Source organism: Pipra filicauda, unplaced genomic scaffold (genome assembly GCF_003945595.2).
Source record: "Pipra filicauda isolate LSUMZ 115617 unplaced genomic scaffold, ASM394559v2 scaffold98_size3848907_pilon, whole genome shotgun sequence".
Lineage (NCBI taxonomy): Eukaryota > Metazoa > Chordata > Aves > Passeriformes > Pipridae > Pipra > Pipra filicauda.
Genome location: NW_024105186.1, coordinates 1,266,918 through 1,513,444, shown reverse-complemented (window position 1 = coordinate 1,513,444; position 246,527 = coordinate 1,266,918). Strand labels below are relative to the sequence as shown.

The 246,527-nt window shown below is 44.5% G+C and overlaps 11 protein-coding genes and 2 long non-coding RNA genes across 42 annotated transcripts; 6 read left to right on the top strand and 7 right to left on the bottom strand.

Annotated features, from left to right (window-relative positions):
- Positions 1-6,317: 6,317 nt before the first annotated feature.
- On the bottom strand, positions 6,318-76,400 carry PSMD1 (proteasome 26S subunit, non-ATPase 1). The gene is made up of 25 exons (XM_027751036.2): positions 76,275-76,400; positions 74,108-74,151; positions 73,017-73,090; positions 72,590-72,759; positions 71,556-71,761; positions 70,120-70,263; positions 69,066-69,292; positions 68,337-68,400; positions 66,481-66,609; positions 65,255-65,343; positions 64,561-64,639; positions 63,600-63,773; positions 62,509-62,620; positions 61,672-61,868; positions 61,030-61,125; positions 60,406-60,470; positions 30,943-31,057; positions 28,832-28,948; positions 20,471-20,573; positions 15,132-15,301; positions 13,414-13,506; positions 12,336-12,428; positions 9,343-9,489; positions 7,356-7,510; positions 6,318-6,528 (listed from the first exon to the last, which is right to left on the bottom strand). The coding sequence occupies exons 1-24, from the start codon at positions 76,288-76,290 to the stop codon at positions 7,364-7,366; spliced, it is 2,871 nt and encodes a 956-aa protein (XP_027606837.1). The 5' UTR covers positions 76,291-76,400; the 3' UTR covers positions 6,318-6,528; positions 7,356-7,363.
- On the top strand, positions 39,288-51,443 carry HTR2B (5-hydroxytryptamine receptor 2B). The gene is made up of 3 exons (XM_027751066.2): positions 39,288-41,176; positions 47,893-48,093; positions 50,017-51,443. The coding sequence occupies exons 1-3, from the start codon at positions 40,867-40,869 to the stop codon at positions 50,895-50,897; spliced, it is 1,392 nt and encodes a 463-aa protein (XP_027606867.1). The 5' UTR covers positions 39,288-40,866; the 3' UTR covers positions 50,898-51,443.
- A 1,189-nt stretch (positions 76,401-77,589) lies between the features above and the next one.
- CUNH2orf72 (chromosome unknown C2orf72 homolog) lies at positions 77,590-84,280 on the bottom strand. Its single transcript, XM_027751089.2, has 3 exons — positions 83,758-84,280; positions 81,290-81,406; positions 77,590-80,120 (listed from the first exon to the last, which is right to left on the bottom strand). Exons 1-3 carry the CDS (start codon positions 84,278-84,280, stop codon positions 80,029-80,031), a joined length of 732 nt encoding a protein of 243 aa, XP_027606890.1. The 3' UTR covers positions 77,590-80,028.
- Positions 84,281-90,334: 6,054 nt separating this feature from the next.
- On the bottom strand, positions 90,335-94,032 carry LOC114003756. 7 transcript variants are annotated; one of them, XM_039378066.1, is made up of 4 exons: positions 93,449-94,032; positions 91,710-92,519; positions 91,116-91,249; positions 90,335-90,400 (listed from the first exon to the last, which is right to left on the bottom strand). In XM_039378066.1, exons 2-3 carry the CDS (start codon positions 92,266-92,268, stop codon positions 91,143-91,145), a joined length of 666 nt encoding a protein of 221 aa, XP_039234000.1. In that variant the 5' UTR covers positions 92,269-92,519; positions 93,449-94,032; the 3' UTR covers positions 90,335-90,400; positions 91,116-91,142. The 7 variants fall into 7 exon arrangements, with proteins under 7 accessions (XP_039234000.1, XP_027606887.1, XP_027606885.1 ...); XM_027751086.2 differs by having other exon boundaries at positions 91,710-92,300; XM_027751084.2 differs by having other exon boundaries at positions 91,710-92,297.
- Positions 93,354-94,125, top strand: LOC114003765. The gene is made up of 2 exons (XR_003546345.2): positions 93,354-93,802; positions 93,923-94,125. It is a non-coding gene; the product is annotated as an uncharacterized LOC114003765 (long non-coding RNA).
- RPL35A (ribosomal protein L35a) lies at positions 94,121-98,006 on the bottom strand. The gene is made up of 5 exons (XM_027751094.2): positions 97,959-98,006; positions 97,629-97,671; positions 96,233-96,385; positions 95,015-95,159; positions 94,121-94,179 (listed from the first exon to the last, which is right to left on the bottom strand). The coding sequence occupies exons 2-5, from the start codon at positions 97,637-97,639 to the stop codon at positions 94,156-94,158; spliced, it is 333 nt and encodes a 110-aa protein (XP_027606895.1). The 5' UTR covers positions 97,640-97,671; positions 97,959-98,006; the 3' UTR covers positions 94,121-94,155.
- Positions 98,007-98,280: 274 nt separating this feature from the next.
- Positions 98,281-120,393, top strand: IQCG (IQ motif containing G). Of its 4 annotated transcripts, none has more exons than XM_027751068.2 (11): positions 98,281-98,304; positions 100,860-100,949; positions 102,758-102,901; positions 106,284-106,528; positions 107,515-107,643; positions 109,543-109,624; positions 115,805-115,966; positions 116,584-116,658; positions 118,194-118,325; positions 119,573-119,674; positions 120,165-120,393. In XM_027751068.2, exons 3-11 carry the CDS (start codon positions 102,776-102,778, stop codon positions 120,285-120,287), a joined length of 1,176 nt encoding a protein of 391 aa, XP_027606869.1. In that variant the 5' UTR covers positions 98,281-98,304; positions 100,860-100,949; positions 102,758-102,775; the 3' UTR covers positions 120,288-120,393. The 4 variants fall into 4 exon arrangements, with proteins under 4 accessions (XP_027606869.1, XP_027606872.1, XP_027606871.1 ...); XM_027751071.2 differs by lacking the exon at positions 98,281-98,304 and adding an exon at positions 98,367-98,471; XM_027751070.2 differs by lacking the exon at positions 98,281-98,304 and adding an exon at positions 98,388-98,484.
- LOC120322521 lies at positions 112,130-113,466 on the top strand. Its single transcript, XR_005562287.1, has 2 exons — positions 112,130-112,602; positions 113,340-113,466. It is a non-coding gene; the product is annotated as an uncharacterized LOC120322521 (long non-coding RNA).
- A 2,491-nt stretch (positions 120,394-122,884) lies between the features above and the next one.
- On the bottom strand, positions 122,885-187,280 carry LRCH3 (leucine rich repeats and calponin homology domain containing 3). Of its 15 annotated transcripts, none has more exons than XM_027751037.2 (23): positions 187,070-187,280; positions 161,224-161,368; positions 159,960-160,086; positions 159,120-159,225; positions 158,797-158,933; positions 157,737-157,846; positions 153,477-153,570; positions 152,512-152,632; positions 149,850-149,998; positions 148,394-148,470; positions 145,532-145,627; positions 145,065-145,116; positions 144,781-144,921; positions 143,513-143,560; positions 142,373-142,426; positions 139,241-139,321; positions 137,820-137,891; positions 136,934-136,982; positions 136,319-136,432; positions 135,588-135,706; positions 133,940-134,077; positions 131,654-131,731; positions 122,885-129,411 (listed from the first exon to the last, which is right to left on the bottom strand). In XM_027751037.2, exons 1-23 carry the CDS (start codon positions 187,278-187,280, stop codon positions 129,211-129,213), a joined length of 2,520 nt encoding a protein of 839 aa, XP_027606838.2. In that variant the 3' UTR covers positions 122,885-129,210. The 15 variants fall into 15 exon arrangements, 14 of the variants coding, with proteins under 14 accessions (XP_027606838.2, XP_027606840.2, XP_027606841.2 ...); XM_027751039.2 differs by having other exon boundaries at positions 122,885-126,409; positions 187,070-187,272; XM_027751040.2 differs by having other exon boundaries at positions 149,934-149,998; positions 187,070-187,272.
- Positions 187,281-188,137: 857 nt separating this feature from the next.
- FYTTD1 (forty-two-three domain containing 1) lies at positions 188,138-202,261 on the bottom strand. The gene is made up of 9 exons (XM_039378063.1): positions 202,128-202,261; positions 198,875-199,006; positions 196,055-196,200; positions 195,181-195,293; positions 194,156-194,252; positions 193,141-193,202; positions 192,215-192,289; positions 191,273-191,399; positions 188,138-190,178 (listed from the first exon to the last, which is right to left on the bottom strand). Exons 1-9 carry the CDS (start codon positions 202,231-202,233, stop codon positions 190,083-190,085), a joined length of 954 nt encoding a protein of 317 aa, XP_039233997.1. The 5' UTR covers positions 202,234-202,261; the 3' UTR covers positions 188,138-190,082.
- Positions 202,153-233,718, top strand: RUBCN (rubicon autophagy regulator). Of its 7 annotated transcripts, none has more exons than XM_027751030.2 (23): positions 202,153-202,401; positions 213,805-213,958; positions 215,742-215,825; positions 216,778-216,937; positions 217,111-217,217; positions 217,787-217,927; positions 218,146-218,302; positions 218,502-219,044; positions 219,623-219,667; positions 221,529-221,624; positions 221,790-221,905; positions 222,389-222,590; positions 222,957-223,058; positions 223,836-223,910; positions 226,620-226,677; positions 227,277-227,409; positions 227,766-227,911; positions 228,235-228,299; positions 228,846-229,084; positions 229,485-229,546; positions 229,743-229,896; positions 230,259-230,352; positions 231,119-233,718. In XM_027751030.2, the coding sequence occupies exons 1-23, from the start codon at positions 202,232-202,234 to the stop codon at positions 231,280-231,282; spliced, it is 3,267 nt and encodes a 1,088-aa protein (XP_027606831.2). In that variant the 5' UTR covers positions 202,153-202,231; the 3' UTR covers positions 231,283-233,718. The 7 variants fall into 7 exon arrangements, with proteins under 7 accessions (XP_027606831.2, XP_027606833.2, XP_039233982.1 ...); XM_027751033.2 differs by lacking the exon at positions 202,153-202,401 and adding an exon at positions 207,506-207,560; XM_027751032.2 differs by lacking the exon at positions 223,836-223,910 and having other exon boundaries at positions 202,154-202,401.
- Positions 233,719-234,122: 404 nt separating this feature from the next.
- LOC114003743 (deoxyribodipyrimidine photo-lyase-like) lies at positions 234,123-237,750 on the bottom strand. The gene is given in 10 exon segments (XM_027751063.2): positions 234,123-234,720; positions 234,925-235,084; positions 235,185-235,306; positions 235,549-235,701; positions 235,791-235,989; positions 236,327-236,485; positions 236,652-236,834; positions 236,975-237,120; positions 237,306-237,587; positions 237,590-237,750. Coding segments are annotated over 10 exon segments (1,677 nt in total). The 5' UTR covers positions 237,711-237,750; the 3' UTR covers positions 234,123-234,568.
- Positions 237,751-237,943: 193 nt separating this feature from the next.
- On the top strand, positions 237,944-244,659 carry LOC114003744 (mucin-7-like). Its single transcript, XM_039378067.1, has 5 exons — positions 237,944-238,281; positions 242,746-243,129; positions 243,345-243,461; positions 243,766-243,851; positions 244,095-244,659. Exons 1-5 carry the CDS (start codon positions 238,194-238,196, stop codon positions 244,167-244,169), a joined length of 750 nt encoding a protein of 249 aa, XP_039234001.1. The 5' UTR covers positions 237,944-238,193; the 3' UTR covers positions 244,170-244,659.
- Positions 244,660-246,527: the final 1,868 nt, after the last annotated feature.

The following is a 246,527-nucleotide window of genomic DNA, read 5'->3' as shown; positions in this document are numbered from 1 at the left end:
CCCCACCACCCCACCCCGGATTTTGACGCCTGATGACCTCACAAGTCCCAAAAGCTAATCTCACCACCCAGCTCAGAGACACTGCTCTCCACCAAGACCATTTCCCAGCCAAACCTTAACTTGCCAACACCAGCTTGGGTGCATGCAGTTCAGGGCACAGCTTTCCTTGACTCATGATCTAAGGACAATCTTCTCCTTATGCAATCAAAAACAATATTTAAAGGACAGGGAAAAAAAATCACCCTGGCACATTCTTTCTTCAATCTCCACAAAACTTTCTTGCTGTTGCCACCACCCTGGTGTGGGTTGGCCAAAGCCCAGCCCAGGCTGGAGGAAGAAAGGAGTCCTCCAGCATTTTCTCTGCTCCTCCATCCCAATAGATCAGCCTGTGGTAGCTTTCCAGCTGTGGCAGAGATTGCATTTCAGAGATCCTTACAGGAATGGAGCTGACAACTAGGAGAGATGGACTGCTTTTGTGGAGCTGGGATGTCTCCATGTGTGATGACAGCAGCTCAGTGCCCCAGCCCCACCTGGGCTTTCTGGCATGTCCTCACCAAACACGAGTCATTAAGCCCCCAGCCAAGGCAAATACTAATGTGTGAGAGGGCTGGCTTGCAGTAACAGTAAGGTTGTCCAGCCAAAAATGGCAGGGAGCTGGAAGAAGGAAAGAGCTAGAGATGCTCCATTAAAAAACAATAAGGTGGAGAAAATAGTCTGGAAACTGGGTGCACAGAAACAGCAGGACAGAGAGCTTCATCATCAGGAGAAACATCCCCATTCCCAACAAACCTCACTGTCCTCATCACATCGACACAGTGTTGGTGCTGCCACAACACAGGCCAATGGCCACCTGTCCCATGCCACTGACACAGCCCAACTGCCACCTGCCCAATCATGCAGGCACAAATCGAAAAACCTCAAGGCCCACAAGAACAGCAAGCAGCAAGTTTCATCTGTGAACAAGCCCATGAACTCTGCTGTCCAGTGCAGATGCTTCCAGCTAATTATTTTCAGCACCAGGTTTCAGGCTTAAGCTAAAAATAAAAAAGATTTCAGTGTGAAGTTAAAGTAAACAGAGAATTTGTCCAGCCCTGCAGGAGCTATCTCAGCTCCTCCTTTAGGAGGACATAGTGGGGAAACAAAAAGTTAATCCATCTTAGTTCTCATTGACATGGAATGGAGAAAAACAATTAAATGGGAAAGCCAGCCTAAAGCTGAGAACAAAGACAAGGCACCAATATTTCAGGTCTTTTTCCTCCACTCTGAAAGGGAAAAATTTGCTCCACACTTCATCCCTTGCAGGTTATCTTGGGAGGAACAATGTCTCCATAATTTCTGCTGACAATTAACCTCACCCATGCAGCTATTCTTCCCTGGGTCACCAGAGCTGCTATTTATACCCTTGGACGGGGATGCTGTTGCCACCAAACAACTGCCCTTCCCCTTGGCCAGGCCTGCACCAAGGCAGTGAGCCCCAGGGTGCCCCCCAAGCATCCTGCCCTGCTCACCAGGACCTGCTTCGCTCGGACCCTTGAAGTACAGACCCTCCACTGTCCATTTTCTGCTCGTGCTTTGCAAACACAAAGAAAAACCCCAGACACACATGTTGCTTAACCACACACTTGGACATGGTAGCAGGCAGCAGGGCCCACCAGACCAAGCACACAGGGTTGGGATGTCTGGGGTTATGGTCTGCAGGACCTTTGATTAGCTGATCTCCAAAGGGCTTGGGCAGAAAGAGAATCTGCCTTGAGTCACCTCTCTGCAATACCTGGGTAACACTCATTTCCCCCATTGCTGGCAGAGACACCAATGACTCACCTGAGTATCTACACAGTATTTTTTCTGAGCAAAACCCGGAGTTTTACCTGTGTAGCCAATGCCAGGAACTGGAGTACAGACCTCAAAACAAAACTCCAGACCTGGGCTGCTGCCAGCTGGAACATTTGCCCACACAGAGCAGGATTTCAGAGGCCAAGTCAAGCCAGTCCCAGCAGCTGGAGCAGCGTCTCCTCCAAAAGCACAGAGCATGGGCCAGCCTAATCCCACCAGCTGGAGATATGCAGTGAACTAGGTCTGCCAAACCAGTTATCTTCACTGAGGAAGCAAGAGCAAAGACTCTTACTTCTATGTGAAACCATCCTGGGGAAAGATTGGCACCCTTGGGTGCCCACTGATCCCATCAGAGGTTGCAAGCAAATACCACAAGCCTTGCACAGTCCTGCAACGTCTGCACTCCTCAAATCTCCCATCCTGCCACTCCTGCAGGGTCAAGGGGGGCCTGGAGCTGGGCTGAAAACCCAACCCCTCATCAACACTGAGGGCAGCAAGCAAGGGAGGAGCTTGGGGCGGGTTGGCACATGGCAGGGGTGAGGGTGGAGGAGGCTCCAGCCGCCAGGATGCAGGGAGATAAATGGCCAATGTCATCAGCATTATCAGTGGCGCCCAAATTTCGTGCTGAATGGTGAGGAGGAAGAGCTTTGCATGGCCCTGGAAGGGAGGGGAGAGATAGGGAGGGCAGCACTGCTGTCATGGGGAGAGGTGAGAGGACAAGACCTACTGAGTGCCTGCCAGGGTTGAGTAGCAATGCCAGGGGGTTGTTGGCCACCTCCTTGAAGACCCCTTGCCTTGGGAGCTTTACTTCCAATATCTCCACCCCCACTTTGGTGCCCAGCATGGTGCCAAGCAGGGGGCTTGCACCGAGTTAACGAGTGGAAAGGAGAGGCTAAGGATATCCAGGACCTCCTGGAGGGACTCTGGGATCTGTCAGAAGCAGCGTGCTTTAGAACTGATTTATTTCTCACCAGGGTTAAGGGGGTTGAAGCCCATTAGTCAGGAAGGACAGAAGCATGCTTCCTGTCAGCCCGGCCTCTCCCTCTGACAAACCCACGAGCATCAGGGCCCAATTAGCCCCTGGCAAACAACCAGGGTGGGTCCCTCAGCAGCATCCCCAGACAGGCCCAGGAGAACAGCACTTCCTCAGAAATCAGTGCTAATGAGTCACAAATGAAGGTATTTAAAGCACTGAGTACTTTCTCCAGGGAAACTGGTCAGATGCCTTAGCATGGGGGCAGGATCCCACAGCTTTCCAGAGCCTTCTCAGAGGTTTTCAAGCACCTTTCCAGAAGATTTCTGGAAGTTTCCTGACCATTCCCTTGATGTTTTTCTAATCATTCTAGAAGTTTCCTGCTGTATCTCCAGAACATTTCCAGACTTTGCCTACAGGTTTATTTGAACTCTCCTGGGGCTATATTGCCTCTTCACATGTTTTTTTTTGCAACATCACAGGTTGGCCATTTCCAAATTTCCCAAGTGACACTGGCAATTGAGCAAAGCTCAGCACCTCATTCAGGTGCCACATGACACCTCAAGTGGTCACACAGCAGCATCCTCAGCAGCCTGATTAGTAAACTGAAGAACTATGTAGAGATTAGGAAAAAAAAATCACATGTATGAGATCATTCTGCAGTCAAGACATGTTGTTTCATAGCACAAGCTCTCAAAAGCGCCCCATAGGAGGATCTCTTGTCCTTGAGCTGTCTGGAGTCTCTTAAGCAGTGCCCCTGAGCAAAACCAGCCTGAGCTAGACATGTTTCACTGAGGCACAGGACCAGCATCTTCCTTAGCTGTGGTGTGGGTGGAAGAGGTTTATCTTTTACGTACTTACAGGGAGCATAAGCACACATAGGTGAGGGGCTACTCACTGTGGGGGAAGCTGGGAAGGACCTGGGTGCTCTGCAGTGGAGCAGGCTCCAACTGCAGAGCTCAGCTGGGGAAATGCCCAAAGGGAAACCACATCTACTGATACCAAATGCACAAGCAACCAAGGAACTGTTCATCACATAGACAGCCTTCTCACCAGAGAGGTGCAAACTGGCCAAAACCCTGGAAGCCACTTACTGTGCATCCTCCAATCAAGAGAGGAGCCACTTCTCAGCCATCAGCCCTCTGGCAAAGGGTCAGCTTGCACTTGCTAGAGAACACTCCTCATGGTCCAGAGGGAGCAGTGTCTTCCCTCGAGCACCATCCCACCCAGCTGCCCCTTCCCGCTCCCTTGCTCACAGCAACTCAGATTTGTGGTATGGCCGTCACCTCTCCTCCTCCACACTTCTAAACCACTGGCTTCCCTCTTTAACCAGCCATCAGCTCTGTCAATGTTCCTCCAGCTTTTCTCCCCCATCCCCTCAATTCCTGTTCAGGACATTCTTCCAAACAGGAAAACACAGACCAGATGTGCGGGAAAGCCAAAACAGTAGATGCTTTCCTATGAGTGTTCTAAGTCCTAAACCAGACAGTCCCCACATGCCTTTACACAGCGGAGAAAAAATATGTCGAGTGGCAGAGGTGTAGAAGTGAGGACAGGCCAATTCCCAGTTCCCTTCTGGAGTCCACAGCCTCGAACACATGGCCTTTTTCTTCCACAGTCACTAAAATCTCCTCTAAAAATCTGTCTGTGTTTAACCTCACCACGTGGCCCCAGAGCAGCAGCTCAGCAATCAGTTTGGGGCTATCTGAGGTTTTTACATTTGTTTCTGCCAAGGGAGCTCCGGGGACACATCGGTGCCAGTGGCAGGAGGGATTTTACAGGCACAAGAGAATCATTTAGCACAAGAATCAAGAGTCCTCCATGGTGCCCCAGGCAGTACATGGCTCAGTGGGAACTGCTCTGCACTTACAGATTTCCACAGACACACTGACAATCTGTAGCAAGTGCCAGGAATATATTGGTTACCTTGAAACATCTGTTACAATAAGAAAAACTCGGGAAAAAGTCCTGTGAAAAGCAGAAGACTGTTCACAGCTTAGCCAAGGCACCAGTACAGGACTTTAGGTCTTTCTGAGCTGGCTATTCCCAGCATTTCTACTTGGACTCTAAAAATCTCCCAGCAGTATCTGGCCAATTTGGCAGGTTGCTGAATGACCGGAGTTTTTTCTCCTCCCAGTGTCCTTCCCTCTCTACAGTATTTTATGACACAAGGCATTACTAACAAATTACACTGGTTGGCATCAGCAGAACATGTAAGGGATACAGGTGTCCATTCAAAGCGAAGGGATTACAGCACCAGAAGAGCTGGATGATGTACATTTGTCCAGCTTCTGTTTCTTGCACCACAACAGCAGGTCTTGCTTTGAAATACCGTGGAATTGGAGCAGCAATTCCCTCTTTGTTTCCAGTTTTACTGTCAGGAACACTGTCTGTAGCCATTTCAGGTTCATTCTTGGCTCTGCTCCATGGGAGAACAGATCTGGATCACTCTGAGAACTACAAGCTATGACCACCCCCTTACAGAGACATTTCAACTAGAGGGACTTCTGGCTGCAGCCTAGGACTCAAAATTGGCTTTCAGTCCCATACCTCTGCTCTATTCCTTAGGTTTGCAGAGAACCAAGGCAGACTATCCTATTGCTATAGTAACATTCACCAAAATAAACCATCTGCTGGAAAAGCTCCCAGGCCCTATATGCAAGATTTGTCTTCCATTATTACCAATGCACATGAGATTGTGGTATGTTCACGTGGAGCAAAATAGTCCCCACACACCTACAATAAAAATCTCATTCCAGGAGGAATGGGGAGTGGGGAGGAGAACAATGGAGCTTTGTCCAGTGTCTGGCTGAGAGCAGACCAGGGCTGCAATCTCTGGTGTGGTGTTCTCACACCCTTTGAAGTGTTACAGCCCAACAGGTCGGTTGGACAGTGAACAGTGGAGCACCATTACTTCCTTCTGACTGCTCCTTGTTCCATATCCCTGACTAAAATTCCCCCTTGGCTAATGATGCACATCAGTGTGACAACTTATGTCTGGCTTCACCCCATCTAGTGTAACCAGCTGCCTGCTCATATCAGCTATTTCGCCCATATTTGGTGAAAGCAGGGAAAGCACACACACAAAAAGGGGATTCTGTGAAACAAGGAGAAACATGCCCCAGTTTCCCCATCATTAACACCCAGAGCCCTACACTGTCACATGAATACCAGGGATGAGCAAGGGGGAAGACCAGCATCATGGAGGTACTATGGAAACAGACCTCCTCTGTGCAGCTGCTGCCAAGTGGAGACCTGACCTCTCTGTAGCACCACTGCTATGGCTGGGCCAGGCAGACCTTGTAACCTTGCTCAGCCTAAACAAGAGCTACAGAAAGCAGGCTGTGCACAGATCCTGACGACTCCACAGCAGAGCAGTCAGTCAAGCTTTGATGGAGCAAGATGCACAACTTGAGTCTAGTTTTCAACCTTTGGGGTGAGTGGAAAAAGGGTTGTTAGGCTTCTTTTTTTTTTTTTCCTTTTTTTTTTTTTAAGTAGCAAGTTTTCTGTCAAGAGTTTTTAATATATTTATTTGAAAACAAGGTTTTGTGAAAGAGTACACTAAATAGCATATATCTGTTCTTCAGCCATAAAACACGGACTATCAGCTTTAGCTCAGCACAGATTGGGGTTGCATGCACTGAACAGCAGATCTTGATAGGAAGGTCTTCATGTCTGTCTTTCTGATATCAAGTATAGTGTCTTCTTTAGAGGACATGACCCTGGAGGAGGGAGAGAGAGAAACCAGAAAATTAAATGTATTTGACTAAGGCTTCTTGTGGTTGGCTCCACACATTCATCCAAGCCTGTCACTGATGTGACATTTATAGTTTTTAGCAAGCAGTTTGTTTTCCTGCCCTTCCACCAATTCAAGTGGATAATCTTTGCTCGTGGGAGCCCTTGGACATGCCAGCCCATATTTGGAAATAAAGCCTCTCAGTGAGAAACTTGTACATCAGTTCAGGCACTTTAACCAAGGAACCTGAGAACTCATTGCCTGGAGCAGATCTATCAGTATCGTTATGTTGGGCTCAGACAGCACCACGGAGCCCATGACTGGAGCGTCTTCAAATTCTGCTAAGAACTGCTGGGAAGACAAGACAACAAGACAAGACAGAAAGCAGAGCAGTAGTTCTCTTTTGACCAATCCTGAGGTCAAGTAGATGACAGCTTTGTTACATAAACTACTTGCTTCTCTAGGGCCATCTTTCAGGACCTGACTAGTCCCAGCTCAGCTGTTGCCTGTGACTCCATGAGCTGCTCTAATTCTGCCCAGCCAGACTCCACTCAAGAGTAGCCAAGCCTGCCAGATTAGAGACCATATCCAGTACAACTGGGTCAGGCCTGACCCAGAAGAGTGGACTTGTGGACTTCTCTTTAATTGCTGCCAAACTCTTGGAATTGGGACAGAGAGTGTTTCAGAATCTGACACAGAAGCTGTCAAAGAGCTAAAACAAGAGTGCTGGGTGCTGATAACTGCTTCAGTTGATTCAAAGAGGCTTTTTCTTCCTTGGGATTAATAAAGGTGGCTCTGCACACTACACTGTACCTCACGTCTTAATCATCAATGTACTCAAAGGGCTCTGGTGGTTCAGGTTCCTGCTCCTCTTCCTCGATCTTCGGACCATGAGCTGCCACAGGTTCAACCAGCTCCTCCATATCCTCACTGGTGTCCTTCAGAATTATGATACCTCCAATGGAAAGCTGCAAGACAAGTGCAATGAGCATTTAGAGCTGCTTGTTTCTGCCTCATGGTGGAGTGTTTCTGGCCACAGAGTCTATCCTAGGCCATATGAGATGCCTCAGCAGGAATGAGTTTCAGAGAGTGAAGCATCTGACACTCACCTGGATCTCTGCCTGATAAGGAGATGGAACAGAGAGAGTCTATCCAGGCTACCTTCCACCATCTAGGTCTTGGTTTGATAGAAAGTGGGACCTGGATTCACACCTTTATCCCAGTCCCAGTCTGGGGCTTTCCACATGAAAACTAATTGAACTGCAATTGCTTTAAAAGGCTCCTCTTTTCAGGTTAACAGAGCTTAGTGAAGCCTCTCTGTGTGCCTGCCTCCCAGGAGGCTCTGTGAAACAGAGACTAATCTGATCACCAGCTTCCACCAAACGAGGAATCCTATTAGCAGAACCTCGCAAAACCAAAGGGGAATTTATTACAAAGATCACAACCAAACACCTTGGCAGGCTGAAGCAAATCTGTGTGCCTCCAGGACTGGAACACAAGGTGCAAAAAGGCAGTGCTGTGTCACGCCTGGCTGGGATCAGGGCTTTGGCCACACAGGCCATAAACAGCATTTCAAAGAGGCCTTTTACTCTGGCATTCCCCAAAGCAGAGCAAAGGTCCAGAACAGCTCCATTCCAAGAGCCTCCTTGGTTACACACCCTAATCCCAGCAAAAACTGCACTGTTCTGTTCTCTTCAAAACCTGTTTATGGGACTTGAAGGCAGGAAACTGCACTCCCCCACCGAGGACTCTGCTTCTTTTGAAACTGAAACAAACAACTGTGTACGTCCACATTTCAGTGAGTGGACACTTACTGGAATGCACAGCAGATCCTTCCAATCCAAACAGCGATTGGGTCACCTCCACATTTTAAAGGGTAGAGACTAAAAAACCCTCCACAGCTTTCCTAAAGGAGACATTTCGGAAGGGGATGGCGCACAGAGAATTCCAATGTGCTGATGGAATTCCAGGAAATCAATTTATTAAAAATATCACTGTTTTCCTGGGAAAAAATATTACTTCTTCGGAACACCATTTCCCCATGCATAATCCTGCAAAAGGGCTAAGTCAAGGGTGGGTGTTATTTCTTGAACAAAAATAAAGGGCAGAAGAATTTGACTGAGGAGATTTAGAGTTCATGAGCGAGCTTATCAGCTTTGCAATGTATCTGAGCATCTCACAGAAAAGTTAGTTACCCCTTGGGCTTAGTGCTAAAAGACCTTTTTCATTCTCCATCTTACATGCTCTCTCTTCTCTATGTTAACATGAGCTGAAGGCACTTCTCTAAGGCCAGATGTAACTGAATGGGAAATCTGTTACATGAAAACAACCCTCCATTTAGGTATAAATCACACTGCAGGATAATAAAGCTTCAGCACAAGCCCTAATATATTTCACTGCTTTGATAATGAATCTGTACAACTTCTCAATCTAGTTGTAAAGATCATGGCTCAGTCTTTATGTTTCCAGCAATGTCATTAATACACAAAGTTTCCATGTTGACTGGTTTCCACATTGCAGCATTTGACAAGATGAAAGAAAAATAAAGCAGCACTAGCATGGTGAAAAGGTTTGCAGCAGCTCTGGCTTTCCCCCAGCTAGAACTGCACGTGATCATTTGGAGAGAGGGACATTAAAAAGCAAATGACAACAGCAAAGCTGCAAATCTCTGCAACACATTCCAGTGCTAACCAGCTGTGAGTGGTGTTCTCCTGTACACAGAGAACCTCTGGGTCCTCATGCACAAGCCCAGCACTGGGAGTGCTCTGTCAAGCACACGGACTGGGAAGGTGACACTTACTGGTTTGAAAGGCTGATACCGGCAGCTCTCTGTCATAGTGAGAACTTTGAGCTGAGCAGGCATGACTCTGGCTGGGTTGTCCAAAAGCTGAAAGTTGGGTTCAGGCTCTTTTTTCTTTTCTTTTTCATCCTTCTTTTCAGTCTCATCCTGGGGAAGGGGAGGAGAACATCAGCATGATTTTGGCAGTAACCTCTAACCCTTTCATAGCTCAGGAGGGTAAGGAACAACCAGGCAGCTACTCCAAAGTGTGGTGAGAAACCATTCTTCTGCTGAGGAACATACTAACACTTATTATACGCTGGCACAGGCAACGCCAGAGTGGGTCTTAGTGCTCTCAACAAGGCAATGCTTCACTCCCAACTGCAGACAAAAGCAAGGTCAGTGAGAGGTTGGCAGAGGAACTGTTTACCACTGCCTTCCTTTTCTCAGACTTTTTCTGTAAACTCACTCACCACTTTCTGTCACAACTGAAGAGCCCTTCATATCATTACTGAGCACATAAAAATTGCCAAAGCTACCCTTGTATTTTCCCAGCTATAGAGCTGTCACTTACATTTCATAGCAGCTCACCCAAAATGACTTGACCTCAAGTGACTCCCTAGGGAACTGCAGTGCAGCCCTCCTTTACCAATGACTCAGCAGCTAGAGGCAAAAGCTCAGAAGGAAAAAAAACAGCATCCTTTACATACTTAAGAACATGGGTCATGTTTTCCCTCTTGCTCAGGAACATCTGAGTTGCAAACAAAAAAGACCACAGAAAAGATGGGAACAACCAATAGGGAATGATCAGGAACATCACTGAATGCATGGCATGCCCTGTAATAGCAGACAGGACTTTCTTGGGCACAGTGGCTGCTCGTTGCTGTGCAGATCCCCTGGAAGCTATGGATTGCTAGTCATGTAACAGGTATAAGAGAAAAACAGGAAAGCAATGACACCTCTAAAACATTAGGACAATGGCAAAACATTCAAACACAGCAGGTGGCAGCAAGCTCCCTTTTTACTATCCTTGTTTTTCCGCTTGATTCAGCCAAGAAAATTTTTCACACATCTGGACACGTACACAGACACAATATGTGAATCCCTTCTAATATATTACTTCCTCTCCACACCTGCACTTAACTGTAGGTTGTAGAAATTTTAGAAGAAACATGCATTTGTTCAGCACGTTTTACTTAGTACACAGAATTCTAAGAATAATTCAAAGAAAAGATAATGTTTGGTGACAAGGAAACTTGATAAAAGAGCAAAAAGCCCAGAGATTCTACCTTGCACGCATGAGATGATTAATTTTCTGGGCCAATTGAATAGGGTTTGGTGCCTACAACATGGCCACATTTATGTAGGTCTAGGAAGGTTATTTTATACATACACCTTTGTTCTTATGCCACATGAGTGGGTTTTCTTATGCTAAAGAGGCCAAAAATTCTATGACCATGCTGCTTTTCTCACACAAATGTTAAAGTGGAATCAGAAAGTTTTGTGCTGAGCTTGTCAGCTTTAGTAAAGGTTTCCCACAGCATTCTCCATGAAAAACTGTCTGCTCATGGCTTGGCCAGGTCCAATGTTCACTGGGTAGAAAACCGGCTGCATGGCTGCACCCAGAGAGTGCTGGGGAATGGAGCTACATCCGGTTGTCAGCTGGTCACAGTGGTGTTCTCCAGGGCTCAGTACTGGGGCCAGTCCTGTTTAATATCTTTATCGATTATCTGGATGAGGGGATCAAGCGCATCCCCAACAAGTTTGCAGGCAACACCAAGTTAAGTGGGCGTGTTCATGTGCTGGAGGGTAGGAAGGCTCTGCAGAAAGATCTGGACAAGAGGAAATGGCCTTAAGTTGTGCCAGGGGAGGGTTGGATTGGATATTAGAAAAAACTTCTTCACCAAAAAGGTTGTCAAGCACTTGAACAGGCTGCCTGGTGGAGTGGTGGAGTCACCATCCCTGGAGGTATTTAAAAGATGCAGATGTGGCATTTGGGGACACGGTTTAGTGGTGAGCTTGGCATTGCTGGGGTAACAGTTAGACTCGATGATCTTAGAGGTCTTTCCAACCTAAACAATTCTATGAGTCTATAATGCATTTTCAACTTATAGTTGTTCCTGGAATATTTGCATCTGTTACCAGAACACAAAAGAAAGGGTCTTTTGTCAGTACAGCAAGAATTTTAGCTGCCATATGTTTTCCAAACTACAGCAACCACCATGCATTCATTTGTCCATTATTCAGCTTGCTCCAGGATGACACATTACTCACAGATGAGAATGACAAGTTCCAGTGTCAGGTCTATGAGCTGAAAGAAATCATCAGAGGACTAAAGGAATCACCATAACTACTGAGCAACATATGGATCCTGTACTCAAACCTCAGCTGGTTCTCAGCTGTGTGTGGATAAATGTTTGGCATTTTGATAGATGGGCAAAGCACATAAGAGACTGCTGCCAAAAAGGTGAACATTTCAGTATAAGAGGTTAAGCATGTAGAAACCCAGAAAGCTTAAACTCTTCAGTGTTCTCAGCTGAATTAGACACCACAAAGCAACTGTTGCAACACTGACCTCTTTTTAAAAGGTCAGAGCTACCAAGGGCATGAAATTACTAAGACTATTCTACATTAATAAGAAAAGTACACAGATAAGAGATAAAATTCCCCTGGGTCTAGAAACAGTAAGCAATGAAATAATACTCATAAGGTTCATGCTGTTAAAGGCACATAAATTCGTCAAAACAAGCTTCTGCCTTTAAGGAAGTCAGTTACTTAATACTGAGGAAGATTTATTTCTCAGAAGTAATGGATTCACAAGCAATAGCACCTCTTGCTTTTAACAGTGCACACACACACATACACAGAGTAAAGGTGCTGACCAGTGTCTGCAGAACACTGCAATGTGTGTCAGTGCTTTGCTCAGAACTAGCACAGGGTGCCAGCTTTCATGACACACCTTCCACGTTTATGGGGGGGGAAGAAGACATTTAAGTTTCAATGTTTCCACCCACCACTTCCATCTTTTCCTCTTCCTTCTTCTCTTTCTCCTTTTCCTTTTCCTTCTTCTTGGCTTTTGCAGTGATGGACAGCACAGCAGTGGAAACCTGGATATGGCAACAGAGGAGGCATTCAGTGTGACCATAGCACTGTACACTGAGCTTCAGCTCCCCAGGCCGGGGAACAAATGGCAGTAACTTTCTGAGAGGGACAAGGAGCAACAGTGTTTGTCATGTTGCTAGCGAGGCTAAATGTGGGCTCTTGGCACATGTTACCTTTTGACCAGGGAAGAGCCAAAAGAGAAAGGCAAGAAAGCAGCTGTGACCAGTGAGCTTTGCCTTTCAACAGACTTAGTTTCTGGGTTCTTTCGTGGCTTGGAATTCTGTCCTGCCCAGCATTCAATTCTGCTAAAACGTTTTACAGTTTTCACACCGTGTCATTCATCAGCATGACGTGCCTGAGGTCTCCACTGCTGCCATTGCTCCCTCAGGGTTGCTCTGTCTGCTGCCATGGTTTGTTCAACAGCTTTTACCATCCTGCACCAGCAGACAAATTGCTTCCACTATTGTCCCGCTTGTCATCCCACAGGTTTCATCTCTTCCTCGATATTCTCAGTTCCACACTTAACCTTTTTGCAGTCCGTGGACCTGACAGCTATTATTCTAGCACATGGGCCCACCACCCCTTTGATAACAGACTATTTGAGAAGTGTCCCACCCAATATTCTCAACAGCTGTACTGCAGTAGCACTTTGGAGCCCAAGTCACAGACAAGGGCCCTGCTGTGCCAGATGCTGCACAACACTGACACACACATACAAGCCAGTAGGGCATGGAAAGCAGTTTTTTTAATCAATGCTTCTGGCTTGACCACTTCAGAAAAGGGAGGTTCCAGCAATTTAGTAGCACAGCATTTGTATGCCACAATCAGCAACAGTCCCAGGCACAGCAGGAAAAATTACCTAGAATTCTCCTTCAGAGACTACAGCGCCTGCCAATTTTTCCTTTGCCCTGTTAGTACCACCAAAGTCAATGTTTATACTAGGAGGGAGAAGGGGTTAGTCTTTGCAACACAGAAAGCCAGCCCAAATACCTTTTCTTTCTCCTTTTCCTTTGGTACCTCAAGAGGTGGGGGGTAGGCAAATGTGGACGGCTTACAGTTGGACTTGTACTGGACTTTTGGCATCTAAGACAAAGAGTTTAAAAACATGTTAGAAGCAAGGAAGACAGGGAAAAAAATCCACAGCAGAATAATTACTTTAGCTTCATTTTCCTTCCAGCAGAGACAAACACAGATTCTCTAAAGAATACAAGCTTCCCCTTTTCCCCATCCGGAAGCTGAGAAACTGTTATCAGTGGCAACAGTTCAACTAGAACAATGTTATTTAATTATTCTATAATTCGACTCTGGCAAGCTCTCCTAGCCCTCTCCATACCCTCCATGCTATTCACACCATGCTTTGTTTTCATTGTTTCGAAGGTTTTGTGGTTTTGATGTTGTTGCTGGGTCTGTGTGTATTAACATAAAATTGGTTTAAGATTTAAGTGAAGATCTGCTCTGTCAGTGCACGCAAGGGCAAACCAAGAACTGCCTGACATTCCCCTCTTGCCAAAGCACATTTAGGGGTGAGCTACCAGTGTCACATATTCTCTTACTCTTGGCTACTGAAGCAAGGGCAGAAAGCATCTTTTGACAGCCAATCCAAATTCTTAAATTGATTTCATTTCTGCAGTATCTCAACTCTCGTCTCTCATGACACATCATGGAGCAACAATAGAACCAGGACTGCTCTGAGGAAGCAAGGTGGGTGTGGTGCAGCCCATAACATACAGCCAGCTCGTTGCTAGCTTTGGTATGCTGCCTGGGAACTAAGGGATGAGGAGAGGGAGTCAAAATGGCAGTACAGCCAAGCAGGCAAAAAGGTGCTGAGCCAATCACCACTGGGAAGGCAGAGACAAGCAGCAACGCAACCCCTGTAAAGTTTTCAGGGCAGAGGGGAAAAAAAAAATTAATGCAAACCTCTATCTTCACACAGAGTGAGAATTCTGTGCTGTGTGTACATGGACTTGATGCTCAGTCCGAGACAGGTGAAAAAAAGCAACTTAGAGCCCTAAGGCTTTGGTCCAGGGGCTGCAATCCAGCCAGCTGGCTGAGGCCAAGAGGGACTCTGGGAGCAGCCAGCCCTATGCATGCTCTGTACATCCCAGAATAAGGCAATGATGGGAGGGATCTGCACACCCCTGCAGTGCCACATCCGGAAGCTTTTTGTGGAAGTTATGACCTCAGTTCTCCGGCACAGGAGACCCAGCATGGTACACAGCTTACAGGGGCCATACCACAGCTGATCGGCTGGAAGAACAGATGCATAAGTAAAGCGTAGTGCTGACTGCTCGGTTTAATGTTTACTCCCCAAGGAATCCAAACAAATCCTCTTTTCCCACTGCTAGCTTTCCTAGGGGAGAACATCACATCATTTATTTGGGAGGCCAGGGGGGCAACACGCTTTTTTAAAAAATAACCCTGACCTTCAAGAGTGATAATGGGGCAGTCTCTCCCCACATGTACTCAATAAAGTTCCTTTCTTTTTAAGCTATTTTGAAGTAAAGTGTTCCAAGTCTGCTTTCCACATTTTTCTTGTCCCTATTTCCACCACCAGCTCCACAATTTAAGCCTGCTTTTTAGATTTCTTCCAGTTAGAACCTTTTCTGGCACAAACAAGCTGGAAACAGGCAAAGAAAACCAATAAATCCATGCACAAGCCTTGCAGACCACTCAAGCCTTCCAAGCAGCTATCACTGCTCGTTACGTACCTTAAGATCCTTGTTAAGGCCAATGACACATGTTGGGGTGAAAGCCAGTGACAAGAAGTGTGACAGGGGAAACCAGAACCAAAACTGGGTGAAGACTAGAACCCCCACCACAGAAGGCATGTGAGTATGTCCTGTCCTCGACTGCAGTGAGATAGTTACATTATGGCCCCCTGTAAGGAATCATAAATGGAGGAAGTTAATGAATGCACTCCTGGGTACTCCAGAGACACCTGAGCAATGCATCTCAAACAGCTGCTGTGAAGGGGCTGCACAGCACAGTCCAGGCCACAGCGCTGCCAGTTTTCTCCCCTGGAACACACCTCCCTCCCTTACTGCGAGCTCAGCTTACTCAGTGAAACAGATGTGCAGTGTAAGGACCAAACTGCTCTACTGTACCCAAATATCATCAGTGAATATAGCCCTTCCACACTCATTTTACCAGGATACAGGTTAAACAGAAGTACAACGCAGAAGGCAAAGAGAAGGGGAGAAAAAGGCAAACCTTTGCCATATGCAGTTCTAAAACACAGCATATAGATGATCCCCAAGGCAATGCTCACGAGGACACTGCATATAAAGCAGTGCACACAGAAACTTTTCTTTCTGTGGCTGCCTCTTTGAACTATCAGTTATTCAGAAGAAATATGCCGAGGTTTTTATCCTACACCATCTCAGTAGAAAAAAATGTAAACAGCAGCAACTTCAGAAGTTGCTTCTAGAGGTTATCAATCTAAACTGCACAGAGACAAGCTCCTGCAGTCTTTGCAGCAAAATTACATCTCTGCCAGACAACAAAGTCTTAGATTTGTACTTGCAAAGCAGAGACCAAAACAACTCCATATGTTGATGTAGTGCAGAAACATCCAGCTAGAAACCAAATTGAAAGATTGGGCTTGCAGACAGAGTGAGAAAGTGTTAATCTGATCTTCTGTCCTCTGATGAACGCAGTGAATTGAGTTGAAGAGGGCACCAGGCAAGTCCATTACCGCTGACAAGACCAGGTGCAGGGAGGTTAACTTCGTTAAAATACAAACACCCACTCATCGCAAACTCAGGGCACTTTGTAGCTGAAAATCCCAAACTGGAGTAGCATTCTCCTGTCTCACACAAACAGCCACCTCAGTAGGGCCAGGCAGCAATGGAACTGCCTGAGTTTTAAAGAAAAACAAAATTATTTTCTTGCTGCCAAAACTAATGAAAGCCCTGACTGAAGCAGTAATCTCATCTTGAGTATCTGTCAGTGTTAGTCCCAGGAGAAGCACTGGAAGATGGAGGATTTTGATGCCCTACTGTAGGATGCTCTGCATACATCCTATCTCCTTGCTTAGCAATAGATCTCCTGCTGTTTGACATGAGAACTTCCCGCTGCCTCTTTGGAGAAAGACAATTACATGGTCTTTTACTACTGCTAAGTCTGCTCTGCTTCTTATTATTTTCTCTGACACCAATCTCTTGCCCTTTCACCTGAATTTGCCACAGAACCATGGAAGGACTGCCTGAGGTCTTGTGCTACCCTTAAATATGTCAAGCACTGCACACTCAAATTTCTGGTCTTCTCCCCCATCTTCACATTGAACTTTTCTTTACTGCATCACTGTATACAGGCCAGTCCCTGAATATCTGCAGATATTCTGGATCAAGCAGCCCAGTGAACGTTGCACAAGGAGCTTAACTGGACTTTATCAAACTTTTGCACTTTAATCTTCAGAATTCTAACCTTTATCCAATCTCTGGAATTTCCTGAATGAGTAACAGATTTCATATTCAAAAGATGCTGTCATGCTACTTCTTTCTGCTGTCTTATACCCACAAACAGCCCACCCTCATTCCTGGAGTTTTGCAGGGAGCAGGAAAGGTGGGGAGACATAATACTGCACAATTGTGATTTATCTTCATGATTAAACAGCAGCCCTGACAGCCTGGAAGGGAACACGTTCCAGACATTCAGCTGAATGAAAGCTGTGACATGACGTCTGGAAAAAAATTTTCAAAAAACACAAAAGAAAAAAATTCAGGGATCCCGGGGTAGTACTGTAAGGTCCATCTCCCAGAATTCACACTGCCAATGTGGCAAGGTTTGCTGGAATTCAAGTGGCTGTTCTGAAGGCTCTGAGGGTTTGCTGGCCCAAGCTGAATGTCAGTTAACCGGAGGGGGAGTGCGGCAAACAGACACTGGTGATTTATATACTTTGGTGAACTCACTCTATATAGTCATGGTGGCACTTGCTCATACTAGGGCAGTGTAGCCCAGGACAACACACCAGCAAAACAGTCATTAAATAAAGATGCTTTGTAGACTTTGGAAACTAGTTTCCAACCCTGGCCTAGGCAGCATCCCATTTTCAAGCAGCATCATACTGTTTCTTTCTCTATCAGCAAAGCCTTATAATCCACTTCATCTATGTAATGAGTAAAGACAACCTGGACTGGGAACAGCAGCACTGGAATGTCAAAATCTCACAGGACAAACCATCAAAACCCCAGCAGAGCTGATTTCAGCATGTGCCAGTGACCTGATTCACATGGGCACTGAAACACAAAGTAGCTCTAATATAATGGACAAAAACATGAGCACAGGATAATGTTTTTTTTCTTAACTACCACAGAGTTAGTCCTAACTTTACATGGAGTGTTCATGAACAGGGACAGGCAGGAGAAAGGCGGGAAACAGTAACACCGAATTCAAGACATGGGAGAACAGACTGCATGTTTATTTTTTGTACTAAAGTCTTTAACATCCAAAATAGAAAACATCATGTGAGATGCTTCTTTGAAGAGATGGCAATGAAGAGATAAGCAACTCTTTCCTCTGTAATTTGAATGACACTTTCTTTTTCATCACTAATTAAAAATATCTCCAAACTGTGGGGAATCCATTACATTCACCATCAGGCTGTCAACAGCTTTTTTGTCTTCAGTCTGTACTGCCCAGTGCTGCTTTCTGTCCTCAAACCACTGTATTGACCACCCAAACCTTCCCTAAATATCAAGAAAAGGATTTTTCTGATAGGATAGGACTGTTTTTTTCCACACAGGACTGCTGCTCTTTCATTCTTCTCACTGACTGAGAAATGTGGCATTAAGAACCAAAGATGCCAAGACTCCAGAGGGTAAAATAGTTTTCAAGCAAGTAAAATGCTGACATCTGATTAGATCAGTACATCCCCTTTATAGCTCACACTTCAGAATATAAAGCATAATGATTTTGCAAAGAACAGAAAACCTGGAACAAGAAAACATGTTTGTACCATGAAGGGGAGCATTATAAAAGTTCAGAGGGTTTTGGGGAAAAAAAACCCCAAAACCTAAGTTAAATTTAAAGCGTCTACTTTTTCTTATTTTATTAAAGTAAAAATGCAGCTGCTGTGGCCTATCAATTAGACAATTGCCAAATTCTTCATTTCCACTTCAGTGTTTCCAAGGTACCCTGCTCCTTCCATTAAACCACCAGTCTAATGGCTGCCTCATTGCCAGAGCAAAAATCCCACCTCCAGTGCATCATTTCCCAGTTATGCACTGGAAATCTTGCACTTCTAATCAAAGCCCGTTGTTGGAAGAGAATTACGCTTTTCTCCTCCCCTCACAAAAAAAGACCCAACAAAAACCCTAAACTCAATTGCCCCAACTATGGCAGATAACACAAAGAACCTTTTCTTCCTGGCAGTGATAATTAAATTCTATAACTCATTGTTCCAGATAAGCACTTGCAGTTCTATGGGAAAGATAAAAAGAATTTGTTCTTTCAGGAGGCTCTAATGAAAGTGGCAATAGGTTAAGAAAGGGAGTTTACAGCCTTCCCCCAGCCACTCAGCAAGAAATAAAGAGGGTAAAGTTGGCATAAATTCACATGTAGTTTATTAGAAATTGGATGTTTCTGGTTTCCAAGTCATTATACAATACATGAATGCCACAGGAAGCAAATCAGGTTTTAGTTGCCTTTTTATGATTTTATGAATTCTTAGAGGTCAGAATTCAAAGCAGGTCTGTACTGCTGAGAGAAAAATCTCAGAGCCAGCTGGGCTCTGGCTTCCCAGCAACAGAGTATGAGTATGGGAATGACCAAAATTATTCTAACAGTGTTGTGCCAAGAATGTTGCTCAGTCTGAGCTCCAGAAGGGGTACTCAGGAGGCAAAAAAAGATCAAGAAGGTGGTTCCTATTACTTTCCTCCCTAAGCAGCCCTAGTCACCCGTGATGACTAGGCCTGACTGCCACATGCCCACCAGGAACACTTTTTAACCATGGCTCCATGCAGACAGGTGCAGGCAGCCCTAAGTCTTTCTCCCCGCCCCCCCCAGCCTGGAGATGCAGCAATTTCATACACACAGCACAGGGTGCTGTGCCCAAGCCACACCAGAGACAAATTCTAAGATTCTCTTGGTTATGTGACTTCAGTACTAACCCTGATCTCAGAGTACAGGAATAACCAGCTTATTTCTGCCTATCGCAGGGGATAAGGAGGCAAGAGAAGGCCACAGCACAAGGGACCAGGTGGGAGAAACTGCATTTGGAAACCTGGAAAAGGGGTGCCGTTGACAGACACAGCACTGTACAAGTCTTAACTCCATCAGAAGGAAAAATTCAAAAAATTGCCTGTCCTTGTTCCTTACAGAAACCTTCCTTAATTGGCCCGGCAACTCAGCTCTTGTGAAATGCTGATGCCTTTAGAGAATCCTATTCCTGACTCACCATTTAGTCATTAACATAATGTTTTCTTCGCTAGAAAATGATGTTTCTTTCACTAGAAAATTATGTTCCCTTCGCTAGAAGAAGGTAGTAGGATGCTGTGAAATAACTGGGTCTTCTGACGTAACACTGACGCAGTTAACTGTGCTTCCTTTGTACAACACCTCTTTAGCATTCGTGAAAGTAGCAAAACTTAGTTATTAAAAACATATACATAAAAAACTTTTATATATATTTTAAACTAGTTATGTAAAATTTAACAGAAAAAGCAAAATATGAGGGCTGGATACCACATGATTTCCAAATTTCTGGAGTAGGTGCTTAATGAGAAAAATAAAGAAGCAATCTATCATGCTATAATAAATTAACATACAGGGTGACAAAACACACTTAGACAAAAAGTATTGTATTTTTCCAGATTTCTGGACATGAATTCTGCCCCAATGACTGGGCTGAGTCTCTCCTGACAGAAACTACAAAACAGAGTTTATTTCTTCAGCTAGCTAAAATAACTTGAAATTTGAGATTTCTTGCTACTATTACATAACAGGCATAAATCCAACACCTCATCTCCCAAATGAAATTTGCTATTACAGCAATTGCAGCTAAACAAGTTTAAGAAATGTTGACAGCTTTAAATGTTTGGGGAATTACCTGCATCCAAAATGCCTTGTGCCAGGATTGCTCCAAACTTTGCCATAACGTCATCATGCTTATCATTGATCACTTTGGAATAGAGCTGTCTGAACTGGCTGACCTGGATAAAAATGATAAAAAGGAAAAAAAAGAGAGATTATAAAACTGACTGTACAAGTCAAATATTCCATCTTTAATGGAAGCATCCTGCATTTCTGCATCCTACGATGACATTTATGTTTTCAATAGCTTTAGTCACTGGTATCACCAGTCATTCCACTAATAATTAATGACAGAGATTTTCCCCACTTGAAGATACCCATATAGTGATTTAAAAATAGTCAGAATGGACATTCATTTCCAAACCACATTCTGCAGGCCTTACAGGAACACCCTGAGAATCCCTGAAGTGACACTGGAATAAAAGACCAATCGATGAGTTTGTAGCAAGAACTACTGTATGTTCTTAGGTGAGTGACACTGCACTTTAATAAATTGCCTCCAATTCCTACTGCTGAAAACCTCAAACTTATTCAATTTTTCCTTTACAATATTTCTGCTGTATCGATAATGCCCCTATGATGCATCATCAGCAATTTGCTGCTGCACTCCTATCTTTTAAGTGAAAACCATTAATGAAAACATATAATAAAGTAACAGTTTATGCCATGGTTATGTTCACCACAGTATCTTAAGTGCACATTAGTAAGGGAAACTGCTAAACCTTCGCTTATATTATCATCATTGCCTTGAACAGCTTCACCTGTCGCTGGTTCACTAAGGGTTGAAGAGAGAGAACAGTATCATATTCAGCAATGTCTAAAGTTTTACTGTAAATTAATAACTTGTCTTTTATTATACGCAGTGGAGCAGCAATATAGCTCAAGTATAATTTATACAGCTGAAAAAGCAGACCTGAAAATCCCAATCTGCAATCCAGCCAAAGCCTGGGAAGCTGCATTCCAATCACAGCATGTCTGGAAGAATTTTTTATACCTCTTCCTTAAATTAATTTTAATCCAGATACTCATGTGATGTTTCGTTTTCATTTTTTTTCCTGTTTATGTACTAAGCCTTCACTTGACATACTCAAAAGCAAAGGAGGTATTTTCAAAAGGTGCCCTTCCAAGATATCTTGAACAAGCTTCTCCTCACTACTGGTCCACTCTGTTGCGCTATTCAAAGTCCTCTACCTACAGTCCTCTACCTCTGCAGCCGCAGAGGAGAGGATAAACTCATACCTCATGGCAGTAGAGAGAGACCGACCAGTTCCTTGTATTGCAAATGTAGTTAAAGTTTCCAAATATAAAACCCTACTACCAGACAACCTGCAGACACTTTTCACATCCAAAGGGCACCAGTGACCTTTGCTCAGTGATGAACGCCTGAAGAAAGGTCCTTCCTTCCAGCTGTGAAACACATTGTCTGCTGCAGGCAAAGAGGCCAGGCTTCAACACCACCACTAAGAAGGTGCTTTTGCACAGCCTCTGATGCTCCCAGTGCCTAATTGTACCTGTAAAAGAGGCTTTAACACTGACTACGACACTCAGGACAGCACCCAGCAAACTGCCAGTCCCCATCCTTGCAGGACACTGCGAGTTCCAGAGCTGTGCCAAAGGTGGGCAGCACAGAGAACCAGGAGCAGTGTCCAAGCATCCCTCCTACCACACATGGCCTGTCTTGGGGTGCACTGGGGAATCTCAAAGCGCTTTACAGAAAGTTTCCACACCTGTGAAAAAACATCCATTCATACAACTGAGTCAGTGACATGAGAACTGTGCTGGGAATAACATTTTATTAAACCAAAATTCATCAAGGTAAAAAAAATAATAAAATATTTAAAGTGAATGAAGAGCTGTCTGAGGGGACAAATCAAACTGCCAGGGTTTCTCAGCATGGCACAAGATCAGATTCCCAGTAAAAGCACATCAGAGCCATGAGGTAATCCTGCAGCTGAGGTAATGATAGCAATGAATGTCACCACATTTCACGTGTGAATTTTTGACCAGAGGCAGCAAGAAGTTGAGACAAGACTTTTAAGAGATTATGCTCAATATTTGGGATGGAAAGAAGACAGAGGCAGATTAAGACTGCGTGTTTTCTGCATTTCTCAATGCAGGTTAACTCATCACACCACTTAAAACACAGGTATCCTAAAGGAACAGACACTCTCTGGTTGACATTTTTCCTGACTTCACTCTTTCAGGCACTAATCCAGTTGTATGACTTGTCACCTCAACTCCTTCCGCACTGATGGCATCTAACCTTAGATTTAAGCCACTTTGTGACAGCAGAAGACACTGATATTCATACAAGCAAGTCATAGCCTGCTAAATATGACTGCATTAAAATTACTTTATTTGTTTCATACCAATGGACAATCTCACCACCATGAAGCTCCAGAGTAACCAGCCACTTTCAAATAGGAGCAGCGAAGCTGAACAAAACAACACTTCTCTGGTGGAGCAGGATGCATTTATTAGAACTGGCAGGGGAAAAAAGCAGCTATTTCCATTTTTCAGTATAAGTAAATCCAACAATTTGTGTGCTAATATTAGTTCTCTATTCATTAATTCCCTTTTGCATTAAAAAGTTTTTAGTTACTACTTCCTGTCCCCAAAAGGAGGTGACTTAAATTTCCTTGAAATTATTAAAACTAAAAAAAGGAGCACCGTACATTTTCAGGGCAGGCACACGGACAGATGCGTGGCAGAGAGATATTTCACACACAATGCAGGATTTATTCTGGATATGCAGACCAAACTCTGCTCTTGCTTCACTCCATTTATGCATTTTCACGCTCTCCTGATTTTTATTTATAAAAGTTTACACTGAGGTTTACATGTTCAATATAAATGGTTTGGTTCCTACGCCTGACCTCTTGTACACTGGAAAAATATCTTAGTTTGCATTTGCAGCCTGGAATGGAGCCTCATGCAGTGTCAAAGACAGCCACATGCACACCAGGTGATCCAAAGCCTTCAGGTGTTATTTGGCACTGATTACACTGAAACACAGAAGCAATGTGTGAAACTATTCCTGAGCTGAGCTGAGCAGTAGATTCCAGTGCCTCTGTTTAGAGCACATCATTCCTGCGACTCTGGGCTCAGCTTCTGGGTTTAGAATATTTATAAAAGCAGGATGTTACAAAGCTCATTCGTTGGACTGTAATCCAGAATTTACATCATAATCAAATCTTCACAGAGCGAAACCCTGGGTAGAGTGAGAAGATGTTCAGCAGAACTGCTGATGTTCACGCTGGCATCTGAAGTCTGATGGAGCAGCACCTCAGAACAGAGGGATGGAATGCCTCACTCAGGAAAGGCAAGGCAGGGCTAGCAGGGGAAGTCATCCACCTCCCTGGTCATGGTGCACTGCCCCTATGAGCACCCTTTCCCTCTATGCCTTCCACAGCTCCTACTCACATGGACATTAGTCCAGAGCACACAAACTCACCAGGAACCCACCTGCTTTGGCACCAGGACCTCGTGCAGGGCAGTGAGGTGACTGGGACACAGACAACTGCAAGGCACCAAGGAACTGATATCTGGCTGCCAAACCTGAGCAGATCAATTGCCATATCTCGAGGTGACAGGGACAGGTCACAGTAGGGGATCAGCTGCGAGCAGGCGTTCAGTGAACAAGCACTGAACAGCTACAGTAAGAAATAGTCCTTATACCATCTACTTACAAAAATACAAAATGTGTAGTGCCATATCAAGAGCATTCTCTGTCAACTGCCAACCCTGCAAAATGCATTCAGCAACCATGCCCTTTCCAGAGTCAAACATCAGTGGAAGCAAAATTGTTCTGTGAAAGGGTGGAAGACTACCCCCCACCCAGCCTAAAGGGCCAGGCAAACCCAGATCAAGGGATTGTCTCAACACTCAAATGCACAGTATGCCTTCATGCTTGTTCAGGCTATTTCTGTAAAGCAAATGCTTCACAGAAATGGGATTTTTGACTGGGTCAGGTCCCAGCTGAAAACCTTCCTTGCTGCTGGGGAAAGTCTGGTTTGGCAGTTCTGGCTGTAGTGCTTCAGGAAGGTATTATCCTCATGTGGAGCCACTGCTCCACCTCTTTGGAAAAAGTGCTGGGGCACCAAAATCCTACAGAAGAAAGCAAGATGTCAACAGACAGTTGTTGCTTAAGCTGTTGAACAAAACTTGCCAGAGTTTGTCTAGCATAGCCCTTTAATCTGCTACTATTTTTCCTTCAAAGCACAGCAACAAGCACAACCCAAACTACTGCATAAGTTTATTTAATATGCTATGAAACCCACAAGCTGTGTTTCTCCCTTGAAATCTTCAAGCACTTCAAAAATTTTATTGCATTTGGAAATGCTACCAAGAAATTTATTTGGGCAACTTCCAGGAGGAACACTAAAATGAAGGCAGTGAGTCATTTCATCTTTACTAACAATACACAACCCCATTCTGATAATTAGTGCTGGCCAAAATGACATGGCACTGAGTTCAAATGAAACCAAACACAGAACCTTGGAAACACTGAGGAAACAACACAGACTTTAAGATATAAGAATGATACAGCACCATTTGCTACAAACATGAAGAGCTGTCATTTATCAGGCTGATTACCACTTCTCCCTCTACCAGTCAACTTTCATGCACATCAAGCCCATGAGATTGTTAAAAACAAGACTTTATAAACAGTTAATTACAGGAAACAGTGGCAGGTGATGTGCAAAATGCTTTTGGCAAATGCAAGCTCTTAAGAACAAGAGCATTAATAAAATTTAATAAAACAGGTTTTAAACTGTTGCATGTTCTATCTTCTTCAAAAGGTGAAGTTATTCTCTCTCACACTTGCTCTCTTGAAGGAGCAGACAATGTGCAGAATCATCTAACTGTAACAGGCTCACATAAAGGTTTTGCGAAGGTGCTCCTAGAATATTGCAAAAATCATTCTTGCACCCCAAAAAGACCTAGTGTTTCATCTAAATGGGCAAAAAAAATCCCAGCAGCAATATGGTCCTGGTTTCTTCATGAAATCTTAGACATTAACAGGCCAATATGATTCAAGGAGGATGGAGGAAAAGGCTTGACCTTGTTTTTTATCTTCTCATTTTACCAAGATGACTATCCTACCACAAAAACCAGGAATTGAATTTACTTTTTCAAGTTGTTAAGACATGCAGTTTGTTTCCAGAATTGCTGTCTTAATTGCCCTGCAGGTCACAAACACATAATGAAGTTGTCATTGATTTCGGTTACAATGACCTCATCACATATGTAATTTAGGATTCCATTTCACAAAATAAACTTGTTAATATTTTATATCCTACACTAATATGGTTCTTAAATGTATCAAGAGAGGTCAGGAAAAATCACGTTGGCTGCATACGGAGGAATTGTGTTTCAACTCCAAAGAGGCCAAACCAGCTCTACTCAACACCTGCTACCCCTTTTGGCACTTCAGCAATTTGCAAGTTCAAGGGGCCTCCATATAATGGCAATTCTTTATTTAAACTCTTTATTTAAATATAAACTCTTTAAATTATTCATTTAAACAAAGAGTGAGCACAACAAAGAGGAGAATGAACACAAAGGAAAGGTTATAGCAAAGTTGATTCAAAGGCATACATCTACTTTCTCTCACAATAAAAATGGCTTCTTTTAAACCAAAATACTTTGCTTCTTAAATCTCTGTTTATTCCTAGCATTTCAGCATTGCAATGCTCAGCTCTCAAAACTCTGACGGTATTTTACATCTGGAAATATCTAAATAATAATATTTATATCTAAATCTATTCAAGGAAGATTGTTTGCTACCGTCTTCACCCCAAATTATCAACAGAGAATTTTAAGTATTTCTAACCCGAAGCTCACAGATAAGTTTACAAAAAAAAGTATAAAATCTCAGAACAGAAAAAACTGAACGGTAATGATGGGAAGCTGGTCAGAGCATATTCCACAATCTTTCTTAAAATCACCATTTCACACATGCAAAGCACCATGAAGTATTTAGGAGCAGTGAGATGGTGATACATAAAATTTATCTTCTCTGTAACCCCATCAAGACCACTTGTACAGCTTCTGGGATATGGAAATCATCCCACTCCTCTTCCCAGCTGGTTTTTCAACACTGCAAATACCCACATCCATCAAGTTAGACCCTTTGGCACACAGTGCTTCAGAGTGTCACTTAGGAATCTAATCGGATCAAAATATGTCCCTGCAATCCAAAAATGGCTCCTTTTCTGAACTCCACCCTTTCACACTGGAGTAAAATAATTTTTTTTTTTCAGACTGGCAGAGAGCTCCAAAAAAGTTTCCCATGGATAATAAATAACTTAATTGGCAGCATGATCCTCAAAATATTCCTTTTACTTTTGGGCAAGAAGTACAATGGTTATAACTAACTTTTGGGATATTTAAAACAAGTAAAATTTGTATATTCTGTACTTAGTTCCTAAATTGGCAGCATATTTCAGGGATTATTTATTATCTTATAATCTGTAATTTTGGGGTTTGTTTTTGTTTGGTTTTTAATACCTGCAGTGCTTCTATGACTGGGCAATGAATTGCCTTCTGTATCTATATCAGGTAACAACACACAAATTTTGGCACAAACAAGGCCCAGGCATAAAGCTGTTTCAGTTTCTCTGTCCATTTTTAAACAAGCCACTGACTCCTACACGATACATCTCATCCTGTATTGGCTGTCCAGCTATTTTAACCACCCATTTATCAAGTCCAGGTATCACGTACCTTGGAAGTCAAGGTTACCAGGCCTCTTTGGGGGAAGAGATCTGCCTTACTACACATCTCAAGTAATCTGTATTTTTCCTAGCCCTTTTTCTATCTACATTTTTCTTTAGGACAAACAGGCTCTTTCACCTGTCATCTCAAAAAGCCTGAAACTCCAACAGTCAGACTCAGCCAGTGACCCACAGCAGTTTAAAAGTCTGACTCACTGAGAGCAGTCTGCAATTCTGACCCCAAGAGGATCAGGCTGCTTTGCAAATTAAAATTAATCTGTTCTCATAATGCCCTTCCATATATGAACATATCATCCTTAATTCTTTCAGGTGGGAAACTGAGGCACAGGTGAGCTATACAATTTGTGCAGCATTAGAGGAATACAGAATAATTAAACCTGATCTCCTAAACTGAGGCCTGGCATTCCAATCACCTGAGCGAGGAAGAAACAATAAAACCAACAATTAATTTCTTTTTATAGAGAGATAATTCAACTTCACATTACAGATACTGTGTATCTTGGAAGATGAGGGGATCCAACAGAAGTCTAGTGTTTTCCACTGGCTTATTCAATGGAACTGCTCTTCTTGACTTATTCAGTTCAACTACAATTCTGATAATATAAACAATGTTCCCAGATTCTGCTCAGTGAAAACTTTTTTCTTTCCTTTTTTTTTTTTTTGGTAATAATTTAAAAAAACAAACTGTCTGCCAGCAAATCTTCATGTTCCGTGACTTAGAAATACCCAAACACCTGTATTTGTAGATTTCCTTCATGGACTTTCCCAAGTAAAATTTTCCACTGGACAAAGAGGTTTTTTTTCTTTCTCCTCATTCAAATGTAGTAAAAAAGGTGGCTGTTTTTATCACAGTTCAATTTCTAAAATGACATCAATAAAAGCAACCCATATACAACAGACGAGTAGTGAAGCACCAGCTACTGCTCTGCCTCAGCACTCACCAGAGCAAGTGAAACGTGGAACCTTAGAGCTTCTCTTAATGTGGACTTTTAGTCTGTACAAATGTTTGCATATCATCATCTGTCACACATTCACAGGGCAACCTACTTTTAAAAGCTTAACACAGCATACACAATCCTTTTTGCTTTCTGAGCAGAAAACTCCATTAAAAAATATATTTGCTATAAAGCCACTAAGCCAGTTCTGACTGCACAAATTATTTTACCTGAAAAGTGTAAGACTAACTACAAAAAAACCAGTTATAACAAGACTTTCCTGCAGGGTGACTACATTCAAAACTAAGTTTACTATCATGAGAACCAATGTCTTTACTAAATAACAGTGATCACATAAATCATGAGCATACAGGCCTCAGTGCACGCTAATGGAAGAGAGTCACTTTCACATCATTGCAGGATGCTTTGAGACCTTTTAAGAAAGAGCATTTATTCTTGCAGTGTCCAGAGTTAAAATGCAGTCATCCATCAGGCATGTTTCCATCAGCAGGCATGGCTCCCCCATTCAGAGCACGTGCTCTGATCCATGCAGGAGCTTCCTGCTGCACATCCAGCTCTGGCTCTTTACAAGGCATGTGCACTCTCTTGCCAGTGCTTACGTGCAGTGCCAAGCACCAAAGTTTTGGCACCCAAGACCATTTTCCCACCTGATAAGCTGGTATGTAAGGTATGACACCCTACCTTTGGGCAGGTAATCTCAGTCTGCTGGATCATGATAAGAGCAGATGCAATCAGAGCTCCCTGACGCACGTAGTTCACAGGATCATTTGTCATTGGCTCAAGCAAATTAATTGCTTCCTAAAACAAGTGAAGAAATAAGGAGTCATAAAGTTAATATTTTTATTTTTAGTACTGCAGTGGAAGGTTATCAGATTGACACTATCAGATATACTCTTCAAATACTCTGCCTGTTCTTGGTAAGTGAAACAGAAATCTGTATTTCTCTAGATTTTAATCTAAAAACCAGGAAGAAAGAAACCCAAACACTAAAAAACAAATGATGGATGGATGGAACAAGATCTACCTGCAGAAGTCGGGCAACAGCTAAACAACAGGTATAAGCAACAAATGCATTCATCACATTAGAATCCAAATTCTTGGCCTTACACTTTGTTGTTAGAATCTGTAACATTTAGCATCACATGACAGCACACATTTCAAACCTACAACAAGTAAGGCTATCTCTGAGCACCCATATAGTAAATCTAGGTTTTTAGCACAGTTCAAAATGCTCTTCTGCTTCTTCAAATTCAGTAACTTCCCAGCTAAGTGCAACAGGAACATGATCCACAATGACCTATTAGTAACTATTCTTTTCAATGAAGTCACTGATTATGAAAATCTCTCCTGTCCATACAGTGCTCTTACTTTCACTGAAGACACCAGCAAATGCAGTTGAGTGCATGAGACTCCCAGCAAAGACCCCTCTTACTGTTACTTCTGTGAGGGTGAGGCTTTTAAAAAGAAGCTCATTTTATACAGAACCACTTCTAGAATAATATCAAGCCTTTGCTTTGACTGCTTTTGCCATCTGAGCTATGTTAGAGGCTGTGCTTCTCCACCTGAAGGTGACTCATTCACTCTTTGGCAAGCATTCAGTACCATGGATGGAACATCCACTATAACAAAGAGCTGAACTTTCCTATCTCCAAAGTTGAATATATTTGGGCCTTCAAAACCTAGTGATATAAGCTCTGGAAGACATGTAATCAAATGGTTTAGGTCATCACACAATGCATCTGGAAATAAAAAGACTTATTTTTGCAATTAAAAGCATTTCCACTTAAATTATCTTGTCAGATGCAGCACGTTAAAAATAACTAGCTCCTCGATTCCACCTTCCACTCGAGAATAAAGCGACCTGGATAAAAATAGGACTTTCAGTTTGCTTTCAAGCCTGCATGCTTTAGATGCTGAAGATGGCAGGCAGTGCACGTCAGCATTCTGTGCTTTTGGCAGCACCAGTGACACACTGGGGAGCGCTCACGCAAGAGCCACAGAGCAAGAGTTTAACGCAGGATGAAGAAGGGATGAGACACATAAGCAAAGACTCTGAAGCATAAAATATCAGTTTCATTTGGACAGTCTGTGCACCTGTTCTGAAGTGTGATTCTGTACCACTACAGATTACATACACATGTGGGTGAAGCAGAGGGAGCTTATTCCCAAGTTTACTTCCTGCTTGTTCCAATGAGTGCTCACTTCCCACAGCAGAAGTGGGAATCCTTCTACCATAAAAAGTCCCTGTTACCATCTGTGAGAATGAACCTCCACTGACACTTATAAAGTGAGAATAAAATTACTGGTTTTTAATTACACACGTGAAACAACAATACATTTAATTAAATTTCACTGCACTTGTCTTTTCTACATGGATCTTCCATGAATGGTGTATCATAGGAAAGAAGAAAGGAGCTAGAAGTTATGCAAAACACCTGCTGTTTTCCTGTCACTGGCACTCCAAAGGCAAAAGAGTATTGATTTTGGAGTACTGAACACTCATTTAAAGTTCAGTGGCAACTTGACAGTAAGAAAACTCTAAGAAAAGTTTTGAAGACAAAATTCCAAGAATGTGGCAATAATGCATGAAAACTTTCTTCTACTTTTATCTATACTGAACAAGCAGGAAAAGAATTTCTATGCCCAGAATAGTTAAAGTACTGCTGTACTCTAGCTGGCTAGCAGTGTACATGTGTAGGAAATCTATCTGTGTGTGCAATGGTAACATACAAATGTGCCTGTGGCAGGAGAGAGCAGGAACAGTCTTGGCCATGGATGCTTCTGGCCCTCACCTTGTTTCCAGTGCCTGCACAGCAGATCCCCAAAGCCATGGCAGCCCCATAACGCACATGGGGATTGTAGCTCTCTGACAGCAAAGAAACCACGCTCGGACACTGCTCAGGAGTCCTAAAGAAAGGCAAAAAAAGAGTGTTGTTTATTATTATTGTTCTTCAAAATATGGTATGGTGCTTCAAAATACAGAGACTTCATACTGTTCATACTGGAAAATTTCAAATTGTCCTTTCATACATATCCTTTTGCATTTTTCAAAATGTAACCAGAGGGGAGGAACAAACGGGCTAAGAGAAGAACAGGGATGTGCACAGATTAATAGACTTCCCTATCACTGCAGATATTCACACAAGTTCCCACTACTGAGGTCTTCCTTTTTATTGCTTATTTTATGACTTTTAGAGATCACCACGTAGAATGATATATCTATTGAGATCGAGGTCTTTATCTCTAGAAATCATGATGTTGTGACAGACTTTCCACTACCAGAAGTTTACTCTCCATGAGAGACAGCACTACATCTTCCATCAGGAGATACAAACCCCAACTCCAGTATTCAATCAGCCTTCAAGGTTAGTGGGTCTCAAACTCCCTTTTGCAATCACGGCTTCTGACGACTCCTCCTCACCCCCCCACTGCTGTAAATCAAACCACGAGAGGAGATGCTGACACAACACACACTTCCAATCAGTTTATGAGCAATGTCCCCCGTTGCCTCCTTCATGCTGTGATGTTGCTGCCTTTTAAGAGATCTGAAATGGGTGTATGTGCTCCATTGCTCACCAGCTGGGAAGTGTCCTCATTACAGGAACAGAACTTCCAGCCACACGCTGGGGGAGATGAGAGGGAATCTTAATTTCCCGCAGCAAGAAGCACATGTTGCTAATGCAAACAGTTTTGTAAATATTGGGTATTTCAGAAGTAGGGCAGAACTCACAGGCGTGGATATACTAATTTCCTTCCTGTCTTCACAGTCATTTTAATCACTCCATTAAAATTGATGCCACACAAACCACTTGATAATATCATACACTGCCAATTTCAGCATTTCCAGTTCCATGACACCATTAACACAAGAGCAATGTGGGAATGTGGTTGGCAAGTGCATGCTCATGAAAAAGAAAGATGGGAAACTATACACTGTGATTTAATTATATCTGTTTTCAAAGTGAATATCATCTGGCTATTCACTCCATTGTGTCTTGCAGCCCAGACTAGCATTTTAATTGTCACATTCACAATCCTAGAAGCAGTCTTGCAAGCCATTTATTTCAACTATAAACTTATTTCAGACTGAAATGTACACAGGAAGAAGCCAAGAGCACCTTAGTTTTAGCTTCCCTTCTTACATTTGCTACACTGAAAGATGGAAGCTGGAGGGTGGCAGCAGCACCTGTTTTTACATAGGAATTATAGTGTCATGTAGGACCATCAAGTGTCTATCAAAGCACTCAACAACTCAAGTGAGAGAAAAACCATTATAGAGTACATTCCAGCATGGGTTTTATTTAAATGAATAGCTGAATTGTAGAAAACAGAAATAAAAAAGACTTTAAGCAATAATCTAGTTAATTTCTTCTTTTATTGTGACTGGGGACAGAAGACATGCCCATATAATGACACACTCATACTTCAGTTATACTCTACACACACAGTCAATTAATTTCTACTCTAGTTATTCCCATTTCAACACTGGGAAAGTGTCTCCTCTGATAACTAGTCCTAAACTCCTCTTACATTCCTCTCTCCTACTCCAGCTGATCACAGACAGGCAGCACCATCAACCACACAGGCTCCAGTCTTCTTCCAGAACTGCTGAATAGACCCAAAGGCACTCAGGTTTCAGAGACTACTCAACCCCTCAACAGTAATGGCAGCAAGTGCCCAGATCTACCTCACCCCTGCTTCCAACAGTCTGGTTTTTTATGTGTTTTCCCAAAACATTCACCTGGGGAAAGAATCCCACCTACCGCCATCATCTTAAACACACCTCCCTCATTCCAAACAGCAGAAAAAAAATCCATATAAAAGAAGGAGGAGCAAACACAAAGTTGCAGGAAACTCTGCTGCCTCTATAAGATGCAGCCATGATGACAAATGTTAAGAGAGGGGGATGAGCTGGGCAACAGAACAACACTGTCCTGCAATCAAGCAGTATAAGACTATAAACTAAGACACATTTAAAACTACCTGTCAGTCTCTTGCTCAAATAACAGCCTGGATGCTGACAATGTTTTTTTAAAAATGAGCTGATGCGGAGACCAGAAGACACAAATCCTATAATAAATGAGCCCAAGCATTCAGCTGCACAGACAACTTTGGCTCTTGCACAAAGACTCTTAACACCTTTGTGTTTACTTTACTACAGCAAATGTTAAACAGGCAGACTGTAAGTCAAAGAAGAGAAAAACAGTTTCTGGCAAAGATGTGATTATGCACTCTGAGGCATTAATCATTAAATTCTTGTTCAGAAAGCTGGATTTCATAGAATCATCAACTTGGACACATATTTGTGTCTGCAGGCTCAGAAGTTCCAACACAGATTTTATTATAAAATCAGGATTAATGTACACTAATTGATTTTAGAATTCTTAGCCAGATTTAAATTATTTGTTGTCATTATTTTAAATGACAGGGGGCCTTATGTAAATCCACTTTAGGAGTTATAGCTACTTAACGGGTCCCACCACTTTCCCCAGTAACACACCTTTTTCGAACCTTCAGCCTTCAAAAAGTGTCTTCCCAAATAACAGAGATCTAGAAAGCAGGTCCACAAGTGAGTCAAGGAAGCTAAAGAGTCTTGCAAAAGTGCCTATCAGAGGAATAGGACTTTAGTGCACAAAAGCACTGTTGGCATCAATGTCTAAGCAGTAACATTTGCTCTTTTATTGCTGAGATGCTTTACAAAGTCCTACACACTGTTGCCAAAGGTCAGCCCATATAAACCCAAACCCACGCTTCATAAAATTCTTTAAAATCCAAAACAATTCTGTGAAGTGATCAAAAGAAAAGCTGAATGCCCTCAGAGGCAGTCACAGGCTGCAATTGTGCTCCTGTGGCATTACTTCCAACCGGTAGTCTAGTTGGGGAATATGTTTAAAACATGACCACATTATCCTTCCCCTGCCCCATCTTTCACCCTTCATTGAGAGCACAGCCCTCGAGCTGCTGACTTGACATTCAGTGCAATCCAGAGACACAGGTCTTCCTGCTGATGGAGAAAGTTTCCACTTCACTGGAACCAACCCCCATGCAGGTTCCCAAACCAAGTCCACCCCTCTGGCTCCCTCCTGGAAACCTCTGCCTCTCTGCTGATGGCTCAGTCAATGTGGTTACAGAGTAGAAACCTCTGATGGGAGAGGGAGAGAGATAACAAAGAGTGTGAGAAAACTTAAAAACAGTTCTAAAAAACATAAATGGTTTGTCACAACCAACACTCAGTAACCAACTATTCTTACTCACTCCTAATACGGGCATCTGTCATTACTGCGAGGTAAACACAGAAAGTAACATCACATGAAATACCAGGATAACATCTGGAGATTTTGTGGGCATAAGTTTTATCTCCAGAGCCAAACTTTTCCTCCCCTCTTAAAAGTAACAGTAAAAATTCTAAGCCTTGAGTATATTTAATATATTTTGAGGACAGAAGCAACGTATCATAGTCCTCTAGTCTGATCTTCCCATAACACAGTCCAGTAATTTCATCTAAAAATTCCTACATTAAACCCTAAGGCATGTCTCTAAACCGGGTTCTGCATCTAAGAAAGATAGGCCATGTCTATTTTTAAAAACCAAATTATCTTTAATGTACTGGTTCCTTCCTTTTTTCCTAACACTGGTTTTGCTCAAGCAGTTTGCTTTTGCAATTACATTTTACTACAACAGCAAAATGATGACAAAAGAATGGTCTGATTATTTCCTTCATTCTCATCTGAAAATTGCTCAGCTGCTCCTACCTAAGCCAGGAAACCACAGACGTCAGTGAACCCAGACCTGTCTACAAAAAAAACCCCCTACCTCACAACTAGCTTTGACTTCGTTCTGTTACCAGGAAACTAAAGGAATCAAGAAGCCAAAAATGTCTAAAAGTTTATTCTATGGAACTTTAACACAGTAGTCAGCTACAGCTTTGTTTCCACCCTACACCAGGGTAAGTTTTACCATTGTGACAAATGGACTGCAGATGAAGGACTTCCTCCAAGATTCAGTTTGGTTTGTTTCAGAAGTCAAACAAAACCATAAAAAAAAGATGAACCAAGACAGCAATAAGAGATTCTCAGCAAAACATAATCACTGGCATTTTATTAGTTTTATTCATCAACTGGTTGCTCTCGAAAGCTCCACAAGAAACAAACACCCTACGCTGCTAAGGATTTCAAATCTTCCTAGAAACCAGAACTACAGAGAGAACATAAAGAAGCTGCCTAACTCCTGCCCAATTACCTTAACCTTAGCCTAAACTTTGAACTCATTCCTGTCAATGTTCATTCCTTGGATATAATTAAATATAAGTGACATTTATATACATACAAATGTCATATTCTCTCTATGAAAGCCGATAGGGCGCTTGTAAGTGCCCTAGAATTTCTGAGAAACTAAAGAGAGTTTTGAGATCTTCATTACTTCTAAAGAGAGAGGAAAGAAAATTTTTCTTAAGCCTCTAATGCAAAACTTAACAAAATGAAAACCAGGATGTTGAATCTTACTAAGACAGAATAAGAACAAACTCACCCAGGTCAGCAGGACACAGAAGACACTCAGTTTCCCTTTCAATCCATGGTGTTCACCACGGAAGGTTCTCCATACTTTGCATAGAATTGTGAAATTGTATTTCCTTTTCACCAAGATACATTTCTTACTCTAGCATTATTAGGAGTCTATAATACTGTTTTGTTTTGTTTTTAGAAAGTCATTACAACTGCAACATCTGCAGATATCGCAGTTCTTAGTAAGATTTGCCTACAAGAGCCTTATTGGGCTGCTGAAAGTTGAGGAACACTGTTGAGTGCGTCAACTCTGTTTAACAATCCACTTTAATCTTTTTTTCCCAAGAGGCATGCAACAGGACAAACTAAAAACTCAGACTCCCATATCCTGGAGCATATTCCACTTGAAGTTTCTTATATCACAGCCCAGTCAGAATCACATCCAAATACCTTTGTGCAGTTTATCTCCAATTCTGTACATCTTGAAGGTTAAAGCATTATTGCAATTTTTCTTTATATTTCAGCAATATTTAAACATGAAACCCTGCATATATATAAGGTAGCATCAATAAGTAAATAAACAGAATACTGCAAAAATGCTATCACATTGGTCTTGTTACTGAGACTGAAAATTGAAGCATCACTAACACATATTTATTTTTTAGTCTAAATATTTAAGGACTATACAACTCATTGAAAAATGAAATGTCAGAGAATTGAAGAACAATGTAAAATATATCTTCTAAATTCCTCATTAAGTGTCCCCAGTTAGAATTCAAAAGATTCTAAATATTTATGACTTTCTAAACTATTGGTCATGAATTAATTATTTTATACAGAACTATTTCCACAAGTTGCTTTATTAGTGTAGTGATAATTTAGAAAAAAAAAAAGCTCAACAAAAGTTTAATTTCATCCATGAATGAGTTAATAAAGGAGGAATGCAGATATCTAACTGCAGCCATTTCTGAAGGGGGTGTGCGTAGCAGAAGGGGGGATACAGAGAAGATTAAAAACCTGCAGATTAAAACACAACAAACCAATATATTTCAGTGTAGACTAAACACCCCATCTCCCTCTCTGGACAAAAATGACCCCAGTTATTCCCAAGCCAGGAATTTCCTACATCTATCTCATGTGCAGCATAGCCTCCTTCTTCACAATGTTCTTCTCTGAAATGCCTCCTAGTTGTCTAAGCAAGAACTTCTAGGGGCCTCCCACTGCCAGGAGGTTGAAGCTGAGCACTGCCCACAGCAGGCAAACTGGAGGGATATGCACTGCCTGAACAACACTCACCAGGGACAGCTCACATCTGATGGAGACGTGGCTCCACTCAAATAAAATAGCACCAGCAATTTGAAAACAGAAGGAGCAAAAAGGAGTGGGAAACAAAAATAGTATCTATGCATGGTTCAATTATTCTGGTTACAGTGGACCAGGAGTGGGTCTAAGGTTTATCACCATTAAGACAGGAGAAGAGTTGGATATGGGGTAGAGCAGCAGCCTGCACAAAAGCTTGGCCAGAAGCATGCAGTGAAAGACCTGCTGCAGATCTGTAATAGATATAGAGGAGGATGTGTCTCTCAAAAATGATTCAAACCTGGGAAACCCCCAAAAACATCATGAAAGGCAGATAAGTTTTCTAGCTCTCTGAAATTAAACAATGCACCAAGCAGGTATACATGATATGCAAGCCTACATGCCACTAAAATGATATTATCTTCCTCTGCAAGGATAACTGATATCTTCCTAAGATAACTGTTTTATCTGTATTTAAAGAAATAATTTCCTTTTCAATTAGATATGAATGCATTCAATAGCTTTCATCAGAACAATCTGCAAGCAATAGTGCAGCTGGTGCTTTGTCAAGATGCCTCCCTCTTCCCAATCTAATTTAGTCATTTTAGTGGCTAAAAGATGATTTTGCTATATAGGTGACATTATAACATCCACTGAGGCATTCCAGAGAAGCAGAAACATTTGATTTTCACTTAGACCAAAACAACCCTTTCCTGCTGTAGCCAACAGTGCTGTTCCTTGGATGGTAAGATCTGCGAAGAAAATTTATTAAGAGGTAATACAGAACTCAAGTTGACAAAATTACACTTCTATAACTCTGGTACTTCCTCCACTCTGAAGTGACAGAGGGATAGAGTCTGCGGCATTGTGAAAACGTTAAAATAAAAAACCATAAAACTCTTTCAATATAATGGTTCAGCTCTGACACAGGCCTGCAGCAGTAACTGATGCTGATGATTAGCAGATGGTCCCGAGAGATGCATTATCTATTTTTTTTCTACAGAATTTTTGTGTTCTTTAAATTCAGAGATGTGACATGAAGATCTGCATGTGGCATACACCTACTGAAGATAAACAATTAATCTGTCTTTTACTATATTTTGGTGGTTTTACTCTGGAACATTGCTTTCCATTTATGATGCAGATACACTGCCAATAGTTCCAGCTCCACAAAGTGGCAATAATTCCAGCCACCTTTCAACAATGTAAAAAACCAGTTCAAGTGACAATGATGACTGAAACCAAGCTTCATCTGTACAATCAGAAAGAGTGAACATTGGCTGTGTTTAATCCAATGGAAATTTTGGTGAAGACTTCAAGTACAGTTAGATTAACATCAGGAGAGCCTTCAAGATTTATAAAATATAAACCAGAAGTTGATTAGACATAGTGGAGCTTAAGAAAAACTGAATCCAAATACTCATTAGCCAAATAAGGTATTTTCCTGTCTCAATTTTCACTTTTTACATGTTTTCATGTGCTCTACTCCCTCAGTACTGTCGGGGTGACAACAGGGAGGTGGCCAGATAAGAAAACAGAACTACCATAGCTGGATGAATCTTTAGTTTTCTAATATATATTTTTCTGAAGAATAAAGATATCAACAGCCTATTGTAAATGAATACAGCATGTAATCTTATTGAAGGTTTCCTTTAAACACGAAAAATAAAGAAGTGAAAACTACTGAAAATTCTCTTGTATTATCTGAACACACTTCAAGTAAAGTATTTCTATTAATTTCTGGCAGCAGCTTTCTTTCTTTGGCCCCCCAGTAGCTGCATCCTAAAGATATGAATTTTTTGATTCACAGTTCACTGAGGAGCTGATTTCCAGCTCAAGGCTGGTGAGCACTAGCAATTCATGGAATGTAATGGCTGGTGTCATACAGGGGGGCAGACCATGATCTCATGGTCTCTTCTGGCCTTAAACTCAAGGAATTATTATCCAATTTTGCAGCTAATGTCCTTGGAAGTGAACTCTATTTCCATTTTAATGCAGAACTATAAGATGACGATAGAGACAATACACAGATCTGCCTGAAAGTTGAAAGGTAACAAAAGAGAACACTCCGGATAATAAAAAGCAGCTGCATGAAGGAAGTTTTAAAGTAACAGTGCACATGCTTAAAACAGTGTGCTAGACAATACTTTTACAAAATTAGGCAAGAAAAAGCTTGGAGTGCTTACAGGGCAGCAGAACTTTTTAGGGTTAACTGTGCTTCTGTCCAAAAAGCAAGTGAGCAAGAGAGCCCAGAGAGCGAGCAGCACACACACAGACACAGACACACAGTGCGGTGCACAGAGATACAACACAGCCACAAGGAGCACACATTATAGCACTGGAGCACTGACTCAATTAACCCGCTCGGGCTTTCTTCCAGACAAACCCCCCACTCACTCACTTCCCTGCCTTTCAAGCTGGATACGCTGGAATGAGTCAATCAACAAACAAGGGCAGCAGCAAACTGCGAGCTTTGCTTATGAACAAAGATAAAACTGCACGCAGACTCTGCTCATCACTTAAATAAAATCAACAAAGGATGGAAGAGAAAGGACAGCAAAAAAGAACACAACCTTATTTCTATCTTTTTTAAAATGTGGTAAGAAAGATTCCTCTCGATTTCAGAGTTGGAGAAAATATCTTGGTGAGAAATATTATTTTCCCAAAATACAAATTCTTAATCTTGGTGATAGAAGAAATATAAGTGCTAAACAAAAACACATGAAGAAACAAGCTTCAGAAATATTATAACAGCAAAAAGCAAACAATCAATTTGTTTTCTAGAAAGTAGTAAAAAAATCTCGAAATTCACCGTGTGATGAAAAAGAAAATTACAAAGGATCTTCCTGGATGCAAAGTGAACTCTACTAAAATGCAGAGAAAGAGGTAAGGCTTTCTTCACCTGAATATTGCAACACATCAAATCTTCTCAGTAACTGAGAATTTGCTCAGTTTAACGCCGGAACAGCTGTTTGAGTCCCTGCTTGAAGGGGGAAATGCAAGTCTTAAGTCGTTAGCAGAGTTGAGAGAGAGACAGAAGAGACAGAGAAAGAGAGAAAGAGAAAGGAAGAGAACAGGCTGTGCTTAATAAAAGCCCTGCTCAGATTACAAAAACAAGCGTTTTACTCACCCCCACCCCTTCAAGTAATGGGTAAATTTAGATGTCTCAGTTCGATAAATCTTTACGGTCCCCTTGAGACTGTCACCAGTGTTTTATTGTCTGCAGCTTCCTGACCCTCACCTGATAAATTAGGAACTGTAGAGATCAAAACGGAAATCTCATACATAATTTCTGAAGGTATTTTTGGGTTACCCTCTGTGGAGAAATAGGATTCTTAATAAGGGGAAATATGGGAACTGCTGCCTGCCTACGCACACACTGCTGGAGACAAGACACTCGGGAGAGGAGGAGTTGCAAACACACAACTCGAGCATCTGCCTTTGCATCAGTTTGTACTCACAAAGAGCAAATCTACATACGCTGTATCTAAACGGAACTGTCTGGCATTGAGATTCATCTATCACTTTTTTACTGCTGTAGAAAGAAAGAAAAAGAAAAGGAAGCTAATGCACTGCTTACTTTTCACAGCTACTGAATTTTTCCCTATAATCTTCTGAAACCTGAACCTCGCTACAAAGGGGAGACAGACCACTGAACCCTACCAGAGATGGACATGAGACAGGACTTTCATTTTTAAGTCTATTTTGCACTCAGCAAGGCACAGGATAATAAAACTGGATACCAGCTTGGACATGGTCACAGTATCTCAAAATAGCAGATGACCAGTTCACTATACTGACCATGCTGGCCTTTCCTCAGGACCATCCTGGACCAGAGAGGAACACTGAACTCTTGCACCGTACACGATTCCTGCGCAAAACACAGCTCCTGAACACATTCTGCTGGACACAAAAATGTCCCATCCTTTACATTTCTTGAACGGGTTTGGAGCTGGCAATGGATCTTTGTCGGCTCTCTCAGTAACAGGAGCACCCAAGCAGGACGACCCAAGTGACGAACAAGGAAACAAAGTGCGCTGGGCAGCGCTGCTGATCCTCCTGCTGATAATCCCCACCATTGGGGGGAACATACTTGTCATACTGGCCGTGTCCCTGGAGAAAAAGTTGCAATATGCTACCAACTACTTTTTGACGTCCTTGGCAGTGGCAGATTTGCTCGTGGGTCTGTTTGTGATGCCCATTGCCCTCCTCATAATATTATTTGGTAAGTACAGCATGTTTGTTTCATCAGGCTTGCATATGGGGTACAATTTAAACAGAAAAACTGTTTGCTTTCCACCATTACAATTTTAAAAATCACTTGCATAACAGATGCTAAATCTTTTCTCCCTCTCACCTTAATAGATCTTAATGCTTTTATGAGAAGTACAACTACTGTGCATATTCCTTCCTTTGAAACAAACCATTCAAAAATCACCCGAGACTTAGAACTGATTTAAATAGGAGCTGGACACAGGAAATTACATTTTGTACAGTGTAATATAATTTTTAACAACATCAACACAATGCTGGTATTTTTGGTATTGGATATCATACTAATTGTAGGCAGTCTTCTCTTAAAAAACTTGAAATTAAGACTAAGTATATGTTCAGGACACTGAACAGGTTTTGAACTTTCTAAAAATCAGGCACCTGATTTTACTTGGGTATTGACTCCAAGCTCCATGAGCAGAGATGGTCCCTGGCACCATCAGTGACAACAAATTTTACCAGTACCAGTTTCAGAGAAATCTATTTTCTCCTACCCTTGGGAAAGCAGCGGACTGTAAAGCATCACAAAGAATTAACTCATCTGTCAAGCCACAGAAGCCTCAATCCATGTACCTAATGTTTGAAATTCAGATTGTCATTTAGTCTTTTTCATATGAAATAAAATAGGTTTTTTTTTCTACCTGAATGTACACTGGGTGTGACATTTTCTTTCCCACTAGTCCTTACAGAATAAGCATGATTTTTCCAAAGTCTCTCATGCCCAGCTTTACTTCAGATATTGCTTCTGACAATTAATCAGAGGCAGCTCCATGGGAAAGTCTCTCTCTTTTACTCCTAAGGTTTCTTTTAGAATACATTTTAAATGGTTTATTTTCATATCATAAATGGAAAAAACCCAATAAGACAAGTTTTTCAATAAACTTACAGATTTACATAATTATCTTTAAGGTATAGACAGATACCACTGGGCCCTAGATAACGAAAGGCTGCAGGAGTTCATTTTTCCTAGGCTAGGCTCTAAGAGTTGCCAGAGCAACAAGCAAACACAATCATAAACTTTATTTCAGAAAGGCTGTCAGTAGCTTTTGTTTGCTGCAGAAAACTGGTATCACTTTATTAACAAATGTGTTTATTCACTAAATGCCTTGAGAATGAATTTCTGTATAATACAGACTGCTTCTCCCTAAACAGAAATGTAAATTGGAGCTCAGAATTCAGTGTTGAGATAATAAAATGGTTTTTTCAAGCAACAGTTTCTAAAAAGAAAACTGAAGGTAAATAACTAAGACAGTAACTTTTAACTCAAAAAACTCAGCCACTCATAGAAAACCTTGATATGTCAAGTATGTGTAAGGAGGCAAGGAGCAGATATGCATTTACATATATACACACAGATACTGTAACTGCTTAATTCCTGTCAAAGGTCTCATTAATAATAAAACTACTAACCACAACAAGTACTAGTATGGACTTGCAATCAACATAAAGGGAAGGCAAATTCTGGATTTTGTGGAGTTCTTTTTTTGGTGGTGGAGGAGTTTTTATGGTTTGGATTTTTTTTAAATTATTTTCTTCTGCTGGACTAACCAATCTTTTCTTTATAACTTTATAAAGAGACTATTGCTCCTTAATCTCTCAATTAATCCAGTGCTATGCCCTGGTTACAACAGTTTAAAGCATGCTAGGAATCTTAATTCAGAAGTCAAACAAAAACATCTTTCATGATGCAGAAAATTTACCAGAGGGTAGTAAAATCAGTTCTAATTAATGAAGACTGCAACCCACCTTCCACATAACAGTGGTTAAAACTCAAATTTCTCACACACAAGTCTCTCCTTGGCAGCCAACCAGAAAACTGCTTTGCCTCTTCACCGACTGGGAGAAGATGCTGAGGTGTTTATAGGAGTTCAAAGTGTGAGCAAAACACAAGGAGTTACTGGAATGAAGCTAGAACAGACATTTAAATACATGACAAGTCTAAATCTTGAAGCTACATTAGCCAGATAACTACTTGAACAAAGAATAGTCATTGATAGCCAGACAGCAAACTAAATCCTGGCACTTCCACACAGGAATGTTTCCATAATAATGAAAGAGCCGGGTGCAGCTTCTAGATACCGAGTACAAATATTATGCTTCCCATTTGGGATTGATATCTAATTATGTAGAGAATATCTGAGGGAAAAGGTGTGAAATAAAGTGCAGTCACACTAAGATCCCGACTGCACAAATTAATGTGTCACAGGGTGTTCAAAACCTGCTACAGATATCGGTACACTCACAGAAAAATCATCAGAAATAGATTGTCTCTGTAACAAAGAGCTGACTCTTAAAAATAAGTAAATAAATGATTCAGTAACTCACTCCCAGGTGTAATGCCATGTTCAGCACATTATTTATTCTCAGCAGAGCAACCAAAATGTACTCTGGTACAAGCACACACAGCAATTTTAATTTAGGAGCGCCAAGTGTCAGAATACATAAACATTTCATAGCTTTTATTCCTTTCTAAATTCTTCTCCTTTCTTAAAAAAAAAATGCGTGCCCACTAGGAGATAATTCATTCTCTGAAATCCAGCTTTCAAAACAGTTACCCAAATTTCTAACACTCAGAACTACAGAAGGAAAGCAAAAATGTTGCTATTCACTGGATAGTGAAATTAGCAAATAAACTTGAGAGATCCTCCCATTTGCAAAGCCTGCACCAGGAAGAAGTCTGGCTTGATGGGCAATGGATTGATTGGAGATAGTACATGTACCATATTTTAAAATATATTCTGTACTTCTGATAGTCATCCACTTAAATCAGAAGGTAATGCTGCTTGTCCTAGGCTGCAGATCATTATTTTAATCTATCGCAAGCAATCATCTTCCCCCATTACTGATGATGAACCACAACAACAAATCTTCCCTTCTCGCTTGTGCAAACTACCAGAGGAAACTATTTAATCAAGGGCTACTTTCCGAAATCTCAAATCTAAAGATAAGTGACAATAAGTAGGAAAACAAAGGTTTATTTCTCACAAAGCAAATATAATTAAAAAACCAAACCATTACTTTAGTTAAATTAAAAATACTAGAGACCAGCCTGGAGACACAAAGCCTTGGCAGCCCACAGAGCCCAGTAGTGACATGACTGTGAACACCACACACAGCTACAGACACACACCCCCCGATGTGAACACTGAACTTTACGATTAAAGGAGCTGGTGGCTGAAAGTATCCATTTCCGTCTCAGCAAAAGCATTATTATCTAACAGCAACACAGCCCCTTCTTTACAGGTAACACATTTCTGCAGCCCTTATAGCAGAAGAACAAACAGTTTCTAAGTCTATTTAAAGAGTTCTCTTAATCATGCTTATACATGTACACAAGTAGTGCTTTCCCTCAAGCTTTCCGAAAACCTTTTGGCTTACAGCAAGAACAGCTCTTCTACACTGTACTTTGTTTTAAGGATTACACATTTCTAAGGTATTTCCTATAAATAAAGCTTTTCTTAAATAAAGATTAATCAAGGGTAGACAGTTGCAGTAAAAGCTGATCTTATTTCTCTTAAGGTGCAAGACAAATCTTAGAGCATGTATTCTATCTTGTTTTGACTCAAAATAAGGAAAATCTGCAACAGCAGCACTGTTGAAGTACTTGGAGGACATGAGGCAAAGTTTGTAGGAAAAAGGAATTTCTTTTTAACTTATACCACCTGACAGTTGGAGAAATCAGACAAGTTTTCAGGCAGGCACATTTGTTGGGTAACCATGGCATTTTAAAGTAAATTTTAAAAAATCCAATCATACATCAGCATTTCAATTCCCAAGAGAATCTCAGGGACGGAGAATCTCAGTCAGCCCAGTAAATGCTCTGGTCTGCTCTGACAATGTGGATCTCTACCAGGAGAATCAGAACTTGTAACAGTCCAAACTAAGCATGACCTGCTAATGGCTTTGCATCACCTCTTGGCAGGACATACTCATTTTACCTTCAGAGTTATAAAGCAGGACAACAACCAAGCACGTCACTATCACATTCAAGGGTCAGAGATGCTTTCTGAGTCCTAAAGGGAAATTAATATTCCATCTTTTACCCATTCCTAAGCCAACTGTGATAGACACTGCCACCAGCACCAGGAAAGCACAATAACTCAACGCAGAGCAGTCCCTCAAACACCAGGCACAGAGTTTCTAACACAGGTGTAACCAACAAATCAAAGTGAGCTATAGCAAAATACACCACAGATTGAATCCTAGACAACTATGTGACTCTTCTGGACTTTGATGTATCAGTTTCATGATATTTGTTTCATTTAAATAATAACCACCATCTTCAGTCCTTATCAGAACTTATCAGTTCTTATCAGCTACTGCATTTAAAGTCTACTTTGATTTTGTTTGGAAAAGAAACATCATCTCATACATGCAAATATAGTAGGACATAATGCCATAATCATGAACATGATAACTTACTGCTTTGAGCACCCAGATCAAAACTAGACAAAAATAAAGAAAATATAAGGTCATTCTGTTTAGTTGCACTTGTCAACTCACAAAAGGTCTTACAACTTAAAACATACAACGTTGCTTGCATCAGATCAGTGTTTATATGTAACTATATTTAAATAAAGGAAAAGGGCCTTTTGTTGCAAGGCAATCAAGGGGTTTCTTCTTTCAACAGTAAATTAATTAAAAAATGAAAGAATTTATCACACTGTGATTCTCCAGAACACAAAGGAGTTATAATCAAGGGAGTGGCACCCACATACTCTTTAAAAGAAGTATCAGCTGCTGACTTGGAAGTCCAGCTGTGTTATCTGCCATCCTTCAAGTTGTAGACCACACTTCCCATTGTTCATGTTTTATCTGAACTAATCTTTCATCACAAACTCAAAAGAAGTTGTCTTAATTTTCTGGAGTGAGCAAAAACATTTCAAGACCATCAAATCAGTTATTTCTTTTAACTGTTTTTTTATTATTATTATTAGAGCTGGTTACATGAGCCAGAATACTTTTGGCTTTCCTTTTTAAAGGAAATCCATTTCAGAAATGCACCTTACTGCCAGCTAAAAGTGCAGACACCAAAATTAAAGATGAGTAAGTGTTTCCTAATATACTAATTACCACTTTCTCATACCTGCCTGACAAGAGTAATTTTTCTGAAGCATAATTTCAACAATGAAATTTATTTTTAGGAAATAGGTATGGTAGATACTAAAATCTACCTGGTTAATAAATTGAAAACAGACTGCCTCTTTACCTTCTGCCTCACTGCCTACATCAGCCTCAGCTGAAGTCCTCTGCTTTGGGATGGCTGAGGATCAGTTCAGGGCTCCATCTATCCGTTCCCTTCTGTTTAACACAGAAGGTTTCCCAGCGTAGGTAACAGTGTAGACAAATACTTGTTATGTGTGTCTTTATAAAATTTTCAATACTCTGGAGCTTATAATTCAAGCCAAGGCAACACCATTATAATTTCTATCAGTCATATTGTGAAAAAATGTTTTGTCTCAAACTACTGCAACGTTACCACATTGGTAAGGCTGGACATTACAAAAGTCCAGCTCATTTGGCACTCTCAGCACACAGATCTATTTATTCCAAGCAAGGAAATTAAAACCAATCTGATTTATTAGAAATGTCTTCTTTTTTTCCCCCTTAATGATCATTCAACAAAGAACTGATTTCTCTGGCAATATTACTAATGTGCCTACTGACTGAGCATGGCTGAATTTTATAAGGGAGGAGAATATATTTAGTAGATCAACTTCTACCATTAAAAACAGAAAAATCTTCCTTGTTCACACATTCTTCCTGAGGACTACAGAACATCCTCATAGACACACAGCACTGAAGTGCACATCAAAGTGAACACTCCTAGCATTGGATTGCAATACTAACGAGTGAAAATAAACCAATTAAAGAAAAAATAATCAGAGTTTCATTTGGTATTGTAGATATTGATAGGGGAGACACAGCTCTCAAAAATACGAGCCTTTTGGAAAGCTGAACACTACGAAACCTTTACCTCGGGCACCATGCAGTTGACAGACCCTATGTTTGCTATAAAGATTAACATTAAAGATGGATAACTACTGTAAGAAACAGAATGTCAGACTTAAAATCCAAGCCATTGCTCTTGGGAGAAGAAAAAAAAAAGGACACTCATGAAAGCATTCAATTTTTATAAAATCATTACTGAGGCAGAACAGCCCTGCTTTGCCACTGTAGTGCTCAACTGTATCTGCTCAAGTGACACAGCAAATTCATTTTAAAACTGTGTGAACTAGACTCTTCAAAATCACCACTAAGGTTCAACCGTGATTTTACAATGACTGACTAATACACTGGTTATGACCCATTATCTTCTCCATTTAATAAAACCTTGAATCATAGGACTATCAAGGAGAAACAGCTGAATATAATCATTTAGCAGCAGGCTTGCAAGAACTCATTTTTCATAAACTTTTTAATCCAGAGTCCTTGCCACAAAGAACTTCTGATCTAAAAGGGACAAAAAGACAGGGAAAGGCAATATGATGATCAATACGATGGCAGCAACCCTGGCAGTTAAGAGCTAACTAAAATCTAAGACAGAATCCAGCTGAGGCAGTGGCAAAGCTCAGTTCCTGTAGTACTGTGAACTTCTCAAAAACACTGATGCCACACTGAAAATTCTCAAAAAGCTCAGATTCTGATGAGTTTTCTGTTCTCTTTCAGACAATACCTGGCCTTTACCAACTGCCTTGTGTCCTATCTGGCTGTTCCTCGATGTCCTCTTTTCCACAGCTTCCATCATGCACCTCTGTGCCATCTCACTAGACCGTTATATCGCGATAAAGAAGCCAATCCAGGCTAGTCAGTACAATTCATGGGCTACAACAATCATCAAAATCATCGTGGTTTGGCTCATTTCAATAGGTATGTGAGACATGGAGACTGGAAAAGGAACACAGAAGCTTTTCATGTCTAAAACAATAGGTGAAAGCTGGGCAAAATGGAAAATTTAGTCAAGTATTATTGATTAGCAGACCCCAACACCCAGGCTGGCCTAAGTCCACCTCTTGGATCACATATAGATACATCATAGAAATCTGCCTGAACTGCTGCTCCTTATCAGGCTCACCAGAAAGGCCAAGGATTGAGTCAGGATAATCATCACTCTTCTTCATAGTCCTGAAATTTCCAAAATCAGAAGACTATATCCATGTGCATAACAGGTCTCCCAGGAAAGCAAGATTCATGTTCCTGTGGTGGTATATTCTGTCCCAAACACAGTTTTAAGCCTTGATTAGATGCTGGTAAAATCTGTGCCTTACAATTGCCCCATGAAGCAAATACAGAAAGGTTTTAGTTACTTATACCAAACACTGAAATCTAAATGAGTGGCTGGGAACATCCACACTGAAGACTAAGACACACTACCAATACAGCATATAGAAAGGTTATTATCTAACAAAAAAAACCCCAAAACAACAAACCCTGAACAGGTTATATAAAGGATAACAATGTACAAACCTTTATGACATTAGCATCTCAGTGATGTGCATGCAACACTTCACCTGTCTTTGAAACAATAAATCTGCCAAATGTGGAAACATTTAATTCAAATAACTTAAGGCACACTGCAGGCAGCCATAGTGCTGTATGTTCTGTGCAAGAGAAAACAAAATTATGCTCTTTATTAAGGCATACGATGCATAGGAGAATGGGTACATCCACCTTCGTGGCTGAGGCAAATGTGCCTAAACCCAAAATTTCTGACTTTAAAAAAAAAGGAAAACTTAGTATGACAAGACATTTACAAGTTGACCTTTTAATGTCTGATTTATTGCCATTAACCACTGCTGTACTTTTCAATTTCTTTTTATCTAACACAAACCTACTCTGCAGCTGAGCCAGATTCTCCAAATCAAAGGTTAATTTGGTTCAATCCTTATATTAAATGTTTGCTGTATCTGAAGGTGTGCCTCTAATTGAGAAAGGGATCAAGTTGCTGGAGGGTAACCCATTTTTCTCACTGCCTTCAACCAACTTCAGTAAGCAGAGCAGCAGAGGAATACAGTAAATCCCTAGATCTCATTAAGTGGTATCAGAAAACAGCACAAATAACCTTCACCAGACAGCAAGGAACCTGTTGTTTTTGTTGTAATGTCAGACTGCTGGCAAATGAAGTGCTGACTGTAATTTAGTGGTTATAAAAAATTCATTTAAAAGACAAGACTGCTAACATTTTTTTAAACGAGTGGTGAATTACAGAGCTAGCCATCCTCATTTAAACACTCCTAAATATGCAGGAGACTTTAAACAACAAATCCATCTCAAACACATACTGCATAATTCTGGCAACTATTTAACTACTTGTATATATGAAAGAGTCAAGCAGAGTGAAAAAAATCAGCTGTCTGTGTCCAGTCACTTGGTTAATTTAAGAAGGAAAGACAAGATTTATGTAGTTACAAAACTGCCCTTCAAAAAGTGCAAAGGTTACTCTGGAGAAAAAAAAAGATGGCATTATGGAAATACATTTCACTGGAGGAGAAAGCCATACTAATTCCAACAACTAAAGTCAAAGCAATTCATGTGTTTTACACTTGAAAAGTTGACCACTTTATACCACTTCCTCAATCACTAAGGGTTAGGCCCAATCTCCTTAGAAAGGGCACTCTTAAAGCTCAGCTTGCCAAGTCTTACAAGTACTGTTCGACTCACGTGGTGTCTGTCACCCTGTGCCTGCTTCAGAGCTCAGGAATTACCTTTCTTTAGAAACCCCGAGGCTTCAGAGCCAATGAAGAGATCGCAAGCAATTACCATATGCTGAAGTACTTGTTTTCTCTCCTGTAGGCATTGCAATCCCGATCCCTATCAGAGGCATTGAAGACGGAAACGGCAACTCCACAAACATCACGTGTGTCCTGATGCCTGATCGTTTTCATGACTTCATTCTGTTCGGCTCAGTGGCTGCATTCTTCATTCCCCTCGCTATCATGATCGTCACCTATTTTCTGACAATCCAAGTGCTGCGCAAGAAGGCCTATTTGATCCACAAACCGCCCCAGCGTTTCACTTGGTCAACAGTGTCCACAGTATTCCAGCGTGACACAACACCCGCCTCCTCACCGGAGAAGGTGGCCATGCTAAATGGCTCCAGGAAGGACCAGACTTTGTCCAGTGACATGCCTCTCTGCAGGACATCTACAATTGGGAGGAAGTCCATGCAAACCATAACCAATGAGCAAAGGGCATCAAAAGTTCTGGGGATTGTATTTTTTCTTTTCCTGCTGATGTGGTGCCCATTTTTCATAACAAACATAAGTTCAGTTCTGTGCAACTCCTGCAACAAGGAGGTTTTCCAAAAGCTTTTGGAGATATTTGTTTGGATAGGATATCTATCCTCAGGAGTGAACCCTCTTGTATATACACTCTTCAACAAAACATTTAGGGAGGCTTTCAGCAGGTATATCACTTGCAACTACCAGACCATAAAGCCTATCAAGGCCCTGCGGAAGCGCTCCAGCAGGATCTCTTTCAGAAGCTCTGTGGCAGAAAATTCCAAGCTCTTTGTCATGAACGGGATGAGAAATGGGATTAACCCCATTATGTACCAGAGCCCAATGAGGCTGAGGAGCTCACCCATGCAGGCATCATCAGCCATTCTGCTGGACACCTTGCTGCTCACTGAGAATGAAGCTGATAAAACAGAAGAACAAGTCAGCTACGTATAGTGGAACTGCAGCTGTGTCTGTATATAGCATTGCTGTATGTATTATTCTAGATAACTGTGCTATAAGAGGGTATAAATACTATTGTTTTCTGTTATTTATGCAAGCAATATCTTATAAATTTATATTAATTCCTCTCTTCCAAAGACTTCTCTACTTTAACCCCAACCCCATGGCTGCCATGGTGGCAACCACAACTTCATTCCATGAAAAATGACTCATGCAGAACTGTAGCCTAAGGAAGAGGGAAATAAATAAAACCTAAATCAGTTTGAGTATGTGACTTCAGTTCTCATCATCTTCAGTCTCTTCAAAGCACATCTTTGTAAGGAAAGTATTTCTGTACAAACGCTACTATAACATTCACTCTTGCAAGAAGACAAAACTCTGTAGGTTGATGGTCTACAATGCAAGTAGCAGGAGGATGCAAGATCGTTGGTTTTAATTTAAATCTCTGTCCACAGACCAGCCCACAAGCTCACTGCATTCCCTCCTACAGATACATTCCTCTGCTGAGACTGAGTATCCACATACGAGCTTTTCTTGTTCTCTCAGGGTATGTAAGCCACAAGAAGAATCAGTTGCTCCCAGAGACCGTTGTACATGCACATTCCACAAGGCATGATTAAACATTCCGTGTGCAGAAATCATCTCTTTACTGTAGGGGCAGGCAGAATCTCTCACCCACCTGGATTCCATCTCCATTATACTCACACATGCATAAGCCCAGTATTGTCAGATTTGTTGCAGAAAACTGCCCTTTTATCTTTTCATGCTAAGAAAATGAAATATTTAATAAAATCAGAATGATAGATGATCAATGATCACGAGTAAAACTGGACAGGCAGTGCCTGGAGTATCCCTATAACTTATATGAACAGACTTCTTTTTTTATGACTACGGAAACTTCAGCAAAAGCTTTCCCTCATCCCATGTAGCTCACAGAAAGTACAAAAATCACGGACAGAATAGCTATTTCAAATGAAAATAAGAGCAAGTGTTTTAAGAGGCAGCAGAGACAACAGTTCATTGTGGTTTATCTTAGCTCAAAGTATTTAATTGGACTAATTGGCATAAGATTGGAGCCATAGAATCATAGAATAAAATCACAGAATTACAGCTCCCAATCTGCATGCTCTCCAACGTGCTCTAGACTTCTATATGAGCACAAAATTCAAAGACAGAATTGGTCCTTACAACCTATAAGGGCTACTGAAGTCTGTCATGTGGGAAATCAGAAGCTTCTGACAGTTCCAGACCATCCCTCTTTGGGAAAAGAAACCAGATTTCCTCAAAGTACTGGAGTTCTTACAGCAAACACCTAGATCACCATTTTTTCAATAGTTTCCATTTCTAGTAAGATTTTCAGCTTGGGCTTTGTTTTCATTTTTCATGTTTTCAGCATTCTTTAGTTACACACTAAAATTATGTAGAGCAAAAGGCTTAGGTTTTTTTCATCTGCAGAACAGAAAGTGCTAAAGATAACGTGTCCTTCTAACATCTATTTTTATATATTTAATTTAAAACATATGCAAGCTGCAAACAGAGCAACTGCCAGAGAGTTCCAGGAGAAAGCATTAAAAATACATTTGTGGTACTTACTGTAAAAGTTGTCTTCTTCCTCTCCTTTTTGGTGATAGTCAGTAGCCATTTAAGTCAGAAAAAGTTCTAACTGCTCTCACTCCTCTTTAGGCAACCAAAATTTGTTTAGGAGGATTCTGTATTTAAAAACCAGAATTGATGGACTGCTATAGCTATGAAAGATACCTACTCTTAAAAATGTTTGAGAATCAAAAGCTTTTAATAAGACCTAGATTACTTTGAAGCTCAAACAGGGAGGGAGTAGCATCACAAAATCACCAAACCCTCCAAAACTTCCAGCTACATAGCTGAAAACATCACAGAGCAGTGCTTTATTTAACTTAGAACAGGTGCTCTGAGACCAGGTAAAGGTGCGATCACATCCACAGAGTGATCACAGCAAAAAAACTTAAAAGCATCATTTGCAATGCAGGAACCAGCCTTCCTGAGGAATAACACCAAGAGGCAAACAGGTACAGTACAGTTCTTGAGGGGTTATTGCCCAGCAGTCAGAGAGCAAGAAGTCATCTTTGAAAACTTCCTTGATACTTAAAAAAATCCACATTAATTAAACAAAAAATGTTCATATAGCAGGCAACAAACATCTAATTTCAGCAAAAACTTAATTTTTCCCTTTCCAGAAGAAACATGACAGCTGCCTCACAGCATCTAGAAAAAAGAAAGTGGTAACTTAGTTCTCTTCTGTTTGACCCTGTTCTTGTACAGCTGTCAGTCTGCAATCTGTCTTACATGAGGAGTAATTTGCCCTTAGTGTCCCACAGAGAACAATTTCAAGGACCCTCTGTAATCAGTGCTTAGACTCCACAAACAGGAAATAAACCTTGAAGTCTCACCCAACAAAGATGTATCTTCTCAAGCCAGTATACTGATTTCTCAATTCTAGTAACTGTAAATAGAAGCTCAACATGTTCCAGTTACTGAATTTAGTCAGCAACAATAAACCTCAAGCAAAAGGACAAGTGACTAATCAAAAACCCAGTCTTCCTACAGAGAAAGGAAATTTCTCCATAGACAGAAACACATCAGCAAGAATGCAAGAACATTCCAATTAACACAGTAAGTGTAAGAAGACATTGTCCATGGACAAAGCAAACAAGCTGAGACTTCAGGTAACAGCCTTGCAAAGCAGAAGGACAGAGCAAAAAGAAAGAGGAAGAGAGATGCACAACTATGAAACAAGAACATAATGCATGGCAGAGATCTTGTTTTAGCAACTGTTTCTACAAGAACAGATATGAACAGAGACGTCACCTTCATTAGCAAGACAAAATCAGAGTCACTGCAAGCTACTGTAAGAAAGCACAAGTTTGTTGTATGGTAACTAAGGACAACACTTTGTGTGGTATCGACAAGCGAGGCAAGAGGCTCAGGACTAAAGCACCATCTTTAGGTAACACAAATTTGTAAAATATATTTTTACATACTGGCTGTGAAGTGAGAGTATTCTTATAACTTCCAGCTTCTTTCATAAAGATAGCAGCCTAAATAATAATCGATATAAACTTTGCAATCACTTGGTAGTAGAACACAAGGACATTTTTACAGGAGAAATTCCCATTTAACACAAAAGAAACAAAAAGGGATTCCTTTTCCGGGAGCAAAATGCTCCCAATTCTTTCAGAACCTGGCCCATGCCAAGTCAACCACCTGGCCAGCTCTATGGCCTCTATACACTCCATAACTTACACAGTTACCTTGTTCAACTTTTCTCATTATCACAAAAACTTTTATCTGGCATATTTAACTTCTTTTTAAACTACAGAAAAGCCAGACAAACAAAAGTCAAAGCTGATCTGCAACATCCAAGCACTACGGGAAGGAACACAATTTAGAAGAACAGTGGACAAGTACTCTGTTTTTGTTGTTGTTTAATTATTTAAAATACATTAGGAGATACTTAGTCAATGTTCTGGCTGTCTATGTAATTAAAAATTACAGCACAGTCATGGACATAAGGACTCAGAAGTCTTGCAGAGAGGAAGATAATGGAGTTCAAAGACTAATAGAATAAGTGCCTTGAAATGCAAATGAAAGGATTATCTTAAAAAAACTAAACAAAACCAAAAATCAACAAAAACCAAACACGAAACTCTCACCAAACCAACCAACCAAAAAAAACCAAGCAAAGTCAACCAAACAAAATCCCAGCCTTTAAGTCACCCTGAGAAAGAGAGAAGCAAGAAATTCAGCTAATCTCAAAAGTGGTAGAAAATGCATTTCACGAAGTCAGTGAAATCCTGAAGGATTGACTTTGGAGTTTTCAGTAGGGTACGAGCTGGGCTGAAGGAACTATGTCAGGTTTGCACCAATCATTAATTTACTTATCTGTGTAGACATTCCAGTTTATAGGAGGAAGTTGAAACACTTCTGAGATTTTCAAAAGCTCTCAAGTGATAAAAGGCTCTGAGCCCTACATTCCAAAGTAAATAAAATCTCATGCATATAAGCAGTCTAGAACAAAGAGAAAACAATGGCAGGGAAAGAACCAATGCAAGATGTCATACTGTATTCCTTGAAACAATGAATGTATTTGTGCAATCTGAATGTACAGTTATAATTCTCATTAGAAGTTGATTAATTTTGCCAGATGCCAAGAGACTTCTCCAACACGTTCCAGTTTGGTCACTAAAGACACACAGCTTTGTTTCCAGTTTCAGACCTGCAGCTAAAGGCTTTTTCAAACCAAAAAGACTTAATTGAAAGTCTGTGGCTTCTTCTGATTATAATAAGATTTCTGTTACTTCCGTTTCACTGAAAGGGACTCTCATTCTCCTCTCCCAGGAAGACTGAATAAGACAAAGATAAAATGGGTAGAAGAGTAAACAAAACTCTTTTAAGCTTTCCTATGCAAGAATTAACAAGCAGGTATGTTTCACTAAATTCCTCTTCTTCACAATTAAAACACTGAAGAAGTCACTGGTACAGATCACATTAGAGTGACTGTCAGCCTCATACTCAGTTACCCAGATCATCTGCCATCGGCCTTCTGGATAAAGGTAGGCCAGAGGAGTTAAAGAAAACAAACTGTCCAAGTCTTCCTGAAATAAAATCCAAGTGTATCTGATCTGTTTGTCTTAAAACAAATATACAGTGTTAAAATACCAAAGGCTATGTAAACACAAAGAATACAAAAGCAGGAAACGTTATTATTTCACTTGCATCATCCTAAAATGACAAACTGAACACGAGCCATGCAGAGTTCTCCATGTTTGGGTAGTCTGCACTTATCAGTTGAGACTACACCTTCCTTTTGGGAATCTCTAGAGGCTGCATTGTTCCCTCTCCTGCCCTTAGGCTTTTCCCAACAATACTGCACCATGGCAAAAGCAGCATCCTGCAACTTAAGTTCTACTTCCCCACGACTCTCACTCCCCTGGACTTCACAACTCCTATGAGAGCATTAAACTTTTATAGTTCATGCTTTGAAGCACTGGTGCATCCCATATTGAGGCTTTCTCACAAATCAGATTTGTTCTATCCATAAAACATTTACCTCCTCATTTTGTATACAAACTAAAGTGTTTAGATACACTGCAGCACTGCTCTAACAACATAAAAATAAAGCTGACTACATAAACTAATCACATCTCACTCTGCCATATCAACAAAGATCAACTCATGATATAAAGTGGTAAAAATTAAGATAAAAATAATTGTTTCCATTTCTAAAAAGCAAAACACTTAAATTTATCATGTTTTCCATCTCATCATAATAGTGTTAAAAAAAAAGCTGACCAGAAATCACGAGCACCTTAAATGCTGTTTTCCAATAGCCACAAATATTTTATAAACCACTTCAGTAGAAAAAAAGGAACAATATATAAATATCAACAATAAGGTAAGTTTGCCATCTATGATCACTGGTAAAAGGATCAGGACTGGGAAAACAGAAACACATTACAGTAGCCAAGTCAACATACAGCTTCTTGTCCAGCCCTGCATCCACCCTGCAAGCTCCAAACATCTCAAGCTTTATTCATGCCTCTCTACCATTTTACAATAACATTTTACTTTGAAGTGTTTCCTGTAAGAAGTGGTCATATTTAAAAGAGGGAAGATGTAAAGTCAGAGGTCTTTATGCTGTACTATTTTGACTGTCTTGTTAGTTGGGAAGAGGAAGAAAGGAGGAGGCAGTTTTGAAACAATTCCCTTGCACAGAGTATTTTCTGATAATTTAATACAGCTGCATGAAAATGATCTGTTGCAAAATATATAACTAGTGCCTAATTTTTGTTTGGTACTAAGCCAAGGGGGTAAAAAGCCACACCAAATCCTACAGCCAGTAAGCTGTGCTTTCCATCCCCAGTCTGAACCCACAGACTGCTTCTAAACAATTAACACCAAGAATTGGCAGCAACACCACCACTGGTCAAGGTTCAATTCTACCTACAGAGTCCCCTGGAAAGCTTTGGGGAGCCCAGGAAAAGGCCAACGAAGGTAACTTTTGTACTATATGAACAGGACCCTGCAATGTATTCTGAAACTCAAGCAGTATGATTGATACTGCTCTGCTGTCTTGGGTGACCTGCCTGCAGACATTCCCACAGCCAGGCAAGTGTGCAGCCAACATCCCAGAGTGTAACTGGTACAGTAGCACTAACCCCTGCTCTCCTAAACCTTTCTTAAGTCTTGCAGCATAGCTGATGTTCTGAGCAATGCCCAGAGCACATCAAGTGTTCCTTACATGGCTGACCCTCAAAGTACCAGAGGAACTGCTGAGCAAACACAGCCACTGATGCTGTTGCAGAAGCAAGAATTTCACCAACTTTTCATGTTTACACCAAGCTGTAACTGGGTAATTTGGTATCTTTCATAACACACTAGAAAATTTAAGCTTGTAGTTTTTACGTAAAATTTAAGAACCTGGACTAGAACATCCAATCTAAACCTTGATTCATGAATTTTGAATAATGAAGAAGCCACACATATTCTTTTGGGGATTTTTCCAGTAATTCAAAGTACGAGAAAAAAAATTTCCATGCTTAAAAAATATCAAAAAGTTAGTCTTCAAGTTCAAGCAAAACCTTGTTGCTCTAAAAATTAAATGCCATCTTTTATTGTGTTATGTTCTACCACATTTTACTCTGATATTGTGCTGTTTTCATTAACTGTAGCCATAAAAGTCAAGATGTGCTCTTGAATGTACACAGGGTTGTATGTATGTGCTAGCAAGGAAGACTCACAGAAGTAAACAAGGACAGCAAAGCCTTACAGAATGTTCTGCTATGCAAATGTATTACCTAAAAATAGCGGGTTTGTGATGCTTACAACACTTTTAGTTCAAATCCAAGAGGAAGAACATTTATTCACAGATAGTTGTAACAGCAGGAGAAAAAAACCTAGGTACTTATGCCACAAAGTGAGTTTGTGGGCTGTAGTTTGTCCTGTTCAATCAATGGTGCTTTTAAGGAAATTACCACTCTCTGACTGGGCAACCTCCACCCTTACATGGATTTTATTATTCCTATAGGAGGAACAGACAGAAGGACAAGTCTGAGCTACTCCTGCTGCTGTAGTGTACAACCCAGCAGATGAACTCACAGCTCCAGCATGTTCAACCCTGCACTAATGCCATGAATTCCCAAAGAAAAACTTAGAATGCATTAAACAAATTTATTCTCTTATTTCAATCCCGACTTCACAGTTCCCTTTCTGTAACCACATACAAAGAATTCAATGAGAACTCTTCTCACAGGAGCTCCAGCCATGTTCCTTCATCTACAAGAAGATTAATTTCTGGGGCTTAGCCCACTGCGTCACAGACCTGCTCACCTCCCATCACAAAACACTTCATTCAAAAGCTTTGTATACCCAGCAGCTGACAAATAACTGACTGTTGACAGTATTCAATGCTGTATTAGTGGCCTTTAAGACAAGCAAATGCAGTTAGACTTCAACAAACAACAGTACTAAGAAAGAAGTGTCACTTCAGTAATGAAATCTGACTCACAATCACTTGTTCTTTATGTCTCTGCACACCTGCAGTGTTGAGCTGGACCAGAGTACAGTTAGTACCAACTTGCAGTTTCAGCAAACAGGAAAGGTAACTGTAAAACCAGCACCCAGATCCCTAGGCAGACAGACACTTCTTTCCAGGAACTGAAATACAGCTTTTGGTTTACAACTAGAGAGAGTAATGCCAGGGGTGCTCTGTGGGGCTGTCTGAGCAGAAAATCCCTTCCATCATTGCACGGGAATGCAGGGGTCTGAGCTAGACAAGCCAAGGGCTCCCTCCAGAGCAGTGTCTTAAAGCAAACAACTCATCATGTATGTTGTGAAAGTCATCCAGTGAAAAGTGTTGGCAACTACAACAGCCTGACCCAAACCTTTTGCCAGTGATAATCAGCTAAAAAGTTTTAGTCCTTGGCTACCAAGTAAGGTGGGCACTGGAATTTACAAGGAAATGCTCCTCCCTACTGTACAGGTAGGTGTTGGACTGCACCTCTCCAGAAAGGGAAGGGAAGAGGCAGAATAATATCTTAACCACTGCAGAGCAGGTGAAAGAGTCAAAGATGATGGCACTCGTTTTCTCATTGCTGGATATGGAGAGAATAGGCCCTGAACTATGTTGTTCCAACCAGATGCCAGCACACAGTAAATGGTTTAGCTCAGAGCCTTGAAACCTTCTCATTTTGGTAGGAGCTACTGATGTCCAACTATGTTTTTCATTTGTTGAAAAGAAAAGTTATACTGAAATCTGAGATCAAAAGGGCTTTGTCACAACCTGTTTGGAAAAAAGATGCCTGAAACTATGGAAGGCCTGCATGGAATTTTCGTTCTGTACACAGATGCAGAAGTCAGTTAAACAGACCCCTTGGCTTCAGGAGAGGCAGAGGTTGCCGTGCAGCCCAGAACAAGCTGTGCTCATCGGAAACAACGGAGCAGAAGCGCTGGGGAGACGCCTGCTGCCCACAGAGAGAATCCATCCTGTTTGTAAACCACATCCAATTGCTGCCAGATTATCCTTCAGATAAAATGGGATGATACAGAGTCACTTCTACATGAGGAACAAATGGTAAATGACAAATTGACCTCTCACATCAGTAGCCCAGATTTTTAATCCCATCTTTAAGAACCTCTCATCCTGCTTTTAAGGACAGCCACTAACACAGAGATGTGAACACAGATTCTTAAATTACGAGTGTGGACCCAAGGATGCACCACCTCTTCTCAGACACCCTCAAAGGCTGCAGTTTGGCTCAGTGCTCGGATTACACAGATTACTCTATTAACAGATGAAGGTGTAGTCCGTGGGGAGCCTTCCAATTCCCCAATCTAATTAAAAAAAACCAAAAAATCCACCTCAAACACCCCTTACCTAGGGAACTGTACAGCAGTACAAAATACTACTTCAGCAACAGATTTCACTAAAGAGAACCAAAGCAAACATTGTGACTGATTCATGATGGGCTCACATTACAATGTAATCCCAGTCAGGGTTTACCAGTGGAAACTTAAAAACCAAAATCTATTTCAATGTCCTTCTTCAGGTTTTTTTACCTGAAGTCACAACCTCCAGGAACATTTTAGATGGCCATTAGGCAGATATATATGTCTGAGTACTGCTGCCTTCAAGAGGCCTGGCACAAGCACGATATATTTAATTTTTCATTAACTCTCAATCCTATAAATATTAATTTTTCATTCTATTTGTCAGCTTCATCTAACTCTGTTCAGACAATTAAGCCATAAATCTGGAAACCAACAGAAAGACTCATTAAGCATCTGCTGAACATTAAGGAAGGCTTCTAATTCTGAACCAAGTTTTATTCTCTCTCAGTTTTTTAACTTTTGAACACTCAATCAGTTAGCAATTGAGTCATCTTACGAAAGCAGTAGCACACATTTCCTGAAAAAGTAACAGACATCAAACTGAAGGCTGTAGAAGTGACCAAGGAAGATACTGTACCTGAACAGAATGAAACCAAGTGACTCCACAGCTGCCCGCCTCACGTCATCATTCACATCACTCACCTACAAAAGGGAAAACAGGACATTCACAATATAGTTATAACACTTGAGGACTCTGCAACCTTTCAGGCCAGGTGGCAGTTATTCGAGAAAAAAGGATTACAGAGAAAGTTAGTTAACAATCATGTACAGCCTTAGCGGCAACAGCCTTGTTCACACACTGACTGTAAGCTGATCAAAGAGCAGACAGACCTCATCTTTTACAGATTAAATTGTATTTTTCTCCAGCCCATCATTACACAGACTATTCACCGCAAGCCTGTTACCAACTGCTTTAGGTTCATGTTTTATTATTTTAATAGGTTCCTTTTCTGTGATACTAGGCTGAATATTCTCTTGCTGAAAGTCTACTTGCCCTAATGTTGGAAGGCCCTGTTAGTTCTACTCATAGTACTATGAAAACCTTTCTTTTAGTCATTGTACTATGAAAAGCTTTCATCACTTCCCAATCTCTGATCTAGACCAGAATATTAACACTGCAGACACAAAGCCTGTCAAAGTGACGTGCTTACTTTCTCACCACAAATTTCTCCCTATGTGCTCCTAAGCCCTCAGTACTTACAGCCACATGCAGTAGGCGTCTGATGGCCTTGTTGTTCCCCGAGCCACAGTATGCCATAGCTACAGTGTACATGCCAGAACGACGGAGAATCGGATCCTGGAAGAGAAAGCATCAATATTTAACATCCATCCAAACGGTGACAGTAATTCTGACCCTAAATCTGTTCTACTCTTGGGCCTGGAATCTGCAAACAGGTAGCATCACTGCTTAATTGTTTATCTGGGATGAGTAAAGGGACAGTCATCAAAGCAGAGTTGTCATCAGTTCCAGGGGTACTATGCCACACACTCCAAAGGAGTATATGGCAATTCTGTCATTCTGCTTTTTACTTGCTATCTGCTGTTGACCACTACTAGAGCCACCCACAGCAACCCTCATCTGTTTTTAACCATTATGTCTCCTTGCTGCTGCTCACAGGACGATGAAGACCAAGCATGAGGCTAAAGAAATACACAAATAGGCTCCGTTGTTCTTGCATTTTTCATCAAAGTGAAGCAACTTGTGAAACAGCCCCACTTCAGACTTACCTATGAACTTCTAAAGCTCAAAACAGCCAACTCACTGTAGCTGGAGATTTCACAAATGGAGAGAAAGGCCACCCATGTAACAAAGATTCAATGACTGAGTCCCAGCTTAACTTGCCTTATCTCTGCAGAGACTCTCAATGAGAGCATCTGCCTCCTCCATCCTCCCGTACATGACCAGAGCAATCCCAACGGCGAGGCCTCGCAGGATCTTTTCATGCTGGGTTTCCTGTGCATAGCCGACCATGTCCTCAATAGCCTGGGCATTTTTAGATCCCAACATAACCAACCCGAGTGCCAGGCCAGCTGCCTCACCTGCAAAGCACAGAAAAGCAAAAAAATCAAACCAACTCTGTTCCCAAAAGTAGTAAATATTGGATCTAGAGAACCACAAGATGTAGGCCAACCGATTGCTTCTGGACACCACCTTGCCCAGTAACTCCATTATTCACAGCCAAATGTGCTTGTAATGACCTGCCAGCCACAACTTAGTGCTCTTCCCTACCAAGTTCAATTATCTCTTACTTGGGCCAAGAGATGCTGAGATCATTTTCCTGTCAGTCCCTACCTATGCAATACTAGTTGCCACAAGCTTCTCCAAGCCTGTCTCTCAGCCCAAAAAAAGCACATGGCTCTGGAGATCAGGCACACTAAATAAAAAGCATGTGACAAAGGAAAGAATAGAGCAAAGTAATGGACCGCTTAAAGACCTAGCAAGTCTTATCAATACTTGGCGTAGTGCCACAGACCAGTCCTGACAGAACCTCTGAACATGACTGACACATAACTAAAGAACCATGCTGATCAGGGAAAGGTTAGTAAGTAAAACACAGCTAGAAACAATCTATGTTGCTAGCAGAAAACCAGGGGGGGGGAGGAAAAAAACACCACCAAAAAGACCCAGATGCCTGATAAGGCCTCAGGTGGTTATTTGCTTTGAAAGCAGAACATTTACCTGTCACTGCATCATCCTGGTATAGATTTGTTTTCAGCAAATCATACACATCTTGACGTGCTGTCCCCATGGCAGCCAGACCCAGACCCAGGCTGCCACCGTGTCGCACAATCTAGAGAAGCATATGCAAGTTCAGTCATCACACAACAGGGAGCAATATGGCTTCAGCTGAAGTAGACATCTTTCCATTTACTAATGCAAACTTTCATCCCCATGCCACCCAAACTGATCTCTTGACCTGCTATAAATACCACTTTCACTGTTTTTAGGCAGTAGGTCCCACGAAAGAGGCAGAAAATAGAATAGAAACAGAGGTTCAAAAGCCCATAAACGAGTATCACAGACTTTACACATAGCACTGGAGACCTTCTAGTAACTTCAAGGTCTTTTTTCCCACTGAGTGATTTATGTAAAGCCATAAATCTGTGCCATGTGTAAAAACAGCTGGCTAGTTATAGCTTTTAAGTAGAAAGGTAAATCAGTACCCACTTAAACAGTCTATAACCTCTTTTGTTCCAACAACGGATACAGGAAAGGCAGTACATTTGCAATAAGACAAGAGGGATCTGTTCACAGAATTAAAAAAAAAAGTAATCCGAAATTCCACAAAGAGAAGAAGGGAACATGCTGGGACAATGATCTGTTCCCAACTTAAAAAGATATTTTTTGTAGAAGTCTACAAACAGTCAAGTGGTGAAGTAAAACACTTATTGTACAAGATGCATTAAAACTGCAGGGCAGCAGAAACATTTTGTGGCTTATTTCCTTGACAGTTAAGCCATAAGCAGTAAAAGTGCCCGAATACTGCAGGTCCACTAGCAAAACAAAGTACATATAATAAGTAGTAAATATGATGAAGCTACAGTCACTGTCAAATATATAAGAATTTCCTAGAAATCTTTCCTAAACATCAAGCAATAGGTTGTTAAAACCATCCTTTAATCCAATCCAACCTTTAAGGCCCTGAGAAGGTCTAAGTACCACATTACTAACACGGTCTTCATTACCTCTACTCCCCATTTCTAAACCAGCCAGCACCCTTGTGCACATTCCCAACAAAACAAAGGCTCATTACTGAACCTGGTACATACATCATTACTGGCATTCTTCAGCTGGTTCAGCAAGTAGTCAATGATGTCCCCACCATGGTTAGCATGGATGAGACCCAAGGCATAGAGACCTCCACCTTCCTGGTAGGCCGACCCTGGAGAGGTGTCCTTGGGCAGGTAAGTTGCCATTAGCTGTAATGCTTCTTTCTCATGACCCTGTATGTCCAGTAGGAAGGAAAGACAATGGGAAGTGAAAGGTGAAAAAACCAGCTGAGGTAAACACTTCACGATAATATCTAAACACATCAGGGGAAAACGTGTTGTAGCCATTACTTTCTCCGCAAGAATCAGCGTTTCAGTGCTGAACAATGAGCAAAGAATCCCTCTGTACTGGACTGCCAGTAACCACAGTACACGAGTATTCACCAATCACTTGGTCACTGGTCTAAACCAGGACACACTGGGCCTGAAGCTACACCAATTCATTCACTAGAGCACTTTAATGAGGGCTGAGGCACACAAAACAATTACAAAGACTTCTTGTTATTTCAAAAATGCTTTAAATATACCCTCTCTGTGAATCAATTTGAAGCAAATGACCACTACTTGGGTCACCATTCAACCTTAGTGAAGCTTACTGCAGTAAAGACTTTGGTATGTCCCAAAATCCCCCAAAAAACTTAGGAAATACATAAATGCAATTTTAATAGCAAGAAACTACTGAATCTTTCAACTCACAAAAGAAGAGAAGAGCTAGGAATAAGACTCTCTCCTTGAGCCATGTTATCCTACCACCTTTTTGATTCTCGACAAAACAAGCCATAAATTATATTTGGATATCAGATGAAATAATATAAGCACAGATTTTTAGTGCAAAGACTCAAAACATGTTATTGCTGTGCCACGTACACTGAAGGCACCGTTCAGAATCCCCATTTCCACATTTTCAGTGTTCACAAGTCAAGCATTTATACTGAGCAGAGGGAACTGAATGCAGGGTTACCTTGTGTATAACACCCAAGCTGGCAGTGGCAGTAAACTTAGCCCAGTTAGTGGCCCTGGCCAGCCACTCCAAATTGTCTCTAGAATGTGAAAAGAGAAAGGTTATACAGAGTTTTTCACACAGCCCGTTCCTCATCCTGTAAGCAGGGTTTCAGAGCACTGATGCCTGCTTTCAAATCAGAAAGTAGCTCCAGAAGGAAAGTGGGTTAATCACATCCCCACTTTATACCTCTCTCCCCTTCATCAGCTCTTGATTTTTGCCTGGTTTTAGTCAAGCTTCTAGATATGAGTGACACTGATGGCATGGAGAACAACTGCTCAATAGGCAGCCCAACTCTCTGAGAGAAACTGTAGCAGTTTCTGGAGCTTTCCTCAAGTCCCTTGTAAGGTCAGCCCCGATATTTCCCTTCCAAGAGTCATTCAGCACTGTCAGTCTCTACCAAAAAAAGAGACATGATCTCAGAAATTCTCCAGCTGGTAAACAGAAAGAAGAGAAGTTCCAGATCTCCACCCTCCAGCTGTTCCTATGGTTAGCAGTCCAATAAAGCCAGTTTGTGAGTATAGAGAAAAAGAAACAATTCTCTATGTCCATTAGACTTCTGCAGTCCCAGCTTTGGAAGCATCAAATTAAGCAGGGCAACAACATTGTCCAAACACCTCTAAATGACACCGGAGCTTCCTTGCCATAGATTTACCTAAGGAACTGGTCACTGGTTGTCCCACAATGCATAAAGGAGTTTGCTATAACAGTTGCTGTATGACACACGGAATTCCGCACTGCATCCTGAAAGAACAAGAACAATCAGTATTACCAGTCAGCAAAAGATGACTCCAGGTCGCTTAACATGCCTGCCAGTACACCAGAAAAATGGATTGCAATGACCCTCAATTTAACCAGCAATTTCCCTTTAATCAGTTAATAGATTGTTAATGCACTTTAATATATCCTCAACCCATCCTTCCCATGCAAAACAATCCTTTCTATGAGTTTCTGTCAGAGATGTGATTATTTCAATTGCAACTTAACCGGAGAACCCCCCCTTTCTGTTTCCCAGAACTGAGCACTGCAGAGTGTGCTGCTGATGTTTTCAAGCCATTCCCAGAACACTGTGTATGATCACTCCTGAGCACTTAACCAGTAGATGGAAAAGATTTTCCAATACGTTTGAAGTGCCTCCCGAAATAGATGAAAACACTAACAAGCAACCCCCAACACTTTTACCGATGATGTGCATCTTATTTCACATATAAAAAACTCCTATGGTTTCTAATAATCATTTAGATTAAGAGAATCTAATTTACCTGTAAGTCTTCATTATCCCACCCTTGAGTAACATCTTCCAAAACCAAATCAGTTACTCAATTCACTAGCACTGCCTACATTACAGTATCTGACCGGTTTTGTCTCCAACATGGAAAAATTGGTCTCTTAGCACATACCAGAATTCTTTTAGCCAAGCTGTAGGTTTAAGCCCACGTAACCTCAACCAAGATACCTGTAACTTACAGTCCTGGCTGACTCCCTCCCTTTCCTCCCACCAGCAGCATTTGCAATGGATCAGACACAGAGCTGGAAAGTGAGTTTTGCCCATCTTACTGAACGGATGAAAAATGAACCCACCAAAAAAAGTGGTGAGGATAAGATTAGTTTCTATCAGAAAAATAAATTTTAAAAAATCAACATGCTAATAGTAGCCTGTCATTAGGTCATACTAGCTGTAAGCTGAAACAATCTGATTATATGGCTTTCTTTGGGTGCAACCAGCTCTTCAGCCTCACAAATTCAAGTTTTAAATGACTAAAACACATATTTATATCCACAAAACCCAAGGAGGTCGTGCTAAAACATAAGACAATGTTGTAAAATAACAGCAACATGGTCAAAACAAGCACAGGATGAATACAAGACAAAGCCTCTTACCTTTGTGTTTTTGAGGATCATGAGGTCTGTGTTGTTGTTTCGTATTAAAAACTGCAGATGTAACTCAATGGCCATTTCCCCACTTAAAATTTTAATCATTTTTGAGATCTGGTCCTTAGGCTCTGGATTCTTCACATACAAGCAAAAAGAAGAAAAAAAAAATCCATGAGACCCAACTACAGGTCTTTTAAAAAACAATTCATGAGAGGCCAGTCTGGTATGTTCCCATCACCATGTTCCAAAATCTGTCAGGTTTTAGGTCTAAAAAGATGTTTCTGTCCTTGAGGCATTAGCCCAAACCTCACAGATAATCAAGTCCCTTTGTACACAACAGTGCAGGTGGGAAGAGACTCTCCAAAGAGAAATGTGTTTTGTCATTGGAAGCAAAAGGATATGAGTGACATCTGACATTCTCCAAGCTGCTGTTTGGCCTTAAAGACACAATGAGTCTCCTGCAAAAGGCAACCCCTTTCACAAATGTGAACCTATATTTCCATGGAAGCTGTAGTGGAGAGGGCCACAAAGCTACAACACTTTGCATGACCCTTTAGTCAGGGTCTGCAGGGAGCTGCAGCATCATTCTTGTGAGCTACAGGCTTCATTTAGAACAACAGTTACTAGAATTAGGAGGAATCTCTAATACATCAATCTTCAACAGCTCTTAGAGAAAGTCTCCTCCTTCCTCATGATGGAACAGTTGGAAATTAATCTGTGGAAACTGAAGTTCCTGAGCAGGGTGAAAAGTACACCACAGCTCTTTGTACCGACATTAGCTGGTCAGAGACCAGCCAAGCATAAGTAGTTCAGCCCTTAAATTAATTCCCTCAATTATTTCTTTGTAGTCAGCATTCTAAATTATGGAAGATTAAGCTCAAGAATATTTCTGACCACACAGATCGTTTTTGTGTACTTGTCCTTTGGCACAGTCAGCAAAGCCAATGCAGCAGAAATTGATCCTGCATGAAAGCACTGTTTTACGGGTTCCTTAATGAGGCAAGAAATTCAACCCCTTTTATTCTCCTTGGGAAATATAATTTGAAGAAAACACTTCTGTTTGCCCTTAATTAATTTTTAGGTGATCTGCAAGAATCTCTCAAAGATTCCCAAGTCTCGTTTGCAAACATGCACCACAGGGAAAAAGAAGGAAAAAAACCCTTGTCTTGAGTTCTACTTTCCTCTCTAGTAGCATTTCTTTTCTTCAGCATTGGAAGTGTCAGAACTGCATTAGCTATTCTACGTGCTGAAATGCAACCACATGTGCATGTTAAAAGTGAACTCACTTTCTCCAACACTTGGGAAAAGAAACTCAACAAAAATACTGCAACCAAATAGCCCAGCACCACAGAGGCCAGAGGCAACTTTACCACTTCATGGACAAGAAACTATGTTACATCAGCATCCCCTCCTGCCATTCCTGCAGAACAGCATCAGTTGTATCCAGCCAGAACTACAGTTGGATTTCTGAAGGCGAAGGAAAAAAACTCATCGAGCTAATTCACTTCCTAAAGTTCTCAGTAGCAGTTAAATTTCAGGCCTTTTCTTTTGGAATGAATGAATTTTGGAATGAAATATCAGCAAAAAGCAAACACATGAGCCAGATCCTTCTGTCCCCTTTTTCAGATCTCAGTAATTCCCACTGAACTCTGCCCATTTCCCACTCTCGCCAAGCTTTCAGTATCTGAACTGCTAGACTGTCAGATATTGAGTTCTCAGAGATTATCTGTCACCTTGTCTCCAAGCAAGACAGAAAAGGAAGTCCACTCTTTATTAGCCAAACCAATTCAGCAACCCTTGGGATTCAAAGAGAACACATAAGAAAAATTAAGCAAGGAATGTACTTAGGAAATGGCACTTACAATTTCCGCAGACTTCCCTGCTGCACAAGTGCTTCCTGGCTTCTCTTCTGCTTCCATAGTATCACTGAAATAAAACAAAAATGAGAAATGCAACCCAGTTCATCACTTGTAACTCATCAGGAACTATAATTACAGCTGAACACTGTCCTGAAAGAGTAGCCTGGGATTTGGAGATCGTGGCTGGAAACGGGACTTTGACAGGACAAGGGCTGACTGTCTGGAGGTCGCTGCTGAACAGAAAACTCCTCCCAGTTCAATTTTCAGAGAACTTGAAGACAAAGGCCTGGAAAATCCTACTCTATTATTCCATACATAGAGACAACAAAAATAGAGAGGCTTGTAGGGAATGAAGAAGCAGAGACGGGTGAGAAAACAAGGTCAACAAACGAGGCAGCAAGGATAATTATAGCCTCGCCCAGAAGCTCTGAGCTCCTCACTATTAGCATGGATCCTAGAGTGTTGGCAAGGAAATGAAACATATTAAGCTGTCGTTAGCAACTTGTTCTAATGCTTCGCAGGCTGACATAAATTACTCTGTGCCTTTATTTCACTGGAAAAGGGAGGAAAATGCTTGCTATGCCCGTGTCAGTGATTCAAAAGCATTTATATCCACTTCCTCACAGCTGCATAAAACCTTATATTTAACCAGCCTTGATCCAGGCAGGATTCTCCATCACACACTATCAAAGACAGTGCAGGGATCAGGTTGGATACAGACAATCTCCCCACCTGTCTTTCTCCGATCCAGGGATGGTGCCGGTGTTGGTGGATCCAGGCACAGAGGCAATGGGAGTGCCAACTGTGCGGAGATTCTGGATGACAGAGGACAGGAACTGCTGGCTAGCACTTTCATACAGATCAAAGCAAATCTGGTAGGCCATGAGAAGGTTGTCATCCTTCACCAGCTTTTCCAAGATGTCGCTCACAGCCTGTGGGTCATCCAGGAATATCAGGCACTGAGTAGGAGAAAGGGAAGGACAAAAAGAAAAAAATAAAATTCAGGAGACATTAGATATTTCAGAATGAAAAAGCAACAGCACCCAAGGCCACACTCCAAATCCCTCATCTGCTGCTTCCACAGAACACCCCTTCAAAGAAAGAAAACTTCTCTCTTATAGGAGACAATAGAAAATTTTGAAGAGTTTTCATAGGTCAGTTGAAAAACAAGACCAAATACTACAAATTCAAGACACATCATTCAAACTTTCCTATTTCTGCAGCTTTATCTTTGAAAACTGACAGTGTTGTTCTACTAAATGCAAATTTCAAAATCACATTGAAGAAGCATCAGTCATTTTGTAGGGATGTCTCCAATAAAATGAAACAGGCTGAGTCACATGCATGTGGCTGAGTCACATGCACATAGCAAGACTGGCAAAGACCTGAGAACACCTGAGAAACTTCATAACTGTTTGTCTAAACACTCTCAGACAATGGCTTACCAAAAAAACAAAGTACTGGAAATGTTCTTGGGAGGAATAAATAAAATTCCAAGCTGTGAACCTACCATCTGATACTCTCTACATCGGCTTAAAATATTCTGTCAGAGTTGTCTATGTCCTCAAACTGCCTTTGAACACATTCCCCATAAATTGACCAAATGTGCAACATTTACATCTCTTTTTCACCTTGGTCTCCCTTTGATATATGTTGGAAGCACAAAACCACTACATGATATTTAATTTAACTGAACAAAAAACAGAGAGCAAGTAAATTCCAAGTCAAATACATCTACAGAAGAGTTACTTTCTATTATCTTTAAACACAAGTCTGAGAAGTTTACCTGGCACACATTGATGAAGTCTGGTTTCTCCAGGTTCATGTAGATTTTAACTAGAACCCTCAAGACTTTATTACGGAACTGTTTATTCTGCATCAAGGACATGCAGAGCTTCAAGCTGTAGGCCAGCATCCCAGGAACATCATTCTGAAATAAAATTCAGGGATATCAAGTCTGGGTTTGGACTGACAAGCAGGATTTAGAAATTAAAACAAAGCTACCCCTTTTTCTATTTTATAAAGCAGAGACAACACATATGCATATAAATCTTCACAGTTTCCTTTCCCATTTTCAGAAAACATTATATGCAGGTGTATTGCAGTTTAAAGAAAGAACACCACCAAAAACATACAGGACCGATATTTAATTCAGCAGCCAAAACATGCAAGAGATTAATTTAAAAGTTGAACACCTACTTCCCCTTCTTCACCCTTCTTGTTCTAACACTCAGTTTTGAATGCAGTGAGATTCACTGCACTAACATAAAACGCCAGCAAAACAAACCACGCACCAAGAAAAGATCCCCAACACACTTATTTCTTGCTGGAGCCTGAAACGGATTTGGTTACTGGACTCCAGAAAGGTAATTCAAAATGAGGGATTTATAATGGGCAGTTAAGTTAGTAAATGCATAGGACAATGAAGAGAATAGAGAAAGCAAGATGAATGCCTTATGATTATCATTCTCATATATGGAAATAGGAGACACCCAAACTTATGGGAAAGCTGTAAACTGAAAAATGGTAAAATTTAAAGGATTTAAACTATGTGTCTGGCATATGACCGAGACACTGCAGCATAACAAGACAGTACACAACTGCTAAGCTGCTGCAAATGACTACAGGTGTGGTGTGCTTCTCTTCATGCCACTGACAGTAGCATGACTTACCTTAAAACCTCAGTGGAAGACGTTAAAGTCAGGCTGTTCTGCTTGGGGAAAGCCAAGACTGCACACAGTCACTTACTGAAGATTAGAGCAGCTCATCCAACTACTTGAAATTTTTTGTTTTGCTTGCCATTAATCAATCACTTACCCAGCCCTAAGGATCCCTTCCCACAGTGAATTACAGCAGGTGACAGGTACAACTAAATAAAAGAGCTGTTCTTACATTATGCCAGGTCTGCTTAGTCCAGTATCATATCTCTGCCAGTAGCTGACAAGGAATACCTTAAGAAGAGGGCATACAACCAAGCTTCCCGGGAATATTCTCTCAGCAACTTGTAGCTCAAGGATTTCTTAAAGGTAAGAAGTCTCTCTCTACTTGACAGCCCTGAGTGGCTCTGCCTTCCATGACCATGCTGAACTGAACATCTCTGAGTTTTATCTTTTATTCTGTTCATACAAAACAGGGCAAGTTCCACAGCAACATGGATCTTGCACTTCACTTCCAGATCCATACCTGGCCTAGCTACAGGCACCTCCTGTCCCTGGTACGTACCGACTCAAGGATGGTTTTCTCGAAGACGTCCAGCCTGCGGGTCTCCAGGGCAATGCCAATGGCCTGCTTGTACTTGTGGTCATCCAGGCACCGCTGGAACATTTTGTTCACTATCCCTTCCAGCCTCTCATCCACAGGTTTCTTCTCCCCTTCCGGCAGCTCCGCATTCTCCACACACTGCTTGGTGTAATGGTCAATACATTTTGCTGAAGAGGTAATGAACAAATATGGGGGGAAAAGTCAGCTTCTTAGAGTTTTGCAGTTTTTTACAGGTGAAGTTTTCTACACGTTCTACCAGCAAATACAGCATATGGGAAACTTCACAAAGGTGAGGCACAAGAACTACCTGTGTAGTCATATACAAATAGTAGTGTAAGGTATTCCTTTTATCTCCTAACAAACTCTCATTTAAAAATGAAAACAAGGATATGACCATTGTTCAAGTGTCACGATATCTTAAATGAGGAAACAGCAATAGGGGACTTCCTAGCTCCCCTGTAGGCATTGGCTGGGGAGACTGAGAGCCAGCCCTAGTCCATCAAATCCTATACAAGGCACGTGACACCAGCAGACTAGACTTTTAACAGGCATTCAAATTATACATCCATTCAACAGCTGACTTGCTATCTGGTTAAAGGTGGATAAAAACAACTGTCCCGCTCAGTTAGGTGTGCAGCTACGCCTACTAGTCGATTCTTTCCAAAGTTATGCTGAAATTGATAATAACATCAGCACACAAATGAGAGAAGGACAATAAACAACCAAAGCAATTTTTCTATTAGGAATTCACTATAAAACACAGGTTAAGAATAGGGAAAAAATGCCATAACTCCTAAGTCAGTTCCATTACAGAATTGCAAAGCAGAAGAAAGAAAGTACAAATAAAATGGGTAAAATCAACTGCAGCATCAGTTTAAATGAACACAAGGACAGCAAGAGGAATACAGAGAAAAGCAGCTAAATCAAATAAGCCCTCAAAGTTACAGTAGCTTTGGAAATGTAACAGCTTTTCTTTCACAGCAACAGTTGCTTACCAATGATGGTCTCCACATATTCCGAGTTGTCGTTTACATTGAAGAGGTCACCTGCTCCCAGGGCATAGTTCAGAGACTCCTCAAAAGCTCCCAGGTGGTAAAACACTTTAGAAGCCACGAGAGCAGCAAACTGCCGGCTCCGAAAGCCCTCGTCTTCATAGAGAACTTCACTGCAGAGACGAGAGAGAAGAACATCAGCTCTGTGTACTCAGATCTCTTTAAGGCCACATCACACAAGTACAAGCTTGGGACTTCCATCTTTGGGACTACAGCTCCAACCCCACATCCACGCACCTTAGTGCTTTCCAGGAAATATGGAGCTAGATGCTGTACTAGCCAGTGTCAAGCAAACAGAACTACACCCACTTTTTATATCTCATGTTCTTTTTAAGCAGCACACCCCAAAGTATTAAGTGTTTTCTCTTACATTTTGTCCACTGACTCAGAGATTTCTGCCCAGAAGTCATTGACAACAGCATTCAACTTGTGAAGAGCAAACTCCTACCAAAAAAAAAAAAGTTTTATTACATTAAAAATGCATTTACCACCTTTCCCCAGTAAAAATTAAGTACCCTCTAAGATGGATATCATAAACACTGACCTATTTCAACAGCAAATTCTATTTTAAAAGATCTTTGCAAGTCCTTTCCAAATAAAAGGCTGTTCATTTAACAGGTAAGGCAGCCCTGGCATTCCTTCCCATGGTCCCTCTGTGATGAATGACTGGCTAAAGCAACTGATAGGTGAAATTCCTCGAAGTGCAAAGTTTTCAAAGTCTTTGTGACAATCTTTGTGTGCTCCATGCCAGCCAACTCTATTTATTTATAGGGACACAGTACTTTAGCAGGCAAACAGTATCCAGACTGGAATCAGTCCACTTGTAAAAGCAGGGCTCATTTGGATCCAGCACCACCTGTGTCTTATCCAAAAAAATCATTTAGTCGATTACCAACTTACAAGGTACATCTTCCCCTCCTAAAACGGGCCACCTTAACTGTTCAAGTAACTGGTAACCATTAACACACCACCCTTCTGAGGGTTTGCTGTTCTGTGGATTCATTATGCTTTAGACACTGTAAAGTTTCTGCTGCTGTTTTCTTTTCATACTACTACTGTGGTTTTTTTTTTCCAAGTGAAAACTTTAACTGTGATTTTGTTCTACATTGCTAAAACTACGCTAAAAACTCTAGATCTTCTTCAGCTTTGAATTTTACAGAGTCTAAATGCAGTCTCTGGAACAATTTTAAGTAACAAAGTGCCGTCACCATCAGAGAGCTGGGAGCTTTGATGAACAGAGATTTTACATTTGAAGTTCTGTTTTGATCCATGTTCAAAACAAGGAAGTTTGCCATCTGTTATCCTGTTACTTAAGCCCTTTCTTTCAGCTTGCAGGCTGGATACAATTTCATGCCCACCTGTTGCTGTCCAACCATTAATTATCAAGATCCACTCCTTTTTGATTTTAACCTCTCAACATAATGCATTTGCTGCTGTTTGCTCTCAGATGTAAGAGCTTACCTTGAGCTGTGGCTCTTCTTCATCCAGAAGAGAGATAATTCCAGCTGCAAAGCAAGATCATAGTCAGTTTTGGACTCTCTGTATCAAAAGCGAGCTTCTTATTTAGTTCAAAACCAACAGAACAGGAAAGAAGGCTGTCTCTGGACTGCTGGTTTCAAATCTTCAGTATCAAATTTCAAAAATCAGATTCAAGTTTGTATAAACATGATGTAAAATAGTTCAGAATTTATAACTGAAAAGGCACATTATTTATAAAAGATGATCCTTCTTAGAGAAAAACATATTAGACAAGAACTCAGAGAATGTTTTCATGCCAAGGCAGCAGGCCTCATGGATAAGAGATGTCACACCTCATAACTTTTACAAGACTCCCGATGCTGTCCCAGAACATTTGTACAAACATCTACAGAAATATTGTTTAACTGACGTGACTGCGAGGTTCACAGATATTGGGGGAGCTTAATCTGAAGAACCAATCTCTGGGTGGTTTCACTGTCAGACTGCAAGGATGCAACAGAAAGGGTCAGAAGAGGATTTGATCAAAGTCCAACCCAATTCAGTGCTTTAAATCTTTCATCTGTTGTACAGCTTGAGGACCTTCTAAATCTAAGATGTGAAACTGGGAAGGCTGGAGGACCATGGGCTGAACTGGGCTTTCAAAAGATCTTGACAAATCTAAAATGATCATGTGCAGGTCCAAACTAAAATGTACAAATAGAGAATACAAACAGCAGAGAGGGTTAAGATGAAACACGATCAGTGATATCACTTGGCTGCAGTGGGAGAAGGAGAAGACAACTCTCACACAGATGTGTGAGAGCAGTTCTTGGCAGATCCCTGAGGCACCTTCCCTCCCCTTGGCACCACATCCCAGCCCAGCCCCGTGTCCAGAGCTGGGCACCATCTCGTGAGAGTCACAAGCAAACCCAGGAGTTCAGAGCTGGGCAGGAAGAACAGGGAGCTCTGGGAATCAGCTCCTGAAGCGTGGCTGGAGGCTTGGAACTGGTTGGTCTATGGAAATCTGGGAAAGGTGCAGAGTCCAGGTACAGGGCAGCTGGGGGAAGGGAATAATCTGACCTTTGTGTCAGATATGAACAGGAGGAGTAAGACCAAGCTTTAGTGAAGCTTCACAGAATGAGGTTTGATGGTATGAAAAGTCTTCTCACAGTAACACAGTTATGCACTTTGCCTATCAAGGTCACAGAGACTCCATTATCTTTTTAAAAAAAGAGATCTTTTAAAAACCAGGTGAGACACAGGTCCATCAGTAGCAGCAACTGAAGGAGCACCAATGGGGCTTCTGGGCAGGGAAGGCAGGTTCAGCAGCCCAGCCCACAGTGCTCCTTCCAGCTGCTTTCTGAAACTCTACTCCAAACATTTGCTTTGAGGGTTTTTGTGATTTTTTAAAAATTTTTTATTTTAAATAAGCTCCTGTGTTCCTGATCTTTCAGGAGGAAACAATCTCTCTCACACACTGCCTACACATCTCACTTCAATATGTCATTTTTACATTTTTAAAGCCCCTCCAAAATGAATTCCTACTTCCCATTACTTAAAAGTAGGAGTTAAACAAAGCAAAGGGCTCAGAAAGAGAAAAGCACTTGGGGACTGTTGTCCTCTGCACTGTTCCTGCGGCAGAGCCACAACCATACAGGTGTTAATTCCTGGCCTGAGTATTTTTGGAAATACTTCCCGTATTTTCTCACACTCTCGAGCTCTCAGTAGGCCCACAGTGTGTAACATCTCCTTCCTCACTCGCCTCATTATCCCGGCCTCTTCGGACTGACATTTACTCCGCGAGGCATTCGCGTTCCCGAACTCCTCCGAAGTCCTTCCCATTCCCTCTCTCAGTCCCTGCCGCACCTCCCGTGGACCCTGAGAGCCCCCCGGTTTCACACCCCCCACGCGGTGTCCCCTGGAAGCACCGAGCCCTCCTCTCACATCCCCTGCTCACCCCCCCCGCACCGCCCGGACCCGCACGGGCACCGGAGCCCTCGTGAGGCACCGGCAGGTCACGGCCGTGCCGCACCGCAGAGCGGCTCCCGTGGGTGCCCGGGCCGGGGGAGCCCCGTGAGGGGCGGCCCCGCCGAACCGCGGCGTTGCCCAGTCACGGCCCTGACTCAGCGAAACCCCGGCGAGCAAACGCGGCCGCGCGCCGCCGCCTCACCGGCCGAGGTGATCATGGTGGCGCCGGGCTGTCCGTCGGGGCGCGGCGCGGGGGGCACGGGGGGTCCGAGGGGTCGCTCCGGTCCGGCCCAGCCGCGGTGCCGCCACCGCCCGGCCCGGAAGTGCCGCCCAGGGCCCCTTCCGGCGGCTCCGCGCTGCAACCGGGAAAGGTGCCCGTGGCGATCGCCTGCGCGGGACGGCGGGGAAACCTGCAGGCGGAAGTGGGGCAGCCCTGCCGCGGGGGTCCTCGCGCCTCCCTCTGCCCTTCACTGACAGCGCGGGGTCTGCACGAAGCGTCGGAGACCCTGCACAGCCCACAGAGCCCACACGGCACCCGCACAGCCCACAGAGCCCACACGGCACCCGCACAGCCCACAGAGCCCACACCGGACCCGCTCAGCCCACTCCTGATACTTGGCATGGGAGGGTGCTCAGCCCTCCCAGCCCACACCCCACAGCCCGGGAAGGGGGCCGGAGCTGTGGGGTCCCCATAGGGGACCCCGTCAGTGCCCGTGTTCGCGCCGTGCCCAGAGAAGTGGCTGTGCCCCCATGCCAGGACAGGCTGCCCGCAATGAGGAGGCATCTTTGGGGGCACAGCGTGTGCCTTGGCGTCACAGGGATCAGGGATTTTACCTCATGGACTTACCACCTCTTGCCGGCCGCCTCTGACTCTTCTTAAATGTGTTTCCATGGGGAAAGGCCTTACCCAATCCCATCTCTCCCTTGAAAAGGGAAGCACAAGGACAGAGGAGTCTGACAGCCCCCTACCAAATCCCTTTCCCCTTCCATCATTTGACAGCACAGGGCAGTGACCAGATCTGCACAGACACAGACCTGAAGTTGCCCCAGTCGCAGAGGAACATGGAGTTATTTTGGCTCCTGCCTTGCTTCTGGTACAGACAGATGGGACACGCAGGCTGGTGGATTTGCAAAAGGGAAAGTCCAGCTCAACAGCAATGGTGCTGCCTTCTGGAGGGTTTGAATTCCCTGATGGCATCAGTGAGTGAAAGTTATTAATGAAAGTTCTTAATTAAAGTTCTTGATGAAGGTTACCAGAGACCTACCCAAGACACCAAGAGGGGCAGCTCCACCTTAAAGACAACTGGGAAGATCTCCTGCCTTCCCCACTGCCCCACTTGAGCTGCTCACAGACCAGTTCTGCTGGTCTTCCAGATATCATACAGTGGGGTCACTTTCATTCCCTACCCATATCCCTTTTATTCAAACCAAGATAAATATGAGTTAAGCCATGGATAATGCTACTTCAAGGATACACCATGGCAAACAAACAAACAAACAAAAAAAGCACATTCCAATTCAGAAATTAAATGTCTTTATTTTTTACAAAAAGCACATAACAGTACCCTTACCTTATTAAATAAATGAAACATGTAAAACTATCTGCTTACAGCTCCATGTGTCCAGATGGTGAAAAAAGACAAGAGCAAAAAAAAGAAAAAAGGATTCCAGTCACTTTTATTCCTCAGTCAAAGGTAAACAACACTTTTGATCAAAAGTATTCCCACTCACATCTCCTAAAGCCCCAGGCAGTTCATCTGCTTCCACAGAAGTCTTCCTGAAAGGGTAAACTTGCATGATTTACCTGAAAATTACCAGTAAATAAATCCATTGGATTTTCAGCACCAAGGTAAGTTTAACTGCAAATCTGTGCTCTTGGGCCACCTCTGCATTGCTGAATTCCTGGCAGCAAAGGCCAAATGCTGCAAGAAAATAAAGATTTCCCCCACCACAGTGTCAAGTCCTACTGGACTCACCGAACCAAGGGCTTTATTGGGACATACAGACCTGCCCAGTGACCTGGGCTCTGCTGTGCAGACAAGCAGAGGGACTTCCCTGCACAGCAGAGCCATGGGCTCGTGCCAGGGATGGAGCAGGAAGGAACCTTCATCCCACCAAGATGCACTTAGTGCTCAGTGCTGAAACCTGGGGTCACGCATAGAGCCACTCACACCAAGTGTCTTCATTGAGTCACTTAGTTACATTTGTATTTTCCACCTGGTCATTAGCACAGAAATCCTGTAGAAATCCTGCAGGCTTGAAGGAGAGCAGGTCGGTGCCCTCTCTGCAGAGCAACATGCTCTGTCAATGCCAGCTGCTCTCCACAGCCACATCCACACAGGAAAGTGTTTCTGCTGTGAAGAGACGTGACATGCACTTCCCCAAAGGCTGCTCACATGGACTTGGCATCCTGGCAACACTCCCCCCTCTTGCCCACTCCAGCATGCCCCAGACACCCTCAGCCACACACTCCTCCAGCCCAAAGGGCAAAGCAACACCATCACTAAAGGGACCAGTTCCAAACCTGAGAGCTGCTGCTCTCTGCTCCAGTGTTACCATCATAACCCCGGCGGGGTAGGCAGGTGTTGGTGTCCCCATCCCACTGGTAGGGAAACTGAGGCACAGAAAAATGATGTGGTGAAAAATATTGATGATCATGGTCATGAGTGGAGCTGGGTAAAAAAAAACATCCCTTGCTCCAGATAAGAGCTAGAGAGATGCTGAAGGCACAGTGCTGGGAGAGAGTGCTGGCCAGAGCTGGCAGGACTGCAGGCACTTCAGGTGCCACTGGGAAAAAGGAGCCGGAGAGGGGACAGACATGCACAGAGGATGTACTGACACAAATCAGCGCTAACCCAGAGGAGAGGTAGGCATGATACGACAGGTTGAATTTGCTGATCTGAACTGGATCAAACTCCTAAAGAACCCAGCAGCTTGTGCTAAAAATAAAATAAGACATGTTTTATGTTGCATAAAGTAAGAATGGAAAAGGTAGTAATATTTCTCATAAACCAAGGATTTATAATTATTTGTGTTGCCACACAGACTACAGGCAGCCCTTTGGAACTACTTAAATAGATCATTTTTATATATTTATTCATGAAGCAGCCACATCTTGTGTTACCTTTCACCTCCAAGCTCTGCCATCACATAGCTGTGGAGATGTCCCAGGTAAGATGGGCCTCTCCCATAGCCCCATCCAACACCTGCCACACCTTACTGTCCATCTGCCACCCCTCCAACCCAGGCAGTCCATCAGCCAGTCTGTGAGCACTAGGACAAGCCAGAGGAATCCTGCTCCCAAATCACACTCTGCTCAAGCTGCCATTACTATCAATATCTTTTATATTATTCCTGCTACCCACAGTGGGCTGTTACTCCATTCTTCACTTTACACAGTTACACTCAAGCCTTTTCAGTAGCTGGTAGATCCAGGACCTCATTTAGTCCCACTGCAGTCTCTCCACACCACTGTCACTTGTCTTTTTTTTTTTTTTTGGCTCGATCACAAAGAGAGTGGGAACTTCAAAGCACCAATAAAGCAGGAAAACAAGGCAGCAGAATTGGTCTGCCAGGGAGGCCAGCCCTGGCAGCCTCAGCAGGGAACTTTGCTCAGAATTAGAAAATGCTCCTCATTCTTCAAACAGGTGGCTGCATTTCATGCTCAAATTCCCAACGTTATCTTGCCCAGGATATGGGATACATCCCCAAAGGCCTTCTCAGAAGCCCAGTGTCCAGCAGCAGCTCCAGGCACAGCAGGGAATGGCTCTCTGGCACAGACCCCAGAGGCTGTTGGCAGCTCCAGAAGACCCTGAGGAGTTCAGCTGAGCAGCTTCTCCATGGAGTGGTGGGTCCTTGGAGGAGAGGGTGAGTGAGCATTGCACAGCTCCTCCTCCCACTGCTCCAAATCCACCGGGCAGATCTGGGATGTGGACTGTGCTGGGTGCCCAGCAGCTCTAGGTGCCTGTGCCTCCAGCAGCTTCTTCGCAGTTTCCATTGGGGGACAGGCTGGTCAGAGCCACTTCTTCCTCGGGGTCCTGCAGGCCATCTACAAAGAGCAGAGAGAGGTCAGGGGAGATCTGAATGAAAAACCCTCATACAAAATATAAAAGATGAAAAGAAAGCATGGAATGAAGCAGTTGATGTATACTCATAGTCTAAGCACAACTCATTTTTTTCGTAACTGAATTTCATTTTGTTTTATGAACTCAACATTGCTTCAGCAAATAGAGCAAAGGAGCACAGGGTCCAGCTCCTGGCCTCCTGAAGTCTCAGCAAGCTCAGAACAAGTTGCATGGCCACAAGGCATCATTTGCCTGGCACTGACAGCAAGATCAGGCACTCTTCTGACCCTGAAAGACCTGTCTCAAAGCTACACAAAGTGGGCATTTCAGTTGTTTTCTCCAGACTCCTATGCACTTTAAGCATTTTATGTGTTTAAGAGGCATTTAGACAATATCCTTAATAAAATCTTTTAATGTTTTGCAAGCCCCAAAGTGGTCAGGCAGTTGGACTAGATGATCATCATAGGTCCCTTTCAACTGAAGATATAATATATTCTATTCTTTTTACAGCAAAGGAGCTTTCCCTCCTCTTTGTGCTTCATAGAACAATCTAGATCTCCACACTACACACCTTGTAGGCACCTGCATGAGGCACTTCTGCAGAAAGAAAATCACTGCTGGGAAAGGCAAGCAGAAGTGCCAACTGTGCACAAAGGCTGAACACAAGACTATTTGTTATCTGAACAATTTCCTTTAGAATCAGGGAGCCCAAGGCTGATTGCCCTCTCCCTTCTCTCTGCCAGCCCCAAAGGCAAGTGGTTTGAACACTCCTTCCAGCTGTGTTTGCAGGAAACACCATGTAACATCAGAGTGATACTTCTAATTCATTGTTTAGCCAGACAGTAGTTCTGCTGCCAGAAACTCCAGCAAAAGGCAGCTGAGTTCAGCAGTGCTTCCAGGGGTATATTTGGGCACTGGACCCAGCATGGCTTTGTTTAGGCAAGCGAAAGATCAGAAAACAGGGAGACAGCAACACAAAAGACAGATGTGTGCTGGTTGTCTTCAGGTTTGGGCCAAACCACAGCCAGGGAAGAGAGGCCACCAGAGCTGGAAATAGCTGAAGGAGGCCACCAGCAAGGGGCTTGGGCACCAGGGAGTCAGTGAGGAACCTCTGATGGTCACAGTAGAGTACAAGGGAGGGAGCAGGGCATACCTTCATGAATGTTGTTTGCAGCTTTTGCTTTGTGATCTTTTCTCCAGCTCCTCTGTTTCCAAGAAATGCACCGCAGGAAGGATGGTAGCCTCCACCTCTCCCTGTCTTTCGCCTCTTCTGAATAAATGAGAGAAGGTGAGTTCAGACTGGTAGCAGGTCAGCCCTGCTGCTGCCCCACTTCTACTCCACAAGCCCAATTTCTCAAAGCAAAACCAGGTCCACACCACAGAGCCACCCATGGAAAGCACAGAGCAGTTCCTGACAATCCTTATTTCTGGCTGAAACCTCTCTTCTATCCTGGAAATTTGTCTCCAGTGTCAGTTTGTACTTTTTACCTCACTGCCAAAATCATTCTGGAGGCAGCAGCGCAGAGCAAGCAAGAAACCTGGCAGGAGCTCAGCCAGCTCAAGTGGCAAGGCTGGGAATTGACCTGGTGAGGGAATTCCCACAGAAGGAAGATTTTCTTTTGCATTATCACACAGCTTCTGCACCATCAACCTATTTACTGTTCCCTGCTTTATTAAGCAATTCCCTGAACACACACAGGCTTGCAGCACACTGAAAACTGCAGCAAATTGCAGAGAGCCTGTGGTCGATGTATTTATTCTGGAAGACAACAAAGTTACTACAGATTTTCAAGCCATTATAGTAAAACACTACAGCAGCTTGTAAAATACTACAGCAGTGTAATTTTTATGGTCTCCAACAGCAGCAGTTCAGCATCTCCATTGAGCCTTTCATCTCCTAATCAGATAACAAATGATAACAAATTCAGTGTCCTTCAGCTTATCAAACCATTGCGACACTAAAGGGTTCACAGTGACAATCCTTCCTGCCAGTCAACAAAACAAAAGCTCTAGTGCACTGCCTGGCATGGCTCTTTAGAGGCATGGCTATGCTTGGGATCCCTCTGTCCACATGGAGATTTTGGAAGGCAGGACTCACAGGAGCATGGAAAGAAGCTGTCCCTGCCTAAGGCTGAACCCTAGAGCTGATGAGTGTCCTCATTACACATGCAGGTCCTGGGACACTTACATGACTCAGAGCACCAGGCAGAGCACCAGAGCTGAATTAAAGCTGAGTCCTCCTACCCACCACAATTATAAAGCACACAGAAACAGGCTGCAACACCCAATCTAGCTCCTCCTGCTCCTCGTTCTCCACAGCTACATATACTGAGTCAAGCACTAGCAGCGTGCCAAGGTAGAAAAAGGTCATGTATGTCATGTATGCAGGGGTGCTTTTCTGCATCTGCAGCTGATGCCCCACCAGGCTGCTGTGACCAGAACTGGAGGACTCACTGATGTCTGAGAGCACACCAGAAATTCTTGCAGCAGCAACAATGTGAGGAAGACAAAAACTTGCAAAAGGAGAGAAGTTGGAGAGCAGATTGTGCATGCCTCAGTTACAGAGTTGGCAGAAGACAGCCCTGTGCCGTCACAATGGGTCCTCGCCATCTCAAAGTTTCTCGATGTTCAGATCCAAGATTCTGGGCTGAGCTGATGGAAAAAAGCACCTGAACTGCAGCCAACTATCCCAATGTCCCAGGGATCCCAGAGGACCCTGTCAATGTGATGCTGAAGGCAAGTGCCAGGACCCATTACGGTAAAGGCAGCAAGACAGCAGAACACTCGAGCCCCTGGAAATGCTGGGGAGCAAGGGAAAAGTGGGAAAAAATGTAAGAAGGGAGGATGAAAGGGGAACAGCCCAAGACAATCAGTGCCAAAGATTAAGGTGTTTTGCGTGGCATCTGTGACAGCAGAGCCTGCCCAGCTGCCCATCACCCTGCAGTGGCACACAAACATGACTCACCTTTCGCCTCAGAACAAGTGCTGTTCCTCAGGCCTGACTGACACCCAGCTTTCATCCTGCCGTCCTCACCTTGACATATGGTTTTACACCCAAACAGTGACTTGCTGTTCTCACTTATTCATTTTGTAAAATCAGCATAAGCATCTTCCTCCTGCAGGAAGGTCAGGTCCTGCCTGCACCCTACAGCATGGGCCACACCCAATCCTGCATCCCTCAAGAACACACGTGGAACAAGCATGGAAGGCCACCATGTCAGGGATGGCCAGAATGTCACAACTGTCACCTGCCACATCCCTGTTATCCGTGAGCTGCTCCAGTACTTCCCAAACTGCTGGGATATTTGTCCAGCCGCTAGAACTGGGAACCTCACCAAAAAGCGACAGATCCCACTGGGAAGGCTCAGATCCCGCTAACATGAAAGAGGTCTCATTGGAGAAGGACCCCATCAGGAACGGTCAGATCCCGATGGGAAAAGCCAGATCCCATTGAGGAGGAGATCCCATCAGGAGATCAGATCCCATTAGGATGGGGTAGATCTCACCAAGGAGGGGAAGATTCCGCAGGAAAACGGAGGAAATCCCGCTATAAAATCCCCAAGGTGAGAAGGAGGAAGGGTCGGGCCGGGCCCCCGGTGTTCCCCCCGTCCCGGTCGGTACCTGCGGGGTGCTGCAGGGCGGCCCGCAGGGCGCGGCAGGCGGCGGCGCGGCACTCGCCGGGGCAGCCGGGGCTGTACCGGGCCGCCTGCACCGTGCCGGGCGCCGGGAAGTGCCGCCGCAGCGCCGCGTCCAGCACGGCCGCGTCCTCGCCGTCCCCGCCGGGCAGCAGGACGCCCACGACGGCGGGCGGCGGCGCCGCGGGCAGGCGGCCCCGCACGTCCCGCACCACCTCCCGCAGGCGGGCCCGGGCCCCGCGGCCCCGCACCGCCCCGCTCAGCACCAGCAGCAGCCGCGCTTCCAGCGCTCTCCGCCGCCCGCCGCCCGCCCGCCGCCGCCGCGACCGGCACCCCGGCACCGGGCACGGTGCGGGCGGCGCCTCGTCGCCCAGGAGGTCGCGGGCAAAGGCGGCCATCGCGGGCGCCGCCGGGGCTCCCTCGGCCACCTCGGCCACCAGCAGCACCGCCCGCCGCCCGCCCGCCCGCTCCACCAGCGCCCGCAGCTCCTGCAGCTCCGCCGCCGCCATCCCCCGCCGTGCGCCCTGCCCGGCCCCGCACCCGAACCCGCACCGCCCCCAGCCCCGGCTCCGCACCGCCCACTGCCCCGCACCCGCCCCGCCACCCGCCACCAGCCACCAGCCCCGGCCCCCGCGTAGAGCAACACCCCCTGCGCACACCCCGGGCAGCGGGGCGGGGGCGGAATGTTACGGATTGCCCCCCTCCATCCCCGTCCCGTCCCCGCACACACCCCCGGGGAACAGCCCCCGCCTGCTGCAGGGTGGGCACAGAGGAGATGGTATTAGTGGGGGGCACGGGACCCCCCGATCGGCCACACAATCAGACTCGGAGCTCTTGCACGGGCTGGTCTTGTTTCACATGAAGAGGTGATAAAATTCAGGCAAAAATCGTGCTGTGGAGGGGCTAGGAATGTGAGAGAGGGATGAGCAGAGACTGTGGTGACTGCAAAGTGGGACACACACGGGGCCACAATAGAGGAGCAGCTGATCATACACCTCAAAGGGTATAAGGTGTGCCTTAGGGTGTAACATCCCATACCCCAGGGCAGTGATGGAGTGAACTCCCTGGCATCGTGTGCCATTGGCACTACGAAGCTGCACAGACTGGCCGAGCTATAGCCACACCTGGAAACAATTCCACTTTGGAAATAATTATGCCTTCAAAGGACATACCCACCCCACTGGTCACAAGTTTCCCAATTCGTACCCGGCTGAGCTGCAGTCCCCAAACCACACACTGCATCTCTGAATCCCTCCCCAGATCAGTGCCCTTTGGCTTTCCTTCTGCAAACATCACATCCATCCCCCTCCACACAAAACACAGCCCACAGTCACAGCCCCACCAGCATCATCAGCGCTCTACAGTGATACACACATGTCCCAACAAAGCACAAATGTTTGCAGGGGTAAATCTGGAGCATTAGTCAGGGCTTTGCTTTAGTCAGGGCTTCAGTGCTGGCGCTTGTTACACGTATCCCACAAGCTGGCTCTGCCGTCTGAGGGCGAATGAAAGCCTCTGTGCCCAGCCCTGGCACTTGCACGGGGAAGCTCCAAACCATGCCATGTGGTAAATACTTCCCCTCTGCCATATCAGAACTGGCTCCTCCAAACTGGCAACGGTAATATCTTATCATAACCTGGGAAGGGATAAACAGCTCAAAGGTGCAAACGGCCAGAATCACCTTGGCTAGTCCCTCTCTGAGGCCGTTTGAAGCCAAACCATCTCTGAGTGCACTGGGGGGGTGAAAGCAGAGCCGAAATCCATGTGCCTGCCCTGGATCAGTGATTCCCAACACGTGCATAGGGGCACACTTGTGCCAGGAAGGTGTCTGAGCCAGGTACCTGCTCCCTGCCCTTACTCGTGGCCATCTGTCCCCAGAGCCCAGCAGATCAGCAGCCACAGCACCGCGAGGGATGTGCCACAGGCTGGTCCTCAGGCTGGTGACAGCTCGGGAAGGTCACTGTGCATCACCAGTTTTAATCTTGGAAAACATTTGCCCCAGGTATGACAGTCTGAGCAAATGCTACCCCAGGCCAGCATCGTGGGGCTGGACAGCCCAGGCAAGGGTTTCAGAGAGACTTTCTGCCCTGGGTCCTAGCAAAAGTAACTTACTCATTACATGTGCTGATAAGCAAATGGGGAGGGAAGAGGGGAGATAAAACAGAAGGATTAGGCTCCTCTTCCAAAGATCAGGGTCTATTGTTGCAAGAGCCTACGCTTCCATGCCAACATGATAGCCCTCGCAGCAGCTGTCAACATGGCAGGGCTAAAGTCAGACATAACTCAACAGCCAGGTCTGGCCTTAGTATTGCTCAGATTTTGTACTAACAAGGATTTTTTTCTCATCTGTTCAGAATCCTGGTCATGGCCCTCATGGGCCAATGGAGAAACGTCCAGGTGTAATCAGCACCATGAGCTCTGCCAGCAGCAGCAGGAGGGGCCAAGAGGGTGTGATGGTCCCAGAAACCCTCATCTCCCTGCAGACTGCCACAAGAAGACCCACAGAGTGTTTAAACTCCTTATGAGCTGCCTGCACAGCCTGTCCTGTGCCCATTACACCCTTCCTGAGCCCATTTACAGTACAGGTCTCACAGGGTTTTCAAGCAGTGCCGTGCCAGTGACTAGCCTGGAGATGCCAAGATGCCTCAGGCATTGGGAAGTTGGCTTTCAGGCAGGCAATTCCCAAGATTTATGAAGATAAATCTTGTAGAGAAAGTATAGAAAAAATTGAAGTTATCTTCCTAACTCAGCTCAGAAAGCACACCATTGGCTACTTTTCTGCAGCAGCCACAGTGTTTAAACTGCCAGGACAGCCACTAAAAAGTAATATTTGGGACTACATAGAACTGTTCTCCATGGCCACTGCAATTCTTTAGTTAATTTTGGGTACACACCAGCAAAGGCTGGTTGGAAAGCTGAATGTCACCCACAATACCCAAACAACCTTGTTTACATTTCTTTACTCATTAACAGAGGTAAGATTTAATAGCACATACAACTTTATCTCCTTTTGTGTTACTTAAAGAGGTACCACTCAAACAGATCAGAGGCACTCATGAGCTCAGCAGCCGCGTTTGTAGTCCCCCACAAAGTGTCTTCAGAGCCCTGTCAGGAATCTGAGCAAAAACACAGATATATTTAGAAGGCCTGACACTCCTTCAAGTATCTATCTGAATGTCACAATTGTAGAGAATCTCTACAGACAGCCCTAAATGAAAGTAATCACACCTCTTACATATGCCCATAGCTGTTCAGAGCAGACACAACAGCTGCTCATTTTGGACTTCAAAGGAGGAGAGAAGATGCTTTGTTCAGAGAAATAAATTTGGCATGTGTATTAGTAGTGTCTTGAAGTCTAAACAAAATCAAAGGTCTGGATTAGAGCCCTTAAGAAGTGCATTTACCAAGATTAACCTTGCTTCTAAAGAGAGTAGAAAGAGGATGGAAAAAGGATTCTCATGCTAATTTTGACGCAGCAGCGGTGCTCACGGGAGCACATGGAAAAGCCTCTGAGCCAGCCAGGAATGGGAACTGGCTGCTGACAAGCTAAGCCTTAGCAAATCTTTGCACAAGTGCTCTGTCACAGACCTGCTCTCCCAGACTGCTTCAATTTACTGCTTTGGAAAAACACGTCCTTATGAGTTGCTGTGAAGCATCTGCTTTACTTGTGCAGCACTACCAGGAGCATTGCTGCAGGGCACCAGCACTTCACTGAGCTCTTCATCCAGGGAGATCTGCTAGGATCCTCCAAAGAAGTAGCAGAGGAGGTAATAGTGAGAGAAGAAAATACCCGAAACCTCATCTATCCCGTTGCCCTGAACATCCCAGTCCCACTGATACCCTTCTAGCCTGTCTCCTGTTCACTCCTCCATGGCTCTTCCAATCTCCTCCAGTGACCTTCCCCAAAACTCCTCTCAATCTTTCTGGCCCCTGAACACAAACCTCTTCCTATTTTTCACCCATTGAAGCCTGAACTTTGTATCAAACCAGACAGAACCCTTTCTGTTACAAGTTCAGTCACAACGAAATCCAAGCTGGGTCATCACTTTGTTCTGCCCAGGTCCCCTTGCCCCAGACCTCCAGGGACAGCTGGGTCAGCTCCAGTTTTGGTCCCGTGGCAGCCTGTACCAACTCAGCCCTGGCCTGGATCCATGCAAGTCATCACACTTCTCTGAGCTCCACTCAGGGGAGGTTACACACCATAAGCAAATAAAGTTGGGAACTTCCAGGCTGCCCTATGCCAGGGACACACCCTTGCTTCCTGATGGGGAACCTCAAAGATTTCCCTGCCTCTCTTCTCCCAAATCCTGTTCCCTTTGAAAGCTGTGCCTCTTCCTGCCCATCTCTGGAGTTGTCCTAATTTTCCTCCTGTTTCCTTAAGTCATCGTCCCTTTCTGGATGGCAAAGGGGCATTGGAAGGTATGTCTGAAGAGGAGGATGGGAACCTGGCACAGGGCCATGTGCAGGGAGCCCAAACTGTTGTGTCAGTCGTGATCACACAATAGGAGAGATGCCTCTGCCTGTCACCTTAGAGATGGATGGAGGCTGCCCCTCAGGCTGCTCTGCTCTTTGATCCTCCACTGGAAGATGTTGAAAAACTGGCAATAAATATGAAATCAGACCCAAGGACCAAGCTGCCTCTTTTGGCCTTTTTTCTGGCTGTCCTCCCAGACCCTCATCTGGACCTTGCTTTTGGTTTGACACCAGGACCCATGACTAGCTGTTCACAGCCACCAGTCTCCATTCTTTCCCAGTACACATGTGCCTTTGACACCAGCAGCCCAGCTTTTCTGTGCTTACCTTTTGCAGCACCTCTTAAAAAATCACCCCAAATGTCACCAAGATGGAAACCAGTAGCTGGGGACCACTGCAAGGAGATGCAGCCCCTCCTGCCTCCCTCACGCTCCCTCTTGCCTCCTCCATCCTCCTCCACAAAGCCTCTTCTTGCCACAGGCCAAGCTCTCAGGTTCTCAGAACTGCTCTCTTTAAAAAGGCAAAGAAAGGGCAGATCATCAGCTTCCCAGGCTGGAGTTGCTCTGATGGGTAGAGCAGGCGGGTTTGGTTCTACCTGTGCTGACACTGTTGAGCCCTGAAAGAGGCCACAGAGAGGCCCTTCTGGTACACTACATGGCACCAAAGGGCAACTGAGCTTTGCCCGGGCATGTAGTGCCAGATCAGTGAGGAGCAGGGCTAGGCAAGGGTGTTTCAGAAATGTACAAGCTTGGTCTGGATGGCAAAGCTTGGCTTAGGTGCTGTCTTGAGCAAGATCATCTTCCAGAGGTTACACACTGATCCTCAGGTGTCAAGAGCCCACAGGACAGCTGCTCTCTGCTGCTCACAATGTGTGATGCCAGCTGAGCAGAGCAGGTTATTCTCTTCTGTTCTGGGAGTAGAGCTGTTGCCCTTGGCAGACTTCTGGGCCATGCAGCAGTGCTCCTTATGCCTGCTGGTGTGCCTCCTCCTTGGGCTGCAGCTGAGCTGGGTGAAGAGGGTTCAGGCCACAGCTCTTTGTTCCCACTTTGCTCCTGGCCAGCCTGGCAGCAGAGCTGTCATGTGAGAACCCACCAACCTTGCATTAGTCAAAGTGAGAAAGGCATTCAGCATTTAAAGAGCAGATGTCCCATGACTTGCCTTTGTTGGACTACAGCAAGTTGGGAGAGAAGTCCCAGCAGCAGAGCAGGGAGCTCTAAGACTCCTGTATATCCACCCAGGATTAGATGGAGAATGAAGCAAGGTTGCAGCTTGAGAGCATCCATGGCATTCTGTCTCCTCTCCTCCTCATCCCAGCCACGCTGCCCTGTGCCTTGCAGGGCATTCCTGTGCTCCCAGGCCCTGGCCAGAATTTCAGTCTCAAAGTTTCTTTCCCCTTTCACCAGCAGTGCTTGGCAGTGCTGCACATCACCCTGCACAAAAGTGCCTGAACACAGTGCAAACATGCTGCCAAAGGAGAAACTTGATTGCTGCATGGCCTATGCCTGGATTTTGGTGGTTATCCATGAATTTCAGATGCCACAGGAAATAACAGAAACACAGGACCTCATCGTGGCTACTTGCTTTAAGGATGTCCTAATGTGCTGATCAGGAAGCTCTTAACACCGACCTTCCTACACTCACAAACAGCCTGAACTGTACACGTCTTGCATTGACTCAAGGGAACTATTTCTGCATTAGCTTCATCCATAAAACAAAAATCAATGTCCTCGCTACTGAAGGGCGTAATTCCTCTTCAGATGCCCAAATGCTCGTGGACAGTCTCTTCCACAACAGAGCAATTGGGTCACCTCATCCAAAAGGCTGCCAAGCACCAGCACTACCCGAACACCCGCACCAAGGTTGGTTTGTTTCGTAAAGCCACACGGTACTTAAGGATGTGGAAAGAGCCCATATTTGAAAAATAAGCTGGAGGATCCTTTCCCTGAGAAATGTTGGTTCAGAGGCTCTGTACCACGCCCAAATCCCACCCCTTCTGTACCATACTGCACAAACCTGCAGCTTCAGCAGGAGTTTCATAGTCTTAAATAGAAGCTTTAAAGCTTATAGATACACACAAAGACATACAGAAATGAGATAAATATCAGGCTTTTAATCCTTCTTTTCATGATAATGAAGACCTTAGGGCAAGAAAAGATCTGTAAAAAAAACCAGAAAAGAAATACATTTAAACTCCCAATACAAAACCAGGCAGCTACCCATAGTGCCTTGCCATACCCAGAGAGGATGGGAAATGAGTTCAGCTATTATGTGGGTAATTGGACTTAATAATAATCTACTGCTCCCACAGTTCCTTCCATCCAAAATAACCCATCCCAATAATTCAACCTGCTGGATGTCTATTGGTATCCACTTGTATGTAAGGTCAGCTCCCTGCTACAAAGAACCCTGGGGAGTTTCAGGAGCTTTGTGTTGATGGGAACTACATTCCAAAGACCCCTGCATCCAGGCTTTCTTGGGAAAACATGGTCTTAGGTCTTAGCTCTGAGTTTCTTTCATTATCTCAGTTTTGGGACAGTTTAAATCCCGAGGCCTCTGGCCTGCTCTGATTCCCTCTCTGCTGGCAGCTGGTCTCTTAGGGACAGGTTTCTCAGGGAGAAGCAAGGCATTTTGTGCAAAGCAGAAACTCAGTGATTTTTGATAGAAGTTTCCTGGGGTAGATTGTTCAGCCAGTGCAGCAAAGAACTCCGAGGTTTGTGGCCAGGACAGTGTGATGCTGAGGGCGCAGTGTCCCCTTCTGGCAGCAGCCACAAAATGAATTATGTCCATGCAGAAGGCCTGGGCAGACAAGCAAGGCACCAGGAGGGAAGTGTTCTGCAAAAGGACATCCAGGTGAACAGTGCTGAAACCAACCTGACAGGTTCTGCTGCCCAAGGGAATTCATTCTCCATCCGTCTTTGATACCTTGTCTTGCCTACGTTCAGGCAGAACACGGCAGTATCTGAGCTCCGGGAGCGAAATAATAAATGGCTCCTGGGAGTCGACTTCTAGGGGAGGAAATACAAATGACAGAACAGTTGGCATCATCCTATTCAAAGCTTTGGCCTGTGGCTCACCCAGAGAGGTTGGCACATCCCTCCAGTGAAGAACTGTTAACATCATCAGAGAAAGCCCCAGCAGTGGAGTCAGAACTGTAGCTGTTACACTGAGCAGCATTTCTGTAGCCATGTGTGGTTTGGGGCAAGAGCCACCACCATCTGAGTTAGAAGAAGACGCAGTTGGCTCAGACACATTGGCCATCCCCATCCCTACGCTTAAGCACTCACTCTTTTTTCCGGCTCACATTGCCTGCAAGGTCCAGCTTATCTTCCCTCCTGTATCTGAATACAGCCACCAAGCACCACTTCCATCTACACTGTTTCTCAGACTCCTCCCTGCTCCACCCTGAACATGTTTTTGTTTCCAAAAACCTGTCAGTCCCATGTGTTTAGCTGTGTCACCAGTTACCTTCATGGCAGTTCAAGGCTTCTCTCAGTGCTCTACAGGCAGCTCTCTTTGCCTCCAGGACACTTCCAGGCTGGCCTGGGCTGTAGATCGCTGTCTCCACGGGCAGTTGCAGGGCCCCATCCAGCACACAGTGCATTCTCCTCAGTGCTCTCACTGCCTGGTCCAGCTGCTCCTGGCGATCTGGACGGATCATCACAAGCACCAGCACATCCGGCAGGCAAGGGAGGAGGTTCCTCACATCCCGGATGGCCTCATCCAAGTGATCCCACTGCATGAGCCTCTTCAACACACTGGCTTGCCACAGCATAAAGATCAGATGTGGCGGCATCACATCCTCCTCTTCCTTTCCCTCACTCCCTGTCTGCTGTGGCTTATGTTTGATGTCACCTGTGCCACACAGGTCCCGGGTAAAGTCCACCAGCAATGAGGGGGCTCTTGATTCGGCATCGTCCACCTCCATCACTCCCACCCGTCCATTCCGCCTTCCCAGCATGTCCAGCAGGTTGAGGAGCTCCCAGGTGGTCCGGTCCACAAAGGAGGCAGGCTCCTTTGATGCCATAGCTTCCTCCCACACGTCAGTTTGCTGTGCTGCTGGGGAAAGGAGTGGAAGGGGGTTGCTGTAGCAAAGGCAGTTGCACAGCACAGTCCTCAAAACAGGCAGCACCTGCTGCTCTGAGCAGCAAACGCTGGGTTTGGTGGGACCAAATGAACATGAAAGGAAACAGCAGTTTTGACACAAAGATTAAAAAATTGCAGCCTTGTGCTGTTTGATGTTGGACCTCCCAGAAACAGGCTTTGTACCTCAGCAATCTGGTACAGTAGAAAAAGATGATAGGAGAGAGAAAAGGGATCATTATGTATTTTTAGGCATCAAACTCAAGAGGACTTTTTACCTTCTCATCAGCAAAATCCAGCTGCATGGTAGTGACTATAAGCCTACCAACCTGTTGTTACAGTCAAATTTTGCTCACTGTTTCCTCCTCCTTCCCCTCTCATGGCTAAATCTGGAAATTCCACCCATCTTTCTTTGAATTCTATGTGTACAACCCACTGGTAGCTGTGGAAGACCAAAGCCCTACTTGACTTGGCCCAACATCCCCTAAGCTGCAGTTTCTCCGTGTTAAAAAAAAGCAGCTTTCCAAAGCAATGGCCTTCCTGCTGCCAGGGACAGCAGTGGCAGCAGGATTACATCTTGAAGCAAGTCCAGCAAAATCACTTCTATACCACAGCTGAGCAGACAGGTCCAGTTTTCTAATTCCCATTCAAAAGAAAGTTTGATTTACCCAACAATGTACTCTGCACATACAACTACTCCACCTCCTTCAGAAGGAAGAGGATTAGCTGTGAAATACCAGCCCACTGCAGGAGACAAGCAAAGCCAACAGCTCAAAGGGCTTTCTGACACATACTGGCAGCAGGGCCAGGCAGGGAGAAGGAAGTTCCCATCCCCTGGGAAGGAGGGACTGCACTGGAGCAGGCCCAGGGAGGGATGAGCCAAGGACTCACCTGCCTGCCTGACTAGGGATGCATTGAAAATGATGGAACTACACAGAATGTGTAGAACTGCCCACTCAGGGTATCCACAGGTCATTTTGGGACTATGACATCAGCAGCAACCATGACAACCTGCAGTTGTCTCATAACTCCCTTGCGTTTTGGGGGGGATGTACTAAGATACTCTGAGCCTTGCACTTCAAGACTTAAAACTCATTTTTCACCACCCTTCTTGTTCAACAAACCTTAGACAGCTGTGAAAGTGATGTGATGATCCTCGCCCCACATGAGACAGTGGGATAAGCCCAGGAATCCAGCCAGTGTTACCACTCAGGCACTACAGAGCTGTGATGAAAACAGGTTTAAATAAATTCCACAGAGCAGACACTACAGGCACGGGTGCTGTCCAGGTACACTCGAACTCATTATTCAGGATTCTACTGGAACTACTATCTTCAGATGTGAGAGAGAACTTGCACCTGCTAGGACTTAGTGTCCCACCACTGTGACATCCCACTCTTAAGGGTAGGATGTCACAATTACACAGTTTTGTCTCATCAACAGTTCAGCACCACGTGGAGGAAGTTCCCCTCTACCAGGTCAGCAAGGAAACACTTCTAGTGTTCTATACAACAGTTGTGTGCAGTTTGTGAGGTTGCAAACATTTATTGTTTAGCCCTGCAATGAGCTAAACCTGTGTGATGTTGATTCCATGACAGGAAGCACAGAGGTGGCAGTTATTTATCTTCAGAGTGCAGCCTGCTCTACAAACACCTGTCCAGGAATGTGTCCAATCCCTGTTCCACTGTGCAGCTTTGTGTCCCAACAGCATCTCTGTGCTGTCAACTCTGATACACTACTGAGAAGGAAGTCCCTCAAAATTGGTGGAGGGGATAAAAGACAGAAATGTACAAAAGTTAAACAGATTCTCCATTTTATTTTCAATAAAAATTTAGATCCTAGATGGATACAGCATCTGTAAAACAGAAAACCAGATAGAATCATGTTAGATATCTTGTTTTTAAACACAAGTTTTGCAGTTACAATCTAGACCATCAATCTCTTCAACTGCTATAAAAGCAATCCCCCAGTTTACAGAGAAGAGGTGTGACAATGGAAAAGCCCAACAGCTGGTTCAGTGCCTTGCAGTAGCACTTTGCCAGCCCTCCTGCACACTGACAGCAACAGTTCCCACGGCTCTAGATTCAGGATTTAACTGTGCTGCTCCTACTGTGCTTTTTCTAAGGCACAGGAAAGAGGCAGAAAGGAAGGGGTTGCACCCCTCTGATACTCCTTTTGACATCATCAGTATGAAAATACTGCATCACAGCTCTGGGTGAGTACTGTACCAAAAGGTACAGTCTCACTGAAGCCCTGTGGCTAAGACACTGACTGTGGAACAGGTACCAGCGGACCCATTAAGACAGCACTCCCCTCAGTTACAACATTTAGGAGGTAGTAGAAAAATTAACAGGTAGGAACTGGAGTAGAAGAGTGCAAAAATACATGGAAAAGATCCAGGAAAAAGAAATCAAGGTCGCTTTAGAAGGGACCTGAGTCCTGGAACTTGAAGAACCTTTCCAGACAACTGGAGCAAGCACACAGCCCCTGGCAATGAGGCAAATCCCCTGAGCCCAAGAAGCCAGGAATAACCTCTCCTGGCTCCAAAAGGAACACAATCACTGAGCCACGTTGAACACGACACCAACAGAACAAAACCACAGTTCAAGTGTTCTCTCCCCCTATGTGGAATAAAAAGGCACCTCGAAAACTGCCAATAAATATCTTGTTGCCAAAATAAATCCACTTACCACCCGAATTCTGTGTCCAATGGCCTTGGCAGGAAGGTTGGAGCGGAACTTGGCACGGACCATGCCACTGTTCCCATGGGCCCGTGTCACCTTCCCCCAGATCACCCGTGTCCTGTTGGGCTTCCCCCCGGGAGTTACGGTGTTGCTGGGGAAGAGAGGAAAGGAACAGCTGAGCACAGCAGTCACAGCTCTGCTGTCACCATCAGCGACAGTGTGGCCTCTTCAAGGCACCTCAGTGACTTTAATCCACAGCCTTCTTTAACCAGACCAACTTCCACTTTCATTTACCTGCAAAATTTGCCAGGCCTGGAATTTTCACTGTACCTTTCAAACAGGTAGGTATTACAGCTTGTAATTTGCCAGAAGCTCCACTGGAGAAGTCTTAACAAGTTACCAGGCTCAAAAATTTGGAAAACTCTACTGCTAACGTGTTCATACTGAAAAATTTCAACTCCAAAGAAAATACAACACCTTATTTATAAGATTTCTCCACGCACAACAAAGGCAAGAGAAGAATAAGCCACTAGAATAGATGACATAAAGTGCTTCAGATGAACAGCCAAGTACCATACATTAGAAATGATGGTGGTCAAGTTAACAATCTAATCAATTTTATTCAAGGCAATTCTGAATACTAACAACTACATTCAATAAAATAAAAAACAAAAGGAAGTGAAAGGTAATAAGATGCTGTTCTCATGGCATCTATCTTCCAGTGGCAGCAGAGCAGAAGTGACAGAGAGTGCTCTGACATGGCCACACAAAAGGCAGGATACAAATTACTCCAGGCTTCACAAAATCATTCTATTGTTTAAGTAACTCAACAGCTCATAGTGCTCAACTCCACACAAATGCACCTCATCTCAATTTACTCTATCAACCCACCTTCAGTTTTTGCCACTCTCAGGCAAAACTTGCTTCTCATCCCATTTGCTCTCTTAACACACCATTTATGAAGTGAATGATTATTTCACATAATATAATTCTCTAAATTAAAACATATCATCCAACTAAAGCAAAAATAACCAAGAACTTTTAAAACAAAACTAAGCCAGGAAACTGGCCCACAAAGCACTCCACGGACACTCTATTGATAAATCCAGCACAATTAATTTTTGTTTTAACAACAGCTCTGTGAACAGCCTGCTCACATCCTGGCAAGTGCAAAAGCTGACACAAGAGTTGGCTAATTCAACATAAGAATAAAAAGTGACTTACTTTTTAGCTTTGTACACATAGGCACACCTCTTGCCCAGGTAGAAGTCTGTCTCTTGGCGGGCATAAACACCTTCAATCTTCAGAAGAGCCGTGTGCTCCCGCTGGTTTCGGAGGCCACGTTTGTAGCCAGCAAAAATGGCCTTGCACCACAGCCTGGAGACATGAAGAATGTTTGCAAGTTACAATTTATTCCAAGGTAACAGAAGTAAAAACAAATCACGTGCTATTTCAGCACAAACTGGTAGAAATTCAGCAGAGGAAAAACCCCACCTTTACAAATCACTGCAAATCCTTACGTCCAGCGAACAGAGGAAACCCAAATACCCAGTCATGAAGTATTTATGAGAACTGTGCAGCGGACACCACACTACAAGCTTTACACTAAAGCTGAAGTGTTTCAGCATTAGCAAGTGATGTTTCCAAATGTCTACTGATACTATGAATAAACACAGCTTTTTGTCTACACACCACAAAAACAGCCTCCTGTCTTGCAGTAACTTCTACAAAAAGTATGAACTGCTCCTAATTTGTAGCCTCAAAGGAATTAGTTGCAGCCTCTGGAGGCAGCCAGAGACACAACTCCACATCCACTGGACACAAACATTACACAAACTCCACAGCAACTTTTGAGGACAAAGTCCTGTCTGCACTACCCAGGTAAAGCCGTTATAAGGCTGCTCTATACACCGTGCACACAGCACATCTGTCCCAACTGCATCCACCACCTGTCCCGGGATACAGCAGGATCAAGCTGAGATATCCAGTTCTCCCTGCCACACATGTATAATAGGAGATGAACACCACGAATAAACGTCAAGACAAAGCTGTGATTCACAGAATCATCGAATGGTTTGGGCTGGAAGGGACATTAGAGACCACCTAGTTCCAACCCCCTTGCCATGAGCAGGGACACCTTCCACTAGACCAGGTTGCTTAGAACCCCATCCAACCTGGCCTTGAACACTTCCAGGGAGGTGTCCAAAACCCCTCTGGACAACAGAGTACTCAGTCAATCCCCCCCATTTACAAACTCAGTCCCTACATCAACAAAAAATCTCGATGGCATAGTAGCTCCCTTACTCAAGGGAGCAGGATGTCCAAGCCTCTCCTGCACACTAGAGGTCCACAAACACTGTACTAACAAAACCACCATCGATATCCTGCATTTAGTGACAGGCCAAGGAAAGCGTGGCACAGCCTTACAACAGCTGTAACAGCCCGTGACAGCAGCCTCAGAATAGGGACATACATCTGAGGGCCAAGCAGAACACTGGGCAGGAGTCATCCTGAAAACTAGAGCAGCCACAGGAACACGCTCGCTGTTTAACCACTCCCAGAAATGCCCAGGTGAACAGCGCTGCAGCAGCGAGCCGATCCCCCCCGGGCAGTCACTCACCTCCCGGTCATGGCGTCCTCCCGCAGACCCGGTCCCGGCAGGCCTGGAAACGACACACAGCGATGAGTGGACACCTGGGGGCCACCCTGAGCCCCGTGACCCTCCGCTCCCCCACAGCACGGCCGCCCCGGGCGCCTTCGGCCCAGGGCCCCGACCCGAGGCGGGCACCATCCGCCGCGCATCGGCGCCATCCCGCGCTCTCCCCGGCCCGCACCGCGCCATCTGGAGAGCCCCGGGAGCCCCGCACCCACCGCCGAGCCCCACAGGGGGGGACGACCCCGCCAGGCCCCGCTGCCCGGTCCGAGCCCCGCTGGCCCCGCTCCGCCTCACCCCGAGCGCCCCAAGATGGCGGCCAGAGAGACCCGCCCCGCGCGGCCCGCCGGGAAGAGCGCCGCGAGGACCCGCCAAGGGCCGCCCGGACGCCGCCTGAGCGGGCGGCACCGAGACGGTGGTGGTGATGGCGGTGGTGGTGATGGCGGTGGTGGTGGAGGGGGTACAGCGGCCCCCGCGCCGCCCTTGCCGCGCCCCTCGCCCCGTCCCCGCGTCCCTCAGGGGCGATGCCAGGCGGGAGAGACCGGGAAGGGCGGCCCTAGACCCGCCGCGCAGGCGCCCGCCGGGGCAGCCCCGCGAGGCCCCCGAGCGTGGTGGTTGCCATGGAGACGGGCGGCGCGTCCCGGTGAGGAGGAGAGGGAGGAGCGGCACCGGGATCGCGGGGTGGGAGCGGGGAAAGGGGGAAATCCGGGCGGGAAGTTGAGGGGAGGCCCGGCCGGGCTGGGCAGAGCGAGCGAGAACCGGCTGTGGCGGTGGAACGAGCCGAAGAGCCCGAGAAGGAGAAGGGCAGCGGTTGGTGTTCGGGGTGGGCTCCGGGCCCTGCCCGTCTTCCTCTGTTCTCACCTTGAATTAGTGAATCATCTCGTATTTATTTTACTTCCGATATCGCCTCAGTGACAGAAAACACGTTTCTACACTGAAATCCCTGTAATGAAGTCTTACATCCCTGTGTTTTCTAGATAAGAACAGCTGGCAGCACGTAGTCACCATTTCCTCACATCAGAGTCATTCACTCCCGATTCCTCTCACTTCCCTGTGTGACATTGCCACACATTCAGGTGCATTTTCAGACCGCTTTAGGTGATTTAGGAACTTCCTCCAATAGGAGATGTGCCCTGGCTGGCCGGGCTTTCACTGTCACTTTGTTCCCCAGTGCTTTGGAATGTGTGCTCAGAGTGCTTTTATGAAAACATGGATCTCGAGCAAAATCTACTGACATCTTGTCACCAGCTGGGCTTAGAGAGCTTGAACCTGAGGGATTAATTAACCTGAGGAGTTGGAGTGAGGAATTAAATCCCCATCCAGGAGGAGAGTTAAATCTATCTGTACTTTGCTGTGCAAGCGTAGAAGCTCTCGATGCCTTGTAAACATGTAGATGCAGAGTTTTTTCTTAGAGAGATTAAACTGTTAGAAAGTAGGAGCAGAGAAGTGATGGAATATAATGAATTTTCCAAATTGTCTGTTGACTTCTACTTTAAGGAAGAGGTAGAAAGCAAAGCAACACTCAGTCATCTACGCAGTTAACAGTATAAAATATGAGCATGGAGCCTCTATGCAGAGAAAGGACACAGTCCCTGCTTTGAGGAGAATATAGTGGCTGTGAAAACACTGTTTTCCAGCAGTAGAGATGCCACAGCCAGTAAATGCTCCCTAAATCTTATATTTTCCTGTCCCATATAGTTTTAGTCCCATTTGGGACATACGGCTGAAAGTAACACCACATCTTTCATTCCTGGGCTCTCCTGGGTTCTCACTGGTACAGCCTCAGAGCACAGCAGCTCTGAGGGAGTCTTTCTCCACAGTCAGGATGAAACCTAAATTGCACCGCTAAGCCAAAACCAAGATTACTTCAGCTTTTCAAGGTTTCCCTTTCCCCTTCCCCTTCCTTTCCCTTTGCCTTATTTTTTTTTTCAAATGAGCACCTTCCATTCTAACATTTGTAGCCAGAGGCAGAGTTTTTTAAGGCCATTTTTTGTAAAAATGAAGCTATTTGTGATTTCTGGTGCAGTTGCTGCTGTGGTGGATGTTCAGCACCTCTCCATGCCAATCACTTGCCAAAGAGAGCAAAAGGAGATGTGACATCCTCAGCTATGCATTTTCTCACTGGAATTCACCAGAATCTCTTTAGCTGACTCAAAGGGATGCTGCACAAAATGCTGCCTTTGAAGCCATTTTCATGTATCGGGCAGCAGGGTGGGAGAAATGAACATCCAGGGCTCTCACACAGCAGGGGGAGTTGCAATCCCCAAAGGAACAGGGGGCCAAGCCTTTTTATACAGTTGTTTTAAAAATTATTTCTTGATTTGTTTTCCTTTCCCTTTATATCAGCAGGGAAAGAATGTCAACCAAAACTCCTGGGGGAAGCTGAATCCTTCACATACTTTTTTTTTTAATTATTATTAATAGCGTTTAATGAGGGAGTTCAGCAAACACAGCAATGAAGGGCAGTGCCAGTGGCTGCATCGGGAGGGTCTGTGGGCACTGCATTGACACTGAAATCCAGAGCAAGCAGCTCCTGTTTGTAGTGTTTCCTAATGCCCCAGACAGTGGTTTCCTTCTCACTTCCAAGTCAGTATAAGCCCAGAGCCTACTGGCTTGGCATGTGGATCTCCTGAGTGAGGAGATGTACAGGAGGAGCAAAGGCTTTAGAGAAACGTTCCAGCAACACTGATATCCTGAGTTAATTCTCTCTTGGGCAGAAGCTGCTGATGAGAAAGAGGAAAAGCTGTTGCATCCTCCTTTGTTTCCAAATAAGTCACTTTTTCCTATGAGAGCTGCATTTTTTTTCTTTCAAAAATGCTGCCATAATCATCTGTCACGGCTATCTCCCAACACATCTTTTTTCATCATATTTTTAGCATTAGGACTGCACACGTAATAGATTATTCTCATGTTGTTTAGACTCAAAACATGGATCTTAGATTTCTGAAAAAGACAAAAATGAGTAAAACATTTAAAAATATTTTATTAGTGCCTGCGGACTGGAAAAAGACACTGTCTGACTTTCTTGATGTAAAAATACTTAATTTCTGCATCTCCACTTCTATCATTGATTCCAAGGTTGAAAAGAAAGGAAAAGTGATGGGTTTAGTTTATTATACAGATTATTTGCTATTTATTTGTTAATGCTATTATCGGATTCCTATCTCAAGATGTTACTTTTCTTTTTCTTAAATTAAGATAAAGGAGAGGAAGAAAATCTCAGAAGCAAAGGGATGAAATCAGTTCCATCTTTGTGATCAAAAGCCCTGCACAGTGGGATTATATTAGGTAAGTGGGTATAAATAATACAAGGAGGACACTGAACACAATGTTCAGAATCACTGCTTGGCTGTTATCTTTTCCTGCCATGATTTAAGCAGCTTCTCGAAATAAATCAGGGTGCCCCTACCATTACTTTGTCTGAAAGGCTGTTCCATATCTTCATCCATCCAGAAGTTAGAAACCTTATCATAATTGCTTGGCTTAGGGGAAATTACACTCCTTTGACCCTGGGCCAGTATAATCCTTTAACTTAAATACCTCTGTGTCTCCCTGGTATCTGCTCTTCCTATGTATTTACAGAGAGCAATCCCAGTCAGTGCCCCTGGCACACTTTCCAGCTGTAATCTTTTCCACAAGGAGAGCTGTGTCCTGTTACAAAGGACAGCACATTTCAACACATGTTGCATTAAACAACTTACTGCAACAGAGGGACACCAGGAAACAAATATGTAAAATCGAAGTTATTTTTGTTTCACCTATTCTGTACTAACAGACATCAAATAAACCTGAACTGAGAAATGGCCCTTTTTTCCTGAACACATGACATTAACTTCATGTTCCAACTGGAAATTAATATATTTTCTTCAACAAAAACAACAAAAAAGTATCAGGACAAATGATAACAGCTTCAGAGAGGTTATAGCAAATATGCATTTTTTTAAACACTTGCTTATGAAATATCACTGACTTCCAGTGATCCAGAGCACAACTGCATCCAAACCTCTAATTTCCATAGAATTGTGGCCATGTCTTATGCTAACAGGCACTGTCTGATGTATTTCCTTGGCACACTTACAGATTGGACTGTAATATTCTGCAGGCCTAGAATATGTTTATTCAAGGGTTTTACAGATGGCACAAACCCACTTGTAGGTACAGCAGCCAAATGAAGGTTTTGTTAGTGGATGTTGATGCTTCCAATTGCAATGCCACTCAGGATCTCAGCCATCACAGACTCCAGTTGTGCTGCATGTTATACAATAAATACCTGGTTTGTACGTGCAGGCTTTGGAGGTATTGTCCAATGGCTTATTAAAACATTGTAATTCTCAGATAATTTCTCCATTATTGTGCATGTGTTTTCTTAGGTATTTTTTAATAGCAAATTTCCACCTTTCCCTCAATGTGCTTTCACAATATTCCATCTGTAAGCAAGGCAAAGGGGTGCTTAAGTGTATGTCAGAGTAGTTTCATGTTTGAAGAGCAATTTAAAGTGAAATAACATAGAATGTTAAAGATAGTTTATTTAGTCCAAGAATTGGTTCTTGTTTGACTTTCAGCATCTTAAGGTGGTAACACTTCCTGCTGAGGGGACTGGGATCATAGAATTGTGAAGGCTACACAGTAAATAACGAGGAATGATTAAGCCATGAAGGTTCACTGTCTGTGATTTTATAAGACGTCAGTTAATTTTTTCCTTTCAAAAAAGGCACCTTCATTCTGTTGTTTCCCAAAGTCCACTATGAAACACTGCTCCCTCTTGAAGTGAAGGATGAGGCACCCCACTCACTTTGTGCCCCCCATATCCATTCCCTCCCCAGCCTGTCCACCCAGATCTGCCGTAGGAGGGACCAGGACCTCTTTGTTTTGTGAAAGCTAAACATTCCCACTGTCCCTGAATGCAGCCATTAGCAGAGCACAGCTCCTCTTATAAACAGTGTATGCAAGGCTATAAACAAAGCCAGGGAAGTATATGTAAGGCTGCAAATAAAGCTATTTCGTGTCTACCTTCAGTTTAAACTACTGTTACCAACATTACTAACACCATAGTGTTTTTCTGATTGGTATCTTTTATCTTTGTTCCTCCTGGCAAGGACACAGAGACTAAACAAATGGAAAAAGTCACTCATCTGGAAGCTCTGCTGTTTGCTGCTGTGCTGGAGAACTGTGTTGATCAGCTTGAAATTCTTGGGTATATCATGCCAATTTCAGACGAGGACAAGACAGACCTCAGCCATGTATGTGCCTATATCCACACTGCTTAAAAAAATATATATCTTCTTTTTTTTTTTTCTTGTCTTTTACCAGCATTTTTTAAAAATCAGTTCAAGTATTTTTTCTGTGAATGCTCCATGACCCCTGGGTGTAGAAACACAATAAAAGTGCAGAGATGACCAATTTTAATGCTTGTACCGCAGCACCACTGAGAAGCCTTTGTCAAGACTTTGCAGAGGACCCTACTGACCTGTAGTGGATTTCCTGGGCTAATAATTTTAAAATCTTGGTGGTTAGATGACTAGCAAAGGATTAGGGAAAAGGAAGCAAAACATATGTAGGTTCTTATGGAGATGAACAGCTATTTTAAAAGTAGAAATGAATAGGAGGTTTGAAAGTACTCAAACCCAGGGTAATTCTGTTCTTCTCTAAGTCCATGATAAAGTTCCTTTTGTTCCCACAGACAATGCATTAAGAAAGATGCACTTCAAAATATATTAGTAACTACCCTTTCTCAGTGATCACTAATTATTAGTTGATTTCTAATAGGTATTGCAACTAAGAGGGTTTGGGCAGAGATATGAAGAGAGAAGGTCTAATGCTCAGGCAGAGATTTGTTGCTGTGGGGGAAGGTGTTGTGATGTTTCTGGTGGCTGTTAGACATAGGAAATAGGATGGGACCATCCTGAGGGGTAACTGGTTCTAAGTTCTGCAGTCATATATTTTAAGTGATATAGCAGGCTGTTTCCAGTTTTAGCAGGTTTGAAACTTTTTTAAGATGAACTCAAGAAAAAAGTGTGAGACCAGGATGGAAATAAAAACTGGGATCTGAGTTTTCACATCTAACGATGTTCACTCTGTCTAATGTACCAGTTAAGGATGCCAGAGGAACGCAAATAAACATGTTTTTCACGTGTTTCCTTGACATACTACCTTTTCGAAAAACCCACCGCAGAGCAGCAGCAGCCGGAGTTACAGGAATTTCAGGGTGGGAACGATGCTCAGACTGTGCCATAGAGGGCACTCCTCCCCTTAAAGACTCCTATGTTCGCAGAGGATGCTTCTCCCTCTCTGAGCTCTTATGTGCCAGAGAGGGGAAACCTCTTATGTGCCAGCAGCAAAACACAGAAAAAGAGCGTTTCTCTGAGACAGCAGGAGTTTTTCAGACACACAGGTTCAAGCTGATAGACCTACTGAAGGTACACTTAAATTATAGAGAAAATACCTTCACTTTTCAATCACAGATGCTCATTTTTACCAAGTCACTGCTTAGTACACAACTTTATCCCAGATAATAAGCCTTACTTCTGCTCTTAAAGATGCCAAAACAAATCAAGAAGGAAACAATTTAGAAACAAGAAAATGTCTTAGGGAAGCGACTTGCTAACTTTGGTGCTCTGTAATTTGTTATTCCTCCCTGTTTCTCAGTTTCCACTTGCCTGTTTTCATTGTATTTGTAGAAGACCTGTATTTCCAAAGCACCCTGGAGCTCTGTCAGTCAAACAAATCAATGGTATTTTTAAAGATTGACATCTAAATGTCAGCTGATGACATTTCTGAGAGGATTAATCACAGTGTTGGCCAGCACCTCACTGATTTTACTAAATTAGATGCTCTTGTACACTGCTTCACACAGTGCATCCCCCAGAGGGAGGCAGCCTTTCTATTTGCTGAATTTTGGGCAACCGACAAAATTCTGTTAGGAGATGGTAACACAGGCAGTTTACAAACTTCTTGCTCTTACATAGTTATTTGGTCACGTTTAAGTCCCTACTGTTTACAGACAATCCAGTTATTGCCTGTCTTGAATTTTCCCAAACATTAAAAAGCATCTGTCAGAATACTCATAAAATCTACATGATATTAAAGCAGTTTGTTTGCCAAAATTAGTTCTTTCTGAAGTACAGCCATCACCAGCCAGCTATTTAACCTTTTTTTACTAATTAGCTACATAATTTTCATCGGTCTGGGTATATTTTGCATGTGATTCATTTAATGTAAATTTAACTGTCCAAAAATTAAGCATGTAGTCACTTAGCCTCCTTCTGTAGTCAGTGAGGGGTCAGGCGCTGACAGAGGCTGATCTATCCCATCCAGAGTTGTCCAAGACATTGATAAGGAAGCAGCCCTTTGCAGTACCCTCACAGACCACTAATGGAGCCTCACTTGACAAGTAACTTTTTGGAAGTACTCCTGGCATCCACAGCTGCTGCCCGACCACTTGTTTTTACTCTGCCCTCTCTGCACTCTATTGGCACAAATGTGTGTGTGTGGTTGTTGAAGAATCTGGACTGAGAACTGGTGCTGCCAAAAATAACCTTTTTTTTTTCCCTCCTTTTTGCTGGAAAATGTTTCATCACAGTGAGCTCTTTATCCATTTCCCCATGCATCCAGGGTGGGGAGCAGGCAGCTGTGGACTGGGATGGGGTTGGCAGTGACTGTGTTAGCTGGTGTCGGCACTGCTGCCAGGAAGTATTCAGCCACAGGGATGCGGTAGGCAGGCAAGAAAAATTTCTCTTTTAGTGTCCCAGAGTACACACCTGCATTCTCACCCATAGCACATAAAGCAGAGAAATTCCTGGAAGCAAAAGCTTAGCCGATTTTATAATTTTTCATTTTCCTTTTTCTGGGCCTTTGCCTTTTATTAATAAAATTGTACACGTCCACAAGATAACTTTCCATGCAGAAAGAGCTGCCAATATTTTGAATTTCATTTTTGAATTCATGCTACACTTCCTCTGCTATCACTCTCTCAAAAAACCTGCTAAGCAGATAGCTGATGTCTGTCACTTTTATTTCCACATGGCTCTAGTTATAACACTAATACTGTAGGCAAAGGTCGTGGTGACAGGCAGTGGGAAATGTCTAAGATGGAAAGAAGGCAGAGGGGAAACAGGCTAACGGTCTTCCAGTGCATAAAAGCTGCTGCAAAAAAAGGAGGCAATGATTTGTTCTCTCTGCCTACAGAGACCAGGACAACAAGCCAGGGGCTCAGCTGCTGCTGAGGAGAAAAAACTTTCTTACGGTAAAGATTGTTGAGAGATGCTGGCACTGGCAGGAGGGTGTGTAGTCCATTGCTGGAGGCCATTAAGGACATGTCAGGAATGACATAGTCTGAACCAGCATCTCTTGGAGCGGATGAATTCACCTTTTGAGGCTTCTTCTAGTCCTGTCACTTCAGAGCTTTTGAGCCCATAAACATCAATAAGCTACACTGTGTGCTCAAAGCTAAGCAACATAAATGTTTCTGCTCTTCCACTCTTTGCAGACTCTAACAGGCACTATCAACTGCTCTTAGTAAAGCTTTATTCTAGTTTATTATTAATCTTTCTTCTTCTCACATAATGTTGCAGAGGGTTTATTTCTACTGCTCAGTGTGCAAGCAGGTCTCTTCTTCCCTTTTAGACTGGCATCCAGGAAATGAAAGAAATCACAGAGACCCAGAAGGAGCTGGACATTAATGACCCAGAGCTTATGTCAGCAAGGCAAGAGAGTGAGGAAACAGTTACCTCCATGGCCCTGAAAAACACTGAACCCAAGCAGCAGATGGGGCAAACTGAAGATGGGAAAAGCACCCATCAGCCTTCCAAAAGGGACAGGAAACACAGCGCTGTGACTGCAGAGAAGCTCAGAAAAATTGAAGCTGACAGGTGAGTGAAGCACCTGTGGAGGATGCTCAGGTGTTAAGTTCTCAGTCTATCTCTTGAAAGCAAAAATACATGCACCCCACTCTCCCACTGTCAGAGTGCTTCAGTCTTGGTCCAGAAGTTCCTCTATGGATAACAGTGGGATCGAGGTTCATAGGCCATTCGGTTCTGGCCATTGCTTGTCTCTGGATGCCCCATAATGACCAGCAGTTTATTCTGAATGGAACTGCAAAACATTACCCAGTTGATAATGGTTGCTTGGGTGGAATTCATGCCAGACACTAATCAGTGCTGATGTTCTGGTACCTGGAGTCAGGTTCCCTTAGCAGATCCCACAGGCAAAGTGGGATCTGAGCTTTCTCCTGAACTCATTCTGCAGGGCACACAGAGTTTCTGTGGCAGTTAGAGCCATTCTCCTTTATAGAACAGATAAGACTAAATATTTTCTTTCTTTTTTAAAACAAACTTTATTCCTGCACCTAATCCAGTGTCTTGATTTACAGAAATACCAGCAGCCTTTGGTTTAAAAGACAGATGGGGGAGCTGCCAAAATATAAATGCCATATGCACCATAACCTTCAATAAACTGGACAAGCCCATGTTATTTGTTAAGATCAGTTTAGGGCTGTACTGGAATATTTTGGCATCCAGATATCCCCCCACAGACACACTTACTTGCATCCCCAGGTCTCATTTTCCAGGATCCACCTATCTGTCACCACAACTGCAGGCCAGCAGCCTCCTTCCTTATGGCAGCACAGCCAGCATTTTTAAATGATAAACTTCAACCAACTCCTAATATAGAGTTTTTCAGATGTACAAGGAGCAGATACCATGAGAGAAGCACTCCTGGGTTTGGTAGGATGTAAGAACAGAAAAGGGATCTTTTATTTCCTCACCTTTATCTATAAACAGTAATGGATAAAGGTGCCAGACACTGTAGTACCAACACCTGTAAAGTACTGTTGTGTTCCTTTTGTTCCTGGCAGGCAGTATGCAAGTGATGTAATTGCTGTCACTATGAAAAAGATGCAGGAATCGGGAATATTTAATAGCCTAACAGAAGCTAATGAGAGAGAGAAGGAAGAAAAGAGCAAGTTTTATGACGTCCTCATCAGGTCAGTGTTGTGTTCAGTTCTTCTCTGCTTAACTGCTGAAAGCCAAACCCATTCCCACTCGGTACATGCTGAAAAGGAAGAAGACCCAAGAAAACCAAAATACAGAAGAGATTCTACTTTTTCAACTTGAATTGTTCTGCTTGCTTTACAAACTGCAATTCTTTTCCCTTCAGAAACAATTAGTGAATGGTTCTGATACTGATCTGAGCTAGGAATTGCCTGAGCTTTAACCACAGTGGACACATCAGTGTCTGCATTAATGCAAATGCTGTCTCATTTCAATTAAAACATAATGTGATGTAGGAGCTCCCTGGTCTTTAACTCCTGTCCCCAGTGAAAGCCAGAGCAGCAGAGAATCTGTTCAAACCAGGGCCAGCAACATATGGCCTTTAGGTTGTCTGATGCCCAGGAGAATCCGCTCTGACCCATGTGCTAATTGGCTCCCCTTTCCCAGCAGCAGTGAGGGTTCAGCACAGATGGTGACAGAGGAATTGTCTTATTTAAGGCTAATCCACCAGCCACTGCACTGTAGATCCTCTTCTGTCCCAAATCTTTCATGGTACAGGTTTGTTATCACCTCAGCACTGGTGGTTCCTTACCTCAAATTTCTTGGAGTTTTTTTAGCATGCAAAACTCTGGTTCAACCCCAAGACTGTCAGAGAGAATCACAGTCATCAGACAAGCATTTGACCACTTTACAGCTACTTTGCTCTGTGTAGCAGCTCAGGCCCATCATTTAGGATGCACAGCAAAGCTGCTTTAAGTCATGATTTGTCATGAGTCCAACCTACTGGAATGGGCTCCTTCGGTGGCTCAGGGGTCTGCCTCCAGGGCAAATCCCCAGCTTCCAGTGGAATGTGTGATTTCAAGCACGAAACCCAACTCTTCCACTGTCTAAAACCAAAGGATTTATTGTTTATCCATGGAAGGGACAAAAAGCAAAAATGAGAGTAGCAATTGGTTGTGGAATAACTATCCACTACTGGAGGGCAGAAAGGAGCAGACAGATTATAATGAGAAAGTACATAATGCTTTTTATTCCATTCTGTCAATCATGTCTAGCCACTCTGTTCTTCTGTACATTCTTTTCATGGAATGAACTTGATCTGTCTTACAAGATAATAAATACTTGCCTGGTTTTGTGTGAATACACTGTGAAAGGTGTCTTCAGTGACACTGGGACTCCTTATCAGGAGCTTTTGTTCATCACAGTCAAACTAGCTAAGGACTCTGAAAATTAAATGCATGTGTGATTGTAAGGTTGGGATAGGATACAAAGTCTCAGGTGCCAACTGTAGTATTTACTGGTTTTAAATCAAATCATGAGCATAAAAGCTTAGATAAGTGCTCTGACCGAAATAAGATAATACCACCTAAAACATTACTGCATCTGCTTTGTTTTAGACAGATGGACCTCTCTAGCTTTTGGCCTTCACTTAGATCCCTTCACGGATCTCAGAACCTAAGACAGTGTTTTTTGGAAGATTTTAAGTCTAATATGAAAAAAACATTCTCCATATATAATGACACACAAGCTGGCACTCTGCTGCTCAGACACACTTCTGCACAGAATCAGAATCTACTGAATTGTAGAAACTGACTCAATGACAGGCATCTTCCCTTTCTGCTATAGGAATTGCATCATCCTTAAGTCCACTCCAGGCTTTTAACAAGAGCATCCCCTGTTTTTTTGGCTCATTCTCCCTTTCATCCCCATCCGCCTTGCTCCCTTTGTGCACCTCTTCTTTCAGGATTTACTGAACAAGTCAGTAGTTTTGGTGAGAAGTTTCTGTTTATCTTTCCACAATGTATCAGGAGACAGGAAGTTCCCTTTCTAGGTAAACAGCTCTTGTCTTTTTTGATACATTAAAGTGATTGTATTTTCCCACTTTTCTTCAGGGAGGAGGAAGGAAAGAAGGAGATAAAGTCACTCCAGAAACAGCTGCAAGATGTCAAGAGACAAACTGCAAAAGACCTTCAGGTGAGAGCACTTAGCACTGGGCATTGTGCCAGGGGGGAAGCCTGTTAGCAAGCTCGATTCTACTGCCCAGGATCTAGTACTCAGGGAGGACCTGTAGCATCCAGAATGATCCATCATTTAGGAATATAGAAGTAGAATAACTGCAATAAGGATTTGTATTTGGAATTAGCCCACTAATGACTTTGAGAGCAGTGTCCAGAGGTTTTCAAATGGGAGCTCAAAATGCTCATAATCGTCATGATCAAATTGGAATATCCTAAGAACACAGCTGGGAGTGGCAAAGCACAGATATCTGCAATCAGTGAGAAAAAGGTTATCTGCAGATAGCAGTATCTAAGGTTCTCTCATACTCATGCAGATCATCTGGCACAGAAGAAAATGTGACAAAGAAGGAATGAGAGAGACACTTTGTATAGGGGCAGGTCATTTTTCTACCTACATTTTTGTCTGAGAAAAATGCCATTATAGTATTTTTCTAGGCTTCCAGACATTAGAAAATCCCAAACATGCCTACACAAGGGCAGATCAATGTTATTGCACATATGCTGTCAACTTGATCTTTCTGGAAAGCTTCAGCCCTTCTGTCTGCATCACGCAAATAGTGTGTGCACGAGCAGTAAATCTGGGGCATTCTGGAATCGTCAGACTTGCTACACAAGTGCAGATCAATTCAGTGGCTTGTCACTGGTCACTGTAATGCTCACCAGACAGCTCAGACTTGATGCTCATGCAACATGGCCCTGCTAGGGCAGGAGACAGTGTGTGATAGCAAACGAGCAAAAGGGTCAGGGCTGTACAGGGGCTGGAGGAAGGAACAAGAATCTGACACTTTGTTCAGTAGTGAGCAAGAGGACAGCAAGGGCATCTGAGGAAAGAACTGGTATCACTGAATTTTGTCTTTGGACAATAGTGTAGACAGTAATCAAGCTAGGATATAGTTGACTACACAGAGGAATTTTAAGCCACTGACATGCTGGTGAAGTTTGGTTTGTAGAACATGAAGGTTTTGTGTTGGCAGCCTGGATGCATATGCAGTGGAAAGTTTAATTGTAAATACAGGATGGTTGTAAAAAAAAAGATGGATCTTTTTGCTTCTGCACGTTGTCCCTTCTTAGTCAGGCTCTGATGGCTCCTGAGAAGTTTCTGTTCTCCCACTCCCCAAGCTAGTGAATGCGATGAGGGAGTTCTCCTTCTGTGTAGTGCTCCTCAAACCTTACCACGTCTGTGCATACAGTATATGTACCCAGTTCTGGTTTAATGCCTTCCCAAGGTCTGGTATGTGGGGGGCTGTAACCATCCCACCTTGCACCAGCAGCAATGTCCTGGCACTGTGCAGACAAGGGGCACTTCTCTGTGTCCTGACCTGCACCTCTTCTACCCCTTGCAGTCATAAGAACGTGCGTAGCTCCCGTGCCGAGAGGAGGCTCTTCTCCTTGTCCCTTCAGTGCTAATCAGTTCTTGGGTTTTGCCTCATCAAGTGGGATCTGCACTCATCTGGTATTTAATATTTTAATCTTAGAAGTCCTTTTCTGGGCTTCCTTATAGTTTCGGCTTTGATAACAAATCAAAGACAAGACTACTTTCAAGTACTGCTTTCCTCCCGTGCCAAAAATAATGGTGTCTCACTGCGTCTCCCAAGGGAGAGTAATTTCTATTTGCTTCATATGGGATTTTCCCGTAGGCAGTTTTACAGACACTTGCATGATTTGTCACCTTGCCAACAAATTAAAAACAAAAATATAGCTTGCTGATTTTGGAGTACTTTGAACAACAATAATAATGCATAGACCTGTAGACAAAAGCCTACATGGTTGTCTCCAGCCTAGTGGATGAGAAAACAAAAGCAAGCAAATCTAATCTTGGAACCAGAAAAACACGGCCTTTGCTTCACTCATGTTTCCTGTGTATATGTATTCTCATTCTTGCTACTTCTTAATGAGATGCTAATTAATACTTTATTAGCCTGCTCAGCTCATTTTTCTTTCTAATGGAACACAAATCAAATGCTAAATGTTCTTGTTTTCTTTTCTTTCCTCTTGGAAAGCACTGACATCTGTAAAGGAGCTGAAATGATCTGTCTGGTTTTGCTCTTACCCCTCCGTGCAGGAGCAGCACCGGTAGCTCAGGTTTGGCTGCAGGGCTCTGTTTGCTGCTGCAGTGTTCATTTTCTAGGTTGTATAAAAATACTCACTTTCTTGGGTTTCCTGGACAAGTGATGGCAGTCTGTACAGGTTTTGAAACAAATTAATACATAGAATTATACACCTTAACATAAAAATTTAGCATTCCTGCACTGCTCTTCGCCCAAAGACTTTTTATGTCCTGCAGGTTTTGTGTACGCTCGTGCCATACATGTGTGCAAGTGTGGTGTAACAGGCAGTAAATATTGCAGCTACCAACCAGATAGGAATCCAAGCCATCGCACCACGGTACCAGTGAAAACAGGTCCATAACTTCAGTTCTGTGTGGGCTGTCATAACACATCCAGCTCCACTGTATCAGTGCCCCACCTGGTCGTGCTTTTAGTAGTATGACTAAAATCCATCATGTTTCTTCCCTTTTCCTCTCCCAGGAAATGCATCAATGAAGTGTTCTAGGGAATGTATTAAACATATATACACAGCCACTGGTGCATGTTTCTACTGGAGAAATGCACCAGGTGATTACAGTAGAAGGCACAAGGTTTGTGATGGTCCTGAGTTTCTGCATGACTTCATTCCACTGCTGGCAGAGTCCCAGGGAGTGCAGCAGGACCCAGAGCTGGTGCACCAGATCCAAACCTGGCTCCAGAGGGGCACGACTTTCCACAGGAGTGCTGCTGCCAAGAGGTCCTGCTCTCTCTGCAGCTGCCTCTCACCAGCTCTCTCCTACAGTTGCTGGGATTGCACGTGAGCTGGCAGAGGGCTGCAGAAGCTGTTCTGTTGAAGCTGGGTGACCTGCCAGCCCCTCTGTCCTTTGGGCCCTGACATTCCTTGGAGGTGTGCAGCATGGGGATGTTCTGGAGCTGGGACAGAGATGCAGGCTGTGGCCTCACTGAAGTGTCTGTAGGGCCACACGTTGTGGTTTCAGGGGGAGCGGGTCCAGGCTGCAGCAGGTGTGCAGATCTAAGCATATCTCCAGGCTCTGCAAGCTGAGATGCTGCAGCTGCCAGTGAGAGGCTTGAGCTCCGAGGCACTGGGTGTGGGAGCAAGGCAGAGGCAGCAGGGCTCCCCACCGGGGCTGCCGGCACGGAGCACAGCACCCCTTCCCCTGCCAAATGGCAGCACGGGGAGTGCTGCTGGCGGCAGGAGGTTCATCTGACTGCTGGGGAATTCCTCAGACTGTTTACTCCTATTGGCTACTTTTGTAACCAGATGTATTTCAAATGACTGTAAACACTAATTGCTGTGGAAGAGCTGGGAGATCTTCGTGGCACTTACAAGAGAGATAAATCAAAGTAAATGAAAACATAGGAGTGCAGATAACGTCTCCAGCTAAGTGCAGTTGTTTTTGCAGCCAAACAGCATCTGTGGGGCAGACTCCTGTGGCACTGGGTGACAGCAGACAGGCCTCTGAGCTGATGTCTGTGAGCTGAGAGATCAGAGAAAATCAGCTTGTTTACCTGCTTGTGAAGCAGACTGGCTCCTGACAACTATTTCCTGGGTTTTGATCTTGGTCTCTGACAGTTTTCTGAGTTTTGGACACAAGGAATGATTTTGCATCTTTGGTTTGGCAGATTCAACACTGAAGTCATCCCAAATAAGCAGCCCAGAGATTTACTGCATCAGCTATGAAAGCGTTCCGTGTCCTGGCGGGGACCTTTGCTATGATAAACCAGAACGAATAAATATTAACTCATTTTCCCAGTGCCTGTCCCTGAAGTTCAGGGAACAGCACACTCTGCAGATGGTGCCCACAGCTTGTGGGCAATTACTGCAGCATTTACTCCCTGCAGCCGAACACCGAAAGTGCCCAGATCTGCTGCGCCAGGTCCAGCAGCAGGAGCTGCCCTCATCCCTGCAGATGACTCTCCCTCTCCAGGCAGACGCTGCTGTAAACCACCAGAGGGGTTTTGCATTTCACTTCCAGAGGGGTTTTGCATTTCACTTCCAGAGGGGTTTTGCATTTCACTTCTCATCTGCTTTGGGTTGTGTAACCAAGCCCCCAGACTCCCCACCTCTAACCAGGACGATTTACAACACCGCAGACCAAATCCAAACCACAAACATGCCATACACCAGGGAAAACAAACAGAGCAGATGGGCCCCCATCCCGGCTGAGGCCTGGGGTGCTGGGATCAAAAGCACTTTTTGCTTTACTCAAATATGAAATGAGAAAGAAAATAACCTGGTGAAATGTTCATGCTCTTCTCATATCTCTGAGTGCTTTGTAACCTAGGCTGAACCCTTCTTTTCTAGCCTGTTTGCAGATCTTTGGCAGATAGGATTAACACACTGACATCAGCAGCACTTGACTTCCCAGAGGCTCAGCACCACAAAACATTGGGTTTTTTCCATTAGCATCTCCCCATTCTCTCTGCCAACCCCTCAGTGTAGACACGATTACACCATGACCCAGGAAGACAATCTCAAAATAGAGTGTTACACTCACCTCCCATGTCTACAGACCGGGAACACAATCCCTCCCAATAGCCACCAAAATTCCATGCCAGGGAAAATAAAGGCCATTACCAGAAGCCTTAATAGGGCACAAACAGCTCATGTCTGTAGCTGTCTGCAGTCATATGATGATGTGTCTGTAAAATAGTATCTGATGTTGGAAACCTTCAAAAGCATGAGAACGCCTGACCTTTGAACCCCCAAAACACCATCAGCCAAGGGCCCCAGTTGTCATGAGCCTCATAAATGTACTTTACTCTTCCTAACTGTGTCAGACAAGGAGTGCAGAAGTAAGGACTTTCCTTTTAGCTGCTCCAAACTCTTCTTATAAGGAAACCTTTTCCAAATGAGTCATGCTGCAGAGGCTTTCAAAGGCAGCACTGTTGAGCTGGCTTCTTCCTGTGGCATTTTTCCATGTTTACACAGCTAAGGAATGTGAGGTACTTCACAGACAAGATATGTGGGCTTCAAAAGGTTTAAATGCCGGCACTTTGGCATTTCATCTTTATCTTCAGCTGTGAGGTTTGGCTGATGAATATCAAACCCATCACAGCATGGCAGGAAAGCAAAGAGAAAGTCTATGACAGAGCAATTGGGTGCCAAACCAGAGGTGTTCACGTTGATCCTGCATAATTGCACAGGAGGCTTTGCTTTGATGACCTTCTTAACTCTCAATACAAAAGTCTAGAGTTTTTCATTTTACAGGCGGTTCTTCCAAGTTCCAGCCCTGAAATGATGAACTTTTATCCGTTATTGAAAGAAATTAATTAAAAAGGAGTAAACAAAACAGCAATCCCAAATCAAGCAAGTGTGCTTTGCTTCCTGAGCACACTCCAAAAGCTGGACAAACCACTCAGGATTCTTGCCTGTGGGGGAGCTCTGGAGAGCAGAAATAGAAAGGGAAAGCTCAGCTCCATCACAAAACAAGGCATGGGGAGAGGCTGGGAGCTCATAGTCAGCTTTTCCTTGACACTTCTTCCTTGCCCTGGGTGTATGTTTTTGTAACAAAGTGGGCACCATCTACCTGTTAAGATTTCAAGAAATAACTGTTTAAACATATAAGCAAGACAGGATTAGATTTGCACCTGTTCCTAAACTTGAGTTTATATAGTTGCTGCATAACTAGAAAAAATGAATCCAAGGAATAAAGTTTACTTTAGGATAACAGACTTTGGCTTATGTGGGGCTGAGCCATTATCTTCCTCGTACAGATGCTCACTCACTGAGATGGTCTAATCCAAGAAGTTAGTATAAGGAAAGCCTAGCTTTAAGTGGCTAAAATTATTTGGCTTCTTTCATGTTTATACTAAACATGTCTGAATCCATATCTGCACGAGGGACCAGAAGGCCTGGCTTCTCGTCCCACTCTGTTCATCACTCCACCGTATCCAGAGGTAATCACTCCTTGCTGATGGGTTTATTCCCATCTATATGAGTTACAAACCAAACTAACCTTTGAAGCAGAGGTTGAAATAGAGCAACATTCAGGGAAAGTGTGAAGCCTATAGCCTTGTCTCTTCTGAGTTTAGCATTCTGACTTCAGTCTCCAGGCTTGCTTTTGTGCTGCTTTTGTCTCCACTAGAACCGAGACAAGATCATTGATCGCCTCAAAGACAAACTCCAAGAGAAGACGGCCAAACTGGACACAGAAAGCTCCTACATGAAGAAAGACACAGACCTCCAGATCCACCAAACCCAGAGGAAATGCAGCAAGGAAGAGAATGCCCTGAACAACGAAATCCAGGTAAGCCCTTCCCCATGGCCCATACTGGAAGGCATCTCCAGTCAGTAAAGGGCAGAGCCCTCCCTTGCTCCCCAGATGCCCTTCCTGTTCTCCATTACAGTCACCACCACAGCTGTTTGAACTGGATCTGGAAACTCATCGGGGTTAGAAACCTTTATATTTTCCATTGCTTCTCTGTATGGTCCTGCAAACAGCAACAGCACAGATGCTGTAGCTGCAGGAGACAGTGAATGCTTAACATAATGTCACTGTCAGAAAACCAGACCCATAAGTATGTCCAAAGGTGTAGTTACAAGGGTATTTAGCACACAGGCAGCCTGAGCTCCCAGCATTGCCCCCATCAGACTGTGCTGACAGAGCTGCTCCTGTGGACCTAAGGTGAACTGGACTAGAAAACTGTTTTGGTTTTGCAAGCATCTTTTTTTGACTGATCAAAGTCTGATCTAATTGTCCCTATTTCATGGATGGCCCAGGGGCAAGGACTGCCTCAGTTAATTTTGTCACTGGAAAAAATGTCCGTGGACTACACAGAGCTCCAGCACTCTATCTTGGCTTTCAGCAGCAGTGTGTTACACACTAACACTGACTCTCACATTTTCTGTCTGCACTGATCACAGAACTTGAAGAACAAAACTGATGAGGAGATTCAGCTCCACACAGAGACAGAAAATTTCCTCAGGCAAGAGTATCAGGTATGTGTGACTGTCAGCTAATGCTTAAAATAGCAACCTATAAACATTGAATCATCAATTAATACCTAAAGAAAAACAGTTATTGCTCCACAAATGTACCAGGTTCGTGGCTGCTGCAGTTAGAATGATTACTTATCCTCATGTCTTAATTAACCCAGCTCTCCCAGAAGTGAGATCTGCTACATATAGGTACATTTCCTTAAAATTAGTGTTCATGTAATAATTGGCATTGTTTATTCAGGTGTCGCAGATTTTTCCTCCCTCAGGTAGTTGTATTCGGCTGATTGGAATGTTATTTAGACCTTCCTTGGCAGTAGCTGGGGCTCCCAGCACCTCAGGGAAGAGCACCCACTGCCCAAGGGCTGCACAGAGGGGACACTGAGGAGGGAACCACACAAACTGCCAGACCAGTTTTGCCTTATCTTTATCTGAGGAAGAGTCAGGGCTGGAGAGTTGCTAACCCACAGCTATTGTGCACATTCTCAGCAGTAACCAACCATGAATGTCCCTGTGGTGTTAACATTGCAAAGCCTCTCATAAATGATATAACTGGAAGAAAACCTGTACTTCTACAGGGTACCTGATGTCACTGCCAGTACAAAATTTAATAGGAGATAATACATTTTTTAAAATGTAATTTGAGTGCAAACCAGTGCTGTATCTTGTGAGCAATTAAACACTGCTCTGTACCCCAGAGCCTTGCTCTGATCAATGCTCACAGCAAGGGGACTGTCCAAGCCCAAGCTGCAGCCTGTCTGACCTCCAGCACACAGCCAGGCACAGCCCCTCAGTGCTCACACAGCAGCTGGTGGCTTTGCAGGGGCCCGCAGAGAGGAGGATGATCGTGCCCTCCATCTCCCTTGTGTGTCCAGCTGTGATGCCGTAATAAGATTGATGCTTTTCCTCAGATTATTTTTCCATGGAAGCAATCACGGTTGTTGCTATGGAGAAGTCATTGGTGAATGGCAGGAAGTCATCTGTGTGACTGTTTCAGAAACACCTGCCCTATTCACCAGTGAGACAAAGCCAAGTTCACAACCTGAAACAGCGTGAAGTGCTGTCCCCTGGGACCTTATTCCTGGTGCTTAATCCAGAAAGCAGATAAGGAGTCAGGCAGAGGATAAAACCTTTCCCACTGACAAATTGTTTTTTAAACACCCCCCCCCCATACACACGAAGAATGGCTTATGCTTGTCTCTTGCTTCACCAGGACTGACTGTGTACAAAACTAACCCCCAGTGCTTCTCCATCCCTCATGCACCTCTGAAAGCCCGACCCAGTCTCCTCATCCCCAGTCCAGTACCGTGGCTGCTGTGGTGAACTCCAGTGAGGGGCCTGCAGGCCAGCAGCAATTTATCCTGTATCCAGTAATTTTGTCCTAGGGGCTTGATCCTTCCAAGATGAGCCAGAAACACTGACCGTGCACCATTTACAGGACTCTCACCTCCCTCCTGAGAGCAGGCCATGTAATAGTAGCAAACCTCTCACCTGTGCACTCTTTGCACCATGCTGAGCACCAATTCCTCCCCATGCAGAAGGTGGAAGAGAAGCTGGAATACTGGATGCAGAAGTATGAAAATGACACTGACGCGAAAGAAGTAGAACTGGATGACTTAAGAGCGTTGAAGGCAGAGAACTTGGAAACAATGCAGAAATTTGCCAAGGAGGTAAGACATCAGCAGCACCTCAGTGCTCAGCCACGCAAAACTGTACCGGGCTTTTTCCTACCCTCATTCAGATAAGGAACCAGGACCATGGGAAAAAAAATAAATCAGTAACTTTGAGGCACAGGGCGCAATTATAAACACTGGTCCTGGGAAGGCAGCGACCGAGATGTCATCTTCCATTTGCCACCTGTGACATCAAGGAGGGATGATAATATTTCCCCTACAGCTATTTTCAAATACTGGCAAGTACTGAGAGAGCTACTGACAGCACTTGTGAGGGGCAAAGACACTGTCCCATCCCATCAGTACACCTCACCTTAGTTTGCTGCCTTAGTCTGAACAAATCTGCTTCTTCCAGCTCCTTCTAGCAACATCAGGGTAAGACAGGCTGGAACTGAAAAAGGCAGCTCATCCCTTCCCACAGACACACACATTCCCAGCTGCACAATGCTGTTATCAGGGAGCTGATTCCAGTTAGAACCATTCCTGCCCCACACTGGGTTCTTGGTTAACTACTGGGCTCTGATCACAGTGGAAGAGCAGCACAGGGCAGAGAGAAGTGTCTAGAAAAACGTGTGTTTTAAAGCCAGAAGGAATTAACTTGTAATCATTCCTTACCGTCACTGGGTCTGAGATGATGGGACTGGGTTTGATGTTTTCCTGCTTGTGGGCTCATTTTTCACTCTGTGCACTGTCATCTCAGAGTCCCAAGTGTGTTTGTACATCCTCTGCTGCTTAGCCTGAGGCACCACACGTCCTCCCCACCACCAGCTGTTGCCTGGGACGCCATCAGAGAGCCATTTTACAGCACGGGATCAGGGGGTTAATTACACCCAGGCCTTGAGAGGTTCCACTTTGGCAGCAGCTCCAAGTGCCTGAGGACTGACAGTGGTAATGAGCAACATTTGCCATCTGCATTCAGGAAAGATCAAACAAAGGAGGTGGGGGAGGAAGGTCCACAGTCACACATTACCCCTGTGCTGCCCTGGAGCTCCCTGGTGCACAGGGTGGGGACCCACCCCATGACCCACAGGCCTGAGCAGTTCTGGCAGGGCTGTGGGAAGTGAGTAGCAAGGATGAGACACGTAGGCAGCCAGAGGAGAAGAATCCTTGCACCAGGATCCAGGTGAGCCCTGCCCTGCCCTGCCCTGGCAAGTGGCTGGGCACAGTGAGCCTCAAAGGTTGGCCCTGCAGTTTAGGGGATGTGTTTGTCATGTGGCTTTTGCCACCCCTGTGCTCTCTTGCAGTGCCTGATGTTCGAGGAAAACATCATCACTGACCGGACAGAAAAGAAGGATAGAAAAAAACAACGAGAGCAGGATGCCCTGGAGCTGAAGAGTGCCCTGAAGGTAAAGGGGAGCAAAGCTGAGGTGATGCTGCTCCATCAGCAGCTGGGAGTTAATAATCTGTGCCACAGGCTTTGTCCAGGTAGAAAACGGCCCCATAAAGTTGGCTGGTGTGGGGTGGCACAAGCAAAGGAGAAAGCTGTCCCTTTCTGACTCAGAGCCAGCAGTTGGCTCCAGGTTTGAGATGGGAGCCAAAGGGGAGAAGCCAGTCTCCTGGAATGATCTGGGGCTGTGCCCATTGCATCAGCTCCACTGCATGGGTGACACAGGGAGGGCCATGGGGCAGTGCCTCTGCTTGTCCCTTGCCACCAGCCACAGATGCCCTGCCCCAGCTGTGGGTGCTTCCAGTGCAACCAGGAAGGCCTGATGGCTGCTGTGTGGGCTGGAGGTTCCCTCCTGTGTCTGGGGAGCACAGGAAAGACTCTCTGGCATTGAGCTGTACCAGGTACCCCAGCAAGAAATTTCCCCTGAGGCCTCTCTTTCTCACTTCCAGGTGCAGGCCTGGTGGAAAGGCACGATGGTCCGCAGATTCCTTGGCCCTTACCAGGCCCTCGAGAAGCTTCTGAAGGAACAGGCAGCAGTGCAGACAGAAACAGGGAAGGAAAAGAAAAAGTAAAGAAAGTAAAGAAAGTGCCCACAGATGTGCTCCAGGTCTGTTGCTGGGCAGAGCACTGCAGTCTGTCTGACAGGACAAAATAAACCATATAACAGAGTTCGGGCAATTCTGGAGAACACAGTTCATGACAGACACAGTTAAGGTGCAGCTGCAGTCAAGATCTTGAAGCTGCCCTTGTACAGCCTTTGTACAGCAGAAGGACAGTTTCTCCAACACAAAGGGGATTTGCGTCAAAGCAGTGAGAAACACAATATCCCCCCAAACTGCTTGATGGGAATAAGACAGATAGTGGGAGGTAATCCTGTTACCAGCCCAGTAGCTCGCTGGCATGGGATGCTCTGCACCTGGAACCTCCTGTGCAGCCCTCAAAGCACTGGCCATGGCTGGAGTGCTGGTGTTTGCTGTGGGTCAGGCAGGGAGGTCGACGCACCCACGTCTGGGCTCCAGCTGTGCTCTCCCTGCTGCCAGCGCCCGTGTCAGGTCAGCAGGGGAGAACGTGGGCAGTTTGCAGTGCAAACACAAGTACAGTCAGAGCACACAGGTTTCCACTCCCACAGCCCTGCACAATGTCAGCACGCAGACAGAGCAGCTCCTTCTGACTGAGGGGAGGAACAATGGGAAAAGACAGCTGGACGTGCTGCCTACAGGAGCTGGTCTGTCACACCAACCCCACCACCCTGGCTGCTGTCCCTGCTCAGTGAGATGGGGCTGTAGGCAGGGAGTGGATCTGCTGGGGAGCAGAACTGCTAAGAGGGCAAGAAGGGAACTCCTTCTCCCGACACCACTGTCAGTCAATCACGTGCAGGTCTGAGCAAAAAGCCCTGCAGCTGAACTGGCTCATTTCTGACTCTCCCAAGGCAGGAGATGAGCTCAAACCAGTCTGCTCTGCTCTTTGTGACCAGCCCGTGCTGGCCCCATCCAAACATCCTCATGTCCGAGCGAACTGGGAGTGAGATAAACCATGAGCAGAGAGCCTCTGGCTCAGAACTCTGAACAGGGAAAGGGGCTGGTGCCCCACTGTCAGGCAGAGTCGACTATCCAGGAGTGCTGCAGTTTCAGATGCTCCAGATAAATCCATGTTAGAAGTACCGGTGTTCCCGCTGGAGCACGGCCACTTGCTTGACACCTGAACACGTTCCTATTCCAGCACTGGTACCAAAGCTGTGAACAAATGCACTTGCTTCCCACGGTCCCCACACAGTGCTAAGAACAAGGGTAATTCCAGTGCAGTGTCAAGCCAGGACTGTGCTTACATCCCACTGCAGGAGGCATCTTAATGCACTCCCAGGAGTTACGTTCCTAATTTTAACTCTTCCTTTTCATGCGCTGCTGACTCAGTACATTTCACCACGGACTAGTGTTTTCCATATGTTGTGGCTGTTAACAGGTGACCTTCTTGGGTGGAAGGAATGAAGTTGATCACAAACTCTCCAGAGGGTTTGAGCTAAGGAAAAAGCAGGATGGGGGGGGCAGCAGATCTCTGCTGTTTATATCAAACTCCAGGCATGCTTTAGTAATGCAGCCAAACACCTGAAATCTGATGCGTGGCCTCGGCTGGGCCGCGCTCACTTCTCAGCAGAGAATAAAACAAAACTCTGGAAACAAAACCAAAAAGGGGAACAGGGTTTGCTACTCCCATAAAGTGGGGTGTGCTGAACCTCAGGTCCCAACACGACTGTCCTGGTCACTGCGGGGTCACAACAGGGGCACAGGTGTGTGACCTGACTGAACCCCGTGAGCTCACACCTCCCGGGGAGCTGCCACAGACTCTTGCTAGGGGACTGTGGCCACAGTGCCACCCCTCCAGCTCCTCCTGGCCTCCTCTGCTGCACCAGCCCATCCCAGGGGTGCTGCTCTCCGAACCAGCCTCACCTCGATCCGCAGAAACCAGGAGACTTGTGTCTCTTGGCTGTACAGCTGCCAAGCAAACAGGCTGGGCACATCCAGTGACAGGAGCAGTGTCCCAAACCCGGCAGTTCTGAGGAACTGCTCCATTTTCCCAGCTATGGAGAAATGGGATCAAAGTGTACCTCCACGGAATTTTCTGCAGGAAAATTGTGAGCCCTGTGGAAAAAGAGTTTTCCTGGGAATTAAATGGATAAGAAAGGCTGGAGATTGGGAAGCTGGTTAGGAGGAGGCTTTAGCCTGAGGGGCAGAAATAAACATCTGGAGAGAGCTGGGCAGCCCTGACAGAGGCAGGAATGGAGCTCTCCCAAGTGACTGATGGAATCACCAGGTCAGACAAGGATGCTGAAGCAGCTTGATGAGCAGGGAAGAGCAGCATAGGATAACACAGCCTGTACAGGCAGGGGGGGTCTGTGGATCTCTGGCAATTTATAGGCCTTGTGTCCTATTTTTTATTTAAATAATACAAACTAGTGGTGAGGAGGGACAAAAAGAGAAGTAAACATTCTGGCTAAGAACAAACCCAGAATAGTCTCAGTTGGAAGGGACTCAGAAGGATCTACGAAAAGTAGAGAACCAAAGCAGGTCCATCAAATGCCAACTGTGATGATGTGGAAGGGGAATAAACACCCGACACAGAGGATGTGACATTCATTGATTCAACAGAAAAACATCAGGAAGAAATACTGTAATTCATGTGAGTTTTAAAACTTTATTTCAAATATCCATGGTTTCCTTTTATATTATCAATGTGCTAGACGTTCACACTACTGGCAGAATACAGGCAATTTAAAATATACAATATTCAGACACATTTATATGTAACAGAAATTATGGAATGTATTTACAGACATACAGCACAGGATGAAGCTTTAAAATCCTTTACTCTATTAATTACACGTTTACACTGTTTTGAGAAATAACAAAATTAGATCACTTTGTAAAACATCACAGTATCCATACAAAAGCATTTTTTAGATGTCCAAATTCACCTTTCAAGTCCTCTGTTTCTGAAACAGTTTTTCAAAGAACCATTTATAGTCATAAAAGGGTAAAAATACTGTTTGCCATCCTGCTGCTACCAGAGGTGCTACAACAGAGGTGCTCTGGTGCTGTAAAGAGTTGTCTCTGATGGATTTGAAGTGGGACACCGGTGGTGGGGCCTCTCAAAAGCCTCCCCTTCAAAGGGGGAAGACCCAAACTCTGCTCTGCCCCGAGCCCCCAGTGGCTGGGATGCTCCATCTGGAGTGTGTAACCTCACTGAGCCTCAGATGCTGCCCAGGGCTCGCCAGGTTTGAGGATGGATGGTGACACCACACAGTCAGTGCAGGAACACCAGCAGCACGGAACACTCAAGTGGGTCCCGCCCACATCCTCCAACACAGAAGCCCCAGAGAGGAAAGACAATCACCTCTTTGCTTTAACAAGGAACTTTATACATGTTTTCTTTCAAATATTCTTTTCATGGGATACAACAAAAATTGCACATAAATACACTGGAAAATCCCAACCCATTTTGCAAGAGAGAACTGAAGTCAATTTGGTGTAACACATTAAATAAACCGTACGATGAAACTTCAGGTTTGGATTTTGTCCTAAACATCTGGACCAGGTTTAGTGCTTGCCAGCGTGAAAACACAGGATTACAAACGTCAAACTAACACGATCCCCTACACTGAAACTGCCAGAGTGAACATTGCTTAGAACCAAGTACCCAGTGCTGGGGACCCCCCGCCTGCCCAGACACAGCCCCTCCACGGGCTCGCACAGAGCCACGGCTGAGAGCCACAGGCAACGCAAACAGCCCCTTCTTGCCGGCCAGACTTGAGCCCCCACCACATTAATTACTAAAAACTAGTATTAATGAAATGTCAAACTTCCACCAACCTGAATAGTATTAAGTTTCATTCTTTTAAGTGCTGGAAGCTGGACTGAAGCAATCACCACACCCTTTCAATTCCATGAAGGGACTGGTTTTCTTCAAACAGAGAGATTTAAATAGCCCACAAGAGGCGTGCTGCTAAATGCAACATGTCCCTGTAACAATACAGGTGACCTTATGTTGGAAACCAAGATGAAGTCAGTGCCCCCCTCTCTCAGATGATGTGCAAAGACAAACACACCAGGAACACCTGTGTCTGCGTCTGTGCTGTTGCCAGCAAGTGGCAGAACCTTCCCCTCAGCAAACTGCAGCAGAGCCTTCAGACACCTCTATGTAACCCTTTGAGAATGAGAACGCTCCTCACAAACAAAATTAAGTGAAACACAAGAGCTGCTTCAGGGGGAAAGAATGCCCGTCTGGAGCTGCTCTTCCTGTGTGTACTGTGAGTTACTGGCACCTTTAGGCATCAATTCCTTGCAGGGCTCAGGAAGAGCATGAGGAGGTTTCTCTTTGCAGCCGGGCAGTTTTAAACACCCTCCAGGTGTTTTCTCCACTTGCAGCATGATCAGTCAATGCCAATAAGAAGCAACCAAAATAATGATGTGAAACAAGGGATTCAACAGTCACCACAATGGACCTTGAAAGAAACACATGAAGCAAAACAAAGTGGACACAAAACTGCAAATCAAAAGGGAAAAAACGCAGCTAAGATGAGTCCTTGGCAGCTCCTACCACAGGTTTACTTCTGCAAAAATGACTTTTAGCTAACCTGTTCCCATTTCTTCTTTCTTTATCTGCATAAAATCCTCTTGGTGTATTCTGCTTCAAATGCATCCCCAAATGGAATACTACTGATGCCTGCAGTTGCTTTCAGACCCCAAGCACTATGTATTAGTAGCATAACATTCTGGGATGCTTGAAATTGGGCAAAACCTGACAGAGGAACTGCATGGGTGGAGACCTGGATTTTGTGAGGTCTTTTTTTGGGGAAAAAAAAATTACTGTAATTGATCTGGTAGTGAGCTTGGCCTCGTCACTAGGAGCAGAACACACAGAGCTGTCCTTGTTTTGCACATCAGTTTTCCAAGAAAATGCAAAACTTGTCGGCTGCCTCTCCCCTTCCTGTACACTGAATTTCCATTTTTATGTTAAGGAAAGAGGAAGTAAAACCACCACATCTCTCTACATAAACTCCAATGATAAAGGGCTTTATTGAAAGCCTTGTCAAACCCCCCAAAGAGAAGCTGTGTTTGCACAGGCCCTGCTCTGACAACACCCAGCCCACCTCGGGATCTCACTGGGCTCTAACCCTAATACATTCTGTGCCTGCAGGGGATGCTTCAGCCCCTCATGAATGAGTTAGTTGACAAAGGGCTCCCAGAAAGCAGCAAGGCAGGCTGGGATTGTTCACACTGCAGAGAAATACACACTTGATTCTGGTGAGCCAGCAGAGATCTCCACCCACTGATGTCAGAAAAGTGTTCCAATAAAGACGTTAAACCCCCAACAGAAAGTGAACCTAGAGAGAATTCTGATGGGATTAAACACCGTTTAAACAGATCTGATTTAGTATCTTTTACTAACGTGTTTTTGGTGGAGAAAACAGGCAGTAAGTTTTCCTTTGGGAAATTTTCTTTTTCTTCAACTTTTAGTAATGAGGACATGCCAACACGAGTTACAGCTCTGTGAGGTTTGACCCTGTTACCCAACACTGCAGGTTAAGATTGTGTGATGCAATTTTTTAAATATAATAGAAATAATGGTTGTTCTTTGGAGGCAAAGAAACTCCATTTCTTTGCACTCTGTGGGTAAAGAAAGAAATTTAATTCCCCATGTGACCACTGCAGCAACATCCTTTTTTTTACAAATTCCCCTAGGAACTGCTTTCCTAACTCTACATCCATATCTTCCACCTGCAAGGTCAGTTTCTACAGCTTGCTCCAACAGCCAGCCACTGGAATTCCTTGCCCTCCTCCCAACCCTCATTTTTTTAAATAAGGGGCAAAAAAATTGGTAGTAAAAATGTTACTGGAAACTGTTGTGATCTCCAAAAAAAATGGAGAAATGAAGTAAAACATTCCTGTCAGGAATCACGGAAACTCATTTCCTTAGAACAGAGCTCTGTGTGTTTGGATGCACTGCATGGGCAGTAAAGTCTTCAGGTCCTTCTGCTTAGCCAAGGTAACCCAAAAGGTCCCGGAGGTCTTTACACAGCAGACAAGTGGTGAAGTGGCTGCTGCTTTGGGGGTGCCAGCTCCAGGAGCGCCTGGACAGTCACAGCTACCTGTGTCAAACCCTTCTCTTCTAAAATATGCAGAGGCAAACATAATTGCTCCTGAATGGGGAACAAAACAAAGACAAAAACAAAATGGATGAAAACCACTCAACTGAAAAGAAAAAAAAAAATTAAGCAAAAGGTGACTGAAATATGAAATGTTATGAACAGGCAGCACACACACACAGGGGTAGGACATGAAATTTCTGCTTGTGACTAAAGAACCATGACCTTGACTATTCAAAGAAGGTGGCCTTCAGCTAATCCCTGTGTTCATTTATTAAAAAACTCTACAAATAAGAATTTGAAAAAGGATTGTGGGAGAAGAGGGGAATAACAAATTGTCCTCCATCTCTGCCCACACTGACATGGCAGTGGTTTATGAAACCAAAAGCAGATGAACTTGAGGAGGGGGAAGCTTTGCTTCAACACGATGAACTTGCTGCAGCACAGAGCAGGAGAGGAACCACAGCAGCACAGCTTCCTTACCAAATCACATCCCTTTTTGAGGGAGTCCTCACAGGACAAGCCTTGTCAGCTACAGCCTGAGGGGAGCCCTGCTGTGAGCAGGGAATGAGTCACCACCACTCACTCACGTCCCAGAAGTGCCCCCGGCTTAGCGGGCGACCCCCAAAACCTTTCTGAGGAATAACAGGAATACGCAAAATGCAAAAAGAGGTTTCAAAGTGTTTATTAACAGTTCTGCTATTCTCAGTCTAAGAGGTACTTAAAGCCTCATCCTACAGAAGTCCTTGGCACTCCTGGCCATCCTCACTCCACAACAGCCAGGATACATGTCCAACAGTTCTCTGTATCTGTAGAAAACAACCCAAGTGTGTCCTTCCTATAGAGCTACAGAGACTATTTTTCATGTGTTATTTTCGTACCAACTGGCATTTCTCCACTCCTTGAGTCTTTACTGATTTCTGATGTTAAAGAAATCCTTCAGCACAAACAGTGGCAGCCAACATTCCTCCCGCAAAGCTCCGAGTGGAGAGAAAACAAGTGAATCCAGACTGAAATTCTCACAGGAAGCCACATATGATCAGGCTAAAATACATTTTTCTTCCAGCAAAATTATGTTACTTTGAAAAAAGTGTGCTTTTTAAGAAAATACTTGTAAACTTGAGGAAATATGCCTTATCTTTTTTCCTTATGTATGCAAACAGATAAGGGAAAAAGCTTTGGAATGACTCCATACCACAGACAGTAATGACAAACAAAATTTAAAAACTGGAAGGCACTGTTAGTGTAAAACCCCTTGCAGCTTTTATCACAGTGTTCACTAGAAGTTAAGAAACATAGGAACCGAGTTCATTCTAGTTCATACCAGTAAGCTGTGCAAAAATAGCTTACTTAAAAATAAAACAATCTCCCCCTGTCAAAGGTCCCCTCTTTCCTCAGCGATGTTTGGCTTGGACAGAACACTTTGTGTGGCTTGGACAGAGAGCACCAGCTCTTTGACTTGCTCCTTTGTTAAATACTCACTTTGTGGTACAAGAGCTTGTGAGATCCACGTACACATAACACATTTTACTGGTAGTGACCACATTTGCAACTGAACTCTTGTGTGTCTTAACCTGTGCTTCAGAGTTGTTGCAGGTTATCGCTGGAAGGCCAACACCACTTGCACTGGGCTTACGAGCCATTTACTGCACTTGCAGATATAACAGAAATTTATTGAAGACATATTTGGAACAGCCATTTACTGAACACTTACCTGACACTGGTCTCTCAGCAGAGCTCCCTGAATCAATCTACACTCTGAGGAGACACGGTCTGTTACACACACACCAGGAGTGCCCTGAAGCTCTGAGGTGTCCCTGAGACATTAAAGCATTAAAGCACCAGGATGCTTTCCCTGGGGAGGGAAAAGCTGTGAAGCTTTATGGAAGACTTCCTGAGTTTTGTAAAACAGTGAAGAGTGCTTGTGCAGCCAGGGCTTATATTTCTGCAATTGCATGATACAAAGGTTTCTGCAGATGACAGGGTAAGAGGAAGAAGGGAATAAGCACGGAACAAGCTTATGTTGGGGCGCCCACGATCCAGCAGCAACTCAACAAGTTTTAGGTGAGTTTTATCCAGAGCACAGTAAATTGCTATGACATTCTGTAGCATCTGACAGAATCTTAAAAGACTTCTTTCTGTGCCAGAAAACTTAAAGCTGTTGAAGGGCTTAATTTCTCTGAAAATCTCCTGCTTGAACTGTTGTGAAGTTCAAGCAGCTCAGGATTCACTGACAGTTATTTTAAAAATCCTGAGTCAAAGTAATAAAACAGAGTCTATAAATTTGAGACATCAAATGCTCTCAGAAGCAGGATAAGGGACTGGGGTTAAGAAAAAAATAAAGCTACAAAGATCTGTGGACAAAACTTACCAGACCGTGTCTCCTAAGACTGTGAGATCTCATCAAGAACACTGACACTGAAAAAAATACTTCACATTGTTTAACATTTTTCATCAGATAGTCCTCGGGAAATTTACCAGAGTGGGTGCAATTCCCATTATACAGACGGGGAAACAGAGGCACAACCTGACAGTGCAGTTTCCTAATACTGCACCATGGGTCAGCAGACTACAGAATGCAGCCACGTCCTCAGCTCAGCCTCAGGTCTACCCCAGGGACTGCACCTCCTCCCTTGTAAAGCATTTTATCTGCTCAATGTGACACAGCAAATACAAATGTGAATGAGGTCACAGATGGTTGTGTGGGTGCACCAATGTGTTTACACATTGTACTTGTCACCTCTGTCCCATCTGTGGGAAACAAAGCACTTCATACACACAGTCTTGACAAAACCCAAAATCTGTTCCCAAGCACCGGAGTGATGGAGGGAGGAAGCAGCACCACTACCCCTCAGCTAGAGAAAACAGACCCAGCGATAGAACATACAGAGCGTTAGCATTAGAGTACAGTAAAACACCACAAAGCCCCAGAGCTGAACGGAAAGGGAGACAAGACTGGATTCTTCTGAATCTGTCCCCAGGGAAAGAAGAGTCTCAACTGTTCTTTTAACGCTGAGGTTTAGCTGAAGAATGTCAGAAGGGGAACAAAGATTGTCCTGTCCAGAGTGTGTGAGCAGGAAGGGAAAACAGACAGAAAAAAAAGGTCAGTCAGTGAGCCATAGCAACATCCACGAAGCAGTCAGTTATCAGACATCTCAGATACAACCTACATGTTTGAGAAGCACATCACAGCTGGTTAATTCTCACACACAAATTTGCAAGACTCCTATTGCAAAGAACTCAATGTCAGTGAGGTGCCTGTCACTTGTACATCTCAAACTATTCCTTGTTGTTAAAAACAGCAGTTTACACACACTTTAGTGAAAATCATTTTTCTCCAGAAAAGAAGAGGTTACAGGTTTCTGAGATGTTGCTGGCACTGAGTACTCACCAAAGCTCAGCCTCCACATGTAACTTAAGTTAATGAAAACGGCAGGACAAGGAATTATTCATGTGTAATTGATGCCTGAATGCAGCATCCTGCAGAAATATCTATTACTAATTAGAGTTTAAGAGTTCTGTAACTATTCCCACTGTGTGTTTTTCCCCTCCCTTTCCCACAGGTAGCTGCTATAATCAGTGAAATCTAGATGCATGTATCAATCTGTTCAGCTGCCAATTTCCTTTGATCCAAGGGCTTTAACCACAAAAGGTCCTACAGAAATGGCTGCTCTGCTGTAGTGCCTGTAATCAGCCTTTTCTAAAAGTAGCCTTCCCCTTAGAAGGTAAGTATTCCTACATAGATCCATGCTTTCAGAAAGCCTTTTATTTCTGTAATTAGTATTAAAATGAAAGGAAATATCTGCAGGCATCTTTTGAAGAAAAGCACACTAGGCTGCCACGCCACTCTTACCTACAGGTATCTTACATTCACATCTCAGTGGATATGTAATGCAGACATGTGAGAGTAACTTTAGAGCTCAGGTGGGGGTGTTCCAGGAAGTTTTCCCAGAGAGACTCTCCTTGAACTCTTTCACATTAAAACAAGATACATGAGAAAAACAGGAGAGTCCCAGACAGTAGATGCAGCAGCTAGAGCAGCCTGGGATTACAAGGGACTTTTTCTTGATTGGCTTTTTTGTTTGTTTAATTGTGGGTCATTTCAGGGATCTGCTCTGTACTGCAATCCCATAAAAATTACATCTTCATACTTGAGGGAGCTATAAATAGGGAAGCTGGGATGGAATTGCACAATTTTGCTCCAGATGAATTTATATTGTGCAGCTCTGCTGGGATCAAAAGTCCAAAGTTTCTTAGGGGACCAAAATAGTGCAGGATCTCAAAGTAATAACAATCACTTAGAACTCCCTACCACATTCCAGCACAATTCACCACTGAGCCATGTGAAATTGCCACACAGCTCAATAAACATGGCATCCTAAAATGCCAGTGGCTCAAATGCCTGCAAATGAAACTACCTGAAAGCACCAGAAAACCCTGCATGACTGACTGAAGAGCTGCCTTTAGATGCATCTGGCACGAGCCACTTTTCCCTTTAAGAGTACTAAAGAAAGAAACCACCACCTACAACAGAAACATTGTTTTGCAGTGTAACAATCCAAAATCAATTAGTGCACTTAAAGAAAAATTCAGAAAAACATGAATGTATTAAAACTATTTCTACTGAGACAGCTGCTATGTAAGACAAAGTGCAAAGCACAGGACAGCATAAAACAGCATAAATGGACTAACAGGGTAGGATGGACTATTTTATATGTTCCCCCCTCCTAGATCTTCCGAGTTTCAAAAGAGGACAAGGAATAGCAAAGACAGACTTGTACCATTGGTACATAACAAAAGAATTAGGATCTATGCAAAGACAGCTACCAACCATCAGAGAAAGGCCCTTAACACTGCAAATGTCGGTAAGACAGGAGAGACATTCATGTAAGAGAATTATTGTGAAGGAATATAAAAAGCTTTGAAATATAAACAACACATGCAAAACGTTATCCAAATTTTATCCCACTTTTTAGCTGTCACATATCTAATTTTAAGAAAATGTAACTGGTTTTTGAGAAAAACTTTCCAGTTCTAAAAGCAGAATTGACCTGCATCAGCTATTATGAATTTGAGGCACAACAGTGACTCAGACCTCTGATAAACTCATCTGACTTCATTTTGCTCTGGAAGACCCTGCAAGATCGGTCTGATCAGCATTGCAGGACAGCCTAGACTTGAACCGTCTCAACTTTTGATCATTTTGTTTTAATCCAAACTTTCAAAGAAGGTTCTATTTTCTGAAGCCCACACAAAACTGCATCTGCAACATTATATCAGGATAGCAGAAATACGTACCTGAGGCACTCCAATCCTTCTGCAAGCTTCCAAGAAATTCTCCACGTTTCGTCTGCATTTTGCCATTGTAAGTTTAGGCTGCAAAAAAGCAAAGGCATACAGTGTTCTTAACTGGCAAGATTTTAAAAGATTTTTATTTTTTATTTAAATAAAACTCTTAATAAATCTCTTTGCCAACAACATACTGCACTGACATAAGCTTGTCTAACTCAAAGCAGGCTCTGCTGAAGTTTGCTTTACTTAGAAAACCAAGCCCAATTTTCAAAGCTGTTTTATGAAAAGCAACGTTATGAATGCTTAATGTTTTCTAAAAAAGAACAATCCTAAGCTCTGCAATATTTATATACACAGTGTTATATAAAACTGGCTAACACTTTTACATGATTATTGTAAAAAATGGTTTAACTCTACTCCAGCCAAAACCAGCATGCTGGCTTTCATGCTGTGATTCCAGAGCAATTTCATTATATGAAGCAATCTAGAGTCTATTGTGGATTACTATAATGCAAAAATATATAAATATCAAACCCTATTTCAATTAACAAAGAGTTAAAAAAAAAAAGGTTAGATGAAACCAAAAAATAATTGAAGCTTGCTGCTTGTCAGCCTCTTGTAGATGTGTTTGATGTAGCTGTTTGAATTGCACTCACTGGCATTTTTCAAGTGAGGGTTTTTCTGCAGTCAGCTTTCACACCTCTCCAGACATACCACAGCACAGGCTCTGTCTTGTTTCTGTTCTCGAAGCTTATTCCTTTCTGGTTCAAGAGACACAAGCTCCCTGCTCCCCTGGACAAGCTACTCACAGTCTATGTAGCAGCAGCAGCCAGTGGCCTCTGTGAGTTCAACACTTCCATAAGTGTTGGGGCTTCTTCTCTCCCCTCCACATGCTGCATTTCCCCACCAAGGAAGCAGGTTAAAGGCCAGCACTGACTTCTTTCTCCCAAAGGATGAAGGGAATACAAAGATCACATTGTGCCTGGGGAATGACACTGTGCCTCTTCTGCTCCTGGAGCCACGTGACTAAAGGGAGCCTCTTCCTTGGGATTCACATGACAAAGCCATGATTTAATTCCTCACACAGAATATTCAGGAGCTCACAAAACCAGGCCATTGAAAAGATCTTCTCGGTGACGCAAGTCTTCTGAGCAGTTGCTACATGCCTTTGCTCTGAAGGATTCCACAATCTGCCTAAAATGTTGCCATGTCCAGTTCAATCCTTCTCAAAATAACGAGGGCATCTGCCTGTTCCCATCGAGTCCCAGGGAGAGGAACCACAATGATACCATTGGCAGCCCTGTAAGTGCCAGTTCAAATTCCAACCAACACAAAGAATGACTCCAAAAGAAGGATAAGTGAACACTACATGCATATTTCAACTTCTTCCCTCAGTCTTCAGTTTTTTCCTTTATTCATACAATTTAAAGGTGCATAACAAGCAATTTGTCTGTTCATACTACTTTTAAGTAGCTGATCCTAAATATTTTCACTAAACTTTGAATTCTTCAAACACAGATTAGGTAAATAATCTGCTGTTATCTTGCAGTTTTTGACCTTTCCCTAATTCTGTGCTTTCCCTAAATGATACACAGTAATGTGGCCAGAAACAGATCACCCTCAGTGCTTTCCAGAAACACTGAGCCAGGCAGGGTAAGAGAAACAACTTCAGAAATTTTCAAACTTCTCTGTGTGCTTCCCTCCTTGCTCTCAACAGTCCCCTGACACAACCACCTTTTTTTCCTGTTATCACAGAGGTATGACTGGATTTGTTTAGTTCCAGGAGATGGTGTTCTCCAAGTAGTTTGAGTGTGCTCTGCTAAAATTCCTAAGCAGAGGAATTTCTAGGGCTGTGGACACAGGAATCAAATCCCTCCGCCTGTTTTGACTGTCTTCTGTAATAGGATCCTACTTGTTGTAGAGAATGTTGTAATTCCCCACTATCTGTTTTCCTGAACTTCTCAGATGTTTTGATCTTTTGAAATATCCTATTTCAGTTTTCATGATGAACTCTTACTTCACTAGTCTTCAACTTAACATGTTTAGGGAGGACTTGAAAATCTTAACATTTGCTTACAATCTGTGTCAGAAGTAACTTCATTTAAATGAAACAAACCCAAACAGAATTTCTTTTAATGACACTACAGACCTGTTTCAAACAGGACAGATGGTTACTTTTTTGTCATGTAAGTCCACAGAGAACACTCGGTTTAGCATTTTTGTCTGGATCGCAGGACTTTGTTGGATGTTATTCTGGACAGCTATAAAATACTGTCATTATTACCCACTTACCACAGCAGGGGAGGGGACGTGAATGCTGGGGACAGAGCGGGGCCGCACGTGGTTGGCCAGATGGCACAGGACAACACCGTCGGTGAGAGCGGCTCCCAGATCGCTGGGCAACGACACCTTCAGCCGCGACTCGATGTTCTGCAGAGAAGCGGACATGGACACACACAGGGACTGAGGGCTGGCTGCCTCCAACAGATCCATTTGCACAAGTTTGTACAAGGCAGAGCTCCTGCATTCCAGCTCTGTCCATCCTCATGGCATTTCCAACCAGCCTTCTGAATAACCTCAAGGGAAGCTCTGTGCACTACTGAGGCCCAGAGCTGGCCGCAGTCCGGGAGCAGTTGAGTTCAATGAAGAACAGTTTCATCGTACAGGACAGTGGACTAATACAACCATTATTCTAAAATAATGGAAATCAGGATCTAGGAACAGTATTCCTAACCCTACCCATTCTGAGAGAATAGTTCTGCCAAGGGAAGTGAAAATAATTGTCTTCGTGGCTTGGAGGACAATACAGTCAACAAAAGTCAAGACAACATTTTTGCCTTTAAATAAAAATCAGCACAAACAGTTCTTTAAAAAGGAGGTAGTTACAGCATTTGTATAAGAGAATGAATAAAAATTCAATTCAGCTTTCAAACTATTTAAAATAATGCTGTGTGAATTTCACTTTTAATACTGTATCTAAATTTTTAAGTATTAAAAAAAGATTTAAGCTTACCCGGGAAGTAGAACAAGAGACAGACTACATACTGAACATTCTGGGATAAAAGAAGAGAGGGTGTGCAGACAGCACCAAGTTTTGTTTTACTTAAGGTAACTTTCTTCTTTTAGACAAAGATTGTCCTTACTTTAACAAAGAGAAGAAATTCTCTTTGTCCATCTGGGATGCTTATGGCTTTTAAGATTAGCTTCAACAAGTAAATTCTTATTTATTGGGAAAATTCCAACAATTAATGAGAGCACCTCAAGGAATCCCTTCATGTTCTCCAGAAACAAGTCTGGGGCAAAGCAGGGCAGTACCTTAATGCCATGTGGCATTTTCAATATTCATATTTATTGTTGTTGTATCTGGAGACAAAATAGGAGCGTGGTGGCCCTGGACAGACAAGAAGCGCAAATATAAGAAACATTTGTGTCTCAAATGTTCTGCACTTAACTAAGGATAAGGCAAGAATCAATACACAGATCCAGAACACACAAGGAAACCATGCTGTCAGCATGACTGGCAGCAGTCTCTGCACTCCATCTGCTTTTCTGTGGGCTTTACAGCAAAGAGGACTTTTAAAAAATGGATTAAAAGAGGACAGTGAGGCAATTTTCCAGGGAGTTCCTTACAAGTGTAAAAGCTGATGAGGAAGAAAGGAAGCACAAATTCATGTTAAAAGCAGAGTTCACTGGACACTCAGAAGCAGGAGTCAGCATACTTTATCTTACAGAATTTGAAGATGACTTTATCTACCACAAACAACCAAGTGAACACCACTGCACCCCTCTGAAGGAACCACAGAGACTGTACCATGCCACTTAATTTTGGTCAACTACGCACCATATTGGGTCAGTGAAACTGGTGCAGAAGACAAAGGCAGATTGAGCAAGGTCACACAATTACTACAATGTCCACGTTCTGGCTCCTGGCAGCACTCACCTTGCGAAGCTGCTCTATCAGCTCCAACTCTTCCTCTCGCTGTTTGGAGTTTTGTCTCACTTGAGGGTCTGGAGAATCATTAGCAGGAGACAAGGCACGGGTAGAGGATGAAGCTACAGCTAGAAGAGAAGCATGAAGAAAAGAAAATCACTAAGCACCGTTTTGCTCTGTGTCATTTGGTGCTGCACTGCACGTGAAGAACAGGGACAGTACATTCCTTTCCACAAATCTTTCTTGCCTTTAATTATTAATCAAACTAATGCTCTACTAATCTAAAGGAGGTGTTCTTTAACACATTTTTCTTTCTGTTGAGATTCTGTTCTTTCTGTTGGGTAATAGTCACGCACAAATGAGGACAAAGTTTTGCCAGATGCAGTATGTTGAAGTGGTTCAGTCTTTCTCCAGAAATTGCAATTCTGGTGTATGCTACCGTGCAGTGCAAAATTTATCAAGCTGCCTTCACCAGTTGTTGAAGGCTTGTGTGGCAAAGGTGCAAGCACAGACCAAGAAGAACAGATTCTCATATTTCCACAGATATGACAAAGGAATATCTGACAGCTCTAAACAAAACAGTTTGTTCACAAAGTATGTAATGCCACCTGTCTACAAGTGGCACTCTAAAAGCAGTTTGATGATAAAGACCTGAAGTAACCAAACACTGCAAACTCCAGGTAATGCAGATGTCAATATAATGTAGCAAAACTAGCTGTTTTCTGAGCTATATAACCTACCTTTCTTGGCTTCATCCCTGACAGCTGTTCGGAAAAGGAAACTCTCAGGTCGCTGGGAAGGGTTTCTATAGGAAGGCGGGGCTGCATGGCCAGGATATGGAGGGGAAAGGTGGACTAAACAAATGTGAAAAGGCACAGGAAAGGAAGGAGGAAGAAGGAAATGGTTAGAGTTTAAATAGGAAATGGGTTCAGCAATGTGGTAATTAAAAAGAACAAACCAAAAATTTTTATGTAATAATGACAAAATAAATTACAGCCATGCATGATAAAAGCACAGAGCAGGAAAAGGCACTTCCAAGGACGCTTGCATGCAAAGCACATTCCACATACCAATTCCAACAACTGTTCTGACTCTTGCTGAATGCATCTGTGTGCCAAAGCCTGCATGAAGGCCTAAACCAGCCAAACCCTACGCTCTGCCTGAGGACATGCTTCATCCCTGTTGTCTCTACCCTCACGTTTTTCTAAGGAGACCCAAATAACTGGGTAAATTCTCAAACACAGCAGTGCCACATACAGAGATAGGAACAGATGCTCCCTTCTCTTCATAAGGCAAAGAAGCAAGCAGGCATTTTGATCTTATTTTTCAGAAATTTTTCTTCCTGTCCCTGTTACCTGTCTGAGTGGTAGGTGAACCAGAGGAGATGGTAGATCTGTCATCACTCTGTGAACAAAAAAGCAGAAGAGTATAAATGGTGCTAATCTGGAAAAGCTGTGACTACATTTTAATTTGCTGTGTTTTAAAAAAAGCTCCATCATCTAAATGCGTTTAAGAAAAATAACCAGAAATGTGAAAAAACACAGTATGTTGTTCTCAAAGTCTCATCTCTGCAGAGATAAAGCTTTTTCCTTTGCAGAAATGACACAACTGCTTCTTTCTGAGGAAATCAATGATGAAACAGCACTGACTGTTTACTCTTCTTTCCAACCCAAAGTGAAAAAGTATTCTTTGCAAAGGGAACACCAAACCCCAGGTATTTAGCAATATGCAAAACTGGCATTACAGTGGCCTCAATAAAGATACACCTCTTTGACACCTTTGTTAATGCAAAACTGCTATTTACTGAACATCCCTCCCCAGTAAAACACACTGTGGTTTTATCACAGTGCTTACACAGGGCTAATGATTTCCTGTGAGAAATGCATTCAGTATAGCAGCTTCCACAGAAGAGAAAGAAACAGGTAAAGAGTACAAGTGTACTTTTGATGAACTCAACTTGATCAAGAGTAAATGATCTTGTACAGAAAAAGTAACATCAAAGACAACCAAGAACCACTCCGAGCAGAGACTGGTTACCATGTTTTTATAGATCAGGCCTCCTGTAGACACAGCCTAAAGCTAAGATGAGGTAATACCTACTACAGTTTAATCAGGTGAATCGGATTCATACCCTACCTGAACTTTTGCTTAGATGCTGACAGACTAACACCTGTTAAAACAGATGTGTGGATCCGAGATTTTTTGTTGGCTCTACTGGTGAATGATAATAGCAAGAGATACCTTGACAGGACTGAAGGTAGAGGCACTAGGCAGGGTAGTAGCACAGCTTTCTTGGTTCAACCCTGAGAGTGACTGAATGCAGAAAGAAAGAGAAGGCAGTAGCAGAGTTAGAGAGCAGCTGACAGGTCATGCACAAAGGTGGAATGCAGCAAAGTTCAAAATGAAGAGGTGACCATGATCACATCCTCAGAAACACTCAACAAGCAACAGATCCATACTTGCTAAACTACATTTAAAGCCTTCCTATCCTCCTGAACTTTCTGGCTAATAAGCCTGGGAGGTGCAATGTTTCTTTTACACATAACACAGTGACATTAAAACGAGAATTAAGAACAGTAAGTGAGGCAAAAGCTTCTTTAGCAACACCTATGCCATCAGAAAAAAGGAAATTTTACCCTACAGCAGTCCAATCTAGGCCACTATTAAAAATAAATAGCTTTCTTTTTAATGTTTTGAGAATGCTGTGAATTTTTAGTCAGTTATTTTCCTATCAACTTACATATAATGGGGTCAATAATACATACTTTGTGTTTGCCACAAACACCTAATGCTGATCCTTGTGATTACACACAAAGTAAATGAGATTCTGTGGGTGGAATCTACCTCTCAGGGAAGATGTCAGTGTCAGAATTTACAGTGCTGCCATAAATAAAACACAGCCACATTTCAATTATCACCAATATGAAACCCAACCAAATAAACAACTTTTCCTGTTTATAGAACAGGGACTCCAGTGTGCCCATCTGTCACTGACAAGTCAATCTAAAGGGCCAAATTCTGTGTCTTCTGTTTTCAACACAGTAAACATTTGAGGACTGAATGGCTCAAGAATGAAACTATACTTTCTGAAACAGCACTCAAATAGCAAAGTGAGGAAAGAGGAATGTTCTTTCACAGGAAAGAACATCAAATGACACCTAGAAACTCTACAGGTAGTGAAAGACACACTTGGGAATGTTAGTATTTAAAACATTTGCAACTATTCTGCCACTTCAGAACAGGACAGCACAGCCAGAAGGACTTGAAGGAGAGGTTTATACTCAGGGCAAACCTTGCACACAAACATCTTTAAGCCCTGTGCAGATTTAACAGCTGATCCTCCAGACAGCCTCTTACTCCAGAACAGGACAGAGCCAAAATCGTGGGTTTGTTTTGGTTTGTCTTTTTTAAGAGTTTCAAAATATCACTTGACTTTCACAACACATTAGCTAGCACAGGAGAACAGTAAAATAAACCAGAACTGGGTGGGCTGTAACATTAAGGTATGTGTTTATTCCTGTATGAAAAGAGCAGGGCAACCTTGACACAGACTAACAAGAAGTCATCACAATGCACGTACCCAGCAGTGGGCGAAGGGAAGGGGAACACGGCACAGCACAGGGCAGGACAATCACAACAGCAACACACCACATGCTCTTCACCTGTTTGCGAGTCCCTGGCCTCCTTTTAATGGTATTGGTGTTATTGTCAATCTCAAACACAAAGAGAGGCTCAAAGCCATTCTGTCAGGGACAGTAAGGAAAGAAAGAGAGGGAAGAAAGCAAGAAGTAAGGCAAAGAACGACTGTAAGAAAAGGCAGCCACAATACTAGAGGAGCCAGGATGCTGCAGTTCAGGCTCACACCACCCTCTGCACATGCTGCACGTGGCTTTTAGGTCTAGCACTGAAGTCAGAGAAATCTCCCTGTGCCAGGAACAACTGTAGATACAGGGAGTGCCAAAGCAAAGCCCAACCAGCACCCTGCACAAACCATATAAGGATATTCTAAGGGAATTCGGTTTTTAAACATTTGAATACACAAACAGATACCAACGGTCTGAGAGAAAACTCCAGGATACAATTTAGCATAATTCAAGTTCTGCTTACTTTACCCATACCATTATTATTTGTAACACTCTGGTGCCTAAGAGCCTTAACTTAAAATGTTTCTGAGATCCCATGTGCTAACACTAACATGACAGCCTCAGGCCATGTTTGGGACCACAACAATAAAACACAACACAAGGAAGGGAGCACAAGGCAGCAATGACACAAAGGTTGTGAAAGGAAGAGGTCACTGCAGCTGCCTGATGCTTATTAAGCACCTCATGGGCTTCACAACAGAAAAATCAAGCAGCAATTAGAGAGGATGTTTTGGGTTTTTTTTCCCTTCCATAGTGCTAACCTTGTAAGGAACAGTATAGGAGAAAACAAGAAGATATTTAAAGGAAAGTGAGATTTAGAAGCAATAAAGACTGAAATCATTAGCCAAATCTAAAACCTTGATACCAGCTCAACAAGTAATCTCAATTGTAATGAATGGGACCACCCTTCTGAGAACAGCAAGAGGATATGGCTAATATAAAACTTTTATTTTCTCAGAGAGGCCAGTGATTACATTTATTCAACATGTTACTTAGTCTGGTTCTCACAAGTCAACACAAAGAAATCCACCACAGCATGCAATGAAGTACTAAAGCCAGCCTCCACCTCACTTCAAATCACAGGTATGCAGAAGGAACTACAACTAAACTGAACCCTTAACATGCATAGAAGGTAAGGGCAATCATTTTGGGACTTCAGACTATCCTGAAGTTGTTTATAAACAGAAGGAAATGGTCAGAGTAAACTGTGTAATGTGAATACATTTTACCTTTAATTACTGATAAAAGACAACAAGAATACAACCAAATGAAACACCAAAGATTTTAAAAAGGAGATTCACAACTTAAATCTTGGTTTTAAGAAGTTTCTGTTAAAGCAGTGACAATACCAGACGAGTGAAGTAGTAAAATAAAAGGAAGCTCACTTGCTTTCTAACTACCTATTAGACTTAGTACTTTTAAAAGCCTTTCCTCATGTCCTCAGAAAGTAGACCTAGCTAAATTTCAAATCTGTTAGGGAAAATGTCAAATGAAATGCAATAAAATATAAAAAAGTAAAAGGAATTTCAAGTCTAAAGACAAACTTTTTTTATTAAAAAGCAAACTGATGAACATTTCCTTGCTGTTTTTATCATATAAAATACATTTGTGGAAACAAAAAATGCTACAAATTCATGAGCTAGTATGGGCTTAATGTTCCAGTTACAGTAATTGCCAGAAACAGCTGCCCTGGCATATGTCATCATTAGACACAGGGTGTATTTCCACTACAGAAAAGAGCTGCAGATCATACTTCAGCAGTTCAGAAACCCCAGCATTCCATATACTATTACATTAGTATATGGCTGCTGAAAAGTTTAGCGCTGCTGAAAAGAGCAAGGAATTAAAAGAAAAACGAAGAGGAATGATCACTTCCAATGTTTTCCTGCCAGCCTGGTCACTTTTTTTGTGAAGTGGAGGGATGTAACTTGGTTAAAGACACAAAAGAAACAAACAGCAATGGAAGCCAGTTTCAAAATAGTTTCTGAAAATTCTATCTATTAATTTACAACAAAAGTCATGTGATCACACAATCAAATAGAAATGGGGTCCTTTAAAGGTATCTTTAAAATACATTCCAAAGATGAATTCACTGACAACAGAGTATCAACTCTTAACCCAAACCACTGCTGTTCTCCTGCTTCTTATTATCTAAATACAAAAGCACATTTTAATAGGCTCATTGATTGTGATTTCTCTAAACAGACACATGATCATTAAACCTCTCTCCAATATTTTAAGCTTTCTTTCTGTCCCACACAGTGCTAGTCATATGAAAACAGGAAAATGAAAAAGTCTGAATAAAGACACAGTAAATATCTTGACCAACATGTTCAGGAGAGAGATATTCTAACTGAGAGCACTGCCTAAAGAAAATTTAGGCAGACAATTGGAAGCACATAAATTAAGAAAATAAATTCTAGGCATGCAGTCATGCAACAGCAGGCAAATCAAGTGTATTTTTTCTTTTATAGACATGGATTATGGCATTATATTCTTTTATTATGCTACATTGCTAAGATGCCATAAAGGAAGAAATAGCATAAAACATGAATTATGTACATAAACGTTTTTATTTTTGGTAAGTGGTGAAAATAGATGATCTTTAAGACATTTTCATCAATAAACAATAAAATGGTATGAGGAATATTTCATGATTTGTAGCATTCATATGCAGAGCAGTTTTTCCCTGTGCCAAGTATTTCTAACCCCCATGTGCAGGATGCAGACAGGTTAAAGTAGAAGGCTGTACTCCAAGCATTAAAATTGCTTACTTGACACTGAAGAGCACATCAATTAGGAAGCAGCTGAACAGAGAAGAAATCAAACCAGAACAACTAGAGGTGAATTTTTCATCTTGGAAACTGTTCTTTACTATCAGTAGTTTTCTTCTGCTCTCAGCAAAAGACAAGCTTTAATTATTTTGTGGAAAACCATAATTGTATTATTAACCAATAGCTGACAGCAAAAGCGTCAACATATTCATAACATTATAGTTCACAGCTGAGCTACTTTTCAGTGAAGATGGTCATGTTTTATGCTATTTAGATTAGCTCTAAATCAGATGGTCTAATCTGAGACAATCACAACACGTTATTTCTATGCTCTAGAATCTGCCACATAAAAAGGCCATGACGTGCAGGATCTTACCACTAACAAGGCACTATCATCAGTATGCTGAGACCTTCTGGATGGAAAGGGACACTGGGAGGTGGGAGAGATGGAGTAATGTCAGAAACACACACAGTGTCAGAAACACATGGTATGAGAACAGACAGACAATTTTGGAACACGAACTGCTTGCTTATCACACTGTGAGGCTTTTTAAAACAATCCATGAAGTGCATGAAACCCTGTAGGAACACACAGCCACGTGACCCATGAATTACAGTGCGTTTGTACTAAGGAATCAATTATTCTGCTTTCTATGTTGTCTCAAGCAAATACAGAAAACTGTGCATTGACAGTGCTTACTGTGGTGGAACAAAGGACCCTTTAAAAGAATAAATTAAGAACAGAAAAACATTAAGAAGAAAAAGGAGCAAAAACTATTTCAATTACCCCATGTTTTGGTAATTTTCTAACAAAAAAGAGTTAGTCAAAAATGCTGCTAAAGAACGATTATATTCATTGTATCATTAAAAGTTTTGATCTGATTAACACTACCAAGTGAATTATCTTTCTCTGGATGCAAGTGGGGATGGCAAGCAGTGGAAGAACTATTACTGTGCAGAAATCTGATGCAGAGACTGAACAGATGCCATTGGCTCAGCTCTGTATATTCCAGAAGAGTGAGCCTTGTATGATTTGTGTTCCCTACTGACTTACTGGTTTTGATTACAAAACTATAGTAGAATAAAACTTTAAAAAATATTTGTTTCTCTGATAGCCCTCAAAATTCTAATACTTAATATTTCTGGGATAACTTGTGATCTAATAACAGGAAACTGGGAGAAAACTGGTAAGTGAAGGATGACTGTAACACAGTAACTTGTCTGAATACTGTTAGCAAATAAACTGTACTGCTCAAAAGGAGCATGTTAAAATGGAATAAGAAATCTGTTTTCTGCAGAGAACATAGAAAACATACAAGAAACAATAAAACAACACACTTGGACAGGCAGTCTACATGAACAGAAGGAAATACTAGACTGTTCCCATAAGCAAAAAACCCCAACCCGAGGCTTAATAATGCACGAAAAAACTATGCTATAACCCAGTTCTGAAGAATCCTCCACAATCAGGAAAATACTTCTGACATCCCTAGTAATAATCTTACTGGACTCTTACCTCACTATCCAGAGGACTTTGCTTCTGAGGACTTAAGGATGCTTTTAGCTATAGAGAAAAAAGAAAAATGAAAATAATAATACAAAAGCTCAGAACCAATCAGCATAATTTAGAAGCGTTTTAAAACAGAACTCTTAGTTTTTAAATAAACCATGCATTGGGGAAATTGCTAGTTTCCACTCAGCTGAAACTTCACTGTTAGTTAAAAAAAAAGCCTTCACTCCACATAAGAGAAAACCCCCAATTTAAAAAAAAATTATGCATATGAAAGATGCATAAGAAATCCAAAATATAACCCAAGGGAGGAATTTAACTGCTAAGCGCTCATGAATAACAAAGGCAACCGAAGGAAAAAAACCCAACAAATCCAAACCAAAAACCCCCAAGAGGCTCATCAATGAACAAAATGCATCCTATACAGCTAAGTATTTAACTGAAAGGCTGAGCTGAATCTTTAATAAAGCAGCTTTACTACAAAATAGTGCCAGGGGCTTGAGAGTAGCTGGTGCTATTGAAGAGCCCAGTTTCAGGCAATTAAAACCCTTTTTCTGAACTAACTTTACAAAAGAAATAAATGCAATAAACCATTATTTGCCTCTCTGCAGACCACTCTAAGCCCAAAATATTAACTGTAACATTTCTTAAATTTGTGATTGTGAGATTTGGGTAGGTTCCCAGAGCAGTAAACAGTAAAATAAATTTAAGTCAACTAGCATGTTAAGCAGCAGACTACTTCATACTGACTGCAGTGACAGAGAAAGTGAAGACCCAGTGTCCACAGAGAGCCTGATGTACCATAAGTCTGCACCCATACTTTACCTGGAGGTAACTTATTTTATTACCATAAAATAGCAAAGTAGATCAGGTAACATTACATTTTTGTGTGTATGATTCTCTCCTCCCTGCCAAATTTGCCTTCAAAATTACAGTGCCTCTATGCCTTCTCAGATAAAGACTCCTTTCTTATACCAACCCTGTCACATGTATCCAAATGAAAATTGAGTAAATGAGGAGGACTATGCAAACTCAGAATTCTTTGCAACACTCATATTTTGGGTGAATCTTCCATTTCCTCCCCAGTTCTAACTTTGCTTATGTTAAGCTACAGCATCAAGACTGAATGGACTTCAAGTTAGTTGACGATTTTCTTTATAAAGTGCGGTGCATGCCCAGGAGCATAACATACAAGTATTAATGACCTTGGCAATCAGTTATAATTCCAGGATTCAGAAAAGATAAAGTATCAAGTAGGTACTAAAGAGAGGTACCTTAACAAAGTCAAGGACAGCTTCTCTCTGGATCTGCTTTGTTCTCATCCTCTCCTCCTCGTACTGAAGCGCTGCCAGCTGAGCCTCCCGACGGGTGCGCTCGATGTGCCTGCGGTGCAGCTCGGAATCTGTGCTAGGCACCTGGAATAAAACAGTGCATCAGGCTGTAAAGTCAAAGCTGCAGACAGGTTATGGAGTAACAGCCCATGTCTTATGGATAACATCGGTTTGGTATTGCATCAAACTCATCCAAAAGAATTAAACAGTGGAGTTCAATGTGTTACCTGACTGTGGTGACTTGACAGCGAGAGAAAATAAGGTGAATCAGGCAGGGGTCTGACAAATGCAAAAACAGAGAGAAAGTAGACTTTTTAACTTAAATATAAAAATTTTGCATACATGAATTGCCAGTGACACACAAGTATCTTATCAAATCAGAAGAGTAACTGTTTAGTAAGCAAAGCTCTTTAACTGCTGTGATTGTGATTTAACTGACTGTGCATGACAGATTTTGTGAAGTCATTTCTATCTCTTCTCCTTAGTTGTGATAAAATTTTTCTACAGCCCAAGATGTAGACAGCACAAGATGTACCAATGGGATTGTAATGTATGTACTCTATTCTCTACAGTAACCAAACCAGGAACTTCCCAGATGATCTTCATATAGAGGAACAACTGGCTATTATGGCTATTTGGGGGGAAAGGAAAAATAACAAAATTAATCAGTAGAAACCATGTTTCTTTTCCCTACCTCTCTGTCCTGTCCACATAACTCCTTAGTACTTGGTGATGCTCTTTGTCCTGCATCAAATTTAGAGTTTCAGGTCTTCGTAATTCATCTGTATCCCTGCAGGCAGACACCAGGTGGAAGGGGGATTGGCCACTGATGCATATAAACTACTGTCAGATGAATTCTTCTCTAGATTAAAACTGTTTTTCTAAGAGAATTGCCTAGACAATTAGCTTCAGATAATCACAAAGGTGAAATTTAATATGACTAAAGAAATCACACTGTGATACCAAGTTAGATGACAACTACTGCAGTTCATAATTAAATAAATGTAACTTGCTTAGTTAACAATGATGTCAAAATACACAAAGATGGATTCTCTCTTTTAAGACTATATTTTGGTTATTGCAGGCCTTACTCTGCTCTGGAAAGAGCAAAATTATTTTTAAACATCAGTTCCCTTTGACATTTTCAGAACAAATCTGCTCCCTTCACCGGTCAGGTGACGACCTCCCAACTGCCAGCAATACAGGCCATCAAAGTCATGAGGTAAACAAGAACCCATCTGTCTCTTATCCATCTTATCAACAATAAGAGAGAAATTTTGCAGTCAGTTCTTTGCTAGAAGGCAGCTGTTAGGACTGAAACAATTCCCAAGGTCCAGAGTCCACAGCATGTTCCCTGCCATGTTGCTGCCTAGAAAGAAAGTTGATGGAAATCAAGGAGTTTGCTCTTGACAGCCCAAACTCTGTGACCTTTGTTCCTGGGACAACTGTGGAACAGAGACACACTTAACAATGCTTTTCCAAAACATGTCAGTCCAGCTGCCTGCGTGTAGACTTATGACCTTTTCTGCAGGGAGAAGTTTAAGAGATGTGGAAGACCCATATGTTACAGGTCTCCCTGGTTACTTAAATTAGCACTGAAGCACATGACAAATCCATTACTGTGCTGTTCTGAACTGACAGGACTGGGTTCAACTGAGTGCCAAGAAGTGTATTCAGAGCTGAGTACACACAGCTTTGTTGCAACAGGAATGCACCACCGTCTGTCCAGAGGCACAAACTGTATTTAATGAATTCAATCAACTAATAGAAGCACTCTTGAGATGAAGTCTGCATTACATCCAACTCCAAGAGTTTTAATGGCTCCAGTATGCTGAAGAAAAAAAACCAAAGAGGCTGCCTGCCAAGGCATTTGCACAGAATTATTGTGGAAGCAGTTTACAGCTTGTGGTTGCCACAAATGAAGTATTTGCCTAATACAAGCTTAAAATATAAAAAATTACTCATTGTCATATGGCTGTTTTTACATAGCTTTGAAGGCAATAACAACAGGACCTGGTTTTTATTATTAAGAATTTCACCCTCCTGCAGCATAACATGAATAAGCTAAAATTCATTTAGATCGTTGATTAATTACTTCCACATGAAGACCTGCTGCTATCCTTCAGTTAAATTTTGAAAACACTGGATTACCCTAGTGAACTACAATTTCCTTTATCATTAACATCTGTCTATGTAAACAGCACCTCTCCCCTGGCTAACCAGCCTTTCTGCATTTCCTTCAGATGTAACGTGGAAACCAGTGTTTGTAAAGTCTAATTATTTTCCATGCTGACAACAAATGTTCAAATCGAAAAATAAATGAACAAACAAGCAAAAAAATCAAGTCTTTCAGACCAAGAGCACCCACTTTATTTGGGGAGAACATGTCAGACTGCTCTTTTACTTTATGTACCTTACTTGTGGACACTACAGGATAAGGAATGCCGACATATGCTGAAGGAGTTTCCCTCCCTTATATCAGTGCAGCTACTGTATCTACACATTTACTGCACATTTCAAAATGTCTACTAAAACGTTGCCAAAACTCTGGAAAAATTTATACACTACTCTTGGTTTAATTTTCTCTTTAAATACCATTTTAGAATCCATTAAAAATTAACTTCTACTGACAGTGTAAGTAATGACATACTTAAGACTAGCAGTTGTCTTTCTTTTTTTCCCCAAACAAGTACAACTGGGGTGGTTTTCTGTGGAGTCTTTGCACATTCACTTTCACTCCACAGAATACTGAAATGCTTCAATGGCATATTAAAGGTTCTATGAATTTTGATTATAGTTTCATTATCAAAAAGCTATACATTTGCTTATCTTCTGGTCTTTTAACTAGACACCCAAAAGTCTTTTCTGAAACCTAACCACCCCTCATTTATACTCTGTCCAACTCTGACCCTTATTTTACAGATAAACATTCCCTCCAATAAGCTAAATCATCATTAAAGACAATGGGCATAGTCAAAAAGTCTACTTCATTAAACTAAGTGACCTGTTTTCAGGGCTGACTCCAATTCTATCCCTTCTTCTCCTGATGTAAGCTTATGATTATGGCACAGAAAAGCACATTTTAAATTACACTGACCCCCCACAGTACTAGAGCTACCAACAGTCAATCAAGAGCGCGACCTCATGGCCCATCACATACTCCATAGGAACCCTATGTTTCCACTAAACCTGAAGTACATTTATCCCTTCAGTCCTTTATGTAATATAGCATAAGTCAAGTATTTCATCAAAGCACAAAATACATCCCAATAAGCAGATATTAAATCAGTTTAAAAGTATACACTTTAATTAGGCATATTTTTTTAACCAACTGATTTAAAGCTGAGCATTGGCCTAGAACAGCCACTCCTTTTGCTCACTGCCATTATTAGAACTCAAATTCCTAATCTGGAGCAGCAACTTAACAATAAAGTGCCATGCACATTTCTGGTGAGGCAACAGAAAACAATGCCTTTTTCTAAACATGTTCAGCAAATATGTGCTCTGCATTCTTCATGAAATTCTGGATAATTACTGTTACCACAGTAATTCTTACCTGTTTTGATGTAAATGCCGTCTTGTATCCTCTGTTCTCTGAAACTCTCTGATGGATGTGGGTTTTACTGGGGAGCTCTAAGCAAAAAACCACAAAAGACTAAGTTAGCAACCTATTCAGAAAACTGTACATTAAGGTCAAAGAATCTCTTTGCAAAACTACATTTGTAACTACTGGTATTTAAAATACCTGACAAAGAAGCACAAAACACAACTCCAGGATGTTCATTTCCAACTAGGCAAGCCCACTCTTATTTTTTTCTCCAATTTAAATACATATTAGTTTCAAGATTAAATATGCCTGCTGATAACTTCAGGAGCTTTAAAACCTCCACTATTAAGAATCCTCTAGAGAAGTTCATGTAGGTAGAAAATAATTATTGGAATGTATATACATTTTTCAGAGTTTAACTCTACAAATGCACAGCAGTGCAGAGTGGATTCTCAGAAATACAGGATACAGTAGCCGATGATCTTTTATGATTCTGTAAAGAGAGGTCCCAGAGGGACTAAGAAAGCAAAACACGGGATGAATAAGAACCAACCCCTTAGGTTTAATTTGAGCTATGAAATCATTTACCCCATTGGGAACAGAGACACATAGCCTTTAGTGTTACTTAAAAACTTGTACTGACATCCATTAATGTAGGAAAAGAGAAACTTTTCAAGAAGAACTTGCCAATTTTCAGTCGTGCCTGCATGCACGATGCTATATTGCATAGTTAGCCTTGCTAATTAGTAGAGTACTTTGCACTGTCTTTTGTACTCTCTTTTTAGAGAAACTACTGCTTTAGCTAAAAGCAGTTTAATTTTTTGAATAGAGAGACTCCAAGGAATAGCTTTTTTGATGCTGACAATGCCTTTTCCATATCTACAGCAAAGAGTCCTTGGGTTGACGTGCCAATAGTTGTCTTCTCTGAGTTTTGCTCTTGAGTTTGTGCCTCAAGCATCATCACCTACTGTGATTTGATACTGAATTTATGATATTTGCAAAACGAATTTACCTCTCATATCTGTGTGACTGATTTTAAACATAGTAAACAGTAAAGTGGACAAAATAGGGACCAGGCTGCTACATGAAACATAAAGATCTGCTTTTATTTTCTTTCTTCAAAGAGCAAATATCTTTCTGCTTTAGAACACACAAAACTTTGAAAGGACACATCACAGCACAATAGTTATTCTTTAAGCAGATCAGCCACAAAGATTTTTTCAGACAACTTATTCATGTAGTCTGTACAGTGAGCCACTGAACTGTGTAACTGTGTACATAGGTATTAATTAAGACTGACAGAACACAGAAGGAAACATTATGTGGCTGAAAATCTGTTTCTATAGGTTTGATTTTTGAGGACACTCTCCAAAAGTGTTCCATCCCAATGATTTAACAGGGAACAGTTTTCACAAAGGGTTTTCCTGGGGTGTATGAATTTAATTAATTCAAGTAAAAGCACCACCTCATTAGAGATTCGCCGCTGGTCAATATATGCCATGAACTGTGAGCTGAGGCTGTCTGAGTCCATGCACTTGGGCTGCCTCACCTCTTCCTCCTCCTCTTCCGTGGCACAGCTGTCAATATAGTCGATCTGATCGAGATCATGTTCCACTTGACACACATACACAAAGAAAACACCCATAATTAGATAACCCACAAGAGAGGAAAAGACCCAACAAAGCAGCAACGTAAGGAACTGAGGCCCTACTGTTTTTCTTCCATCTGGGAAAGCTCAGTCTAAAAGCTCTTGGATTTTGCCAGGCCCACTTTGAAACAAATTTTGAGAGAATGATAAAATTTTTGCTTTTTAAAAAGCAACGATGAACATGTATCAAACATGTAGTTTTATACTGCTGGCTGCAGATACTTTTGCAGTGACTGAAAAAGTAAAGTGAACACTGTGATTTCTTTTCAGTACCAAATACTATATATCAAAAGCTTGTCAGCTAACACCAAGACTGTAAATGATCTGTGTAAATTTTTGAATAATTTCTCTTGGTTCCAATTAATCTCTGTCAGAAAAATTCGAATGGATGTAACAGATTCTTCTACTAGTTTTAGTACTACAACAACAAAATAGAGAGCAGCATGTCTAAGTTACATTTATTGTATTTGCATCCAGATAAGAAGTGTATGTGGAAATAATGAAGAACACTACAGAAAACAACAAAACACCTCTAAAACTGTGTAAAGGCACCTGCAATTTTATTTTAAAAAGAGGAATTAAAAAAGATATTAGGAACCACTGAAATGAGAGCGAGAAACAGCACAGTTTGGCTAGTATTGATTTTCCTTTGTGTGGGAGATATTATGTAGGGCAATTTTTTCACTTGCCACTGCTTTTACACATTCTGCCCAGGGATTCTGAGAGTCATGACATTGAGTAAACCACTCAAATGAAAAATACTGTGAAAAATACTGTGCTGGGGAGGCAGAGGAAAGCATAAGCTCCCTTTCAGAGCACTAGAGCTTTTTTTTTCTTAAAACTTTCCCCCAAACTTGCTCCAGACTCTCTTGCAGACATTCTTGTTCTACTCCCCCGCCCCTTTCCTGCTTGTCTAAAACAGACTTCTCTTTGCCTCACCACACAATCTAGCAACTGTTACTGCCAAAGCCACCTCCTCTGCTACTACAACCATCCAAAACAGCATTCCTATATACTTTGGCTTCACTAAATCTCCATCTCAGTTACAAATCTTAAAAAAAATCCAACATGCCAAAATTCCCCTTCTTTCCAGCCTTGCTTACTAAATAAAAATAATACCAATAATGATGCAGCAGAGGATGAAAAACATTAGTATCTGTGTTAGGAACACAGAATTGGAAAGCATCTGGGCCTCTGACAGCCACATGTGCCCCTCTCAGATACTCCTACTCATGAACTGATGGTGCTCCAACTTAAAAGGCTACAAGGCATTTTGAAATCCCTGGTGTGCAAAACCCAAAGAACAAAATAAAGTTAGTCTTGGAGGCAGAGCTGGCAGCTCTGTTAAATACCTGTTATTAAGGCTGCCCAGAGCTTCCCATGACACCATGTCTTCAATTCTTTTAACTGCCAGAATTTACCTGTTTGAACTGATTTTTTTCCCCATGAATGTATAAAAGAGTGTGAGTCAACTAAAAAGTTTAAGATATTTCTAGAAGGTGGCAAATTAAACAAAAAATTGTAGCAGAGGAGACTAAGACCAAGAAAAGAAGATGGCAAACAATGAAGGTAGGGAGGAGGAGGGAAGAGAGAAGTAAAAGTGGAAGTTGGGCAGAGGAGACTAGATGTAGCTGGGAAGAGTGACACTCAGATAAAGAAAATGAACTGTAGCCATTAGGGAAAATTAAAAACAGAGAGCAGCTGAGGAAGAAAAAAATTAATAGAAGTATAAGAGGATGAGAACTCATTATAAGTAGTGCAGAAAAACTGAAAGAATGATTGAAAAAAACAAATCTGGAAGAAGGTTAAAGTTAGGGCCTATAGGCAAAAAGAGACAGCAGTAGCAACAGATTATTGGAAGTTAAAATGGAGGAGGACTGTGAAGATCAAGAAATGTGGAAAGCACCATCAGCTCTTGAACAACTACGAAGGTGCTACTGTAAAGACTGCGGGACACCAACTGAGAAAGTGCAACAAAGCAACGTCACAAACAGCAGTCCCTCCTAGACAGCCTGAAAGTTTGGATTAAAACGCAAGACTGCTGAACGAGACACTTGTGCTACTCGGAAATACGAAATTCCCTGACAAAGTTGCTCATTCCATTTCGAGAGCAGTTGGCACAGAGCAGTGACAACTTACTACTGCTGTGAATTTTGCCCAGTAGCTCAAAGAGCAAAACTCCATGCACCAAAATTCAATATTCTAAAATACTGTTCAAAGCAGTTGGAGACTTTAAAATAGCACATATGTAAAAGCTGACACAATGTTCTCCAGAAAATCCTAATTCTGCTGCTATTTGATTTTGCCTTTAACATCCTTAACACAGCAGTGTTCTTACACTGTTTCCCCAACATTGCTTTTGTGTAATTCTACCTAGATCTTTCTCCTTTTTTTCCCTCTTCAGACAACCGTTTAGCAAACATTCTGGAACTTTAATGATGATGACAAATACATATTGTTACCAAGGGTCACTATTTACCTCCACCATTAGTTACGACTGCGCTCCCTCGGTTTTCTTGATACTGACTCTCTCTGCGCAGTCTCTGCTCCTTGGTGATCTCTGCCACACGTAAAGGGAGATCTGAGAACTCATCTGTTGGCTTTGGAAAACAAACAGTGAAGTCAGGAAACTCTTTTCTTCAGAAAGAACATCTTGTAAGCTACTCTCTCTTGACTTGTGATTTTACTTCAATTGTCCTTTTTGCACCTACAAAACACTAATTTAAAGAAAATTCAGCTATAGTGTATTGTTTTAAGAAAATATGTGGTTAAGCTTTCTTTAAAAACCAGCTTGGCTACAGTTTTGCTTGCAGTATCTGCAAGTGCTTGAAAAAATCCCAGGACGGAAAGCCCTAGAACCCTCTCAAAAACCAAGCTGAGAGTGCAACCAGACATATGGAGCAATGGAGCATAGCTCACTGAGACACTTTAGGTCTTGGCTACTGCCTTTTCTAGTTATCCCAAGAGGAAAAGAAAATCTCTTTCTGGGAAGAACAGTTGACAGTCTCTTTGCTAAGAGATCTCATTTTCCTGCTTCTAACCGGCAAACGGATTTCAAACAAGGTGCAAAGAAAGAAGAAAAAATTTCCATCTGATTTTTAAAGCTTTATTTTCATGTTCAGATTTGTTTAATTGACTCAGCATTGTTTATATGATACAGTTATAAGACTTTTTAAATGAGGAATGCCATTTTCCTCATCTTTTATTCTCCAGTAAATTAATCTGTCATGCACTGGTTTATACATTTCTGTTATTATTTCAAACTTTGAGTCTGTCCCATATGAAATTATGCTTGTTTTAGATCAATAAAGCAGGAAATAACTGTGGCTCAAGGCAACCTGCACACTAGCATACATATATTACCTATGGATTATGCTTCCAGATGTATATGCTTAGTTCTCTGTCCAACTCTGCACTCAACAAAAACAAAGCTGCAGCACTTACTTCATTCCCTGACCATCTTTTGTCTCCACTGTCCACACTATTGAAGCCAGAATCGAGTGCTCCATACGGACGACTGGAATAGAGTTCCTCGTGGCTGTCAAACACACAGTTTTAGTTACTGTAATATAAACACCACCAAAAGCTTCTCAGCTATTAGAGAACAAAAGCAGAATAAGCCACCAAGCACAGTTGCAGCGGGTTCACAAGCTCAGCATGTTTGAAAGCCTCACATTGCATTTGCCACATAGAGCAGGAGGCGAGTGCTCACAACTCAGCATCCTTGTCAGTCAGCTGTCACCTGCCACTGGCTGGCCTTTTAAGAGCTAATCTGATCCAAAGTATATATTCATACTTTAAACATTTCCCAAATAGAAATTATGACAAAGAGAGCTGCAAAGTGGTCTCATATTTTGCTGTTTAACAAGTCAAATTTTTATTTTCTACTACTCGTATGTTTTGGTTGAGAAACTGTCCCACAAGCTTTTTCATAATTAAGCATAAACCCTTGCAATATTACTAAAATCACAGAATATACTACTTCTACACAAAGTACACAGCATGTATTACATAACTGACTTCTGTGTCATAGTCACCTACCTAAGAAACTGTGCAGAAAGATGGACAGTATTTCAAATATTTCATAATGTAATAAATATAGAAATACAGTTTCCATCTACAAGCTTTGTCAATGACGTGTCTAGACAAAGGCATTAGACATGTGCCCAGTGCTACAAGACACATAACCAAACAGCCATACAGTTCTTCTCTAAATTTCTGGGATTAAAAACTACGTAATTCAGCAGTAAAGCCATCACAGATGTCAAGTCTGGCAACTGCTGCAGATAGCTACAGTAAAAGAGACAATGGGACTTGTCTGATCCACTGCAGATGGCATTTCACAATGGCTCAACTGTCCTACTGGCACTCGATGCCCCAGGGAGAACTGCAGCAGTAATTACTACATAATACACAAGGAAGAATTAATTTCAGGAAGCTAATTGCTTCACCCCATCCTAACTAAATTGCAGGTCATTTTCTCATTGATATTGCTCTCAAGTTGTTGCTCCCTCTGAAATCCTGCTTTCAGGAAACACTTATTTTCAAATTATTATTTTTTTTATTATTATTAACACAGCACAGTATGTGTGCATGAGACTTTGTAGAAGAGTGACAGACTATTATCCAGGGCTGTTTTAATTTTCAGACAGACAAGAAAGAGGAAAGAAGTTCCAGGAGGGATGGTGGGCTACATTAGGCTATATGTGTGTTTCTATGCAGATGTACAGCAAAAAACAAGCTCTTGTATCTGCACTGAGTTTTAACTCAGAGGAGTTCCACTTCTATGGCCCTATATTTGAACAGAAAGATCATCTGCATAAAAAACCACTAGAAAGAAAGGAAAAAATAACTTTCTTCTTTTGGGTGGAAGAGAAAAGAATGACCATGAAACCACCCACTGCAGTTAAAGAGTTATTAACTTGAATCACTGACAACAGAACCCTACTTATGCTAACAGTTCATGGAATTTAAATACTGTATTTAAAACATGGGTGGACAAAAAATATCCATCTGCAGTATACTTCCATTTTAAATGAATCAATATTTTCAGAATCTACTGAGCACCCTGTTGTAGGCTGAACAATCACTGCAAATTGAAGATCTCAAAAATGAGGAAATATTTTGATACAAATTTTCTTTCAGCCTTCCTTTTCAATTAGAGATTTTAAAAAGCTGTACACCTTTCAGGTTAGTTGAAAGCTCAAAAAATCACTGTTTCCAGGACTTCTCCTTTTTAACATGAAAGCTGCTTTCTCTCTTCCCAGCTCTCACAACTAAAACCAGCTCTTCAATGTTGCACATTTGACACGTTTATAATCCTATAGCAGCCATCCTGAAATCAGCTGAGACTTAAGACTTTTATTCCTCCCTGAACAACAAGCTACAAGGAACAACAATTAGGCATTTGAATAGATGAGAGCATTTGGGGGCAACTACAACTTACATGGGAAGCTATGTAAGTCTTGAAATCAAAGGATGAGAAGCCAAATGTCTGGTAAGCCCAACAATCAAAGGAAAGACAATACTTGACAACATTTCAAAGGCACAGCTCCAAAGCCACACTAAACCACTTATTTTCTACCTCCCGTAAGAAAGAACAGTTGCCCAAGTCCCAGAAAATCAACCACACGAGTACTTCGTATTTTAAACCTTCTAACTCCAGACTCTACCCATTTGCCTCAGTGCCAAAAACTGCTACACAGCTTCAACAGTTCTGTCTCCTCCCAGTCACATTCATGCCAGCACCAACCTGAGCTGCTCTGAACTTCAGTGTTGCAAACGAGAGCCTGGCTGCAGCAGAACAAAACTTGCTGCAGATATATTTCACATAGCTTATGTTTAGACAAGGACTGCAACACACCAGGTTTCACTCTGGTAAGACAGTTTGATGTAATTCAACAAGGCTAAAACAAATAATTAGCTGTACTAGAACCTCCAACCCACACTTTCCATAATGTTTCACAGTATCTTGTTTTATTGGCAGTATCAACAACCTTGCTATTAAAAATGTTTGATCAAAAGTGAACTGACAGCATGACACAAACTTCTTTAGACTTTAAGAGCCTCTCAGTTCAGATTCTTAACCTCCATGGCATTACACCCAGTTTATTAGATACACCAGCAACAAAGTCTGGGTGGACTGACTGACACGTTATTCCTATTGGTCACCTCTGAAGATAACAAACATAAAGCTCCTGTGACTTCTCTGGAAATATTAACTATATCAGAGCTGAAGGCTTTTATTTCTTCCATCCCAAGTTTCAGAAGGGTATCATAATTCGGGATCCTCTCTTTCACTGGATCATTCTACCACTTTCTTCTGATATGTACTCTGAACCATGGACAGTTCTTCCATAGGTACATGAAGACGGGAGGAATCACCTGCAACACTAAATGCCCTAAACAGCACGGTAACAATAAACAAATCTACCCCCAACTCTTATCTCCTCTTGGGTATGGAAACACAGTTAAATGAAAGCCTGCTGAAGCTCATTCCATACTGCTGAATCCAGTAGCAATTCCAGAGAAAGCATCCTCAACCAGTTCTGCTCTTGTTTTCACATTTATAATTTTAAGCTATAATTAAAATACATTAATTCTTCTCATTTCACAAAAGCAATTTATGAGAATTTCCATATTAATATACAGCTACAAAACAATAAATCAGTAAGCACACAGTCCACTGATTTTGTTGGAATTTCTCTTAAAAATAAACAGTGTTAGAGCTAAACAGATCATGACATTTTATCATTTAGAGCTTTTTATTTCCAGTAGCAGGTCAGTATCCTCAATATTATGCAGCAACTCTCTGCCACAGCTTGTACTGGAAACTGAGTAACACTCAACATGTTCACATGTTGAGCTCATCTTGAAAAATAATTTAAGACATTCAGTGCTGATGAGGAATCCCTCTGTCAAGTCCCTCATGCAAGTTATTCCTCATAAATCTGACTCATGATGATTTATTGTGAAGCCCCCTCATTTGTGTTTTATTGCTGCTAAGGCAGCAGCACATCCTTTAGCAACTCACTCCTCCACACCTTATTACCACCTTCCATGATGACTGAGGTAATTTTTATACATATTCAGTTTCACACTTCACTGACTCTCTTCTGTTTCATGTAACAGAAATAAATCTTAGCTCCTGCTTTTCGCTAGACATCTTCATTTAGCAGCTGATACTGCTGACTGTTCCAATATTTGTGTTACAATGCCAAGCAGCAGTGCCAAGTGAAAGCTTGCCAGAAATAACAGTTTACTGATGGGGTGGAGATCAGCATTTACACCTGTGGTTTGAGCACAGCAGTCACAAAATTCTGTACAAAAGGTTAAAAATCACAGCAGGGACATATACTCCAGGAAGTCTGTGGAAAATATTAAGATCTTATAAACTGAACATACATGTTAACAACATGAGAGCACACCCTGTGTACTATGAAGATATCAACACTCCCTTTTTACTGTGTATCAACTCTAACACTACTTTTCACATGATACTGCCCAGATCTTCTGAACTGCTCCTCACTTCTTATACACTGGTACCTTGTTAGAATACACTATGACATAACATAAGATTTTTCAAAGCCACTTCCATCAGTGCACTTAGCAAAGAACAATCCTTGGATCTATTTTTGTCATTAACTCAGACAACTGACAAAATTTTCATGAATGTCATCAAAACTTGGCTTGTGCAAAACTTACCATGATCCAAATCCCATGGGTCTCCTGTCATAATCAGGTAAGTCTGGAGCTATCTTGCATGCTTCTATGTTCAGGTATTTAAATATATGAATTTTTCCTTTTATACATATCTTTAAAAAAATTGAAAAAATTAAATCAGTATAATTTGACAACACATTTTCAAAGTAAACTACAGACATTTAACATGCAATTGAGAGTGATAAATGAGCATGATTACATCAATCAATGTATCTTTTATTCTAATCTCACTGCATTTTAAAGAACCAGCTATAGTGGAGCATCATGGGATGCCTAAGAGAGACAAATGGAAGCTGTTCCCCAAGTACATCTGGTCTGCAGGCAACTCTGTCAGCTGGATGCTGAAATTTCATCATGCAAACAAGACATAAGCATTTACAAGTACTAGAATTTATACCCCTGGCATCAGAACAGATGCATCCCACCCATGCCCAGATTTGAATGGCAGTGGCTGACTGCCAAAGCCAGCTCAAATTTATGGTGGATGAAGCCAGTAACAGCTGTCTCTGCTTTCAAAAGGGAGGCAAAACCCTACTGAAACTGCAGGACTCAGCAAGGGCCACTCTTGACTCAGAAGCAGCAGCTCAGAGTACAACCTGTAATACTTAGGGGCCTGTACATCCATTAAAGATCAAATTAGTCACTAACCATATCGCAGTTTCTAGCTCAAAGGCCAATTTGAGCCCTCTGCTGCAAAGTGAACCAGCAGCACTGAGGCCTCAGTCAAAATTTTGATCTGAGTGGCACAAAATCTGTCTCGTCTAACAGATCTTCCTCTCTCTTATGCTGAAAGCAGCAATGTTCAGATAACAGTGGAATTCTTTGCAATATCCCACAGGTGAGACTACTAATACAGCAAAGTAGGAAAAGCAAAAGGGATTTTTCAAGCTGTGCTGTATATTTAACACTTTTATACAATAGAATTTATTTAAAGTTCTCTTGTTCTTAAATAAAGTTTGCAATATAATCCTTCAGTTTTTAACTTTGTTTGTTCTGCCCTTTTTAACTGAACTAGTAATCTGATTTCTTAGCTCCAGTTTACCTGTGCAGGGGGGGACTGGAGAGGGTTGTTCTCTAACATGATGGACTGAAGATGTCTGAGGTTCCTATAACAAACTGGTATTGTTGTTATTTTATTGCAGGAGAAATCTAATCGAATCAATGGCAACTCAGCAAGCTCTGGAAATAGAAAACAAACATCCAGCTCAGCAGATTAAAAGTGTAAGAAAAAGCAAGAATATAAAAATAGGTGTTTCACATAACAATTAAGTATGCTGCTTCAAGCTCTCAGGGGAAGAAAAGGGGACTGAAAAATAAAGAAGTGCTTGAAGTTTCTGCTGTTATAACTGACAGCCTTCATCTCACCTTCAGGTAAACGCACCAAATTATTTCGTCTGACATTTAGGTCCCTCAAGGATTCCAAATGGCCAATCTGTGGAGGTATTGTCTGTATTTCATTACAACTCACATCCTGCAAAGCAAGAGCAAAGAATGAGTTACCACTGCCTGGTAAGTCTCTGTTAACTGAAATATGCAGCTCTTTGTTTAGGGACTGAACACCTCAGATCCTTATATTCATCAGTTGTCATTGCCATGTGAAGCATTGTTCTCACTTTAAATACATGGCAAAAGAAAAGCCTTAAAAGATTAAGCATTCAGATGCGGAAATTTATTTCAAGTTATCTCATTCGAGTTATTCCACAGTATTTCAGACAGCACAACTCGCTACATAAAAGCTTTTTGCCAGAAACAAATGTACCAAGAGCTCTAATTCCATCTGTCCCTCCTTTCTAAAATAGGGAAGACACTTTAATTGACATGGATCATTTGCTCTCCAGTGCATCTTTCCCTTACATAATTTAAAAAAAAAAATCTCAGAGTATTTCAAACTCTTTTCTATCACCTCTGTACAAAATCAAAACATAGTTGCAGTGCTGTGGCAGACAGAAATCTTCCTTAGGCTAAGAGCAGATTTAAATAACTTGCCATTGCATACAAGTGGTTGGTTTACAATCATAAAGTTCTCAGCAGGGTGAGAAACACGATGTTGATCTTGCACTTGCCCAGACGGCATCCTAATTACTGCAGGATTTTGATCAGTTTAAAACATTGTTATTTCTTCTGAAGCATCTGTGAACTTAATAAACATATAAATTAAAAAGTAAAGACTGAATAGTAATAGCTAAAAATCAAGTGTATACTCACGAGCTCTGTCAGCTGTCTGAGCTGTCCAATTTCTTCAGGTATTGAAACCAATTTATTATTACTCGCTATCAAAACTTTTAGTGGCAGACTACAGAGGTGTACTGGCAATGTTGAAAGCTGGTTTCGACTTTTGACAGAGAGAAAACAAAATAACCAGAACACTAATGAGAAATCTTAATGCAATGAAAGAGACATACAAAAAGCACACTCCATTTAGGTGATCAAATCAGGTTTTATATAATTACTGCAAAAGTAGTTCCATGAGGTTGTTCTTCACTACTTGCTTTATCTAGTTATGCGTGAACAAACTCTGAATATCAAGTACCAAGCCTGCTCAGATGCTTTTGAACTCAGTGAGGGGGACTGTGACATTTTTGTGCCCTTTCAGGTGCTTCTGGTAACTGGCCATGCTCTGTCACAAAGGAGTTTGAGCAGAGTGGAAAAGCCTTTCTCATAAGGAGCACTGCAGGTCAGCACACACAAAATGCCAGAGAGAAAGTCATTAGATACTGAATATTTAAAGTCTATTTCTAATTAAGCAAGGACAATGGGACTGCACTCACTAGAGATATAGCATTACTAAAGCCATACATGATTCATATCCTATTTGTACAATTTTCATATCAATTAAAAAAAGAAAATAAAGAAATATACTTTTGCCAATTTAGTGTGCTTATAACACCAGGAGGGAATAGCCTGAGACCTTTTTTTTTTATAAATATCTCTGCCAATTTCTGACAAGAAACTTTCCACATCTCTTAAAAGACCTTCTACAAATGCAAGATGCTGTACACAGTTGAATTTCATGATGGGCCAAGTTGCAGCAATTAGCTTTTAATGCTGGCAGTGAAGTGCTAATGCTTGAGAAAGATCTTTCAGAGCCACCAGTACAGTGAAGGTAAAGGGAAATTGCATAAGCCTTATTCATCTGCAGCGAGCTGAATTGCAAAGACCATGCTAAAGCTCTATCATCTCTTTTCAGACTGCACGCCTGTACTTCACAGGAAAACTACTGGATTTATTTATTTATTCCTTTAAACTGGAATTAGACTTGTTCATACTCCACTTCTAAAAGCTGCTGCTTAATCCTCATGTTCCCTGATCCACCTAAGTGGGTTAAGAATGGTCCAGGTTGCTTTGACTCAATGACACACAACACAACAACGTGATGATTACACAGCAAGTTGGCACTTCGGAGCAATGCACCAAAATTTACAAACCCAGACTACTCATACTAAAGCAAAATTTGTAAGACAACTGTTACCTGATATTTAGAAATGTTAAAGACTGTAAGTTCAAAACAGCCTCTGGGATGTATCGAATGCAGTTCTGGTACAAATTAAGACTCTCGAGGGAGACAAAGTGACACGCTTCTGCTGGAAGCTCAGACAGTCTGTTCCGTGACAGATCTGAAGGGAGGGAAAAAAAGAGAGATTCAGTAAAGCTACCTTAAAACTTCACCAAGTTCCTTGCTTGGCAAGAGACAGAAGTTTAACCAAATCTCCTACGATATGTTTGTATTTGAAGAATCAAAACATTTCCTTAGTTCCAATCATCAGTCTACAGGTATAAAACATCCATCAGCAGTACTGTCCTTCAAAAGCTGTGATAAATAACGCACTTGCCAAGGGTTCTTTTTTCTTTAAAGGTTAAGGAAAGCTGCTGATTATAAATGCCAAAGGGCTGTTCTCACAGACACACACACACAGCTCCCACTTCCTAACACACCCAGCTCCAAGTTCTGACAGGAGCAATGCTCTGATCTCAAGCACCTTCTGTCAGCAGGGAGTTCCCACAGAGAACTGTTTGCTAAGCTGATGCTTCACCTCAGCATTTTTAAGGGGGGGCAGACATTCATTGCAAAAACCCATGTAACACTGAATCAGTGTTATGAATTATTAAAAAAAATAAATCCACATTTAATTGCTATTTTCTTTATTTGTTTTGAACTTCTCATCAACATAAGAGGACAAAAGCTACCACGCCAAAATACATACAATAAATTGACATACTAATTCCTGTATCTTTATTCCATGAAGGAACCATACAATACAGATTACTTTTTAAATACTGCCAATGCAGATATGTCTTGTGTCTCTTGACATTATTTTTATGGGGTTTTTTTTGTAAAGGGAAGCTTTTTCAAAGTAAAAAAGCCCTCCTTGGAGAAAATGTTCCATTGTACACTGCTCTAGGTTGTCCAAGGAGAACACTCCAAGTGCAGCTTGAACCGACTCTAGATCTACCTTGATGCTTAGAACAGACCATGAGCTACTACTGATAAATAACCAGTAATTAAAAATCTCAGTAGGAAGAATTACTATGAAAAACTTTGTAGATAAAACCCATGAGCTTTAGTACAAAAGGAAGGGAAGGAATGGGAAGGAACCTCATTACCCAACCTCCAGGTATGACTGAAGCTCACTACAGCAGGGGCTATGATGGACATATGTTGCAGGGTGCACTAATCCATCATTACAAGAAGGGAATGAAACTCCTTGTCTGTTCAGCAATGACAATTAAAAAAAGAATAAAATTAAAAAATAAAGAATAAATTAAAAAAAAAACCAAACAAAACCAAAACAAAGAAACAAAAAAACCCCCCAAAAACCCCAAACCACACCAAGTACTTCTTTGCAGCTGGTATCAGGCTCAAACATGATCTCAACTTGAACTCGTCTGAACGCGATTTTGAAAAAACAAGACTTTTAAATTAACGTTTCCGACGGCTCTAATAGTGGGAGTTAAAACTACAAAATAATACAAGTTGTCAGCAGTAAGTCTGCATTGCATATCTAGAATTGTTTTATTGTTCTATGACAGAAAACAGTTCGAGATTTTTGCCTCCCTTTTCTTTTTTTTTTTTTGTGAAAAAGACCTTTTATCCTTGTTTTTCTTTTCTTCTAAGAGTGAAGAAAAACTTGCACTTACATAGATTGCTAAAGGCAGGCTCTATAAACATCCTGATCTTACCATATGCTAATTCAGACAAAACATCAGATAAATGCATCACTGTGATGGATCCTGCTTCCTGCTACTTCCAAACCAGAGTTTTCCTACCTCTACTGCTTGTCCCAGGCTCTTTGCATTGCCAGAGTGTGTGGGAGAATCTTACCAGAATTAAATTCAGCAGTTTTTCTGATCACCTCACCACACAGCCCCATAAACCCTATGCCAGCACCAGGGAGAAATGACAGTGCAGGCAGCAGAATCCCTGTTCTGGTGCCAGGGATTACTTTTGGAGATTTAAAGCACTCACTGAACTGCAGCCTAAGTGGAAGCAGCAAATGAGTCGGACCGATCAGAACCTCCTTAAGGATCTGCAGATAGTGAAGGAGTCAATAAAGTAATTGTGTGTGTCCTACAGGGACACAGCATACACTTCCAAGGGAATTGTACTGGAATTGTACAGGCCAGTGGTCACAGCACCAAGCCTGCCAGAGTTCAAGAAGTGTTTGGATGACACTCTCAGGCACACGGTGTGACTTTGGGGATGGTCCTGTACAGGGCTAAGAGTTGGACTCGATGATCCTTGTGGGTCCCTCAAACTCAGCATATTCTGTGATTCTGTGAATTTATGCAATGGACACTTATTTTGCACAAGCCATCTCTGATAATACACTTGTCTGTCCTAGGATTTCTCCTGCTTTACTTCCACAGCTTAATTCTCATTAATGATTTAGTGAAAATGACAGCAAACTCCAGCCTTCCTCTCCTCCAGGTTGTATCACTGCAGGAGATTTAAAGCAGAGTAATAGTGGTAAGACTGTGCAACAACGGGGTGTCCGAAATTGTGATCTCTCCGTGTGCCAATGTTGTTGAAAATGTAACAGGAGAAGAGAGATTTTTCAAACAAACACACAACATAAGCTATGTATCCAGTAAAGTTTCTAGTAAGTGTTTGCAGTCACTGGAGTTATCTGCGATCCACACAACTTTCCATGAGGTTCCACAGTACAACTGTATGTTACTGTCTAAGAAAGGGAGAAGGATGCAAATTATTTCAGAGACAACAACAAGCGAGAGTAATTTAGAAAAAATACTTGGCTTCCACATTGACTAGATGCTTAAGTGCCTATTTAAAGAATTATTACCACACTGATTTACATATAAGGTGTAAATGTTTTTCTTAGGGACTCTGGAAGATGGAAATGAATTCCACCTCTTCTCTCACAACACACTAACATCCTTCAGCTCACAGTTTTATCCCTCCTTCACACAGCTGTGCCGGCAAAGGCAGTTTGAATACAACCCATTTTAACAGAGAAATAGGCTTCCCAAGTAGTGAGTCCTATTTTCTGGCAGAAGAGTGGCAAATAAAAAGTTTCTTTCAACTGGTTTGGAAAGGTTTACCCTCAAACATGAGAATTCTCAATTGCTTTTTGTTTCACTTTATCTTACCAAAGAACATTTAAAAACTACTTTTTACATATTGTGCAGACCATAAGGCTTGAACTAGTCAAGAACTTCATATATTCTGAGCTATGATTTAGTATTTCTAAAGAAATAACTCTCTGCAAAAATAACATTAGGTATGAAGAAATGAAAATATACTTTTTAAACAACAAATGAGCTCAGTGTGTGATAGAAAAGAGACACCAGAGCTGGTTAGCAGCAATGACTAACTTTTTCCAGACTTCTCTCAATCTACAGTGATTTCTAAAACTTGGCATTTCTATTTAGCAGGAGACATTCAGTGGAAAACAGATTAAACCAGAGCTGAATTTTGATGCTGCAGTATAGTCTCTTACATAATTCAAAATGGGTCTAACCAATTACAGGTTTGATTAATAACTTTGCAGCATTTTTACTCGTGATGGCCATGAGAATGCTGTCTTACACACAGCATCCATGATTCCATGTGTCCAAATGGGGAGCCAGGAGGGAGGGTCTGCCAGGGTCACGAAAACAGGCAAGCATTAGGGAATAAAAAAACCCCAAACAACTAAGCTAAAACAAGAGTACCTGGAGAATTACACAGAAGCAAGATATGATAAAATACAGTGTCAGTTCTGTATCTGTAAATGAAGAACTGCTTTTTTCTGCAATCCCCTCCCTGTCCCATTGCAAACCTCTTACAAGTATTTAAATTTCCCAAAGTCCACAACACACCATCCCTAAGATTCAGTGACATTTTTTTATTTTGGTCCAGTTTCTCTGGAATCCTCCTCCATGCCAGAAAGTGGACCTTCGATGGGACCAGAAATGAGGCAGAGAATATGACAGTCACTGCGTGAAAGAATTCAAAATCCTCTTTCCCACTTTCTTCCCAAAAACACCTGAATGAAAGGCACAGCTCTAACAAAACCAGAAGAGAATCAAAAGCATTCCAGTGATTGGTTATATATTCACATTTATGTTGCCCTGCAGTACAGCACTGGCTGATGCTTTTCCAAAAGAGAAAGCGTGAGGTAAAGGAAAAAACTAAGGTATTTTATTTAAAATATCCTGTCAATGGAGACTTGTTTTAGTGATATTCTTCTGCTATTGTATATATAAAATGACTTCAACAATCAGGAAAAAAAAGGTGTTACAGTACAAATTACTGTGTAAACTAAAATTTCTGCTAATATTTTTATTTCACAGAGAAAATAATGAATGTTGTAGTGAGATATTATTTTTCATATTTTTTAACAAGCAAGAAATAATCAGTGTGATGCAGATTATTTCCTTTAACATGTATGTGCACACCCTTTCTGCTTCTCATACCTTAAAATGCAAAAAACAAATGACTAATTCCCCCCGAAAGCACAAATGCTGAATTTCACTATGAATAAGCACATGAGTGAAATACAGCTGTTATAATTTGACTTGTGTTCACATTTCATGGGTCAAAATCACTGTTACCAGAAATCTACACTAAAGAAAGGCTCTCCTACTTTGCTAAAAATGGATGTGTTTCCTTGAAGGCAAGATCATGTGGAATTTTGGCAATGGCGAAGCATTCTTTGGAACTAAGGTCTTTGAGAAAGATAAAAAAGCCAACAGCACAGATACAAAATGAAATCTCAGAGCAGAGTTAGATCACTGACCTTTTCCATTTTAACTGGGATTCTGTTCAGAAAGCCGGTAAATCCAATGTCAAATGAGACCAGAGAACACACCATGCTTAAAACTGCATCATTTGGCATTAAATGTAAACTCTTCCTGTTCAAAAAATGTTCCTCTAACATTAGACATTAGCAGGGCTGTGTTCACACATTTTTAACTTCAGCTGTAACACAAATTTTGCCTCCAAAGGAAAATCAGTGATGCATAAAGATGCACTGTTCAAGGCATGGGGTACTTTAACCCATTACATGATAAAGGGAGGGAGCTGCAGCTCAACTGTTGCTGGCACTCAAACCAGCTGGGCGGTGGTGAATTCCAATTCATCACGAGATGCTAATGTGATCAGTCCACTAATCCTGTTGCATGGGAATAGGCTTCGGTTCTCATTCCAATTAACTACAATGAAGGCCAGTTCTAGACCTGGGCTGTGCTACAAAATTTGGTTGATAAAAATCTGCCCTTTGTTACCAGAGATCTGCATGTGTTCCCCACACACTTTGAATTTTTTTTATTATTATTATTTTTTTAATTTAAACCAGCAAGCCTGGATTTCTGGCTGTCTATTCAAACCCAAATGTCAGCAACCACCACAACACCCGCTGGCAACACACTGATGTAAGAGAGACTGTGACACTGTCAGCAGCTCTACGCTGTGGGCTCCCACCCACGACGTAGCGTGGCTTCTAGAACACCCCAGCTGCAGCTGCGTGACATCAGCCACCAACGTGCTGCAGTGATGCAACAACTCTGGTATCTGTGAATCCTGATGGTGACACTGGTGGCTTACGGGCTGCCCTCAACTAGAACGGCTTCGTTTGCAGGGCAAGAAAACGTTCTGCTGTCTCAAAAACTATGAAGCGTGTGGTGCAGCTCGAAAGCACACGCACAGCTTTTCTTTAGTAACAGACAAATCTAAGACATATGAGCCTGCAGCTGACAGAGGAAAACATTTTCATATAAATAATTAGATAAGCCAATCAATGACCAGGAGGCTGACAGCCAGCATGGCGACAGAAGGGAAAAGGCAGCATGAAGTGCTGTAAGGGGACAAAGTACAGCTGTTCAAGAAGAAATACCAGAATCTGGAACTGTGTAAACAGACTATTTTTTTCACATACACGACTTAAAGACCAGAAGCAAACTCCACAGTTTCACACTGATAACAACAAAAACATCATTACACTGAAGAATACCCTTGAAGTAGTTGATGTAACCTCGATGATATGGAATGCAACAGGGAACAGCTCGTTTACAGCTCCTGCTCCCTGGAAGTTAACTGCTTAGGTACAGGACCTGTCAGATAAGGTCACTAAACCCATCTTTTGAGGAATGTGATGCTATTTCATTGCTCAATTCTGACATTTAGAATCAACTCTATTACAACAACTATATTTCTAAATGCATTTGAAGCACATTGTTACGTAAACCTCAACTCCACCTTCTGCTTCTCATTGTGTTAGGCAAATAAATTCATTCACATTCATCCTGGGTTTATGAGCTGATTTTTTTCACCTCTCCAATGTTTCAGAACTTGAAAATCTAAGAGCAGCAACGCTTGTGATCCTGCCGACTTTTAGGAAACATTCCCATAAAACTTCTAAACTAAAATTAATAAAATGAAAGCATAGCCCTAGGCAGATGAACTATTGGTATTACAGTACTGACTTTTCTTGCACAAGGAAATTAGAAGTCATTGTAAGAGAATAGCTCTGTGATAAACTACTGATGCTGTTGGTCCCTGTACTCAGTTACTGGGAGTGTTTTCCTTTCTAAGCACTGAAATGTTGGCATCCTTCAAGCTTCATTTCACACCTGGAGGATTTCCTGACACAGGAGGGGTGACTTTACCTCTTCCTGCCTGCTGTGATACAGAACTACCACTTCTCTCATACCCTAATTTAAAACAAACCTCAGAAATGTCATCTCCTGACTCACCTTCTACCTGCCAGTCCTGTCAAACCTGAACTTTTCCCAACTATTTTCCCATGTATCGTGTAAACCTATTAAGTTACAATGAAAGAAGGTGGCATTTACTGAACTAAAATGTGTCTGTTCCTTTGTTTTCCCTAGGGAATACACACTGCCCAGGACAGCACCACTGCCCAAGCTGCAATACCCGAGTAACAGCATAATGAAGACTGTTTTCACTTACATTCTTTCTGTAGCCCTGTAATGAAATACAGAATTTCCAGTTTCAATTTCCAATATTTCATGAAAGAAAACAAGACTCAGACACATGATCCATCCTTGATACACTTACCACATTTCAATTCTCAGCAGATCCATTCTTGATATGCACAGTCACATTCCCCCTTAGCAGCAGCACCAACAGCACTAAACTGCATTTTAACCATTTCCACAAACTAACATTTTGTAACTGAGAATCTCCAACCTGCTGTTTTTTGCCACATGCACAAGGTGGGATTTCTGCAGTTACAGAAAAGGAGGCAAAGGTTAGTAGTTTCTTCCAACTGTCGACCTGGTGGTGCTGTGTCTGGAACGAGAGGTGCTGACCACCAAAACCTTCATCAACCTGAGGTTGTACTGCATGACATGCAACACAAATGGAAAGATTACAGGTCACACTGAAATAGGCTCTCTAGATTTCCTGCCTTTTGTGCTAAATACAAGGTTTGTAGCTTTTAACCAAGGCTGCTCAACTGTCCTTTATAAAACCTGTTTCAAATCATTGCCAAATCATTGTCAAGTTTCAGATGTGTGGATCAAAGTTTCACAGATGCTATTTCCTCTGGTTACACTTTTATTTTGGAACATTCAATACAAATAACAAAGCTTCTTGCCAAAGGTTTTAAAAAACAAGAAAACCTCTCACTTCTCTGAAGAACTCCCACAAATCCATTACTTGAAGCAATTTTAGTGAAGTGAGAACTACGGCCAAAGCACTTGCCTCTTCCTTCAACACCTACATTACCAAATGAAACCTGGCTAACTTTTTTGTTTTCTAACTCAGGAGCATCTTAAGAGAAGTCACACAATGGAGTTTTGGCTTCCAAATTCCTTGAACTACACTAGGTTTCTTTAGCATTAAGTTGCCTCTTCAACTCCTCTCCATTAAAACACATCACATAAAAACAAAAAAATGAATCAAGTACAACTCTCTTACCTGACCAGTCTCTGCAACATTCACTATTTGCTGTTAAGACTAGAAAAATCTATGTACAAAGACCTGTAAGAACTTTAATTATACTAAATAAGAAAACTCAGTCATACTTGGGATCAAAGAGGAAAACAGAAGATTCTAAGCACCAACTCCCATTCTCCCTCCCTTTTTTCTCTCCACATGATTTTAATGCATATTTGCTGTAGTTTAGCTTTCTCTTTTACACATGAAGGAAAACTGCACAGGTGTCACCACAAAAAACACTGACTAAACACAAGCACATATTTTATAGTCCTGCACTTACGTCAGCTGCTGTATGGCCACTGACAAGAAATCATGATCTCAAGGAAAGCACAATGTCTCAGTGGAGCAGATCACCTGAGGACTGCAAGAAGAGGATAAACATCCTAATGAGAGTAAGGACATGGAATACAATGCCACTTCCTCTGTGAAATAATTTCATTTTCCTTTTGCATGGACCAAAAAAGAACAGTGGAAATATAGAACACCATCATAGAGTTGTTCTTGTGTGGTCACTGGAGAGCAGGAAGGAGTGACAAGCTCCAGTTTGTGCAAAGAACTGAGAACACTTCATATTCCATCAATTCCAGTTGCTTTTCCTCTAGTTGGCTCTAGAGCAGAAAAATCTGTAGCCTAAATGGATCAAACTGTTATGTCAAGTATTATTTATTCATTATTCAGTGTAGACCCTGGCTTCACAGTCAGCCACTCTAAGCCATGGAGCAATTCCTTACTGGCCATGTGTTACCATCCTCTCCCTTGTGCCAACACTCCCAACTGTGCCCACACAGCCAGTTGTGTCTCATTACTGAGAACAAATCCTGAAAAAAAACCAAGGCCACAAAAAGTTTTCAGCCCTTCTGAGGTGAGATCCAGTTCATGCTGCAATTGTGTAATCTCTAACATCAACACAAGGGAGAGGATGAAGATGTGTGGGGAAGAACGAGACCATGACTTTTGGCAACAGCTGGGATTTGGACAAGGGTCAATAACAACCATGAAACTGCACCTTTTTTTGGTTCCTTAACTCACACACACTTCTAATAAATATGTCTTTTCAGAGTAGCAAATACAGGGTTACGATCAGGGATTTATTCCCAGGTTTTGCTCATTATGGACACGTACCTGTGCACATGGCATGTCCTTGTGTGCACAGCATGGTATTTTAAGGATGGCACACGGTGGAGTGAAGCAAACACTTCAGGAACGAGATGAAACCACTTTGCAGATGAGCATGGAAAGGAATTCAGAAGCTTTAAAAAGGAGGCAGAAGGAAGTCATATGACCTGCCAGCTGGGCCTTATGACCTGTCAGTAAACAACGGGACAGATTACACACAGAATACAAACTGCAACTCATGTACTGCTACAGCAGAGATGATGCAAAGTGGAAATTTGTTTGAAAACAGGAACTAATTCAAGCCCCTTCACATGGGGTTTGCGGTTAAAGAAGTTTTTACATATGCTCTGCTCTCTTCTAGCAATTTCATTCCCTTTTCCTCACCAAATCTGGCACCCAGCCTACAGCAGAATCATGATTCTCTTTCAAACAGCCCTAAAACTTAAAGCCAAACAAACTAAACTAAGTGAAAGTTGGAGAACAAATGTTGCAAAAGATCCAACACTGAGGAAACAAAGTAGAGTCTCAGCTCACCAAGTCCAGTTAAATTGGGGAAGCTCAGTTCCTACTGGCCTGCATTGCAGGTTCCTGGAGTTTTTTGTGCAAAACTTAAATACACACAGTATTTATTTCAAGGAAAGCAGCCTCTGGACTACACCTAGAAAGCTGGTAAGGCAGCACACACCCCTTCATTGATAAAACTGCTTTAAAGGAAGCAATTTTGGTTTGACCTAAACATACTCCTTTGGTGATTTAAAACTAACAAATAAAACCAAAAAATCAAATCATAGCACGAAACCTGCATGTCTAGCCTTTTATTCTAGTGTAACAAAGACAGTTTAAAATGGTTGGAGATCCCACCCTCTGGGATCCAACTTCACTGGTTTAAAATTATCCCCTCTATTGGATCCTCCTCACCAGCCCTTTGCTGTGAGCCCTTTGCTGTTTGTTTGATTCTGCAACGCTTGTGTGAGCATTTCCCAATTCCCATCAGGCAGAAAAACCGTCAAGTTAGCTCACATGATTTCTGAAGTTGTTTAAACTACTCTTGCAAATTTTGCCTGAAGCTAATCTGGGGAGGACTTACATGAACTGTCTCTAGTGGATATTTGAGGGCAGTGACTTCCTTTGGCAGCAATTTCCTTAGAGTAGCTGTTATCTGCAAAATGACAAACAAGTTGAAGTTTTGCCTTTACAGAAAGGTTGAGTAAAAGACAGAGGAGAAGAAAACTTTTGAAAGAAGATCTTTCATCAGGATTTCATAAGCAGACATTACTTTGAATTGAATCAGATCAAAGTCTTCATTACTTAAGCATTCCATTTTCTTCTAGCATTAAAGGAACTATCTTGGCTAAACCAAAGGAGATTAAGCTCATCTTGTAAATGTCTCACTGCAACACCATCACTTAGAATCATAACATGGTTCAGATTTGCTGCTTTTATTCAGGTCCTCAATCCCAGGACACACAAAATTAAATTCACCTTTCCTGTATTTCTTCATCATCTGTTTTTATCTAAGACATCTGTTTTTCTCAGTTTCCATGCTCAGGCTCGTGGAGAACAAATACCAGTAAAGGGAATACTCCCATCAAAAACATCAACACACCTCCCTTGTATGGACTCTCTTTCCCAATCTGGAAACAATTCCTCATTTTCTTTTACATCCCTTCACTTTCCCATGAATACTCCAAGAAAACTGACAACTCCAGACTCGAGTATAACTTCTCATGTTCACAGGGGCAGAACTAACCTGACTGTCAGTTCATAACTTACAGCTACTTGTTCTTAGCGATCTGGTTTACAGTGCAGAGGAGAGATGAGCTGCTGCACTGGAACAGGAATGAATGTGGTAAAGTGCTGCAACTTCTACAACCTGCTGGGACAGTGTCTCCCAAAACTATACTCAGGCTTCATTAAAGTTCAGTTGAAGACATTCTTTTGCAGGCTTGAGTTGGAATGCTGAATTTGAAAGTCAAGTCACTTAATACATAATTTTTATCTTGTTTTCAATTAAAAAGCTTGCTAATGTCACTATACTTGTCCTCATATCATACTAAGTTGTATTCAAAAATACACTTCAGTGCAGGAGACAGCACAAGCTGCCACCTCCAGAGCAAGGGCTGAGCTAGTGCTGTAATGGGGAGACGACTGCTCTCTACCAGAACAGGGAAAGCTCCATGTTTTATGAGGCACCTTTTAATTTCCTTACTGCCACAAGTTAAAAGTAGCACATTTTTTTCATGGTCCAGAGACTGGTCAGTAAGCACTCAAAGGGCTTCAACGTCTTCACACATATTATCATCTCCTTCATTTCTCCCACTCTTCCAATTTTACATGGAAAACATGGAGCATGCAATAAGCACATAAGACACTGCACAGAAGCAGCTTTGTAAAATAATAAAGACTCTTGCCAAGAAACTATGCTGCACATAAAACTCCTCACAAAAAAGGACAAGTAAACAAAGAAATGATAAATACTAATTCCTCCATTTCATTATAAGACTCTCACATACTACGCTTGATACCACAGTCTATAGTTTAAATTCCATAGTCAACTTTCAGTTATTCATAAAAGGAAGGGGAAATAAGGGTCAGATAATGAGGATAAAGGCATACTACAGGTTAATATAAAATCTAATGCAGAGGGTGAACAGTCATAAGCAATGACACTCATGACAGATGAGCACCAAGTACCTCCTAGGTAGGACTGAGCCAGGCTTGAAACCCCCTGTAAGGCAGCACAGCATCCTTTAAATGCATTTATGCTTCCCAAGCTGGTCCTCCCACAACCAGCTAAGGCACCCCAAATACACCAACTACAGTTAGTGGTGTCAGGACAACTGAGGGAGTACAAAATGTGCTAGGAGAGCAGGAATGAGACCAACTGACTACATTGTCAGGCCACCCTCAACAGTCTGCTCACAGCTAACAGAGCTACACCTGAAGAGACCATGAGTGAGGAAGATTGTATGGTACTGTCACTTTGCTTTATGCTCTGCTCTGTCTTTCATCTCCGTCAGTGAAATACCTTGTATATTCAGCAATTCCAATGGCTCTGAGACTAAACTGTAACCTGGGGATGGAGACGTGGCGTGGAATAAAGGCAGGAGGAGTATGTTGGTCAGGAGGGCTGGAAATGTAAAACACAACCACCAAAGACTTTGTATTTTCACCATTCATCTATTTATTTTATTTCAATTAATCTTAATATTGGACATAAAATTCTCCACCTGCAAGTATTTCCACATGTAAATATGTCAGCTAATATAACAGCTGCTATTTACCAATTACCATGTTAGTTTTGCATATTCCCCCTATACATTTCACCAATCAGTTTGAAATGCATTACCTTACTCCCTTTTTTCCCACAAGCAGTTTAAATAGAATGATACATGAAGGTCAGCAATACATGGACAGACAATAAAAAAATAATGTTAGCTGCGAATACACTTCAGAAATATCTTAAGGGGAGAGTTAGAAACAAACCAGCACAAACCAGAACTGAAAATTCAAAGGCCCTAGAAAGCAAAGTGACTAATTTCATGTAAAAAGGCCAATTACTCTCAGAGAAAGGCAAGCATTTCTATAAAATTTTATGCCTATTATTACTGCATTTCTCTGACACTCTTAATAGAGTGGCTCCGTATTTATGGCACTCAGACACAGCTTCATCAGAATGCACAGTAAAGTCATCAAATATGCCTCATATCACTGCAGACACTGATCTGTCTTCCACAGAACTGTATTTTACTGAGGGGAAAAGTCAATAAAGTCCAACAGTCAAAAGTCCTATGTTCTTTTAATGGCTCCTTGAGGCCATCTCTCATGCTGACATCATCCCTAACAAAAAAAAGCCTGTTACACTTTACACAAGAAGAGTTTCAATTTCAATAGGACAATTATTGCCAGAATTCTAGAAAAAGAGCTGGAGTCTTACCAAGTCATCTGTGCAGTACAAGCCATTTTAGTGTCAAGAAATAAAACAACAGTATAGGACATGTATGGAAAATATCCCATATCAAACAGAGAGAACAGCCAAATGAGGAGATAAATGACAGCAATTGCCAAAACATATGGTCAAAATACGAAATAAATTTTGAATCTGGAAACTATAAAAGTCACCTTCAGTCAAAAACACACCATGCAGACATTACCGGGGATCAAGGGCTACAGAACTGGTGGTCACCATCTCATACATCTTCACTTTCTTAAAAATTAAGCTTGCTAAAAACTACTGGCAAGGCTATCAAAATGGTTGTTATATTCTCAAATTAGTATTTAAGTGAATTGTATACACATCTTTTAACAAAAAAATAAACACTATGAATGCTGGAAGCAAACACATAAAACAAAATCCAAACTGATCTGACCAAAGACGAAAATAATTTTTTTTTCAAATTCAAACCAAAGTGATTCCTGTTCGGGAAAAGGTTTAAGTTGAGGTTTAACACTAAACATTGCTCTTTAAAGGCCGTGATGAAAATTAATCTCGAAATGCAGTAGTCACTTTGAAAGTTTTTGGCTGATTGGCTCTATCCCTCCAGCTCCTTCAGAGAAACATTAATTTTCTGCATGTGACAACTCTCATCTATACCAGCTCAAATTGAAGAGAATGAAAGCTTTTTGCCTTGCCAGGAGAATTCCTGACAAACACTGAGCCACAGAAGAAAAGCTGCGTGGCAACTGCCCACGCTGCATAACAACAATGAGAATTCCACTTCCAGAGTCCTCCATTATTCCGTTTCACAATGACTATTTCAACTGCTTGTATTTTTAGAGCTCTACGTGTGTATAAAACCTTGATTTTAGAAGTCTTCATTTGCAAACGTGTAAGAATTTCAACTGGAAAAATCTCCAAGTTACAGAGAAGCTGCCTCACCCACACTAACGACAGAGGCACAAGCACAACACTCGGGATGTCTGGGAGCGTTCGGCTGCTCCTCCGCAACACGACACTGCCCGCTGCTCGTGAAATACTTGACTGTGTTCCAGCAGAGCAGGGTTTCATTTTCCAAGGCTGCTTCACAAAGTTAGCAGTGAGGGAAGTGTGCAGTAAATGAACTCGTCCCTCCCCAGCCCCCTAGATAAAGTTCCTTCAGGTACAAAAGGAATTACCCAACTAAAAAAATCAGCTCTCAAAAAAAAATATTTTTTTAAAGTAAAAGACATGAAAAAAGCTCTGAAAATGGAGCTAGAACTATTGCCAGATTCTAAGTTCATGTGCAAACCTCTGGATCCATCTATTGTTTTTTCCTATTAAAAATTATAGTATTGTTAAAGGTATAAATTTGATATTTATTCAATCCATTTATCTTTCCCAAAACCTCACTAGAATAACAAGCTTGAGTACAAAGAGGGATAACAGCCTTCCACTTGGGTGAATAAGAGGTAAACTAGTAGTTAGAGCATTGCAAAAAAAAAATCCTTAAGAAATCCAAGCCCAAACAGAAAATAGTCCCACTGCAACAATCACTCCTTGGATTTTAACCAATAGACTTAATGGAAATAATTGAACTTTAACAACTTTCAGAAATCTGCACAAGGCGTGGGGGAGATAAGAGAGAAGGGCTTTGATGCAGCGAAAGTACTGGAAAACTTAAGGGTCCTGAAATTACAGATTTGATATTCATTGAATTGCAAATAAGCCAATGAATCACACTGCAAAATGGAAGGGTTGGTTATACACTGAAAATAATTGGCCCTGATATGCAACTTTTGAAAGTCGTTATAAAAATGGCACAGCATTAAAAGATTAATTTAGCTTCAGTATAAATATGGAAGTGATCAGCAAAATGAAAGCACTAAGGGTAGGAAAATGTGAGTCAAGCAGGATATTTGAAGTTATACGAAAGGAAAATTATGATAAAGCATTAACAATAGTGGCAGTACTGAATATTTCACTTGCCCTGAAAGTAATATTGATCTCATTACTGTAAGTACAATATGATGAAGAAAATCCATCCCAAGATCATAGAAGTACAGAAATGCATCTCTACTTCTAACAAAATTAAAATAAAACTCTTCAGGCTACTATAAAGTAAGAATGAGAAACTTGTGAAAAGTCTCACCATAAAACATATCTAAAAATAAAAACAGTTTATATTTCACCTGATAATATTTAACATTCTTTACAAATAAGAATCATCTCTATGAAACCGCACCTACAGCTAAAGAAGAAACCACTGTTGCAACTGTGACAAGAAATACTACATAAAAGAAGGAGAGCACTGCATTTCATTGGTGGAGAGGAAGACAGCGAGGGGGCAGGATCATAAGACAAGATGCTACAAAGTGACTAAAACTTTGGAAATGAAAATTTGCCAGTGGAGTTTGACATCCCCTGAAAAAATTAACACCAACAATAAAGCAAGAATGACTCTTCTGTCACAAGAGCTGCATGGAAAAGTTGTCACATAGCAAGTAATATGAAGAAAACTCTTGGACAGCTGGAGTGAAATAGAGTTTGTTACAGTGTAGTTATACTGAGGCTACAGGTGTGAAGCAGAATTAAAGTGACATTTACAATCAATACACACACACCTTAAACTCTTGTTCATAAATCTTCTTTCTCATTACAGAAGATTTACCTGTAGAAGATTTACAGGTAGGCTGATTAAGTTCTATGAATAAAGATCTCCAGAACACCACAAACCGGTTTTGCTTATCAAAGAAGATGTCACCAGCTTTACAGCTGTTGACATCCTCTGTTCCTTCTCTACTGTCATTCCTGAAGTCAAGTAGCTTCAAATCCTCCGGCATGGAAATAAATAAAAAGGCATATGAAAAAAATCTCTTTCAACGAATTCAGTCTATGTGCAATATAAAACTGGACAAACAATTAAACAAAAGTCCCCCACATAAGATGGATGGCCTGCAATTTCTCTTTTCCTCCTCTCTTCATGGGCCACAAACTGTGTTTTCTGGCTTTAAAATGATATGATTTTGCCTGAGAAGTAAAACAATCCACTAAACAAGTTTCTCTATAAATGCCTCTGACATAAGGATGTATTGCCCTGCACACAGTGAGGATGCAGATGGACCACACCGAGTGGAGAAAGTGGGATGCAAAGAGATGGGAAATGCAGTGGTAGGAGGATTTCTTTATGGTCCATAACAGAGAATGGAAAAAGAACAGGCAAGTCTAAAAAGCATAATGTACGTATGAACACACTTTCTTCTAATGTGATTAATAACCAGACACCAGTGTTCAGCAGACTGGAATATCTCCAGGTGAGGAAAACAGAAGTACAAACAGTTTCTCCAAGAGTGCAGTGGCCGCCAGGCCAGCCTGGTCTGGAGAAGAGAAACTCTCAGGATTCTACTCAGGTCTTTTTGTTTGTTTGTTTGCTTTTGCAATCCCTAACAACTGTCACATACCAGATACATTTCTCATCACTGTACTGAGAAAGCCCCAGGGACGTGCTGCAGCCGTTCATTAGAAGAGGAAACCCCTTCCAAAAAACAGACCGGACACCACCTCATTCAAGTTATCCCAAAATCCACTCGTACAGCTTGCAAATGCATGCCTGTAAAAACCCCTTGTATTTCCGTTTATCACATATTCAGCATGGTCAAGAATTGAAAAGAACTGCATCATACGGGAAGGATTCAGTCAGTTTTAAAAAATAAAATAAAAAAAATCACATTTCTGTCTGCAAATCTAATTAGATAGAAATAATAATTGTGGGGATTAAGACTGTTCAAGTAGATTTTTTCAGCCATTTATACACTGCAAATCTGGCAGCACTGGCAGCAATTGCATTTTCGATGAAAATCTATTTTTGCCTTTTGTTTTACCTATCCAAAGAGGAAAAACTGTGTTTTAAGTAAAAGGAGTACGAACAAAATAATATTTTATTTAAATGTGAAAAGCTATTTAAATAGTCTCATTTCAAACTGATAACATGTTATTGAAATGGAGCTTCTGCAGATTTATTTCTTAACCTCTAAAACACACTACAGGGGCTGTGAACAGAAACTACACTGCAGTAACATTAACAGAAAGAACTCAACAGATGCACTTCTCATTTTACCATATCTGTGAAAGCAGAGATGGCAGATGTTTAGAATATTACATCTGCATTACTCAGTTACATAATTCACAGTCAAATCATGTGCACTAGCAATGTGTGTGTGAGATTTCCTTCACCATGCTCAGAATGAAAAGCCAGTTCTGACCAGAACGCCACTGAAAGGCACCCACAGCGAAGCTCCCTGGACTTTCCACACTGTAACTTTTAATGGTAATTATAACCATCTTCTGACACACAGGCATCCCTGAATGATGGCATGGGATTTGCATACAGCAGAGCAGAGCCATGCAACATATAATACTTAAATATTTGCAACAAGTTTACAGCTCAAAGGATCAGCCTGCTGTTTTAGCACAGATGGGTTCCAAAGATAACTTTTTTACCTTGCTAAGCACAAATCTCCCCCCCTCCTTTGCAAGGCAGTAGAATGAAAGGAAATAGCAGATATTTTATGGCTCCTGACCACATTCAGTCGTGGCCCTCTACAAAAACATTTATTCCACAGTTGAGCTTGGAGCAATGTAATGACAAGCTCCCAATTGTCCTGGTACTATTGTGTTCTTACTCCCAGAGAACAGAGTGAATGACACCAGCTCAAAGACCAGTAAAAGCCTTGGTCTATGACTGAACTAAGGGGTAATATATATGACCATAAATAATGGTAATAAGTATGACCATAAATAATGGCAAGAATGAATTAAGCAAGTTTAAATTGCGACTTGTCTCATCAGCACCCTAAAATTAATGTTCTCCTCGGATTTAAAAGGAATTTTGTACCAAATGTCAGGATACCAGTTACTCCTCTTTTTATTGTCCTAACAACTTGGATGAGAAGAATGGAGTTGGCAATGAGAGAGGCACTTGAGACAGGGCAAGATTAACGAGGAAAGGAGAAAAGGTTAAGACATGGAAACTGGGATGAAGGAGATGGGGAAAAAAAAATTGGGGCAGAAGAGACAGAACTGAGAACAACATATTGCTGAGAACGAGACATGTGACATGAACACAGGGAGGAACCCCAACCTGGTAGAGCACAACCCCCTTCAGAACACCCAATTGCAGAACCCAAAACCTGCTCACACCAGCACTCCTCTGCCCTCAAACATCTGAACAACTCAGATGTACAGCATCCCACTCTACAATCAGGTTCCAGGGAATGTCAACCTCCTCCTATCTTGTCGGCTCACGTAAGAGAAACCTGATGGACGTAAAGGTTTGAATTGTCCCGATGAGTCACAGGGATGGACCAGAACCTAGAAAATTCAGCTTGCATCTCTGACTAAAATTCAACCTGAATTTAGAATTCAGCATTAGGAAGGTAAACTGGAAGACACACTGATATTCTGTACAGCGAAAACTCAATTAAAATCTTACGTAACGCTGCTGAATCAAGCACATAGACAGTATAGTCTGTCATCAGAGGTGCCCACATAACTTTAATTGCTCATTTCCTGAGCATATCTACTGTCCACATGTCTTTAATTAACAACCACATACTACTTCTCATTTTCTTCAAGATTTTTCTGTTCAAGTAGATTTTTTTCAGCCAAGATGAAATTACTCTAGGAATCAGGACTGATCACAGTAACAGTCTTATCAAAGACAGTGTTGCTGAAAAAACATTAGGGGAAAAAAACCAGGGAATTACAGAAAGAAAAAGGGATGGTTAACCTGAAAGGTAGTAAATGCTGCCTTGGAAAAACAGATTGCATGTTGTCAGTGCCATATATTTCCTTCGTAATGCTAAGCAAATCTTCTAAACTAATCTTTCCATAGGTGGTAATTAATCACATATTTCCATTTTTCTAGATGTTGGGCTTGATTTCCAGTACTCCTGCGAAGTCACCAAGGCATCTGAATTTATTAAGATGAAAAATATTAAAAATAATTAACCCAAAATAGTTTGGTTGCCTAAAAGTTCCAGCACTCAGTATTTTGAGTTTTGGTATGCAAATTAGCAAATGCTTTCAAACGTTGTACCATTCCAGGCTTCAGATGTACAAAATTACTTGCTTTCACTTCACAGAAATTACATGAAAAATAGTGTTTCAAACCTTTTCAATAGTCTGGAGCACTACCCAAAAGCCCAAGGCAACAATAACATGTTCCTGCATTCAAAGCTAAGTTTCAACAATAAGCTGAACAAAGGGACTAAAATTCACATGGGTCATTGAACAATGTCCCACTGTGGTGGGTGGAACTGAATAGATGCTCCCTAATCCTGCTGCCCTCTGCACAGACCACACTGTGGTTACAAACCATATGTTCCAGCAGCCAACACCTGGGCTGCACAGCAAGTTGGGGTTTTTGGCATATCCTCATTTTGGAGAGAACAAAATGAAGTCTCACTCTAGAGAGACTTCTGAGCTTTGTCAGTGTAAGCAGCAGTTTGTAGTGTAGAATGGTAAGGGAAGCTGAAATAAAGGACTATTGGGACAATGTGGGGGATTTCAAAGTGAAAAATAAACCCTGTTCTGCACATACACGGAAGTACTAATTTGGGCAAAACAATCCTATAAGGAAAAGACCACAATGTCTTATCCTTTGCATCTTCTCCCAATATCTGTAATCCAGAGAACTAAAGCAATACTTTAATGCACTGACATATCTAACCACATAGACACTTTTAACATGAATGGGTTTCCACCCCTCCACTTTGCAGAGGGGTGACAGCAGAAGAAAGCACCCTGCATAGCCCATGCCTTCAGCTAAATACACAACTGCAATTCATTCAAGTTGTTTTCCCAACATTGGAAACAACGAGATCCAAGCCTGATTAGTTATCACAAAGAGAAGAACCCTTGAATTGAATTATAGCTTTTTGGTAGCTATATTTATTTTTAACACATGCTACACAATCTGCAGTGTTTGTTGTAACTAATTCTTTACTGATGGTTCTTCTACTGAATAAACTAATTACATCTACTGCATTCTAAATCTAAACCTAAATCATCAGTTTAAAATTACTTACATGAAATAATGTATTTTGCCAAATGAAAGCATGAGATCCAAATCTGTCAGCAGTAAAGTTTCACTGAACGAAATTCAACTCTGCAAACCCTCTTGTAAAAGAAAAAATTCCTAGGCTCACTGACTCAAAGTCCAGCATGTTGTTTTACAGAAAATAATTAGCAAATGTACAGCAGGTCAGTGGTAAAAGGTTACAAAATAGAGTTAAGGTGTGATTTCACAATGGATGCAAGTCAATCTAGGCTTACACATCTGCCAAAACAGATCCTCATTCTCATCACCCATACAGTCCTTCCACCCTTTCCATTTGCTGGCACTCAGGCACACAAGGAAACACAGCGAGCTGTCCAAGGATTTGATCCAAGTAGTTATTGGCTGAGCTTTCAGCCAGATAAGTACCAAACAGCTTGCTGGAAGGCACTGTGATTGCTGGTGTTGACTGTGCAGCAGGAGATGAAGACTGAACTTCCCCTTTTGGCATCAGCACAGAACTTGGATCACATTAGGCCATGCATTTATTACTGACTTCAGGGAGTACTTAACCAATATAAATGTGCTACCTCCAAGCACAGGTAGAGACACAGCAGAACAGGGCTAGAAGCACCATGAGAGAAACACAGACATTTCCTTTTCTCCTAAATTCTAATTTGTCTTTCGTGTGACTGCAGGGCTCAATATATTCACCTATCAACCCTTTCCCTCCTTACTTTTTATGTATTTATCTCCCAAAAATGTAACTGCAAGTGCGTTTGCAGACAAAACAGTATTAAAAAAATAAATCTGATTACGATGGAGACAGGAAGTGGAAGACTAGGGAAGTAAACCAACACCACTTAGAAGAACTTATAAAATTTTGATTGTGAGACTTTATTGTTTGCTTTAAAAGATAACAGAGGCATTCTGAATGTCACGTATTGCTTTTATTGCCACAAGGATTAGACTACAACCTCAGACTCCCAGTTGCCATAAAACATTAGGCAAAAAGACTGCCTGTGTGCCAAGAAGAGTTAAGCATTGCTGCAAGGCCTCAGGTCTCCATCAAAACCAAACACATCCAACAAAAACGAACCATAAACTACAACAGTCCGCTGCTTGTGGCATTTCGAGGGTAACAACAAAAAAAAAGGCAAGAGAACTGACCTTAATTTACCAGCTTAGCAAAGCACCACTCTCAGGCAATTCCATTAGTCTAGACTAAGAATTGCCAGTATTTATGCACAGAACACACAAGATCAAGACTTTTCAATAACAGAAACATAACAAGAAGGGAAACAAGAGGGAACAATAATCAAATTAAAAAGGGATTGACACAAGTAGGAGCTAAGACCAAAAAAATACAACTGAATGGAACAAGTTGCATTACTGTCTAAAGTTTGGGGAAAAGTTGTCATTCTCTCTCCTTCCCGCTCTTACAGCTACTAGAACCTCTGGACAGTGTATTTGTTTGGGTTTTAGTAAGGGTAGAGACAAGTACACAAATGCCAGTAAAAGACTCTGAATGACCCTAATGACATGTTAGGTTCTTAGTTTTAAAAGTGAAACTTTAGATAATCTAAATACCATCACCGTAAACTCTGTTGACAAATAGCCTGAGACTTGAACACCAATCCCACTTCCTTCCAAGTTATCTTACAGATCGTAATAAAATTACATTCAGGATACAGTAACCTGAAGAGGTTTTTTCCCAAACAATTATTTAATTTTAGTCTGGCTTGGATTCTGCTTTTGTGGCTTTAAGAACAAATGTTGGGAAACAGGGCCACTGCTGTATGAGCCATACTGCAGTTCTAGAGCTGTTTTACATTTCATCAGGCAATATCAGCTGAACTTCTGGCAGGAAAGAAAAATACCAGTGAGACCCTTTACCACAGAACACTCATACAGTCACTGCAGACCTTCTAGATGCATGCAAGCACTTAGCATATAGAAGTTATATTGACACTATGGTCAGATTTTACCGTTTCTGTGGAGAGCTGCTAAGAACAAAACTACAGAGATACCTTATTGGCAAAGCCATTCAAAAGGCACAGCAGACAGTTTTATTCTTTCTTTTATCACTATTAATATATTCCAGAAACAAAACACGTAATTATCTCACTAGTTCATTTCCATAAAACAGCCATTTTTTTTTTAATTGCATAAACCCACATATTCCCATTCTCTCCTTTAAAAATGTAGACAGTGAGTGGTTTAGGAAATTACAGCTGTCACAAAGGGTTTGAAAAATAACTTTTCTGCTTGATGTATGCTTTAGGCCACTGGGAATGCTGTCAAATAATGACATCACAGTCTACATTAATGCTGGCAAAATGCAACCATGCTTCCTTTCATATTTAACTCAGGTGGTTTATAGCCCTTCCTCTTCCTATTCCCTGGCCGAAAACAAGAGTGGAGTGAACAAATGGTTTGTAACTCAACCCAGTTAAAATGGGTAGAGATCATGGCTGTTAAATGAAAGAGTGTGAAAGAAAAAGAGAAAGGAAAAAAAAGCTTCATTTGATAATGAAGCTTGCTCGTTCTTCATCATCAATGAGCTTTGTAAGCCTGAGTCACTTCCTAAAATTCCAATTAATTTGTAAGGGAGGAGCACAAAGGGATGAGATACTCTTTCAGTGTCTAAGTTATTAGTTATTACTACACTGCATTTCTTGTACATGAGCCGTCCCACACGTACAAGAATGTTAGATGGATGACTGCATCACACACTGTAGGGAGTCACCTTCCCACCAATCCATTCCAAAGCTCTCAAGCACAAATCCCACCTTCAGTTTGATTTTACACTATGTGATCCTAATTCCTGTTGAAGTACAAAACAACCAGAAACTCACTAATACTTTACTGCCTGCTGAAGTTACCTGAGCAGTTCTGAGAATAACCTTGAGCACTGATCTTGTTTTAAAAAGCCACATGTGGGTCTTCATCTGCAGGGTGGCTATGCCCAGAGCAGCTGAGGCTCTGATGTGACTAGAGAATCCACTTTCCACTGAAAAGTTTAGTGACCAAGGCAAATGATTAATGAGGAACTTAATTCTTCCACCGATGCCTAAAAGAAATACTATGTTAACTTCAAGAATGAAAGTGCAGCAAACCTGACCTGATTTCACTTTAGGTAGCCTTGCTAAGAGCAGAGAGTTGGACTCAATGATTCTCATAGGCTCCTTCCAACTTACAATATTCTATGATTCTACGATCTGTTTATCAAATGCTTGTCCAAAGTCAAGATACACCTGTCAGAAACTTGGCTCTGATGTCTGTTTAGTAAGGGGTTAAGAATGGTACCTAGAAGCTATTACAGCTTGAGCACCAGGATTAGTATTGGTCAAATCTGAACCCTTAAAAGATCCAAAGCAATGTGACCTTCTCATTGATTTAAAATCTGAAAATGCACCTTATGGTTGACATCACCCATCACCAACCTCAAAATCCACAGAGAGCACCCAACTAAACTCAGTCAAGCCTCTAATCTCTAACACCCTGTTCCTACTGACCCGCTTTGCTGGTTCACCCGCGTTAACCGCGGCTTCCAGGCAAGGCCAGTGAATCTGTTAAGGCTCGAGGCTGGTTTTCCGGCAGGATAGTTACATTAATGAGGGATGTGATTCATTCCCGCCTCCTGAGCATCGATGTGGTTACAGTGACACGCAATTACTCTTATTACCACAAGAACGGGGATCAGCTATACCACTGTAACATGACCCACGCCGGAGAGGTGCCTATTCAGGCACAGAAGAAGAGGAAGGTTTGCACATCCCTTGTTTCATCTCCAGTTCTGTAGTTTGGGAGTAATTCCAGTGATGTTTATGAAACACAGATGTCCCACTTCGTGTGCTTGGAGTCTTCGTGGCACAGCATGTAGAAGGCACTTGGGAGTCTACAGTCTGGGGGGTTGTTTAGTGTTTATTGTAAGTGTTTGTAACACCTAACACACATATACATTCTATCACACAATTTGTGGCTACTCCCATACAAAAGAATTGCAGGTTTCACAAGAAACTGATGTGGGGAAAGAAGTGGATTAAATTTGGAGCTGAGCACTCAACTGAAAACTGGGGGTCAGAAACGCTTGCATGGATTTTTTTGCCACTGCTCAGCCTTATTCAAACAAAAAAGTCATAGAACAGACCACGCTAAAAAGAAGGCACAAGATGAAGTTATTCACAGCAGCCTCCAAAACAGAGAATTTAAACAGAATGTGTCGTCCCCCCCACGCTCAATAAGCTTTGCTTCTTACAACTTAAGAACAGTTTTAGCTTTTTTCTAAGGTTCATTGTGATGATAAATGCACAAAAGTGTATGGCATGCACTGCCACTTATTAGCATTTAATGCTTCTTGAACAATTACAATGCAAATATTCATCACAATAGATGGGAACCTTGGTGGAAACAAGAATTCCCACAAATTGTTTAAGAGTACAGTAAATGAATAGTGTTATAAACAAAAAGCTCAAACCCCTCACAAATGTGTGTGCTGCATTTGCTTATGGATTAGCCACTGCATTTGTACCAAAAAAAAAAATTATACCCCAACATGAAGTCTTTTCTATTTATAGATGTGTTCAGGTCAAGCAAACCACAGTTATCTCCTGGGTTTTTGTGGGTGTTTTTTTTTATTAGTGACAGATTTTTGCATAAAGAGGATGTTACAGGACAGAGTACAAAGTCAGACCATTTTAAAGGAGGCTCCATTTTGAATAACTTGACTGACAGTGTAACCAACACACCAGCAAACATGGTAGCTTGAAAAAAAAGCGATGTTTGAAGTTTATTTCTAAGCTCTCAAGCTACAACTCAACACAAGACACTAAAATAAATCTAAATGACTGCATCAGAATCAATCAAAGCTACAAACAAATGGCACACTGACACCTTTTAAAACTACTTTTAGTTCACTTATAGAACTGAAAAACCAGAATAAACATCAACTAAGTCTGCTCTATATAATGCATTAAGAAAACTGCTACATCCTGCACAAAGTCTCATCGTTTCCCAAGTCTCTTCTCTCTATTTAATACAGTAACATATAAACACACTCCATAAATATGTTTTTGCTTATGATCAAGGTACTTAGAGGCAAAGTATACCTTTTTAGTCTACTGTTATGAATATATCTGAGAAGCAGAGGGATAAAACCAGCTCCATTGGTTACTATACCTTATAAAGTATTCCATATTCCTTAATATCCTTAAATCCATATTATACAGGAGAAAGAAAGAAAAGGGATGTGCTTGTGTTCACAGTGCCTTTCATATCTTGTTTATGGCTGTCTCAAACTACAATAACAAAAGTATAAGAGCTTACAGAGCTTATAAGAAATTGTTGTCTTTAGCATACACACACCTGACAGCTCTTCTGGGAAAGCTGGTTTCCCCTGTCAGCAGCACAGGACAGATTATGTGTCTATACACACACTCACATATAGATACATCAGACCAAGAACAGGGCTGGCTAAAACCACATCAGCGAGCAGCAATACTGAGAAAAACCTCACAACTCTTTTTAAAAGAGTCCCCGATAAGGGAAACACTTCAGAGCGGAGATGATAAAGAATAAAAACACCCAACAAACGGGAGAGATCTCATCAGACGGGCAGAGGAAGGAGAACCCTGCCACAGCTCCTCCATCCTGCCTCAGCCGAGAGGAAGGGCGGAGGAGACGAAACCGGCTTCAAGGAACTAAGAAACAGCAAATCGGTCACCTCAGACTCTCTCCTGCACAGGCAGCCCCCCCAGTCCCTCTCCGAGGAGCCCCTGCCCCCGTCCCCCGCCGCCTCGCCCCATTCACGCCCCGTCCCTTACCAGCCTGGGTGGTGTCGCTGAGATCGTGGTTGGCGGCGCTGGCCCGCGGGTAGTCCCGGAGCTTCCTGCCGCTCAAACTGAGGGCTCCGCTGGCCGCCGCTTCTTCTAGGGCTCGGTCCAAGGAGCGGCTCCAGGAGCCGGGGGCCGAGGGCCCGGGCGGAGCGGGACAAGCCGCGGGCATCCCAGCACAGCCGCCCTCCGGCGCCGCCATTTCCCCGCCGCGGCCCGCCCGACGGCGCATGACAGCGCGGGCGGCAGCTGCGCATGCGCGGCCACCGCCCGGTGGGCGCAGGGACCGCGCGGGGCTCCGCGTCAATATTTAATTAACCCGAATCGTCCTTTTTTTCGGGGCTGCTTTTTCCCTCTCGCCCTGGGGTAATCTGGCGCCCAGCTCCCCCTGACGTGGCTGTACACCTTCTGAAATGGTTAAAAATTCTAGTTTACCCGCCGAGGTGGGAGGTCACAGGTTGGTTTTTGGGTGAGCATCGATCACCGCTGCCGTGTGTCAGACCCCTTCCGGCAGGAAACCAAGAATAGGGCGCACAGATCCCAACCAGGCGGGAAAAGTAGCAACCTTATCAAATATGTTTACAGGCAGTATTTTTTCCTCCACCACCAATTTGTAGCAGCATTTCCACTGTTCGTGCCTCCTGCCAGCACGGCACTCCCAGGCACAGCCGCGGTGGCTGCTCGGGATGTTCCTGTAGCACAGGATTTAAACGACAGCGACTTCTCGCTAGCAAGACATGTCACAGCAACAACCAGTGCTTGGGCTGACACACCTGGCACTCGAATCACACCAAACCACTGCGTGAGACATGAAACATGCATTAGTAGCTGATACATTTAAATGCACGTGAGCCTACACGGTGCCACTCCAAGAAGCGCTCAACTGTCAGGGTGTTAAGCTGGGCAACGAGTATGAGCCCTCTTTAAATTAAGCTGCTTTTTGCTGTGTTTTTCAGAACATTTAATAACGATTTCATCAGTAAGAACCCCTTGCACGCTATCAGAAAATTCACATAACGAGAGTATTGCCCAGGTGGTTATAACAGGAACACGACAGTATGAAACCTGTAACCTTTTATTAAAAAAAAAAAAATTAACAGCTTCAGAATAGATCAAATGTAATAACTTCTCCAAAAAATACCAAAAAGTACAGTGTAAAGCATCTTCTCATTAAATACAAACCAGCACTTTTTGATGCATTGCATCAATGTTTTGCATCTATGTTGATGCAAAAGAATTTTTTTGTTGCATCCTGGCACATGGAAAACGTATACACTGGAACAGGATGACTGACAACACTTTATCTACTCGAATTCTAACAGTAGGACAGTTTTTTAAAAAAAAAATTCCTACTAGTAATTAAGAAAGAAATCTTAACACCATTACGTTTAGTTTGCTTCTGCTAAGGTATATTTTTCAACATTAAAAATAAGGGTTTAAGTACTATATAGCATCAGAGTGCACTCTGACTTCAAAACTCCTATACATAAAAAAAGCCCTTCTGTTGTCAAATGCTCTTCAAGGTTGAAGTTGCCAGTATATGCTAGTTAACTTGGAATTTGAGATAAAAAGGAAACAAATTGTCAGAAGTCAAATGTAAATTCTTCAAGAACATGAAAAGGAGTTAAAACCTGTTTCAAACACCATAAACATTCCTGGATGCAGCAGGACAACCACTTTTTTACCTGACTCTACCTAAACCTCATTGCTATAGGTCAGTGCTAGGCTCATCAGTTAAGGAATTCTGAAGAAGTGCCTCTTTTTTAGGGATTATATAAATTCAGACTGAGGAGGCCCTGGTTGTTACTTCCTGCAGATTCTGATGCACAGAGCTAAGCTTAAAGCAAGTGACTACATGCTCCTGCTTAATGCCTTACACATGCTGGCAAACCAAGGGCTTTTCATTCAGCAATATTCCCCAATTTCAGCCAATTTCCAGATGTCTGACCACTTCGGATCAGCTTCACATCTTACCTCTCTTTGGTATACACAAACAAGTGCCATTAGATTGCTTCCCTCCAGCTATTTCTAAGAGCCAGAAAAAACCCTCTGGGGCAAGGTACGCAGGATGACAATCCTGTGTCTGGGAGGGTAAGGAATTCTACCATACTGCTGACTTCCTTGTTAACTGCTGTATTTATTCCTGTGAAATTATTAAAAAATGTGAAGTTATTGCATTAAGCTTGTGAAAAACCTTTTGAAAAGAAATAGAAAGCTAAAGTTTAAGAAAAAAAGGAGACAGACAAACCCCATTTACAGAGGAAGATGAACTTGAGCTGTTTGTAATCTAAATGACTCTCATACTGCCTCTGCAGTACTTCTCCAATACAATATACGATCTGGACCACTTTTAAGGATAAGGGTAGAATAGTCTCCATCCCAGTTTCGTATTTTGGGTCTCAGCTAACAGCTTTATTTGTGAAAATGAGGATGCAAAACATTTAGTTTTCAAGAAAGGAAAAAAATAGAACTTTAAAAGCACAAAGAAGTACAGAACCAATGCTCCCATGAAAAAATGCCGCTACATCACTACCAAAGTATCCATGGACTGAGGCTCTGTGCCAAACTGCAGTCCAAGGGAGAGCTCATAGGCAGTCCCTAAAAAACCCTAAGATGGGGTTTGTAATGAAACACTTTTACACAGTCTTATTACCATAACAGAGGGGCCAAAGAACAGATACTGAGCACTCCTAAATGAAAAAAAACCCCACAACTTCTAAAATTCTTGTTTGTTTTTCAATTGTGATATGAATCAAAAACCAGTGTTTGTCATCAGCTGGGCAACAGAATGTTTTCCAACCAGGTGATGGTGCCACTCCCACTTTTTCTCCCTCAGGGCATCATGTCTTTTACCATTCAAAGTAAAAGTAAAAAGGAGAGATAGCTCTGCCACCATCTTAGCAAGATGTCTGGAGAATTTCAGTGACATATGCTGTGTTCTTCTGCCCACTTGTATCTCAGGTTCTCAGGTCGGTGGGGTCAGTGCCCAAGTCCATGTGCCAGCTTAGCCCACTGTTACAAAGCGGCTTCCTTTGTTCTGAGACAGCGCAGTTCTCTGCTCCTTCAGGATCCCAAATCGCTCATTCAGCGTCATCCCTGTCTGAAAAATAAAGCCATTTAACCATAAACTTCAAAGATGCTGGGTTATTTTAATCAACGTAATGGAGTCAAGAATACCCTTTTCTTCAATCTGTATCACCACTTGACTCCTTAATTGCCTCACTTGGATTTTTTAAAAAGAAGGTTTGATTTCATCATTCCCTACACTATTTAAAAATCAGATTGGACTACACTTCAAGAGCTTGCATTTCTCAGAATTCATCAAGAACACATGGTATGCAATGTCATAACTCAAAGCCTCCTAAAAATATGATAGGTTAAGCTGAGGACAGCCAGCCTGAAAAAGGGAACTTTCAATACACGTTTCCGCATACAGATTCTCTGCAACTTCAACAAATGTGTCCTTTTCACTGTGTTAATGCAGGCTGCTTTCCAGTTCGCCCAGTTGCAGCAGCAGGCTGGAGTCTAATCCAAAAGTTCAATTAATTTTAGAGTACTGTAGTAGACTATTTTTGACATACTTATTCATGAATGGAACAGATCCAGACCAATGCCTTGACTCCATGCAGTTTTCTACAGCTGGCACTAAGGAGCTCATTACAAGAACAGCACTTAACTCCGTCACCTGTAAGAATTCCTTCAATGACAGCATGAGGATTCCTGCCCCAAATTGCCTGTCTTCATGAAACTTGGGAAAAATTGCTCATCTTTCAAGCCTTTATGCCATCACATTTGATTTTTTTTTCCTACATGCATAGCAAAAGTTGCCTTAAAAATTCAGCTGCCAGGGTTCCATGCAGGTTACACAGGTTTAAGCAGCTCATCCCTGAGTTACACACAGTTGCTGACACGAGCAGCACAGCAGGAACACCAGAAGGCTTTAAGGAATATTAAACATTTTCAATCCCATTTAAATCAAGTGGGCGTGCAAGACATGAGCTAGAAGAACAGGAACAGTGAGTTTAGCTACTTGCTTGAAGTTACATCGCAAGTTAGTGGAAGAACTGGAAGTGGAAACAAGTAGTTGTCACTAGTTCCCTCTTTCTGTCACTAGAGAGTCAAGGAGGAAGGTGCCTCGCTGGCTTTTATCAGTCCTGAACTAATTCCACGGTTATGGAAAGGAACTGCATTTACCTGTTTTCCAACACTGTTAATATCAAACTGCAATGGAACCCCTTTTGGAATCTTCTTCTCTTCAGATTGGTCCCTCTTCATGAGAAATGGTGGCACAGGAGTACGAGTTAATCGTAATTTCTGGGAACTGTGAAAGAAGAATGTTACAAAGGACATGATGAATATGTGTTTTATGCAATAAAGCCTTAATGCTGACAGAGGTATGAATTTTTCAGCAAGCCATTTGATCAGGCTGGCTGAATAGAGGGAAGGCACAAATTCAAGAAGGTAAAAGTCAGGCAGAACTATTAAAAGGGACCATTTGTTATTGTTATCAGACAGCAAGTATCCCTGCAGGCAGCCATCTTATTTTTTATCTCTCAATTCTACTGACGAACACATAATTTGCAGTTAATTATTTCCATTAAAAAAAAAAAATTGGTACAGTCTTCCTTACTGATAAAATGCTACTAATGAAAAAAGTTACTCAAGACATTTTTAAAAATACAACACCTATAAACAGCAGTACCATCAACTTCCCAAAGACAAATATGGCAATGCTTTCTCTAAGCATAACTCCAGCAGTATTTTTATGAATCGGGGACGAACTATTACCATCACTCATCAACCAGGTGCTCATTGATTTCCATTCAGATAGAAGAGGAAAACAGCTGCCACACAATCTGATTTGGAAGGGGCAGACAAGATGAAAATCTACCAGCCCACCACTCTTGCACTCTGTACACCACATCAAGCTCCTAACTGGGAGATGACATGTGAAATCCAGAGGTGATTTTATTTAAATATAGCTCAGAAACACTCCAAAAGGGGCCAGATGTCAAAGCCTTCACAAGAAGCTGTGACTTTAAGGTCACCTGAAATACCTGCTAGGAACTTGCTAAACAGCTCAGAGCAGCAATTTCACTATGTTCAGAACATTTCAAAACTTAATTGAAAACTCACATTGGGGTTATGATTGCTCCTGGGTTGTCAATAGACACAGTCAGGATCCCTCCACTTGTGGTAGAAGTTCGCCACCTAGTTTGAAAAAACAGAAATCACTTACAAAAATGTTGCAGAAATTTCAGTCAGAGTATCTTTAAAGGTGTGTCCAAAACACTGGCCAGTATAGAATGTACAACCTTTCAGAATGTTGGCCAGTACAAAGACCACAAGCAGTTACAAGACACGGGGCTATTGACTGTTGTAGCTTTTACATCACCTAAACCTATTCAGGTGAGCGTTGGATCACATTCTGTCAAGGTGCACCAGAACTACAGCACTGACCCAAGTGTTCACTTTTTTAAAAAATTGGTTTTTTGCCAAACATGAGGCCAAAATGATCCTCACAGCAAATCCACGAGGTGACAGACTGCAGTCTGTGGCACCTGCTGCTTGCTCAGCCTGTTGTGTTCCCAACAAACACACTGTGAAGAGCCCAGCAGGCACAGAATGATATGGGAAAAATATGTGGGGGGAGAGCTGAGTGTCTACTTTGTCATCTGCCTTTTTCATTTCCAAAGTGCTTCATAGGCTTATATGCATATTAAATAAAATGAAAATTACAGCAAGAGCTAAGGAGAACACTGACATTAGAATTTTTCCTCCAGTCCATGCAGTATTCATGAGTACTAGAGATTAGTCTGATCCTCTGAAGCCACCACCTTCCCCCTCATTCCTGCAAGCATCTTATGCAAACAAACTCCTCCTGGTTAAATTAGAAGATAATTTAGTAAATAACTGAGAATAGGGGGAGGATCACTGTCACTCTCCTTGATGTGCCTAGAGGGTAAAAAACCACGTCATTCAACTGTCATAGCCAGGAAGTCTGAGCTAAAACAAGAATTGCATGAGTAACAAAACCAAAGTTTTCCAAATTAGATACTTACTGACGAGTTCTCTTTACTGTCTGATTATCGAGATCATCTGCTGACTGCACCTGGGCCTGCACCTGAAAACACACCAATACAGACACCAGACTTGAACACTGTTTCAATTCCTATCATAGCAGCTGGAAATACAGAAGTTCAAAAATAGAGGTTTAAAGCTGCTTGTACATTCTGCACAAAGAGGGTTGTACTGTCAGCAGGTCTTCAAAGATAACTGTCCTATTTGTAAGACATTGGAAACAAATTACTTTAAGAGTGCAAAATGATTTAAACAAAACCACCAGTGACAGTAACTTAACCAATAGACAGGTGGCAACATTTTGGAGGACTATGCCAGCAAACATACACTTTACTAAGATACACCAAAATGCTACAAGGCCAGCAAGAAAAACCTGTCTAGTTCCTGAGCCTGTCTGTAATTTTGCAATCCATGTGTAAGGAAGACAGCAGCTACTTACACTCACACATTGGCACATGCAGAATGAGGGCACAAATGAAAACCAAATCCACCACTTTTCTTTCACAGTACACCCTCTATTCTTTGGATCTTACTCAAAAAACCTGAAATAAATCACTAAGAAACTAAAATAAGAACTTAAATAACTAAAAAAAATAACCCCAGAATAACTAAAAACACAAACTAAATCATAATCAGATTCCGAAAAGTATTTCTGCTCTATTCTTTACCTGAGAGCAACTTCTGAAAGCTGGACAGTGCTTTCTAACATTTAGTTTTAAGCAAAAAATGAATACCTTGCAATCCCCCTCAAACACTGACAAGTTCCATGCCCCTCAGAATAGCCCACCTACAATGGGATGAGAAGCAAGACTCAATGGATTACAGTAACTGAAGAGGACAAGCACACTTCCCTAGAAGAATCTGTGCCTATCTCCCAGTCCACCTGAAGTTTCTACTCAGATCTGATACTGGAAGTTGATTCCTTAATATCAGTGTCACAGGTTAGCTTAGAACCTGTGGCACAATTTTCTTGTTGCTTTCAGTAATTTTTATTACCTTCAGGCCCCTTCTAAACAGGAAAGTTGCTTGACGAGTGTCTTTCTGCTGATTTAGTTTGTTTCCAATTCTGACAAAAGTGGATGGCATGTTATTCCTGTAATATTTATTAAAAAATATAGTTATCAAAGGCTCCACAGATAACCCTTAGAGAGACTACTGTGAAAGTCAAGAAAGTGCCCAAACCAAGGGCATGTGCAGTGCTGCCTCTTTGAGGCTGAACACTCCAGCTGGGATAAGCTCCTCATCTACTAGGAACAAAACACGTTACCCCTAAATGGAGAAATCACTGTCTAATGTCACAGGACAGTATGGTCATTAATTTTGCTTTTCGCTTTGATCACGATCCTCCAGCACTTTAAACATTGCTAATTAGATGAAAAAAGAAAATTGATATGTATAAAGAAAGTTTGTTTACAGTTTCAACAATAGAGTCACACAGTGAAAACTTTCATCCTGGAGTTGGGTTACAGTTTATTATAAGAGGTGTTAATTCCAGCACAAATAAAATGTGTAATGGCTTCCATGAAGCTGTAGGTGTCACCAGCTTCCACAAAGGCATTTCATCTGGGAAGTTCACTAAACCATGGCCGACACTTTAAAGGCATGGAAATTCACACTGGCCATTTCCATACAGAATCATAGAAGCACAGAATGGTTTGGATTGGAAGGGACCTTAAAGATCTCCAAGTTCCAACCTCTCTGACATGGCCAGGGACACCTCCCCCTAGACCAGGATGCTCAAATACAGGCTGCCTATGATCTAACTCAAGGCAGGATACCAGCTGCTCACAAATAGAGGTACTTCCTCAGTGCTCTACCTGGTAGTAAATATCTGGCTTTGTATGGAGACCATGTTTGTCCCACGCTTGGCTTCCAGATTTGTAGAATGTCACACACAAGGTAGCCTTGACCATAATGCTACTGCCAGGACCTACTGTCTTCTCTTTGACTTGGTCCTGTCAAACAAGACTCCCTATGGAAAGTTGCCAAGAAGAGTTCAGAAATCAGGCTTGGTATTTTACCTCCTATTCAGTGGGGCAGTCCTCCTGAGGGCAGGAGCTTGTTTTCTCTGCATTTCAGATTGTCTCTGCAGGTTTGTTTTCCTTTTCAAAACTGGGTAATTCCTCTGTGCATTCTTAAAAAACAATAAATATATACCCCATAATGTATACTGCACACACCCAAACATTTTTCTTTCAATTTCCATTTACAAACTGCATACAGAACACCTTTAGCTTTGCCTACCTTTCACAGTCTAATGTCATTTGAAAATACCTTCTACACTTTCATGAAGTCTCTATTTTCCACATTATCAGGAGAGAAAAGAAAAAGCAGCAGAACTTAGCAGTTACTTTTTCATTACTCCATCTCCCTAAACTGACAAAATCCACGTTCCACATGTCGTTAAAATTAGTCTTCTTCACAAATCCAAAAGCAATCCCCGTTCTCCAATACTGAATGGAACAGGCACCAATGCACTCGAAGAGTGCAGAATAGGGAGTCTACTGATGAAGTTTAGTATTCTACAAAAACTTCCATTTTTGTAATGGTAAGCACATGCTTAACACCTGCAGGTTGGCTGAATCATTGGTTTGTAGCAAAAACAATTTATTTTTCTTGTAAAAATACAGTAACTCCCTCCATACTTGCACAGAATATACTTCTGTACTTCAATTTTCATGACTTGCAACCCAACTAGGTGTTAAAAACTACTTTCACACCTAGTCATTATCCAGCCCCCTCAAAACAAACAAGAACTCAGCTAACACATCCCCAATTTAATAAAAGCTTGTACCATATGTCTCCATTTTATATTTCAGTAGCACTGTTCTGATGCACTTATGTTTTATTTTTTTAACCTGTTCTGACATGAGTCACTAGGACTGCATTATTTACCTTCTCACTCAGTGGCTGTCTGTGCAGAGGACTGACTTCTTTGTATGAACCCAGTGCTTTCTTGGCTGCCAGGCCTGTTATAACTCCATAAGAACGCTTCTTCCCTGCTATCTTCTTTCTGCGCCCCAAACGATTCTTACCATAAGCTGCAACAAGCACAAAAAGTTCAAAAATTCTTAAAATACTGTGAAATGGAACTTCATCGAGTACTGAATAATATAAAACCAAACCAAACCAAACAAACCCTCAGCTCCCTCCCCATTCAGGAAACTTTAAGTTACCAGTTTAATTTAAAGAAAAAAAACCAAAAAAACAGCTTTAAAGATTATTTATTTCAATCAGAGGTTCCCAAGACGTGGTTTACAGAGAAAGAACATAGCAATTGGCTATGTTCATATTAAACAGTGCATGAATCATATTAAACAGTGCATGAATTACATCACATTTAAAGTGTTTTCAATTAGAACTCTGCATGGCAGTCTGGACAAACTTAGGATTGAAAGCAGCCTTTGAATATAAAAGGCTTGTAAGTCTGAGGTCTGTAGTATCTCCAGTTACAAGGGCTGGATTAGCCCTGTATGGAACCATTTATCTTCATGCTATGAATACAGATCATGCTTCAGTTTTGTCCCAAAGCATCACCCCCTCTAGAATCTCAGACTGCAAAATACATTTAGCCTACGGAGTCAGCTCTCCAGCAACAGACACATCTAGTTTTAACATATCTCACTTAACAGCATTCATAATAAATCTGTGCTTCCTCATGAGACAGGAGCCATCACATGAGGCAAATCACAGATCAGAACCCAGTTTAGATCAATCTGCCATGGAGACCTGATGTGTACCCACATTTTGTGGCTGGTTAGCAAATGCTCTCCTTTTCTAAGAGAAAAGCTGAGAAGCAGGGTTGCTTAGGCTGAAAGAGACCTCACGAGGTTTCTGGACCAACCTCTGAACCAGAATAAATGACAACCTCCAAGTCAGCTCAGGCTGCACAGGGCTTTGTGCAGCTGCATTCTGTCTATCACCAAGGACAACTTTTATTTAAATGAACAATGTTCCTCTCTCTGAAGTAAAAAGCTGAAAAGAGTCCCCGCTCAAGGTCCTCATTTCTTTCCAGAGAGTTTGGCAAGGAATGAAATGCTATTGATCATCTGTGGTTTCTGTAGCTGTCCACAAACAGAGGATTTGCTATTTATCAGAGTAACTCCAATAGCACCAGAACAGCAATAAATCTACTGGTTATTAGCTACTAATAACTAGAATGCCCAGAAGAACTATTTAATGACTCCTTCTGCTTTAAAACAATGTAAGACATGTTTGTTTTCAATGGAAAAAAAATGTGTGGAACTGTATAGGAGGGAGCAGTTAACGCTATTCACAATGTTTCAATATGTCATGAATCTGGCAACTCTGCAAAAAAACCTCTCCTACAACAGGGGCAGGCAAGCAGGGAAGGTTCCAACAGAGAAAAGTAACTGCCAAGGCAGCTGTATTTAGCTTCAGCTCGAGTTTCTCCCGAAATTCTAAATTCTAATACTTGTTTCTTTTGTGCCCTTTAGATGATAAACAATTACACTTGACAACTGCAGTCATTAAAAGAGCCTACATGTTTTGATAATCTACAGCTTAAAATCACTTACTCTTCACCCACACAAATATTCTCACACTTGGGCTGAGAGATGTAAATTTTTTTCCTGCGCTGTCATCAATTTATTAGAGATGCACCAGTAACACAACCTGAGCCCTGAACAACATGACAGTCCACTGATGCCCAAAGACATTTGTGTCTAAGACATTAATGACAAGCTGCTGCTACAACACTAAGCAAGACAAAGAAAAAATGGGGATCTTTGCACATACACCAGACAGATGGGTCTTTGTTTTAAATGAATGCTACTAAACAAGAAATTGCATGTCTTAATCTAAGCACCTAACCAGCTTGTACTGAGGTGATAAGCTCCCTGATTAGCCAATATTTTTCCATATTTTGATCATCCAGTGCTAAAAACATACTTCTCAAAATTAATTGTAAGCAAAACCAGACTATACTTCAAGCAGGTGCTGGCCACGTACTTGACTAAAGCCTGAGAACATTTTAAAATATATCTCTTGTCTATCAAAAAAGACCTGGCAGTTACTCAGGGGAACTGACAGCAAAGCTGTTACTGTGTACTTTTCCTCTCTTCACTCCCTGCCTATATGATTTTTTTCCCCTTTTTGTATTCCATTGTAAAAACACTGGCTTAAGAAGGCTGACACAGTACTTTCTTTGCATCCCAAGCTCATACCAAGAAAAGCCAATTCAGACTCTGCACTATTCATTTATATATTCCAGAGCCAGCATTGCAGACTGCAGTAACAGATATTTTGGGGAGGCCTACAAAGAGAATTCTAGTCAGCAAATATAAATATGCTTTTTTTCACAAAGCTCTGAGTTCTGGCAAGGCCCCCACGTTTCCTACTGCACAGGCTTTGGCATAAGCACTCGTTCTGTCCATCTCTGAGAAGGGACAAAGGATCAACACAATTTCCAAAATTAAAATAAATCTAAAGAATCAGAAAGAAAGCCAATCCCTCCTTGAGTCAGACAGTCCCTCAAGCTCCCTGATGGCCAAACATGTCCATCATTTTCTCACACTAAACCAGAAACAAAATCAAATATAAACAGATTAGGAAAAAACTGAATCATAATCAAAAGTGTATATGACACTATTTGAAAGACACCTGAATCGACCATGTCAATCCACGCATTTCATTAGGTTACATTTCAGCTCAAAAAAGACACTGTGCAATCCACATTACGTTTGGCATACACACCCTTCTGCTGTCGGATTCCCCACTTGGAGCCTGGAGGACTGAACTGTCGAGTTTGATTCTGCTGAAGCCCTCTTTTTATTTTGGGAGAATATTGCTTTCTCTCTTCTTTCTTGTTCAACTTAATTATATCATCTGCAAGAAGAAAGAAAAAAAAAAAGAAAAATTTGACACACGGCATAAAATTTGACATACTGAATAAAACCTCCTGAGCAGCCTGGAGTCATGGAAAACAGACCAGTCAATCTTGCAAAGGCAGCACATACAAGTTAAGGTTCTAGAAACATTATTGCAATAAACTTCCAGTCCCTGTTAGTCTTACAATACTTACTTTATAGCACTTTAGAAAAAGGGAAGGAGTTGCATACACCCAGAAAATTCAAGAGGCTTGTAAGATTATCACATTCAGTCCAGCATTAATTTTAAACTGAATGACTCCGTTAGTTTTTGTATACTGTTAAAAAAAAAGCAATCCCATCTCACTCCCAGACTTTGCAGATTCCAGACAAAATGTCAATTCCAGCCTTAGTTCTTTGATTTTAAAAGTTACCTAAGAAAAATCACATAGAGAGAACTTGGGCCACCAATTACTCTCAGATGTTCACAGAAACTGAGATGATGGGAAAAAAAGAAGACTTCTCTCCCCAGGTACTTGCAATCCAAAGCAATCATCTTATCTGTTGTCCTGGGAAACAATGTTGGACAAATTATTAATCGGTTCTAGAGTAGGTATAAGGAATAAGCTGATGAAAAGCGAACAGCAGGTCCATCAAGTACAAATCATGCCACACCAGCCTGATTTCCTTCACTGATCTGGTAGCCAGCTCAAGAGAAGAGTAAAGCAACTGCGTGTGGCAGCTTTTATCTGACTGTGATCTTGTTCACAAAAATACCATAAAGGAAATTGTCAAACTGTGTTTGCTGCATCTCAGTCCTGAGAGCACAACTGATAAAGACTTCACGTATAAAGAGGGAGCCTCCACAAACATGTGGACAACCTTTTCTGAGTCAAGGAGAGACGGGAATGGGGTTACTCTGTTTGTAAGAGTAATCCCATAACATTTGAGTTCAAATGGACTCAGATGGGGTAGAACAGAGAAAACAGCGTAAAAACCAAAACTACAAAAATCAGCTTACTTTGCTGCAAATATGATTGAATATTCAGGTAAAATCTATTAGGACAATGAATATGGATACAGGTCACCCAGTGTCAGATATCTATAGAATCTTCTTTACCAAAGGGGTTATCCCTAGAGCAAGGATTAGTACTCAGCCAGGAGCGTTATTTGAACATAGCACCACAAATAAAGTGATGTTCAACAAAAACTAAGACTTCCAAAGCTGTTAGAGCAGAACATGTAATTCCACACAACGGCTACTTCCACTCCTATGGACCTGTGACACAAACCACCATGTTCAGAGAACATAGGCTCTTGCTTCACAGTTTATGTGCTTCCTCTTAAATCCCATTTTCGCAAGTCAGATATTGCTGCACATAGGGTTACAAGTTTTTAACAAAAGGACTTAAGTTTCAGTTACTCTCTTATTTGTGGAAATGAAGGACATTTGGGACTTTGTGCATTTGTTAGTGGAGACACACTGCAGCACTCTCCTATCTTGCCTGAGATCAGAGATCACACCTACAGCTGGAACAGCAGAATCATCTGGGAACAGTATCAAACTGGAAGCTCAGCTTCAGATGAGCTGCACATAACACAACAAAAATACAATTAATCTTTGTTACATGAGAATTTAGTCAACTTTGAGATCTCGATCATAAGATTTCCTCGATTAAGGGTGTGTCAGTTCCTTTGCTACCCGGACAGATGTGGGACCGCATCTACTCTTTGTTTATACCAGATCAAGGAGCTTTGACTTGAGGACAGTAGCCATGGATGACACTCTTTACACCTGCTCACACCACCACCTTAAGCAAACATCCTCATGGCACTACAACAGTCCTCTGCAATCTGCTATTAGTCAATGGCCAGGAATGCAGCAGTGACTTGGCTAGGTTAGCATTAGAAGATATGAAAATACAACAAGCCACTCAGAATCAATAACTATTTACCTCAGTAACCCTGCAAACAAAGGTTGTGTGCTATAAATAAACACAGGTATATAGTTTTCTATGAATGCTCTCAAGCTACTCCACATTCAGACAAACTCTAAATGTCATTTCACAAGTTATCTTCATTGCCAAAGCAAAGAATTCCACTGGTTTATTTACAGAAGGAAAAACTGTGCAAATCCTCTTATTTTATGGTGGTCCACAAAGGCCAAGTCTGCCATTAATAATTCCAGTTCACATTGTAATTCTTCTTTTTGAATAACATCTCCTGACAGCACCAATCTATCACACTCTGGTAGCATCACAGAGCAGTCTTGGAGCGTACAAACCAAATTTTTTAGTTTTTTTTTTTTAAATAAAACTAATCTGGAAGATGCACTCCAGAAATGAAACAGATTGTCCCCGGCTGTTAAGGGGACTCAGTACAAAGCAGCAGAACAGAATTACTCTGAGATACCTCGCTGAAATACCTATAGCGTGGATGACAGTTTCTCATACATGCCAGAGAGACACAGCCCTGCAGGTCTGTAACGAGCCTGTGCATCTTCCTAACACACCCCCCCCTCCTGCCATGGGAGGGCAGGGGAGAACAGGGCAGACTGTCACAGGAAACTACACGGTAGAGGCGACGTCACGCTGGATGATGATACTATACTGCAAAGGGGTTACACGGGAGACTTGCCATTGCCGACTTACAAACCTGAGAAGAATAAAAGGGCAAGGCCAGCTGAGAGACAACCAAACCTCACCCGTCTACAGCTAGGAGCGCCAGGCGAGGCCCTGGGGACGCTCCCCGAGGGCCACCCAGCCAAGGGCCCGGGGACTGAGGGGCTCACCAGGCCAAAAGCCCGCAAAGCCCTGGTCTGCAGCCTGCTCGGACACTCAGGCGGCACAAAGGGGTCCCGGCTCTTCCCCAGCCGGGACCGCGATCCCCGGGTCAGGGAGCAGCGCCGCTCCCGGAGACACAGACGGGTCCCGCCCCCCCGTCCCCGCCGCCACCCTCGCCCCCCGCCGCTCCCGCTATGGAAGGGTCCTGTCCCCCCCGCCCGCTCCCGTTGGTTCCTCCCGCGCCGGTGCCCTGCACAGCCCGATGGTTCATTCCGCCCCCCCGCGGCCCCGGCACTTGGTTGAGCCCGAGCCCTCCGCCCCATCCCCCGCAGCGACAGGCCTACCCCCGCTCCTCACCCAACGACATGTCGATCTTCTCCAGGCTGTCGCCGCCGCCGCCGTGCCGGGTCCCCGCCGCGGCCGAGGAGCCCGGGAGCGGTGCCACAGCCCCAAACACACTCATGGCCGCCCTCAAGTCCCGCCGCCACCACCTCCCTAAGACCTGGACCGCCCCTCCGGCACCCCCGCGCATGCTCAGCAGCTCCGCCCAGCCCAGGCCACAGAGTCCCGTGCCGGGGAGCGTCGCGGCCGCCCCTCTACCACGGCGCCCCCTGGCTGCCGGGAGGAACAGGTACGGCGGGCGGGAGGCGCTGCCGGGGGGCGGGTACCGCCGGCGGTGGAGGCCGCTCCCAGGAGGGGCTTCTCTAGGGACAGCCGTGTCCTTGGGAAGGGTCAGGGCTTCCCTGCCACATCGGCGTGGGGCGCTGGGAGGCAGGGCTGTTGGCAGGGTGCCCTGTGCTGGGGGCTTGGAGAACAGGGCATGAAATCATGGGCTGGCTGGAGGTCCGATGGAGTGCTGAGATGATTGGAAGGATGGAGCACTTCCCCTATGAGGAAGGGCTGAGAGAGTTGGGGTTGTTCAACCTGGAGAAAAGAAGGCTCCGGGGAGACCACATTGCAGCCTTTCAGTACTTGAAATGGGCCTATAAGATGGGACAAGCTTTTTAGCAGGGCCTGTGGCAATAGGGAAGGGATAATGGCTTTAAACTGGAAGAGAGTGGAATATAATATAAAAAAGAATATATATATAAGGATACAAGGAAGAATATTTTTACATATAAGGAAGAATTTTTTTTACAGTGAGGGTGGTAGAACACTGTCACATGTTGCCCAGAGAGCTGGTGGATTCCCCACCCCTGGAAACAGTCAAGGTATGGTTGGATGGGGCTCTGAGCAACCTGATCGGGTTGAAGGTGTCCCTGCTTGCGGCAGTGGGGTTGGACTTGATGACCTCTAAAGGTCCCCTCCAACCCAAACCATTCCATGTTGCAGGGTAGGGAAGGGTGTTCAGCTGGGAAGCTGAACGTGAGATGCCTTTGCCTGCAACCCCAGTGCAATTAAAACAAATAACCTGTACTGTGAACAGCAAAACAGGGTGGTTTTGAGCAGAAATATGTTTCCAAATGTCAAACGGCAGAGTTCAAACCAGGTTCCTATTTAAAAATATCATGGAAGGCTTAAAATTAGTACTTAAACCTGGAACAGTGTGTCCATGGACATTTTGTTCTCTTTGGGCTCTTTTCAGAGCTGTTATCTTATCCAGCCTTTGGTTAGAATCACATGATTGAGAAATTCAGAAGGGAAATCAACAACTTTGTTTTTTGAACAAGGAATCTAGTGAAGCCTTTCCTTCCTCCCTGAATATTTGCATTCTTTGGAGCTGTTGGTATTGTTGAGGGGTCAGCAGTGCACACATCCCTAGTGGAGAACTGGCTGCTGCTAAGGAAGTTATGTGTAACAGAGCTGGGATCTACCTATATTTTATAGAGCGGCTCTTCCTTCCTTTGACACTCTATTTAATTTAAGGGATAGTCATTATCTCTGAAATCTCTGTGTCTTGCTCATGCTTGGTTGAAATTGGTCAGTGAGTTCCAGAGGCAGTAAAGGAAGGATCAGATGGGCAGACAAGGCGATTGCAGAGGACAGACTTCCTTCAGAAGCCAGGCAGTAAATGCTGAAAGGAAAACCCACATCCATTTCCCCCTCTCACAATGGTCACCTGGCATTACTGTCCACATCTCCCCCCGTTTTCCCTGGGAGCTGTGCTGCGGCTGCCATTCTACAGGTGTCTTCTCTCGCCCTGGGCCTTCAGCAGGCTCTGCGCCAAGGATAGCTCGTTTTATGGTCTGCCCACCAGCCTCCAGAGGGAGAGCTCCATACTGAAACTCCAGGGACTGCATTGCAAGTGCCCTTGGGCAGGAATAAATATTTCCATACCCGACCTTGCACACGCCCCCTGGCAGCAGAAACACTCCCACATTTCTTTAACTGCCCACTCCGCCACATGTGCATTTGCTAAAATAAACACTCCGTGACAAGTGTAATATCCTGAGTTCCTGACACACAATGAGCTCCCATGTGTGTAATCCCTGTCACAGCTCTGTCCTGTGCTGGGAGGCACCTGCACTGAAACACTGTACAGGCCTTTAGAATGGGAGATCTTTCTAGGAGTGTTATCATGAAAGGCAAGAATGAGTCAGTAGAGGCTTTCTGGCCTCTGCTGTGTCCTGCACTACAGACTGTTGACAAGGCCTTGTTGTCTCCCTGTACACTCTAGGCATCTCTTCCCATTAAAATAAGGCCAATAACATGCTTCTGGATGTTCCTCTTTCTGCTTCCTACTGTCTAGAAGAGAATGGCTCAGTTACTTGCACAGGACACCTTTGGCTAGTGAGAGATTTTCCCTTCAAGCAGGAGAAGCTCGTGACCACAGTGCTGGAGGCTGACAGTTCCATCCCGTTTTATTCTGTGTGTTCTCCATGTGCAGCATGTTCAGATGGACTGATGGATTTGATAATTTACACATTTTCCCCCAGGTGACAAGTGGGATTGGATGACAAGTGATTGATGACAAGTAGGACTTGAGGTTCTTATAATCAGGCTGCATTTCTAAAGCAAAGATGCTATTGCCAGATTACCAACAACTACTAATAATAGAGGTGCCAAAAGATGTATTTTTTAAAAAGCGTTAAACCAAATTCCTGTGATGCTGTAGGGTGCAGCTCCATCTGGGAACTGCGTCACACCAATAAACAAATGCTCTGTTTACCCCAAACAAACATGGGAACTGCAAAGGTGGCAGTTGCTGACTGCCCTCGTGACAAGTGGAAATCAGAAAAAATCCGTTTTACCACATCCATGGGTTGCATTTATTATCCAAACAGGACACTAGCTATCTGCTGCTCAGCACAACAGAAAACCAGGCAAAAGTTCTGCTTCTGAAGAGTATTTTCCTTCTGTGTTCAAAATGGCTGGAAAGCTGTGGGGATCATGAAGGCAGCCATGCAAATATCAGCTCTTGGTTTGCTGTGTGGCTCTCAGGACTGTGCCAGCATCCAGCCAAGAGTCAAAGTTTCCACATGGCACTGACAGTACAAAGAACCAGTCCTTTAACTGTATAAAGTCCAGTATGATTCAGCCATGCTGAGTTTGTATCCACTGTAAGAACACTGTGTGTCTAAAGCACCCACAGGCTGTAATAAGTTTTGGGGCTGGTTCTTTCCTGGGCCTTTCCCAGACTCTTCCTGAGCACTAGTTATTTGTCTCCTCACCAAAATGAGACAACATGACTCAGCTGCCCCCCTTGTTCTGGTACATTGTGGAGGAATTGCAGAGTAGATGTTACCTACTGAACATGCTGAAATTCCCAGGAGGAAGTGCTAAAATTACCATGCAGAAACAACACCCAAAGGATGAGGTCCTAAGTGCACTCAAACATTTAAAGCCAGAGGGGACTGTCTAGTCCAAACTGCATGTTATGAGCTGTGGAATACCATACTTGAATTGATCCCAGAAACCAGTGAGCTATTCCAGTGCACCTTCCAAAAGAGGTCTCTACTTCCCTAGGGACACAAGCACTGCCCTGATAAAAATAGCTTCTTATTCCTAACGTGAAATTATCTGGCTTCTACCAATAATTTCCAATTCTGCCTTCTCTGCGATGTGCTCTTTATGATTAAAGAGTCAGTAACTAACTTTGTCATCCAAATCTTCCCCAAACAGCAATCAGGTCTGTGAGATTCCAAATTCTGCTACTGTTCAGCAAAAGGATATATATATTTTTTTAATATATATATATATTATATATATATGTATGTATAACATATGTTTACAATTGTTGACCCCTATTGGCACTCCTCAGATTTTGCACTGAAGGATTAATCTCCAGTTTAACCTCAGTGCAGTCCCAGAAGCTCACATCTGTGTGTGATTACAGGCTTATTTATAATAGTTTTTTATACTCTCTCTAAATCAACGTGGGCATTGACAATAGTTAAGTAAACAATGTCTATAAGTAACATATGAAAACAACATAATGAAGTAGGGAAAAGGAGAGGTTTTTTTCTGAAGAAATTTAAAAAATCACTGTTGAGTAACATCCAGGCTATTTCTGACTTGTGGAACTAGAAGAATCTTGTAATTCCTGATTGAGGAGCTAAATTAGATCTGTCAGCTTTATTTGCATGCTCCATTTCACCAGACATGATCCTCTAATGATTGCAATAGTCCTGATGACATGATTTTCTCCAATATTTTTACTGTTAGAGTCAACACAGTCTGATGCCGTGATACCAAACATGCCACGTAGAGCCAGTGTTTTCAATCACTGCAGTAGCCTCTAAGCAAGGAAGTTTCTGCCTGACAAATGGGCTGAAGTTGTTCCACACTTGTATACAATTACTTTGTATGAAGAGTCCTTCTGAAAAACGTGTTGTTGTTATTAAGAACAGCAGTACAGAATGCTGTTCCCCCACATGCTGCAGAGGTACTGTACTGGTAAAATAAACCACATACAAATTGCCAGGTCAAGGGGTGCTATTTCATGTATGCAGCATATATTTATCATTAAAAGTAATAGTTATAGGGAGTTTCCATTGTGTAAATATTGTTCTTCGGAGAAAGGGTGATTGGGCATTGGAATGGGCTGCCCAGGGAGGTGGTGGAGTCACTGTCGGTGGAGGTGTTTAAGGAAAGACTGGACATGGCACTTACTGCCATGGTCTAGTTGACAAGGTGATGTTAGGTCTTAGGCCGGACTCGATGATATCAAAAGTCTTTTTTAACCTAGTTGGTTCTGTGGTTCTGTAAAATACGTAGCTTTGGTTTCTGAGGCATCAGACAACTCCAGACATATTTGGGTTTCATCTCCTATTTGTCATTGACTGTTCTCAGTCTGAAGGCAGCAGCATCACTTTTTCCTTTTTCAGGTTTCATTTCACTGCATTTCAGTGGAAGGCGCACCCAATTCTGCTGTATTTCCCACACCCTCCTTGTAGCGGACGGGAGAACCTTCTTTCCAGTTCCTCTGTCCCTGCAGGTGTGATCAGAGCATGAGCTGCCCCTCAGGGACACGTTTTTTGTTTTGTTTTTTTTTTTTCCCCTGCCATCACACTTTTCTCATCACGTGCCACGCAGGGTTTGGTGAGGGTTGTCTCAGCAGTTACTGCGTTTTTAACCCGCTCTCTGAAGGCGCCGGCGGGGAACACCAAGAGCTGCAGGGCGGGGGCGGCTGAGGCGAAACCGCCGTGCACGCCGGGAGTTGTAGTCCGCCGCGACGCTGGGAGCGCCGGGCGGCCGCGGGGCACGCTGGGAATTGTAGTCTGAGGGCGCGGCGGGGCGGGGCAGCCTCTCCTCCCCCACCGCCCCCACGTGACGGTGTCGCGGCTGCGGCGGGGCCGCGCGCGCGCCCGCGATGGAGATCGGGCCCCACGCGGGGCGCGCGGAGAGCAGGTGGGGCCGCGGGGGCGGGACGCGCGCGGGGGGCGCGAGTGTCCCCGGGACACGGCCCCGCGTTGGGCGCCCGCGGGAGGCGGGACACGGGCGTGGGGGTGCGGGTGTCCTGGCGGCGCGGCCCGCGTGGGTGCCCGTGGGGAGCGCGTGGCACCGGGGGCGGGTGTGAGTGTCCCGCGTTGGAACCCGCGGGAGGCATGACACGGGGTGCGGGTGTGGTGGGCGGTGTCAGTGCGCGTGTGCGCTGGCACCGGGGGCGGCAGGGTCCTGTGTGTGCACGCGTGGGTCAGTAACGAGTTATGTAGGACGCGGCGGGGAGCGCGGGATGTGCGTGCGGGAGCACGGGTGGCTGCAGGGCCGGCGCGCGCGTGGTGCTTGGGAAGCACCGGGGATGCGCTGGGGGTGCCCCCGGCGAGCTCCCGTCCTGCGTGGGTGTGTGTGAGTGTGTGTGCACACCCAGCGCCAGCGCACGGGTGCGGAGGTACCTGGGAGCGGTCTGGGAAGGAACAGACCCCTTGGGATGGGTGGGATTGGTGCTTGCAGCGTCCCCGGTGGGAGGAAGCACACGGTGAATGGGCTGTCAGAGCAGAGTGTGGCTGCCATCACCCACGCTGGGCCAGAGTATGTTTGCCACTGGAGGGACAGTGATGGCCACAGACGCGTGCCCTCGGTACCTGATGCTCTGCACTGTGGTCCCCATCAGTCCTGGCCAGGACAGCAGCTGCCGGGCCTCTCTCCTTTGGACGCCTTGAGCCTAAGGGTGAAACCAGCCCACCCTCACACTGCACTGCCGCTGCTCTGGTGGCTCTGCAGCTCGCTGATCTGGGATCCTATCTCCTTACCCTCCTGGCAGTCAGCTGCACCACCTCTTCCATGTGCTGAACAGAAGTCTCCGAAGGCGAGGTCCTGTGCCTGCACCACCCCTGTGGCTGGGAGTGAGCATGGCCACAGTGACCTCGCCTGCCTGCATGGTCCTCATTTGTGCTTCAGGCCTGGTTCTCCTTGTTAGCATTTGTAAGAGCAGCAGAGGTTGTTTCCTGGAGGTGTTTTGATGACAAGTCTATTTACTTCAGGTTTTTGCATGTGCTTTGGTTTTGCTCCTGTGCTCACAAGCACAGGATGAGTGTTGGACGGACATTGGGAGTGTTGCCTGGGGAAGAAGGAGCAGCTGAAACTTGATATGGGAGAGAAGCATTCCTTATCTGAGGGGCTCAGCTATTCCTGCTTGCCATATCAGCTGGGAAAATGCTACCGGTGCCTTTAAAGCTATAGCACAGGTTTGGGGTGCCTTTGGATTTACACAGTTGGAGCTGTTCTCACTCTTTACTAATGCTTCAGACCCAGCAGGCTCTGAAAGGCGAAAGGAATTGACTGCATTCACCGCTTTGTCTTTCCAGACTTATCTTTGTGCATTTTCATGCCTTTGCAAGTGCAAGGCCTGCACCACCAGACTCTACCATGTCATGACTAATAGAGCTTAGGTGTTACCACCCCCAGCACCCCCCAGGGACAAGGAGGGTATCAACTCCACGGTGCTGGCACATGTGGGGGCCTGCTTGTTCTCCTGGATGGCACTGATGCCCTGGGGAGGATCCCACGTGGGCCTTGCACTGCCTTGTCCTTTGTACGGTGGGTTTTGTGTTTTTGTTCCCGGTGAGGTGTCATTTCACACTGGATTGTGGCTGTGACTGATAGCAATAGAATAGAGGTCACTGGATCCATCTTCCCATGGATCACAGGAAACGCAGAAGCAAAAGTTATTCTGCTGAAGTCCATCCTCCTGCCAGCATGGGAGAGGAAAATGAGGATCTCGTGCTGGGTTTTTCCTCCTAAGCAGCAGGTCTGAACTGCATCAGGTAGCAGGGGCTGTAACACCCGTGTCCATGTGGGCACTGCAGGAAGGTTAGTGCTGTCCTGCCAGGCACATAGCAGGGCTCTCAGGGTGGTGGGCAGGTGGTGCAGAGGATACAGCAGTCCCAGGGAGAGCAGGGATGGTCAGCTGGGCAGTTTGGCAGAGAGCTGCTGCCTTCAGCTCTGGCACCAGCAAGGCCCCCAGGGACAGCAGGGCCAGAGGAGAGGGTCCCTAAAGGGAACCTGTGCTAGATGAGCAGCTGGTCCCAGGGAGGTGGCTGCCATGGGGATCTGCTCTGCCTGTCTCTGCCTCTGGCTGCCTGCGTGCTTGTCACAGATGAGTCTTGTGCAGATCAAAGCCTGATGGACAGTGTCCTGGGTCTAGAGGTTGTGGTCACCTGCTTGTGAGAGGCTTAGCCAGGATGAGCAGGTAAAGTTATCTGCCTTGAAAAGGTTAAAAAACACCTTTAATTCCTCTTTTCTTCCCTCATCCTTTGCCAGTGCAGAGCAAGAGTGTGTCAGCATGGGCTGTGTTTGCTAGGGGACCTATCTTGGTTGTGCCTCCCATTCTGTATCCATGCAAGCTTTTAGTACAGGGCAAGCCACCCTGTGTGCCCCTTTTCCAGCCAGCCTGCTTGGCTGTCCCTGCCTGGCACTGCGGGGCTGACCTGCTGGGCTGGCAGAGCTCATCTGGCTTCCCCTGCCTCGTCAGCCACTCCCTGTGACTGCAGATGAATTGCACGAAGCCTGGCTTTCTTTTAATCCCTTTTCCCAGCAGTGCTGAGCCTGCTGGAGGAGCAGGCGGGGGAGCCCAGGGAAGGGGCTGCTGGTTGTCTGGGAGATCCGGGGACGACGAGGCGGGAGCAGGCTCTGCGCAGCGGCGGGTTACGTGGAGTCTTGGGTTTCTGCAGGAGGAACTGACAGCCAGCACAGGAATGTCCTTGGAGATTTGTCAGAAGTCCCTCCATGACCTCGGCATCCTCAGCTCGACCTCTTCAGTATGCTAAGAAGGATCGAGGGAGTCCTCCAGGTAGAGGTCAGGATTCAAGCAGCCATTGCTTGGTGCCTCCTGCAGAGCGCAGGAAACACACAGCAGATGTTGTTTGCAAGAAGGATGAGCTTCATTTCTATTTTCTATTTTTGAATGCTACCTGTGTGATTCTGTTTTGGAAAGTAATTAGGGCTTGGTTTTATTTTAAATGAAGAAGTCCACCTGAGTCAGCACCATGGCTCCCTGCCTCTGCTGTGAGTCACCTTTGCTGACTTGGACCAAGAGAAGTTCCTACCCTTGCTGGCACGGAGGGGCTGAGAAAGCCTTGAGGAAAGCAAGCAGCATTCCCTATTGATGTCAGCAGCAGTGGCATTAAGCCATTTCTTGTTCCAAGGCTGGATTCTGTCTTTTATCACTCCAGTGCAAAAGGTTAAGTTATATTTGGGACAGTTCCTGACAGCAGGTTGATGTTGCTGTACCTGAAGATGGGGTTTGTGGTGGTAAGGAAAGGAGGCCCAGAGCCAAGTTTATGAAGCAGGTGGTTAAAATTGGAGGCTGGATCAGAGGTTGTCTTTAAGGGAGGAGAGGGATGTGGTTGAGGTCTCACCAGTGCTCCACCATCCATGGCACCTGCACGCACCCTTGGTCCTTCTGGCAGGGGGAACCAGGCTCTGCTGAAACAGGAGATCAGAAGCATGTGTGGTTCTTGCAGGGAAGGCTCTGCTTGTGTACTGTGACCCTCTGGGGTGTGTTTCTCACTTTGCCCTTACTGTAAATAAGGGTGCATGATATGATATGACTTGGCCTTACCCCATGTCAGGCTTTCTATAGCACTAGCAAAGGAGAACTCTCCTTCTTCAGGAAAAAATAAGCAGATTTCATAGTAGTGCTCTGAACACCTGCTGAAATGGGGAACTGGAGGGCAGCTGGGATTTGAGCTTTCTCCGTTCCTTCTGGCAGATGAAGCCCAGGCTCTGTCAGTGGGAGGGGAGCAAACCCTACAGGGTTAGCCAGTGAGTCTGGTCAAAAATGAAATGAGGTTAGCTGTGCTCTCTCAATTTCCCTGCCACCTGCACCCAACTATATGGGTCTTCATTTCTTCAACCTTGTGTCACTGTGTGCTTTCCAGCATTTTCCAGCCCAGAAACAGCTAGGGTTTGGGTATCAGAAGGGTCTTGTGTGTCCAGCTTCTGAACTGCTTTGGGCCAACAAGTCCCATAGGATACTTACTGTCCTACAAGGATTTAATTCACTTTTCGTAACTTCTACATCACCTCTGCAAAGGTGCTTTCATTGTGCCATTCATTCCCTAAGTGCTTCTGTGTTCAGTGTTTTAACACTTTGAGGTTATTTTGTTTGAGGATTGCTTAGCCTTAGTTACCCTGTGCTGGGAGGGAGCCCTAACTCCACTCTGTTGGCTCCTGGTTTGCTACATCTTGAGAGATGCACAACTCTTCTAATGAGACTGTTCATTTGGAAAGGCACATCTCTACATATGCTGCCCTCACATCCTTGTGTGCATTTCTTGCTTTATATAGCATGAAACAACATGAGAGGGAGTTCCCCTGACTCACTGATTTGGAATATCAACAGTGTGGCTGAGCTTTCACTTGCATTTCCTAGCTCTTGAGTGTTGAAATATCTTAGGGAGGAGCTGGTTTTGATCTCCCTGGCTGCAGATGCTCTTTGACCAGGAACTGGCAGTGCCTCTCTGGGCATCCGTAGACAAAGAGCATCTGCAGCCCGCAGGGTGGGGATGGGAAAAGCCCATAAATTCAGAAAGGCTGGATCTTTTCTTTTGTCTCCCTGAATCCTATCTCCTTCAGGAAACTGCCTTTGATTTGTATCTGTGCATTTTTCTTCAGTCTCTCCTGAGATAAAGCCCTGACTGTGCCTCTAAGTCTAAGTACATCATGAACAAAAAGGTACATCGATTGCTCTGGTTTAGAACTCCGGTGCTGGCGGGGCAACAGGCTTTGCTGGTGGGATGGGTTGGCTTCTGTGTGGTTTAAGCTTAGGTGGGTGCTGAAAGTGGTGAGATTTCCCTGAAGAGGAAGGGGAAATGATGGGGGTCTTGGAGTAGAGCCAATATTTGATGATCTGCTTGTTCAACTGATCAGTTTGGCAGTAGTGAACTAGTCTCGAAAAGAGGTTATTGGTGAGGAAAGCTTTGTTTTTAATACCAGAAGTATGTGGCCCACACTTTTATCCCCCAGGGATGAAAATGAGAGCAGCTTTAAATAATGTTATTTATTTTAATTTTTTTCCTTTTTTTTTTCCCTTTTGTTTTGGAAATCCACTTTGGTTTTGCTGTGGAAGGGATTAACAGCTGAAACACTGGGTTATTTCTTGCCAGTTGAAAGGCTGGATTTTCATTCTAAGGTGTCAGCTTGGGTGCCTTTGTTACAAACCCTGCAGAAGCATACTATTTTGATATTTACACTCCTAACTATACCTTGCAACACTGCTGTTGCTTCTTGAGAGAGTGGCTCCTGTTTGAATATGTGTTTTTGACAGCTGCTGTTCCTCTGGCAACAGTGTCAAGCAGCTTGAGTGGGGACCTCAGTCATACAAAGCTTTCTTCCCCAAAGCTGCTTTTGCATATGCAAATGGCATTACCTCTCTGCACCATCGCTCCTGCTTTGTGGTAGATAATGGTGCTTTCTTGCTGTATGCTGGGTAGCTGAGGGGGATGATATTGATGAAATGCTGTGCACGCTCCAGAGTACACCAGCAGTTTGCTGATCTCTGTCCAGAACGTGGTGAATGCTTCTGCAAGAAAGTCGACTTGTGCCTGCAGCAGCTCGGGGCCCAGAGAGCAGCTCCAGAGGGAGAGATGCAGATGCAGTGTTACCTCCCTGGGGGTGGAGCAGGGCTGGAGTGCTCGATGCAGTGTGTGTTTCTCAGCCACTCTGTAAACACAGGTGTAGAGGGGCCAGTCTCTGCTAGATCTGGTGGACATCATGCCCTCCCTCAGAGCTGCAACTCCCGAGGGGCTGCTGCTCTCGGCAGTCCCTGATAGAGAGAGCATGTGAGTGAAGCAAGTGAGAGGCTGGCTGGGAAGGTGTCCTCCAGCTTTGTTGGCCATACTAAGCAAGTGGTATATTGCAGGAACCAATGTCTTGGTTCAGTCTTTGCTCAGTCTTTGTTCTGGCTGTCTCCTGAGACCACATTGGTGGTGGCTACCAGTCCTCAGAAGAATCATTACGATACGGCCTGTTGTCCACAAACCATGTTGACCACAGGGAGTAGTAAAGTTCTTTAGTTCACCTTTGCTGGCTTCTGGACCACTGAAGGTTTCAGCCTGACCAGAGTCTCCTTGGAAAGAGTGCAAGACCATGTTCCTGTTATGAAGCTCCTCTTGCTGTATCTCTTGATGTGTCTTGCTGTGTTCCTCTGCAGGAAGGAGCATTGGAAGCTGCTTGGCAACTTGAAGACCACAGTGGAAGGTTTGGTGTCCATCAGTAACCCAAATGTCTGGTCCAAGTATGGGGGCTTGGAACGGCTCTGCAGAGACATGCACAGCATCCTCTACCATGGGCTCATCCACGACAAGGTAGGACTCTGTCCTGCCAGCATGGCTGTCTATCTGTCTGTCTGTAGCAGCTTTGGTGCCTGTCACTAGCACGTGGGGCAGTCCTGTCTGCTGCAGCTCACTTCTGTTCTCATAGCATAGAGTGGCTACAGTGCTTGTAGCAGTGTGGGAAATGGTCCAAGCAGCAACTGAGCTTGCCTGGCAAGTGCTGTGGTTGTCAGAGAGACCTGGGTGCATGTTGTTTCTATCTCATCTACCTTCAATATGGTTTTTCTAAGTACTTGTGCCCCCTCTACTGAGGCCACTCCTCTCTCCTTTCCTCCTGCTGTAGCCAAACAATTAAATTGCATTTGCAGTGAGTCAGCCCCGTATCATCTGCGCTTGGACAAGTCCCCAGTGAGGTCTGGCAAGAGAAACCTCATGTCTTTACTGTTTCTGGTTAGCTGTGTTAGTAACAGGAGCTGGCAGCCAAACCCGCGCCCTGCGTGAATGGGATCACTCTTTCCAGGCTCTTGTTGTGCCTGCAGTTGCTCACCCAGCCTTTACCCCTTTCATGGCTGCCTGGAAGAATTTCTCTTTCCCAGTTGTGTGCAGAGGCCGGAAGATCTCCCTTTCAGCTTGCAATTAGCAGCACAATTAACTTACAGGGGAAAGCTGAAGAAAGGCTGCAGGGGATGCCCAGGGACAGGCTTCCCATCGGTGGCTCTGCCACACTGAGAGAAGAGAGCCATGCAGAGGAGCTCCAGGCAGCTTGCATGGGCCAGCTGGGTTCAGGGTCAGGACAACTGAATCTGTACAGTGCTGCACCCAAGCTAATAAACCTCCAGGAAGAGCCAGGCTGGCAGGTTGTCCCACCAGGGAGCTTTGCTTGCTGGATTCATTAAGTTTGCAGCCAGCACTCGTTATGGTGCTGCTCTGCTCCTGTTAGGCCCCAGTGGTGTGGACCAGGGACCTTTGGGAGATCATCAGAGAGAGAAGCTACCTTTTCTATGTGAGGAGTGCAGTGCTCCCTTCTGATAGATTTGCTGTTAATGGGCTTCAGGAAGTGAATGATTTATACATGTCTGATATTGGTAACAGTTCACGCCAATCATGGAAAGCAGGATGGTGTGTTACTTTCCTTAATGCTTTTACATTTACAGCTCTTCCACTCAGGAATGTCTGCCCTGCTTAGGCATGTGTGACACCAGTCAAGCTTTCAGAGATGCAAAGGGAGGCTTCCTAACAGCAGTTTTCTCATAGTTGCTCCAGCAAAACATTTCCTTTCACTCATTATTTTCTTGGCAACTTTTTTGCTTACAACTAGGAATAAAAGGAAAAGGTGAAAAAATCCCTATGTAGATGTTGAGAGAACTGGGGTTAGACGTTTTTAAACTTTTGGTTGAATGTATTTGTCCAGAAAGCCCTATTCAGTCCAGAGAACTAAAATTGCTGGATTAGTTTTGTAGTCTTAAAAAAACCAAGCTACTCCCCCCCTGCTGCCAAACCAAATAAACCACAAAGCAGAAGCCATTCCTCTGTCACTTGTGAAAGAGGAAATAGAGATGGAAGTAAAATAATCAGCTTTTTGTTGAAGAGAGATTTTTTGGGTCTGTGTTTACACCCGATAGGGTGCTGAGGAAAACAGCAACTCTGCTACAGTTCCTCTCTAAAGGGAAGAATAACTAAGAAGAAAAAAACTTCATTGTTTGAATAAAACTGAGGCAGGCAGCACATCCTCTCATGGCAGCAAGGGGCTAATGGGGAATGTTGTCATTTAACTGGGACTTGGGATGTGGTACCTAACTGTCCCTGTCCCGGGCAGGTGTGCTGCAGACAGAAGGATTACTGGCAGTTTGTGAAGGACATTCGCTGGCTGAGTCCCAGCTCTGCTCATCACCTGGAGAAGGTGGGTTCTGGTGGGGTGGCCTGGTGTGCCCAGAGGGAGGGGAGGGGGCAGCTGGGCTGTGAGCCTCACCAGTGGGGTAGTGGTGCCTTGACTGTTGTGGGTAAAGTGGCTCCAGGGCTTGTGGAGGCTGAAGCAGCCGTGTGTTTGGGTACAAGCCGTGTCCTGGGAACTCAGTGTGGCTTGGGCTGAGACAATCATCTGCTTATTTCCCCCAGGCCAGTCTCCAGCTCGGCTGGGCCGGGTGCAGCGGGCATCACCAAGGGAACTGGCACAAGCAGTGCTTGTGTGTAAGCAGGGGTGATTCATGCATCTGTGCAAACCTCTAACGGTCTGGGCTGTCCCGTTTCTGGGTTGTGGCTTCACCATGCATTTACTTTCCCATTCCTGGCTTCTGGCAACCACTGGCACATAGGGATGCTCCTGGTGTTTGGCTGCCCCATGCTGACATCCATGAGCCCTGCCATGGGTGAGCACAAAGGACTGACCACTGGTAGTCCATAGCCCCCGTGTCCAGCCTGCTGCTGGGGGGATGTGGGGTGTGACTCCAGTCCAGCTCTTCAAGCTGCAGCAGCTCAGGCATTGTCATAACCTTCTGGAGTTAATGTGTCAGCAAGAACATGACCGTCACCACTGGGGTCAGGTTGGATTTAGGAGTTCCTCCAGGGGTTCCTCCAGGTCAGAGGCAAAACACATGGGTGGGAGAGTGTGCAGGAGAAATTCGTTGTGCTGGTGGCTGTCGGAGGACTTTGGTCACTAGCTGACCTTTGAAACGTTGTTCCTGCCTGGTGCTTTTGCCTCCCTGGTGGCTGGGGAGCTGCTGGGACATGTCCTCCTTCCCGTTGACGGTGACAAAGCTGCTGTTATCAAGAGGACCAAAGCCATGTGGTGGAACAAGCCCTGCTCACCTGCTTGCCTCTGCATGCCTTAACCTGTGCCTGATGTCCCTTTCCAGTTCATCAGCCTGCAGGAGAGTGACCAGCGTGACCCAGAGGGCTCAGGAGACCAGGCCATCGCGCAGCTGTGGCTGCAGCACAGCCTGCAGTGCCACTGCCTGTCGGCACAGCTGAGGCCGCTCCTGGGGAACCGGCAGTACATCAGGAAGTTCTATGCAGGTAAAGAGCAGCGGGCCTTTTCCTTCTTATTAGGAAAATATCTAGTTGGTGGTGGTTCCAAGCTGTGGGGGGTGAGAGGGAACAGCAGAAAAGTTGGTTTGCATGTGAGCAACCGGTGTGTCAAAGCACGTGGGTGAGAGGGACTCCCCCGAGCAGCATTTTTCTCTCCCCAGACACTGCCTTCCTGCTCAGTGACGCCCACGTCACGGCCATGCTGCAGTGCCTGGAAGCTGTTGAACAGAACAACCCCAGGCTTCTGGCTCAGATCGACACCTCCATGGTGAGTTGAGGTCACAATTTTACATCTGACTCTCCCCAGGTGCTGACTGGCTGTGGCTGCTCCTGAAAGGTCACATTCAGGGCACAAAGAGCCCTCGGACAAGGGGCTGGACTTGGAAGTAGCAAAAGTTGCTCCAAGATGGGAGGAGAGCAGGGAACTGGTGTTTGTGCTGCCTGTGTGACCTGGCAGGGGTCACGGTGGGCGGGATGGTTGTGTGGGGCCTGTAGTGGGGAACCTTGGTTGAGGCTGGCTTCCAGGGTTTGAGTAGAGGACCTGAGGACCAGTTCCTTGTAAGAGGCACCTCTAAAGCCCTCTCCAACGGTCCCAGGCTTCAGGGCCAGCATGCAGAGCTGCCTGGTCATGAGGGACAGTCACCCTCTGAGGGGATGGGCAATGCCCCAGGACACCTGGGTGTCCACTCCTGCTGATTATACCAGAGACCCCCTGTACAGCCCTGCGCCAGCTGCCCCTCTCCAGAGGAGGGGAACAGCAGCTGCTTTCTTTGCACAGAGCTCCCCAGAGGAGAGCAATTAGTGAGGCTCTGTTAAATGGGGGCTGTGTTCTTTCAGCTGGCCGGAACGTCACTGCCATCCCTGTGCGCGTCAGACCCTTCTGCTGAGACAAGAGAGATGTGTGACCACAACGCTGAAGGACACGAGAGCCATCTGCCTGGAGTACTGGGCTGCCTGGATCATTTCACTGAGAGCATGGTAATTTCCCAACAGGAGCCTGTCCTGTAGCTGCTAACTAAGACCCGCTTCCCTTCTGTGCTGCTGTGTTTTTCCCTCCCCATCCTCCTGTGCCCAGGGCTGCTGCATTCTTTGCTGGCTGGTGACCAGGCACTCGCAGGTCGATCCCTTTGTGTTGCTGCTCCTTTGACATGTAGCTCCATAGATGCTGATTTATTAATGATTCCACTTCTCTTCAGCTTACCAGGAGGAGTGACAATCTGTCTCCAGTGACCAAGAGTCAGAGCCTGACAGCCCTCCCTGGGTCCCCGTACGTCCCCACTGCTGGCTGCACCCAGCCGCGCTGCTTTGGGTCCTCCTCCAGCCTCCACCATCCAGCCTCCTCTGGCCTCTCTGGTATTAAGGGTGGGCTGGGGAGCTCAGGGTAGACACAGAAAAGACTTTACCTTTTTATCAGCTCTTCATTGTGGTGGATGTGTGTGAGGAGATCTCTGCCTATGATGGGAGGGAGATCCCCGGCCTTTGCCTGTGGTGGGTGGGTGTGCTGGTCTGCTTGTGCCAGAGTGTGTGACATCATGCTCCTGCCTCTGTCCAGACAGGAGACCAGCGAGCTCCTTTGTCAGCTCCAACTCCAGCCAGCCCCAGGAGCGCTGCCTGTCCGCTCGGTCCTCCTCCTTCAGCGAGGGCAGGTCCACTCTGGAGCAGCCTGGCTCTGTCACCCAGACCCCCTCACCCAAAGACCCCTTCTCTCCAGCCAGCGAGATGAGTTCCAGCACCACCAGCCAGAGCGAGGATACTTGGACAGGGAGTCAGGATGATCCGCAGAGTGATGTTAATGATGGGCCGGAATACCTGGCCATCGGGAACTTGGGACGCCGGGGCCGGGCATGCAGCAGTGCCAGCACCAACAGCTCCAAGAGCAGTAGCTCCAAACTCTTCTCCTCCAGCAGCTCCCAGAAGCTGGACTCAGTATCATCCCTGGGGGAGCAGGGGGCAAGCGGAGGTGGAAGCAGGGGCCTGAGCCTGTTGCGACGGTCCAGCTTCTCGGAGGGACAGTCGTCAGCTCCACAGGGCATCCTCAAGAAGAGCCACGTGCGCTCACACTCCGACACCAACGTGACTTCGGGGAAGTTGCACGGTAATGGGACAGCTTTTCTGGGATGGCTTTTGGGTGTGGGAGTCCCTGGTACCAGGAGGCTGATACTGGCTACCCCTTTGACTCCATAGCTCAGACTGGGGAGAGGAGCAGTGGACAAATGGTTGGGAAATTTGGTCTTTTCCCTTAGCTTACCTGCTCCACACTGGAACGATGGGCTGACATATTCCTTTCCAGAATGTCCTGGACCAGACTGTTACTGGTATGGGCAGCTTTTACCAAAAAAATCTTAGAAAATGGCAGCGGTGCTGTGGCATTAGCTGTCCTGCTTCCTCACTGGCCTTGCTGGGCTGGGGCATGGGGCCATGGCAAGGCACTGGGGTGGGGCCTGGGCTCATCCTACTAGTAGGATGTCATACCACTGGTAACCTGCCGGGTCCTCCTGTGCTCCTAGCGGGTGAATGCATGGGGACGCAGGGAGCGGGATGTGAGGGAACAAACAGTTGAGGGATTCTGTTCCACCAGAACATGGGATAAGTGGAGGACCTTGCTGAGTAGTAACCAGTCTGTCTATGTTTTTTCTCTCTTAATGCTGCCCTTCTCCTCCTCTGTCTACCCAGGAGGCCTCAGGGATATCACCATTATAATAGAAGATCCAGTGGCAGGTTTGGGAGCCAGTATAACAGCCCTTCATTGGTGATCATTACATCAAGTTCAGGATTGCCATCAAACCATTAGTGTCCATTTAGAAAACCAAAAAAATTCTTTCTTTGCTGTGTCTCAGCTGATGCTTTGAAGTGTGGTCAGGTTTATGCATGTGACTTGACTGAAGATCCCAGCTTGGGTTTTGGGAGCAGTGGACCAGACCCAGAAGTGTGCCTGCAGTTCCCCTGCATGGCATTAGGGAGTGCTGGCCACCGAGTCCCTGAGCTGCATCCCCTGCCCTTCCCTCCACCCACTGCCTTGGGAGCCAGGAGAGGTTTCATCTCTCACCTATGAAATAAGGGCTGGCAGCTAAACAGGCAGGGGCTTGAACATCTTATTTTCCCTTTGATTTAGCGGATCTGTGGCACAGGGGCGTTTTGATGTTGGCTGAGTTCCAGCTGTGTATGCACCCACAACTGGGACTCCCAGATGCTCTTCTGGACTCAGGGCAGGTTTTCCCCTAAGCAAAGGTGCTGGGTGCTGACATCCCTGTGACCCCCATGCAGAAAGAGTCAGCAGCTCAAAAAAAATGGGCTGTTTCGTTTTGCATCTGTTGAGCAGTGGCACTGGGTTTGTCAAGTTCACATCTGGGTGCCAAGGGTTCTGTGGCTAGGAAGGGTCCTCCCTGGGGGTTGCGGGCACTCAGATGTGTCCAACCCTATGTCCTAGTCTAGCAGATGATGCCTCGCTTTACCCTTCAGCAGTAGGTTCTGTTGTATGTAGCATCCCCCCGGCATCCATCCCATGAGGTGGTTTCTGTGTTGAGGGGGCTGCAGAACACCCTCCAGGCTGCAGCGAAAAGCTGTGAGAGCCTCCCACCCTGACAGGTCTCCTTTGTCTCCCAGCCTGTGGGATGGGTTGATTCCAGGCCCCATCTGGGTGACTGCTGCTTCAGGGTCTTGGCAGGGAGAGGCTGGTGTTGGTGGGATCAGGAGCCTCCGTCCACCTCAGAATTACAGCACAAATCTGAGAATGAAAATGAATAGGAGGTTGAGAGGACAGGGTTACCCTTCTGTTGTGCTCAGGATGTCAGCTGGGACCTGCCCCATATCCAGAGCTGTTTGTTCCTGTCCCATTTCAGTCAGGGTGTTTTTAGTCTCCTTCAGCAGTCCTCTGTCACCCAGCTGCTCTGTCCAGGTGCTCCCTGGGGCCGTGGCTCTCCGTAGGGCACCATCTGTTCTTGGTCTCCATTCAGGCCAGCTCCTGGCAGTCTCTGCCGGCTCAGTCTGGCAGGGAGTTGCACCACAGTGTGTGCGTGGGCCAGAGCCCTGCCCACAGCCCGTGTAAGTCACCTTGAGCACTGCATCTGGGGGTTGTGTGCAGGAAACCCTGGCTTGTCCTTCAGGTGCCCCCTTACACTGGTGTCCAGGCTGTTTTGCAGGGCTGGGAGACCCACAGATCTGTCAACTACTAGATGAGGTTTCCCCTCATCTCCTCTCCTGACTCTGTGTTCTGGGGGTTAACTCTTCCCTCAGAGATGTTCCAGCAGGAAGAAGGGGCTGGCAAGAGGCACTTGCTGGAGCCTATTGTGTCCCCCAGCTCTAGTCGGGGCTAAAGAGAGGAAGGCTCAGGACTCGACTGCTCCATGGCTCTCATGAGCTTCTCTCCTTCCTTCCCCTTCTCTAATGCCTGAAATGCCCTTCTAGTTTTGCCCCCTCCTGGGCTTGCCCTCAGCTGTGGCATGGAGCAGGAAGATGTCTCTCCTTGTTTCTATCCATTTGTGCCTCCGTGTGTGATGCCAAGCCTGTTTCATTTCACCCTGTCCAATGGCTGGATGCCTCTGGGATACTGAGGTGTGCCTGGTGTCATCTTCCCTTCCAGAGTCCCATGGTGATCCAACTGGAGGGAGAGGGCCGGTCTCTGCTTCCACCCAGAGCAGTGAACTGAGCACACCCAGCTCCCTCTACATGGAGTATGGTGAGTACAGCCAGCCTTAGTGGGGACACTCGCTCCTGGTCAGGCTCCTCCATCAGCTGTGGTGGCCTCAGCTGCTGGCACCTGCTTGTGGGATGCTGGCTCGGCTTGGTAGCATGGAGATAGCAGCAGGTCCTTCCCTCATGCCTTTGTCTCTTGCTTTTCTAGACTCTGGACAGTATCTGAGCTCAGGGGAAGGGATGTTCAGGAGACCCTCGGAAGGACAGTCCCTCATCAGCTACCTCTCTGAGCAGGACTTTGGCAGCTGTGCAGACCTGGAGAAGGTGAGGGAAGCAGCAGCAGCCTATGTGCATTAGAGAATGTATCTTTCTGCAGGTTCAGGTATACTTCACTCTGTGGGGAGGATAATGCCATGGTATTTTCTGCTGTAGAGCTGTGCACAGAACTTCAAAGTTGAGCTCCTTGGTGGTGTCTGGAAGCCAGGATCTGCCTGTCCAGCATATACACAACATCTTTTCAAGATGTTAGGGCTCCTCAGGGCCCACGTACTGACCCCCAGAGTGGATGTGTTGCACATCTTCTTTGTAGGATGCCTCTTGTGTTTTGTGAGTATTCTGGTGCCCAAGAAGGCTTTAATTTCTAGGTCCTCATAGAAGTCATATTTTGTGGGATTGACAGGGATTAAGGTCTTTCAACCACCATCCATGAGTAATAAGCTCTTTCCTGTCATAGGTGGGGAAGATTTTATGAAGTCTTCCTAGTTTGTCCACAGTATAGCCTTGAATGCTTTTGCTCTTGCCTTGCAGGAGAATGCCCACTTCAGCATCTCAGAGTCCCTGATCGCTGCCATTGAGCTGATGAAATGCAACATGATGAGCCGGCAGCTGGAGGAGGAGGAGGAGGAAGACAGTGACAAGGAGATCCAGGAGCTTAAACAAAAGATTCGCATTCGGCGCCAGCAGATCCGCACGAGTCGGTTCCCTGCCTGCCAGGAAATGGGCTCAGACAGTGGGTGATGTGTTTGGGGCTTATCAGCTGGTGGGATTCGGGTTTTCTGTCTGTTACCTATCCTAAGCATCCTGTCTTCCTGCCCATTCCTGGGAAACAGTCATATTGCTACCAAGGTGGTGCAGAGATTTGTGAAACTGCTGTTATTGAAGGCCACATGGGACCCATACTGCACATTGATAACACTTTTGTGCTGGGGGGACTGAGTTATGGAATGTAATCTCATTTTGAACCCCTAGCATTTTCCATCCTTGAGCTCCATCCCTCCCTTCCCTGGCTGTACCTTGCTATCCCCTTCTACCGTAGCAGTCAGTGACCCTCCAGACTGCTTCTATTGATGACCTGCCTGTGATGCATTTCTCCCAGGTCTTGTGGCAACAGACAGCGGGTCCCAGTTCAGCTCCCACGGCTCCATGCGGCTCTCTGACTCTGGCTCTGCAGAGGATGTGGAGGAGTACGAGATCCGAGGTAGGAGGGAATGGCTGTGTTGGCTTCTTGCATAGAGATGGATTTCTCCTCGGTGTGATTGTATTGAGATCAGTCCCACTGAAGAAGAGCATGTCCCTCTGGCCTTCGAGATGGCTTTTCCCAAGCAGATGGCTGAGCTGAGTATAAGCAGAGCAACCAGTTTCCCTCATGTGGTGGCATGACTTTCCTTCGAAACCCCCTGTAACCCTGTAGCATTTCTTGCCTCTGGCTGGTAGGTGGTTTCCATCTCATTGCCTGGTCCACGTAGTGGCTGTCACAACTAGAGAGAGGTGGGAGAGCTGCCATCCTGCTCTTCTCCTCCCCGGGGAAAAGGAACCATAGCTCTGACCACTTACCTCTTGGGTGGGGGGTGCTGGTAACATCCTGACCTGTAGTCTCTGCTCCTGACAGCTTGGGTGGCTGAGCTTATCACCGACAGGACACATGTCTGTGTCCCTGGGTATCCTTTTCCTTCAGAGCCATGTTTCATCCTCCGAGGTGGATGACTTACTTCTCAGCAGTACTTCCATCTTTAAAAAGAAGATGGAGCAGTCCAGTCTCCAGCTTTAAACTTCTCGTCCCTTGACTATAAACAGCAAGCCCCTCCTTACAGTCCATGAGGGTGAAGTTTTGGGTGAGGTTTTGAAGCCCACGGAAGGGTGTGCAAATTCAGTTCTGGGCCTTCCTCGTGCGAGCGCTGCTCTTGTATTGTGCCCTTTCTCTTTGGCCTGGCCTAAGCACTGAAGTCAACTGTTTTGTCATCACCATGTTATACAGATGGTAACGATGGATCTAACCTGATTCAAATGTCCAAGAACGGCCTCTCAGTGTCAATGGCTTCCTTGTTCTCAGGTACCCTGCAGTGCTCCCTGCAGCACGCTTGTGTGTGTGTGTGTGTGCGAGGTCTGTGTGTGTGTGCACATGCACACTTCCCAGAAATCTGCCTGGTTTTGGAACTGTGAGTTAGTTCCAGTATCATCCAGACATCAGCAAGCATAGCTGTGGCAGGATTGAGCAGAGAGGAGGCAGAGGATCAGTGTCGTGGGCTCCATCCCCCAGAGCATTTTGCTGTGCAGTATTTTGGATGTATCAAAGGTGTTTGCTGCAGTGAAGACCTGTCTTGCCTGGGGTAGGGCTTGGCAGGTTGATGGCACAGCTTTGTGGCTCTGTAGGTGCTGAAGTCTGAGCCTGAGCTGGATGAGAGCAGAGTCCTTTCCAGTGTGAGACCAGGTCTCCATCCCAGGTGCCTTGGGGAGCATTATCTTGCTTGAGTTGGCAGAGCTGGTGTGCCATAGCTCTAATATGAACCACTGCCAGCCCCTCCCACTCTGCTCAGACTCGACTTGGAGTGGAATCCTTCCAGATGGAAAAGAAGTCCTGGAGGGAAAAGCAGTGAGATCAGACAGGGCACAGGCAGTTTGTTCATGCTGGAGGCCCTGGGCACTGGGATCACATGCAGGCAGGTCTAGCTTAATGTTTCTATTGTTTACGGTTCTACTAGGTTATCCTTCTGGTCTGCTGGCCACATTAAATACCCTTCATGTGCTCCCTGTTTGCTTTAGCAAGGGAACAGCCTGCTAGGCTGTTGCTGATCTCTCGTGTCGGGTGTTTGGCACCAGCACATTGCTTCTGATGGAGATGCTGGTGCTCAGAGCTTCCCGGTCAGCCCTGCTGTGTTCACAGAGCAGGGCTTTAATCTAGTGGGGCTCATGCTGGCCTGAAGCAGGCATATGGGGTCTAGGGTGATGTCCTTGGGTTTAGGGGCTGTAGGGGCTGTTCACAAGCCTCCTGAAGACTATCCTACCTGGTGATAACATTGGCAGCAGAGATGTTTTGTGCAGCTAACGAGGCTTTTGGGGAGTGTCTGCAGTTAATGTTGGGAAGCCAGTGGTGGCAGAATTCCAGTGCTAGCTCCTGCGGGAGCCTAAGGTCAGATTTGGCTCCCTCTCATCCCTGAGACATGTCAGTGCCTGAGTGCAATGGCTCTGCCTCCCTGTAACACCTGGCCCACACTGTGCTGCGTGTGCCCTGCTGTTGGCTCATGTTCGTCACAGTCTAGGACCATGTGGCACCTTTCTGCACAGAGCAGGAGGCACCAGAGCATGGCAGGTGTGTCTGGCTGGTGCTCTACATGGTCAGTAGGCTGTTTTCCTGAATTCCCTGTTTTCTGCACTAGAATTCTGTTTGCATGATGTAGATATACAGATTCCTTAGCACATTAGGATGCTTCCCTGTGCCTGTTCTAGCAATGGATGTCAAACCTTGAGGGTCAGGCATCCATGCTGAATTCCAGAAGTGTGAGCCTGTAAATTTGCAGGAGTTGCTTCCCTTGTTGCCAGGGCAGCCCTGCTCTTTGTAGGGAAGCTGGGGTGGGTTGGCACTCTTTGCTCGGCCAGGCTGTGATTCCCTTGGCCTCAGTGTGCAGTTGGTGCCTGGCTGGGATCATGTGGACTCTGTGCAGGTTTGTGTTAGTCGACCTGTTTGGGGTAGAGGAGCAGGGACCCTGAGCTGTGCCTCCTCATGCCAGGCATGGGGACGGGGGAAGCTGCAGGGTTGTGTTTGGGGGTGGTATGGTCACTTCAGACCATTCCTAGAGCTCCCCAGAGGTACAAAACAGGAGACCTGCTGGGCTGAAGGCTGTGGCATTGGCCTCTCCTCTGTCCTGACCTGTAATACTTTCCCCTTGCATGCCCTCTTCCTTTTTTCTGGGAGTCTATCTGCAATGAAGCAGGGATTCTGCCTGCCTTTGCCTGTAGTGTGCTACTCGATGTCTCCTGTCCCAGGGTTCTTCCACTCTTGAGATGAATCCCCTGTCTTTCACACCTGCTGGAGTGAAAGAAAGATGAGTGGTGAAGCTACTGCTGAGTACCCAAGGCTGCAGGGCAGCCCAGGGCTGTTTGGGAGCTGATGGAGGAGTGGAGGGAGCAGGACCTCAGTGTCCCTCACCTCTTCATGGACCCCTCTCTTCTCAGGAGGTGGGTCTGTGGCCTCTGCAGAGGGCTGGCCCCATGGCTGCTGGCTGCTCTCTGCAGGGATGCTGGCATGTCTGTGGAGCGCTGGGCACAGGCTGCCAGCCCTGGCTGTGCAGTCACTGACAAGCTGTGGTACAGCCACTGTCTGATCTTAGAGTTTTGCAGTCAAGTAGAGAAAAGGGCACTGCATCCCATTGCTAATCACCTCCAGCATCTGTACTGTCTGTAGAGAGCTACTAACCCTTCTTGCTAACCTTGCAGTCCTGCCCTCCAAGCTCCTGTGTGTGCTCTTTTTCAGGCCGTGTCACTGCTAGGACTTGGTGTGTGACCTGTACCAGCAGCCGCTTGTCTCCCCCAACCCCCAGGCTGGCTGTTTTTACAGCATCCCACCATACCTTTCCCTTGTAACTCTGACAGCTGACTGATTAGACTGCACCCCTCCTTGCTCCTCAGTGCCACTGGTAGAAGTTGATGCTGTAGTTCACATGCTTTTCACACCTGGATGAGTTTTACCTTGAAGCTTTGGTTTGAAGTGAGTGTATTGCCCTGCCCTGCCCCATCTCTTCCACCTTGTCTGTTTTTGATTCAGATGCAGACATCAAGAGGAACCCAGACTCCAGGAAGTCCTTTCTCTCCTCGGACTCCATGTACGTCTTCAACGCATGGTGACACATCTTGGTACCAAGTTGTCCTTCCTGGCTAACTTTGCTCTTCCATGTGCATCAGTTGCTGCTTTGCACTGGAGTAGACATCCTTCCTTCCCTCCCTTTACTTAGCAGTTGAGCACTGGGTCCTAGTCTTAAATCTGGGAAGCAGTACCTGGGGATCATCAGGATATTCACATGAGGTAGATATGATATGGACTGGTGTCAGGAGAGATGCCCATACCTCCTAGTAGGTAAGAGTCTGGTGACAACTTGGAGCATCTGGACTGGCTGCTGGCTTGCTGCTGGCTCTCAGCCTCCCCTGCCTCTCCCTCTCAGCTGGGACAGCCTGTTAGACTTCATGGTGCTGCCACCTTCTCTCTAACCCTCACTGCTGTGCTGTGACTCAAAGGGGGAACTGGGGACAGCTGCAAAGACAGAAATCAATCACACATATCAATTTTAAGCCTGTGTAGCAGTGCAGAAATAAGGAACCAGAGTGGAAGGGAGCATCTATATGGCTTGAGCTGGGTCTGGCACTGGGGGCTGGGAGGAGAGCACAGCTGTCAGACCCAGTACTAACCACTCTCTTTTCTGTCTAGATCCTACTCCTTCCTCAATTCCAACTCAGCAGAGGCCGTGGCCATGGGCTTACTAAAGCAGTTTGAGGGCATGCAGCTGCCAGCTGCCTCTGAGTTGGAGTGGCTAGTCCCCGAGCACGATGCCCCACAGAAGGTAAGGCTGTGAGTCACTGTCACCAATTGCATTTGATCTTCCCTGAACCCTTGGCTTCACCCAACTGCTGAGGGGCTTTGCTTATCCAGTGATCCCTTTCTGGAACTGGAAGAGGGAGTTTACCTGGGCTCTGGAGGTGGGTGCATCCAATCAGGGCTCTGCCACAGCAGCCTCCTGCATCAGAGTGCTGGGGTCCCTGGGGACAGCCCTTCTCCAGCCCCTTTTCAGCTGGAGCAGCAGTTTGGTGCCGGGCAGTTTTCCAGAGGGCTGCACTTGCAGGTTACTGGCAGTCCAGCCAGATGTACTGCCTTTGCAATACCAGACAGGGATCTGACCCTTTTGCCTGCCTCTCACAGCTCCTGCCCATCCCTGACTCTCTGCCTATCTCTCCTGACGATGGAGAACACGCTGACATCTACAAACTGAGGATTCGGGTGCGCGGAAACCTGGAGTGGGCCCCGCCGCGACCACAGATCATCTTCAACGTTCACCCAGCGCCAACGTAAGGACCCCTGTTGCTGGGGCCTCCCCAGGGACCTGCCCTTTCCAACCTTTTTCCATCAACACCAACGTTGCTTATCCTCTCCCTCCCACTTGACTAATGGGGATTCCCTGCTCTGAGCCTGGTAAATCCACAGTGGTCACCACTGTGGGATGGTGAGATGGAGCCAGTGCCTGCAGTCGGTGTGGACCAGGATACAATAGGGCTTTTCCCACTGGATTTATTGTCCACACAAACATCCCAGACCTGTGCCAGTGCCCATCTTCTGGTGCCAGGTGCCATCAGGGCTGGGCTCATGCATGTTGTCTTCTGTCCCTGGGCAGGAGGAAGGTGGCTGTGGCCAAGCAGAATTTCCGGTGTGCAGGCTGTGGCATCCGGACTGATCCTGGTGAGTGCTGGGGGCCTGACCCGTAGCTGGAGAGTGGGGAAGAACCTGTGAACAAGTGGGAAGATGCTGAGTGGGTGGGTGGTGGTGGAGCTCAGCACAAGGTCGCTGGGGCAGCTCTGCCTGCACTTTGATGTGCACCATCCACAGAGGAGCCTCCATCTCCAGAAGGTCAAGGGCTGGTGGAGGGAAAGTGCAGCCAGCCTGTCCTTTGGGGGACATTTCAGATGTTGACTGTTGTATGGCAAAGTCCTCTATTGGGGTCCTCAAGCTCCCAGAAGGTTCTGCTGTGGGTACAACTGCAGTGTTCTTCCCTAAATGTGTAGGTAGATGTGGCTGCATGAGGCTGGACCATGGTCCTTCTGCAGTCAGAGGGGTGCTTGCAGACCCCCATGCTGAGCACTCTGGGGTGGAGGAGATAGCAGCAAGGCAGAATGCCTTGCTTGTTGGAAATGCCTGTTGGAAATTCTGAGCAACACTGGGAGTCCAGTGTGTGGCTGGGCAGAGCCCGTGCCTGGGCTGACCTCGCTGTGTGCCTGGTTTGGGCAGATTACATCAAGCGGCTGCGGTACTGCGAGTACCTGGGGAAGTATTTCTGCCAGTGCTGCCACGAGAACGCCCAGACGGTCATCCCCAGCCGCATCCTGCGCAAGTGGGACTTCAGCAAGTACTATGTGAGCAACTTCTCCAAAGACCTGCTGAGCAAGATCTGGAGTGACCCACTCTTCAATGTGCAGGATATCAATCCTGCCCTGTACCGGAAAGTGAAGGCTCTCAACCAAGTGTGGGTAAGACCCTTTCCATGCCTTCCTGAGTAGGGTTTGGGTGAGGTGGGTGGCTGCCAACTGGCTGCCAATATTTGAGAGAAGCTGGTGAGAAGCAGATACTTTGGTTTTTGAGGTTTAAAACCTCATCACTGTGTCTTTCCATTCGCCTCGTCTTCCTTCTTCAGTAACGCAGGAATTTCAAAAGGAATTTTTGGCTGGTATCCAGCTGGGCTTCAGTTTATCTCCTGGAGCACAATGACAATGATTGTGCTTGCCTTGCCCTATGTGGTGTAAACACTTTGGGAACAGGGGAGCAGCAGCTGAGGAGCAGCAGTTGTTTCACCAACATGGGGAATGGGACAGACCTGCTCGGCCAAGGACTGTGCTAGTTACTGATTCTTTGTCCCCACTTCCTCTCCAGCTGCTGCGAATCCAGCTTTTCCACATGAAGAACATGTTCAAGACGTGCCGACTAGCTAAAGAGTGAGTACTGGGCTGTGAGATGAGGCTGTTTTGCTCTCCTGGTTCTGTCCTGGGGCACTTTGCACTGGGAATCTGTGCAACCTGTGCAATGAGCAGCAGGGAGAGACGGGAGTGGAGGGGGAGAGAAAGCAGGAGTGGAGAGGGAGGGCTTAGTGGAGCCGCTTTATTCTGAGCTCTGGTTTCTCTTTCCTTGCAGCCTCCTGGACTCCTTTGACACAGTGCCTGGCCACTTGACAGAGGATCTGCACCTCTACTCGCTGAGTGACCTCAGTGCCACGAAGAAAGGGGACCTGGTGCCTCGCCTGACAGAGCTCCTGAAGGCAGGCAGCCTGCACGTTGACAAGTGCATGGTAAGGCCTCCCTCACCTGCCTCCTGCCCAGCTCTGCACCCTCGGGAGCACCCTTGGGAGAAGGGTTTGCTGCAGAGATAACTGAAGGGGAGGCTTTGATGGGCAGGGCAGCCATCAAATGAACTGATTCAATGCTAACTGTTCCTGCCTGCTCCATAGACCTCCTATGCAGAACGTTTGGGATATTTGTTACCCACCCCTGACACACATAGATTCTGCTTTCCTGTGCTCCAGGCTGGTGAAGGGCTGTCCCACGTGGTTAGAGCAGGGCACTCTTGTCCTGCTCTGCTCTACCTCCTGCCCTGGTTGCCAGGGAGATGAGGAGGATTTAGCTGTTTTTTCCTCATCTTTTTTCCTTGCAGCTGTGCCAAGCCAAAGGCTTCATCTGCGAGTTCTGCCAGAACGAGGATGACATCATCTTCCCCTTTGAGCTCAACAAGTGCAGGACTTGTGAAGGTGAGATACTGGGGAGGAAGAGGGAGGAGACAGACCCTGGAGCCACCAAGGTCTGCCTCCAGTTTGAGTGGCATTTATGCTAGCAAGAGGTACAGAGCCATAGCCAGCCAGCCAGCCAGAGTGCCTCTGTGCATGGCCTCTGTCTACAACATGTTATGACAGCAGCAGATCAGCTTTGTAACAGTGGTTGGCCAGAGCTGCTGGCGTGGTGGAGCGTGTAGGTCCCCTCCTGACCACGCTGTGTGCTGCCTGCCCTGGCAGCAGCAGGCGTTCGGGCTGTGACTGCAGCAAGTGGGTGTCTGGGAGTCCTGGCTTCCCTTCTGCTGTGGTTATGGGACAGGCTGCAGCCTGCACGCAGCTCCCCTGCAGCTGCTTGGATGGCTGGAGCTGACCTTGCAGAGCAGAGAGAGCCTGAAGGCTTTGTCTCTGTGTCCTTCCTGCCTGCCATGAAATCCCCAGACCCCTTCAGAAGTCATCCTTGATACTGCCCAGTACTAATATTTGAGTAGCGCTTGTCCCTGCAGCTTGGGACCAGTCTCTGAACTGGCTTAAAATGGCTCCTGACAACATGCAAGTAGGTGCAGTGCCAGGGAAAACTTGGGCCAAAGTCACTGTTTCCTTGGAGTTCAGGAAAGTTTGGGGAGGGACCTTGTGCAGAGCTTCTGTGCTCCCAAAAGCTTTGCAGCTGGTCCAGGGACTTGCAGTGTGGAGTGTCAGGCAGTCTGTCTACCTCTACCAGCTCTCAGCCATGCTCTCCCCCCCCCAGAGTGCAAAGCCTGCTACCACAAATCCTGCTTCAAATCCACGCACTGTCCCCGCTGTGAGCGCCTTCAAGCCCGGAGAGAGCTGATGGCCAAGCAGAGCATGGAGTCCTACATCTCAGACTACGAAGATGAGCTGGAGCAGCCGGAGGCAGTGGCAGCCACATGAACAAGTTGCAGCCAAGGAGTGTATTGTGGGTTTATTTATGTGCGTGGCCTTCGTCACCAGAGCCTGAGCCACGTGGAGATAAGGACTATTGGGAGGACTGGAGCACTGTCTTGAAGGGATCTGTTTTCCCCCATGCAGTAGTGCTGTGCTGGGAAAAGGGCACATTCCATCGTCCAGATCTGCTCCAGGTACTGCTCATACTCCCTGATGCCTTTGCTTGGGGAAAGGCAGCTGCTCCTGCCTGTCCTGCAGGCAGAACAGAGACTTTTTCCAAGCAGTTGTTCATGGTGGACAAGGCAGCGCTGTGGTGCCTGTCTCCGTGCCCTGCTCTGAGCCCAGCAGGGTCCCCTGAAGGGTCAGCACTTTCTGTTCATCACTTTCTGTTCATCTATACACCCAGAAGCTCTGGTCCACATCTGCTCCTTGGAGGAGGGAATCAACTCTCCGAGTTCTCTGATCCTCTGTTCTGCTGCTGGGGCTTGTGTGAATGGAGGAAGGATGGGGGGTTGGTTGTACGTTTAACAGCTCCCTTTCTGAAAGCTGGTGTGGGACACTGGTGGAGAGTTGCTGTCACTCAAGGATCAGAGCAGAGGAGGTGGCAATGATGAAAACACCAGACTTCCCTGCCCCCTGCCTACAGCCTGTGCTGCAGTGGGACATTGCTCCTGGAGCAGCCACCCAAGGGGACTGGTGCTGACAGGCTTTTGGCAGGCAGATCCCCATGGCTCTATTAGAATCTGCCTCCATGGGATACAGGCTTCCAACCTACTTTGTCCTCATGCTGCCAGTCTGTCCTCCGTGGGGGGACATGTCCTCTTCTAAGGGTGACATGGGACCTCGCTCTGGTGGCACCAGGTCCTGCCTTGTGTGCAGCTGCCTTCTGCCCGAGACCTGTTGGGATGCAGGTGAAGGCCCAGTCCTCCAGCCGCATCCCCTGAGCCTCTGTCTCGGTTTGTTCTTTTAGGTTGGGTTTTTGTTTTTTAATCTGTTGGATTTGGTTTTATTTTTTTAATGTGGTTGTTTGTATTTTTAACTGTGTGTTCCCCTGCAAGGAGGTGCTGCTTGAAACACCTCCTTAAGGGGCTTGCGATCTGCTTGTAGCTCACCAGTATAAATTCTCCAGGGCTGTCCTGCTCCTGGTTTCTCACCCTTGGATGGAGCTGGCATTTGCCAGGTGTCCCCTCTCCCAGCAGACATCCTCCTCCCCTTGAGAGAGGGGTCCCTGAGCCAAGCAAAGCCTCCAAGCTTCCCGGCTGTGGTGCAGCGGGGTGACCAGGCAGGCTGCTTGCAGTGGGGGTGCATGGGGGGAGAGGGGTTTGGCACTGGGATGCTGCAAAGGGTTGGTCCCTCGCTGATGCAGAGCTGCCTGCCGTGACTGACAGCTCTACAGGGTCAGACCCAGAGGTACAAGGTGAGCTCTGTGCCCTGGGGTTTGCGGTCAGTCAAGGAGGTGCCTCTGCAGTGCAGTGACTGCTTTAGACCGTGGCACAGGTGAGTGTCCAGGACCACCCTGGCATGGGTGGGATGTGGAGTGTTTGGAAGGACAGTGTGGCCTGTGTACGTGCAAGAAGGGTGTTGAGGGACTGGGGAGCAACGCACTGGCAGGAGGCATTGAGGGGCAGTGGCTCTTTCAGTGTGTGCCCTGACTCGAGGCTGGGATATGACCCCTTGTGGGCTCTTCCTGTGGGGGTGGCAGGGTTGGGGAGAGGGGAAGAGGCTGGGACTAGGAGAGGTGGCTGCAGGGCTTGGTCAGGGAGGGTGGCTGCAAGCCTTGCTGCTGGGGGCCAGGCTGCTGCACAGCAGCATCTCTCCCCTGTCTGCAGCATCCTGACAAAGTCCCGGAAACAGGGTTCAGACCCCACTTGCTCCCCTGGGGTTTTTGCCGCCTTGTGTCTTGTGTCTGCTTGTTTTCCCCAGTGGAGCAGCTGCTCTTCTGTTCACTCTATCTCTGCAAGCCCTGGGGCTACCAGATGCTGGTCTGCCTTACTCTTGCCTGTCCCCAACCCCAAGCCAAGCCTTCCTGCTGCTGCCCGGAGCTGGCACCCCCTTCCCTGGAGCTGCCTCAGCAGCACACCTCCATTCACCCTATTTTGTTTGAAGCACTTTATTGTCATGGGACTGCAGCTGAGTGGCTGCCTGCATCCCTTTCTAGAAGCACTGAGTACATTTAGAGAAGAGGGAAGGAATTCTGGCTTAGTTATGGTTTCCACCCTCCGCCATGGACTGTGTCTGGAAGCAGCAGGACTTGCAAACCTGGCAGAGGTCTCCAGGGCAAGACTGTGCCCAGCACTGACTGCTACAACTAACACTGGGCCTGGCCAAGGCAGTGAGCTCGGGGGACTGCCCCAGCCGTCAGCTGGAGCCTTCCCCATGGGATTACTGTTGCACAGCATAGCAATTAAAATGCCGTCCTTAATAAACTAAGTTAATAAGGGGTTCAGTTGTGTTGTGACATTTCAGGTGGGGTAATGGTGTGTATCCCACTTTGAATTCATGGGGCAGGCAGGGAGTGCTGCTGATGGCAGGGAGCAGTGGGGGGGACAGCTGGTGCAGCTGGTGATGCATCCCCAGATGTCACTGGGAGGGGGTTATTGTCACCGCCCCTTGGCTAATTCATCTGGTTTGTGGCCTCTTCCTGCAAACTGCCCACTGGACTTTGGGCAGGAGGTACAAGCCACTGCATGAGGGGCTGTCTGTAACGCCTGTTCCCTTCCTGAGCCTGCCTTTACTGCTGGCAGAGGGGCCCAGGGGCATGGCCTTGGCTGCTCTGTCCCTGCTCGCATCCCCATTCCATGCAGCAGTGTTGTGCATCGCCCCATAAACACCATCAACACAGGTGATAGAAACTGTAAACTTTAAAACAACTGTTAAAAGATGCATCTGCCACCCAGCTCAGCACTGGCTCCACCACAAGCCACTTTCTGAGGGCTTTTGCCCCAGAAAAACCCTGCTCAGCTGAAATCTAAGCTGTGGTTAGCAGCAGCAATGGTGACCTGGACTATCCTGAGCGTGGTGGTTGTAGAAAAGGTTTTTGACAGTCCAGGCATGCTGAGCATGGGCTCTCACAGCTTCCAGGAGAGCACTCCAGCAGCTGTCCCAGCATGGCAGCTCGAGCAGGGGGTGGTGGCAGAGAAGAGACATGGGGCTTGATGCTGTTACAGCGAGCCCTCCAACAGCACCCGGGGTGATCCCTGCCCCGGGTAATCTCTGCAGGGTGGCACCTTGGCAAAGGCACATCTGCCCCAGCACAGAGGGGCACGAGCCCTCTCAAGGCACGCTCTGCCTGTCACTGGGAGTGTGTGGGGGCGTAGCGACGCTCAAACTGGTCCACGTCAAACTTGCGCTTGCAGCCGGCGTAGTTCATGTAGCGGATCTTCCCAAAGATGGCCCGCTCTGCCCAGCCCTGGTCGTGTATTCCACAGATAGACCACAGGCAGCCTGCCAGGCATGGGGATGGAGCGTCAGCTCTTCCCCTTGCTCGGAGGCACATGGAGAACAAGTCGGATGTGGGTGCAAAGCAGGATGGGCTGGAGTATGGGTTGGGCCGCCTGCAGAGAGCCCCTGCCCTGCCCTCCCCACTGCTGCAGCCTTGGTCATCACAGATAAGACCCCCCCACCCTCTGCCCCCATCCTGCAGCTTGCCTACGTATCCGTTGGGGTCCCTCCCATCCAGCTCGTAGCGGTCATTAAGGTAGATGGCAAACTTCAGGGCCTCCTCAGGGGAGCGAGTCCACTCCAGGATCTTCTTGGCCCAGTACATCCGCAGGAAGCCGTGCATCTTCCCCTCCCGGACCATTTGGAGCTGGGGGGATAGGGACAGCCGTAGGGGTCAGCCTGTGCCAGGTCACTTCTGCCCCTTGGTAAAAAGCTCAGCAGTTTGTGGGGAAGATGTAGGGCAGTACCTGGGCAGCATTCCAGAGTGGGTCGTGTGTGGTCCCCTGCTCCAGCTCCTGCAGACTGTAGATATAAGGCCTCTTGTCTTTGGCGTGGAGTTTCAGGGTAGTTTGTGCCCAGTCGTAGGCACCTGTGAGCAAGAGATGAGGAGCAATACTGAGCAACCTGCCACTGCAGGGTACCAAGGAAGAGATGGGAGAGCTGGGCTCTTGAAGGCACCAGTCTTGAGGGCACCTGCCTCCAGAAGGGGCCAAATGATGGGACATTAGTGCCCCCACAGCCCTCCTCCTAGCAGAAATAGGACTGCCAAGTTGGAGTGACCAGTTGGGTACCAGCCTGGCCCCCAGCACTGCCCACATGACCTGATGCTACCCTGCACACTGTCGTAGTTCTCATTGTAGTAGCAGAAGTTTTCAGCCAGCTCCCGCCGCACCACGGCCTCCTCCACGAACGCATCCACCGACTCCTTGTACTTGCGCCGGTGCTTCTGCACCTCCAGGATGACTCGCTGGGTGGAAACCTGGCCTGGGGACATGGGGAAGGAGCAAGTCAGGCTGCCAGTCCAAGACACCCTGCTCAGTCCTACTGCAGAGTGGAAAGCCTGGGACACTCACCAAAGTGGAACCATGGGGACAGGTTGCTGAGAGCTGCTTTGTTGGGGTCGTTCCGGTGGGAGCCAAAGGATTTCAGTCGCTCTGTGATGAAGGATTTCAGCACATCCAGCCCTGCAGCTGTGCCAGGGGTTGCCCAGTCCACCTCCTTCACGGTGTGGTCCACCTGCAAGCTGGAATAACAGGCCTCCCAAGCAATGGGCTGGGCGGCGACTGAGCAGTGAGTGCATTTGCAGATGCTTTTCAGCCAGGACTGTCCCAGAATGTTATGTCCCCTGGATGTCCCCAACCAGCAAGTCCCCAGCCCATGCTAGCCGCCTCCTCTTAACTAGCCCTCTGCATGGCGGAGATGTTGGAATTGAATGAATGAGGTGGGAACCTCCCCTTCCCCAGGGCATCCCCATTTCTACACCATCTGTGTGTGACCTCAGGCAGGTTACTGTCCCCACCCCCTGCCAACCCCTCCCAGGATCACAAAGCAGCTGTGAAACACGCTGGGACAGGTTGTGAATGGGTTTGGAGGTGTCTCCTGCTGGTACCTCTGCTGGGCAGGACGGGGGATATGGGTGACGAACAACAGGGGGGAACTCAGTGAGGAACTCAGGGAGCTGAGCGTGGATCTTGCCCCGGATGGTCCTGGCGCTGTATTCCTGCTTGGGGGAGGCAACCCAGCAGGGCACGATGTTGTGGGCATCAACCTGGGAAGCAAAGCCATGGAGGCAGTGTGACACGAAGCAAATGGTCCCAAATGACATGACACATATGCTCTCTGCTCAAGTCACTCCAGTGCAGAAAACACAGGAGACAAGTTTCTCCCACATCTCACCATCAAGAATTTTCCCTTCCCAGAGTGCTGACACCCACCTGTGCAAATGGCACATCCTCTGGCAACTGTTCCCTGACGTCCTCCACCCACTGCCGGGGGAGGCGGAGGGGACTGAAGTCTGTCACCAGCCCACCCACACCACGCTCCACCACAAACGCAGGCAGCACGTCCTTGGGGTAGCCCAGCAGCAAGTGGAAGGAGATGTTCAGCTCTGCACACTCCTACAGCGACAGGGAAAGGGCTACGGGACAGTTCATAGCTCTGCAGACCCCAGCCAACCACCATCCGCCAAAGGGATGGATCTGCCTCCCCCTTCCCCAGAAGCCCTGTCCCACCCAGCAGGGACAACCCCTGGCTGTACCTCGGCCACCTCCTGCAGGCCTCTCAGCATGAAATCGTAGTGCCGGATGGTGGCCTCCAGGAATTTGGGCACCAGGCAGAAGCAGATGTGCAGGGGCAGCTCCTGTTTGAGGGCCAGGCGCTGGGCGTAGAGGAAAGCCCAGTTATCTGGGGAGAAATCACACAGGGCAGTGCCAGGAGGATGCTTCACTGAAGACATGGGGATGGGGTTTCACAAGAAGTTTCTCCTCAGACACCCCTGCAGAGGGGGGCCAGGTCCAAGGCCTACCAGGGGAAGGGACCAGAGCCATGGGAGCTCTGCTTCCCGGCCCCTTCTGCCAGCTGGTTCGTACCTTGTACCCGCTGATCCCGGCACATCCAGTAAAGGATGCACCGAGCATTATCCTTCAGGTCCGAGCCCTGCGAGACGAGGCGAACCCGCTTTTTGTTGTACTTGAACTCTCGCACGGACGGGGCCGCCCTCCGCCGGGCCTCCTGCATCGCCTCCTCTTCCTCCGTCCTCCTCCGAGACACGCGAGGCACCTCCGTGACCTGGGCCTTTCGCTTCCCTTGTCCCCGCGGCATCCTCAGGACCGCCCGGGCCAGCGCCCGGAGCACCGTGGCTGCGAGCGGCGCTGCGAGAGAAAACGAGACCGTGCTGCACTTCCGAGAGGAAACGAGACCCTGCTGAGCTTTCCCGCTTCCTTGCGCATCCCAGTCCGCCCCCAGAGCCCGGGGGATGCTGGTCCCCTGCCCATCCTGGTCCTCGGGCACGGGGGGTAACGGTGCCCTGCCCGTTCCGTTTACCGATCCGATCCGCTCCTGGTCCCCGATCCCCGGGTAGGGGTCCCGATCCCGACCCCGATCCCGAGCCCGACCCCGATCCCGAGCCCGACCCCGACCCCGATCCCTACCCGGCACCACGTGGTCCTCCCAGTGTTACACAAGCTGTGGGCGTGTGTAAAGGGCGTGGTCATGGGTGTGGCCTCGTGCAGGGAGGGGCGTGCCCCCAGCGCCTGGGACCGCCCCCCGCCCCCGGGCGCAGGTGCTGCCCTGATGTCCCCGACGCGCCCACGGCGCTGCACCTGTTCGGGAGGGGGGACAGTGCCCGCTGGTGCCTCCCCTCCCTGCCCCCGGGAACGAGGAAGCAGCTCCAGCCACCTTCAACCATCACTCGGCAGCGCAGTTCCCCACTAGCACCATCCTACGCACTGTGTCCTCAGGTCCACACCTTGCAAGGCATGGGGGTGCTGGTTTTGGACATGTCTGGGGGGACAGGAGGGCTGCCCGTGCTGCTGCTGAGCCTTGCTGTGCTGGATCTTATGCTGGGTAAGGGCTGAACGGTATGTGGTGGTGTCTGGAGTGCATGGGGAGGGGAGAGCATCAGTCTCCAGAGTGGTGGGTGGCCCTGTAGTGGCTTCAGCCACAGAGGTGAAACACTGGGTATTGTTTGCTCTCCAACATCTCAGCTCTATCCTAGTGAGTGAACAGGGCAGCGCTTTGCAAAACATGAGCGACGAGCTTGGCTTTATTTCTTTTGCCTCTCATGTGGGTCTCCATCTGGGCAGAGAAGACCTTGGACCCAGCCGGACCCCCTTGCTGAACCTTGGTCCATGCTAGGCTCACTGCCTTTGCTACAACCTGCTCAGCAGCACCAAACAGCCCTGCCTGGATGGCAACATCACCAGGATGTACTGGGCCTGGAAAACTTCAAATGCCACCCAACGCTGGCACTTGACACAAAGCAAGAGCAGTGTTGAGTTGAGCCCAGGGAATAAACCTGAGGTTTGTACCTCCTGGGGTAAACCTGAGGCTTGTACCTTCTGAGACCCTCAAGCTACAGCCATAGGTCCCTTCCTGCTGCATCCCTCAACCCCATCACAGAGGTTTTGTGGGTCGCAGCAGGTCTCTCATGGACTTGCCCTGAGCTGCAAGCTGGGATTTGTTCCTTTGTAGGGCTTCTTCCCCTGTTGCCATTATTTACACCCAGTGCTATCAGTTCCTGACTATCTGCAGCAGAGAGGTTTGTGTAAACGCTGCTGCATTTCCAGACTGTCTCACGGTCACCAGTTCCTGCTCGGCTCTTCCTGTCAGACGGGTTTGTCTGACTTCCTTCAGGGATGGGTGAAGGTGGTGGAATGGGTCTCAGGACTGGCACCTACAGGAGTTTCTGCCCTGGCACCGGTGATGCCCATGGCTTGTTCCTACTTTGTCAGGCTGGGGGTTTACGTGGTTTGCCTTGCTGATGGTCACGCTGCCATTCAGGGAATCCACGTGTTTGATCCATGCAGGGTGGAAAGTCCCCAGTCCTGACAATCCATGACTGATGCAAGGCTTGGGCAGCTCATGGCGGTGGTAATGTTGCACCATCCCCAGCAGAGTCACGATCTCAGCCTTTCACTGCCAGCCCTTGTGTGCTGTCTGCCACCTCTTTGCAGGGACCACTGTCAAAGACATGACAATCCCTGCATCCCTGACTCTCCTTACGTGCTTGACACCCACAGAGACCATGGCACTGCCGCCCAACACCAGCTCAAGCACTGCAGCCACCCTCCCTCCCTCCAGTCCTGCAACCTCCACCCCAGAGGTGCCAATGGATGCCTTCACACCCAGTGCTGCTGCACCTCAGGGGAGCAGCCTGGAAGCCTCCAGCATCACCACAGCACAGGAGAGGGGCAGCACAGCCCACAGCACTACTGGATCACCTAGGCTGGGGCTCACCACTGGCACGCCAACAGGGGTGGGGCTCACCACCAGCACCCCAACTTCAACCTCCATGGCCATAACACCCAACTGTCCCAAGGCAACCAATGTCACGTCCGTGGGGACCAGCACAGCCCTGGCTTTGAGCTCATTTGGAGCTGAAATGAGCACACTGCCTCCCCCCACATCTACTCTTGTCTCCTCCACCTGGGTGGGCACCACACTTGGCACCAGCACCCACCAAGGGCCAGCCATGACCACGCTGCTTGGCAGCACATCCCCAGGAAGTGCCAGCACCTCTTCTCCCACCACACCAGCACTGACAGACACTTCAAACAAGCCCTTGACAACCCCATCAGACACCACAGCCTCCCTCATTACTAGCACAGTGGCCACCAAGAGCACCCCTGCCCCCAGCCAGCCAGTCGGGACCACGGCCAGGACCACCCTTGGTACCTCCACCCTGACAGCACCCGAGACCACCAGTGCCACTGCAGGTGAGTGCAGCCATGGGGCACCTGGGGGGCAGGATGAGGTGACAAATCCCCATGGGATCTCCCATCCTGCTCAGCCAGGCCCCTGGCTCCTTCCCCACAGCCCAGCCCATGGCCTGGCTCCAGCCCTGTGGGGGCTGCCTGGTCTCTAGGCTCTTCAGGCAGTGGATGGTCCTATGCTGGACTGTGACTGTGCCTTGGTGGGACTGTGCCTAGCAGTGTGACTGTACCATGGTCTGACAGTTCCTGATGGTGTGGCTGTACTGCAATTGTGCAGCTGCGCTGTGGCTGTACCTCAGTGGTGTGGCTGTACTGCAGCAGTGTGGCTGTACTGTGGCTGTGCCATGGCTGTGTGGCTGTGCCCCTGGCAGTGAGCCTGCACCTTGTCAGTGAGACTGTATGTACCCTGTACCTCAAGGAATGGGCCTGTACCCCAGCAGTCCCCTTACCATGGGACTTCAAATGTGCCCTGGTGACACCCCACTCCATGCACGTCAACCAGAGCAGGGAGACTGTGCCCTATCCCAGTACCCCTGGCTGTGCACAGTACCACGATGTCCCTGGTGTCCCTGTACCCCGGCAGAGCAACTGTGTCCTCACAGAGTACCTGCACCCTGGCCTAATGCCCACAGTGTGAGAGCACCTCATCAGAGTGCCTGTACTCTGGTGATGGCCTCTGTGTGCCTGTGCCCCAGCAGTGCCCCCATGTACCTGTACAGCAGCAGGGCAGATGTGCTCTGACAATCCTCCAGCATGCCTTGCCTTCCTGCCTGCGGAATGCCTGTACCTGGCCCAGTGCCTGCAGGCGCCTCCGACTGGTCTTGTCCCTGACCCTGAGAAGAAGGAAGCTCCAGCTGTGAGCAGTACACTTGAGCCGTGATACGCTGTGACACGGGGAAGTGATGCCTGTACAGACAGCCCAGGGGACAAACCCTCAGCCTGGAGCACGCCCTTCCTGAGTGCTGCCTGTTCTCTCGGCCAGTTCCTCACGCTCAGGCAGAGCTGGCTGTTGTCTCCTGAGGGCGTTGGTGCTGGGAGCCACCACCAAACATCACCCCTGTGGTGAAGCGCAGGGACGGTTCCAGGTAGCCTAGCTACTTCCCTGGATTTTTTTCCATTGTCACGCTCTCCTCAGCAGGCAGAGGACGGCACAGACCTGGGCTGCAGGGACCAGGTCTGTCGTAGTGGTGGCCTTGCTGGCCTGCCCTGCCCACTGCTCGTGGCTGCTCTGGGTCCAGCCGTGCAGTTGATGTCTGACCTGGAAACCCCAGTGCTGGGGCTGTGGGGAGCACTCAGAGCTGTGCCTGCGGGGTGTAACAGTTCCTGCTCACCTGGACATGGCTGGGCAGAGAGAGGGGCTGCCCCTGCTCTTGCCCCTGCTGCTGCTGCTGTTGCTGAGCCTCACCTGCCTCGCCGTGCTGCACCTTGCTCTGGGTAAGGGCTGAGTGGGATGTGGTGCTCTCCATGGGGTGGGTTGTGAGTGGGGAGCATCATTCCCCAGGGTGGTGAGGAATGATCCTGCATCTGTGGGGTGGGGGGGGGTGAAATGCTGCGGGTGCTGTTTGATAAATGGGAAGCAGAGATGGACTTCTGGCTTCTCCTTTGTGTGAGGATGAGGCCCTTCAGTGCAGACACTCACCTGGTGTAGGCTGGGATCAGACCTTTGCCCTTCTCTACATTGTTATTTAAGCAGCTGCTGTGTGCAGGGAGGGAGTGGCTGCCGGGGGCTTTGGAAGTTTCTGGCTGGGTTGGCTGAAAGCAGATGGCGGCTTGTGGCTCCGTTTCCCGTTCTCATGTAAGCAGAGCCCCAGACTCACTGTGTTTCTGCTGGGAACACTGGGGAATGCAGTCTGGCGTCCCAAAGCCGCCACCTCACAGACACCCCTTGACAAAGGGTCAGGCAGCCAGACTGTTCTGTGCATCCTTTGGAGAAGGTTACAGATCCCTGGGCTTTGCCTGGGGACAGCACACTGCCCTGGCACAGGGTCTGGGTGGGAAGAGAGGATGTCCCTCCTCTGTCTCACAACCCCCTGGCAGTTTCGTGGGTCACAGCACGTCTCTAACGGCTCGCCCTGAGCTGCAAGCTGGGATTTGTTCCTTTGTGGGGCTGCTTCCCCTGTTGCCATTATTTACACCCACTGCTATCAGTTCCTGACTATCTGCAGCAGAGAGGTTTGTGTAAACTGCTGCTGCTGCATTTCCAGACTGTCTCACGGTCACCAGTTCCTGCTCGGCTCTTCCTGTCAGACGGGTTTGTCTGACTTCCTTCAGGGATGGGTGAAAGTGATGGAATGGGTCTTAGGACTGGCACCTGCAGGAGTTTCTGCCCTGAGATTGGTGATGCCCATGGCTTGTTCCTACTTTGACAGGCTGGGGATTTACATGGCTGGCCTTGCAGATGCCCATTCAGGGAATCCACGTGTTTGATCCATGCAGGATGGTGAATTTCCATTCCCAATGGTCCATGGCTGATGTGTAGCTTTGATTTCCTTGGGGACCTCATGGTGGTGGTGATGCTGTGCCATCCCCAGAACAGCCATGGCCTCAGCCTTTTACCACCAACCCTTGTGCATCTCATTGTCCAACCTCTTTGCAGAGACAACTGCCATGGGTGTGACAGCAGCCACGTCCCCATCTCCCCCCACCTCCTCAATATCTATGGAGACCTCTGCACAGCTGCCCACCACTGACTCCACCACTGCAGCCACCCTCTCTCCCTCCAGCCCTGAAACAGAAGCTTCCACCCCAGAGAGGTCCAGCACATCCCCAGGGACTGGCAGCACCCCAACTCCCACCACGCCTCCTCCCACCACAACAACAGCTACTTCATCTGAGCCCTTGACAACCCTGGCAAACACCACGGCCAGCCCTGTTATCAGCACGGAGGTCCCCCTGAGCACCCCCTCTCCCAGCCACCCGGCCAGGACCACATCCAGGACTACCCCTGGCATCTTCCCCCCAACTATGGAGTCGACTCCAGGTACCCTGCCAGTATCTGGGACCCCCAGTGCAGCCATGGGTGGGTTCCCTATGGGAAGGTAGGGACACTTTCACGGGGACAAATCCTCACAGGGATTCTGGGCATGTCCTTGGGTGGCTTCATGTATGTGTCTTTGCTTAGGCTTGGTCTGTCCCCAGCTGCAGGAGCATTCTGCACCTCTGCAGAGAGTACTAACGTAACATTGCTTTGCGCAGGCATTGAGTTCTCTTTCCCCACCACGAACTCGACCCAGACCTCAGAGGTTACCCACAGCACCTCTGCAGACCTGCCAATGCCGCCACCCGTCTGCCCCACTGGCTCATCCAACACCAGTAAGTGCAGTGCCTGTGGGCATCACCACCCACCCATTGTAGTTTTGGACTGCCACAGCCTAGTGCGGGGGGTCCTGGAACCCCACTGCTTTTGCCATGTTCTCAGTGATGCTCTGGGGAATGTGCTCTGGGTTTGCTGTACAGTGGGAGGGTTGTTCTCCTGACAGTGTAGAGTGTCCATGACACAATTAACCTGGGAGGAGGTCCCGTGTCTGTGCCAGCAATCTGATGGAAAGACCCCCAGGTTCTTTGTTGCAATCCAAGGTTCAAGGGCAATAACCAGAGCCACATTTTTTGTCCCTAGGTGCATCTCGCCTCTTCCTGTCTCTGCGGCTAAGCACCCCCCTGGACCTGGGGAACAGCACAGTGCAGGAGCTGGTGTTGTCCAAGGTAAGGTGTGTGGGAGGAGATGCCATTTTGCATCTGCCAGCCATGGTCCAGGCAGTCAGGGAAGGGTCAGGCAGCCAGTGGGAGGAGAATGGCTGGGTCTTGCATTGATTGTCACCCGTAGCCCTTTTGGATGAAGGGGAGACCCTCTAGCTGACACACTTTGGGATCAGGCCCTTTCAAGGTGGGGACAGGGGGGTAGGAAACCCCCTCTGGCATGGTTTGATGGCTGTTCTTTCCCCACAGCTCCGTAAGAACCTTCAGACGGCATTCCCGTGCGCTGGCCTGTCATTGGAATGGCGAGGGAAGAGGAGCCCTTGACCACTGCCCCTCGCCCTGCCAGCTCCCACATGTACTGGCAAGCCATCTGCTCCTGGCTCCTTACTCCATGGCAGTGCAGCCCCTTGGGGTAACCTGCACAGCTCCTCTTGAACTTGGGGCTCCCTGTCCTTCCCTGTGCACCCCCAGTGCCCCCCGTGGGCTGCGGTGCCCCTGCCCCTTCCCACAGCCTGTCTGTAAAGCCCAAGACCTCCCACCACCCTGCTCCAGACCTGGCTCCTGTGGTGTGACCCCTTCCAGCGCTGACAGGGGGCTGGAAGGAGAGGATCCTGCGGGACTGGGCTTTTACAGCTGGGACTGTGCTGGCTCAGCCATAAAAGCCACCCTGGGGACTGATGGATGAGAGGAAGGAGACCTGGAGCCCCCAGTACTGCTGTGCCCAAGGCTCACCTGGGGTATTGCTGACAGAGGAGCACGCCCATGCCAACACGGGCCAGGCAGTAAATAGAAACTCCATGCTTTCTGTGTTGAAGTTGATGACTTCTTTATTTTCCAAGTTGCCTTTCACAATTTTCAGCTTTGCCATCTGTTAGAGGTACAGGAGAGGAAAACCACCCGAGTCTCAAAAGCTTCGCATGGAGAGACAGGCTCAGGGCTGTCCCCTCCTGGCAGGGGTGGCCATAGACATTCCCGAGGATGGCTGGGAACTCCAGCAGACGGGGGTCCCTGCTTTGGTGCTCTCTGCCCCATGGCACCCCACAGCTGCTGGGGCAGTTCTACACACCACGGGGCCGTGGAAATCCTGTGGGCTGTGCTCCTTCCCTGTTTTTTTCCAGTCCCCAGCTAAGGAGATGGCCGCAACATCTGTCCCCCTGCAGCAAAGTCATTTATTAACTGATTAATTAGCCAGATAAAATCCAACTGAAGCAATTATTAGCCTAAGCAAGTCACCTCGCCTGGAGATTGAAAACTGAAATAATTAGAAAATAGCCTTGTTGCGTGTCAGGGATTGTTTTTGGCTGATCCCTATTCCTCACTGGCAGCCCTCACTGCCCCAGCACAGGGAGGGCTGGGAAGGGGTGCATGAGGCTGAGGGATGCCAAATATGGGGACTACTCCCAGGCTGCCTGGGTTGTCAACCATCTGGGAAGGAACCAGCAGCTGGACAGGATAGGGAAAGACTCCATGGGATCACCTGGCTACCTGCCAGCTCTCAGGGGCTGGGAGAGGCTGGGCTGGGGCTGGAGGCCTGTGCCCAGGCAGCTTGCATCCCAGGGTTGCCCCTTTGCTCTTTAGGACGCTGCCTGTCTTTTGTGGGCTTGTCGGACTCACTGACACCGAGAGAGGTCCCTTGGCACCCGGGCAGGGAGCTGGGGAGTAGGGCAAAACCTGCCAGAAGGGGTCCCCGTGCTGGATGCCTGATGGGGTGCTGGGAAAGAAATCCTTGTGGTCTGCCTACGCCGTGGAGCTGGGCCAAGAGTCCTCCCACGTCGTGTCCCACCGGGCTGTTTTCTCCGGCTGTTGAATCCATAACTTCAGACCCCGGGACATGGCTGGGTGCCAAAGCCGGCGTAGTGGAGCCAAACTGCGTCACAAAGGGAGGAAAAGGTCCTGAAGCGTTGGGATGAAAAGGTGACTGGGGTACTCACTGTCCTCTGCCAGCATGGCTGCCTTCCACCGTTATCGTGGTCGGGGGGCAGTGAGGGGAGGAGATGTTCTGGTCCCCTCTGCCCCCAGCCTGGGAGGGAGAAGAGGGACACAGTGGGGACATGTGGCTCGTGTGGGGGTGGTGGTCACTGCCCAGGCACTGGCAGCAGAGACCTCTGGCAAGCCCCTGACACTACCCATGTTCTCCATGCCTGCCATCCTTGAGGATGCTGGCTGCCACTTTCACCCCGTGGCTGCTTGCCTGCCATGGATCTCTGACCAGAGGGGCCTTGGGAGGTTGTATCCAGGTCCTGCTGCTTTCCCAGCCCACAAATCAGTTCTCACCATCTTTGCTGTGATCCACTGCCATCTACCAGCATTTTCCCAAGGAGCAGACCCAGTGCCCAGCAGGACTGTCCCCTTCAGAGGGCCTGGCAGCATCATGGAGTGCCTATCTCCCTTGTAACTCAGATGTCCCTTCCAGTGTCCCCCTCCCCTTCAACCCTGCCGATGGCTATAGCCCAGCTCCTGCTGTTTGGCAGGAGGGTGTTGCAACACACCCAGCATGCCAAGTCATCCAGAACCTGCGGAGTTGATGGATAACCTGGTTTCCCCCACTACCACCCTGAGCCCTCTCCAAATGCCCTTGCCAGGAGGCTAGAGGGGATCCAGTAGGAGATGCTGTGTTCTCTACAAAGCTGGAACAACCAGCCCATTAATTTCAGAAAGGCTGATAAGGCACTGTGCTGGGCC

Coding starts and splice junctions, on each gene's coding strand:
- CUNH2orf72 (XM_027751089.2), bottom strand. CDS start 84,280: ATGGCGGCGGCGGAGCTGCAGGAGCTGCGGGCGCTGGTGGAGCGGGCG. Junction 81,407..83,757: donor CGCCCTGCAGCACCCCGCAG/GTACCGACCGGG, acceptor TCATTTATTCAG/AAGAGGCGAAAGACAGGGAG. Junction 80,121..81,289: donor TGCAAACAACATTCATGAAG/GTATGCCCTGCT, acceptor TGCTCTTTGTAG/ATGGCCTGCAGGACCCCGAG.
- HTR2B (XM_027751066.2), top strand. CDS start 40,867: ATGTCCCATCCTTTACATTTCTTGAACGGGTTTGGAGCTGGCAATGGA. Junction 41,177..47,892: donor CCTCCTCATAATATTATTTG/GTAAGTACAGCA, acceptor GTTCTCTTTCAG/ACAATACCTGGCCTTTACCA. Junction 48,094..50,016: donor GGTTTGGCTCATTTCAATAG/GTATGTGAGACA, acceptor TCTCTCCTGTAG/GCATTGCAATCCCGATCCCT.
- PSMD1 (XM_027751036.2), bottom strand. Junction 61,126..61,671: donor AGAGTCTCTGCAGAGATAAG/GCAAGTTAAGCT, acceptor TTTCTCTTCCAG/GATCCGATTCTCCGTCGTTC. Junction 15,302..20,470: donor ACAAGGCATTTTGGATGCAG/GTAATTCCCCAA, acceptor GATTCCTTACAG/GGGGCCATAATGTAACTATC.
- IQCG (XM_027751068.2), top strand. CDS start 102,776: ATGGAAAAAGTCACTCATCTGGAAGCTCTGCTGTTTGCTGCTGTGCTG. Junction 109,625..115,804: donor AAACTGCAAAAGACCTTCAG/GTGAGAGCACTT, acceptor TGTCTCCACTAG/AACCGAGACAAGATCATTGA. Junction 116,659..118,193: donor TCCTCAGGCAAGAGTATCAG/GTATGTGTGACT, acceptor CTCCCCATGCAG/AAGGTGGAAGAGAAGCTGGA.
- RPL35A (XM_027751094.2), bottom strand. Junction 95,160..96,232: donor TATGTGTACAAAGCTAAAAA/GTAAGTCACTTT, acceptor TCTCTTCCCCAG/CAACACCGTAACTCCCGGGG. Junction 94,180..95,014: donor TTGGACACAGAATTCGGGTG/GTAAGTGGATTT, acceptor TCTGTTTTACAG/ATGCTGTATCCATCTAGGAT.
- LOC114003744 (XM_039378067.1), top strand. CDS start 238,194: ATGGGGGTGCTGGTTTTGGACATGTCTGGGGGGACAGGAGGGCTGCCC. Junction 238,282..242,745: donor TGTGCTGGATCTTATGCTGG/GTAAGGGCTGAA, acceptor ACCTCTTTGCAG/AGACAACTGCCATGGGTGTG. Junction 243,852..244,094: donor AGGAGCTGGTGTTGTCCAAG/GTAAGGTGTGTG, acceptor CTTTCCCCACAG/CTCCGTAAGAACCTTCAGAC.
- RUBCN (XM_027751030.2), top strand. CDS start 202,232: ATGGCCGCCCTCAAGTCCCGCCGCCACCACCTCCCTAAGACCTGGACC. Junction 218,303..218,501: donor AGCCTCCTCTGGCCTCTCTG/GTATTAAGGGTG, acceptor GCCTCTGTCCAG/ACAGGAGACCAGCGAGCTCC. Junction 227,912..228,234: donor AACGTTCACCCAGCGCCAAC/GTAAGGACCCCT, acceptor GTCCCTGGGCAG/GAGGAAGGTGGCTGTGGCCA.
- LOC114003756 (XM_027751080.2), bottom strand. CDS start 93,300: ATGACCTGTGGATACCCTGAGTGGGCAGTTCTACACATTCTGTGTAGT. Junction 92,301..93,215: donor ATCCCTAGTCAGGCAGGCAG/GTGAGTCCTTGG, acceptor TCCTTTCCCCAG/CAGCACAGCAAACTGACGTG. Junction 91,250..91,709: donor AGCCTTGAACTGCCATGAAG/GTAACTGGTGAC, acceptor TTCCTCCCCTAG/AAGTCGACTCCCAGGAGCCA.
- LRCH3 (XM_027751037.2), bottom strand. CDS start 187,280: ATGGCGGCGCCGGAGGGCGGCTGTGCTGGGATGCCCGCGGCTTGTCCC. Junction 161,369..187,069: donor CAGCGACACCACCCAGGCTG/GTAAGGGACGGG, acceptor CCCTCCCTTCAG/ATCTGTCACGGAACAGACTG. Junction 153,571..157,736: donor CCCATGGGATTTGGATCATG/GTAAGTTTTGCA, acceptor TGTGTTTGACAG/CCACGAGGAACTCTATTCCA.
- FYTTD1 (XM_039378063.1), bottom strand. CDS start 202,233: ATGAGTGTGTTTGGGGCTGTGGCACCGCTCCCGGGCTCCTCGGCCGCG. Junction 195,294..196,054: donor GACAGCCACTGAGTGAGAAG/GTAAATAATGCA, acceptor TTGTTTTTTAAG/AATGCACAGAGGAATTACCC. Junction 191,400..192,214: donor GGAGCAATCATAACCCCAAT/GTGAGTTTTCAA, acceptor CTTCTTTCACAG/TTCCCAGAAATTACGATTAA.